Below are 288,358 nucleotides of genomic sequence, written 5' to 3' on the forward strand. Positions count from 1 at the left end.
AATCTGTGTGTGGAGCCGGAAGATGTAGGAGGGGTTCTAAATGAATTTTTTGCATCTGTTTTCACTATGGAGAGGGACGATGTAGACATAGAAATAGGGCGGGGGGACTGTGATATGTTCGAACACATTAACATCGAGAGGGAGGAGGTATTGGCGGTTTTAGCAGGCCTAAAAATGGATAAATCCCCAGGCCCGGACGAAATGTATCCCAGGCTGCTGTGTAAGGCAAAGGAAGAGATTGCAGGGGCTCTAACACACATATTCAGAACCTCTCTGGCCACAGGGGATGTGCCAGAGGACTGGAGAACCGCTAATGTAGTTCCATTATTCAAGAAGGGGAGTAGGGAAAAACCGGGGAACTACAGGCCAGTGAGCCTAACATCAGTGGTGGGAAAATTATTGGAAAAAATTCTGAGGGACAAAAATCAGTCTCCACTTGGAGAGGCAAGGATTAATCAGGGATAGTCAACATGGCTTTGTCAAGGGAAGATAATGTCTGACCAATTTGATTGAATTTTTTGAGGGGGTGACTAGGTGTGTGGATGAGGGTAACGCAGTGGATGTGGTATACATGGATTTCAGTAAGGCCTTCGATAAAGTCCCGCACAGGAGACTGGTCAAGAAGGTAAGAGCCCATGGAATCCAGGGTGCCTTGGCACGTTGGATACAAAACTGGCTTAGTGGCAGAAGGCAGAGGGTGATGGTCGAAGGTTGTTTTTGTGACTGGAAGCCTGTGGCCAGTGGGGTACCACAGGGATCGGTGCTGGGTCCCTTGCTGTTTGTGGTCTATATTAATGACTTGGATATGAATGTAAAAGGTATGATCAGTAAGTTCGCGGATGATACAAAAATTGGTAGGGTGGTAAATAGCGAGGAGGGTAGTCTCAGTCTGCAGGACGATATCGATGGGTTGGTCAGATGGGCGGAACAGTGGCAAATGGAATTTAACCCGGAAAAGTGCGAGGTGATGCACTTTGGGGGGACTAACAAGGCAAGGGAATACACAATGAATGGTAAGACCCTAGGAAAGACGGAGGGTCAGAGGGATCTGGGTGTGCAAGTACACAGATCCCTGAAGGCGGCGGAACAGGTGGATAAGGTGGTAAAAAAGGCATATGGGATACTTGCCTTCATTAGCCGAGGCATAGAATATAAGAGCAAGGAGGTTATGATGGAGCTGTATAAAACACTGGTTAGGCCACAGCTGGAATACTGTGTGCAGTTCTGGTCGCCACACTACAGGAAGGATGTGATAGCTTTGGAGAGGGTGCAGAGGAGATTCACCAGGATGCTACCAGGGCTGGAACGCTTCAGCTATGAAGAGAGACTGGGCAGATTGGGTTTGTTTTCCTTGGAGCAGAGGAGGCTGAGGGGGGACATGATTGAGGTGTACAAAATTATGAGGGGCATAGATAGGATGGATACTAAGGAGCTTTTTCCCTTAGTAGAAGGGTCAATAACTAGGGGGCACAGATTCAAGGTAAAGGGCGGGAGGTTTAGAGGGGATTTGAGAAAGAACTTTTTCACCCAGAGGGTGGTTGGAGTCTGGAACTCACTGCCCGGAAGGGTTGTGGAGGCTGGAACCCTCACAACATTCAAGACGCATTTGGATGAGCACTTGAAATGCCATAGCATACAAGGCTACGGACCAAATGCTGGAATATGGGATTAGATTAGACAGGGCGTGATGGCCGGCACGGACACGATGGGCCGAAGGGCCTCTATCCGTGCTGTATTACTCTATGACTCTATGAGTAGTGAATCAAGTCCTTCAGCCACAACAGAAAACATGAGATGATGCACTTTGTCTTTGACTGTCACTTTAAGTCTGCATACACCTAAGCTATCTATTTTCTGTCCATTATAGCTCTTCAGTAGTACTGACTTTTTCTGTATTTTGGGCTTTTCTTTCATGTTTTTAATGTCACTCATACTGATTAAGTTTGTTTTTGCCCCAGTGTCTAGTTTCAATGTAACTAATGATCCATTTACCTGCAGTGGGATCATCCATTTGTCCTCTTTTACTGCATTGACGTTATGTTCAGCATTGTCCATATCTGAGGGCTGCACATTTTCTGTATCATTTTTGACATTGTCACATGACACCATTCGTACAAAAAATGTCTCACTTAAATCAGTGTCCTCAATCATATTGACTTGTTGCCCTTTCTTTGTTGTTACTTTTGAAAAGCATTGTTTGGCAAAGTGATTCTTTCCATGACATTTTGTGCACATTTTTCCAAACGCTGGGCATTGTTTTAACTGGTGTTTGTAACCACAGCGTTTACAATTAAAAATTTCATCCTCCGATTGCTTTTCATTTCTGTTCTGCCCACGTTTCTTTCCTTTGTAGGACACAGCACCGACAGCAGCACTGACTACAATCGCATCATTATTGATTTCACTGAAAGTCTTCGCGTGCTGTCGAGCTAGCTTACTGGCTTGGCATATTTTCACAGCATTTTCCAATGTCAGTTCGGTTTCTCTCAACAGATGTTCCCTGACCTTTTTATCCTGAATACCAAACACAATCTCGCCACGAATCATGGATGCTTTCAGCTCAGAGAAATTACATGTCTGTGCTTTCAGTTTCAGATCAGTCAAAAAGCTATCAAAAGTCTCATTTTGCTGCTGTGTCCGAGAACAGAACACGTACCTCTCATAGGTTTCATTTGTTTTGGGAGAACAATGTGTATCAAACTTCTTTAGCACATCGTCTAATTTTTCTCTGTTCTTCTCTGTATTAAATACAAATGTATTAAATACCTCTATCGCCTGTGGGCCTGCAACCGTGAGCAGCAACACTATTTTCCTTGCGTCTGGCTTTGTACCAAACCCGATAGCAGCAATGTAGAGTTCAAATTGTTGTTTGAAAGTCGGCCAATTGTAGTCGACATTTCCCGTGAGATTCAAAAACTCTGGTGGCTTCAAATTCTCCATGTCGCGTTTCACAATTTTGAGCAGATCTTCACCACTCCTGGTACCATGTTATGTTCATTAATAACTAGACATTCTTATTATGAACAGCTAGCTTCTAGCTAGTCATTTATTCAGTACACATTCTCTAGGTACAGCATCTGTAGAGATTCAGCATGTGTACTCCTGTGTGCAGGCAGCCATCTTGACTACTGCCTTGTGGTTAGCCTAGTGCATCCTGGGTAGTGTAGTCTTAAACACATACAACTAAATATACAGCTCTATAGCTCTATAGCTCCACCTAGTGTACTATTTTAGAATGACATGTTATTGATCATTACACCTCCGATCTCCTTTTGTTCCCTAGAAGATCGGTGACAGCTGCGACTGTGGGCGCGCAAGCTGGGATGTTCTTATTGAGGACCCGATAGTCCATGGTGGCTCTCCACGACTGGTCGGGTTTCTTCACCGGCCAGAGTGGTGAGTTCACGTGGGTGGCTATTAGTCTCACCACCCCCTGTTTTACCAGGGATCCCAGTGCCATCTCCAAGTCGGCTTCTGCCTCCCATGGGAAACAATACTGCTTTTGTGGCCGTGACATGGGGTCCCCTTGCACCCAGACCTCTACCCCGGTCACCCTACCACAATCGTGTTTATGGATGGCGAATGCAGCGAGATTGTCCTGCACATTCGCCTGGTACTGGGCTGGGGCGCTACTAACCAACTGTTCCAGGTCGTAACTCCCTTTGGGTTTCATGGTGCAGACACTACCCGCTCCTCCCTTATCTCTGGGGATCACTATCACCGCCTCTGTCTTGTCCGAGACCACTGCCCCCCACAGGCAGTGATTCCTCAGGTCTACAATGACTCGGTTGGCTAACATGAAATCAGCCCCGAGGACTCCCCACCCTGGTTGCTCCCATTTCATTAGCATGCACTTTCACGTGGTGCAGAGGGACCCTAGCTCTATTCTCAGGGGTTTGGACATCGCCCCCACCTGCTTGTTCCCTGTGAATCCCATTAGGCTAAATGAGACCTTGTTAGACCAGGGTGAATTGGTCGGGTCTTCCAAATGGAGCAATGTGCTGGAAGCTCCGGTGTCCACCAAATATCTCCCCTGCACCGTCTCCACCCCCATCTTAACACAGGGCCTGTCCCACTCATCATAAGTGAGTGGACACAGGTACTCAGGCTGGGCGCGTTCTAGTCAGGAGAAAGGCGAACATGCGGGTGCGGTCGGCGTTATGCTGCTCACGGCAGTGTCTAGCCTTCCTTTGTCCTTCCCCAGCACCGTGCGAAGGGCGGTCACCAGAACATCAAATGGTTCATTGGTCGCCTCCTTCGCCTCGGTGACCTGGGGTTTTCACACAGGAGGACCCCCTTGGCCTGACCCCCCCTTTTGGGCCGGGCAATCCCACCTCCAGTGTCCCGTCTTCCCACACTTGAAACAAGTCTTAGACTCGTCGATGTTACCCCCTTCCTGACGCCATTCCTTCCTATCCCCCTTACTGGTCTTCATTTCATGTACCCTCCCCTTGTGTTTGACCTCCTCCCCGGAACCAGCCCTAAAAACTAAGCCCAATTTCCAGAGCACGCCTGCCTCCGTGTTCGCAAGGTCCTTGGAGTCAAACCATGCTCCTGCCTTGGCTTTAATCCGTGGCAGGCTGTTTGCTACCAGGGTCCTGAGCCAGTGATTTCTGGGGACCCCTATCAGTTGCGCGCGGTCTGGCGTACCTCCAGTTGCCTTTGCGTACACCGGCCATAGCCTGTCCGCAAATGCAGCCGGTGCCTCACCAGCCAACTGTAGAATCAGTTCCACTTGTGAGAACGGGCTACCCTGGGTATGCCCCATGGCTCTCAGGATCTCCTCTTTCAACCCCTCTGCGGTGCCTCGCCCTGTTTTTGTGGCTGCGGACAGGCTCTGATACAGTTTCCCATCAAGGCAGAGCAGCATCAGCCTGTGGATCTCGCCCTCGCTACACCCGTTGATTCCCCCTACCTGCTCGACCTCCATAAAGTGAACTGAAGGGTCCCTGTCCTGTTTTAGTTTGGGCAACTCTGCTACCATGGCTTGCAACTGCGGGGTGGTGAATGGGACCACGTAATCGCTCTGCAGTGGGCCCTGGTCACCGTTTGGTGTGGGTGGACCGTACTTTTGCTGCCGCAGAGGATACATTGGTCTCGGTGGTGCTTCCGGCGCCAGTGGGACCTTCCTGTCCTGAACCTTGTCCTCTGCTTCCTGACCCTCATCCCACTCCACCCGGGTTTCCCCTGGTGCCATTAAACAGACCATGCCTCTGGCCACAGACAAGGCTTGGGTCAATTTTTTAATCCTTTCTTCGCAGGGACCGTGATCAGAGTCTTCATAACCCCTACTTCTAGCTACCTTATGAGCTGTTTTAATGTCCCTTAGCTGACCCTCCAAACTGTCAGCTCTTGTTGTTAATCTTGCGTTCTTCTCCCGTAAGGCCTGCTCATTTAACCTGGCCTCTGTAACCTGGCACCGCAGGTATTCCCCGCTATTACGGGAGGTCTCTTCCCATGCGCATCTTTCCTGTCTTTCCTCGCGCACCTCCTCCAGTAATCTAGTCCCGACTATCCCCCTCGCTTCTGACTTGTCTTCAGACTCCTTCAGCTCGTTTTTGAGATTTTCAACCTGCTCCCGGAGCAGTTGAACTTGCTTTTGGTAGCACAGGAGCCAAATTGCCTTCTCTTTGGACGTCCTGTGCTCCTTGCTCTCTGTCCACTCTGCGGCCCTATCCTGGGGACTCTCAGAGCGCAACATTTCCAGCACCCATTGCTGGGATATGTTAACCTTTTTAAACACGTAGGAGGAAATTCTGTCCTCCATTCCGGATCTCTTGCCCTCCAAACTGTCCATTTCTAATCCACAACCTATCGTCCTGCCAGCGGTCACCAAATCTGTAACCGTTTTTTGCGGTGGCCAATTTCCTATGGCCCCTGCCGCAATCGCCAATTATTGTAAGTGGTTTCGCCCCGCCCATAGCGAGCACGCAAACCCCCTTACTACAAGTTCTGGATGATAGGGATTACTGAGGACAGATGTGAACATGGACAGCATTTTCGGGCTCACCCGTACAGTGTTTATTAAGGTTGACAAAAACCACTCCACTCGCATCAGTATGAGCAGTGTGAACACAACAGTACAGTTTAAAACAGTACAACCCTGACGTCCAACAAGCCCCTGCCGTAATGACTTACCATGGCCTAAAAACACCCTCCCGTGAACTAAACTATCACAGGACCCTTCCAATGCTAAACCCCCTCTGGTTTGGTAGGAACATACAGGCACCCCCTCACACAGCTAAGTGATCTTGTGGGTGTGTAGGCTTGGCAATGCTCACCTAGATTGCCCTTTTTGATCTTGCTTGCAGCTTCCTCCCATACATCTTGGCTACCTGGTTCCGTACCGGCCTTGCAGCATGCGAGTCCCAGCCTTAGTCGAAGTCCGTCTCGGTTGGAAGAGCAAGGCTCTGCACCTCTTGACGTTCCGTTGTGTGGAGGGCAGGAGAGAGAGAGAGAGAAAGCTATCCAAACTACTCTCTAATATACCCCTCCAATACACAGACCGCTGTTTGTGGTTTTAATGGACTCATGGCCTCAGGGAATGGTTTTCAAGCTTCCTTCGAGATTTGAATGGTTTTTGATCTAATTTTGATCTTCCAGCTGATTAACTTAACGAGTTCATCTTGACCAGAACAATGAGTCGTCAGCCTTGTTAATCAAGACTTGTGAGTGGGCCTCTCAGGCCATTGTTCCCAAGGACAGTTCGTTTCCATACAAATGAGTCATCTCCAGCTTGAGTGGTTTTTCACTGCTTCCCCCCCTCGCAAGCAGCCTGTCCAGTTTTTAATAAGGGTTCATAATCTAAAAATCCATGGAGTCTCCGCCGACTGCTACACTGTTGCAGGCAGACCTGCAGCCTCAAAGCAAGGCAAGGACGGCATTGTGAGTGGCTGTGAAGGTGAGCGTGGCCATGAATTTTTATGCGTCAGCTCCTTCCAGGCTGGAGCAGGCGACACTTGCAACATCTGACAGTTTGCCATTGCCTATGGGAGGTCACTGAGGCTCTGTATGTAAAGAGAGGTGAGTACATTCCATTCTCTCTTGCCAGAGAGAAGCAGGAGGAGCAAGCACATGGCTTCGCCATGGTGCACGGTGCCATTGACTGCACATGCTTTACTTTGTGGACGCCGCAGGTGAACTCAGAAATGTACCACTGTAAAGGAATGGCCATATTTCAGAAAGATACACCATCCTATGAATGGAATTTTTGTCTTTATTAAAACATGAAAACTTGGTTTAAAAATCTAAAAGCCTAAAAGACACAGGCTATAAGCTGAATACAGGCTTCTGAGATAAGATGAAGGGTTGTTGACACAAAGCTGTAAACATCATACAAGCTTTTGAAATGGGCATCGGTTGTTAATACTAAGACAATAGCCCTGTTGAAACAGCAGGTTGGAGGTTCCTCTATGTCTGAACATTGGAAGAAACACAATAGCAATGCCCAAGTTAAGTGTTATAAACCAACACTTCAGAAAGCATCACATAAATTAAAAAAAACATGTGCCTTTGAAAAAATGACACCAAGTAAAAGAAATACATGCCGTAAAATAGTTTTATGTTAAACTTAGAACAAGCAGACACGATGGGCTGGATTTTGCTACGGGGGCGGGTTGGGGTCATGTTCCCCACATTTCGTGTTTCCCACACGAATCCTGAACGATGTGGGAAATTGATGCAATTTTGATTTTATAGCCCAATTGATTCCCCACGTGTGGGAACCCCTAGCCAGTGAGCTTTTCAGGTGGGAAGCTCGCCTCCGATGACATCATCACTGCTGCTTCATTTAAGGGCTTCCACAAGCCTTGCTCACTTCAGCAGACTGCCAAGCTTCTGGCCCTGGCAGCTGCTGCTACCATCATCACTCATGGCGACACATCGGAGTAAGGCATCCCCCAGATTTGACGAGGCAGCCCTCCAGGCATTGGTGGAGGGAGCGACAGAGAGCAGGGAGGTGCTCTTCCCCTCCTCGGGGAGGAAGAAGCCACCCCAGCAAACCAAGGCTGTGTGGCTGAGGGTGGCAGAGCAGGTGAACGCCAGCTCAAATACCAGCAGAACATGGATCCAGTGTCGGAAACGCTTCCATGACCTTCTGCGCACTGGAAAAGTGAGTATGATGTTCCCATCACTCTTAATCTGATCCCCATTGCCTTTCCTCACCAGCTCTCAGCTTTACCAATCTCTTCCTCCACATCCCACTTGACACTGACATCCATGCACCCTTTCCCACTCCCTCTCTCTCTATGGTCACATTCACCTAACTAATGGACTATGCAGCCCTCACACTCCCTATCACTGTCATGCTATGAAAACAACTGACATCACATAGGGAGGGCCCTTGGTCTTGCCATCTCACTCCATCTTTCTCTCCTTCTAAGCATCTATGCCATCGATTCTCTACACTCACTCATTCATTCTCGCTCAAACACCACTTGTCTCCCCATTGCAGGAAAAGAGAGCTCACAACCGAAGAGAGCGAGCCAGGACAGGTGGAGGGGCAGCCTCCTTAGCCCAGCTGACCCCACGGGAGGAGGCGATCCTGGAGATCGTCGGCATCCAGGACGACACACAAGTGGGGGACGGAGAGACCGGTGCAGCAGAGCAAGCTGGTGACAGAAGAGTTTTCCAACTCTCTCAATTGCATTGCATGACTCGCTGATAATGACTTGGAAGCTCTAGCAGATGGACCTCTGATCATCTGCAATAAGCACTGTGCAGGTAACCCTGGCCTCTCATCTCTGACACTCCTTTACTCCCCCACAGGACCATCGCAAGCTCCCGTCTCCAGGACGCAGGAGGAGGTTCAGCCTCAGCATCCAGACTCCTCAGAGGAAGCTGCAACCTCTGAGGGCGCAGCGTCAGCAGAAGGCAACGCACCCAGCACCAGCGCAGACACTCACACCTCGGTGGGACCTTCGGGACATAGAGTAGTGTTGTCACCTGGTGTATCACAGCTCACAAGTGAGCCTCAGCAGATGGTGGAGACAGGGACAGCAGTGGAGAGTCCTAGTCGGAGGGCGCAGCACTCTCCCAGCTCGGCTCAGCTGCATGTCGACCCTCTGCCTCTGGGTCCATCCACAGTATCAGCGGTGATGGCACGCCAGGAAAATATGCAGGAGTCTCTGGCAGGTTTTGTCTCCAGGGTTGCTGCGAGTGTGGAGCGAATGGAGGAGTCCGTCGCTGGCACTGCTGCTCAGACATGTTGAGGTAGCTGACCCTGCGTCTGTAGACCCTGTTTGGGGGGTATCTCCTGCGCCGACGGCCTTCCATGCACTGGCCCCTTCTGGCCTGTGCATCCTCAGGTGGGGCAGCAGCAGCTTGGCGCAACTGTTGTTGCTGCTGCTGTTGGGCGGCCTCATGTAATATCCAGAAGGGCAGGACAAAAATGGCTCCCATGCTTCTGGTAGATGCCTCAGTTGAGGAAGCGCTCAGTGAAGGTGGCGAGAGGGGTTTCCCAGGAGGTCACACTGGAGATGGTTGTCAGGCTGCAAACTTCCAGAGCTGTGGGTATGCCTTCTGAAAGATCCCCCAGACCTGAGAGAGCAAAGTTATGCCACCTGCAATTAAAGCCTGTTCAAATCTGCCATTTAATGGTTGAGCTGCAGCTGCTATTCCGCAAGCCAGTTGTGCTCCTGCCAGGTTTCAGATGTGTGTTTCCCACCAGGCGTGTTTCACGTGGGAAAACGAGTAAACTTGCAAGTGGTTAGGAAAATGGGATTATAGAGCCAATTGAGGGCTTGTTAAGGGCCTTAAGGGCCTAACCTGCCTCCTGGAGGCGGGACGGAGTCGGGACCAGCAGACCCGAATTTAGGAAAATTGCGTGGAGGCGGGATGGAGGCGGGTTTGGGCCCGCACGCCAGTTTTGCGATTTTTATCCCCCACACGCCTCCAATCCCGCCTCCCCGGCCCTAGCAAAATCCAGCCCGATGTCTCTGATATAACCATTGAAGTAGCTAAGAAATGCATAGAACATCCTAGTTGAAGTGTTTTTTATTTACATATTGTAAAAGGTACAAACAGAAGACTTTGTAAATATTACATCAATAGATGCACCAAGCAATCACAATGGCCCAGAAATTCGTGTCGGGGGCTTCCCGCGGGTGCAAGCCCCCGACCTATTACCTAGCACGCCAGCAGTTGAGGCCTGGGCCTGTGTGGATTTCCTCTCTGTGGCCCGGTCCAGCTCCCGGCGCGCTGTGCTTGCGTGATCCAGCGCTGTAGTTAGTGCGATGCGTCCGCTGGGATCACGTGAGCCATGGGCAACCAATCGGAGGAGGGAAAAGCCCATTCATGAGATTGACAGAAAGAACTCCGGCCCCCAAAACAGTACTTAACCTTCAAATAATTTTTTTTTAAATCACACTTTTTAAATAAACTATAAATAACATTAAATAACTATTTTAAACAATAATTTAAATTTTTGAAAAAAATAATTTTATAAAAAAACAGGGCTAAAAATACACTTACCTTACTTTAAAGTATTTAAAAATACTAAACCTGTGGAAAAAATGTTCTAATTTTAATTAATTGACCACTTACCTTTTAAAATGAAGTCCTTACGCCTGGTTTTTAAATGTGTAAAATGTAGCGGCCTTCACGCACGGAAAAACCTGTAAAAAAAAAGGAAGTTCAACGCGCACGCGCAGACTCCCGCGCGCACGCGTTCGACCTCTGAACCCCTTCGTTCAGAGGATCGGAAATGCCGGTTTCCCGCGCATGCGTAGTGTATGCAAGAAACCGGCACTTCCATCGGGTCCACACGTGAGTACTCCGTGCGTACTCACGCGTTGGGACCCGAATTTCTGGGCCATTGTGTTTGTGTTGAAAATGGAACAGTTAGGAGACACGGCGTCTGCTTATAAACAGCTAAGGTGATTTAAAATTTGAATGGAAGTCCTTCGTAAGAATGGCACCAAATAGATACATCAGTCATAACCATTTTTTATGATAAAATTTGAACACCTAAAGGTAGAGACAGGATTCTGCAAGTTAACAGCTGAACTGACAGTAAGATTAGAAAGAAGTCAACAGAAAGAATGACTAGAGATAATTAGCTTACATCAGCAGAAAACTTCAAAGGATATACCACCACAAAAAGGGTATAAAATATAGAACTTTTAGATAGAAAGTCAGAAGTCGCTGGAAGGGGCAAGTGATTCTCAACTTCAGAGGCAGGCTCTGTATGTTTTTAACTCTTTGAGTCTCGGGGATCAAAAAGGTGCTTTTATTTGATTTTGGTGGATGTCCTGGATTAAAAATAAGTAGAAATGTAAAAATGTAAGGAAGTTAAGATTTGAGAATAAGGATCTCTCAGAATAAGAAATGTAAGCTATTTGTTTTTGAACTGTTAAAGTTGCGATTGAATCACCAGCTGTTAACTACATGTCGGTTCTTTAATAAATCTATATATTTTTAGAATTGTCTCACATAGTATTTCTGTATCAAGCTCGCGACCTCAATCTCTGTACACTCTTTGGTGAGGAGTTGCAGAGTTCTGAGGGGGGGGGGGTGGTTCTGGACTCTCATAATATCTGGAAGGTTACAGTCTAGTTAAACTTATTAAAAGTGCTATCTAGAGGATGGTAACATCTTCAAGTCATTCCTTTCCTTTAGAGAGAGATAGCCTGGACCTTTAGACCCAATTAAGCATCTTATAGAATTCGGCTATCTCTAACTTTAGTTGAAGGTGAACGCCTGGGGAATACGCCTGATGTGGGGTAGCCCGAAAAGAGCTAAGACTAGTAATTATCCCTTCAGTTGGTGCCCAATGTGTGTGTTAACGAGTTGATACAGAACTTATACTTATATTTATATCTATATTATATTGTAGATTGTTAAGTATAGAAGGAGTGTTTTACTGACAGTGGTACTAAGACCCAGATTTAAGTTTCTGGAGATGACAAGACTCTGATCAGGCCTTGTAGAACTTAAATCAGAGCTCCCTCAATATACCATTGATGGCTAGAAATTTCTTATGAAGTTCATATTAAACCCTAACCGAGGTTAGGTCTTGACGAAATGGCAAACCCTGTCGGAATTGGCCAAGTCTTTTTATTAGGAAATTCAAATGATTGCTTTATTAGGGGAAATAATCCTATCCCTGTTACTCCACAAACCCAAGTGATAATTTTTGAAATAGAAGGCTTTGATGCCGACGGAGCCGTTAGAACTCATGGCACGATTGATGTTGATCCCCAGAACCAGGGGATACAGAATATCCTGTGGGATAATCAAAGAAATACTCCAAATCCACTAAATTCCTTAATGATAAGGTGCACACCTGCACAATTGGGAGGCCTAATGAATGGTGCCCAACAAGGTGGTGGCAACCATGGCCGAATAGCAGGACCCAGAGCAGCCTATGCTCCTGGGGGCCATGGATTCCGGTTAAGGTGGCAAGCTCATGATGAAATAAATGACCAGAATCTTTGAGAAAACTATAGACAGCTTAGAATCCATTATAATCAATGCCGACAGGCACTAGCTCAATCTTATTTAAATACTGGAGGGGCAATGATTACTGGTCCAGTAAACCAACCCCAGCAACCACAAATTGTGCCCCTAGGTCAAGTAAACCTGAGCTTTATCTACACAATGTGTGGTAGACCGGGAAACACCAGCCAGGAAAAAACCTGCTGGATTCTAACTAACCTTGATAAATTGGAAACCTGTTGCCAAGATTGGAATGCCCAACACCTGAGGCAACTACTGCAAATGATACTAAGTTCAGACTTAATTCCCCCATTAAACCAGTGTAACAACTGGGTTCAAATATACGCTTATGTTCTCACGGCAATTCAGGGAGGGCATGTAATGGGTTCCATCAAGGAAATACTCACTAACACAGCCACAACTAAAGGGCTGGTAGCTGCCTACAGATTAGGCAAAGTACTTACACAGGATAACTGGGACATTGTCCACGGTTGCCTGGCCAATCAATACCAAAATACAGCCCTCAAACTTGCCTGTGAGGGTGCTCTAAACGATTATCGAGATAACCAACAAAGATGGGATAATGTTAATCGCATTATCCAATTAAATCATGACCTCTTAGGTCTACCCCAAACTAAACCTATAATGAGATTAGAAACTAGGGATAAAAAAACCAGAGAAGGTACCTTTGGTACTCAAAAGCAAGGACTGTATAGACCCAAGTCTCAAGTCCACCCCGCCCAGACACAAACTCGTGGCTCGGGACCCCCAAGAGGGTATTCCAAAAGGTTTACACCCCCAACTCACCCACAATACGAGAAAGATTTCTCCCCAGAAAGATGGGATAGACGAGGGGCTAGACCTCAAAAGGAAAGTGAAGGACAGTGGACTCCTTATGGGGACAGCTTTTACACTGGCCAGAACTATCAGAGAGCCATGGGAGGGTACCGAGAAAACCAAAATTGGGATCAAAAAGATTCCTGACAGAACCAATGTCCACCTCAACATGAGGATCATCAAGAAAGTAAACGGTCTGACAAACCCCCTCAGGGATCTGGAAGACATGAAACCCCCAAGAGGAAGGAACAAAAATCAGTTAAAATAATTAAAGACAATGCAGCAAATCAAACTCAGGATCCTGAGGATGAACAATCCCAGGATTGGAGACCTGGCACCCAGCCAGGGCCCCTTGAATTCCCCTATGCCTTGGCAACCTTGCCCACAAACACACAAGTGAAGGCCCTGTTTGATATGGGAGCTGATTACACTGTAATAGATCCTGCAATTATAAAAACTAAGTGGACAGGTTTGGGAAGCCCAATTTGTAAAAAATCATTAGGGGGATTCACACAAGACAAAACCAAAATAGTTAATATTTATAAAATACCTATTACTATATATGGAATCACGGTGACCCTAGATGTAGGACTGGTACCACAATTGGCCTGTTCCCTATGGGACAACCAGACATGAAACATTACCTTAAAATTTCAACCAGACCTGTAGAAACATCCACAGATCAGGATGACAAGGAAAAACATGTTCGAACACAGCTTGATCGAACTTGCCTAGAGGGGGGGAGGCAAAGACCTCCTTGAGAAACTCATTAATAGATACTACTCTTATCTACAATGCCATCTAAATCAATGTGGATAGATAGACATCAAACCCCACCCATTTGATGCTAGCTGGCACAAACCTAAAAAACAGTGGCCTGTTCAAGACCACAAAGGAAAAATAGATCTCCTAACAACGCTCAAAGAACTAACAGAACAAGGTGTCTTAATCAAAATGGCATCTAGAACTAATTCACCATTGTTTGGTGTTGCTAAACCAGATGGGAGGTGGAGATTAGTGGTCGATTATACAGCCTTAAATAAGGTAACAGCCCCACATACTGCACAACAGCAAAATTCCACAGCCCTTATCTCTGGAATCACGAGGGAAAAATATAAATCTTGTATTGATCTAGCAAATGGCTTCTGGTCACATCCAATTGAAAAAGCTGATTGGCCAAAAACAGCGATGACTGGACCCAATGGTCATCAGTATTGCTGGACCAGATTGCCCCAGGGATTTCAAAACAGCCCTGTTCTTTTTTCAGCCCACATCATTGACCTTTTAAAAGACCTACCTAACGTCAATTCTTATGTTGACGATATATATCTGTTACATGACAATCTCCAAGAGCACTTGAAAGCCATTGATAGTGTTTTATCCAGATTTACAACTGCTGGGTACTTAATCAACATAAAAAAGAGTCAACTAGTTAGGGAAGAGGTAGATTTTCTGGGCCTGTGCATACTGGAAATGGTAGAGGATTAACTCAATCCTATAAAGAAAAATTAGTCACCGTTCAATATCCTAAAACTCTGAAAAATCTGCAAGCCAGTTTAGGACTCCTGAATTTTGCTCGATCCTTTACGCCAACCTTTGCCGAGCTCTCAGCACCCCTGTATGCTAGTGTGGGCAAGGCAGCAAAAGGACCATTCATATTTTCATCAAACGATAACTCAAAATTGCAACAATTATGCCGAGAGGTTCAAAAAGCCATTGACCTGGAACAGAGAGACTTACAAGTTCCCCTCAATATTCATCTCAGGTCATCACCTAAAGAGCCAGTAGCAGTTTGCTATAATGAAAAGAGCATTGTGCCCATCTAGTTCCTTTCTTATAACTTTTCCAATTTCAAAAGGAGGTACATTAAAAAAGAAAAGGTCATGACTATGGTAGTCCAATGCCTCATCAAGGCACGAACCCTTCAAGGGAAATACCCCATTACCATCTATACTGATATTCCCGATTTAAGACCAGTATTGAGGATGGCTTCTGATGAAAAAAGAGCCACCCAGATCTGATATGATAAATGGGCATCATTCTTGAATGATCCTACACTCATTTTTAAATTCCTCTCCCCGGAAATGGACTTAGAGCATCTCCCTGTCATGGAGGATGATGATATGGAGGAGGGAATCAGACAAATACCTATAAGACCGTTACAGAATACCATCAGGTTATTTACTGTGATGGACCTTCAATGACAATTAAAAAAGGGACATCCCAACAATCCTCAGCTGGGATGGGGCTCGTAGTAGGGACTTTTTGAGATTCCTATTCTTTTTATCCAGAAGAATTACTGTCTATACCCCTTGGCCATAAGACAGCGCATTATGCTGAAGCCGCAGCACTACGGCATGCTTTAGAAAAGGCAGAGCCTATTAAACCCACACTAATCTGTATGGATAGTGACTACTGTTACAAGATCTAGTTTTCTGGGAACAAACAAATTTTACCAATCATAAGGGTAAACCCATAAAACATAAGTCATTGTGGGAAGATATTCTCCGTTCGCGAATGGAGAAAAAGAATTGTCAGGTGATTCATGTAAACGGGCATACCACTGGGACAGTACACTCAAAAGGAAACAGCCTTGCAGACGAACGTGCGAAACGTTCGGTCTGCATGACACACCCTCGAGAGGGGCCTGCCAATGTTAGTGTAATCACTAGGGCAGAACGTGTAGCTAATCAGGATGAGGAACTGATTCAGCTATTAGACCCAACAAAAGAGAATCCACCAGGATATCCACCAAAGTACTTTTACTCGGAAACCCCTACGGGTATTGTACTAGTTAAGTTGCCCAAGAGAAACCGAGAAGTACCCCCGAGACACAAACGAGAACAGCTTGTAAAAGAAGCTCACAAGGGCATAAGTCAAGCACATTGTAGTGCCAGAACAACATTCTGTAAATTGACCCCCTTATATTGGTGGCCAGGCATGCTTAAAGCCTTTAAAACATATGTGGCAAATTGTGAGCCATGCTGTTTAACCAATAAGTCATCACTAATTAAGCCACCACCATTGGCTCCTATGAAAGCTGATGAGCCAATGGGAAAATTCTTTATTGGTTTTATTGGACCACTTCCCCCGTCTTTGGGATATAGACATGTTCTCGTTTGTGTAGATGGTTGCACTTCCTTCTGCTGGCTGGTCCCCACAAAAACTGTTTCGGAAAACGCACTTGCCAAGGCTATTTCTGATATAATTACTGTAGCTGGTACACTCAAAATTTTACAATCCGATCAAGGCAGAGCCTTTGTATCTAAGGTCTTCAAAGACTACTGTGAACAAAGGGGGATTGGGTTAGAGCACAGCACGCCACATCATCCGCAATGGGGCTGGTGAAACGTAAAAACCAGGAAGTGAAAAGGCTATTGGTCAAACTGTTGAGAATCTGGGGGAATAAGTGGACCACCATCATTCCGGAAGTACAGCTATCACTCAATAATGTGCCCACATCTGCATCAGGGACAGTGTCCCCTAAAACTCCATATTATCTGATGTATGGGGTTGAGATGAATACACCGCTTACCCCTAGTTCTTTTATTGCCTCTACACACTCTGGCCTAGAAATTCAGTATAGCCACGTTTGGGGCGCTACAGCATGGCGTTCGCTAACTTTTGCGCCCGGCGCAACTTAGCGCCACCTTCGCCGATATTCAGTTGCATTGCCCCAAGAGGTTGCTGCTGCACTAAAGCAGGCGATGCACGACTATCATTAGGCGCTAAGCCGGCGATCCGGGGCGCAAACACCGAAGGCGGGCGCAGCGCAGGTGCGGCGAGTTGCTCATTGAGGGCAGACAGTCAGGCGCCGGTCAGCACTTAAAGGGGGAGGGTGGAATTGCTTGGCTGCCATGCCCTGCACACTGCAGCCCTAAGGCAAGGCCTGAACACTGCTTCTGGAACAGCTCCACGCCCAGGAGAATGGAGACGGCCAGGGAGAGAGCGCAGCGCTACGGCGAGGGTGACCTGAGGCTGCTGGTTGGCGCAGTGGACCGCAGGTGCCATATCCTCTTCCCTGAGGGTGGCAGGAGGCCGCTGCCCGCCGAATATCGGAAAGCATGGAGGGATGTGGCAAACAGGGACACGTCCAACAGCGTGGTTGGCAGGACACCAACCCAGTGCCGGAAAAAATTCAACGACCTCACTCGGGTTGTCAGGGTGAGTACCCTTTCCAGTATCCTCCTCATCCCTGCATGTGCACCTCACTTTATGGCCAAACGGGTCTGAAAGCCCTAATGGCCAGCCCTCATCCAGCAGTTATGGGACTGTCATGAAAAGCACTTGCGCATTCAGGACTTTAGACACTGTCAGGGCTATTCGACCATGGGAGGCAGTGCGGGCAAGATCAGGGCTTGACACTGTACTTAGAGGCTGTCCTTTCTCTTGCAGGCCAAGCTGGCGCATAACAGAAGACAGCAGCGACAGACCAGGGAGGCCGTCCTGACCTGAAACAGCTGAGCGACCTCGAGCAGCGAGTGGAGCGGATCATGGCAGGCCGGCTGAGTGGCCCCGTCGCCACTGGAGATGCTGATCCTGTTCTGGGCACCAGTGGTAAGGTCATCACCTTTTTGACCTCTCCCTTTCCACTTGCGCCTCACACCAGCATCCTTTGCCACTATCGAACCAATGCACTGCACAGCAGCACTCATGCCTCCCTCGCTGCCGCCCTGTCCTCACTCTAAAGCAACTCTTGTGCTTCCCTGCTTTCAGATGGTGACTCGCCAGGTGAGGAGGCGGCCCCTCAAGCTGGCACTGTGTCCGAGTCAGACATGGAGGAGGAGGAAGAGGAAGCCAGCCCATCAGGGACACCCTCAGCCGAGGCAGCCCATGGCCATGATGGTGACACGTCTTCCCTGGAGGGGAGCAGGGGGGAAGGGTCGGAGGATAGTGAAGGTCCGGGGACCAGCGGGCTGCAGCAACGCGGGAGGGGTGGGGAAGCTCGGCGGCTTTCTCCCCGGAGGGTGAGTGCGGCCTCCAGTCCTGCTACAGTGAGCGCCGAGGAGGTGCGGCTCCTAGCGGAAATGGGCGCCCAGGCTGAGCGCAGGCACACTGAGCTCATGGCTGCAGTGGCAAGGATGCCTGACTCCATAGAGTCACTGGCAAGGATTGTGCAGGAATTCGGGGCAGCACAGGCCAGGAGTCTGCAGGACGTCGCGGCAGCACAGGCCAGGAGTCTGCAACAATTCAGTGCAGCACAGGCCAGGAGTCTGCAACAATTCAGTGCAGCACAGGCCAGGAGTCTGCAGGATGTCGCGGCAGCACAGGCTAGGAGTCAGCAGGACTTCGTTGCTTCACAGGCGGCTTCTAGCCAAGTGCTCAGTCGTGCCGTGCATTCACTGGCTGCTGTCATGCAGACACAGACCAGGGCCACACGGGCACTAATTGCTGCCACACTCGCTGGATCAGCCAGGCATCGCCGGGGCACTCGCCGTGCCGCAGCAGCCCAGCAGTCTGTGCCTCAGCAGATTGCTGCGCATGCTGCAGTGCTGGCCCGTGCACGTGCCAATGTATCAGCCGACCAGGGAGTGCCTGTGATCTGTCAGGTTGGCAGCATTCCTGCAGCTAACACTGTCACTCCTCCATTGCAGCTGCCACCAGCTGTTGGACAGACTGCTGCCGCCCAAGCAGAGTTGGAGCAGTCAGCAGCCGGCCCCTCCAGGCCCAGAGCTGGTCCAGGCCGACCCCCAAGGGCATCTGCCGTCTCACCATCTGACCCTCAGCAGCCTTCCCCCAGCCTTGCTGCAGCCACTGGGGTCCCATTGAGGAGGAGCTACAGGGCGGGTAGGGGCCAGTCACGGAAGCGAAACGGATCACCCTCGCAGGGAAAAAAGTAGAAGGTGTGGCCAAATGTTTTGTTTTATATATAAAGGCCGAGACTGGTGTATTTGTTTCATATTTAAAGGCTGAGACTGGTGTATTTGTTTCATATTTAAAGGCCGAGACTGCTGTATTTGTCTCATATTTAAAGGCCGATGTTGAATCCGTGATTCTTAAAGTATGATGTTTTCCAATAACTACACGGAGGCTGTAACTTAACAATCAACAGGTGTTTACTGGAGGAGGGTAGTCTAAAGACTGACAGTACAGAGGCATGCTCAAGGCTTATATACAGGTGTGGTCACTGTTGTGTATGTACCTTTAAGGGAAGAACTGGTTTTAGACTGCAGTACCGGCAGTGACCACCCCTGTATAAAAGGCCCTAGCAGGCTTCTGTATTTCAGTCTGACGTTGCCCTCCTGTTCAATAAAGTACCTGTTAAACTGTTCTCCCGAAGTCCGTGTATTATTGAGGCGCGGACTTTACAGTGGCGACGAGTAAGTTCGAATTCACCTGCAGTGTGGCATCATCTCACGGGGATCTCGCCCTAAGAGGAGGTTTCTTGGAGGTCGTAGTCTGAGCAACGGGCGTCGACCGCGGGCAACCGCCCAAAGAATTCATCAGTGTTCGGAGGATTGTGGGAGAGACTGTGGATAGCTGTGCTTAGCTCCCCAGTTAAAGTGTTCCAGTAAATCGTGCTGGTGGCAGGTAGTGCGCTGACCCTTCCGGACTGCGGCGGGCTCAAACTCGATCGAGCGGCTCTACAAAACGAGCCGCGCAGCATCGCCGGGAAAAGAAAACAAGAGAGAGAGGGTGGAGCGCACAGGGCACGGCCGGTGCTCAAGAACCAGGCAGCGGAGTGAAAATAAACGGGGGGGAAGGAAAGCGAGATGCGCCGAAGCCGCGAGTCGCTGCCATTACCCCGTAGATCGCTAGGAGCAGCACGGCAGCAAGGGGAAGAAGGAAAAGCGCGGGAGGCGCCATTTTATCCCGTTGGGGAAGAAGGAAAAGCGCGGGAGGCGCCATTTTATTCCATTGGGGAAGAAGAAAAAGCGCGGGAGGCGCCATTTTAAATCACCCAAGATGCCGGAAAGTGGCAGTATCACTGCTTTCGACAACGAGGTAGAAGACTGGACCACATATGTGGAAAGAATTGAAGTGTACTGCAAGGCAAATGAGGTGGCCGATGGGAAGAGGGCGTCGGTATTATTGAATTTGATGGGCGCGAGTACGTACGGCCTATTGCGAAATTTAATTACCCCAGCTAAACCAATGGAGAAAAGTTTTGAGGAAATTGTTAATATATTACAGGAACACCTAAACCCTACGCCGCTGCTGATAGCAGAAAGATTCAAGTTCCATAAAAGAAATCAGCACAAAGATGAGAGTAATGCTGACTACCTTACGGAATTACGCAAGTTATCGAAGCACTGCCAGTTCGGAGCAGGACTGGCAGACACCTTACGGGATAAGTTTGTCTGCGGGCTCCAGAGTGAAGGAACCCAGAAACGACTACTTACAAAAAAGGACCTGACGCTAGAACAGGCTTTCAGCGTGGCAGTATCCTACGAAGCAGCAGCACGGGGAGCTGTGGAAATACAACAGAAACCACAAGAATACAGCGCTAACGAAATGGCGTATGGAGCAGAAAAGTGCTATCGCTGTGGCAGAACAACCCATGAGCAGAAGGACTGCTGGTTTAAGGACAAAGTATGGAGGCAATGCGGAAAAATGGGACATATAGCAAGAGTCTGCAGGTCGGGAAAGAAAACCAACATGACAAGAACTACTAAGGAACAGTACAGGAAAGTAAAGAAACTGACAGACAGTAGTTCGGAAGATCAGGAGAGTGATAAGGACTCCGGGAGCAGGGGACTAAGTTGTCTAAAGTTACACAACATGATCGCAAAGGAAGATCACCGAACCATTTGGGTCACCCTCATGATAGCAGGGTCCCCAGTAAAGATGGAATTGGACACAGGATCAGCCCTAACTGTCATGAATCGACAAGACTATGAGCGGCTATTCTCACACATACCCTTAAAGGACACGTCCTTTGTATTGAAGACATACACGGGGCAAAAGGTCTACCCCAGAGGAAAAATAAGGGTGCCAGTTAAATATAACGGCAAGGAAACACAGAAACTATATATGTATATACTACGAGATGTAGGACCACCATTATTGGGATGTGAATGGATCCGAAAGATACAATTGGATTGGCATTCCATTCTGGCGCTAACTGTGACTGGGAAAAAGGATGATGACGTCGCACCTGGACGTCTGTCACAAATTCTATCTGACTCGGAAGAGGTGTTCCAGCAAGGACTTGGGACTCTAAAAGGAGTAAAGGCAACCATAAAGGTTGAGGATAACGCAAACCCAACATTTTTCAAGGCCAGACCGGTGCCATACGTGATCCGCCCAGCCGTTGAAGCTGAACTTGAGAGTCTGGAGCGTTCGGGTGTGCTGTCCAAGGTGGACTGGAGCGAGTGGGCCACACCCATTATTCCTGTAATGAAGAAAGTATTGAGCAGCACGCCTGGGGAGCCAAAGAAGGTTCGCATCTGTGGGGACTTCAAGGTGACTGTGAATCCAGTCCTGCACACAGTACAGTATCCACTTCCGCGGATAGAAGATATTTTCGCCTCACTATCTGGAGGGAAACGTTTTACAAAGATTGATCTGGCCCAAGCGTATCTACAAATGGAGGTGGAAGAAGCATCTAGAAAATACCTCACGATAAACACTCACAAAGGCCTTTACCAGTACAATCGACTGGTATTCGGGGTAGCATCGGCCCCAGCTATTTGGCAGAGGGCAATGGAACAAGTCCTGCAAGGGATCCCGGGGACCCAGTGTTATTTGGACGACATCCTGGTTACGGGCGAAAATGACAGTGAACACCTTGCCAACCTGGAGCAGGTGCTCACGAGATTACAGGAATACGGGCTACGAGCCAACCGCCCCAAATGCAAGTTCTTCAGGAGACAAATCTCGTATTGTGGCCACATGATTGATGAGGAAGGGTTGCATAAGTTGCTGGACAAGATTGAGGCTGTAGTCAAGGCTCCAGCACCGGAAAATGTGTTGCAACTGAGGTCGTTCCTCGGGTTGGTGAACTACTACCATAAGTTCTTGCTGAATTTATCTACAATTCTGCACCCACTGAACGCCCTGTTGCAAACTGGAGTGACATGGAAATGGAGTGATGAGTGTAAGCGTGCCTTTCAGGAATGTAAATGCCTCATCACTTCAAAAGAAGTATTGGCCCACTACAACCCAACACTACTGATTCGGTTGGCATGTGATGCATCACCCTACGGCATTGGAGCGGTACTGTCACACAAATTCCGTGACGGTTCAGAGAGGCCAATAGCCTTTGCGTTGCGCTCTCTAACCTCAGCCGAGCGTAACTATGCCCAGATTGACAGGGAGGCCCTCAGCCTGGTGTGGGGGGTGAAGAAGTTCAATCACTATCTGCACGGGCAGAAATTCACTCTACTGACTGATCATCAGCCCCTGGTCTCCATTTTTAGCCCAAAGAAGGGCGTTCCAGTGATGACGGCGCAACGGCTGCAAAGATGGTCACTTTTTCTAGGGGCACATCAGTACGACATCGAGTACAAAGGTACAAAACAACATGGAAACGCTGATGGGCTGTCGCGCCTACCGTTGTCTACGGTAGAAGAAACTCCTGCAGTGGACCCTGTTGAGATATTCCATGCGACCATAGTTGAATGTTTGCCTGTTACAAACTCGAGTATAGAGAAGGAAACCCGAAATGACCCAACACTCTCTCGGGTCTACGATTTGACGGTGAAGGGATGACCAGCATATGGCGACTCACTGTTGCCAGCATTCTCGCCAAGGAGAGAGCAGCTGTCAGTGTGCCGGGGAACCTTGATGTGTGGATCCCGAGTGGTAATTCCACCCAAGTTGAGAGATAGAGTGCTCAATGAGCTTCATGAGGGTCATCTGGGAGGGGTAAAAATGAAGAGCCTAGCCAGGGCATTTGTGTGGTGGCTGGGAATCGATAAAGAAATCGAGGATATGACCAAGAGATGCACAGGATGCCAGAAGGTCCAAAACGCTCTACCACAGGCCCCGCTACATCCATGGGAGTGGCCCTCATCTCCATGGCAATGGGTACACATTGATTTTGCTGGTCCATTTATGGACTCAATGTTTCTAATCGCTGTGGACGCCCATTCGAAATGGCCAGAGGTCATTAAAATGGCCTCCACCGCCACGGAGAAAACTATTGCAGTCCTACGGACCATCTTCGCCAGGAATGGATTGCCAGAACAGATTTGCTCCGACAATGGGCCACAGTTTGTGTCTGAGGATTTACGGAGGTTTCTGAAGAATAATGGGGTGAAACATTACACATCTGCCCCATATCATCCAACCACAAATGGATTGGCTGAGAGGTTTGTTCAGACCTTTAAAAAGGCCATAAAGGCAATGTATAATGACGACATACCACTACAACACAAGGTGGATAGTTTCTTGTTTGCCTACCGGAATGCGACACATGCAGTAACCAACCAAGCTCCAGCCGTACTGTTCTTCAACTGAAGGCTAAGATGTTGCCTGGATTTGCTCAAAACAAACATAAGACGAGATGTTGAGGATAAGCAATTCCAGCACATAAATGAGAAGCCAACCCGGAGCTTCAAGGTAGGGCAACCAGTCTTGGCCCGCGACTACCGAACAGAAAAATGGCAGTCAGGAACGATATGCACACAGCAGGGACCACTAATGTACACAGTGGACGTTGGAGAGAGCATTGTGAGGCGCCATGCTGACCAGATTCTAAAGTCACAGGAACAAGCCAAACCTGTGCCACGAGAAGGTGCACCTGGTAATCAACCTGAAGCACAGATTGCGTCTACCTCAGAAGCAGTGGTATTGGAAGCTGATGAACCAACCAGTGACCATGAACCAGAATCAGCTTCGCCGCAAGAACAGGATACTCGAGAAAGGCGTTATCCAGTCAGGATCAGGAAGCCTCCTCAAAGACTGAACTTATAAATGATTATTTCAGTTGATGTATATAATATCCAGAAAGTTGTAATTAGTTATTATTTAGTTGTTAAATGAATGTTATGTACTGTTTATCTAAAAGGGGAGGAATTGTTGTGTATGTACCTTTAAGGGAAGAACTGGTTTTAGACTGCAGTACCGGCAGTGACCACCCCTGTATAAAAGGCCCTAGCATGCTTCTGTATTTCAGTCTGACGTTGCCCTCCTGTTCAGTAAAGTACCTGTTAAACTGTTCTCCCGAAGTCCGTGTACTATTGAGGCGCGGACTTTACAGTCACTGCCGGTACTACAGTATACAGGAGCTGTAAAAGTAGTTCTCTCTTAAAGGTACATACACTACAATTCCTCCCCTTTTAGATTAGCAGTACCCATAATGTTCAAATAACAATTAACACTTTAACATGCACATTAAACTGAAATAGTCCATTTATAGATTCAGTCTTTGGGGCGGCTTCCTGATCCTTTCTGGATAGCGCCTTTCCTGAGGTTCTTGTTCTTGGTGCGGAGGCGATTCTGGCCCCTTTTCGTCAGTTATTTCATCAGTTTCCACTGCTACTGTTTCTGAGGTAGATGCTACCGGTATGTCGGGTTCATCCCCAGGGACGCGAGACATGGGGTTGACTCGTTCCTGTGACGCTAAGATCTGGTCGACGTGGCGTCTCACAATGTTCTCCCCGACATCCACTGTGTACATTAATGGCCCCTGCCGTGTGCATATCGTTCCGGGTTGCCATTTCTCTGTTCGGTAGTCACGGGCCAAGACGGGTTGTCCTACATTGAAGCTCCTTGTCGGCTTCTCATTGATGTGCTGGAATTGTTTATCCTCAACATTCCTTCGTACATTTGGTCTGAGCAAATCCAGACGAGATCTCAACCTTTGGTTAAAGAACATCATGGCCGGGGTCTGGTTGGTAACTGCATGTGTCGCATTTCTGTAGGCTAACAGGAAATTGCCCACCTTATGCTGTAGTGGAATTTCATCATCGCACATGGCCTTTATCGCCTTTTTAAAGGTTTGTACGAACCTCTCAGCCAATCCATTTGTGGCTGGATGATACGGGGCGCATGTGTAATGCCTTACCCCATTCCTTCTCATAAATTTCCAAAACTCTTCGGACACAAACTGTGGTCCATTATCAGAGCAAGTCTGCTCTGGCAAGCCATTCCTGGCAAATATGGTCCGTAGGACTGCAATCGTTTTCTCTGCAGTGGTTGAGGACATTTTTATCACCTCAGGCCATTTCGAGTGAGCATCCTCTGCTATTAAGAACATTGAGTCCATGAATGGACCAGCAAAATCAATATGCACCCATTGCCATGGAGAGGAGGGCCACTCCCATGGGTGTAGAGGGGCATGTGGTGGTGCATTTTGGACCTTCTGGCATCCTGAGCAGCTCTTGCTTAGGTCCTCGATTTGTTGATCGATCCCCGGCCACCACACATAAGCCCTAGCAAGGCTTTTCATTTTCACCCCTCCCAGATGACCTTCGTGAAGCTCATTGAGCACTCTCTCCCTTAACTTGGGTGGAATTACCACTCGGGATCCACACATCACTGTCCCCTGGTATACTGACAGCTGTTCTCTTCTGGATGAGAATGCTGGCAACAGTGAGTCGCCATGTGTTGGCCATCCCCTCACCGTCAAATCATATACCCGAGACAGTGTCGGATCATTGCGGGTCTCCTTCTCTCTATCCGCGTTAGTTACTGGCAATCGTTCAATTATTGATGAATAAAATATCTCGATAGGGTCCACTGCTGGTGCTTCCTCCACAGTAGGCAGTGGCAGGCGTGATAGCCCATCAGCGTTTCCATGCTGTTTTGTACCTTTATATTCTATTTCATATTGGTTCGCCCCTAGAAAAAGGGACCATCTTTGTAAGCATTGTGCAATCATCACAGGAACGCCCTTCTTTGGATTGAAGATGGAGACAAGTGGTTGGTGGTCAGTCAGCAAGGTGAACTTCTGCCCATGCAGATAGTGGTTGAATTTTTTTACTCCCCATACTAGGCTGAGGGCCTCCCTGTCAATCTGGGCGTAGTTGCGCTCAGCTGAGGTTAGTGACCGAGACGCAAAGGCTACTGGCCTCTCCAACCCGTCTGGGAATTTGTGCGACAGCACCGCTCCAATACCATAGGGTGATGCATCACATGCCAACCGAATTGGTAGTGCTGGGTTGAAATGGGCCAACACCTCTTTTGATGTGATCAATTCTTTGCACTTCTGGAAAGCTCGTTTACATTCGTCATTCCACTTCCATGGTACCCCCGTTTGCAGTAGGGTGTTCAGTGGGTGTAATACTGTAGACAAATTTGGTAAGAACTTATGGTAGTGGTTTAGCAGCCCGAGGAACGACCTCAGTTGTGACACATTTTCCGGTGCTGGAGCCTTGACTACTGCCTCAATCTTTTCAGGGGACTTATGTAACCCCTCTTCATCAATAACGTGGCCACAATACGAGATCTGCTTCTGGAAAAACTCGCACTTGTGGCGATTAGCTCGTAGCCCATATTCCTTTAATCTAGTGAGCACCTTCTCCAGGTTGGCGAGGTGATCACTGTCATTTTCGCCCGTGACCAGGATGTCGTCCAAATAACACTGGGTCCCTGGAATCCCTTGCAGGACTTGATCCATTGCCCTTTGCCAAATAGCCGCAGCCGATGCTACCCCGAACACCAGCCGGTTGTATTGGTAGAGACCTTTATGAGTGTTGATCGTGAGGTATTTTTTCGAGGCTTCTTCTACCTCCATTTGCAAGTACGCCTGGGCCAGATTAATTTTGGTGAAGCGTTTACCTCCAGATAGCGAGGCGAAAATATCCTCAATCCGTGGAAGCGGATATTGTACCGTGTGAAGGACTGGGTTCACTGTCACCTTAAAATCCCCACAGATGCGGACCTTCTTTGGTTCCGCAGGCGTATTACTCAACGACCTCTTCATTACAGGAACGATGGGTGTAGCCCACTCGCTCCAGTCTACTTTGGACAGTACTCCTGAGCGTTCCAACCTTTCCAGCTCTGCTTCGACGGCTGGTCGGATCGCATAAGGCACCGGTCTGGCCTTAAAAAACTTTGGGCTTGCATTTTCCTTTTTTTAATCGTTGCTGTTATGCCTTTTAGTGTTCCGAGTCCCTCCTGGAACACTTCTTGTGCGTCAGTTAGCATTTTTGACAGTTGACCAGGTGTGTCGTCGTCATCCTTTTTGGCCTCAACCTTCAGTGCCTGTATGGAATGCCAATCTAATTGTATCTTCCGGATCCATTCACGTCCTAGTAGTGGTGGTCCTCCATCTGGCAATACATATAGGTCCATTTTAGGTATTTCCTGGCCTTTGTATATCACTTTCACCCTTATTTTTCCTTTGGGGTAGACTTTTTTGCCCCGTGTACGTCTTCAAGACAATCTCTGTAGCTTTCAAGGGTATATGTGAAAATAGCTGCTTGTAGTCCCTTTGGTTTATGACTGCTAGGGCTGATCCTGTGTCCAATTCCATTTTCACTTGGACTCCGTCTATCTTGAGTGTGACCCAGATAGTCTGGTGATCCTCCGTTTTGGTTACCTTATGTAGTTTCAGACAACCCAGCTCCTTGCTTCCGGAGTCTGTATCACTTTTCTGTTCGTCTGAACTACTCTCCGTCACCTTATGTACCTTTTTGTACTTCTCCTGTGGAGATTTCTTGCTGTTGGTTTTCTTCCCTGACCTGCAGACTCTTGCTATGTGTCCTGCTTTTCCACACTGTCTGCACACTTGGTCCTTGAACCAACAATCCTTCTGGTCGTGTGTTGTTCTGCCGCAGCGATAACACTTCCCTGCTCCATATGACATTTCATTGGTGCCATATTCTTGCGGTCTCCGTTGTATCTCTGCAGCGCCACGTGTGGCTGCTTCGTGTGATACTGCCATGCTGAAAGCCTTGTACAGCGTAAGATCCTTTTCTGATAGAAGCCTTTTCTGGGTTCCTTCACTTTGAAGCCCACACACAAACTTGTCCCTTAACGTATCTGCTAGTCCCACTCCAAACTGGCAGTGTTTCGATAGCTTGCGCAGTTCCGTTAAGTACTCAGCATTACTTTCGTCTTTATGCTGGTTCCTTTTGTGGAACTTAAATCTTTCTGCTATCAGCAGCAGTGTGGGGTTTAAGTGATCCTGTAGGATTTCTGCTATGCTTTCGAAATTCTTATCCACGGGCTTCTCTGGGGTTATTAGGTTTCGCAGTAAGCCATAAGTTTTTGCACCCATGGAATTTAACAAAACCAGTGCGCTCCTAGCATCTGACACTTCATTTGCCCTGCAGTGCACCTCAATGCATTCCACATATGTCGCCCAATCTTCGACTTCATTGTTGAACGCAGTGATACTGCCACTCTTGGGCATCCCTGGGTGTGTTTTAACTGTCTAAAATGGCGTCTCCCACGCTCTCCCTTCTTCTCCGCTGGCACAAAATGGCGTCTCCCGTGCTTTCCTTTCTTCCCGCGCTCGCCCTTCTTCACCGCTGCGGCTTCTAAAATGGCGTCTCCCGTGCTCTCCCTTTTTCTCCGTGGCTCAATGGCATCTCCCGCGCTCTCCCTTCTTCTCCCCATGGATGCAGTTCAGCCCTTGAGCCCTGGCTGTGCTCTGCGCGTTCTCCTGTGCGCCTTTCCCGTTGCCGTCGCTTGGTCCTGAACCCGGCTGCTGCTTTACCCTCTCTCTCTCTCTGTTTGTTTTTCCTCGATGCCGCTCGGTTTTCAACCCCCGGTTGCGCCCTGTGCGCTTCACCCTCTCTCTTACCCGCTATCCGGGAAGGGTCTGCGCAGTACCTGTTGCCAGCCCGTTTCGCTGGACCACCGTGACTGGAAAGCCAAGCCTGGTTCTCGACAGCCTCCCCTGCGATGCTCAAATCTCCGCTGGATGACTGGGGGGTTTCCCGTGGTCGACGCCCATGCTTCTACATAAGAACATAAGAACATAAGAAATAGGAGCAGGAGTAGGCCAATCGGCCCCTCGAGCCTGCTCCGCCATTTAACAAGATCATGGCTGATCTGATCCTAACCGCCAATCTACTATCACAGAACCATCTCCTGAATCTAACAGAATTAGACACATGAAATAGAAGCAGGATCAGGCTACACGGCCCCTGGGCCCGCTCCGCTACCCACAGGGCCATGTCCGATCCGAACCTAGACTCATGTCCAAATTCCTGCCTGCTCCCCGTAACCCTTAATACCCTTTACTTCTAGGAAACTGTCTATTTCTGTTTTAAATTTATGTAATGATGTAACTTCTACAGCTTTTTGGGGCAGCATATTCCATGGACCTACCACCCTCTGAGTGAAGTAGTTCCTCCTCATCTCAGTTTTGAAAGAGCAGCCCCTTATTCTAAGACTATGCCCCCTAGTTGTAGTTTCACCCATCATCGGGAACATCTTCCCTGCATCCACCCGATCCAACCCCTTCACAATCTTATATGTTTCAATGAGATCGCCTCTCATTCTTCTGAACTCCAATGAGTAGAGTCCCAATCTACTCAACCTCTCCTCATATGTCCATCCCCTCATCCCCGGGATTAACCGAGTGAACCTTCTTTGTACTGACTCGAGAGCAAGTATGTCTTTTCTTAAGTATGGACACCAAAACTGTATGCAGTATTCCAGGTGCGGTCTCACCAATACCTTGTACAACTGAAGCAATACCTCCCTATTTTTATATTCTATCCCCCTAGCAATGAAAGCCAACATTCCATTGGCCTTCTTAATCACTTGCTGCACCTGCATACTAACCTTTTGAGTTTCGTGCACCAGGACCCCCAGATCCCTTTGTACTTCAGTACTTTCCAGTTTCTTGCCATTAAGATAATAACTTGCTCTACGATTTTTCCTGCCAAAGTGCATAACCTCACACTTTCCAGTATTGTATTCCATCTGCCAAATCTCTGCCCACTTACTTAGCCTGTCTATGTCCCCTTGCAGGTTTTTTATGTCCTCCTCACTCACTACTTTCCCTCCCATCTTATTATCATCTGCAAACTTTGATATGTTACACTCGGTCCCCTCCTCCAAATCGTTAATATAGATTGTAAAGAGTTGGGGACCCAGCACTGACCCCTGCGGAACACCACTAGTTACTGATTGCCAGTCTGAGAATGAACCATTTATCCCAACTCTCTGCCTTCTGTTAGATAGCCAATCCTCTATCCATGCCTGAATATTACACCCAATCCCGTGATTTTTTATCTTAAGCAATAATCTTTTGTGTGGCACCTTGTCAAATGCCTTTTGGAAGTCTAAATACACTACGTCCACTGGTTCCCCTTTATCCACCCTATATGTTACTTCCTCAAAGATCTCCAGCAAATTTGTCAAACATGACTTCCCCTTCATAAAACCATGCTGACTTTATCCTATTAAATTATGATTATCCAAATGTCCTGTTACTGTCTCCTTAATAATGGACTCCAAAATTTTACCTACCACAGATGTTAGGCTAACCGGTCTATAGTTTCCAGCCTTCTGTCTGCTGCTCTTTTTAAATAAGGGTGTTACATTAGCAGTTTTCCAGTCTGCTGGGACCTTTGCTGAGTCCAGGGAGTTTTGGAAAATTATTACTAATGCATCCACAATCCCTACCACCACTTCCCTCAAGACCCTAGGATGTAAGCCATCAGGTCCAGGTGATTTATCCGCCTTGAGTCCCATTATTTTACCGAGTACCACTTCCTTAGTGATTTTGATCGTGTTTAGCTCCTCTCCCCCTATAGCCCCCTGTTTGTCCAGTGTTGGGATATTCTTAGTGTCCTCTACTGTAAAGACTGATACAAAATATTCATTCAGTGTTTTTGCCATCTCCATATTTCGCACCATTAATTTCCCGGTCTCATCCTCTAAGGGACCAACATTTACTTTAGCCACCCTTTTTCTTTTTATATAACTATAAAAACTCTTACTATCTGTTTTTATATTTTTTGCTAATTTACTTTCATAATCTATCTTCCCTTTCTTAATCAATCTTTTTGTTATTTTTTGCTGTCTTTTAAAGTTTTCCCAATCCTCTATCCATCCACTAGATTTGGCTACCTTATATGCCCTTGTTTTTAGTCGAATACTATCCTTAATTTCTTTACTTAGCCACGGATGGCTGCCTTTTCTTTTACACCCTTTTCTTCTCAGTGGAATATATATTTTTTGGAAGTTGTAAAATAACTCCTTAAATGTACACCACTGATCATGTATCGTTTTACCCTTTAATCTATTTTCCCAATCCACTCAACTCAATTCCGCTCTCATACCTTCATAGTCTCCTTTATTCAAGCTTAGCACGCTTGTTTGAGATCCAACCTTCTCACCCTCTAATTGAATATGGAATTCAACCATGTTATGGTCACTCATTCCAAGGGGATCCTTTACTAGGACATTTTCAATTAACCCTGTCTCGTTACTGTCCTGTCCTAGTGCGAGCAAGCCCTGAGTGTGAGTCATGAGAGAGTGCTGTGAGTTTGGGTAAGTGTGAGAGTTCTTTCATTGTTATTTCTCTTTAAATCATCCTTGATAAGATTACTTAAGCAGTTTAAGTAAAGGGGAAAAGTTAAATATTTGGGATTCTGTTGGTTTAAGAAGAGTAAAACAAGGTTACACTGCAGTCGGAGTAAATTGGCACAGCAGGCAGTGGAAACCAGTTGTCTAACCAATCAGCAGGAGTGACTCATTTGGCTGTAAACAAACAAACAGTATAAAAAGACCAGTCCTAGTGCGAGCAAGCACTGAGTGTGAGTCATCAGAGAGTGCTGTGAGTTTGGGTAAGTGTGAGAGTTCTTTAATTGTTATTTCTCTTTAAATCATTCTTGATAAGATTACTTAAGCAGTTTAAGTAAAGGGGAAAAGTTAAATATTTGGGATTCTGTTGGTTTAAGAAGAGTAAAACAAGGTTACACTGCAGTAGGAGTAAATTGGCACAGCAGGCAGTGGAAACCAGTTTTCTAACCAATCAGCAGGGGTGACTCATTTGGCTGTAAACAAACAAACAGTATAAAAAGACCAGTCCTAGTGCGAGCAAGCACTGAGTGCGAGTCATCAGAGAGTGCTGTGAGTTTGGTTAAGTTAGAGTTAGGGTAAGTGGGATGTTAGGTGCTCTTTTCAAACTTTAACTCTGTGGGTTGTAGTTAATAAGGCCTTTCTGGTGCAGAGTGACTGTTGGTAAACCATTTAACTGGTGTAATTAGAGGGATTGATTTAATTTAAATCCAATTAATTAAAGGGGATACTAGCATCTAAAATTGGGCAGAGGGTGTCCAGAACTAACAATAAAAAATTTAATTAATTACATAGAATGGAGCAGGTGATGTGTTACTGTTGCGAGATGTGGGAGCCGGTGAACCCCATTGAGGCTCACGGTGATTACGTCTGTGACAAGTGTCTGCTGCTATAGGAACTCCAGCTCCGTGTTGATGAGCTGGAGTCTGAGCTTCAGACACTGCGACACATCAGGGAGGGGGAGAAGTACCTGCACTCTGTGTATCAGGAGGTGGTCGCACCTCTGAAGTTAATTAATTCAGATGTAGCCCATGGTCAGGGACAGGACGGTGTGACTACGAGTGAGGCAGGTACGGGGACCCAGGAGGTAGAGCTGGAGGAGCCGCAGCCCTTGCTCTTGTCCAACAGGTTCGAGGTTCTTACTCCCTGTGGGGACAGGAGCAGGGACTGCAGGGAGGATGAGCAACCTGGCCACAGCACCGTGGAACGGGGGGCCATTCAAGAGGGGGGAGTAAATAGAAATGTTGTAGTGGTAGGGGATAGTATTATTAGGGGGATAGATAGAGTTCTCTGCAGCCGAGAGCGAGAGTCCCGAAGGCTGTGTTGCCTACCCGGTGCCAGGGTTAAGGACATCTCCTCTGGGCTGGAAAGAAACTTGCAGTGGGAGGGGGTGGATCCAGTTGTCATGGTCCATGTTGGTACAAACGATGTAGATAGGACTAGGAAGCCGGTTCTGTTAAAGGAGTATGAGCAGCTAGGGGTCAAATTAAAAAACAGAACCTCAAAGGTAATAATTGAGCCACGAGCGAATTTGGCTACGACACATAAAATTAGAGAGTTAAATGCGTGGCTCAAAGACTGGTGTGGGAGAAATGGGTTTTGCTTCCTGGGACACTGGCACCAGTACTGGGGCAGGAGGGAGCTGTTCCATTGGGACGGGCTTCATTTGGCCAGTGCTGGGACTAGAGTCCTGGCGGATCATATAACTAGGGCTGTAGAGAGGGCTTTAAACTAACTAGTGGGGGGGAGATTCCTAGAGAGAAAATAATAAAAATGACAACAGAGAAGGTCATAGACTTAGGTAGCAGTGGGGAAATTAAAAACCAGAGCGTGTCAGGAAGGGGCAGAAGGTATGGAGTAAAAGGTAAAGTAATAAAAAGGGCAAAAGCAGGAACTAAGTGTCACAAAACATATTTGAAAGTTCCCTGAAATAACAACAGTAAATGCTGGAAAAACTCAGCAGGTCAGGCAACATCCGTGGACAGAAATTTGAGTTGACGTTTCGGGTCGAACCCTTCTTCAAAACTGGAAAGAAAAGATAGATCGGAGGCAGGGCTGCGATCGGACAAAAGAATAAAAGAAACAAAAGAAGTAAGAAAGAGACAATAAAAGGTGTTAGAAGCTAGACGAGATGGTAATAGGCTGAGATTGGGTGTAAAGTGTACTGGCAGGGCACGTGATAGCTGCCAGGTGTGAGAGCGAAACAAAAGGAAAGGGGGGTGGGGAAAGGAGTGGAAAAATTACAAGAAAAAATGAAATAGGGGCCGAGGTTATGATCTGAAACTGTTGAACTCAATATTGAGTCCAGAAGGCTGCAGAGTGCCTAATCGGAAGATGAGGTGCTGTTCCTCGAGTTTACGTTGAGCTTCCGTGGAACAATACAAGAGGCCAAGGACAGTGAGGTCCGAGTGGGAATGGAGCGTTGAATTAAAATGACAGGCGACCGGAAGCTCGGGGTCACCCTTACGGACTGAACGGAGGTGTTCCACAAAGTGGTCACCCAATCTGCGTTTGATCTCCCCAATGTAGAGGAGACCGCATCGTGAGCAGCGAATACAGTATACTAGATTGCGAGAAGTACAAGTAAATCGCTGTTTCACCTGGAAGGGGTGTTTGGGGCCCTGGACAGTGGGAAGGGGGGAGGTATAGGGGCAGGTGTTACATCTCCTCCGCTTGCACGGGAAGGTGCCAGGCGAAGGGGAAGGGCTGTTTGGGGTGATAGAGGAGTGGACTAGGGTGTCTCGGAGGGAGCGGTCCCTGCGGAATGCTGAAAGGGGAGGGGAGGGGAAGATACGTTTGGTGGTGGGATCACTTTGGAGGTAGCGGAAATGCCGGAGGATGATCCGTTGAATGTGGAGGCTGGTGGGGTGAAAGGTGATCTGAACGCACGTAGCATTCGTAACAAAATAGACGGGTTAATGGCACAAATAACTACATATGGGTATGATCTTGTGGCCATTACAGAAACATGGTTGCAGGGTGACAATGCCTGGGAATTAAACATACCAGGTTATTTAATGATCAGGAAGGACAGGCAGGAAGGAAGGGGAGGTGGGGTGGCTATGTTAATAAAGGAAGGAATCACTGTAATACAGAGAAATGATATTGGGGTCAAAAGATCAGGATAATGAAACAGCTTGGGTGAAGGTAAGGAATAATAAGGGGAAAAAAACACTCGTGGGCGTAGTCTATAGGCCTCCGAACAGTTGCAACTCTGTTGGACGGAGTATCAATCAGGAAATAGTTGAGGCTTGTAATAAGGGAACATCTATAATTATGGGGGATTTTAACTATCATACTAATTGGACAAATCAAATTGGGCAGGGCTGCCTTGAGGATGAGTTCATTGAGTGTATTAGGGGTGGGTTTCTTGAGCAGTATGTAACTGAACCGACCAGGGGGCAAGCAACCTTAGATCTGGACTCGGCCTTCTTCCACTGTTCTCCAGGAGCGAATCCCTGGGAGGTGATGCAGAGTTGCAGGTAGGTTTGAATCTGCTCGTCGCCAATGTTAGATCCGTGTATCTTGTTGTTGTGTCCTTCAATAATCAGGCAAGAGACTGCAGGGAACGATCAACAGGTGTTTACTGAATGAGGGTTACTCTAGAACTAAGTGTACAGATCATTACTCAGGGTTTATATACAGGTGTGGTCACTGCCGGTACTACAGTATACAGGAGCTGCAAAAAGTAGTTCTCTCCCTTAAAGGTACATACATTACAGTCCCCAGTAGCGGATTGGAAGGAGCCGGTGGCATAGAAGTTGAGAGCCACCGTCACCTTCACTGCCACCTACAGAGACGTCCTGCTCCTCAGCTGTGGCTGCAGATCTCCGCGAAGCAGGTGGCAGATCTCAGTGACCACCGCCCTTCTGAATCACAGCCTCCGAACACACTGCTCCTCAGACATGTTCAGATATGAGAACTGCTGGCGGTATACCCTGGGTGGGTAAGGCCTCCTTTGCCGACGCCTGTTGGCCCTTCTCCGTCTGGCCATGACTGGCACTCTCTCACGGCGTCTCTGAGCCCTTTGAATGCAATGGAGAAGCCCAACGTTTCCACCCATTGCAGCCCCCATTATATGTTTCCAATCAATGCTATGAAACTGAAGCTAAAAACAAGTGCAAAGCTGTGGCCTGAAGCCACAAGTACCTGTGCGAGTGTTGAGCCAAACCAGAAAGCTCTCTACCTTTGTCTCTCTCCAAAGATCCGTCTCTCACAAAGAAGGAGTGGTGCAAAATGGCTGTCAATTATACTGCAGGAGGAGTCCCCTTTAATTAGCGCGCCCCACAGCGACTGGGAACCGTTCCCCTCTACCAGTCGCTAGGGACGCCAGGCACACAATAGGCCGGCGCCACCGAATTTCCGGTTCGGGGCGCACAAAGGGCGTTGCACCATGAAATGACGTCAGGATCTGCGCGCGCAGCTGAGCACGTGCAAAGGTTTTGCGCCGCCGCTAAATCTTAACTGAAGTTCGCGAGAGGCGCAGATCGTGCCACGCCCGGGCGCTAGCCGCTTAGCGCCCCACTTCTCCTCCTCCTAAGGCGCTAGCGGCTGGCGCAAACAACTGAATTTCTAGGCCTCTGAGTCTTGACCCGACAGTGACAGTTAGATTTTAAAAAAGTAACAGAGGAGATTCATCGAATTGATCAGAGGATAAGGGAAGCAAATAGGCAGAAAAAATTGACAAATAAAGCATGGCAACCCATAGTAGGAGAATGGGTACAGGAAAAGAAGTTCGAGCAAAAACCTGGTTTAAGACCGAAGTGGAAAAAACCTGTTCAAATACATTCTGTTATTAACGAAAGAACAGTTCAAATACATATTAACCAGCCGAATGGCAAGCACATTCTTAAAACTGTCTCCATAGACAATCTCAAAAGATGTCCTGCGGGATACTGAAAAGGAGGAACAATACAAGGTGCAGTCGTACACTGTCTTTCAAGACCCAGCTTGGAGCACGACACAGGAAATGGATGCGATCGAATTACTGACGACGGTCAGTCAGAAGGTGTCGCCGGCTCTTCCACACGTTGCTTGGCAACGCATCAGGAATTGGATTTGCGAAAAGCAACAACCAAAGCAAGGAAAGATCAATGAGTTACTTCAACGAAGGAGGAAGACACAGCAGATGAAGAAGGAATCAACTGAGTGCCTGGCAAGGCCTTTACGAAAACACGCATCTGTACACATGCCAGATCAAAGGAACAGCGTGTCAAGCTTCAACTAGTTTCAACTGACGTCTCCTTGACTCGTATGAATAACTCACCTCTAAGGAACGTACATCTGCTGATTGGACATTCTAAGTACATGTTGTTTCGCTAATTGCATGACTATGTACTTATCATCCTTTTAAATTGTGTTCAATTTAAAATAAGGCAAAACATTGTCCTAGGATGACTTAAAAGGAATTTTCATGTAGCACATGGTTGCGCATCTCATGAAATTAACATGCTATTGTAACCTTATGAGGAATATTGACCAAACTCTGTCTAGATGTTCCAGCTCATTTTTTGGTCAAGAGGGTGGTGTAAAGGAATAGCCATATTTCAGAAAGATACTCCATCCTATGAATGGAATTTTTGACTTTATTAAAACATGAAAACTTGGTTTAAAAATCTAAAAGCCTAAAAGACACAGGCTATAAGCTGAATACAGGCTTCTGAGATAAGATGAAGGGTTGTTGACACAAAGCTGTAAACATCATACAAGCTTTTGAAATGAGCATCGGTTGTTAATACTAAGACAATAGCCCTGTTGAAACAGCAGGCTGGAGGTTCCTCTATGTCTGAACATGGGAAGAAACACAATAGCAATGCCCAAGTTAAGTGTTATAAACCAACACTTCAGAAAGCATCACATAAATTTAAAAAACATGTGCCTTTGAAAAAATGACATCAAGTAAAAGTAATACATCAAGTAAAAGTAAAATAACATAGTTTTATGTTAAACTTAGAACAAGCAGACACGATGTCTGTGATATAACCATTGAAGTAGGTAAGAAATGTATAGAACACCCTAGTTGAAGTGTTTTTGATTTACATATTGTAAAAGGTACAAACAGAAGACTTTGTAAATATTACATCAATAGATGCACCAAGCAATCACATTGTGTTTGTGTTGAAAATGGAACAGTTAGGAGACATGACGTCTGCTTATAAACAGCTAAGGTGATTTAAAAATTGAATGGCAGTCCTTCGCAAGAATGGCATCAAATAGATACTTCAGTCATAACCATTTTTTATGATAAAATTTGAACACCTAAAGGTAGAGACAGGATTCTGCAAGTTAACAGCTGAACTGACAGTAAGATTAGAAAGAAGTCAACAGAAAGAATGACTAGAGATAATTAGCTTACATCAGCAGAAAACATCAAAGGATATACCACCGCAAAAAGGGTATAAAATATGGAACTTTCAGATAGAAAGTCAGAAGTCGCTGGAAGGGGCAAGCGATTCTCAACTTCAGAGGCAGGCTCTGTAAGTATTTAACTCTTTGAGTCTCGGGGATCAAAAAGGTGCTTTTATTTGATTTTGGTGGATATCCTGGATTAAAAATAAGTAGAAATGTAAAAATGTAAGGAAGTTAAGATTTGAGAATAAGGATCTCTGAGAATAAGAAATGTAAGCTATTTGTTTTTGAACTGTTAAAGTTGCGATTGAATCACCAGCTGTTAACTACATGTTGGTTCTTTAATAAATCTATATATTTTTAGAATTGTCTCATATAGTATTTCTGTATCAAACTCGCGAACTCAATCTCTGTACATTCTTTGGTGAGGAGTTGCAGAGTTCTGGGGGGGTTTTCCGGACCCTCATAACATCCGGAAGGTTACAATCTAGTTAAACTTATTAAAAGTGCTATATGGAGGATGGTAACATCTTCAAGTCGTTCTTTTCCTTTCCTGGACCTTTAGACCCATTTAAGCGTCTTATAGAATTCGGCTATCTCTAACTCTAGTTGAAGGTGAACATTTGGGGAATATGCCTGATGTGGGGTAGCCCAAAAAGTGCTAGGACTGGTAATTATCCCTTCACAACAACCGGAAGGGATCCCACTCCCTCAATGTCCAGCTGTTGTGCGACCATACTCAACACATCATGCAGGTCAATGCCCGTTATCCTGGCAGCAGTCATGATGCCTTCATTCTGTGACTGTTCACTGTACCATGTGCATTTGATCTACCATGACAAACCAGAGGGTGGGTACTGGGTGATGAGGGCTATCCACTGACCACCTAGCTCATGAATCCAGTGCACAACCTAAGCACACATGGGCAACATGCATATAACGAGAGCCATGCTGCCACACAGAATGTGATCAAGCAGACCATTGGGGCCCTTAAACAATGCTTCCGCTGCCTGGACCGCTTTAGATGAGCCCTGCAGAAATCACCAGAGCGCGTGCCAAGACTCGTGGTGGTCTTCTGCATTCTGCACAACCTCACCATCATGGGGGCACAGCCCTTGCCACCAGGTGTATGGCGAATTGCTGAGGATGAGGAGGAAGAGGAGGAGGAGGAGAAGGAAGAAGAGGAGGAGGAAGGGAAGAGGCAACCAAGGCAGCCCTTTCTGGCTGGGCTGCCCATGATTAACTGATTCGGCTGTGGTACCAATGAACAAAACTCCAATTCCCCATTAACCCACAGTCCCACACCTTACCTTCCCTCTGTTATGGGCCATCACAGCGTCTTCTTGGCCCACAATGCTACAATAAAAGTCAGTACAAAACAAAAATTCCAAACCAATTTTATACATCAATCCATCCAATATTACATAACAAAGTCAACTAATCACCCTTGTGCATTCCCTTAGTGCTTGTCTTCTGTGTGCCTTTGCCTGTTTTAGTGCTCCTACGCAGTGCTACCCCAGTGGCTGCAGCTTGGCTGGTGGAAAGCTGCTGAATTTCAGTGGGCAAGACTGCAGATGGCCTTGGAGGATAACCTGGAGCAGCTCTGGGCCCAGAAGGCCCAGCTTTAGACTGCTTCGGACTGCACCATGGGCGACAGCAGTCTGGGCTGGTTTGCTGACAGGCAACAGCAAGAGCACTGGCAGTAGTGGGAGGTCAAATGCTGTAATGCTGAGAGAGGACAGCAGGTCTGTGCTTCACGGAGCCACTGCCACTCCCCTGGGGTGGTGCCTTGGCAATCCTAGTAATCTGTTGGAGGACAGATTGCTGGACTGCTGTGACACCCTACAAGTCCCTTTCAACACTGGTAATCACAGCCATGATGGCAGCAGTCTGTGTTTGTGTAGCAACAAGCTGAACTTGCATGACTTCAGTCTGAGCTTCCACCATAGCATGTTGGGTGGCTTCTGCTTATGCTGCAATGGAAGCTGAGTCATCGACCATCAGACGCTGCATCATGGTTGGGTCCACAAGTGCGCTAATGGGTCTGCCCACCACTTCCACGCTGGAAAGGATGGGTTCCAAGCTCTGCATAAATCCTTGTGCAAGGTTGGTGCTGGACTCCTCCATGCTCCTTGACATTGCATTCAGGCTTTTTGGCAGGCCTGCCAATGCACCAAGCATTTCATTGTGCATACCCATAAGCCTTCTCCCATAGGCCACCCCATCTAGGTCCTCATCTGAGCCCTGTGTGGCAGAACACATATGCAACATCGTCCTCTGAGGAGCTGGCATCTACGCTATCCTTTCCCCCTGCCCTGGCTGCAGCCCACTCATGCCTGGTGACTCACCACATGCAGATCCTGCCTCTATGCTACCCTCTAAAGTAGGCACACTGCCAGCATCTGAGCTGGTGACTGCAAGTGTGAGATTGAGTGATGGTGTTTCTTCTTCATCACTGTCTTCTTCCCCTTCCACCACTGCCTTCACAGGTTGGAGTTCTTGAGTGCCTGAAAGGAGAAAGGCACAAGGGTAGGGTTGGGGTGAAGGGTGTGGGGGAGGGGAAAGCAAGTGGTGCATGCTTACACCATGTGCAGCTTGTAAATCAGAAGAGATTGTGGGATGAGTGGGAAGTGGGATGTGAGCTAGAGGATTAGGTATGAGCATACCGTCATCTTCACTGGTTTCAGCCCCGCCGCTGGCCACAGGCTCAGTCACAACCACTCCAATAATGCCAAACACCATCTCCTCCATCGGGGTTAGGATATGCAGGCACACCTGTCCCTCTCCAGTCTGCTGCTGCTGCCTGCGGTTGTGTACCACCTTCTCCTGCAAGAGAGAAGGAAGTGTGTCAGTGAGCATGGTGCAATGTATTTGGTTGATGTGGCTGTCATGGTTGAATAGCTGGCAGTGTGTGCAAGCTCTGAGATGTAGGTGTGAGGCTTGCAGCAATGGTAAATGTGTGAGGGTGAGGTGAAGCTATGAATGTGAGTTATGAGTTGTGAGATTGTTGGTAGGTGAGTGATGGGGTTGTGGTGCACGAGCAGTGTGTGAGGTTAGTGGTGGAGTTGGCGGGATATGGCATTTTAGATGCATTCACTGACCTTGACCACTCGTGATATAATTGAAGTTCTTTCGGCACAGCATCCAGGTCTTTAGGGCAACACTGCTGAGATTTACCTCCATGGCTATCTGCTCTGACTTCCTTCGCATGGTCTGTCTGGAGGGCCTCCTGACCTCTCTCCTCCTGTCCACCTCCTGCACTAAGGCCTCCAGTGCTGTGTCAGAGCACCTTGGAGCCCTGTTTCTGGCATGTTGCGCCATTCCTGTTTCTTTGCCACTTCTGGAATGACTTCCAGCACCTGCTCTCATCAAATTGCACCTCCTTTTTAAGAGGTGTAGACTGGCTTTAAGAAGTTTTTTTCTGATTCGCTTATGAGATGTGGTCGTCGCAAGGCCAGCATTTATTGCCCATCCTGAAGGTGGTGGTGAACTGCCTTCTTGAACCGCTGCAGTCTGTGTGGTGAAGGTACTCCCACAGTGCTGTTAGGTAGGGAGTTCCAGAATTTTGACCCAGCGGCGATGAAGAATCGGCGATGTACTTCTAAGTCAGGATGGTGTGTGACTTGGAGGGTAACTTGGAGAAGGTGGTGTTCCCATGCGCCTGCTGCCCTTGTCCTTCTAGGTGGAAGAGGTCGCGGTTTTGGGAGGTGATGCCGAAGAAGCCTTGGCGAGTTGCTGCAATACATCTTGTAGATGGTACACACTGCAGCCACAGTAGGCTGGTGGTGGAGGGAGTGAATGTTTAAGGTGGTGGATGGGGTGCCAATCAAATGGGCTGCTTTGTCCTGGATGGTGTCGAGCTCCTTGAGTGTTGTTGGAGCTGCACTCATCCAGGCAAGTGGAGAGTATTCCATCACACTCCTTACTTGTGCCTTGTAGATGGTGGAAAGGCTTTGGGGAGTCAGGAGGTGAGACACTCGCCGCAGAATACCTAGCCTCTGACCTGATTTGTTGCCACAGAATTTATGTGGCTGGTCCAGTTAAGTTTCTGGTCAATGGTGACCCCCAAGATGTTGATGGTAGGGGATTCGGCAATGGTAATGCCGTTGAATGTCAAGAGGAGGTGGTTAGACTCTCACTTGTTGGAGATAGTCATTGCCTGGCACTGGAGTGGCGCGAATGTTACCTGCTACTTATCAGCCCAAGCCTGAACGTCATCCAGGTCTTGTTGCATGCGGGCATGGACTGCTTCATTATCTGAAGAGTTGTGAATGGCGCTGAACACTGTGCAGTCATCAGCAAACATCCCCATTTCTGACCTTATGTTGGAGGGAAGGTCATTGATGAAACAGCTGAAGATGGTTGGGTCTAGGACACTGCCCTGAGGAACTCCTGCAGCGATGTCCTGGTGCTGTGATGATTGACCTTCAACCACCACAACCATCTTCCTTTGTGTTAGGTATGACTCCAGCCAGTGGAGAGTTTTCCCCCTGATTCCCATTGACTTCAGTTTTACTAGGGCTCCTTGATGCCACACTCGGTCAAATGCTGCCTTGATGTCAAGGGCAGTCACTCTCACCTCACCTCTGGAATTCAGCTCCTTTGTCCATGTTTGGACCAAGGCTGTAAGGAGGTCGGGAGCCTAGTGGTCTTGGCGGAACCCAAACTGGGCATCAATGAGCTGGCTGTTGGTGAGTACATTGCATTGCAGCAACTCGCCAAGGCGTCTTCAACAGCACCTCCCAAACCCAGAACCTCTACCACCTAGAAGGACAAGGGCATCAGACGCATGGGAACACCATCACCTCCAAGTTCCCCTCCATTTACACACCATCCTGACTTGGAAGTATATTGCCGTTCCTTCATCGTCACTGGGTCAAAATCCTTGAACTCTCTCCCTAACTACTGTGGGAGTACCTTCACCACAAGGACTGCAGCAGTTCAAGAAGGTGACTCACCAAATCTGTCCTTAGTCTGTCCCATTCAGCAGAGTTGTAGTACTTGAAGGAGCAGGCACTGTCACTGTAATTATTTTATTGGTGAAAATGGGGAGAGAGAAACTAGGTAAGTACAGGCCTGTCAGTTTAATGTCAGACGTGGGGCTGTTACTAGGGTCTATCATCAAGGATAGAGTGACTGAGTATTTGAGCAAATATGAGCTGATCAGAGAGAACCAGCATGGTTTTGTTATATGCAATCATGTCTGATTAATCTAGTTGAATTTGAAGAGGTCACTAATAAGGTAGATAAAGCAGTGTCTATGGATGTTATCTATATGTACTTCCAGAAGACATTTGATAAGGTTCTGTGCAAAAGATTATTGTCAAAAATGAGAGCGCGCAGAATTGGAGGTAATCTTTTGACTTGGGTTGGAAATTGGTTGGGTGAAAGACAAGAGGGTTTGGATAAAGGGTATGTACTCAGATTGATAGGATATGATAAGTGGTGTTCCCCAGGGATCTGTTCTGGGGCCTCAACTTTTCCCCATATTTATTAATGACTTAGATGAAGGAACACAGAGCTGTGTATCCAAGTTTGCAGATGATACTAAGTAAGGAGGTTAGTAAGCAGTGCAGATGGGAGCAGAAAGTTGCAAAGGGACATAGACAGATTAAGTGAGTGGGAAAAACTATGGCAGATGGAGTTTAATGTGAGGAAGTGTGAGTTCATCTATGTTGGATCTAAGAAAGATCAATTAAGTATTATCTAAATGGTGCGAAACTAGGAATTGTAGAGGAACAACAGAAATTTTCGATTCCAAGTACACAAATCATTTAAAGCTAGTAGACAGATTGAATTAGCAATCAAAAAGGCCAATGGAATGACGTCCTTCATCTCAAGTGGCGGGATTACAAAGGGGAGGAAGTGATGCTTCAGTTGTATAGAATCTTGGTCAGATCCTATCTGGAATACTGCATTCAGTTTTGGGTACTGCACCTCAGGAAGGATATATTGGCCTTGGATAGGGTGCCATGCAGAATCATTAGAATGATACTGGGCTTAGAGGGTTAAATTATGAGGACAGTTTGCATAAATGAGGTTTGTATTCCCTCAAGTATAGAAGACTGAAGGATGATCTGATCAAGATGTTTAAAATGTTTTAAAGGATACGATAGATACAGGAACTATTTCCTCTGATAGAGGAATCAAGAACAAGGGAACATGATCTTAATATTACAGCTAAGCCATTCAGGAGTGAAATCAGGAAGCACTTTTTCCACACAAAGGGTAGTAGAAATCTGGAATTCTGTGCCCCAAAAAGCTGTGGATGATGGGACAATTGGAGCTTCAAGACTGATATCAATAGATTTTTGTTAGGTAAGGATATCAAGGGATATGGATCAAAGGTGGGTTAATGGATTTGAGGTATAGATCAGCCATGATATAATTGAGTGGTGGAACAGGCTCGAGGGGCTGAATGGCCTACTCCTGTTCCTATGTTAGTATTAAATGTTGCTTGTGGAAGGAATATTTCATCAGTGCTCAGAATGCCCTATTTCTCTGATGGAGTCCTAAAAATTCTGCTGGAGAAAGTGAGGCATAGGAAAGGGTGATCGTGGGGATGGGGAACCTGAGTACTTCAAAGTGAGACGAAAAATGGGAAATAACAGGAGTGCAGAAACAGGATGAATGACATGACCAATATTGCTGGAGGGAATGTAGGAACACTTACCAGGTCAGTGAAGATGGGAGATCCAGTAATGATATGTACTAAGCACCTATGGTATTTGAATTACCTGCTTTCACTCAGTTTGAAGTACTTTCACTGCTTGCCATCACTGTCCATTATGCACAGAGTACACTTAGTACAAATAGCCTTGCCTTCCCATGGAAAGGTTCCATAACTTACATCATTGCATGCATTCAGGCCAAAGCAATCATCCCATCTAATATAGCTACATGATTGATATACATGTTACCGCATCAACTGGGCTGTATGTTGACACTTGGGTGTTACTGTATATCACCATGGCAATATCAACCTCAGAATTCTTCTACTCTGTGTCATTGGCAGGTTAGTGGCAGAGTGGGACTACTCTTCACTCATGTAAATTTACAGCTAAATGCTTGCAGCGAGTTAAAGGATGACAACTGTTTTTCAGCAGCAGAGATTGCAAGATGTCACAAGTGTTGCTGGTTGAAATCAGGGCCAGAAGGGATCAACTGTTAGGTAATAAGGACAAGAAGCCCCATTGAGGGTGGTTCAATCTGTATGGAGGGAGGTGACAAAAGCTGTCAGTGCAATCTTCACCATCCCAAGAATCGTCACACAGTGCAAGAAGAGGTTAGCCATGGTAAGTCAAGGCACATTGTCTTCTCCTCCTCCTATTCTAGTGATTACTGATTTGTTTTCTAAATGGGTGGAGGCTTTCCTAATGAAAAATAATACCACACCTAACACTGCTTCAATCCTGATAGATCAGGTTTTCATCAGGTGGGGTCGCCCTTCATCCATTCAGTCAAATCAAGGACATATTTCACCGGTCAGATAATAAAATCTTTTGGGGATCAAACAGAAATTCCATGGCCTTGATATTAACCGGCCTCCACAACAGGCAGGAGAGGGTTGGGGAGGGGGTTAGAAATTAAAGAAGGGGAAACGCGTCCCAACCTGCCGCATACGTGTCCGTTGTTGTTTTCGTGGTGGCAGATTTCGTGGCGTGCGAGTATCCCACTGTCGAGGGGTGGGGCACTTCATTGACATATTTAAATCAGGCTCCCATAGTTCATTTGAGAGCATGATTTAAATTTAACAGTTGTCGTGAGGGTTTCCCAGAGCTCGGGAAACCCGGCAGTAAAAGGGAGGCAGGAGCCTTTTACAGCACTCCTTGAGAGGAACATTAAAGGTTATGGTGAGCAAGCCTGAGATTAGGTGGGCCATGTGAAGAAAAACACTGGTGTAAATTTGGTGGCTTGTAATATTCATGATTCTATGTCATCTCTTTGAATGGGTTTAATCTCACTTTGGTGACTTTATAATATAATCATTTATGGATAGTATGAACAACAAAAGAGACAGAATAGATCCTCAGTATCCATTTCCAAATAAAGAAATTAACATTTTTCAATCAACTTGCAGGAGGAATGGAGTCGGAGACCGGAGATAAAGGCAGCGCGGAGCAACGGCCTGGGAGTCTGGGTGAGCGGACCTGCGGGAGGAATGGAGTCGAATACCAGGGATAAAGGCAGCGCAGAGCAGAGGCCTGGGAGTCTGAGTGAGCAGACTACCTGCGAGGGAGACAGTTGGCAAGCGACACAACGAAGGAATGACGTCAGAATTCAAAGGTGTCGCTGGCACTAGGGAGCTGAGAGGTGACTATCGGGTGAGTATAGGGCGAGTATTTGTGGTAAGTTTTTTTTGTTCTCTTTTGAGTATATTTCTGCTAAGTAGTTCATAGCCTATCTAATAGAGGGAAGTGCTGATTGGTGGGTAGCTGTTGAGTGTTTCTTGTTAAGTTTTAAGTTTATTTCTGCTAAATTACCTCCATAGTCTGGTAAATAGAGGCATGGCAGGGCAGCTCAGTCCCGTGATTTGCACATCCTGTGCCATGTGGGAAATCTGGTCGCTTTTTGTGCCCTGGATGACTGTGATGAAATATATGCCTTCATCAGCCCCTGTGTTTTACCTGCTTTGTATTGTGTGTGTACCGCCCCCTTTTCCTATTGTGTGTATTGGCTACGCCCCTGTCTTTTGCCATATAAAGGTCTCAAGAGCTGTATGAGTCATTCTATCAGACGAACCCGATGTGTAAAGACCTGCAATGTTCTTAGTGATTAAAAGCCTTTAGTTGAATCCTTTAAACTCCTTGGCCTAGAAATTCAGTTGCGTTTGCGCCCAATTAGGGGCGAAAGAGTGGGTTGCGCCGGAAGTTGCGTCGCGCCCGAAATTAGGTGGGCCCTAACATCGGCGTTAGCCGGTAGCGCTGCACCAGCACCGATGACGTCATCGGTGTGCGCAGTGCCCCGGTACCGCCCGAAACCACGCCGATCCCCATCTTCAGTAGCGGCCGCCTCTTCCGTGGCGGGCGCTAACAACATCAGGAGACCGGGTCCTTACTGCAGCCTTAGCGGCGCAAGTTAAGGTGGAGGTGCGGGGCGGCCGCTTTTTCGGCGGCCGCCTGCCCGCACCTCCTTCCCCGGCCTCCTCCACCCCCCCCCCGCGGCATTGCCGGCTGGTTTCCGTGGAGCCCGGCACTTCTCCGTTGTGCCGGGCTCTTTTGCCGGCACTTGCAATCGGGGCTCCGGCTGTTGCAGGCACCTCCCCCTTAAGAGAAGGGGGCGGCCTGCAGTACAGCAGCCTGCCGCACCGCATCGGGTGGCGCAGCGGGACCGGGAGCGCTGAAATTCACTTTCAGCGCCCCAAGCGGGGCGGACACACCCTGTACCAGTGCCCGGTTCCGCTTTGGGGCGCTGAAAGTGAATATGGGGCGGGCACAACTGGCTCCGCGGCGGGTGCAAAATTTTCGGCGCAAACGTGCTGGCGGGGCTATACCCAATTTCTAGGCCCTTGTCTTTGAGTTATCGATGGCACATCAATTTTAATCACTAAAACAACAAGATGGATCGACTCCTGAAACCAGAGCACTTGGATCTGGACCCCCATGCCTCAGATGCAGCCACACAGTTCGGACACTGGTTCCAATGCTTCGAATTTTTCATTGCAAACTCATCCACCGCCATAGCAGCCGCCACCGGAGACGTGAAACTGGGAATCCTGCGAAACTGGGTGAGCCATCGGGTCTCCCCTCTCACCCAAGACGCCACCAGCTACGGGGATGCCTGCACCATTCTGAAGGCCCACTACGTGCGGCCAATAAACGAGGTGTACGCCAGGCATCTTCTGACTACTCGCACGCAGCGGCATGGTGAGTCACTAGAAGACTTTATGCTAAGCCTAAAAGTACTGGGCAGAGACTGTAACTGTAAGGCCGTGTCTGCCATCGTGTACACGGAGGAGCTGATCCGAGACTCCTTTATTGCGGGCCTCAGCTCAAATTACATTCGGCAGAAACTGTTTGAAAAGGAGGGACTGGACTTAAAACAGGCTATGGGTATAGCGCGATTGCTGGATATGGCCCAGAGGAACTCTGAATCCTGTTCCTCAGGCCATGCGGCCCACTCCGCCTTGTGCGCGCTGTGGGGGCCGCCATCTTGGAAGCCATCTTCACCTCCCAGGTCTCAGGCCAGCCCAGCACCATCGGAGCCCCAGCCCCCACCCAGGAGCCCCACTACTGCCGCGATGCATTGGGGCCCGAAATGCTACTTCTGCGGCCAGGACAAACACTCCAGGCATCTGTGCCCAGCGAAGGGCACCACCTGTTTTAAATGCGGGAAGAAAGGACATTTCAGCAAAGTCTGCAGAGGGAACCCCGCCTCCAACTCCACCACCGCCGCGTGCGCGCCGTGGGAGCGGCCATCTTGGAAGCCATCTTGTCCACCCTCATGGAATCCACCATCTTGCCCCGACTACACGGACCTCCAGAACCCACTGGTGGCCTCGATCACAGTGGATCAATCCAGGCCGCATCCGTTGTCTAAATCGATGATGGACATAGAGGTAAATGGGAACAAGGTTAAATGCTTGATTGACTGCAGGAGCACCGAAAGCTTTATTCATCCTAGCCTGGTAAAACGACTTTCACTAATGATAGTCCCCACACAGGGCAAAATCGCCATGGCTGATAAGACTCATACCTCAAAAATTACAGGTTTCTGCGCAGTTATGTTGTCGGTAAAAGGCACTGATTACAGAGATTTTAAACTATTGATAATGCCAGATCTCTGTGTGAGCGTGATCTTGGGTCTGGACTTCCAGTGCCACCACCAAAGTATCACGCTTACCTACGGTGGGTCCCAGCCGCCCCTCACAGTGTGCGGTCTGGCTACCCTGAAGGTCAAGCCCCCCTCTCTGTTCGCCAACCTCGCATCCAACTGTCGACCCATAGCGACCAAGAGTAGGCGGTACAGCTGGGAGGATAGACGGTTCATTGCGTCGGAAGTAGAAAGACTCAAGCGGGAGGGTATCATCGAATGCAGTACCAGCCCGTGGCGCACCCAGGTAGTAGTAGTTAAGGGTAGCGAAAAGAAGCGGATGGTGATAGATTATAGCCAGACGGTTAATCTATACACCCAGCTAGACGCCTACCCTCTGCCCCGCATAGCGGATATGGTTAACCAAATCGCGCAATACCGGGTGTTTTCCACCATCGACCTAAAATCGGCATACCACCAGCTCCCCATTAGGCCGGAGGACCGTCCATACACCGCCTTCGAGGCGAACGGACGCCTCTATCACTTCCTCAGAGTCCCCTTTGGGGTGACGAACGGGGTCTTGGTCTTCCAGCGGGAGATGGACCGCATGGTCGATGAGAACCAGCTAACAGCCACCTACCCATACCTAGACAACGTCACCATCTGCGGCCACGACCAGCAAGACCACGACTCGAACCTCGCGAGATTTCTGAAAACCGCCCTCAGACTCAATCTCACCTACAACGAGGATAAGTGTGTCTTTAGCACCACGCGCCTCTGTATCCTGGGCTGCGTGGTGGAAAATGGGGAAATCGGTCCGGACCCCGACCGATTGCGCCCCCTACGGGAGCTACCCCTACCAAACACTCCCAAGGCCCTGAAAAGGTGCCTGGGGTTCTTCTCCTATTACGCCCAATGGGTCCCCAATTATTCCGACAAGGCCCGTCCCCTCCTGAAATCAACGTCCTTCCCGCTCACGGCCGAGGCCCACGCCACCTTCAACAGCATTAAACACGACATTGAGAAGGCCGCGCTGCGGGAAGTGGACGAAAACATCCCTTTCCAGGTCGAAAGCGATGCGTCCGACTTCGCCTTAGCAGCCACCCTCAACCAGGATGGGCGGCCCGTAGCCTTTTTCTCAAGAACCCTCCAAGGGCCTGAGATCAGGCACTCCTCGGTAGAGAAGGAGGCCCAGGCCATAGTGGAGGCAGTGCAGCACTGGAGGCACTACCTAGCCGGCAAACGCTTCACCCTGCTTACCGACCAGCAGTCGGTAGCCTTCATGTTTAACACCAAACAGAGGGGGAAGATCAAGAACGACAAAATTCTCAGGTGGCGGATCGAACTCTCCACATTTGAGTACGACATAATATATAGGCCGGGGGCCCTCAACGAATCCCCCGACGCCCTATCACGAGGGATGTGTGCCACCATCCAGGGGGACAGGCTACAGGGCCTCCACAATGGCTTCTGCCACCCGTAACCTGCCCTATTCTATCGAGGAGGTCCGGTCTATGACCAGGGACTGCCGCACCTGTGCGGAATGCAAGCCCCGTTTTTTTCAGGCGCGACCGAGCCCACCTGATCAAAGCTACACGGCCATTCGAGCGCCTGAGCTTAGATTTCAAGGGACCACTCCCCTCCACCGACCGCAATGTGTACTTTCTCAACATTGTGGACGAGTACTCCCACTTCCCATTCACCTACCCCTGCCCAGACATGACCAGTGCCACGGTCATCAAGTGCCTCGGCAACCTGTTTTGCACGTTCGGCATGCCCAACTACACCCACACTGACAGGGGGGCGTCGTTCATGAGCGACGAACTGCGCCAATGCCTGCTGTCGAAGGGGATAGCCACGAGTCGGACCACTAGTTATAACCCCCGGGGTAATGGGTAAGTGGAGAGGGAGAACGCGACAGTGTGGAAGGCGGTCACCTTAGCACTAAGGTCTAAAGGCCTCCCCACCTCCCGCTGGCAAGAGGTCCTCCCAGATGTACTCCACTCGATAAGGTCGCTACTGTGTACTGCTCCTAACGCCACTCCTCACGAAAAGATGTTTGTTTTTCCCCGCAAATCAACCTCAGGAGTGTCCCTACCCTCGTGGCTCTCCACCCCAGGGACAGTCCTATTACGAAAGCATGTGAGGGGCCACAAAACGGATCCACTCGTGGAGGCAGTACACCTACTCCACGCAAACCCACAGTACGAGTACGTCAAGCACGCCGACGGGCGTGAGGACACCGTGTCCATAAAGGACCTCGCCTCGGCAGGAAGCGACGATGACGACGACCCATCACCACCACCCCCAGAAGAACCCCCACCACCCCCAGGCTTACCACCCCCAGAAGTACCTGCAACACCCCCAACACATGGGTATGCCAAGGAGGGCACCACGGACTCCCGGTCGGAACCCGAGGTACTGTTGCGACGTTCAGGAAGGACTATCACACCCCCGGACAGACTAAATCTGTAGAAGGGGTGAATGTGTTGAAATATATGCCTTCATCACCCCCTGTGTTTTACCTGCTTTGTATTGTGTGTGTACCGCCCCCTTTTCCTAGTGATTAAAAGCCTTTAGTTGAATCCTTTAAACTCCTTGGCCTAGAAATTCAGTTGCGTTTGCGCCCACTTATTGGCTATAAAGTGGTTTGCGCCTGAAGTTTTTTATCGCCCGAAATTCAGATGGACCCTAACATCGGCGTTAGCCGGTAGCGCCGCGCCGGCACCGATGACGTCATCGGTGTGCGCAGCGCCCCGGTTGCAATGCTATTCCGGCCCGATGGCCAAATTCAGTTGCGGCCGCCTCGCCCGTGGCAGCTGCAAACAGCGTTTGTGAAACGGGGTCTTGCAGCTCCGAAAGGCCGGCGCATAAAGGTGGAGCGGCGGCCGGCCGCTTTCCCGGCGGCCGCCTGCCCGCACCTCCCTCCCCGGACTCCTGCACCACCCCCCCGCGGCATTGATGTCTGAGTCCCGCGAGCCCGGCACTTCTCCGTGGTGCCGGGCTCATTTGCTGGGGGAATCCACCGGCGATCTGATGGCTGCAGGCAGCTCCTCCTTAAGAGAAGGAGGAGGCCTGCAGTACCCCAGCCTGCCGCACCGCATCGGGTGCCGCAGCGGCAGCTGGACGCCTGAAAGTGACATTCATCGCCCCTAGCGAGGCGGCCAAACCCTGCAATAGTGCCCGCCGCCGTCTTGGCTCATCGCAACTGAATTTTAGGCGGGCGCTACGGGAATCCTGGCGAGCGCAAAATTTCGGGCGCAAAAGACCTGGCGGGGCCATACCGAATTTCTAGGCCCTTGTCTTTGAGTTATCGATGGCACATCAATGACCACGTGTGCAGGAAGTGTTGCCAACTGCAGCAACTCGAGCACCAGGTTTCGGAGCTTGAGCAGAAGCTGGAGTCACTACAGTGCATCCGCAAGGCTGAGAAATACTTGGAAAGCACATTTCTAGAAGTGGGCAACCCGCAGCCTCAGAATGTGTAGCTAGAGAGGGAATGGGTGACCATCAGACAGAGAAGGAGGACCAGGCAGGTAGGGCAGGAATCCCCAGAGTGCTTCTCGCTCGCTAACCGGTTCACAATTCTGGAAACTAGTGGGGGTGATGGCTCTTCTGGGGAGAGCAGCCAGAGCCAAGGCCACGGCACCACGGGTGGCTCAGCTGCACAGCGGGGGAGGAAGAAGAGTGGAAGAGCAATAGTGATAGGGGATTCATTAGTTAGGGGCACAGATAGGCGCCTCTGTGGACGCAGGTGTGACTCCAGGATGGTATGTTGCCTCCCTGGTGCCAGGGTCAAGGATGTCGCTGAGCAGCTGCAGGACACTCTGAGGAGGGAGGGTGAACAGCCAGAGGGCATTGTCCATATTGGTACCAACGACATGCGCAGAAAGAGGGATGAGGTCCTGCAAGCAGACTATAGGAAGCTAGGAAAGGGATTAAAAAGCAGGACCTCAAATGTAGTAACCTCCGGATTACTTCCGGTGCCACGTGTTAGTGAGTACAGGAATAGGAGGATAAAACAGATGAATGTGTGTCTGGAGAGATGGTGCAACAGTGAGGGCTTTAGATTCCTGAAGCATTGGGACCATTTCTGGGGAAGGTGGGACTTGTACAGGCCGGACAGGTTACACCGCAACAGAGCCGGGACCAATAGGTTTGCTAGGGCTGTTGGAGAGGGTTTAAACTAGCTTGGCAGAGGGATGGGCACCAGCATATAGGAGTAGAAAAGAGGAATAAGGTGCATAAAAGAGTGAGTGTGTTGGATAGTACTAGAGAAGGTAGTACTAGAGGCGGTAGTAGCACCATAATAGATAGGAGCAGACTAAGAAAGACTATGAAAAATTCAAAAATGGGTTTAGAATGCATGTACGTAAATGCACAAAGTGCGGTGAATAAGGTTGGTGAGCTACAAGCACAATTAGTCATGTGGCAATCTGATGTTGTGGCAATAACGGAAACGTGGCTTAAAAACAGTGAGGACTGGGCACTTAATATTCAAAGGTACAAGGTGTTCAGAAAAGATAGGGAAGGAAAAAAAGAAGGTGGGGTGGCAGTGCTGTTTAAGGAAGACATTGTAGTGTTGGAAAGGGAGGATGTTCTTGTGGGGCAAAGACAGAATCCATTTGGTTAGAGCTGAGGAGCAAAAAGGGTATGATCACACTATTGGGGGTATTCTACAGGCCCCCAAATAGTGAGAGGGAGGTAGAGGAGCAAATCTGCAGGGAAATCACAGAGATATGCAAGAGCTATAGAGTGGTGATATTGGGGGACGTTAATTACCCAAATATCGATTGAGATAATGCTAGGGTAAAGGGAAAGGAGGGGGAAGAATTTCTGAAATGTGTTCAAGAGAATTTCCTTGACCGGTATGTTCTTTGCCCAACTAGGAAGGGGGCATTGCTGGATCTGGTGCTGGGGAATGAGGTGGGCCAGGTCGACCAAGTGTCTGTGGGAGAACACCAAGGCCTAGAAATTCGGTGGGCTGCGCCACCAGTTAGCGCCTAAAGAGGGCACTCAGTGGCTTTAGCATCACTGGCCACGCCTCCCGTGATATTTAGCGGGGCGCTAATGGCGGCGTTATCCTGTAGCGCTGCACCGCCACCGATGACGACATCGGTGTGCGCAGCGCCCCGCTGCCGCCCCGAGCGCAATATTGGGTCGCGCCCCCCCCCCCGTAGTGCCGGTCGCAAATCGCGACCGGTTCATGGGGCCTACCTGTGGCGGTAGTGGCGCAAATTAAGGTGGAGGTGCGGGGCGGCCATTTTTTCCGGTGGCCGCCTGCCAGCACCTCCTCGCGCCGCCCCCCCCAGGCAGTGCCGGCTGTGTCCCGAGAGCCCGGCACTTCTCCTCGGTGCCGGGCTCTTTTGCCGACACTCACGATCGGTGATCGTGCTGGTGCAGGCCCCTCCCCCTTAAGAAGGGGAGGAAGGCCTGCAGTACTGCAGCGCGCCGTGCCGCAGCATGTGGCGCTGCGGCACGTAGCGCTGCGATATTCAGTTTGAGCGCCCCAAGCGGGACGCGGGGAGCCTCGAGCAGCGCCCCGAGCAGCGCCCCGAGTCCCTCTTGGGGCGCTCCAACTGAATATCGGGAGGGCGCAAGCGGCTCCGCCCGGAGCGCAAATTCCGGCGCCCAGGCGAGCTTGGCGCCCCAAACACGGCGCCACCGAATTTTTAGCCCCAAGTGTCTGGAGGACTGCTAATGTGGTACTCTTGTTTAAAAAGGGAGAAAAGGTTAGACCGAGTAATTACAGGCTTGGGCTTCATAATTATTGGAAAGAATTCTGAAGGACAGGATAAATCTTCATTTAGAAAGACACGGATTAATCAAGGATAGTTAGCATGGATTTGTTAAGGGAAGGTCCTGTCTGACAAACTTGATTGAATTTTTTGAGGAGGTAACAAGGAGGGCAGATGAGGGTAGTGCATTTGATGTAGTATATGTGGACTTTAGCAAGGCTTTTGATAAGGTTCCACATGGCAGATTGGTCACGAAGTTAAAAGCCCATGGGATCCAGGGCAAAGTGTCAAGTTGGATTCAAAACTGGCTCAGAGACAGGAAGCAGAGGGTAATGATTGGTGGGTGTTTTTGTGACTGGAAGGTTGTTTCCAGTGGAGTTCCGCAGGGCTCAGTACTAGGTCCCTTGCTTTTAGTGGTATATATCAATGATCTAGACTTGAATATAGGGGATATGATTAAGAAGTTTGCAGATGATACTAAAATCGGCTGTGTGGTTGATACTGAAGAAGGAAGGTGTAGACTGCAGGAAGATATCAATACATTGGTCAGGTGGGCAGAACCGTGGCAAATGGAATTCAATCCGGAGAAGTGTGAGGTAATGCATTTGGGGAGGGCTAACAAGGAAAGGGAATACACATTAAATGGTAGGACACTGAGTAGCGTGGAGGAATAAAGGGACCTTGGAGTGCAGGTCCACAGATCCCTGAAGGTAGCAGGCCAGGTAGATAAGGTGGTTAAGAAAGCATACGGAATGCTTGCCTTTATTAGCCGTGGCATAGAATACAAGAGCAGGGGGGTTATGCTTCAACTGTATAAAACACTAGTTAGGCCTCAGCTAGAGTACTGTGTGCAGTTCTAGTCACCACATTACAGGAAAGATGTGATTGCACTAGAGAGGGTACAGAGGAGGTTTACAAGGATGTTGCCGGGAGTAGAGAATCTTGGCTATGAGGAAAGACTGGATAGGCTCGGTTTGTTTTCCTTGGAACAGAGGAGGCTGAGGGGAGACCTTATTCAGGTGTATAAAATTATGAGGGGCCTAGATAAAGTGGATAGAAAGGACCTATTTCCCTTAGCAGAGGTGTCAAAAACCAGGGGGCATAGATATAAAGTAATTGGTGGAAGGTTTAGAGGGGATTTGAGGGGAAATTTCTTCACCCAGAGGGTTGTAGGGATCTGGAACTCACTGCCTGAAAGGGTGGTAGAGGCAGAAACCCTAACCACATTTAAAAAGTACTTGGATGTGCACTTGGGATGCTGTAACCTGCAGGGCTACGGACCAAGAGCTGGGAAGTGGGATTAGGCTGGATAGCTCTTTGTTGGCTGGCGTGGACATGATGGGCCAAAATGGCCTCCTTCCGTGCTGTAACTTTCTATGATTCTATGATTCTATGACTTGGGTACGAGTGATCATTGTATCATAAGATTTAGATTAGCAATGGAGAGGATCAAGGAATAATCTAGAGTGGAACTTCTAAACTGGAATAGGGCTAACTTCAATGGGATGTGAAAGGATCTAGCCAGGGTAAAATGGAACCAAAGACTGACAATTAAAACTGTAATGGAACAATGGGTGATCTTTAAGGAGGAGATGTTCCAAGTACAGGCTAGGTACTTTCCAACAAGAGGGAAGGGTAAGGGAACCAAAGCATGGGCTCCTTGGATGACGAGGGAGATAGAGAAGATGATGAAACAAAAAAAGAGGGTGTATGATGCATGTCAGGTGAATTCTTCAAGGGAGAACCAGACCAAATACAATAAGTTGAGAGGGGAATTGAAGATGAAAATAAGAATGGCAAAGAGCGAATATGAGAGTAGAATGGCGGTTAACATAAATCTTCTACCAGCATGTAAACAGTAAGCGGGTAGTAAGAGGCGGGGTGGGACCTATTAGGGACAAAGAAGGTGATATATGCTTAGAGGCACAGAGCTAGAATACTCAATGAGTACTTTGTATCGGTGTTTACTAAGGAGGTGGATGCTGACAAAATATCGATAGAAGTGGAAAAGGTAAAAGCAATGGAAGGGGTGAAAATTGATAGACAGGATGTACTAGAAAGGCTGGGTATGCTTAGCGTGGATAAGTCACCTGGTCCAGATGGCTTGCATCCCAGGTTGCTACGGGAATTGGAGGAGGAGATAGTGGAAGGGCTTGCCATAATTTTCAAAACTTCCCTAGATGCGGGGTAGGTGCCTGAGGATTGGAAAGTGGCAAATGTGACACCATTGTTCAAGAAAGGGTGTAAGGACAACCCTAGTAACTACAGGCTGGTCAGTTTAACATCAGTGATGAGTAAAGTTTTAGAAACAATAATCAAGGAAAAAAATTAACGGCCACTTGGAGAGGTTTAAGCTAATTAAGGAGAGCCAACACGGATTTGTAAAAGGCAGATTGTGTTTGACTAATCTAATTGAATTTTTTGATGAAGTAACGGGGAGGATTGATGAAGGGAATGCAATGGATGTTGTCTACATTGATTTTAGGAAGGCGTTTGATGAAGTACCACATAGAAGGCTGGTTAACAAAATTGAGGCTCATGGAATAGTTGGGTCAGTGGCAGCTTGGATAAGGAATTGGCTTAAGGATAGAAAACAGCGAGTTGTGGTAAATGGCTGTTTTTCAGACTTGAGGATGGTAGACAGTGGTGTTCCCCAAGAGTCAGTGCTGGAGCCACTGCTTTTTTTGATATATATATAAATGACCTGGCTATTGGTATACAGAGTAGAATTTCTAAATTTGCCAATGACACCAAACTTGGGGGTGTGGCAAACAGCGAGGATGATACCAATCGACTGCAACAGGACATAGAAAGGCTAGCAGAATGGGCAGACAAGTGGAAGATGGAATTTAATACAGAGAAGTGTGAGGTGATGCATTTTGGCAGAAGGAACAGGGAGAGGCAATATACACTTAATGGCGCAGTTTTAAAGAGTGTGCAGTGACAGAGGGACCTGGGAGTTAATGTGCATAGGTCCCCGAAGGTGGCAGGACATATTGAGAGAATGGTTAGCAAAGCATATGGGATCTTGGGCTTCATAAATAGAGGTATTGAGTACAAAAGTAGAGAAGTTATGCTGAACCTTTATAAAGCGCTGGTTAGGCCACAACTGGTGTATCGCATCCAGTTCTGGTCACCACACTTTAGGAAGGATGTGAAGGTCCTTCAGGGGGTGCAGAGGAGATTTACCAGATTGGTTCTGGGGATGGGGGATCTTAGCTACAAGGACAGGTTGGAGAAGCTGGATTTGTTTTCATTAGAGCAAAGGAGTTTGAGGGGTGATTTGATAGAGGTGTACAAGATTATGACGGGTTTGGATAGGCTAGACGGGGAAAGGCCGTTCCCACTAGTTGATGGTACAAGGACTAGGGGACACAGATTTAAGGTTTTGGGCAAGAGATACAGGGGGATGTGAGGAAAAAAATTTTTACGCAGTGAGTGGTGAGGACCTGGAACTCGCTGCCGACGGAAGTGGTGGAAGCAGAGACACTCAATGTTTTCAAGGGGAGACTGGATAGGCACTTGAGGGAAATAAACTTGCAGGGCTACGGGGATAGAGCGGGGGAATGGGACTGACAGGATTGCTCTACAGAGAGCCGGCACGGACTCTGTTATGAATCTTATGATCCATGAAGAAAGACTCACGAAATAACACTGGATGGCCAGCTGGTGGCGCCGTCCAAGGAGTATAAATACTCGGGCGTGGGCCTAGCTTCCCCAGGACATTTTGTAAACAGGAACTAGTGAAAGATAACTAGACCTCCATGTTTTGAAATAAGTTGATTACAGCCTTGCTTTATGCTCGAACCAAGTGCGTAGTGAGTTTTATTACGTCAGACTCGATGGGCTGAATGGCTTCCTTCTGTGCCGTTATGGCTCTATGACTCTATGGGGGAAAAATTCAGTTGGTTTGCGCCTCCCGTTAGCGCCTTAAGAGGGCGCTAATGGGGCCCAAAGCAACTAGCACCCGGGCGTGGCGATGTTTGCGCCGCTCATGAAATTAACTAGACATTTTGCGGCAGCGCTAAACACTACCGCCACGATCTTCTGCGCCGGCAGATCGTGACGTCAGTCGAGTCCGCAACGCCCCATTAGCGCCCCGGACTGGATATTGAGTGGCGCCCCCTGCCTTTCCGCCTGCCGCTAGCAACGACAGGTTGAGGGGAGCGTTTTGCAGTCGGGAAGGGACTGGGGGAGCACTATTTAAAGGTGACCGCTTCCTGCCTTTTTTTGTTGGTGATATTTTGGAACCACGCATTCTGAGAGAGAGAGAGAGAGACTTCTGGAGAGATTCAATGCTGTGTGAAGGAGTTTTGGGTACTGAGCAGCACTTTGCAGGTACATTTTGATTTGCCCTTCCTTGTATCTATTTAGAAGAGACTGTGGGGGCTGCACTCTGAGCTCTTTCCCTGGGTCTCTCCATTGTTCTTTCCAGCAGATTGGATGTACAGGTCTCTCCAGGCTTCGATTCAAGGCTGCAATGAGCAGGATGTGGATGGAGAGCAAGATCAACCCTCCCCTTTAAGAACTGGCAAGCGCCATTGTGTCTGTGTTCCATTGCTGACTGACATCACATGAGCTTCGCCAGCGCTCTGAGGTAGCGCCTCGCTCCTCGGCCTTTGCGCCTTAAGACAGGTGTGAAACGCCTGATTTAGCGCTCCACCTCCAGGGGCGATTAAAGCCAAGTTTGCCGTCGGAGGCGATAATTAGCACCAGGCGCTAAACTTTGGGCACGGCCAATAATGGCGCCCCAAGCGGGGCGATACTGAATTTTTCCCCCATGAACTTAATTAAATCACCATGCCATAATTTCGATGCTTGTTTAATAGTGATTAATAAGATACATGTGTTTGCTGCTAAAATGCTATGAATTTTACCTTAAAACAAAAAATTGTCATAAATTTGACAATCTGATTATATTCCCCAAGACAAATGCTAGTAAAGGAATAAGAATGGCAATTTTTAAAAAATATCCAAGTAAAAGATAAATGTTTTAAAATCTGATTACTGAAAATATCCGACAAAAAGAAACAAATTGCAAGATAACTAAATCTGTGCTGATTCTAACAACCAACACATTTATAGCTGCAAAATAGAGATAATAAAAGCATGGCTTCTTTGTGCACTTAAACACAGCAGCATTAAATGGTCAGATTGGCTTTAAAAATTTTCAGATTCTTCAGCATTTTTGACTGATGAGAGCTGGCTCCAGTTGTATGAAGCAAATATCCCTATGCAACGTTGCCATTTTATAAGACAGATGTGGTGTCTGGGACAGCAGTGACGTCCATCCCAGCAACAGTGAGCCTGAGGAGAAAATACAGGAAATATTAATGGGACAATATAATGGTTGAGTGATTAAGCTAAAGAAAGTTTATAAATATGGATGCTCTGATCAGGCATGTTACATTTACAATAAATGGACTCCAATTAAGCAGTGTGTATTTTTGGTAAAACAATTTTACACTTGTGAATGTAAAAGTATGAAAGTTGGTCGGCAGCACTACCAAATCATTGAAAACATTTTGAATTCATCTTAGACTCTTAGTATTAAATGTTCAATGATCAGTTAGACCAATGTAAATGATAATAGCTTCATAACAAGTTAGAATTGTAGAGGTCTATTTTATATTGCAATAATATTTTTCTGTTAAACTGTTTTATGATGTAGACATTGAATGCATCTTCAGATTCAAATGACTGAGATAAATGAGTAGTGTTTTAACAAGTGCACAGTCTGTGTCATCAATAGTGACTTACATCAGGAAATGGGCAACATCCCCATTCTTTGTTGTACATTTTGCAGCACGTACTTCCAGCTTTGCAAACATGTGTGTCATCACAACGAACCACTGAGCCATCACTGCTGAGACTGTTCTCCAGAGCTTCTGACACTATCAGTGCAGGTTTCTTGCTGAGCCATGGGATGCTGACCCTATCCGTTGCACACATAGACCTTTGAGTGTCACATTTGGTGCCCTGAGGGCAGCAGTGAACATCATCTTTACAACAAACGGCCTAATTGGGAATAGAGAATAAAAAAAGTTATTTTATTAGTAAGGCAGGTAATTTTCACTTTTACTAGATAACTTTTTGGAAAATCATTATGGAAAGGTAAGTCAATGAACTTTAGGATGTGGATAACAACCCCATGCTGCTCTAGATAACCTGCACCAATTGTTTCCGTCAGGAGAGTAGTGTCTAATCACCATAGTATACGTGAGAGGTCAGTGCTGAGAGTTACACTTAGAATCATAGAGTCATAGAAATTTACAGCACAGAAGGAGGCCATTTGGCCCATCGTGTCTGTGCCAGCCAAAAAAGAGCTATCCAGTCTAATCCCACTTTCCGGTTCTTGGTCCGTAGGCTTATAGGTTACCCAAATACTTTTTCTGTGTGAGGGTTTCTGCCTCTACCATCCTTTCAGGCAGAAAGTGCTGTCATCTTTACCACTACTAGTTTTACTTTGATGTGGGTTATTGGAATTAATTTTGGATTGTTCTAGCAAAGATGTGATGAACTGTAAACATCTATGATTCTATGGGAAACTCAAGCCTGATTTTTGACGTTGCCCAGTAGAGTTACAGATGGAACCATTTGGATAGCAGTGCAGACCAGTTGAGCAGTAAACAGCCTACAGAAGAAAAATCTAAAGGAAAATACCTCTCTCTGTAACTTGTAAGAATTTTATGTGAATTGAGCTTAGGCTGTCTCAATCTGATTTCTCATTGGTGTGGAACAACATAGAACCTCTCATAAATGGATGGCTGGTGAAGTGGGAAGATTCACATTGATGCAAGAGATTCATTGCTGAGATTGGAATTAAGGCATATTGGTGGAACATAGTGGAGGGAGTCTTAGTCCTCAAATGACTATTCTTGGCCTGAGCGAAATTGCTCAATGTTGACAGTCGGTGACAACAGTGGAAAAAGTGCTCATCACTTCCCACCACACACATCCTTCACCTTAATGAGCACTAAGAACAGCACCACATTGGCAAGAAAGCGCTTTGGGACGTCCGATGGTCGTGAAAGGTGCTATAAATGCAAGTCTTTCTTCTTTCACATGTCCCTCCAAAGCAAGGGATATTTATAAGTATTAAAGCTCCTGAACAAACAGCAGGAAATCATTGAATTGTACCAGATACAGTAAAGTAGTGCTTATAATACTGGACAAGCAACCCAGAGGTTGTGAGGTCAAATCCAAGTTATGAAATTGAATTTAATAAATCTGGTAATGTGTGGGCTGACATCAGAATAAATTACCACAATAATCTGTCATCATAAAAGCCTAACTGATTCACTAATGTACTTCAGGGAAGGGAACCTGCCACCCCTACCTGGTCTGGTCTACACATGACTCCAAGCCCACATTATGTGGTTGTCTCAATCATACTAAAGATCCGAGAGACCTATTGACAACAATCCAGGCACCTAATCATCAGCAGGGGGGCTGCAAAATTCTCTTTACTAACATATGGAAACTGACGGGCTAAGGGATCCCACAATCAGCGGATCAGATCAAAACTCTGCAGTCCTGCCACATCCAGGCGTGAATGGTGGTGGACCATTAAATAACTAACGGGAGGAGGATGCTCTATGAATATCCACATTGTCAATGAGGGCAGAGCCCAGCACGTTAGTGCAAAAGACAAGGTTGAAGCGTTTGCAACCATCTTCAGCCAGAAGTGCCGAGTGGATGATCAATATCGGCCTCCTCCTAAGGTCCCCAACATCACAGAAGCCAGTCTTCAGCCAATTCAATTTACTTCACGTGATATCAAAAAACGGCTGAGTGCACTGGATACAACAAAGGCTCTGGGCCCCGACAACATCCCAGCTGTTGTGCTGAAGACTTGTGCTCCAGAACTAGCCACACTTCCAGCCAAGCTGTTCCAGTACAGATACAACACTGGCATCTATCCGACAATGTGGAAAACTGCCCAGGTAAGTCCTGTCCACAAAAAGCAGGACAAATCCAATCCGGCCAATTACTGCCCCATCAGTCTACTCTCAATCAGCAGCAAAGTGAAGGAAGGTGTCATCGACAGTGCTATCAAGCGGTACCTAAACACCAATAACCTGCTCACTGATGCCCAGTTTGGGTTCCGCCAAGACCACTCGCTCCCGACCTCATTACAGCCTTGGTTCAAACATCGAAAAAGGAGCTGAATTGCAGAGATGAGGTGAGAGTGACTGTCCTTGACATCAAGGCAGCATTTGACCGAGTGTGGCATCAAGGAGCCCCAGTAAAACTAAAGTCAATGGGAATCGGGGGAATACTCTCCACTGGCTGGAGTCATACCTAGCACAAAGGAAGATGGTTGTGGTGGTTGGAGGTCAATCATCACAGCCCCAGGACATCGCAGCAGGAGTTCCTCAGGGCAGTGTCCTAGTTCCAACCATCTTCAGCTGCTTCATGAATGACCTTCCGTCCAACATAACGTCAGAAATGGGGATGTTCGCAGATAACTGCACAGTGTTCAGTGCCTTTCACAACTCCTCAGAAAATGAAGCAGTCCATGTCCACATGCAACAAGACCTGGACGATGTTCAGGCTTGGGCTGATAAGTGGCAGGTAACATTTCTGCCACACAAGTGCCAGGCAATGACTATCTCCAATAAGCGAGAATCTAACCACCGCCCCTTAACATTCAACGGCATTACCATTGCCGAGTCCCCCACCATCAACATCCTGGGGGTCACCATTGACCAGAATCTTAACTAGACCAGCCACATAAATACTGTGGCAACAAGAGCAGGTCAAAGGCTATGTATTCTGTGATGAGTGTCTCACCTCCTGACTCCCCAAAGCCTTTCCACCATCTACAAGGCACAAGTCAGGAGTGTGATGGAATACTCTCCACTTGCCTGGATGAGTGCAGCTCCAACAAAACTCAAGAAGCTCGACACCATCCAGGACAAAGCAGCCCGCTTGAATGGCACCCCATCCACCACCTTAAACATTCACTCCCTCCACCACCAGCGTACCGTGGCTGCAGTGTGTACCATCTACAAGATGCACTGCAGCAACTCGCCAAGGCTTCTTCGGCAGCACATCCCAAACCTGAGACCTCTACCACCTAGAAGGACAAGAGCAGCAGCCGCATGGGAACACCACCACCTCCAAGTTCCCCTCCAAGTCACACACCATCCTGACTTGGAAGTATATCGCTGTTCCTTCATCGCCGCTGGGTGGAATTCTTGGAACTCCCTCCCTAACAGCACTGTGGGAATACCTTCACCACACAGACTGCAGTGGTTCAAGAAGGTGGCTCACCAGCACCTTCTCAAGGGCAATTATGGATGGGCAATAATGCCAGCGACGCCCACATCCCATGAACGAATTTTTTAAAATGCCCAACTTGGGACAGCTGTTCTACAGACTAGTGAAGCAACAGCCTGACATAGTCGCACTCACAGAATCATATCTATTAGCCAACATCCCTGACTTCTCCACCAACAACCCTGGGTATGTCCTGTCCCACCAGTGGGATAAAGCCACCACAGCTGGGGCACTTTGGTTTACAGTCAGGTGGGAGTGGCCTGGGAGTCGACAATATTGATGTTGGATCCCATGAAGTCTTCAGGTCAAGAAAACCTGCTGATCACTCATTATGCCCCCTCCCCCTGCTGTCCTCCCCTACCCCCTCAGCTGATGAATTATACTCTTTCATGTTGACCACTACTTGGAGGAAGTGCTGAGGTTAGCAAGGGAAGAACATGTACCCTGGGTAGGGGTTTCAATATCCAATACCAGGAGTGGCTCAGTTACCGCCACTAAGCTGGCAGAGTCCTGAAATTCATATCATGCAGAATGGACCTGCATCAGGTGGTGAGGAACCAACAGGAAGAAGTAACTACTGGACCTCGTCCCCATCAACCTACTTGTCACAGACACGTCTGTTCATAATATCATTTGTCAGAATGATCACTGCACAATCACATGAACATCCCCATCCTCAACACTGGTCGATCTCAGCATGTGAGTGCAAGGGACAAGGCTGAATGTTTCAAGTATTTTTAGGCAAAGTGGTTAATCCTATACAGCCTCCTTCCAAGGCCTCCAACATCATAGATGCTAGTGTTCAGCTAATTCAGTTCACTCAAGATGATATTAAAAAGAGACTGAGTGCAGCAGACACAGAAAAGGCTACGAGCCCTGACAAAATCCTAGTTGTAATGCAGAAGATCTGCACAGCATCACTAGCCATCCCACTCCCCAGTCAACCACTTCTCAAGCAGCTAGAGAACTCTACTTAATAACCACACTATCAGCCTCCTTCCAATCATCAGAAAAATGATGGAAAAAGTCATCAACATGGAAACATAGAAGATAGGAGCAGGAGTAGGCCATTTGGCCCCTTGAGCCTGCTCCGCCATTTAATGAGATCATGGCTGATCATCCAAATTCAGTACCCTATCCCTGCTTTCTCCCCATATCCCTTGATCCCTTTAGCATTAAGAAATATATCTAACTCCTTCTTGAATATATTAAATGAATTGGCCTCAACTGCCTTTTGCGGTAGAGAATTCCACAGGTTCACCACTCTCTGGGTGAAGAAATTCCTCCTCATCTTTGTCCTAAATGGCTTACCCCTTATCCTTAGACTGTGACCCCTGGTTCTGGACTCCCTTGCCATTTGGAACATCCTTCCTGCATCTAGTCTGTCTAGTCCTGTTAGAATTTTATAAGTTTCAATGAGATCCCCTCTCATTCTTCTAAACTCCAGCGAATATAAGCACAATCGACCCAAACTCTCCTCGTACGTCATTCCTGCCATCCCAGGTATCAGTCTGCTGAATCTTCGCAGCACTCCCTCCATGGCAAGAACATCCTTCCTCAGATAAGGTGACCAAAACTGCACACAATACTCAAGGTGTGGTCTCACCAAGGCCCTGTACAACTGCAACAAGACATCCTTGCTCCTGTACTCAAATCCTCTTGCTATGAAGGTCAACATACCATTTGACTTCTTGACCGCCTGCTGCACCTGCATGCTTACCTTCAGCGACTGGTGCACAAGGACACCCAGCTCTCGTTGCACTTCCCCTTCTCCCAATCTATTGCCGTTCAGATAATAATCTGCCTTCCAGTTTTTGCCACCAAATTGAATAACCTCGCATTTATCCACATTATACTGCATCTGCCATGCATCTGCCCAATCACCCAAACTGTCCAAATCATACTGGAGTTTCTCGGCATCCTCCTCACAGCACACATGTCCACCCAGCTTTGTGTCGTCTGCAAACTTGGAGATATTACATCTAGTTCCCTCATCTAGATCATTAATATATATTGTGAATAGCTGGGGTCCTAGCACCGATCACTGCGGTACCCCACTAGTCACTGCCTGCCACTCGGAAAAAGACCCGTTTATTCCAACTCTTTGCTTCCTGTCTGCCAACCAGTTCTTTATCCAAGTCAGTACCTTACCCCGAATCCCATGTGCTTTAACTTTACACGCTAATCTCTTATGCGGGACCTTATCGAAAGCCTTCTGAAAGTCCAAATATACCACATCCAAGTGCTCTGCTACTACATCTTTTATAATGGACTCTAGCATTTTCCCCACTACCGATGTCAGGATTACCGGTCTATAATTCCCCATTTTCTCACTACCACCTTTTTTTAATAGTGGGGTTATATTAGCTACCCTCCAATCCATGGGAACTGTTCCAGAGTCTATAGAATTTTGGAAGATGACCAGCAATGCATCTACTATTTCTAGGGACACTTCCTTAAGTACCCTAGGATGTAGATTATCAGCTCCTGGGGATTTATTGGCCTTCAATCCCATCAATTTCCCTAACACCATTTCCCTACAAATACTGATTTCATTCAGTTCCTCCCTCTCATTAGACCGTATGTTCCCCAACATCTCTGGGAGGTTATTTGTGTTCTCCTTTGTGAAGACAGAACAAAAGTATGTATTTAATTGGTCTGCCATTTCTTTGTTCCCCATTATAAATACTCCTGATTCTGACTGCAAGGGACCTATGCTTGACTTCACCAATCTTTTTCTCTTCACATATCTATAGAAGCTTTTACAGTTAGTTTTTATGTTCCCTGCAAGCTTACTCTCATACTCTATTTCCCCCTCTTAATTAATTCCTTTGTCCTCCTTTGCTGAATCCTAAACTGCTCCCAATCCTCAGGTTTGCTGCTTTTTCTGGCCAATTTATATGTCCTCTCCTTGGATCTTATGCTATCCCTAATTTCCCTTGTTAGCCACGTTTGAGTCACCTTTTTTGTTTTATTTTTATGCCAAACAGGGATAAACAAATTCTATAGTTCATCCATGCAATCTTTAAATGTTTGCCATTGCCTATCCATCGTCAACCCTTTAAGTAACGTTCCCCAATCCATCCTACTAAACTCGCACCTCATACCATCGTAGTTTCCTTTATTTAAATTCAGGACCCTAGTCTCTGAGTCAAATACTTCACTCTCCATCTTAATGAAGAATTCTACCATATTATGATCGCTCCGCCCCAAGGGGCCTCGCACAATAAGATTGCTAATTAATCCTTTCTCATTACATAATACCCAGTCTAAGATGGCCTGATCTCTAGTTGGTTCCTTGACATATTGGTCCAGGATACCATCCCGTATACACTCCAGGAATTCCTCCTCCACAGTATTGTTACTAATTTGCTTAGCCCAATCTATATGTAGATTAATGTCACCCATGATAACTGCTGTGCCCTTATTGCACGCATCTCTAATTTCCCATTTAATGCCATCCCCAACCTCAGCATTACTGTTTGGGGGTCTGTATACAACTCCCACTAACTTTTTCTGCCCCTTGGTATTTCTCAGCTCTACCCATACAGATTCCACATCATCAGAGCTAATATCCTTCCTTACTATTGTGTTAATCTCCTCTTTAACTAGCAATGCTACCCACCTCCTTTTCCTTTTTGCCTGTCTTTCCTGAATATTGAATACCCCTTGATGTTGAATTCCCAGCCTTGGTCACCCTGGAGCCATCTCCGTAATCCCAATTATATCCTATCAATAGTGCTATCGAGTGACACCAATAACCTGCTCACTCAAGCTCAGTTCAGGTCCTGGCAGAACCACTCTGCCCCTTTAACCAGACATAGACATAGAGCTGAACAAGAGGTGAATGTAGCTGCCTTCAACCATGGAGCCCTCGCAAAACTGTGGTCAATGGGGGTTAAAGGAAAAACCCTCCAGTGATTGGATTTTTATATGACACAAAGGAAGATAGTTGTGGTTGTTAGAAGCCAATCATCATAACACCAGGATATTTTTGTAAGGGTTTATCAAGGCAGTGTCCTTTCCCAACCATCTTCAGCTGCCTCATCAATGACCTTCCCTCCGTCATAAGGTCAGTAAGCGGTGGGGGTGGGGCAGGAGGGGGGCTCACCATTGGCCAGAAGCATAAATGGACCAACCATTATCAACACCATCGCTAAAACACAAGGCAGAAAGAAAGAAAGACTTGCATTTATATACCGCCTTTCATGACCACCGGACATCTCAAAGCACTTTGCAGCCAATGAAGTACTTTTGAATGGAGTCACTGTTGTAATGTGGGAAAAACTGGGTTCTCTGCAACAAGTGGCTCACCTGACCCCTCAAAGCCTCTCCACCATTTACAAGGCTCAAGTCAGGGAATGCTCACCTGAATGTGTACAGCAGCACCAACATTCAAGAAGCTCAACACCATCCAGAGCAATCTAATTAATCACCACCACTGTCATTAGACTCAATATTTACCCTCTCCACTACCAGCACACTGTGGTTGTAGGATGAATGATCTACAGGATGCACTTCTGCAACTCACCAAGGTTACTTCAACATCACTTTCCTCCCTTACAACCTCTACCATCGAGAAGGATAAGAGCAGCAATATCGCGGGAACACGATCTAAGTCACATGCCATCATGATTTGGTCATATATTGTCATTCCTTCATCCTTGCTGAATCAATATCCTGGATCAAGGGATTCCAGCTGTCACCTGACCCTCAATTTCTGGCTCCACTTCGGGAAAACCCCACTACCTCCCAACCCCATTCACAAAGTTGACACAAATGCCTGGCCCAGCCTTGTGTTTCAGCCCTGGTAGCTGGCAGCACTTAAAAAATTATTTGGCCCTGCTTCCTGGTCCAGCCCAGCCTGGCCATGTTGCTGAAATCTTGCCTACTCCTCAGGCCCTCCTCCTGGATACAATTTTTTAATATTTCCGCTCTTACTCACAGAAGCAGCATAAAAAGGTTGGGGAGAATGTGGATGATGCTTCAATCAAGCGATATGAGGAGGGAGAAGAGGGTAGTTGACACTGCAGGGGATCGGGGTTAGTTGACAGGATGGCAAAAGTGCGGGTGAGATGATTGGTGTGTCCAGGTGGTGGAGATTAAAGAAAGTGGTTGAGAGAATGGCTGATGGTGAGGGGACTCAACAGGAGAGCAAGGTGAGTGGACAATACAAGGGATCAGGAGATTATAGAAGCAGTTCAATTTTCAAAATTCCATAACCTTATATTATACGTGCTAATTGCGCTTTGAATTATCCGCTTAGTGATAAAGATAACTGGTGAGACTTATGGAATCATAGGATCATGAGACGTGCCAGGCAAGCGTTGGCAGGCCAAGGGTGTCAGATAACAGGCAGCTGGGCCCATGGTAGGTGCATGGGAATTACTACATGGAGGAGGTGGCAAAGGGGGATTATGCGTGAAACAGGCAGGAGTAACTATAACTCTCTTTGGCGGTAGTAATACTGCTCTTGTGAAATTAGTTACATTAGCTGTGACCATCTTGATTCCTCGGTCACAGTGAGTAATACCTCCCCATGGGCCTGCCGGTAACAACACTAAGGTGTTGGCCCTCCCCATGGGCCCGCCGGTAACAACACTAAGGTGTTGGCCCTCCCCATGGGCCCGCCGGTAACAACACTAAGGTGTTGGCTAAATGACTGCTCAGAGAGATCAAAGATGGTTAAGGTGACCTGCAGAGATCAAGTTCCCTGCAGGCTGAATTTCTAGAAAAAAAGAACAGATAACCTCCTGAGGTTTATCTAATCCGGTTGGGACAAGGCCCAGGAACATAACGGGCTGGATTTTCCCTGTGGAGGCGGGAGAGCTGGTTGGCGGTTTCCGGTCCCGCTCCCGTCTGCAGCCGCTCTCTGAAAACGATTTTCCATGGATTGGCCTTGTTAAGCCCGCCCTGCGGGGTTCCTGGCCAATTAACAGGAAGCAGGACTGATGACATCATTTGATGATGCGTCATCAGCCGGTTTCCTTAAAGGGAGCACGTCCACATTGATTTTGACAGCTATGCTGTCAGTGTTCTACAATATTGAGGTGCTGCAAACACTGACAAGCACTGCACAAAGGTCCATGTCTGCACGCAGGATGACGCATGACTCCCTCCATATGCTTATGGAGGGAGTCACAGCATGCAGGGAGATTCTCATGGGCCTCCCCAGGAGATCAACACAGCCTGGTTGCACATTGCACAGGAGGGATGTCGTCAGGCATCCCTGACTGCAGAGGCGCCAACCTTTCAATAATCTCAGTAGATCACGAAATGTTACTGCAAAGCCACACTCAAACTCACCCTGCTGTGCCACTCATCACATCCCCATCACTCTGCCTTCCCTACCCTACTCCTGCACATCCTTACTCACACGAACTTACCTTCTCCATCTCACTAGCCACCCCTCACACTCACCCTCACCCTACTGCAAGCATACCAACTAACAACATACAAGGTAGGCAGTTGAGAGGTTTAACCAATGTCCATGTGAAGTTTCTGGTAATGTGTTGTCATACATTATTTTCAACACTTCACCTTATTGGACAGATCTGTGCGCACCTTGAGAAGTGTCTTAGTGAGTTCCAGTGAATGTTGAGACATAACTGCCCCCCCCCCCAAGCTATTGTGATGAGTGTAAAAGGAATGGCTTGGACATTATAGGGATGCTTTATGGTGCTGGTGTGGGATAGTGTCAACCTGGTGGATGATGTGGTAGCCAGGGTGTACAGCGTCAAGTGAAGTAAATCTGGCCATGGTGATGCCATCGCTGGCCTCCCGGGCAGCAATGTTGTCAGGTGCTGATGCCCTGTGTCTGTGCAGCATCAGGTGATGGTGGAGAAGGTTGGTGTTGTTGTTGGTGAAGTTGTTGGTCATGCTGTTGGTGATGCTGGTGTGCCTGGTGATGTTGGTGTTGGGGCTGTTTGTGGAAGGATTCAGAGGACCAAGGTGCGATTTTTTCCAAGGGCACCAATGTTGCTGGAATAGACGGCAGCTGCAGTTGAGATGACAGAAGCAATCTGTCAATGGTGAGAAAGGTTGTGCCAATGAGGTGGCACTGAATATACAGTTGGCTCTAAACACTTGCAAGCTAAATAAATCTCTATATGTCTTACAAATGCAGTAACCAACAGTTTCTGAGCTCTGAAACGGAACAGCTGCAACATGGTATCCTTTATACCACTTCTGCAGCTCTCAGGTTATCAGATAAATCAAAACAGACTCAACTCACGCCAGGATGAGCTGGCGTGTTCCCCGAGCAGCGGGTAACCCGTGGGGGAGCAGGTAAAATTACAAGGAAGGCTCAAAATAGCATTAAATTGGCTGTTAACAAGCCATTTAATTATATAAATTGTCTCCCCCGCCGCTTGGTGTCGGGTCAGTTCTGCGCAGACAGTTTGAAAAGTTTGAAAAGTTAGTGGCAGGCGCTAATGATTTTAAACTCCATGGGGAAAAATTCGGTATCGCCCTGTTTGGGGTGCAATTATCGGCCAGGCGCAAAGTTTAGCGCCTGGCGGTAATTATCGTCTCCGACTGCAAACTTGGCTTCTATCGCCTCTGGAGGTGATTGGAGCGCTAAATCAGGCGCTACACACCACTCTTAAGGCGCTAACGCCGAGGAGCGAGGCACTATCTCAGAGCGCTGGCGAAGCTCATGTGATGTCAGTCAGCAATGGAACACAGACACACTAGCGCTGGCCAGTTCTTAAAGGGGAGGCTTGATCTTGCTCTCCATCCACACCTTGCTCATTGCAGCCTTGAATCTCGGCCTGGAGAGACCTGTACATCAAATCTGCTGGAAAGAACAATGGAGTGGCCCAGGGAAATATGTCAGAGTGCAGCCCCCATAGTCTCTTCTAAATTGATGCAAGGAAGATCAAATCAAAATGAACCTGCAAAGTGCTGCTCAGTACCCAAAACTCCTTAACAGAGTGTTGAATATCTCCAGAAGTCTCTCTCTCTCACTTAGAATGCGTGGTGCAAAAATGTCGCCGAAAAAAAGGCAGGAAGCGGTCGCCTTTAAATAGCACTCCCGCAGTCCCTTCTCGACTGCAAAATGCTCCCCTCAACCTGTCGTTGCTAGCGGCAGGTGGTAAGGCAGGGGTCGCCACTCAATATCCGGTCCGGGGCGCTACCGGGCGTTGCACGCTCGACTGACGTCACAATCTGCGGGTGCAAGAGATTGTGGCGGTAGTATTTAGCGCCGCCGCAAAATATCTGGTCAATTTCGCAAGCGGCGCAAACATTGCCGCACTCGGGCGCTAGTTGCTTTGTGCCCCATTAGCGCCCTCTTAAGGCGCTAACAGGAGGTGCAAACCAACCGAAATATCCCCCCATATTTTTTCCACTATTTGGAAAAATTTGCTGTTTGTGCTCCAAGAGGGAATTGGAGCGCTAAATTAAGAGCTCCACTTCCTTCTTGCAACAGGCGGAGCGGAGACTTCAGCAGTGCTGCACAGTGGGGCCGCGTTCAAAGGCTCCTTCCCTCCCTTAAAGGGAAGGGCCATCGCTGCAGACTCTGCAATTTAAAAAGTACCTACCTGGACCACCAAGGCAGCCACGATCCCACACGATCAGCCCGGCACTTAAGCAGAGTGCTGGGCTGATCGATCGCAGGCAGGATCACACGAAAAAAAGTAGAACAAGAAAGGTAAGTTTTTTTTACTTACCTCGGCCACCTCGCCTTTAATCATCGCCCCCGAAGCGGTCGGCATCCCGATGCATGCCTCCTGCAGCTGTCGGTGTTTTCGACCGGTGCTGCTGCAGGGGGCAGAAGTCAATTTCGGGTCTGGGGCGATGCGCACGGCGATGATGCAACGCTGTAGCGCCACCTCAAAACTCCCACCGAATATGGCGGGAGTCAATGTCAGTTCTGCGCCCGGTCGCAAAGCCATTTGCGCCCCATCGGCAGCCCCCAGGAGCGCTAACAGGAGACGCAAAGGCACCCAATTTTGCCCCCTTAGTTTCTTTTTGGATGTTATAAGTTAGAAATAATTGTAAACTATATTATTAATTTAAATAAATAAATTGCAAACATCAAATGATGGCATGGGTATATGGGAAACACTGCCTAATACAACCTACACGTGGCCTCCCTGTGTGTGCTAGTTCACCGAGAATTTGCCAGCTAATGTCATCAAGAAGATGACCGAACACCCAAAAGTGGCATCCTGGTCTGAAAAGTGTGAAAGCATCGAACATGTTGACCAAAGGTCCCTTTGAGGACCAATCAACCAAGATAATTGGCCCAATAGTCCGCATTTATCACCACAATGATGAAGGCCTATCCAGAGCGCAGTGTGAGTTCTTGTCAAGGGAATTTAGAATGTATATGATCGATGTTCTTGCCCTCCAAGAAACCCATCTACCTGAACCCAACCCATACCGGATTCAGATCCATGGATTCCACATGATAGTGGTGCCGAAACCACGCAAAATACGGTATGTCCACAGACGTCCAGGCTGACCTAATTACCGAAGCTGAGATAGCTCACCATCAGTTCTCCATCATAATCAGAGAGGACAAGCTGACCGTCGTGAACATCTCCAAGCTGCTGACAGAGACATGGACAGCCATTGTCCTACCAACCGCTAACCATCTACATCGGCGATTTCAACAGCTACCACTACATGTGGGCTCCAAAAAACAGATCGAGCAGGTGAATAACTAGAAGACTGGGCGTTGGCCTCTGATATCCATCTTCTCTTCAATGCCAAACAGCCAAGCACCTTTTTCTTTGCCCGCAGGTGGAAGGAATACTCACCAGACCCCTGTTTCATGACCGGTGACAGCAAAGGACAGTAGCTCACATGCTCCTGGACGATTCTAAAGAACTTTTCCCGCTCACAACACCAAGCCAGCATCGTACATGTAGGAATCGAGGTGCCGATAGTCACCTCAGTCCTGAAGCCAAGATGGAACTTCTGTAAGGCTTCAAGGCCCACCTTCACAAGCATTGTCAAGGAAACAATCCAGAGAATACCACCGTCCCCAAACAACTACGACTGTTTTGCTCGACTGCTGAAAGTGGGGGTCACCAGCAGCATCCCACACAGCTACAGAAAAGAATACGTGCCATCCTGGTCCCAGGAGAGTGAGAGATTGCTGGCAGAGTTCAATGTCACTAAAGAACTGGATACAGCAACAACATTCATGAATTCCCTAGACAAGGGCAGATTGGCTTGATGGCGAGAAACCACCGAAAATCTGGATTTCTCATACTCCAGCAGGAAACCCTAGAGCCTGCTCTACCGGCATGGCACTACCTCACTGCCCCCACTTGAGGCACCAAAAGTTAGTGCAGGTGCCATTGCGGGCTGCCTCCTAACCAACTCAAAGGCAATGACTACCATCGAAAATAAGTGCAGGGTGCAAAAGCTGCTTAAACTTTCTCTGCAAAAAGCTGCTCCGCACACCTCCTTTTGGGTGGACTTCACCACTGAAGAAGTGGATACAGCGCTGACAGCCACCAAGTCTATGAAGGCCACCAGGATCAACCCAGAATTCCTCAAGAACCATGGCCCAAATGGACGGATTTGGCTTGCCAAACTCACCTTCAACATCTTTGACACTGGGATAATCCTAGAAATCTGGTGCCATTCCAAAGTCATTGCCATTCTAAAGCCAGGAAAATCAGCCAACGATCCCAAAAGCTACCGCTCCATCGCCCTTCTGTCTATGGTCTACAAAGTAGTTGCAAATGGCTCGTTCTTAACTGGATAAAACCGGCTTTAGAAACCGCCCTCCCAAACGAGCAGGTGGGCTTCAGAGAAGGAAGAGGCTGCTCTGACCAGGTCCTTGCACTCACTACCAACATTGAGGCAGCATTCCAGAAGCAGCTGAAGACTGGAGCTGCCTTCATAGACTTGTCATTGGCAAACGACACTGTCTGGCGTGAAGGTCTGCTACTGAAGCTTTCAATAATCATCCAATACCGCAAGACTGTCAGGCTTATTGACACCCTAATGAGCAATTGTGAGTTCCACGTCTATCTTGGTGACAAGACCAGCCTAACAAAGACGCCCAACAATAGTCTGCCACAGGAGTCGGTGCTTGCACCAGCCTTTTTCAACATCTACACGGTGGACATGCCCTACACCAAATCACGGAAGCTCGCCTATGCCGATGACATTGCACTGTTGACGCAGGCATCAACACTAGAGGAAGCAAGTAAGACACTCATAAGTGACCTGGACCTACTGGAATGCTACTTCTGAACCTGGTGCCTCCACCCCAATCCAGAGAAGACAGTTGTGTCAGCATTCCATCTGAAGAACAACACTGCCAGGAAAGAACTCAATGTTTCCTTCTGCAGAAGACAACATATACATGAACCCCACCCAAAATACCCAGGTGTCACCCTGCACAGGATTCTCCCCTATCGGCTTCATCTCACCAACACCAGCCAAAAAGTAAAAACCAGGGTGAACCTGGTCCGGGAACTTGCTGGAACATTATGGGGGAGCACAGCCAGAACTCTTCGCACCTCAACTGTGGCCCTAGTCTACTCTGCTGCAGAATACTGCTCTGCCTCATGGTCCTGCAGCCGCCACACAAAGATCGTGGACATGCAACTAAACGCCGCCATGAGGACAGTATCAGGGACACTCATGTCCACTTTAACTGAGTGGCTCCCGGTGCTGTCCCACATTGGCCCTGCCTGCCATTCACCGTAACACCACCGTGCTCCATGATTTGGAAAAAATCATGAGCAACATCGACCTTCGCATTCACGAAGACTTGAAAAAACCCACTATGAAAGCGCTTAAAATCGCGCCAGCCATTCTGGGAAACAGCAGCCAAAATTCATGCAGCTGGTATCGACCCACTATCCAGATGGACGGAATTGTGGGACGCATGCAACATAAAGAACCAACACCTCATCACTGACCCAACAGCAGAGCTCCCTGGCTTCGACCTCCCTCAAAGACAGTGGACAGCACCCAACCAAATCCGCACAGGGCATGGGCGATGCGGCCAGCTGCTCCACAAGTGGAAGATGAGGGATGGCCTGAAGTGTAACTCTGGCCATGGGTCCCAGACCATGGAACACATCACATCAACCTGTTCACTAAGATCTTTTGCGGGAAGCACCTCATTTCACCACCCGGTATCTCAGGAGGCCATCGAATGGGTAGCCAAACTAGACATCCCATAATAAGCTCTTCCCGTCATACAAAAGTAGTAGTAGTAGTAGTACTGCCTAATAATTGTACGATTTATAGACCTGGCTTTATCTCTGTATGTGAATGAATTCCAGCACTTAACGAAACTTAAAGGCCCCAATATACAGTTTTTGACACACCAAAGTCATAGCCCCCCCGCCCAATATTTTCCTAGAACCCAGTTACCCCTTCCCCACCCCCCGGCTGCGACAATTCGCCAGATTTGACCTCAAGGATGAGCCACGTAAATACTTGGAAAGAGCACTCATTCTGGAGTGTATTATATATAGGGGTGAAATAGGAAAGAAAGGATAATTGTGGGCTTAGTAGAGCATGAGGGAGGTGGGTAAGAGGAACTGGGCCAAATGGGGGCAGGAGATTTACGGAAGTGTGAGAAGAACTGCGAATTGAAGGTGCCATCAGGCTTAAATGGAAGCAGGTGGTAAAGTACGGTGAGGGCATAATGGTGAGTGGACGCAACAGGAGAGTAGCATATAGGTGTAAGACATTGATGTGGAAAGAACACTAAAGGTGAAGGAGTAGAGTATAGGAGGTGAAGTCAGAAGGTAAGTGCAATTGGAGGCTTTGGAAGGATGAGGGAGACGTGGAAGGGGAATTGGTGTAAGCAGGCAGAGTAAGGGGCATTGGGAGTGTGTAAGAGAGTAAAGGAAATAGAGGGATGAAGTACAAAGGGAATGGATGCAAATAGCAGGCAAGTGAAATTGAGGGCAAATGCAAAAGCAGGGGATTTGGGAATGAGGGGAAGAACACAGATTGGGAATCATAAAGAAATACATCAGGCCACAACAGGAGCAGATGAGGAAGTGTAGGGAGAGTATGAGGAATGATGGTGAGGGACAGATCATGCAAAGCAGAAGAAAAATGGGGATAGAGGGCAATCTGGAAAGATGAACAGGTAAGGACCAAGGCTATGCTTGTAAATGTTGTTGATTAAAAGGGATGTGTAGTTGCAGCAGCAGACTTTGAGAAATCTGGAGATTTGTGCATTGTATTAAGTCAATATTTACACTGTATTAATATATTGTAGCCATGCTTAGTGGGCTGCAATAAAAATCCATTTAGACTCTATGCAGCTGGAAGCTACTCATACCAATGGCCTGGATGAGACAGCCTGCTCCATATCAGAGTACACTCTGCCAGGCCGTGAGAAAATCAATTATTATGCACTTTCCTCTATCTGCATTCTGCTATTATGTTATATATCCAGGGGAAAAAAGCAAAACTTGCGTAATATAATAAAAGTGAGGATGTAATGTCAAGTTAGTTCCCTTCCACAGTGGGGTTTTGTACAACATAAGATAATGTGAATATAAAAGCATCATTTATGCCTCAGTGGTATAGATTGTAACCTACCCCAGGATGTGGGCAGCAGCTCCAACCTCCACTCTGTAATCTACAGCACGTATACCCATCTGGACAGTAATGTACATTATCGCAGTAAATTACTGAGCTGTCACTGCTGACACTGTTGCCCAGACCTTCTGTCGCCATTGTAAGTGTCTTGCTTTCCGGTGGAATTCTGAGATATTCCAGTGCCGCGGATGATGGAGAGAGATCACTTGTGTAGCCTTTAGGACAGCAGCGTGTTCCACCATAACAACAGACAGTCTAAATATAAATCCAGGGAAATATTATTATTAAAACTTCATAAATTCAATTCAGGCCGCGGGTTATACATCAGAACTAGCTTAAGGATGCAATCCAAGCCTAGAAATTACCCTGTGTGATATTGCCACATAAGCACTATTATAGCGGAGATATTAGTCGCCTTATTTGGATGATGTTACTTCTGGTGTCCCCCAAAGATCTATCCTTGGCTCCCTCCTATTTCTCATCTACATGTTGCCCCTTGGCGACATCATCCGAAAACACAGCATCAGTTTCCACATGTACGCGGACGACACCCAGCTGTACCTCACTACCACTTCTCTCGACCCCTCCATGGTCTCCAAATTGTCAGAATGCTTGTCCGACATACAGTTCTGGATAAGCAAAAATTTTCTCCAATTAGATATTGGGAAGACCAAAGCCATTCTTTTTGGCCCCCACCACAAACTCCGTTCCCTAGCCACTGACTCCATCCCTCTCCCTAACATCTGTCTGAGGCCGAAGCACACTGTTCACAACCTTGGTGTCATATTTGACCCTGAAATAAGCTTCCAACCACATATCTGCAGCATAACTAAGACCGCCTATTTCCACCTCCCTAACATCGCCCTTGCCTCAGCTCATCCGCTGCTGAAATCCTCATCCATGCCTTTGTTACCTCTAGACTTGACTATTCCAACACACTTCTGGCTGGTCTCCCACATTCCACCCTACGTAAACATGAGGTGCTCCAAAACTCGGCTGCCCATGTCCTAACTCACACCAAGTCCTGTTCACCCATCACCCCCGTGCACGCTGACCTACATTGGCTCCCGGTTAAGCAACGCCTCTATTTCGAAATTTTCGGCCTTGATTTCAAATCCCTCCATGGCCTCACCCCTTCCTATCTCTGTAATCTCCTCCAGCCCCACAACCACCCGAGATATCTGCACTCCACTAATTCTGCCCTCTTGAGCATCCCTGATTATAATTGTTCAACCATTGGTGGCCGTGCCTTCTGTTGCCTAGGCCCTAAGCTTTGGAATTGCTGCCTAAATCTCTCCGCCTTGCTACCTCTCTTTCCTCATTTATGACGCTCCTTAAAACCTACCTCTTTGACCAAGCTGTTGGTCACCTAACCTAATTTCTCCTTAAGTGGCTCAGTGTCATTTTTTTTCTCTTATAATACTCCTGTGAAGTGCCTTGGGATGTTTAACTAGGTTAAAGGCACTATATAAATACAAGTTGTTGTTGTTGTTATTGATGCCTCTGTTAAAACTCTCCCAGGCCTGTCCCCTTCATCAGAAAATAGTTCTCTGTGAAATATTGAAATATGGGAGGGAATTCAGGCAGAACAGTCTAAATAAAAATCCAGGGAACTATTATTATTAAAACATTGTAAAGTCAATTCAGGCCACTGGTTATACATCAGAGCCAGGAGCTAGAGCTTAAGATTGTGATCCAAGCCTTGAAATTACCCAGTGTGATATGCCACACAAGCACTATTGTAGTGGAGATGTTAGTTGCCATATTTTGAACTGGGTGATTGATGTGCCCAATAACTGTCTGAATCCATGAAGTTAAAGCTTGAAACTAAAGGCTTTTATTAAGTATGAACATGGCATCGAGTTAACACAGTTCATCACTGACCCAGCCCTTGGTAGAACCTTCCAGAAGAGGGGCGGGGCTAGGGAGGAGCATTAGTGATTACACCGGTGGAACATTCCAGACATTAGCAAGTACAACAACAACAACAACAACAATACAAATGCCAGAACACAGAGTTATTTCATCACATTCACCCCCTGCTATAGATTCAGTCTGTCAGGAGGTCTGATAATCCTCTGGGAATGACGTAACTCTTGCTGAGGCTCCTCCCGGAGTAATAACTCCGGTTCATTCGACTTCCCAGAATCATCAGTATTTTCCATACTGAGGGTTTGTGTCTCTGAAGGTCCAATACCACGATTGAAAACTCTACTCTCAGAGTCGAACTCTTTTCGAGCTCCAGCAGGTGCAAGATCTTTAACAGAGACCGTATCCTCTCGCCCATCCGGATATTGAATATACGCATGCTGGGGATTAGCATGGAGGAGTTGTACTTCCTCCACCAGTGGATCAGTCTTGTGGCCTCTCACATGTCTGCGCAACAACACAGGGCCCGTGGTCGTCAACCATGTGGGTAACATTACTCCATTAGTAGCTTTTCTTGGAAAACTAAACATCCTTTCATGAGGGGTGGCATTCGTCACTGTACACAAAAGAGACCTTATGGAATGCAGCACGTCTGGCAGGACATCCTGCCAGCGAGAGGTCGGCAGGCCTCGCGACTTCAGAGACAGTACGATAGCCTTCCACACTGTCGCATTTTCTTTCTCGACCTGCCCATTACCATGAGGGTTGTAGCTGGTAGTTCTACTCGTTGCAATCCCCTTCGATAGCAAAAACTGTCGCAATTCTTCGCTCATAAAGGAAGAACCCCTATCACTATGTATATAGTTAGGCATGCCAAACAAGGAAAACAGTTGGCAGAGGCATTTAATTACAACAGCACTAGTCACATCCAGACAGGGGATAACAAAAGGGAACTGAGAGTACTCGTCTATAATATTAAGAAAATAGACATTACGGTCGCTCGATGGAAGGGGACCTTTAAAATCGAGACTCAAACACTCAAATGGTCGAGTTGCTTTAATAAGATGAGCTGGCTCGGACGGCTTATAGAAGCGGGGTTTGCATTCAGCACAAACACGACAGGTTCTGGTCATTGTCCGGACCTCCTCAATAGAGTAGGGTAGATTGTGGGACTTAATGAAGTGGTTCATTCTGGTAACCCCAGGGTGGCAGAGTGCGTCGTGGAGACTTTGAAGCTTATCTATACCTAGACTAGCACATACTCCTTGTGACAATGCATCCGATGGCTCATTAAATACTCCAGGCCTGTACTGAATATCATAGTCATATGTTGACAGTTCTATTCGCCATCTTAAAATCTTATCATTTTTGATCTTGCCTCTCTGCTTAGTGTTGAACATAAAGGCCACGGATCGCTGGTCAGTAATGAGCGTAAAACGTTGGCCAGCGAGATAATGTCTCCAATACCTGACTGCTTCGATAATCGCCTGTGCCTCCTTTTCCACTGAAGAATGTCGAACTTCTGGTCCTTGCAATGTACGAGAGAAGAAAGCTACTGGTCTACCAGCTTGGTTAAGAGTTGCTGCCAACGCAAAATCTGATGCATCACTTTCCACTTGAAAAGGGATCTTCTCATCCACGGCACATACCACTGCCTTCTCAATGTCCCGTTTGATATTAAGGAAAGCCTCCTGAGCTTCCGCCGATAGCGGGAAAGACGTCAACTTAATAAGAGGTCGGACTTTATCTGAGTAGTTAGCCACCCACTGGGCATAGTACGAGAAGAATCCCAGACACATTCTTAAAGCTTTTACAGTGTGAGGTAAAGGTAATTCCTTAAGTGGGCGTAATCTTTCAGGATCTGGCCCGATTATCCCATTCTCCACAATGCAACCGAGAATACACAAAAGTGTAGTATTGAAGGTACACTTGTTTTCATTGTAGGTCAGGTTTAACCTCTTTGCAGTCTCTAGGAACTTTGCGAGATTTTGATCATGCTCCCGTTGGTCGCGCCCACAGATAGTAACATTGTCCAGGTACGGGAATGTTGTTTCCAACGCGTATTCATCCACCATTTGATCCATCTCCTGTTGGAAGACGGATACCCCATTTGTCACTCCAAAGGGCACCCTAAGGAATTGGTACAGGTGCCCATTAGCTTCGAAGGCCGTATAAGGTCGGTCTTCTATTTTAATGGGGAGTTGATGGTAGGCAGACTTTAAATCAATGGTGGAGAACACACGGTACTGAGCTATCTGGTTCACCATCTCAGAAATACGAGGCAAAGGATAGGCGTCTAATTGGGTATACAAGTTTATAGTCTGGTTATAATCGACCACAAGTCTTTTCTTCTCATTAGTTTTAACCACCACCACCTGGGCACGCATGGGCTATTACTGTGTTCGATGATTCCCTCCCGTTGAAGCCTTTCCACTTCCTCTTTTATAAATGTTTTATCTTCTGAACTATACCGTTGACTCTTAGCCGCTCTGGTCTACAATTAGGAGCAAGGTTCGCGAACAAAGAAGGCGGACTTACTTTTAAAGTAGAAAGGCCGCAGACTGTGAGTGGAGGCTGAGATCCACCATACTTAAGGGTAACGCTCTCATGCTGACACTGGAAGTCCAAGCCTAATATTAAGTTCACACACAACTGAGGTAATATGAGGAGTTTAAAGTCCTTATACTCTGTATCCTTAATGGTCAATGTGACTTTACAATATCCAGTTACCTCCGAAGTAAGGGACTTGGACGCCATCACAATTTCACTTCGCGTAGGATACACCTTCAATGAACAGGAGTTAACAAGGTTGGGGTGTATAAAACTTTCAGTACTGCCACAGTCTATGAAACACCCAGTAGGACGACCATTAATCTTGATGTCCATCATAGATTTCGACAAGGAACACGGTATGGTCTGGTCAACCGTAGCCGAGGCTAGAGTAAAACGATAGGCGGCAGCAGAGAAGACATCGGGTACAGGATTACCCTTACACACTTTACTAAAATGTCCCCGTTTCTTACATTTAAAACAGGTAGCCTCTCTGGCTGGGCATCTTTGCCTGGGGTGTTTAGATTGGCCACAAAAATAACACTTAGACCCATGGGGTACAGCCGCAACAATAGGATTAAGTGGAGGCTCCGTTGGTGTTATGGATGCCTCCATACTCGGAACACACGAGGCTGAGAGAGACGCATGGGCTGATGCATACACTTCTGAATTCCTCTGGGCTACATCTAACGATCGAGCAGTAGCAACGACCGTTTTTAAAACTAACGAGTCGTTCTTGAGGAGTCTCTGTCTAATATAATTAGATCGGAGGTCAGATATGAAAGAATCACGGATGGCTTCTTCCTGATACACTATGGCAGAGACAGTCTTGTAGTTGCAATCCTTAGCCAAAGCGTTAAGGTCCTGCAGGAAATCGTCCAGAGATTCCTCGGGTAATTGCCTGCGAGTGGACAAGAGATACCTGGCGTATACTTCATTAACTGACTTAAGGTACTGGGCCTTAAGGGCTGCGAGGGCCTCTTCATATGTAGTGATATCTTCAATTATAGAGTAAGTTTGATGACTTACCAAGTTGGTTAGAAGACCCAACTTGTTGACCGTCGAATCGACCGATGCGATGAAGTGTTCAAAACATCGAAGCCAATGCGTAAATTTCTTCGACGCGTCTGCCGAATGGGGATCGATATCCAGACGCACTGGTTTCAAAAATCGATCCATCTTCCAAAAGTTGTTACTTAATAAAATTGATGTGCCCAATAACGGTCTGAATCCATGAAGTTAAAGCTTGAAACTAAAGGCTTTTATTAAGTAAGAACATGGCATCGAGTTAACACAGTTCATCACTGACCCAGCCCTTGGTAGAACCTTCCAGAAGAGGGGCGGGGCTAGGGAGGAGCATTAGTGATTACACTGGTGGAACATTCCAGACATTAGCAAGTACAACAACAACAACAATACAAATGCCAGAACACAGAGTTATTTCATCACAGTGATCCCTCTGTTAAAACAGCAGACAAGTAATTTTCTTACACAGGCATTAAGTGTTGCTAAAGTAGTATTGCACTGCCAAATTGCTCCTCCGACACCAGTGCAACCCGACTCAGTTTCCTGGGTCAGGGGGCATTTCACGTGCACAATGGGCTCCCAACAGAACACTTGCCAGCAAGAAAGAGCTTCCCAGTGCAACAGAGGAAAAGCCCAGTGTTGGTGCACCAAGAGTGCGACTGCAGCACCCAAAGAGGCGGCAAGGGACCTTAAAAGGGCAGGTGCATCGTGAAGATAAAATTGCCAAAGCAATTTGAGGAATCAGCTAACTCTCTGTAATTTTAGTGCTGTGTACTAGAGTGAAAGGATCCAAAAGATAGCCCACCATAGACAAAAATGCTGATTTTTTGTCACAGTATCATTAACCAAAAGATGGGTAAAATCGATGTGGCAGGCTTTCAACTTGCCACTTGGGGCTAAAACTGACATTGCGGATCAGGCGCCCCGGGCAGAAAGTTGAAAATCTTTCCCAATGAGTAGGAGAAAAGAGATTGTATACAATACTTCAGAATGTTGTATCTTAACCAGCAACTATGCATTTACAATCTCACATAATCCTGATTTGAAATAAAGATATGCTGCAGCTTTAGTCAAAAAATCCATAAATTATAAGAAACTGAGGAAGATGAGGCAATGAAAATGGACAGGCAGTGTTTCTCCTGCAGGCCCCTATCATCAGCTCTTGTCATTTTCAGATGATTTCCAAATGCATTCAGAAGCATGGAAGACTTTGGGGATCATACAAAGTGTGCAATATCAGCCCAAAGCCCACTATCCTCTTTTTGAGCTGGAAGACGTGATATGCCATATATTTGTGTAAAAAAAGATTCTTTTCAAAATCAAATTTAGCGAAACATCACTGAAATGCAGTGGCAAGTAAAACTGATGCATCAAAGTGGAGCATTCCAGAACGGTAAGTTAACATCAGTCAGGTAAAAAGTTAAGTAACTAATTCAAAGCTTCATCTTTTATAAGCTACTGCCCTTAAGGCATAGCAGTTCGGGTTATCTGGCACCTTTCTACAAATGAAACAGAGATATCTAACTGAAACAAAATCTGATACTTGGATAGGCAGGCAAGGTGGACTGATAGTCTTTTCCTGACTGCCATAAGCTACTATGTTACCAACTGTAATGATCAATAACATGTCATTCTATAGTGGACACTAGGTGGAGCCGTAGAGCTGTGTAGAGCTGTATATAGCTGTATGTATAAGACTACACTACCCAGCTGTATGTATATTAAGACTACATTACCCATGAGGCACTAGGCTACCCACAAGGCAGCAGTCAAGATGGATGCCTCTACAGATACTGTACCTAGTCCACATGTGCTCAATAAAAGTTTCTAGCAAAAGCTAGCTGTGTTCATAATAGGAATGTCCATTTATTAATGAACATAAGATGGTACCAGGATGGTGAAGATCTGCTGAAAATTGTGAAAAGCGACATGGAGAATTTGAAGCCACCAGAGCGTTTGAAACTCACAGGAAATATCGACTACAATTGGCAGAATCTTAAACAACAATTCGAACTCTACATTGCAGCCATTGGATTTGGTACGAAGCCAGACACAAGGAAGATAGCGTTGCTGCTTACGGTTGCAGGCCCACAGGCGATAGAGGTATTTAATACATTTGTATTTAATCCAGAGGAGAACAGAGAAAAATTAGAAGATGTGCTAAAAAAATTTGATGCACATTGCTCTCCCAAAAAGAATGAGATGTATGAAAGATACATCTTCCGTTCTCGGACACAGCAACAAAATGAGACTTTTGATAGCTTTATAACTGATCTGAAACTGAAAGTACAGACATGTAATTTCTCTGAGCTGAAATCATCCATGATTCGTGACCAGATTGTGTTTGGTATTCATGATAAAAAAGTCAGGGAACGTCTGTTGAGAGAAACCAAACTAAATTTGGAAAATGTAGTGAAAATATGCCAAGCCAGCGAGCTAGCTCGAAAGCACGCGAAGACTTTCAGTGAAATCAATAATGATGCGATTGTAATGTAGTCTTAATATACATGCAGCTGGGTAGTGTAGTCTTATACATACAGCTATATACAGCTCTACACAGCTCTACGGCTCCACCTAGTGTCCATTATAGAATGACATGTTATTGATCATAACATAATAAGAATGTCTATTTATTAATGAAAATAAACCAACCTGAACTAATTGTCGCCCCTGCCTTCATCTACTTTATCTAGTGACAGCTTGTGTTAATCCACTGTATTGGACATTAGTGAAACATGTTAGGAGTAAGGTTACAAGTCTGCATTGCCAGTGGGGAGCCGTGCCCACAGCAGTACATGTCAGAAATTTGGGCACGCTCTATCCATGATGTTCTGACCATATTGATTGGAACATGGTGGGTAACGTGCCTAAATTATCAGCATGTGCTGCTGGCGGTCAAGGTTCCCAACAGGCAGTAAATGCTTGTGAAATTATCCTTGTTGTCTACACACAAGAGTCAAAGAAGGGACCAATGACCAGTAGACCTGTACCTCCACTGGAATTGTACTAAACCATATGGAAACAACAATGAATGAGTAGTGAATTAGCATAATAGTTACAAGATTCCCAGTTGCCAATTTGGGTTGTTCTTAATCTCACGTTCCAAAAAGGAGTGCTTCTTTTGATTGTCAGCTCTGAACAGTAACTCTTGACTATTCAGATGTTGCCTTTCCACTGGATACATGTGCAAAGCTCTCTTCAATTACAAACATTCTGCTTCTTTGCTTCGTAATCTCATCTAAGGTATGGAACCTTTCAAGAGGCCTCAACAGGATTCATTACAGCTCTCACTGGTGGGAGTTTCACCCAGGCCTATATGGGTGCTCAGGATGGAATTTCTGAAGTAGCCCAGGAACTCTCCCAGGCCTGTCCCGTTCATCACAAAAGATTTCTCTGTGAAATATTGAAATATGGGAGGGAATTCAGGCAGAACTGGATTCCGCCCATTTTGTGGCCCCTGATCTGGAGATCCACTGGAATTCTTCTTTTGCCCCAATGGGAGTTTTGGGGCCCCCAGTGTTTAACCCAGGTACATTAAAGCTCCTGTTTGATTTCAATATTATATATCAGTCCAAAAAAGGAGAATGTCGTTCCATTGATCAAGCTTCCCACACAAATTCTACCTGTGGAAATTTCCTGGACAGTGTTGTAAGCTACAACTCTGCCGGACCAGGCAGAAATTAAAATACTGAAGCAGCGTTGTTGGGGTGTGTATTAAGCTATGGGAAACCTCCAACATGATCTTTGGCAATCTCTATAAAATTTCTCTCATGCCCTTTCTATTCTCCCAGCAAGGAATTTGCATGAAATCTTAACTAGCCTCCATCTACATCCTATGGTTACCTACAGAGAATGATATTGAATTTTTATAAATATATGAGTGTGATAACAAGGTAGTTCCCTTGTACTGTGGAGTTATTATACACCATATAATAATTGGAATTGTAAATGCATCCTTTATGTCTCAGTGGTATAGATTGTAACTTACCCCAGGATGTGGGCAGCAGCTCCAACCTCCACTGTTTAATCTACAGCACGTATACCCATCTGGACAATGATATACATTATCACACTGAATTATTGAGCTGTCACTGCTGACACTGTTGCTCAGACCTTCTGTCTCCATTGTAAGTGTCTTGCTTTCCAGTGGAATTCTGAGATATTCCAGTGCCGCGGATGATGGAGAGAGATCACTTGTGTAGTCTTTAGGACAGCAGCGTGTTCCACCATAACAACAGACAGTCTAAATATAAATCCAGGGAAATATTATTATTAAAACATTGTAAAGTCAATTCAGGCCGCTGGTTATACATCAGAGCCAGGAGCTAGAGCTTAAGAATGCGATCCAAGCCTAGAAATTACCCTGTGTGATATTGCCACACAAGCACTATTGTACTGGAGATGTTAGTTGTCTTATTTTGAACTGGGTGATCCCTCTGTTAAAACAGCAGACAAGTAATTTTCTCACTCAGGCATTAAGTGTTGCTAATGTAGTATTGCACCGCCGAATTGCTCCCCCGACACCACTACAACCCGACTCAGTTTCCTGGGTCAGGGGCATTTCACGTGCACGATGCGCTCCCAACAGAACACTTGCCAGTAAGAGGGAGCCTCCCAGTGCAACAGAGGAAAAGCCCAGTGTTGGTGCAGCAAGAGTGCGACTGCAGCACCCAAAGAGGCGGCAAGGGACCTTAAAAGGGCAGATGCATCATGAAGATAAAATCGCCAAAGCAATTTGAGGAATGAGCTAACTCTCTGTATATTAATGCTGTGTACTAGAGCGAAAGGATCCAATAAATAGCCCACCATAGACAAAAATGGTGTTAATTTGTCACAGTATCATTAACCAATAGATGGATAAAATCGATGTGGCAGGCGTTCAACTTGCCCCTTGGGGGTAAAACTGACATTGCGGAACGAGCGCCCCGGGCAGAAAGTTGAAAATCTTTCCCAATGAGTCAGAGGAAAGAGATTGTATACAATATTTCAGAATGTCATACCTTAACCAGCAACTATGCATTTACAATTGCACATAATCCTGATTTGAAATAAAGATATGCTGTAGCTTTAGTCAAAAAATCCAAAAATTATGAGAAACTGAGGAAGATGAGGCAATGAAAATGGACAGGCAGTGTTTCTCCTGTAGGCCCCTATCATCAGCTCTTGTCATTTTCAGATGATTTCCAAATGCATTCAGAAGCATGGAAGACTTTGGGGATCATACAAAGTGTGCAATATCAGCCCAAAGCCCACTATCCTCTTTTTGAGCTGGAAGACGTGATATGCCATATATTTGTGTAAAAAAAGATTCTTTTCAAAATCAAATTTAGCGAAACATCACTGAAATGCAGTGGCAAGTAAAACTGATGCATCAAAGTGGAGCATTCCAGAACGGTAAGTTAACATCAGTCAGGTAAAAAGTTAAGTAACTAATTCAAAGCTTCATCTTTTATAAGCTACTGCCCTTAAGGCATAGCAGTTCGGGTTATCTGGCACCTTTCTACAAATGAAACAGAGATATCTAACTGAAACAAAATCTGATACTTGGATAGGCAGGCAAGGTGGACTGATAGTCTTTTCCTGACTGCCATAAGCTACTATGTTACCAACTGTAATGATCAATAACATGTCATTCTATAGTGGACACTAGGTGGAGCCGTAGAGCTGTGTAGAGCTGTATATAGCTGTATGTATAAGACTACACTACCCAGCTGTATGTATATTAAGACTACATTACCCATGAGGCACTAGGCTACCCACAAGGCAGCAGTCAAGATGGATGCCTCTACAGATACTGTACCTAGTCCACATGTGCTCAATAAAAGTTTCTAGCAAAAGCTAGCTGTGTTCATAATAGGAATGTCCATTTATTAATGAACATAAGATGGTACCAGGATGGTGAAGATCTGCTGAAAATTGTGAAAAGCGACATGGAGAATTTGAAGCCACCAGAGCGTTTGAAACTCACAGGAAATATCGACTACAATTGGCAGAATCTTAAACAACAATTCGAACTCTACATTGCAGCCATTGGATTTGGTACGAAGCCAGACACAAGGAAGATAGCGTTGCTGCTTACGGTTGCAGGCCCACAGGCGATAGAGGTATTTAATACATTTGTATTTAATCCAGAGGAGAACAGAGAAAAATTAGAAGATGTGCTAAAAAAATTTGATGCACATTGCTCTCCCAAAAAGAATGAGATGTATGAAAGATACATCTTCCGTTCTCGGACACAGCAACAAAATGAGACTTTTGATAGCTTTATAACTGATCTGAAACTGAAAGTACAGACATGTAATTTCTCTGAGCTGAAATCATCCATGATTCGTGACCAGATTGTGTTTGGTATTCATGATAAAAAAGTCAGGGAACGTCTGTTGAGAGAAACCAAACTAAATTTGGAAAATGCAGTGAAAATATGCCAAGCCAGCGAGCTAGCTCGAAAGCACGCGAAGACTTTCAGTGAAATCAATAATGATGCGATTGTAATGTAGTCTTAATATACATGCAGCTGGGTAGTGTAGTCTTATACATACAGCTATATACAGCTCTACACAGCTCTACGGCTCCACCTAGTGTCCATTATAGAATGACATGTTATTGATCATAACATAATAAGAATGTCTATTTATTAATGAAAATAAACCAACCTGAACTAATTGTCGCCCCTGCCTTCATCTACTTTATCTAGTGACAGCTTGTGTTAATCCACTGTATTGGACATTAGTGAAACATGTTAGGAGTAAGGTTACAAGTCTGCATTGCCAGTGGGGAGCCGTGCCCACAGCAGTACATGTCAGAAATTTGGGCACGCTCTATCCATGATGTTCTGACCATATTGATTGGAACATGGTGGGTAACGTGCCTAAATTATCAGCATGTGCTGCTGGCGGTCAAGGTTCCCAACAGGCAGTAAATGCTTGTGAAATTATCCTTGTTGTCTACACACAAGAGTCAAAGAAGGGACCAATGACCAGTAGACCTGTACCTCCACTGGAATTGTACTAAACCATATGGAAACAACAATGAATGAGTAGTGAATTAGCATAATAGTTACAAGATTCCCAGTTGCCAATTTGGGTTGTTCTTAATCTCACGTTCCAAAAAGGAGTGCTTCTTTTGATTGTCAGCTCTGAACAGTAACTCTTGACTATTCAGATGTTGCCTTTCCACTGGATACATGTGCAAAGCTCTCTTCAATTACAAACATTCTGCTTCTTTGCTTCGTAATCTCATCTAAGGTATGGAACCTTTCAAGAGGCCTCAACAGGATTCATTACAGCTCTCACTGGTGGGAGTTTCACCCAGGCCTATATGGGTGCTCAGGATGGAATTTCTGAAGTAGCCCAGGAACTCTCCCAGGCCTGTCCCGTTCATCACAAAAGATTTCTCTGTGAAATATTGAAATATGGGAGGGAATTCAGGCAGAACTGGATTCCGCCCATTTTGTGGCCCCTGATCTGGAGATCCACTGGAATTCTTCTTTTGCCCCAATGGGAGTTTTGGGGCCCCCAGTGTTTAACCCAGGTACATTAAAGCTCCTGTTTGATTTCAATATTATATATCAGTCCAAAAAAGGAGAATGTCGTTCCATTGATCAAGCTTCCCACACAAATTCTACCTGTGGAAATTTCCTGGACAGTGTTGTAAGCTACAACTCTGCCGGACCAGGCAGAAATTAAAATACTGAAGCAGCGTTGTTGGGGTGTGTATTAAGCTATGGGAAACCTCCAACATGATCTTTGGCAATCTCTATAAAATTTCTCTCATGCCCTTTCTATTCTCCCAGCAAGGAATTTGCATGAAATCTTAACTAGCCTCCATCTACATCCTATGGTTACCTACAGAGAATGATATTGAATTTTTATAAATATATGAGTGTGATAACAAGGTAGTTCCCTTGTACTGTGGAGTTATTATACACCATATAATAATTGGAATTGTAAATGCATCCTTTATGTCTCAGTGGTATAGATTGTAACTTACCCCAGGATGTGGGCAGCAGCTCCAACCTCCACTGTTTAATCTACAGCACGTATACCCATCTGGACAATGATATACATTATCACACTGAATTATTGAGCTGTCACTGCTGACACTGTTGCTCAGACCTTCTGTCTCCATTGTAAGTGTCTTGCTTTCCAGTGGAATTCTGAGATATTCCAGTGCCGCGGATGATGGAGAGAGATCACTTGTGTAGTCTTTAGGACAGCAGCGTGTTCCACCATAACAACAGACAGTCTAAATATAAATCCAGGGAAATATTATTATTAAAACATTGTAAAGTCAATTCAGGCCGCTGGTTATACATCAGAGCCAGGAGCTAGAGCTTAAGAATGCGATCCAAGCCTAGAAATTACCCTGTGTGATATTGCCACACAAGCACTATTGTACTGGAGATGTTAGTTGTCTTATTTTGAACTGGGTGATCCCTCTGTTAAAACAGCAGACAAGTAATTTTCTCACTCAGGCATTAAGTGTTGCTAATGTAGTATTGCACCGCCGAATTGCTCCCCCGACACCACTACAACCCGACTCAGTTTCCTGGGTCAGGGGCATTTCACGTGCACGATGCGCTCCCAACAGAACACTTGCCAGTAAGAGGGAGCCTCCCAGTGCAACAGAGGAAAAGCCCAGTGTTGGTGCAGCAAGAGTGCGACTGCAGCACCCAAAGAGGCGGCAAGGGACCTTAAAAGGGCAGATGCATCATGAAGATAAAATCGCCAAAGCAATTTGAGGAATGAGCTAACTCTCTGTATATTAATGCTGTGTACTAGAGCGAAAGGATCCAATAAATAGCCCACCATAGACAAAAATGGTGTTAATTTGTCACAGTATCATTAACCAATAGATGGATAAAATCGATGTGGCAGGCGTTCAACTTGCCCCTTGGGGGTAAAACTGACATTGCGGAACGAGCGCCCCGGGCAGAAAGTTGAAAATCTTTCCCAATGAGTCAGAGGAAAGAGATTGTATACAATATTTCAGAATGTCATACCTTAACCAGCAACTATGCATTTACAATTGCACATAATCCTGATTTGAAATAAAGATATGCTGTAGCTTTAGTCAAAAAATCCAAAAATTATGAGAAACTGAGGAAGATGAGGCAATGAAAATGGACAGGCAGTGTTTCTCCTGTAGGCCCCTATCATCAGCTCTTGTCATTTTCAGATGATTTCCAAATGCATTCAGAAGCATGGAAGACTTTGGGGATCATACAAAGTGTGCAATATCAGCCCAAAGCCCACTATCCTCTTTTTGAGCTGGAAGACGTGATATGCCATATATTTGTGTAAAAAAAGATTCTTTTCAAAATCAAATTTAGCGAAACATCACTGAAATGCAGTGGCAAGTAAAACTGATGCATCAAAGTGGAGCATTCCAGAACGGTAAGTTAACATCAGTCAGGTAAAAAGTTAAGTAACTAATTCAAAGCTTCATCTTTTATAAGCTACTGCCCTTAAGGCATAGCAGTTCGGGTTATCTGGCACCTTTCTACAAATGAAACAGAGATATCTAACTGAAACAAAATCTGATACTTGGATAGGCAGGCAAGGTGGACTGATAGTCTTTTCCTGACTGCCATAAGCTACTATGTTACCAACTGTAATGATCAATAACATGTCATTCTATAGTGGACACTAGGTGGAGCCGTAGAGCTGTGTAGAGCTGTATATAGCTGTATGTATAAGACTACACTACCCAGCTGTATGTATATTAAGACTACATTACCCATGAGGCACTAGGCTACCCACAAGGCAGCAGTCAAGATGGATGCCTCTACAGATACTGTACCTAGTCCACATGTGCTCAATAAAAGTTTCTAGCAAAAGCTAGCTGTGTTCATAATAGGAATGTCCATTTATTAATGAACATAAGATGGTACCAGGATGGTGAAGATCTGCTGAAAATTGTGAAAAGCGACATGGAGAATTTGAAGCCACCAGAGCGTTTGAAACTCACAGGAAATATCGACTACAATTGGCAGAATCTTAAACAACAATTCGAACTCTACATTGCAGCCATTGGATTTGGTACGAAGCCAGACACAAGGAAGATAGCGTTGCTGCTTACGGTTGCAGGCCCACAGGCGATAGAGGTATTTAATACATTTGTATTTAATCCAGAGGAGAACAGAGAAAAATTAGAAGATGTGCTAAAAAAATTTGATGCACATTGCTCTCCCAAAAAGAATGAGATGTATGAAAGATACATCTTCCGTTCTCGGACACAGCAACAAAATGAGACTTTTGATAGCTTTATAACTGATCTGAAACTGAAAGTACAGACATGTAATTTCTCTGAGCTGAAATCATCCATGATTCGTGACCAGATTGTGTTTGGTATTCATGATAAAAAAGTCAGGGAACGTCTGTTGAGAGAAACCAAACTAAATTTGGAAAATGTAGTGAAAATATGCCAAGCCAGCGAGCTAGCTCGAAAGCACGCGAAGACTTTCAGTGAAATCAATAATGATGCGATTGTAATGTAGTCTTAATATACATGCAGCTGGGTAGTGTAGTCTTATACATACAGCTATATACAGCTCTACACAGCTCTACGGCTCCACCTAGTGTCCATTATAGAATGACATGTTATTGATCATAACATAATAAGAATGTCTATTTATTAATGAAAATAAACCAACCTGAACTAATTGTCGCCCCTGCCTTCATCTACTTTATCTAGTGACAGCTTGTGTTAATCCACTGTATTGGACATTAGTGAAACATGTTAGGAGTAAGGTTACAAGTCTGCATTGCCAGTGGGGAGCCGTGCCCACAGCAGTACATGTCAGAAATTTGGGCACGCTCTATCCATGATGTTCTGACCATATTGATTGGAACATGGTGGGTAACGTGCCTAAATTATCAGCATGTGCTGCTGGCAGTCAAGGTTCCCAACAGGCAGTAAATGCTTGTGAAATTATCCTTGTTGTCTACACACAAGAGTCAAAGAAGGGACCAATGACCAGTAGACCTGTACCTCCACTGGAATTGTACTAAACCATATGGAAACAACAATGAATGAGTAGTGAATTAGCATAATAGTTACAAGATTCCCAGTTGCCAATTTGGGTTGTTCTTAATCTCACGTTCCAAAAAGGAGTGCTTCTTTTGATTGTCAGCTCTGAACAGTAACTCTTGACTATTCAGATGTTGCCTTTCCACTGGATACATGTGCAAAGCTCTCTTCAATTACAAACATTCTGCTTCTTTGCTTCGTAATCTCATCTAAGGTATGGAACCTTTCAAGAGGCCTCAACAGGATTCATTACAGCTCTCACTGGTGGGAGTTTCACCCAGGCCTATATGGGTGCTCAGGATGGAATTTCTGAAGTAGCCCAGGAACTCTCCCAGGCCTGTCCCGTTCATCACAAAAGATTTCTCTGTGAAATATTGAAATATGGGAGGGAATTCAGGCAGAACTGGATTCCGCCCATTTTGTGGCCCCTGATCTGGAGATCCACTGGAATTCTTCTTTTGCCCCAATGGGAGTTTTGGGGCCCCCAGTGTTTAACCCAGGTACATTAAAGCTCCTGTTTGATTTCAATATTATATATCAGTCCAAAAAAGGAGAATGTCGTTCCATTGATCAAGCTTCCCACACAAATTCTACCTGTGGAAATTTCCTGGACAGTGTTGTAAGCTACAACTCTGCCGGACCAGGCAGAAATTAAAATACTGAAGCAGTGTTGTTGGGGTGTGTATTAAGCTATGGGAAACCTCCAACATGATCTTTGGCAATCTCTATAAAATTTCTCTCATGCCCTTTCTATTCTCTCAGCAAGGAATTTACTTTGCGTGGCTAAAGTAAATGTTGGCCCCTTAGAGGATGAGACCGGGAAATTAATGGTGGGAAATATGGAGATGGCAAAAACACTGAATGAATATTTTGTATCAGTCTTTACAGTAGAAGACACTAAGAATATCCCAACACTGGACAAACAGGGGGCTATAGGGGGGGAGGAGCTAAACATGATCAAAATCACTAAGGAAGTGGTACTCGGTAAAATAATGGGACTCAAGGCGGATAAATCACCTGGACCTGATGGCTTACATCCTAGGGTCTTGAGGGAAGTGGCTGTAGGGATTGTGGATGCATTGGTAATAATTTTCCAAAACTCCCTGGAATCAGCAAAGGTCCCGGCAGACTAGAAAACTGCTAATGTAACGCCCTTATTTAAAAAGGGCAGTAGACAGAAGGCTGGAAACTATAGACCAGTTAGCCTAACATCTGTGGTAGGTAAAATATTGGAGTCCATTATTAAGGAGACAGTAACAGGACATTTGGATAATCATAATTTAATAGGACAAAATCAGCATGGTTTTATGAAGGGGAAGTCATGTTTAACAAATTTGCTGGAGTTCTTTGAGGAAGTAACATATAGGGTGGATAAAGGGGAACCAGTGGACGTAGTGTATTTAGACTTCCAAAAGGCATTTGACAAGGTGCCACACAAAAGATTATTGCTTAAGATAAAAAATCACGGGATTGGGGGTAATATTCTGGCATGGATAGAGGATTGGCTATCTAACAGAAAGCAGAGAGTTGGGATAAATGGTTCATTCTTGGACTGGCAATCAGTAACTAGTGGTGTTCCACAGGGGTCAGTGCTGGGTCCCCAACTCTTTACAATCTATATTAACGATTTGGAGGAGGGGACCGAGTGTAACATATCAAAGTTTGCAGATGATACTAAGATGGGAGGGAAAGTAGTGAGTGAGGAGGACATAAAAAACCTTCAAGGGGACATAGACAGGCTAAGTAAGTGGGCAGAGATTTGGCAGATGGAATACAATACTGGAAAGTGTGAGGTTATGCACTTTGGCAGGAAAAATCGTAGAGCAAGTTATTATCTTAATGGCAAGAAACTGGAAAGTACTGAAGTACAAAGGGATCTGGGGGTCCTGGTGCACGAAACTCAAAAGGTTAGTATGCAGGTGCAGCAAGTGATTAAGAAGGCCAATGGAATGTTGGCTTTCATTGCTAGGGGGATAGAATATAAAAATAGGGAGGTATTGCTTCAGTTGTACAAGGTATTGGTGAGACCGCACCTGGAATACTGCATACAGTTTTGGTGTCCATACTTAAGAAAAGACATACTTGCTCTCGAGTCAGTACAAAGAAAGTTCACTCGGTTAATCCCGGGGATGAGGGGATGGACATATGAGGAGAGGTTGAGTAGATTGGGACTCTACTCATTGGAGTTCAGAAGAATGAGAGGCGATCTTATTGAAACATATAAGATTGTGAAGGGGTTGGATCGGGTGGATGCGGGGAGGATGTTCCCGATGATGGGTGAAACTAGAACTAGGGGGCATAGTCTTAGAATAAGGGGCTGCTCTTTCAAAACTGAGATGAGGAGGAACTACTTCACTCAGAGGGTGGTAAGTCCATGGAATATGCTGCCCCAAAAAGCTGTAGAAGCTACATCATTACATAAATTTAAAACAGAAATAGACAGTTTCCTAGAAGTAAAGGGAATAAAGGGTTATGGGGAACGGGCAGGAATTTGGACATGAGTCTAGGTTCGGATCGGTCATGGCCCTGTGGGTAGCGGAGCGGGCCCAGGGGCCATGTAGCCTGATCCTGCTCCTATTTCGTGTGTCTAATTCTGTTAGATTCAGGAGATGGTTCAGTGATAGTAGATTGGCGGTTAGGATCAGATCAGCCATGATCTTATTGAATGGCGGAGCAGGCTCGAGAGGCCGATTGGCCTACTCCTGCTCCTATTTCTTATGTTCTTATGTTCTTATGAAATCTTAACTAGCCTCCATCTACATCCTATGGTTACCTACAGAGAATGATATTGAACTTTTTATAAATATATGAGTGTGATAACAAGGTAGTTCCCTTGTACTGTGGAGTTATTATACACCATATAATAATTGGAATTTTAAATGCATACTTTATGTCTCAGTGGTATAGATTGTAACTTACCCCAGGATGTGGGCAGCAGCTCCAACCTCCACTGTTTAATCTACAGCACGTATACCCATCTGGACAATGATATACATTATCACAGTGAATTATTGAGCTGTCACTGCTGACACTGTTGCTCAGACCTTCTGTCTCCATTGTAAGTGTCTTGCTTTCCAGTGGAATTCTGAGATATTCTAGTGCCGCGGATGATGGAGAGAGATCACTTGTGTAGTCTTTAGGACAGCAGCGTGTTCCACCATAACAACAGACAGTCTAAATATAAATCCAGGGAAATATTATTATTAAAACATTGTAAAGTCAATTCAGGCCGCTGGTTATACATCAGAGCCAGGAGCTAGAGCTTAAGAATGCGATCCAAGCCTAGAAATTACCCTGTGTGATATTGCCACACAAGCACTATTGTACTGGAGATGTTAGTTGCCTTATTTTGAACTGGGTGATCCCTCTGTTAAAACAGCAGCCAAGTAACTTTCTCACACAGGCATTAAGTGTTGCTAATGTAGTATTGCACCGCCGAATTGCTCCCCCGACACCACTACAACCCGACTCAGTTTCCTGGTTCGGGGCATTTCACGTGCACGATGGGCTCCCAACAGAACACTTGCCTATAAGAGGGAGCCTCCCAGTGCAACAGAGGAAAAGTCCAGTGTTGGTGCAGCAAGAGTGCGACTGCAGCACCCAAAGAAGCGACAAGGGACCTTAAAAGGGCAGATGCATCATGAAGATAAAATCGCCAAAGCAATTTGAGGAATAAGATAACTCTACTGATAATTAATGCTGTGTACTAAAGCGAAAGGATCCAATTAATAGCCCACCATAGACAAAAATGGTGTTATTTTGTCACAGTATCATTAACCAATAGATGGATAAAATCGATGTGGCAGGTTTTCAACTTGCCCCTTGGGGGTAAAACTGACATTGCGGATCGAGCGCCCCGGCAGAAAGTTGAAAATCTTTCCCAATGAGTCAGAGGAAAGAGATTGTATACAATATTTCAGAATGTCGTACATTAACCAGCAAGTATGCATTTACAATTTCACATAATCCTGCTTTGAAATAAAGATATGCTGCAGCTTTAGTCAAAAAATCCATATATTATGAGAAACTGAGGAAGATGAGGCAATGAAAATGGACAGGCAGTGTTTCTCCTGTAGGCCCCTATCATCAGCTCTTGTCATTTTCAGATGATTTCCAAATGCATTCAGAAGCATGGAAGACTTTGGGGATCATACAAAGTGTGCAATATCAGCCCAAAGCCCACTATTGTAGGAATCGACAGATCCCTAACTGAAGTACTGAGGTCGAGTCAGTCCGATAATAAAACGAAGTTTAATGTAAACTAGAGAACAAACAATGGTATGCAGGAGAAACAATCAACAGGTCTTTTCTTAATGCTGGCTTCACGAGCTCTGAGCTGGGAACCTCCCAGTCTGACGTCATGACGTCATCACGTTTCCTGCCGTTCGGGACGTCACGTGACCAACATGATGACGTCATCGCGCTGGTTCTGGGGCCCACCCAGAACTGGCTATTTACATACAGTAAACAACTTAGGTGCTGTAGCACTCTTGATAAAGGCAGTTATACAGTTATACAGGAGTCCCTTGGTGGCTTTGCCACACTATCCTCTTTTTGAGCTGGAAGACGTGATATGCCACATATTTGTGTAAAAAAAGATTCTTTTCAAAATCAAATTCAGTGAAACATCACTGAAATGCAAAGGCAAGTAACACTGATGCATCAAAGTGGAGCATTCCAGAAAGGTAAGTTAACATCAGTCAGGAAAAAGGTTAAGTATCTCATTCAAAGCTTCATCTTTTAAAAGCTACTGCCCCTTAAGGCATAGCAGTTTAGGTTATCTGGCACCTTTCTATAAATGAAACAGAGATATCTAACAGGAACAAAATCTGATACTTGGATAGGCAGGCAAGGTGGACTAATGGTCTTTTCCTGACTGCCATAAGCTACTATGTTGCCAACCTGAACTACTTGTCTCCCCTGCCTTCATCTACTTTATCTGGTGTCAGCTTGTGTTAATCCATTGTATTGGACAGTAGTGAAACATGTTAGGAGTAAGGTTCCAAGTCTGCATTGCCAGTGGGGAGCTGTGCCCACAGCAGCACATGTCAGAAATTTGGGCACGCTCTACCCATGATGTTCTGACCATAATGATTCGAACATGGTGGGTAATGTGCCTAAATTGTCAGCATATACTGCTGGCAGTCAAGGTTCCCCACAGGCAGTAAATGCTTGTGAAATTACCGTTCTAGTCTATACACAATAGTCAAAGAAGGGACCAATGACCTGTAGACCTGTACCTTCACTGGAATTGTACTAAACCATATGGGAACAACAATGAATGAGTAGTGAATTAGCATAATAGCTACAAGATTCCCAGTTGCCAATTTGGGTTGTTCTTAATCTCACGTTCCAAAAAGGAGTGCTTCTTTTGATTGTCAGCTCTGAACAGTAACTCTTGACTATTCAGATGTTGCCTTTCCACTGGATACATGTACAAAGCTCTCTTCAATTACAAACATTCTGCTTCTTTGCTTCGTAATCTCATCTAAGGTATGGAACCTTTCAAGAGGCCTCAACAGGATTCATTACAGCTCTCACTGGTGGGAGTTTCACCCAGGCCTATATGGGTGCTCAGGATGGAATTTCTGAAGTAGCCCAGGAACTCTCCCAGGCCTGTCCCGTTCATCACAAAAGATTTCTCTGTGAAATATTGAAATATGGGAGGGAATTCAGGCAGAACTGGATTCCGCCCATTTTGTGGCCCCTGATCTGGAGATCCACTGGAATGCTTCTTTTGCCCCAATGGGAGTTTTGGGGCCCCCAGTGTTTAACCCAGGTACATTAAAGCTCCTGTTTGATTTCAATATTATATATCAGTCCAAAAAAGGAGAATGTCGTTCCATTGATCAAGCTTCCCACAGAAATTCTACCTGTGGAAATTTCCTGGACAGTGTTGTAAGCTACAACTCTGCCGGACCAGGCAGAAATTAAAATACTGAAGCAGCGTTGTTGGGGTGTGTATTAAGCTATGGGAAACCTCCAACATGATCTTTGGCAATCTCTATAAAATTTCTCTCATGCCCTTTCTATTCTCTCAGCAAGGAATTTATTTTGCATGGCTAAAGTAAATGTTGGCCCCTTAGAGGATGAGACCGGGAAATTAATGGTGGGAAATATGGAGATGGCAAAAACACTGAATGAATATTTTGTATCAGTCTTTACAGTAGAAGACACTAAGAATATCCCAACACTGGACAAACAGGGGGCTATAGGGGGGGAGGAGCTAAACATGATCAAAATCACTAAGGAAGTCGTACTCGGTAAAATAATGGGACTCAAGGCGGATAAATCACCTGGACCTGATGGCTTACATTCTAGGATCTTGAGGGAAGTGGCGGTAGGGATTGTGGATGCATTGGTAATAATTTTCCAAAACTCCCTGGAATCAGCAAAGGTCCCGGCAGACTAGAAAACTGCTAATGTAACACCCTTATTTAAAAAGGGCAGTAGACAGAAGGCTGGAAACTATAGACCAGTTAGCCTAACATCTGTGGTAGGTAAAATATTGGAGTCCATTATTAAGGAGACAGTAACAGGACATTTGGATAATCATAATTTAATAGGACAAAATCAGCATGGTTTTATGAAGGGGAAGTCATGTTTAACAAATTTGCTGGAGTTCTTTGAGGAAGTAACATATAGGGTGGATAAAGGGGAACCAGTGGACGTAGTGTATTTAGACTTCCAAAAGGCATTTGACAAGGTGCCACACAAAAGATTATTGCTTAAGATAAAAAATCACAGGATTGGGGGTAATATTCTGGCATGGATAGAGGATTGGCTATCTAACAGAAGGCAGAGAGTTGGGATAAATGGTTCATTCTTGGACTGGCAATCAGTAACTAGTGGTGTTCCGCAGGGGTCAGTGCTGGGTCCCCAACTCTTTACAATCTATATTAATGATTTGGAGGAGGGGACCGAGTGTAACATATCAAAGTTTGCAGATGATACTAAGATGGGGGGAAAGTAGTGAGTGAGGAGGGCATAAAAAACCTTCAAGGGGACATAGACAGGCTAAGTAAGTGGGCAGAGATTTGGCAGATGGAATACAATACTGGAAAGTGTGAGGTTATGCACTTTGGCAGGAAAAATCGTAGAGCAAGTTATTATCTTAATGGCAAGAAACTGAAAGTACTGAAGTACAAGTAATTTTCTCACTCAGGCATTAAGTGTTGCTAATGTAGTATTGCACCGCCGAATTGCTCCCCCGACACTACTGCAACCCAACTCAGTTTCCTGTGCACGATGGGCTCCCAACAGAACACTTGCCAGTAAGAGGGAGCCTCCCCGTGCAACAGAGAAAAAGCCCAGTGTTTTTACACCAAGAGTGCAACTGCAGCACCCAAAGAGGCGGCAAGGGACCGTAAAAGGGGCAGATGCATCGTGAAGATTAAATCGCCAAAGCAATTTGAGGAATCAGCTAACTCTCTGTATAATAATGCTGTCTACTACATTGAAAGGATCCAATATATAGTCCACCATAGTTAAAAATTGTGTTATTTTGTCACAGTATCATTAACCATAAGATGGATAAAATCGATGTGGCTGGTTTTGAACTTGCTCCTTGGGGCTAAAACTGACATTGCGGATCGGGCGCCCCGGCAGAAAGTTCAAAATCTTTCCCAATGAGTCAGAGAAAAGAGATTGTATGCAATACTTCAGAATGTTGTATCTTAACCAGCAACTATGCATTTACAATCTCACATAATCCTGCTTTGAAATAAAGATATGCTGCAGCTTTAGTCAAAAAATCCATAAATTATCAGAAGCTGAGGAAGATGAGGCAATGAAAATGGACAGGCAGTGTTTCTCCTGTAGATCCCTATCATCAGCTCTTGTCATTTTCAGATGATTTCCAAATGCATTCAGAAGCATGGAAGTCTTTGGGGATCATACAAAGTGTGCAATATCAGCCCAAAGCCCACGATCCTCTTTTTGAGCTGGAAGACGTGATATGCCATATATTTGTGTAAAAAAAGATTCTTTTCAAAATCAAATTCAGTGAAACATCACTGAAATGCAATGGCAAGTAAAACTGATGTATCAAAGTGGAGCATTCCAGAACGGTAAGTTAACATCAGTCAGGTAAAAAGTTAAGTAACTAATTCAAAGCTTCATCTTTTAAAAGCTACTGCCCCTTAAGGCATAACAGTTTGGGTTATCTGACACCTTTCTATAAATGAAACAGAGATATCTAACAGGAACAAAATCTGATACTTGGATAGGGCAGGCAAGGTGGACTGATGGTCTTTTCCTGACTGCCATAAGCTACTATGTTACCAACCTGAACTACTTGTCTCCCCTGCCTTCATTTACTTTATCTGGTGTCAGCTTGTGTTAATCCATTGTATTGGACAGTAGTGAAACATGTTAGGAGTAAGGTTACAAGTCTGCATTGCCAGTGGGGAGCCGTGCCCGCAGCAGCGCATGTCAGAAATTTGGGCACGCTCTACCCATGATGTTCTGACCATAATGATTGGAACATGGTAGGTAACGTGCCTAAATTATCAGCATGTACTGCTGGCAGTCAAGGTTCCCCACAGGCAGTAAATGCTTGTGAAATTACCCTTCTAGTCTATACACAATAGTCAAAGAAGGGACCAATGACCTGTAGACCTGTACCTACACTGGAATTGTACTAAACCATATGGAAACAACAATGAATGAGTAGTGGATTAGCATAATAGTTACAAGATTCCCAGTTGCCAATTTGGGTTGTTCTTATTCTCACGTTCCAAAAAGGAGTGCTTCTTTTGATTGTCAGCTCTGAACAGTAACTCTTAACTATTCAGATGTTGCCTTTCCACTGGATACATGTACAAAGCTCTCTTCAATTACAAACATTCTGCTTCTTTGCTTCGTAATCTCATCTAAGGTATGGAACCTTTCAAGAGCCCTCAACAGGATTCATTACAGCTCTCACTGGTGGGAGTTTCACCGAGGCCTATATGGGTGATCAGGATGGAATTTCTGAAGTAGCCCAGGAACCCTCCCAGGCCTATCCCCTTCATCAGAAAATAGTTCGCTGTGAAATATTGAAATATGGGAGGGAATTCAGGCAGAACTGGATTCTGCCCATTTTGTGACCCCTGATCTGGAGATCCACTGGAATTCTTCTTTTGCCCCAATGGGAGTTTCGGGGCCCCAGTGTTTAATCCAGGTATATTAAAGCTACTGCTTGATTTCAATATTATATATCAGTCCAAAAAAGGAGAATGTCGTTCCATTGATTGAGCTTCCCACACAAATTCTACCTGTGGAAATTTCCTGGACATTGTTGTAAGCTGCAACTCTGCCAGACCAGGCAGAAATTAAAATACTGAAGCAGCTTTGTTGGGGTATGTATTAAGCTATGGGAAACCTCCAACATGATCTTTGGCAATCTCTAGAAAATTTCTCTCATGTCCTTTCTAGTCTCTCAGCAAGGAATTTGCGTGAAATCTTAACTCGCCTCCATCTACATCCCATGGTTACCTACAGAGAATGATATTGAACTTTTTATAAATATATGAGTGTGATAACAAGGTAGTTCCCTTGTACTGTGGAGTTATTATACAACATATAATAATTGGAATTTTAAATGCATTCTTTATGTCTCAGTGGTATAGATTGTAACTTACCCCAGGATGTGGGCAGCAGCTCCATCCTCCACTGTTTAATCTACAGCACATATACCCATCTTGACAATGATATGCATTATCACAGTGAATTATTGAGCTGTCACTGCTGACACTGTTGTTCAGACCTTCTGTCTCCATTGTAAGTGTCTTGCTTTCCAGTGGAATTCTGAGATATTCCAGTGCCGCGGATGATGGAGAGAGATCACTTGTGTAGTCTTTAGGACAGCAGCGTGTTCCACCATAACAACAGACAGTCTAAATAAAAATCCAGGGAAATATTATTATTAAAACATTGTAAAGTCAATTCAGGCCGCTGGTTATACATCAGAGCCAGGAGCTAGAGCTTAAGAATGCGATCCAAGCCTAGAAATTACCCTGCGTGATATTGCCACACAAGCACTATTGTACTGGAGATGTTAGTTGCCTTATTTTGAACTGGCTGATCCCTCTGTTAAAACAGCAGACAAGTAATTTTCTCACTCAGGCATTAAGTGTTGCTAGTGTAGTATTGCACCGCCGAATTGCTCCCCCGACACCACTGCAACACCACTCAGTTTCCTGGGTTAGGGGGCATTTCACGTGCACGTTGGGCTCCCAACAGAACACTTGCCAGTAAGAGGGAGCCTCCCAGTGCAACAGAGGAAAAGCCCAGTGTTGGTGCAGCAAGAGTGCGACTGCAGCACCCAAAGAGGCGGCAAGGGACCTTAAAAGGGCAGATGCATTGTGAAGATAAAATCGCCAAATCAAATTGAGGAATCAGCTAACTCTCTGTATATTAATGCTGTGTGCTACATTGAAAGGATCCAATGAATAGTCCACTGTGGCGGAACCACCAGAGGATTACGGACAATTGTACATAATTCCTTTTACAGCAATGTAGTACAGCTGGGGGCTGCACCTTTAATGTATCTGTTAACTGTACTAGGGCTTCTTTCCTGTACTCCGCGTGATGACGTCATGCCGTCCGTCATGTGATCTCTCAACGGTGGGAAGAACGTGATGACGTCATGACTTCAGAGCACGGAACCTTCTAGCAGTCGAGCTTGGAACCTTCTAGCAGTTGAGCTCGGAACCTGCTAGCAGTTGAGCTCGGAACCTTCTAGCAGTTTCCAGAGAGGCTTTCAAGCAGACCAGACCTATTTGTATTGTATCCTACAGTTTCCTGTACAGCTTCGTTTGTTCATTAAATTTTATTGTTTTTGTTTTTCTAAGTCGATCTCAATTCTTCGGCTAGGAACCCCAGTTCCTACATTGGTGACCCCGATTTCTTCGAACAATTTTCGTTGAAGTTACATCATGGACACGAATGCCATCACCCTCAAACTGCCGCAATTTTGGGAGCAACAACCGGCCGCGTAGTTTTTCCAGGCGGAAGCCAATTTGCAATCCGGGGAGTAGCAGCGGATTCGACCCATTATTATTACGTGGTCTCCGCCCTCGACAGTGCCACAGCCTCGCGGGTCGCCAGCCTCCTCGAGAGTCCACCAAACGATGGCAAGTACGAAGCTTTAGAAGCACGTTTACTGCAGATTTTCGGTCTGTCCAAGTCGGAGCGCGCTCGCAGATTTATCTCCATGCCCGGCCTCGGGGACTCAAAACCCTCAGATCTCATGAGCCAAATGCTCACGCTTTTGGGCTTGGAATTGCAATGTTTTCTGTTCCGCGAGCTGTTTCTCTGTCAACTACCAGAGCCAGTACAGACGGCCTTGGCCAATTCGCGATCACGGATTGTGCTGAACTCGCCGCGGAAGTGGATAAAATATTCACCATCTCACAACAATCTTGTGCAGCCACGAGGTGCCCATCCCCCACAAGAGTGAATCCGACTCCTCCTCCTGCAGGCTGGTGTGCATACCACGCTCGTTTCGGCGCGAAGGCCAGAAATTGCCGTCCGCCCTGCAGTTTCTCACCAAAAAAAAGCCTACCTGAAACCAGCGGTTTCTGAGAAGATCAATAAGGCCTAAGGGACGCGCCGGAGTTGCGATGACCATCGGGTCCGCAGGGAAACTCCTATACATTACAGACTCCCTGTCAGGGCGACGTTTTCTCTGTGATACTGGCTCCCAGTTCAGTATCCTACCAGCAGCGAAGCTAGATCTTCAATCCGGCGGTCAAGGTCCCTCCCTCGAGGCAGCCAATGGTGCGGCCATTCGCACGTTCGGAAAGCGTAGGCTCCAGTTGAGTTTTGGCGGCCAACGTTTTATTTGGGAGTTCATCACGGCGAAAGTCTCACAGGCCATCCTGGGGGCAGATTTCTTCTGCGCAAACGGGTTTCTTGTCGGCGTCCAACACTGCCGGCTAATCAGTGCCTCCACTTTTCACTCGGTCCCCTACCACCGAAGCACCGCGATGTCTTGGTCAGTTGCCTGTGCAGTCCCATCTGCAAATGAGTTCTCTCATCTTCTCAGTGAGTTCCCTGAGCTCACCAGGCCCACATTTTCTTCTTCAGTCACGAGGCACGAAGTGGCACTGCACATTACCACGACAGGATCCTTCGTTTATGCGAGAGCTCGAAGGCTGGAACCCGGCAAACTCGCGGCCGCCAAGGCGGAGTTCCATATAATGGAACGCCTGGGTATTATTCGACGTTCGAATAGTCCTTGGTCCTTGTCATTACACATTGTTCCTAAGCCGGGCGGTGGATGGCGACCATGCAGCGACTACAGACGCCTGAATGAGGCTACCACACCGGATCGGTACCCAATTCCTCACATTCAGGATTTTTCGGCCAATCTGGCAGGGAATTCCATCTTTTCCAAAGTAGACCTCGTCAGAGGCTATCATTGTTAGATCCGTGATTCTGAGAGTATGATGTTTTTCAATAACCACACGGATGCTGTAACTTAACAATCAACAGGTGTTTACTGGAGTAGGGTAGTCTCGAGACTGGGGTACAGAGGCATGCTCAAGGCTTATATACAGGTGTGGTCACTGCCAGTACTACAGTATACAGGAGCTGTAAAAGTAGTTCTCTCTTAAAGGTGCATACATTACAATTCCTCCCCTTTTAGATTAGTAGTACCCATAATATTCAAATAACAATTAACACTTTAACATGTACATTAAACAACAATAGTCCATTTATAGATTCAGTCTTGGGGCGGCTTCCTGATCCTTTCGGGATAGCGTCTTTCCTGAGGTTCTTGTTCTTGGTGCGGAGGCGATTCTGGCCCCTTTTCATCGGTTAGTTCATTGGGTTCCACTGCTCCTGGTTCGGAGGTAGATGCTACCTGTATGTCGGGTTCATCCCCAGGTATGCAAGACATGGGGTTGACTCGTTCCTGTGACGCTAAGATCTGATCAACGTGGCGTCTCACAATGTTCTCCCCGACATCCACTGTGTACATTAATGGCCCCTGCCGTGTGCATATCGTTCCAGGTTGCCATTTCTCTGTTCGGTAGTCACGGGCCAAGACTGGTTGTCCTACATTGAAGCTCCTTGTCGGCTTCTCATTGATGTGCTGGAATTGTTTATCCTCAACATTTCTTCGCACATTTGGTCTAATCAAGTCCAGATGAGATCGCAACCTTCGGTTAAAAAACATCATGGCCGGGGTCTGGTTGGTAACTGCATGTGTCGCGTTTCTGTAGGCTAATAAGAAATTGTCCACCTTATGCTGTAGTGGAATTTCATCGTCGAACATGGCCTTTATCGCCTTCTTAAAGGTTTGTACGAACCTCTCAGCCAATCCATTTGTGGCTGGATGATACGGGGCGGATGTATAATGCCTTACCCCATTCCTTTTCATAAATTTTGGAAACTCTTCGGACACAAACTGTGTTCCATTATCAGAGCAAATTTGCTCTGGCAAGCCGTTTCTGGCAAATATGGTCCATAGGACTGCAATCATTTTCTCTGTAGTGGTTGAGGACATTTTTATCACCTCAGGCCACTTCGAATGAGCATCCACTGCTATTAAGAACATTGAGCCCATGAATGGACCAGCAAAATCAATATGCACCCGTTGCCATGGAGAGGAGGGCCACTCCCATGGGTGTAGAGGGGGCATGTGGTGGTGCATTTTGGACCTTCTGGCATCCTGAGCAGCTCTTGGTTAGGTCTTCGATTTGTTGATCGATTCCCGGCCACCACACATAAGACCTAGCAAGGCTTTTCATTTTCACTCCCCCCAGATGACCTTCATGTAGCTCATTTAACACTCTCTCCCTTAACTTGGGTGGAATCACCACTCTGGATCCACACATCACTGTCCCCTGGTATACTGACAGCTGTTCTCTTCTGGATGAGAATGCTGGCAACAGTGAGTCGCCATGTGTTGGCCATCCCCTCACTGTCAAATCATATACCCGAGACAGCATCGGATCATTGCGGGTCTCCTTCTCAATATCCGCGTTCGTTACTGGCAATCGTTCAATTATTGACGAATAAAATATCTCGATAGGGTCCACTGCTGGTACTTCCTCCACAGTAGGCCGTGGCAGGCGCGATAGCCCATCAGCGTTTCCATGCTGTTTCGTGCCTTTATATTCTATTTCATATTGATTCACCCCTAGAAACAGTGACCATCTTTGTAACCATTGTGCCATCATCACTGGAACGCCCTTCTTAGGACTAAAGATGGAGACAAGTGGTTGGTGGTCAGTCAGCAAGGTGAACTTCTGCCCATGCAGATAGTGGTTGAATTTTTTTACTCCCCATACTAGGCTATGGGCCTCCCTGTCAATCTGGGCATAGTTGTGCTCGGCTGAGGTTAGTGACCGAGACGCAAAGGCTACTGGCCTCTCCAACCCGTCTGGGAATTTGTGCGACAGCACCGCTCCAATACCATAGGGTGATGCATCACATGCCAAACGAATTGGTAGTGCTGGGTTGAAATGGGCCAACACCTCTTTTGATGTGATCAATTCTTTACACTTCTGGAAAGCTCGTCTACATTCGTCATTCCACTTCCATGGTACCCCTGTTTGCAGTAGGGTGTTCAGTGGGTGTAATACCATGGACAAATTTGGTAAGAACTTATGGTAGTAGTTTACCAGCCTGAGGAACAACCTCAGTTGTGACACATTTTCTGTCGCTGGAGCCTTGACTACTGCCTCAATCTTTTCAGGGGACTTATGTAACCCCTCTTCATCAATGACGTGGCCACAATACGAGATCTGCTTCTGGAAAAACTTGCACTTGTGGCGATTAGCTCGTAGCCCATATTCCTTTAATCTGGTGAGCACCTTCTCCAAGTTGGCGAGGTGATCACTGTCATTTTCGCCCGTGACCAGGATGTCGTCCAAATAACACTGGGTCCCTGGAATCCCTTGCAGGACTTGATCCATCGCCCTTTGCCAAATAGCCGGAGCCGATGCTACCCTGAACACCAGCCGGTTGTATTGATAAAGACCATTATGAGTGTTAATCGTAAGGTATTGTTTCGAGGCTTCTTCTACTTCCATTTGCAAGTACGCCTGGGCTAGATCAATTTTGGTGAAGCGTTTACCTCCAGATAGCGAGGCGAAAATATCCTCAATTCGTGGAAGCGGATATTGTACCGTGTGAAGGACTGGGTTCACTGTCACCTTAAAATCCCCACAGATGTAGACCTTCTTTGGTTCCCTAGGCGTATTACTCAACGACCTCTTCATTACAGGAACGATGGGTGTAGCCCACTCGCTCCAGTCTACTTTGGACAGTACTCCTGAATGTTCCAACCCTTCCAGCTCTGCTTCGACAGCTGGTCTGATCGCATAAGGCACTGGTCTGGCCTTAAGAAACTTTGGGCTTGCATTTTCCTCTATTTTAATCGTTGCTGTTATGCCTTTTAGTGTTCCGAGTCCCTCCTGGAACACTTCTTTTGCATCAGTTAGCATTTTTGACAGTCGTCCAGGTGTGATGTCATCATTCTTTTTGGCCTCAACCTTCAGTGCCTGTATGGAATGCCAATCTTATTGTATCTTCCGGATCCATTCACGCCCTAGCAGTGGTGGTCCTCCATCTGGCAATACATATATATCAATTTTAGGTATTTCCTGGCCTTTATATATCACTTTCACCCTTATTTTTCCTTTGGGGTAGACTTTTTGCCCCGTGCACGTCTTCAAGACAATCTCTGTAGCTGTCAAGGGTATATGTGAAAATAGCCGCTTGTAGTCCCTTTGGTTTATGACTGTTAGGGCTGATCCTGTGTCCAATTCCATTTTCACTTGGACTCTGTCTATCTTGAGTGTAACCCAGATAGTCTGGTGATCCTCCATTTTGGTTACCTTATATAGTTTCAGACAACCCAGCTCCTTGCTTCCGGAGTCTGTGCCACTTTTCTGTTCGTTTGAACTACTGTCCATCACCTGGTGTACGTTTTTGTACTTCTCCTGTGGAGATTTCTTACTGTTGGTTTTCTTCCCTGACCTGCAGACTCTTGCTATGTGTCCTGCTTTTCCACACTGTCTGCACACTTGGTCCTTGAACCAACAATCCTTCTGGTCATGTGTTGTTCTGCCGCAGCGATAGCACTTCCCTGTTCCATAGGACATTTCATTGGTGCCATATTCTTGCGGTCTCCGTTGTATCTCTGCAGCGCCCCTTGCGGCTGTTTCGTGTGATACTGCCATACTGAAAGCCTTGTCCAGCGTAAGATCCTTTTCTGATAGAAGCCGTTTCTGGGTTCCTTCACTTTGCAGCCCACACACAAAGTTGTCCCTTAACGTATCTGCTAGTCCCGCTCCAAACTGGCAGTGTTTCAATAGCTTGCGCAGTTCCATTAGGTACTCAGCATTGCTTTCATCTTTGTGTTGGTTCCTTTTATGGAACTTAAATCATTCTGCCATCAGCAGCGGTGTGGGGTTTAAGTGGTCCTGTAGGATTTCTACTATGCTTTCGAAATTCTTGTTCACCGGCTTCTCTGGGGTTATTAGGTTTCGCAGTAACCCATAAGTTTTTGCACCCATGGAATTTAACAAAACCAGTGCTTTCCTAGCATCTGGCACTTCATTCGCCCTGCAGTACACCTCAATACGTTCTACATATTTCGCCCAATCTTCGACTTCATTGTCGAACGTAGAGATACTGCCACTCTTCGGCATCCCTGGGTGTGATTTAACTGTCAAAAATGGCATCTCCCGCGCTTCCCCTTCTTCTCCGCTGACACAAAATGGCGTCTCCCGCGCTTTCCTTCCTTCCCGCGCTCGCCCTTCTTCTCCGCTGCGGCTTCTAAAAATGGTGTCTCCCGCGCTCTTCCTTCTTCTCCGTGGCTCAATGGCGTCTCCCGCGCTCTCCCTTCTTCTCCCCGTGGACACTGTTCAGCCCTTGAGCCCTGGCTGTGCTCTGCGCGTTTTTTTTTGTGCGCCTTTCCCGTTTCCGCCGCTCGGTCCTGAACCCGGCTGTTGCTTTACCCTCTCTCTCTCCGTTTTGTTTTTCCTCAATGCCGCTCGGTTTTCAACCCCCGGCTGCACCCTGTGCGCTTCACCCTCTGTCTTACCCCATCGACGCTGCTCGGCTTTCTCTCCGCCGTCGGTCGGCTCCAGCCGCCGCTGTCCGGGAAGGGTCTGCGCTGTACCTGTCGTCAGTCTATTGCTGATTGTCGTGGCTGGGGAACCAAGCCCGTCTCTCCACAGCCTCCCCTGCGATGTTCACTCTCTGCCGGACGACTGGGCGGTTGCTCGTGGTCGACGCCCGTGTTTCTAGCCTCGACTTTCTTCCACCGCCCTCCCGGAGCGAATCCTCAAAGGGAAATGCAGAGTTGCAGGTAGATTCAAATCGACACTCGTCGCCACTGTTAGATCCGTGATTCTGAGAGTATGATGTTTTTCAATAACCACACGGATGCTGTAACTTAACAATCAACAGGTATTTACTGGAGTAGGGTAGTCTCGAGACTGGGGTACAGAGGCATGCTCAAGGCTTATATACAGGTGTGGTCACTGCTGGTACTACAGTATACAGGAGCTGTAAAAGTAGTTCTCTCTTAAAGGTACATACACTACAATCATCAAGTGCCCGTGCATCCTCAGGACATCCCCAAAACTGCCGTCATCACACCTTTCGGTCTCTTTGAGTTCCTTCGTATGCCGTTTGGGCTGAAGAATGCAGCACAAGCCTTCCAACGTCTCATGGATTCCGTTTTGCGCGACCTGCCGTTCATCTTCGTCTACCTAGACGACATCCTTATTGCCAGTAACAGCACAAAAGAACACATTAACCCTTTTTTCTTGTCTCAGCCAACATGGCCTTATTATCAACCCGGCAAAGTGCCAGTTTGGGTTGCACAGCATTGATTTCCTGGGACACAGAATCACCTCAGAAGGCGCCGTCCCGCTGGCCATGAAGGTAGAAGCAGTCACCTCGTTCCCTCTTCCTCAGACCGTCAGGGCCCTCCAGGAATTTCTGGGAATGGTCAATTTTTATCATCGGTTCGTCCCCAAGGCGGCATTGTTGATGTAACCTTTGTACGAGGCCCTCAGAGGTAAATCGGGCAAAGACCCAATCGATTGGACACCCCAGATGGACCAGGCTTTCCTCGACACTAAGAACGCTTTGGCTGCTGCGACCATGTTGGCACATCCCCTTCCGGGTGCAACCATTGCCCTTACCACCGACACATCTGATTATGCCATCGGGGCAGTACAGGAGCAGTGGGTCGATGGCACATGGCAACCACTGGCTTTCTTCAGCTGCCAATTGTGGAAGAACGAACGCAAGTATAGTACTTTTGATAGGGAGTTGTTGGCATTGTTTCTGGCCATCCGCCATTTTCACTTCCTACTGGAAGGACGCCTATTTACGGCTTTTGTAGATCACAAGCCACTTACTTTTGCGATGGCCAAGACAGCAGAACCATGGTCGGCACGGCAACAACATCATCTTACGTACATATCTGAATTTACAACCGACATACAACATGTCTCGGGCAAAGACAACCTGGTGGCGGATTGTCTCTTCCGCGCCCAGCTCCACGCAGTACACCTGGGAGTCGACTATGTTGGTTTGGCAAAAGAACAGAAGGCAGACCCTGAAGTGCAGGACCGCACCTTCCAGCTTACAAGTGGCTGATGTCAGTTTCCAGGCCGCAGGGACCACACTCCTGTGTGACATCTCGATGGGCGTCCCACGTCCAATCATTCCAGTCGAATGGCGCAGGAGAATTTTCGACACTATCCACAGGTTGTCACACCCTGGCATGAGAGCGTCACAATGACTCATGGCAAAGAAATTCGTCTGGAAGGGCATGCATCTCGACGTCCGTGACTGGACCAATACCTGCGTGAGTTGCCAGAAGTCCAAGATACAATGCCATGTTAAGGCCCGAGTCGCCACTTTTCCGGTTCCGGAGCATCGATTCGACCATGTGCACGTGGACCTGGTTGGTCCTCTCCCTTCCTCTCGCGGGTACACTCACCTCCTCACCGTGGTAGACCACACCACCAGGTGGCCAGAGGCAATTCCTTTGGTTGCCACCACAGCGGCAGACGTCTCCAGAGCCTTCATCTCGTCGTGGGTAGCTCGGTTCGGGGTACCGGCTGACATCTCCTCCGACCGGGGGCCTCAATTTACCTCTGAGCTTTGGAACGCCGTAGCTCAAGGTTTGGGCACCAAGCTTCATTGTACCACTGCCTACCATCCACAGGCGAACGGTCTGTGTGAAAGATTCCACAGGTCCCTTAAAGCCGCACTGCGTGCTAGTCTCCGTGGGCCTAGTTGGATGGACAGGCTCCCCTGGGTGCTGCTAGGTCTTCGCTTGGCGCCTAAGGACGACCTGCATTCTTCTTCAGCAGAGCTGGTTTACGGCCAACCACTCAGAGTGCCTGGCGATTTTCTTCCTCCTCACACGGAACCCTGGTCCCCAGCTCAGCAGCTCGTCAGCCACCAGGAAGCGGCTAGGAATTTCATCCCAGTGCCTACGTCGCATCATGACCTGCAGCGCTCCCATGTCCCGGTAGATCTTAAGAGCGCAGAATACGTGTTCATTTGGCAGGATGCTCACAAAAACCCGCTCAAACCGCCTTACACAGGTCTGTTCTGCGTCATCTCGTCAGGTGACAAGTCCTTCACAGTCGACGTCGGCGGTAAGCCTGACCACATCTCCATCGACCGGTTGAAACCGGCGCATCTGGATCTGAGCGAACCAGTCGTCACTGCTCAGCCGCTTCGTCGTGGTCATCCACCATCGACTGCCGGTCCAGTACAGCCACAGTCATCCGCCGAGTCGCCAGTGCCCGCCTCACCGGGTCGACCACAGCTGGCCTCTTCTTCTCCTCCACCTGCAGCGTCGTCCCAACCCAGCCAACGGCCAGTTCGTCTTCTAGCGCTCCGTTCCAGCTGCCGGGGTATCGCAGTCAGTCGGACAGACTCGTCAGACCCCCTTCTCGCCTTACCTTCTCTGTTAAAAGCAATTCTGGGGGGGCGCATGCGGCGGAACCACCAGAGGATTATGGACAATTGTATATAATTCCTTTTACAGCAATGTAGTACAGCTGGGGGCTGCACCTTTAATGTATCTGTTAACTGTACTAGGGCTTCTTTCCTGTACTCCGCGTGATGACGTCATGCCGTCCGTCACGTGATCTCTCAACGGTGGGAAGAACGTGATGACATCATGACGTCAGAGCTTGGAACCTTCTAGCAGTAGAGCTTGGAACCTTCTAGCAGTTGAGCTCAGAAACTGCTAGCAGTTGAGCTCGGAACCTGCTAGCAGTTGAGCTCGGAACCTTCTAGCAGTTTCCAGAGAGGCTTTCAAGCAGACCAGACCTATTTGCATTGTATCCTACAGTTTCTTGTACAGCTTCGTTTGTTCATTAAATTTTATTGTTTTTGATTTTCTGAGTCGATCTCAATTCTTCGGCTAGGAACCCCAGTTCCTACACCACCATAGTTAAAAATTGTGTTATTTTGTCACAGTATCATTAACCAAAAGATGGATAAAATCGATGTGGCAGGTTTCCAACTTGTCACTTGGGGCTAAAACTGACACTGCAGATCGGGCGCCCCGGCAGAAAGTTCAAAATCTTTCCCAATGAGTCAGAGAAAAAAGATTGTATACAATACTTCAGAATGTTGTATCTTAACCAGCAACTATGCATTTACAATCTCACATAATCCTGCTTTGAAATAAAGATATGCTGCAGCTTTAGTCAAAAAATCCATAAATTATCAGAAGCTGAGGAAGATGAGGCAATGAAAATGGACAGGCAGTGTTTCTCCTGTAGGTCCCTATCATCAGCTCTTGTCATTTTCAGATGATTTCCAAATGCATTCAGAAGCATGGAAGTCTTTGGGGATCATACAAAGTGTGCAATATCAGCCCAAAGCCCACTATCCTCCTTTCGAGCTGGAAAAAGTGATATGCCACATATTTGTGTAAAAAAAGATTCTTTTCAAAATCAAATTCAGTGAAACATCACTGAAATGCAAAGGCAAGTAAAACTGATGCACCAAAGCGGAGCATTCCAGAAAGGTAAGTTAACATCAGTCAGGAAAAAAGTTAAGTATCTAATTCAAAGCTTCATCTTTTAAAAGCTACTGCCCCTTAAGGCATAGCAGTTTGGCTTATCTGGCACCTTTCTATAAATGAAACAGAGATATCTAACAGGAACAAAATCTGATTCTTGGATAGGCAGGCAAGGTGGACTAATGGTCTTTTCCTGACTGCCATAAGCTACTATGTTACCAACCTGAACTACTTGTCTCCCCTGCCTTCATTTACTTTATCTGGTGTCAGCTTGTGTTAATCCATTGTATTGGACAGTAGTGAAACATGTTAGGAGTAAGGTTACAAGTCTGCATTGTCAGTGGAGAGCCGTGCCCACAGCAGCAACTCTATCCATGATGTTCTGACCATAATGATTGGAACATGGTGGGTAACGTGCCTAAATTATCAGCATGTACTTCTGGTAGTCAAGGTTCCCAACAGGCAGTAAATGCTTGTGAAATTACCCTTGTAGTCTACACACAAGAGTCAAAGAAGGGACCAATGACCCGCAGACCTTTATCTCCACTGGAATTGTACTAAACCATATGGAAACAACAATGAATGAGTAGTGAATTAGCATAATAGTTACAAGATTCCCAGTTGCCAATTTAGGTTGTTCTTAATCTCACGTTCCAAAAAGGAGTGCTTATTTTGATTGTCAGCTCTGAACAGTAACTCTTGACTATTCAGATGTTGCCTTTCCACTGGATACATGTACAAAGCTCTCTTCAATTACAAACATTCTGCTTCTTTGCTTCGTAATCTCATCTAAGATATGGAACCTTTCAAGAGCCCTCAACAGGATTCATTACAGCTCTCACTGGTGGGAGTTTCACCCAGGCCTATATGGGTGCTCAGGATGGAATTTCTGAAGTAACCCAGGAACCCTCCTAGGCCTATCCCCTTCATCAGAAAATAGTTCTCTGTGATATATTGAAATGTGGGAGGGAATTCAGGCAGAACTGGATTCTGCCCATTTTGTGGCCCCTGATCTGGAGATCCACTGGAATTCTTCTTTTGCCCCAATGGGAGTTTCGGGGCCCCAGTGTTTAATCCAGGTACATTAAAGCTCCTGCTTGATTTCAATATTATATATCAGTCCAAAAATGGAGAATGTCATTCCATTGATTGAGCTTCCCACACAAATTCTACCTGTGGAAATTTCCTGGACATTGTTGTAAGCTGCAACTCTGCCAGACCAGGCAGAAATTAAAATACTGAAGCAACGTTGCTGGGGTGTGTATTAAGCTATGGGAAACCTCCAACATGATCTTTGGCAATCTCTAAAATTTCTCTCATGTCCTTTCTAATTTCTCAGCAAGGAATTTGCTTGAAATCTTAACTAGCCTCCATCTACATCCTATGGTTACCTACAGAGAATGATATTGAACTTTTTATAAATACATGAGTGTAGGAATCAACGGATTCCTTTCTAAATCACTGAGGTTGAGGCAGTTCAGTAAATTAACCGAATTTAATTAAACTGGTGAACAAAACAAAAACATGCAGGAGCAACAGCAAACAGGTCTGCACAGTAACTAGTTCCACGAGGTCTGAACTCAGAACCTCCCACCTCTGACGTCATGACGTCATCACGTTTCCCGCCACTCGGGGCACCACATGACCAACGTGATGACGTCATCGCGTTGTTTCAGGGTTTTTACAGAAAGCTTGTTTACACTCAGCAAACAGACATAGGTGCTGTAACATTGCTTTAAAGACAGTTATTCATTTGTACAGGAGTTCATTGGTGGTTTTACCACATGAGTGTGATAACAAGATAGTTCCCCTGTACTGTGGAGCTATTATTCTTCATATAATAATTGGAATTTTAAATGCATTCTTTATGTCTCAGTGGTATAGATTGTAACTTACCCCAGGATGTGGGCAGCAGCTCCAACCTCCACTGTTTAATCTACAGCACGTATACCCATCTGGACAATGATATACATTATCACACTGAATTATTGAGCTGTCACTGCTGACACTGTTGCTCAGACCTTCTGTCTCCATTGTAAGTGTCTTGCTTTCCAGTGGAATTCTGAGATATTCCAGTGCCGCGGATGATGGAGAGAGATCACTTGTGTAGCCTTTAGGACAGCAGCGTGTTCCACCATAACAACAGGCAGTCTAAATATAAATCCAGGGAAATACTATTATTAAAACGTTGTAAAGTCAATTCAGGCCGCTGGCTATACATCAGAGCCAGGAGCTAGAGCTTAAGAATGTGATCCATGCCTAGAAATTACCCTGTGTGATATTGCCACACAAGCACTATTGTACTGGAGATGTTAGTTGCCTTATTTTGAACTGGCTGATCCCTCTGTTAAAACAGCAGACAAGTAATTTTCTCACTCAGGCATTAAGTGTTGCTAGTGTAGTATTGCACTGCCGAATTGCCCCTCTGACACCACTGCAACCCAACTCAGTTTCCTGGGTCAGGGGGCATTTCACGTGCACGATGGGCCCCCAACAGAGCACTTGCCAGCAAGAGGGAGCCTCCCAGTGCAACAGAGGAAAAGTCCAGCATTGGTGCAGCAAGAGTGCGACTGCAGAACTCAAAGAGGCAGCAAGTGTGCAATATCAGCCCAAAGCCCACTATCCTCTTTTTGAGCTGGAAGAAGTGATATGCCACATATTTCCATAAAAAAAGTTTATTTTCAAAATCAGATTGAGTGAAACATCATCTGAAATGTGAAGGCAAGTAAAACTGATGCATCAAAGTGGAGCATTCCAGAATGGTAAATTTGCATCAGTCAGAACAAAATTAAGTATCTAATTCAAAGCTTCATCTTTTAATAGCTGCTGCCCCTGAAGGCATAACAGTTTGCATTATCTGGCACCTTTCTATAAATGAAACAAAGATATCTAACAGGAACAAAATCTGATACTTGAATAGGCAGGCAAGGTGGACTGATGGTCTTCTCCTGACTGAAACTTCTGAAGTAGCCCAGGAACTCTCCCAGGCCTGTCCCCTTCATCACAAAAGATTTCTCTGTGAAATATTGAAATATGGGAGGGAATTCAGGCAGAACTGGATTCTGCCCATTTTGTGGCCCCTGATCTGGAGATCCACTGGAATTCTTCTTTTGCCCCAATGGGAGTTTCGGGGCCCTAGTGTTTAATCCAGGTATATTAAAGCTCCTGTTTGATTTCAATATTATATATCAGCCCAAGAAAGAAGGATGTAGTACCATTGATCGAGCTTCCCACACAAATTCTACCTGTGAAAATTTCCTGGACAGTGTTGTAAGCTGCAACTCTGCCAGACCAGGCAGAAATTAAAATACTGAAGCAGTGTTGTTGGGTGTGTATTAAGCTATGGGAAACCGCCAACATGATCTTTGGCAATCTCTAGAAAATTTCTCTCATGTCCTTTCTAGTCTCTCAGCAAGGAATTTGCGTGAAATCTTAACTCGCCTCCATCTACATCCCATGGTTACCTACAGAGAATGATATTGAACTTGTTTTAATGTTAGAAATTTATGAGTGTGATAACAAGATAGTTCTCCTGTACTGTGGTGGTTTTATACAACATATAATAATTGAAAATTAAAATGCTTTTAAAATATATCTCAGTGGTACAGTTTGGCAGGTGTTTTGCTTTCCATTAAGGTGCTGAAATCATTCTGTGTGCAGGGGAAAGCAGAAATGTCAGAGGTGAAGCCAATTGAACAGCAAATGTGAAACACAAGACGCTAACTGAATGTGAAAACGCAATAAAATAACACATTGCTTTGGCATATGTCAACTTAGGGATTGAATTGCACAATGAGTGCTACTTGGGCCAAATATATAAATGTTGCTGTTCTGTGATTAAATATTGCATTATATTATTGATATTGCTTGAAGGTTGGGGACTATTCACAATTGCCAATATCGTCAGAAAGTGTAGAATTAAAAAGGGAAAAACCTGAAAAATCTGGAAATGTGCTGTTAAAACAGAAAATGCTGTTTGTTTTTATTGTTTTACATATTGAGGAGTGTAGAATAATATTTATTAAATTGTTGATCCATTTACTTTATGTAAATAAAACAACTTATTGGTTCAAAGCCTGTGTCTTGAATTGGGAAGAGTGTTTATCCAGTCTGTTGTACTGAGAAATGGAAGAATTCACACAATAGCTCAAGGTGCATTTCAGTAGCTGGTCCATGGGGCAAGGGTACTATGTTACAATCCTTTGGTCATGCTATTGGTTACTCAGATATTGGGCAGAAGTAGTAGGAGACATTAGGACCATTTATGCGACGGACTAATGACAATGAATCCAAAAAAAAATCAATCATTAAAATTCCAAAGCATGAAAGGTTGTGAGTAGCAAATTCCTATCACTAACAGGCAGAATTTAGCAACTGATCAGTTTAATAGCCTTGGGAATGGATTATTCACAAGGAAGATGAAAGTACTGGATGATGTATAGAGAGCATCTCAGTCAAACTGTGAAAACTTGTTAGAAATACAAAAGCTAATTTTAAAAAGTTGGAAAAAAGTAAACAAAATAAAACATGAATCAGAGAAACAGGAAAATTAGTGAGCCCAATGTAAAAAACAAGCTTTAGAAAGTCTTTTATCTTTCTACATCTTTTCACAGCCTGACTAAGATAAGCCTTGTACAAAATTCTGCACGCTTCACTTCTTTCCAACAAAAGAATCATTCAAGGGCAATTACACCCATTGGCTGCCTCTTTTGACCAGTGTTTAGCATAATAGACCTGCTTTGTATGGTAAGATAGTGTTCATTGTATTAATATTTGAATATATTGTAAAGCCTCTCCTGAATTTAAAAACAGAAAATTAATGATAAGAATACAATAGTGACTTTCTATAGATTTCCATTTTGGCGGAATGTCTTGCTTTAAAAAACACACCTTATACAGCTTCCAGTAAGGTAAGACTATTCTTCTCTGCAGGATGTAGAAATTAACTTGTTAATAAGGTAAATCTAACAGGAAGTGATACTGATCCTATACAGGTTCTTCTCTACATGGAGTACTGTGTGCAGTTCTGGTCATCATATTACAGGAAGGATATCATGGCATTGGAATAAGTGGATCAAGAGCCTTCCTGTCTGATACATCAGACATCTGAGCTACCAGGACAGACTACCATTGCTACATTTGTTTATGCAAGAGAAGATTAAGAGTGGATCTTATTGTGGTATTCAATATCCTTAAGATAATTGATAAGTGAAACACTTAGAAACTGTTTACCATGGTCCCAAGAATGACAACAATGGGGAACTGGATGAAACTCAGAAGGTAAATAGATAGATCAGTTATAATAATTTCACACAGAAGAGGATGAATGTTTGGAATGGACTTTCCATGGAGGCAATCTGTGCTAATAATGGTCTAGAAATTCGGTTGTTAGCGCCGGCGATTAGCGCCTAATGAGTCCGAAATGTGGGGCGTTACCCAATGTTCGGGCGGGCGCAATGAAGATAGCGACACCTCCCATATTGACTATATATTTAACGCCTGCGCTAACTGTTAGCACGCACCCGCGTGCGCAGGCAGATCATGACGTCATTTCAGTGTGCAACGCCTTTTAGGCGCCCCTGACCGGATATTCGGTGGCGCCCGGAACCTTTCCGCCTAGCGCTATTAGTGACAGTTCGCTGGAACGTTACCAGGCCCTTCTTGGAGTCGGGGGGCGCTATTTAAAGGGGACAGCTCTAGTATAAAAGCTGCAGCCACTTGGCCTGTTCATTGTGATCGTTGCTGGAGAGAGTTGGTGAGCTACTGTTGAGCAGATTTTTTTGGATTTAGCCTTAGAATACTTGGGATCTTCAGACCTGTCCGGAGCAGTTGGAGCGCTACACCTAACAGCATTTTGCCCGACTGGCATCGGAATGGGAGCTGCTTTGGAGGGCCACGTCCTCATGGCCGGACACTTTGAAGGGGCACAGAGATGGCGGGAGAGAGGGCCGGGATTGGCCAGAAGGAGGAGGGGCAATGGAGGTCGGCCAATCCGAGGGTATGCTGCGAGGGTATTCAGGCAGCAGGTGTCATACCTTGTCATGTCGGAGGAGCAGTGTGTTCGAAGGCTCCGATTTGGTAAGGAGGTTGTAACTGAGCTGTGCCACCTGCTTGCTGAGGATCTGCAGCCGCGACTACGGTGCAGGACCTCTCTGTCGGTGGCCATCAAAGTGACTGTTGCCCTCAATTTCAATGCAAGCGGATCCTTTCAGTCAGCCTCTGGGGACATTGCGAATATCTCTCAGTTTGCAGTGCATTGTTGCATCCAGCAAGTGACAGCTGTATTGATTTGTATGTGGGTTCAATGACGAAACATTCATGAAAGAGATGCCTTTTAATCTAAAGTCTGTTCAACTCTTTTTAACAGCATTACAGGAGACACCATGCTAGTGATCCATCTAAAAGCGAAACTGAAACTAAACTGCTTGTCTCTGTCACCTGCCCTCTGCTGGTCAGGCACAAGCAATCAATCAGGCAAATATGCTGGTAAGGCATAAATAATCAAACAGGCAAATACCATCACTATTTGCTGATATCATTACATCTCCCTTTCTTAAAACAAAAGTATTTTACTTTTAACTAACAACATGTTTTCTTTGTATTAATCTGCATTTTAACTGTGGTAACACTTAATGAACTTACATGATCATTATCATGATCAAGGTTTTTTAACCTTGCTTTGTGTGTTCACATGAAATATGTAAATACACTAGAACTTGAAGAAAGAATAAGATAACATTACTTCCTTCTATAACAATAGTCCTTAAATTTGCTCAATGAGTCTCTCAGGAGGCTTCACGTGTCTTGAGGATTTTCTGATTGATTGTCCTTGAATCTGAGTTGTTGCCTCAGATGATGATTTCTCAGCTGTGTGATCAGGTTGTTCAACAGCATCAGTCTTTTGACCTGCTGTGTGATCAGGTTGTTCAACAGTATCAGTCTTTTGACCTGCTGTGGCTGGTCCCATGAGAAGATCTCGACGATTTCTTCTCAGAACAGCACCCTCATCTGTCTGAATGGTGTATGATCTTGGATGAACTTCACTCAGGACAGTTCCCTTCTGAGTCCATGTGTTTGTTTTGTCTTTGAACCTTACTTGGTCACCAGTGTGGAGTTCAGGTAGGTTTTGTGTTCCTCTGTCATAGTAATACTTTTGCTTTTCTTTCTGTTGCTCTTTGAACTTCCTCACTTTCTCCCCCTCTTTTGTTTTCAGGAGGTTCTCCGGGATGGGTAGGTTTGACCTTAGCCGACGTCCCATAAGGAGTTGGGCTGGTGATATACCACACTCGAGCGGCGTTGTGCGGTATACAAGCATGCTCTGGTAGAAGTCAGTTCCACTGTCTTTTGCCTTGTACATCAGTCTTTTCACTGTCTGGACCAATTTTTCCACTAGTCCATTGGACTGTGGAAAGTGAGGACTTGACGTTGTGTGGACAAAGTCCCACTCTTTGGCAAAGTGTCGGAAACTTGCATTGTAAAACTGGGGTCCGTTGTCTGTGAAGACCTCGCTTGCCACGCCATGTCTGGAGAATATGGCTTTCATACATCTTATCACAGCATCTGCAGTGGTGGTGTACAGTCTACAAACCTCTGGATACAGGGAGTAATAGTCTGTGACTACAAGATAGTCTTTCCCTTGACATACGAATAGGTCAGCGCCTACCTTCTGGTAAGGTCTGTCTGGTGCTGGGTGTGGCTTTAGTGGTTCTACCGGATTGCTTGCTCGATATTTCAGGCATATTGTGCAGTTTGACACCTCATTTGTCACATCTTGGTTGATTCGTGGCCAGTACATCACCTCACGTGCTCTTTTCTTACACTTTTCGATTCCCAGATGTCCTCCATGGATCCTTTTTAGCATCTCTTTTCTCAGACTCTTTGGGATAACTATTTTACTTCCTTTGTAGATGATGTCTTCGACCACTGATAGTTCCGCCCTGCAGTTCCAGTACTCTGCCATGTCAGGTCAGCAGTCTTGCTTCATGTTGGGCCATCCATCCAAGATGCTTTTCCTCAGTCGTCTCATTGTTTCATCTTTGTTTGTCTCAGTCTTTATGAGCTCCATTTTTGCATCTGCTATGGGCAGTGCACTTGTGATCATGTCCACGTAGGCGTTCACTTTTTCATCCATTTTGGTGTTTGCGGGCTCACTTGGGTCTACAGCTCTGGACAACGTGTCTGCTGTATACATCAGCTTACCCGGTGTGTACGCAACATTCAGTGTATAGCGTTGCAGCCTAATCATCATTCTTTGTATTCTAAGCGGACAGCTATTTAGTGGCTTTTGGAACAATGCAATCAAGGGCTTATGGTCAGTCTCTACACTGATTGCTTGTCCTGCCACAAACTGGTGAAATCTTTCACAGGCGTATGTGATGCTGAGCAGCTCCTTTTCTATTTGAGCATATCGCGTCTCCGCATCTGTCATTGAGCGCGATACATATGCAATAGGTTGCCAGTAGTCATATTTTTGCAGAAGAACGGCACCGAGCCCACTCTGTGATGCATCTGATGATATCTTGATGGGTCTCGCTGGGTCATAAAACCTCAGAACTGGTTCCTCTGTGAGCAGTTTCTTTAGATCGCTCCATGACTTCTCATGCTCATGATTCCATTCCCATTCTATGTTCTTTTCAGTTAGTCTTCTCAGTGGCGCCATCTTTTCTGAGAGGTTGGATATGAATTAACCCATGTAGTTGATCATTCCATTAAACCTCTGCACGTCCTTTTTGCATTGTGGCTTTGGCATATTCTCAATGGCGGACACCTTTCTGGGATCTGGTCTGATGCCCTCACTGCTAAGGATATCTCCCACGAATGTCAGTTCTGTCACCCCGAGCTGGCATTTCTCTATTCAGCTTCAGGTTTGTTTTCCTTGTTGCTTCCAGCACTTTTTCAGTCTCTCGTCATGCTCAGTTCTCGTGGTTCCCCATACTATGATGTCATCCATTGATGTATCAACTCCCTCCAGGTGCTCATAGATCAGATGGATAGTTTTGTGATACACTTCAGGAGCTGAGGCAATGCCAAATAGTAACCTTAGGAATCTGTATCTGCCAAATGGACTGTTGAACATGCACAGTCTTGAACTTGCCTCGTCCAATTTCATCTGCCAAAATCCTGATGATGCATCTAACTTGCTGAAATACTTTGCATTTGCAAACTGTGACATGATTTCCTCACGTGTAGGAAGCTTGAAGTGCTCTCTCTTTATTGCTCTGTTTAGATCTCTTGGATCCAGGCAAATTCTGAGCTTTCCATTCTTTTTGTCCACAACGACGAGGGAACTCACCCACTCAGTTGGCTCATCTATCTTCTGAATCACGTTCAGGCTTTCCATCCTGTCCAACTCTGCCTTCAGTTGCTTTTGAAGAGCAAACGGAACTTTTCTGCATGGATGTATGACCGTTGGCATACTTTTATCTACTCTGATCGTGTGTTCTCCTGGAATGCAGCCTAGACCCTTAAATAGGTCGTTGTACTCTTTCATGAGTTCATCATAGACTGTCTCTCCTTCACTTTCCACAACGAGGACTTTCTTTACCAGGTTCAGTCTCTCACAGGCTTTTAAACCTAGTATGGCTTGCACATCCTTTGGCACCACGATTAATGCTAGCGTGTGCTCTCTGTCCTTGTGTGTCACTTTGACAATGCATCTTCCTTTCACTGGTATATCAGTACCTGAGTAGCCTGTCACTTTCACTTTGATTCCATGTATCTTTGGTCTGGGTCTAATTTTCTTAAAATCAGTCTCTGATATCACATTAACTTGTGCTCCAGTATCCAATTTAAATGGAATGTGTATGTCATTCACTTTTAGTGTCAACATCCAGTCTCTTTTTTCTTCTTTGTTTTCAGACACAACATCTACATTGAACTCCTCTATCTCGCTTTCATCTACTGTATGGACCTTGCTTTGTTGCGCTTGGTTCTTACAGCAACGGGCATAATGGTTGTTTTTGTTGCAACTATTGCATGTTTTACCATATGCTGGACACTTTCTTGGTGGATGCTGTGTACCGCATCGACTACATGACTTTCGATTGTCCCTTTCATTTTCGTTCACTGGCCACGCCTCTTTTTTCACATTGGCGCTCTTTTTGTTAAACGGTTTGTATCCGTTCTTTCTCACTGCATCCACGTTGCAGCTATTATCACTGAACAGCTCCTTTGCCTGCGACTTCACAGTCTCTGTAGCCCTACACAGTGCTATGGCTTTTCCCAGGTCTAGATCTTGCTCTCTTAGCAGTCGTTCCCTTAGACTATTATCTGGAATACCACACACCAGTCTGTCTTTTATCAGCGAGCCTGTCAGTCCCCCAAATTCACACGATTTGCTTCTGTTTCTCAGTTCAGTCACATACTGATCAATAGTCTCTCCCGTTTTCTGTACACATGTGAAAAATCTGTGCCTCTCAAACGTCACGTTACGTTTAGGTATGCAGTAGGCCTCAAACTGTTCCATTATTTTATCTAGCTTCATTTTGTCTCCATCAGCAGCGAATGTGAAGTTATTATACACCTCCAGCGCTTCATCACCCACGACATGTAAGAACACTGACGATTTCTGTTTATCACTTTTCTCGTCAGCTCCGATTGCCGCTAAATACAACTCTAAACGTTGTTTGAATCTCCTCCAATTTTCAGCCACATTACCTGTCAACTGAAGCTTCGCCGGTGGGTGTAAACCTTCCATTTTTTCACTTCGTTAGCTATTCTCCAATGGTAACTAACGATGTTCTCTTTTGGCTTGCTGATATGTGGAGAGCTGATTTAACTTCAGACTTTTCCTCTTCATCTCTTTCAATCACTTCTGACACCATGTATCGATTTGTATGTGGGTTCAATGACGAAACATTCATGAAAGAGATGCCTTTTAATCTAAAGTCTGTTCAACTCTTTTTAACAGCATTACAGGAGACACCATGCTAGTGATCCATCTAAAAGCGAAACTGAAACTAAACTGCTTGTCTCTGTCACCTGCCCTCTGCTGGTCAGGCACAAGCAATCAATCAGGCAAATATGCTGGTAAGGCATAAATAATCAAACAGGCAAATACCATCACTATTTGCTGATATCATTACAACAGCTGCCCTTTATAGAAGAAGGCGTCAATTCATCACCTTCCCTCTGACCCTGGAGAAGCAGGCGGAGCGCGCGCAGGGCTTCGCTGCTATTGCGGACTTCCCCATGGTGCAGGGGGTGATTGATTGCACACACATGGCTTTGCGGGCGCCATTACTCAATCCTGAGGACTTCCGCAACCGCAAGGGGTTCCACTCCCTCAATGTGCAGCTGGTCTGTGACCACCGCCAAATGATCATGGCAGTCAACGCCCAATTCCCAGGGAGCAGCCACGATGCGTTCATCCTGCGGCAGACCTCAGTTTGTGACCTTTTTGAGGGGCCGGCTCACCCATGAGGCTCGCTTCTTGGGGACAAGGGCTATCCTCTCTGCCCATGGCTCATGACACCACTCCGTTTGGCCGCCACCCCAGCAGAAGAGCTGTACAACAGCAGCCATCAGGCGACCAGGAACATTGTGGAGCACACTATTGGTGTGCTCAAACAGCGTTTCCGCTGTCTAGACCATTCGGGGGGAGCCCTGCAGTACTTGCCCAAGCAAGTGGGTCACATCGTCGTCGTCTGCTGCATGGTCCACAACTTGGCCATTCGACGCACCCAGCCAATGCCAGCTGTCCCTCAAGGTCCAGCAGAGCAGGCGGACGAGGAGGAGGAGGAGGACGAGCAGGCGGACGAGAAGGAGGAGGAGGAGCATGCGGACGAGGAGGAGGAGGAGGAGGAAGATGGGAGGGCTCCTGAAAGTGGAAGGGCCATCCGTCAGAGGCTCATCAGGACTCGGTTCGAGGCCCCTCTGACGGAATGATGGGTGTCATTCGTCCTGCGCACTTCGGATCTTTCAAAGCCTTTGAAGGCCAGCATGACTGTAAATAGTAACGTGTACCATTGCAAATTAAAACTTTTCTTTATTGTCAAAAAAGTCCTTCCTTCCAGCATAACAACATCATGTCAACAGAAACCATAACTAACAAAATACCAGTTAACTCTTCGGCAAAGCCGCAAAACTAAACAAACCATTTCCAACAATCACAACAGGTGAGGGAGTCCTTGAATTTGGCCAAAGAAATGTCTCAGCACCTCCCTCTACTGCTGGCCCCTTGATGGAGAAGGACTTCTCTTTCGTGGTCGGCCCCTTCCCTCCCTGCTGCTCCTACGTAATTGAACCCCAGTGGCGGGGTCAAGGCTGGGGGACGCCTGCTGACTGTGTGGAAGCGCAGAAGCCCCTGAGAGACGGCCTGGATGACCTCTGGTCTTGGAGGGTGCAGAGGCTGGCTGCTTGATCTGGCCATGGCTGGAAGCAGTGTGCCCTGCAGGTGGTGGCAGCTGCACTGCAGACATACCAGCGGTGGCATGAGCAATGGTCACCTGCTGAGAGAGGACACCTGCACCATGGTTGGACGACACACTGGCTCTCTGAGGGGACCGGTTCGGCTCATCCGCCACAATCAACTGCTCCACTGATTCCTGGCCTCGTATGGTACTGGAAGGGCCCGGGGTGATCCTAGCTGATGCAGATAGGGTGGCTGCAGTGAGAGTTCGCGTTGCCTCAATCTGGGTGTGGACGAGGCCAGCAAGTGACTGCGTGGCAGCAGTGAGGACCTGTGTGGCAGGTGCCAGTGCTTCGGAGAAGCCCTGGACAGTTCTTTCCATTGCTTCGGACAAGGCCGGAGCAGTCCGTTCCACTGCCTCGGACAAGCCCTGGACAGACCTTTCCAGGGATTGTCCGAAGCTCTGAACAGTCCTTTCCATAGCAGCCTCGAAGCCCTGGACAGTCCTCTCCATTGCTGCCCTGAAGCCCTGGACAGTCCTCTCCATTGCTGCTCCAAAGCCCAGCACACTCTTTGCCAGTGTTTCTATCGACTGAGGCATCCTCCCCACTGCAGCCATCAGCTCAGTGTGCCTGAGCCGGGCCTGGGTGCTCATTTCAGCCAGGCTACGCACCTCCTCTGCACTCTGTGCAGCAGTCATCGCTCCCTGCCTTGCCCTCCGGGGAGCCGGTGGCCGAACTTGCCTACCCCCCTCGCGTTGCTGCAGGCCACTTGTTCCGGCAACTGGCTCATCATCAGAGCCACCCCCCTCCCCTCCAGGGAACTACTATCCCCAGTCTGCAGATGTGTAGGCTCCCCTGAGGCTGGAACGGATGCTCCGGCTTCCTCCTGATCCTCGCCTCCGGAGGCACTGGCACTGGCAGCTTCAGGGCGCAGATCCCGAGCTGGTGATGCAGCATCTGAAAGCAGGGAGGTCGAAGAGTGGCTTTAGCAAAAGGACAGGTTGGCGGCAAGGCATGCCAGATTGCGGCAAGGCTCTGACATGGCTGCACACTGAGAAAGCATGCTGGCGGGGGGGCCAAGTGGAAGGAGACAGCTGAAAAAGGTGAGAGCCTTACCCTCATTGTCGACAATGGGGTCGGCAGCTGCAGTGGTAACAGGACCACTCAGACGTCCTCCAAGAATCTGGTGCACTCTCTCCTCGAGATCCGTGAGAGTGACCACTTGTGGAGGTCCTCCACCGGCTCGAAGCTGGTCCTTGCGAATCGTCGCCAGCTTGGACTGCAGGGGAAAGAAGGGGAAGTTCTGATACATGATGCCCTGAGTGATCATCTCATGCCCCCCATGGTGCAAGAGCCCTTACATGATGCCTTGAGTGATCATCTCATGCCCCCCATGTTGCAAGAGCCCTTACATGATGCCTTGAGTGATCATCTCATGCCCCCCATGGTGCAAGAGCCCTTACATGATGCCCTGAGTGATCATCTCATGCCCCCCATGGTGCAAGAGCCCTTACATGATGCCCTGAGTGATCATCTCATGCCTCCCATGGTGCAAGAGCCCTTACATGATGCCTTGAGTCAAATGTGCATGTCTGTGCCCAGAAAGGGCCATGGGTGCTTGCTGACAGATGGCCATTGGGGCATCATGGCTACAGGGTGTGCGAAGTCAGGTGCAGATGGAGGGAATCAGAAGTTTGCATAAACAACACTCACCCTAATGACCCGAGTGAGGTCGTTGAAGTACTTCCTGGACTGAACAGGGCTCCTGGTCGCCATGCTGCTGGAGTTGACCCTCTGACAAACATCCCTCCAAGCTCGGCGGTACTCCTTTTGATTCGGCCTCCTGCCATTGTCAGGATAGAGAACATCTCGACGGCGCTCCACTGCGGACACCAACTGCTCCAGAGCCTCAGTGGTGAAGCGCTCTGCTCTCTGTCTCACCTTCTCCATCTTGACCAAGTTTTTTGCGCCAGAGAAGGGCGAGCGCCGATTCTGAGGCCTACAGGGCGATGAGTGTGGAAGCTGAGGCTGACTGACCCACCCCTTTAAGAGCCGGCCGGCGCCTGGAAGTCTCGTGGTTATCGGTAATTGAGATCACCTGCGCTGCGCCCGTCCGCACCGATATTGGGTAGCGCTGGAAGTTTTGTGCCTTAGGAGGCCCGTGCAACATCTGAATTCGCGCCTCAATCCCCTTTGGGGGCGATGCAACCCAATATTGCGCCAGGCGGCGATAAGTTTCGTCTGGCTATAAACTTTGCACAGCGCCATTTCTAATGCCTCAAGCGGGGCTATACCCAATTTCTAGGCCAATGTCAGTAATTCTATGAAGGAATTGGAAAGGCACTTGTCATGAAATTCAGTTGAGGGATGTCAGCAGTGAACTGTGTATCCTGTGGGGCTGGCCAGATGGACCATAATGTGTTTTCTGATAATACATGTTCTGGTTATGTTTCTACGTTCTTATATTCCTAATAATTCAAGGTTGAAGCAGTCACAAGGTGGCTACCATTATCTTTACTGAAGGAATATTGCCTAATCATGTAACAATGAAGAAGAAGGTGTGACAAAAATGAAGCAGTTAGATGTAGCATAGTATTGTTTTTTAAAATTCTCTCACAGTACACAAAGGATTAAAAACCTGCTTCACTCACAGAAAAAGCGTGCCCTTGTTTATTTGGAATTTGTTCAAATACACGTTTGATTGGCAGCGCTTTTTGAATCTAAAAGTCAGTTATTTAAATTTGATTGGTTTTGGTTATTTTCTGGAAAGTATTTCTTAGCCTGACTTAGCCAATGGTGTGTGGGGGCGGGGCGGGGGATGAATGGCGGTTCCTCTGCGGAGCACCCCCATTGACACAGAACAGCATAGCTTTTGACTCCCCATCAGCAATGCCCTGGGAGCCTGCTAGTATTTTTAAAATCTTGCATATAGTGTGCACTTACTGTCAATATTGAGCTTGCTTCCTGTGTCATGATTTTTGAGTTACACTTTTTTATGGCGACAGTTATGGGGTGACATTCTGTGGGGGGCTTTTCCCGCTCATCCACAGCAACTTCGGTGGAACAGCCACAGAAACCCTGGAAAAATTACTTTTACGCCATTCTTCCGGGGTTTCCACGACTCTTCCACTGAAGTTATGGTGGATGAAGGAGAGAACCCCCATGGATAATCACCCGCTATAATGGCAAATTCTTACGTCAAATTTTATCATGGAAAAATTCTGTTTGCCTGTTGCTGTAATTGCAGGCTTTCACCACTGGGTAATGACATTACATCTTATGTTTCTTTCGTCCAACTCCTTTCTGCTGGCTATAGAAGTTTCTGGCCCCACTCGTCATTTTTTCGTTCCCATCATGCCTGGAATTCCCCTGCCTCCCTTCCTGGCTCTGCCTCTAGTCCCTCCACTCTGGGCCACTTTATGGCTGCTCCTGCTGCTTTTAGGCTCTCTTCCACCTTCTTCCTCGCTTCCTGGCCCTACTCCTATTTCTCTTGTGCTCCGCATCCCCTTCTGGCCCACCGTTTCTTCCACTTCTTGGCTGCTGTTTCTTCTCACCTGCTCTTGGGGACTTCAGGCCTGCTAATTTCTGCTGCACTCTTTTTTCAAGCCCCACTTCAGCTTCCTCTCCACTCCCCTGCCCCATTCCCATTGCTCCTGTTTTGCTCTTCCTTCCTTCAAGGTTTGTCCCAAGGCAGGTAAGGCAACAGCAGGAAAAAAATGGAAAGCTATGAACTGAAAAATGGAGGAAATAGTGGGACAGCACCCTGTTTAGATGTATTTTAACAATTCATATGTGTAACTATGCAAATTGATCAGTGAGCCTTACAGGTGGAATTTTCTGCATACTCACATGGTAATTTACTACTGACAGTAGATTGAATCATAAAAATTAACTTCTTAAAACCTGGAAAAAGACTCTTTAAGGGCTAGATTTTCGGGGAGCCGTCAGGCAGGGTTTCAGGTGTGTGGGGGGGGGGGGAATCCTGACTTTGGGGGTCCCGACACCATCCCACCCAAAACCCTGCCCCACGTAAGTTTCAGGGGCGGCGGGTACCTGCCCCGCACTGGGACCCGCCGAAACCAGGCGGGAAGGGATTAGTGCCAATTAACTGCCTATTAACAGGTAGTTAACAGGCAGTTTTTAGCCTAATCCCCATTTTGAGGGGTTTTGTGTGGGTTTCCTGATGGCTCCAAACCACGCCAGGTTAGAACAGCGGGCCGTCGGGTTGAAGGACTTGGAGGGGTCGCGATGTCGGTGCTCAGGTGGGTGATGGGTGCATGAGTGTAAAGGTAAGTGTGTTTGGTGTGTCTAAAGTGTGTAAAGATCTTTTACTTACCTTTACTTACCTTAACAGCCTTTCTTCCTGTAGCCATCGGGAGCGCAGCACTCAGCCGGAACTGAAAGCTGAACGGCTGCAATCTGTCAAAAGTGACAGCCTTCAGCTTTTAGTGCTGCTGAGATTTCTAAATGAGTCTGTGCAGAAGGACTCATCTTAGAAATCAGACGGTCAGTGTTTCACAGCTTCAAACAGCTGTGAGACACTGATATTTCATCTGTCAGAACTCTTGGCAGATGAAATTGCAGTCTGTGATGTCACCTGTTGCCGGGTGGCCCTTAATTGGCCTGCTGAGCCCACTGGGTGGGCTCAACAAGGTCAATCAAGGGAAAATCGCACGGATTGGCCGGACGTCGAAGTAGGCGGGTCAAAAACCCGAAAGGGGAAGTCCCGCTTTCTTCCCGACAGGTTCGACAAAATCAACCCCTTTATTTCTACTAATGAAGGTGGCTTATTGTACTACTTCCCTTTCTACCTCACCACCTTTGCCAGTTAAAAATATAACAGCTTCATGTGGATTCCATCTAAGAGACTGGGTAAAGCCTGTGAGTAAAAACTGGGCTGTGTAAACACATTGGCCAGGAATTTCCTTGGTGCTGCTCCCACTCCGCAGCTGTAACTTCACCGGAAGTTCGGCAGAAACCCTGGTTGTGCCTGCAGAAGGGGTTTCCACTACACTCCCGATGAAGCTTATGATGGCAGAGCAGGAGCAGCTCCAAAGGAATTACTGACCATTGAGCTGCCATGTCTTGGGCCAGAGTGTGTCCGTGCAGCCATGTTTCTGCAAGTGTTCAATTCAGTGTTTAAATATTGAACTATCTGGTCATTCAGAGCTTTTGTAAGTGTAATATTTATTTCTCCTGTCTCACTCTCTTCAAACTGGACTCTGTGAATTCCATGAGCTACAGTGACTTGGGTCACCGGGGGCTAGGTTGTCCTTTATGCGGCAGAGTAGCGATGGGCAAAACCTCTGCATGACTCACCGACGCCCCCCCCACTCCGCACCAACCGGGGACCAGGAATAATTTCCCACTAAAGGTGGACTCCTGGTGGAAAGTCTGTCACTAAGAGTGAGCCCAACATCGGCCCCAAGGAAAATGCCAGCAGTGTCGCAGCAGGACTGCCACAGGAATGGTGTTGAAGACTGAAGGAGCTGTGGCCTTGGCATTGGGGGCCAGATTGGGGGCAAATGAGGGCACTACAAGGCCCGCTCTCTCCATAGGAGGACCCCAGGGCTGTTAACACCGCTTCTTGGGGTCTACAGCACCTACCCCATGGCAGCCCTGGGAAGCAACAGTAACACAGGCAGACAGGAGGGAAATCCACTGTGGACCCATGCCACAACCTTTGCCAACAGTTGCATGAAGTGAGCAGGGAAGGACCGGCCAGCAGCTGTCTCTCAGTGGGTTGGAGGGAGTCAATTACAGGGCTAGCAGTGAGGCAGTGATAGGCCTCTGTCCAAAGTTTCTATCTGCTGCGGGCGGGATTGTGAAGGAGAGACTAGCCCAGTGTATTAAAAATATACAGATACACATATGTGGTGCCACCGCACTCCCTCTCTATCTGTTCTCCTCAGACCTGTACTATATTGTTTGATCAAGTTGCCTCAAAATCCCCAATTCTGCTCTTGGTGCCTGCTCAGGATAACCTCCCTCATTTGATTGAGTATCAATGTCTTCCTACAGGAAATGCTCAAGCTGCTTCATACTGAGAAAATGCGAGGACAAATTCCACCAAAAATGTGGACTGTAGGAAGATGAGAAGAACAGACAGGTTGTAAAAGCAGCTCTGCTTGGGGCTGTATATTGTGCTGAGTGTGTGCCCTGAGATCTGGAGAGATGGACCACCATAAAATTCCTAGTATTTTTCCCACTTCAGTTTTCTCCTTTGCTCCCCTGAAGATGCTGCCTCCTTTGGTGTACATTTCCCTAGATACGGGACACTCTCTGAAGCTTCACCAAGTGGCCATTATTCATGCTGTAACTGGGGCAGTGAACATCAGCAGGCTATTTGACTGTGGCAGGGGAAGGAGCTGAACCTGATGTGACCTCACCTGGTATCCACATGCAGGCATTTTCTGGCAATGGTCCCTAGACAGAGATAAGGGGCTGGATTTTCATGGGGATGGCAGGTTGGGGGCCGGGGAGCTCCGATGCGGGTGGGAAACCCGGGAGAACGGGTCTTTAATGGCAGGGCCTGATTTGCATCGGAATCCTCAGTTTCTCACCCGCAGCCAGCCAAGTGGAGAGGCTGTCTGGCTGTGGGCAGGTAGGCCTAAGGCTCTAGGCCGCACAGAGGAGGGAGGGAGGGATCGGGCGGGGGCCAGTGCCGGCCTGCAGAGGATTGGGGGTGGGGGGAGGAAGATGTGGGCCGGCCACTGGAGGATCGTGACCAGCCTCAAGCTCATCAGTGGGGGGCGGGGGGCAGTCTGGGAAGGCGATCAGAGGCCTCGTGGGGAGGTCTCCGATCGTGGAGGGTGGGTTAGAGAGGGACCCTGGATCCAGGAGGTAAGTGTAAAGGCACCACCTGGATGCAGCAGTCCCCACCTTGCTGTAACTGCCGGGTTTTACGAGGTGTGCAAGACCTGCCCAGCTACAGTTAAAACAAAATGTAGGTTAAAGAAGAGGCTTTCAGCCTCATTGTAATATTTAAATTGATGTCCTGCCCACCGTCGCGCCCCCCCCACCACCCCCCCGCTCATCCCCATCACCCCACCTCCGTTAAAACTGGAAGTGGACTGGTTGGAAGTGGGTTCAGATCGGGATTCGAATTTTAACAATTCAACTACCCCCACGCTCCAAACCCACCCGTTTTTTTAGGTTAAAATTCCCCCTAAGGAGTCAGAACTCTGAATGATTTTCCTTTCCTAAACCCAAGGACACTGAGGCCAATTATAGTATTCCAACAGTGATTAGCTAACTCAACAGACACTGAATCTGAATCAAGAACCTTCCTGATCTGTGTAAGCTCAGTATTATACTAGGTATCATTTATCTGCCTCTTTCTATGTATATCTGTCAATCTATATAAAAATCCTGAAAGTGTCTTTTGCACTTAAAAAAAAGGAGCAAAAAGGCAATGTGGGCAATTTTGCACGTAAAACCGGCCTTGTGAGTCAGGGGCCTGTCATAGAAACCATCTGATTTTCCTTTCCATTAATTTCCAGTACGAGTTCCCAGCGCAGTCTGCTCTATATTAGGCAGACCAAAGGCAGAATAGGTGACCACTTTGTCGAACACTTCTGTGTTCAAGTGTGACTCAAGGCATCATTTAACTGCCTCTCCCATTCCCAGTCTGAGCTCTTTGCCTTGGCCTCTTAAAACGGTTCCAACAAAGCTCGATGTAAGCTTCAGGAGCAGTATCTTATCTTTCTCCTAGGCAGTCTGCAGCTCTCTGGTTTGAACATTGTCTTCAGTAATTTCAGGCTTTACCCACTTCTCATGTCTTTGTTAAAGAATTGTTTCCCTGCTTGATGGGGGAAGTTTTTGACGTTGAGAAAAAGACTCTTGAGAAACTGATTGTTAGTAGCTTCTGTTTACCACATATTACAAAAGCAGTCAGTCAGGAACCAAACGAAAGTGAATACCACAAACTTGAGACTGACTGGTCACATGGTTCAATCAAAGGTGATTGGAACTGAGATAATTAGAACTTTGCACATCAACATTTCACTATGCTCCACAAATTTGATTTGTGGAGTGTTATTAGCAACTGTCAGATTTTGAGAAGTCACATTCCTGACATTACTCATTGATTCTTTGTGACATTGATGAGGTGCTATTGGTGTGATGCTTGGTAAAGTCACACACATGATCTGTGTAAGCAGGAGTGAGCCATGGCCAGCTCATGCGTGATTAAAATACCCTTTTCTATTTAATATTTGTTCCATACCTTTTCCACAGGGCAACAGGCATAATTACCAGCTTGAAGTTTACAGCATGTTGATTGATCTGGGCAAGGGTTTCCATCTGGACACATCACTGCAGCATCACTGCAGCACATCAAGTTTGCCAGCAGCAGAATTGGTATCAGCGGCCACATCTGAACAAAATAAAGACCATAAGGTAGTGAGGCATCTTCAATGAATGCGTCTTATTGTTCGTGGAATTTGGATATTTCCATCACAAAGCAAATATGAATTAATCATAAAACTGGCACATTTCAGATTATGTTGGGATGTAGCTCATTTTAGCAATGTTCCCTAGAGAACAGCTTCAAGTAAGAAAGGTGTAGAGATGCCGGTGTTGGACTGGGGTGGACAAATGTAAGAAGTCCACTTCACCTGACGAAGGAGCAGCGCTCTGAAAGCTTGTGATTTCAAATAAAACTGTTGGACTATAACCTGGTGTTGTGTGACTTCTTACATCAAGTAAGAAAGAAAGACTTGATTTTATATAATGCCTTATCATGCCACTCTACCTTAAAGAACTTCAAACAATTAATTACTTTTTGGAGTGCAGTTACTGCTTTGTCAACACACACAGCCTAAATGAGCCTGTCTCTCTTTCAGAGGTCAACCCACCTACCTCTTCTATTTCTTAAGCCTTTCTCTCTCTAGAAATGTATTTCATTGTCTTTTCAACGCATTTACAAGGCTCAAAAGTCACAGTTAATGGACTGAAAATCTCAGAGAGCATACACCCAAATTCCCAATATTCTCCGAGTGGCAATGCTCAGCACCAGGTGCTCAGCTTCATATCATTACCTGTAATGCCTGCTTCAATGGCCTCCTTTGGTAACTCATTCCACAATTCTATTATTCTTTGGAAGAAAAAGTCTTGCCTGACTTCCCTTCTTACTTCTAATTTCCCAATTTTACTATGTATTCTTCTAGTATTTGAAACCTTCACCATAATGAATATTTTACCCTGATCAGTTCTGTCCATTTGCTTCCCTAATCCAGAAAACTTCAATTAAACCACTCTGAAGTCTCAACACCCCGATATGATTATTTCAGCGCTATTGAGTAGTTAACTCAATAAGGTTTTTGGTTAAGGTTTTTAACAGTTATTAAGCACACTGTTTAGCCCACTATTTCACTATTTCCTTTAGATGTGCTAAAAGGAACACTTTTAACTACCGCCGCCAGCAAGGCATCCTATGAAGTAACAGAATCAGTAATACTGATTATCGGATGTGAACTGCAAGAATGAACCATTTAAACAGCTGAAATAGTTCAGGGAATCCAGGACAGCTGTTTACTGATCAACCTTCCTCTCAAAGGAATGTTTCAGACAGAGAAAGGCAAGATTCACTGACCAGGTGCTGGAAGCCCTGCTAGAAGGAGTGAGGGAGCAGAGGGAATACGTTTATGGGACTGATGACCAATCCCGCTAGGAGTAGCTGGTGCAGCAGGCATAAGAGAAGGTAGCAGAAAGGATCAAGAAAGGATCCATATTGGAACAAAAAGCTATCAGACCTGTAGAAATCAGCAGATTTTAACACACCACAGAGAATGTAAAAAGCAAGGTTCAAAAGGAAGTACAGGGTGTGTCACAGTGCATGGGTGAGGAGGAGCCAAGAACTTGCTGAATAGAAATCCAGTGTGGTTCCTGCTTCTGTATCAGTGCCGAAATCCCACAGAGCTTTCTTACAAATGCAGATTGCTGTCTCAACACTAAAGTCTTTTGACCATGCAAGAACTGGGGAGTGCAGAGCTGTCTGCCTTGGAGCATGTGGTCACTCCTGTGACAACTGCAGTGAAGGCTTCGGTATTGTATGTCATACGCATAGTGCGAGCATCTCTCTTGAATGCTCACACTGCTGTTCTAAAGGCCTTGGGATCAATATGCTGGGAGATTAGATACAGATAACCTTAACACAGGGAGTCACAGACTTCATAGCTGCTCAAAGTTCTGCTCTCAAACAGATCAGTGGATGTGTTAAGGAACTGCCCAAAAGCAGTGCCGTACCTGGAGTAGTGACAGGTCAGGCAGCTAGCTCTCAAGCTGGAACCACATCCAAGCCATCAAACATCCCTGCACAAGTGCTAGTAAATAACCCAGGAAGTAGCAGAACCAGGCAGCCACTGCAGTACCAGGTATGCTGACTCAGATGCAAGGCGCTTGCAATGCACACCACAAGGAGGTCTTGGCCACCAGAATCCCAGCAGGCTTACAGTGAAGTCTATTAGGCAGTCAACTATTTTAACTCACACACAATGCAGTGCATCATCAGTTAATTTTTTTTTCCTCTCTGGTTTCATCACTGCATCAACTATTACCATAAAGCTGCTTCCTTTATTGATATTTGGCAACAGCACTCTAATGGTTGAGAGCCTTAATATTACTCATGGGTATGTCACTGGGCATAGCATTCTTTTGGCTAGTTCTGGAGAAGGAAGAGAGGGGGTCAGGAGTAGTTTGTAGGGCAGGTGTGTTTACGTCTTAGGTGCTTAAGGCATAGCTACCCTTACCCTGCCTGTCATGTAGATTAGCTAAGGTGATCTCCCTCAACATGTTTGAGGAGATCAGCATGCAGAGATTATGGGATTACATTTCCACAATGTTTCTCACGATCGCCCACTGAAGTTATGGCAGATGATTGGGTGAACCCCTGCAGAAATTCAACCCCAATAATTCACAAAGGAAGCTGTGTCATCTCCTGGAACCAAGCCATCAAGTCATTTTGAGGATACTGACAGTGGCTGTTAAGATGACTGCTGCCTTGAATTTCTTTTTAAACCATTAGTTCTTTTGAAACAACAGCAGGAGATATCAGTCCAATCTCACAGCCAGCAACTCACAGCTACATTGGGCAGGTAACATATGCATTGTTTGCCTAGGACTGGGGTATCATCAATTTTCCACGGTTAAATTTTCAAGTATACCAGCCAGCAAAATTAAAGAGATGTGCATTTTTATTATCTGGCAGATTTCCACAAAGTGCAAGTGATAGTATGTATGTCGAGCCCCTATGCCTGACACCATCCCCATCATGAATAGAAGGTGTTTGAAGAGAAAAAGATTGGTGAAGTCAAGCGTAGGTCCCTTGCAGTCAGAATCAGGGGAATTTATAATGGGAAACAAAGAAATGGCAGACCAACTAAATTCATACTTTGGTTCTGTCTTCACAAAGGAGGACACAAATAACCTCCCAGAGATGCCGGGGAACATAAGGTCTGATGAAAGGGTGGAACTGAAAGAAATCAGTATTTGTAGGGAAATGGTGTTAGGAAAATTGATGGGACTGAAGGCCGGAAAATCCCCAGGGCCTGATAATCTACATCCCAGGGTACTTAAGGAAGTGGCCCTAGAAATAGTAGATGCATTGCTGGTCATCTTCCAGAACTCGATAGACTCTGGAACGGTACCCATGGATTGGAGGGTAGCTAATGTTACCCCACTATTCAAAAAAGGTGGTAGAGAAAAAGCGAGGAATTATAGACCGGTAAGCCTGACATCGGTAGTGGGGAAAATGCTAGAGTCTATTATAAAAGATGTAATAGCAGAGCACTTGGAAAGCAGTGACAGGATTGGACAAAGTCAACATGGATTTACAAAAGGTAAATCATGCTTGACTAATCTACTGGAATTTTTTGAGGATGTAACTGGTAAAATAGATAAGGGAGAAACAGTGGATGTGGTGTATTTGGACTTTCAGAAGGCTTTCGATAAGGTCCCACATAAGAGATTAGCGTGCAAAATTAAGGCACATGGGATTGGGGGCAAGGTATTGACTTGGATAGAGAACTGGTTGGCGGACAGAAAGCAAAGAGTTGGAATAAACAGGTCATTTTCCGAGTGGCAGGCAGTGACTAGTGGGGTACCGCAAGGATCGGTCCTAGGACCCCACTGCTCACAATATATATTAATGATCTGGACGAGGGAATTGGATGTAATATCTCCAAATTTGCAGACGACACAAAGCTGGGTGTGAGGGTAAGCTGTGAGGAGGATGTCGTGAAACTCCAGTATGATCTGGACAGGTTGGGTGATTGGGCAGAAACATGGCAAATGCACTATAATGTGGATAAATGTGAGGTTATCCACTTTGGTGGCAAAAACAGGAAGGCAGACTATTATTTGAACGGCAATAGATTGGGAGAAGGGGAAGTGCAAAGAATTGGGTGTTCTTGTGCACCAGTCGCTGAAGGTAAGCATGCAGGTGCAGCAGGCGGTTAAGAAGGCAAATGGTATGTTGGCCTTCGTAGCAAGAGGGTTCGAGTACAGGAACAAGGATGTCTTGCTACAGTTGTACAGGGCCTTGGTGAGACCGCACCTTGAGTATTGTGTGCAGTTTTGGTCGCCTTACCTGAGGAAGGACGTTCTTGCCATGGAAGGAGTGCAACGAAGATTCACCAGGCTGATACCTGGGATGGCAGGAATGACGTATGAGGAGAGATTGTGTCGATTGGGCTTATACTCACTGGAGTTTAGAAGATTGAGAGGGGATCTCATCGAAACCTATAAAATTCTGTCAGGCCTGGACAGACTAGATGCAGGAAGGATGTTTCTGATGGCCAGGGAGTCCAGAACCAGGGGTCATAGTCTAAGGATAAGGGGTAAGCCATTTAGGACTGAAATGAGGAGGAATTTCTTCACCCAGAGAGTGGTGAACCTGTGGAATTCTCTGCCACAGAGGGCGGTGGAGGCCAGTTCCTTAAATATATTCAAGAAAGAGTTGGATATATTTCTTAAGGCTGAAGGGATCAAGGGATATGGGGAGAAGGCAGGGACAGGGTACTGAATTTGAATGATCAGCCATGATCTCATTGAATGGCGGAACAGGCTCGAAGGGCCGAATGGCCTACTCCTGCTCCTATCTTCTATGTTTCTATGCTTCCACTCCATGAACATACAGCTAGCCTGTGAGCATAGGTACAGAAATATACAGAATAATGGTAGCCCATGTACGCTGGTAGCAGTCTTGATTCCTTTATTTTCTAGCATACAATTTTGCAACTATTATTTCAAGGACCAGGAAGATTGGATGGATGGCTATTAGGCAACCAAGGCTAACCACTGGAACCATGCCTCATGACCCCTTTCAGACATCCATGGATAAAACCTGACGAGAGATACAATGAGGTACACAGAATTGTTGTGTCTGTGTATAATAAGACACAGACTGCAGGAGACCGGTACAACAGGTGTTTACTCAACGTGGCTCACACGGGAACTGATCTGTACAGATTACTACTCAGTGCTATATACAGGTGTGGTCACTGCCGGTACTGCAGTATACATGAGCTGTAAAAGATAGTTCCCCCCTTAAAAGGAATATACATTACAATTCCTCCCCTTTTAGATTAACAGTACCATAACACTCATTTAACAATTAAATATCAAACGAATTACAATTAACACTTTTAACATGCAACATTAGCTGAAAATAGTCTATTTATATATTCAGTCTTTGGGGAGGCTTCCTGATCCTTTCTGGATAGCGCCTTTCCCGAGTGTCTTGCTCTTGGTGCGGAGGCGATTCTGGCCCCCTGTCGTCGGTTGGTTCATCAGCTTCCGATGCTACTGTTTCTGGAGTAGATGCGACCTGTACGTTGGGTTCATCACCAGGTACGTATGGGCGAGGCATGGGGTTGACTTGTTCCTGTGACTCTAGGATCTGGTCAGCATGGCGTCTCACGATGCTCTCCCCAATGTCCACTGTGTACATTAGTGAGCCCTGCCGTGTGCATATTGTTCCTGGCTGCCATTTTTCTGTTCGGTAGTCGCGGGCCAAAACTGGTTGCCCTACATTGAAGCTCCTTGTTGGCTTCTCATGGATGTGCTGGAATTGCTTACTCTCAACATCTCTTCGTACGTTTGGTCTGAGCAAATCCAGGCGAGATCTTAACCTTCGGTTAAAGAACATCATGGCTGGGGCCTGGTTGGTGACTGCATGTGTCGCATTCCGGTAGGCAAACAGGAAATTGTCCACCTTGTGCTGCAGCGGAATGTTGTCATTGTACATAGCCTTTATTGCCTTCTTAAAGGTTTGTACGAACCTCTCAGCCAATCCATTTGTGGCTGGATGATACGAGGCGGATGTGTAATGCCTTACCCCACTCTTTTTCAAGAACCTCCGGAACTCTTCGGACACAAACTGTGGTCCGTTGTCGGAGCAAATCTGTTTTGGCAAGCCATTCCTGGCAAAAATGGTCCGTAGGACTGCAATAGTTTTCTCCGTGGTGGTGGAGGACATTTTGATGACCTCAGGCCATTTCGAGTGCGCATCCACGGCTATTAAAAACATTGAGTCCATGAATGGACCAGCAAAATCAATATGCACCCGTTGCCATGGAGATGAGGGCCACTCCCATGGGTGTAGAGGGGCCTGTGGTGGTGCATTTTGGACTTTCTGGCATCCTGAGTAGCTCTTGGTCAGGTCCTCGATTTGTTTATCGATTCCCGGCCACCACACATAAGCCCTGGCTAGGCTTTTCATTTTTACCCCTCCCAGATGACCCTCATGAAGCTCATTGAGCACTCTATCCCTTAACTTGGGTGGAATTACCACTCGGGATCCACACATCAAGGTCCCCCGGCACACTGACAGCTGTTCTCTCCTTGTCGAGAATGCTGGCAACAGTGAGTCACCATGTGCTGGCCATCCCTTCACCGTCAAATCATATACCCGAGACAGTTTCGGGTCATTTCAGGTTTCCTTTTCGATACAAGCGTTAGTTACCGGTAGGTATTCAACTATAGTCGAATGGAATATTTCGACAGGATCCACTGCTGGTGCTTCCTCCGCAGTAGGCAGTGGCAGGCGTGATAGCCCATCAGCATTTCCATGCTGTTTCGTGCCCTTATATTCAATCTCATAGTGGTGCGCCCCTAGAAAAAGTGACCATCTTTGTAGTCGTTGCGCAGTCATCACCGGAACGCCCTTCTTTGGATTAAAAATGGAGACAAGAGGCTGGTGATCAGTCAGCAAGGTGAATTTCTGCCCGTGCAGATAGTGATTGAACTTTTTCACTCCCCACACTAGGCTGAGGGCCTCCCTATCAATCTGGGCATAGTTACACTCGGCTGAGGTTAGTGATCGTGACGCAAAGGCTATTGGCCTCTCTGAGCCATCCGAGAATTTGTACGACAGCACCGCTCCAATGCCGTAGGGTGACGCATCACATGCCAACCGAATTGGTAATGCCGGGTTGTAATGGGCCAATACCTCTTTCGATGTGATTAGTGTTTTGCTCTTCTGGAAAGCTCGTCTACATTCATCACTCCACTTCCATGGCACCCCAGTTTGCAGTAAGATGTTCAGTGGGTGTTGTATTGTCGAAAATTTGGCAAGACCTTATGGTAGCAGTTTACCAGCCCGAGGAACGACCTCAGTTGTGACACATTTTCCGGTGCTGGAGCCTTGACTACTGCCTCAATCTTCTCTGGGGACTTATGTAACCCCTCTTTATCGATAACGTGGCCACAATACGAGATCTGTTTTCTAAAAAACTCGCATTTGGGGCGGTTAGCTCAGAGCCCATATTTCTGCAATCTAGTGAGCACCTGCTCCAGGTTGGCAAGGTGATTACTGTCATTTTCGCCCGTGACCAGGATGTCGTCCAAATAACACTGGGTCCCTGGGATCCCTTGCAGGACTTGTTCCATTGCCCTCTGCCAAATAGCCGGAGCTGATGCTACCCCGAATACCAGCCGGTTGTATTGGTAGAGACCTTTATGGGTGTTGATTGTGAGGTATTTCTTTGATGCTTCTTCTACCTCCATTTGCAGATACGCCTGGGCCAGGTCAATCTTAGTGAAGCATTTCCCTCCAGATAGCGAGGCGAAAATATCTTCAATCCGCGGAAGTGGATATTGTACGGTGTGAAGGACCGGGTTCACTGTTACCTTAAAGTCCCCACAGATGCGAACCTTCCTTGGTTCCCCAGGCGTGCTGCTCAACGACTTTTTCATCACAGGGACAATGGGTGTAGCCCACTCGCTCCAGTCTACCTTGGACAGTACACCTGAACGTTCCAGACTCTCCAGCTCTGCTTCGATGGCTGGGCCGATTGCATAAGGTACCTGGCCTTAAAAAATTTTGGGCTTGCGTTTTCAATTTTAATCATCGCTGTCATGCCTTTTAGTGTTCCGAGTCCTTGCTGGAACACTTCTTTCACGTCAGTTAGGATCTTTGACAGTCGCCCAGGTGTGACGTCGTCATCCTTTTTGTCAGCCACAGTCAGTGCCTGTATGGAATGCCAATCCAGTTGTATTTTCCGGATCCATTCACGTCCCAGTAATGGTGGTCCTCCATCTTGCAATACATACAGGTCTAGTTTTGGTGTTTCCTTACCGTTATATATAACGGTCACCCTTATTTTTCCTTTGGGGTAGACTTTTTGCCCCGTGTACGTCTTCAAAATAATTTTTGTGTCTCTCAAGGGTATGTGTGAGAATAGCCGCTCGTAGTCCTGTCGGTTTATGACTGTTAGGGCTGATCCTGTGTCCAATTCCATCTTTACCTGGACTCCTGCTATCTTGAGAGTGACCCAAATGGTTCGGTGATCCTCCATTGTGATCACATTATGTAATTTCAGACAACTCAGTTCCCTGCTTTCGGAGTCGTTATCACTCTTTTGTTCATCTGAACTATTCTCCATCATCTTATGTACCTTCTTGTACTTTTCTTTGGTAGGTTTCTTATTGCTGGTTTTCTTTCCCGACCTGCAGACTCGTGCTATGTGTCCTACTTTTCCACACTGTCTGCACACTTTGTCTTTGAACCAGCAATCATTCTGGTCGTGTGTTGTTCTGCCGCAGCGATAGCACTTCTCTGTTCTATATGACATTTCGTTTGTGCCATATTCTTGCGGTCTCTGTTGCATCTCTGCAGCGCCCTGTGCTGCTGCTTCATATGAGACCACAATGCTGAAAGCCTTTTCCAGCTTAAGGTCCTTTTCAGATAAAAGCCGTTTCTGGGTTCCTTCACTTTGAAGCCCACACACAAACTTGTCCCTTCAGGTATCTGCCAGTCCCGCTCCAAACTGGCAGTGTTTCGATAGTTTGCGCAATTCTGTTAAATAATCAGCATTGCTTTCATCCTTATGCTGGTTCCGTTTGTGAAACTTGAATCTTTCTGCTATCAGCAGCGGTGTGGGGTTTAAATGTTCCTGTAGTATCGTTACTATGTCTTCAAAACTCTTTTCCATTGGCTTCGTTGGGGTTACTAGATTTCGTAATAAACCATACGTCTTTGCACCCATTAAATTTAACAATACCGATACTTTCTTGTCATCTGACACCTCATTTGCCTTGCAGTATACCTCTATTCATTCGACATATGTAGTCCAATCTTCAACTTCAGTGTCAAATGCGGTGATACTGCCACTCTTCGGCATTTTGGGTGTGGTTTAAAATGGCATCTCCCAATGGCTTAAAATGGCGTCTCCCGTGCTTTCCTTCCTCCCCCGCTGCTGCCAACACCGCTCCCGGTGGTTCTCGTGGCAATGGCGGCGCCCTGTAGGTTTCGTGCGCTTCTCCTGCGCTGCTGCCAACGTTGCTCTCGGCGGTTCTCATGGCAATGGCGGCGCCTCACGGGTTTCTGCGCATCTCTCTCTCCCTCTCTTCGACGCTGCTCGGCCCCTGAACAGCGGCTGCGCCCTGTGCGCTCTGCCCTCTCTCTCTCTCCCCCGTCGACACTGCTCGGCCCTTTGCTGTGCCGCTCGGTCGGGCTCTAGCCCGCCGCTGTCCGGGAAGCGTCTGCGCACTACCTGTTGCCAGCCCGTTTCGCTGGACCACCTTGACTGGAAAGCCAAGCCTGGCTCTCGACAGCCTCCCCCGCAATTCTCGAGTCTCTGCTGGATGACTAGGCGGTTGCCCGTGGTCGATGCCCGAGTCTCTGGCCTTGACCTCCAATCCACTGATCTCCAGGAACGAATCCCCAGGAGGTGATGCAGAGTTGCAGGTAGGTTCGAACTTGCCTTGTCGCCAATGTTGTGTCTGTGTATAATAAGACACAGACTGCAGGAGAACGGTACAACAGGTGTTTACTCAACGTGGCTCACACGGGAACTGATCTGTACAGATCACTACTCAGTGCTATATACAGGTGTGGCCACTGCCGGTACTTCAATATACATGAGCTGTAAAAGATAGTTCCCCCCTTAAAGGTATATACATTACAAGAATTAACAAGGTCGTGGTAGAACCATTGGGGTGTTAAAGCAAAGATTTAAATGCTTCGACCAGTGAGATTATTCTCTGCTGGACAGCTTCTATTCTAGTACCTAGTCTGCTTCTGCAGGCTCAGTTTTCGGCTCTTTCACTGGGAGTTTTTCACTCCGCACTGAGCTAGCTCTGAACTGTTCCAACTGGTATCCATCCTATTCTGGATTCTTGCTGATCTCTGCTTCCCTAATTTTCTGCTTTCTGCTTGCTTCCCATGACTACTGACTCAATTCACCTTTCAGAATTCCTCCATCACCCTTCGCTGGATTGGGTGGGACTGGCGCCTCAAGCTCCTACTGCTGCACCCGGTCTTGTCTGCTTCTTACTTCCCTACAGCAGTTCCTTGAACCAGCTCCCTCAATCGCACTGATTCCGTGGATTTATATTTCACTGTCCCCTGACTCCCTGGACTTCAGTGCTCTTGGCCCTTAGGTTCCATTCCCAATGCTCCTCGCTTCTTTGCTAGTATACAGGATCCATTGGCGTACACTGCTAACACTACACACTACACTGATGCCACTACACACCTCCTTGATCAACTTCTGCTGGCTCATGGTCAACTCTTCACTTCTTCCTTGGCTCCCCCCATCCAAACTACAGAATTTGTTCATCCCTGTTTGGCATAAAAATAAAACAAAAAAGGTGACTCAACCGTGGCTAACAAGGGAAATTAGGGATAGCATAAGATCCAAGGAGAGGACATATAAATTGGTCAGAAAAAGCAGTAAACCTGAGGATTGGGAGCAGTTTAGGATTTAGCAAAGGGGGACAAAGGGATTAATTAAGAGGGGGAAAATTGAGTATCTGAGTAAGCTTTCAGGGAACATAAAAACTGACTGTAAAAGCTTTTATAGATATGTGAAGAGAAAAACATTGGTGAAGTCAAGCTTAGGTTCCTTGCAGTCAGAATCAGGGGAATTTATAATGGGGAACAAAGAAATGGCAGACCAATTAAATACATACTTTGGTTCTGTCTTCACAAAGGAGGACATAAGTAACCTCCCAGAGATGTCAGGGAACATAGGGTCCAATGAGAGGGAGGAACTGAAAGAAATCAGTATTTGTAGGGAAATGATGTTAGGGAAATTGATGGGATTGAAGGCCGATAAATCCCCAGGGCCTGATATTCTACACCCTAGGGTACTTAGGGAAGTGGCCCTAGAAATAATAGATGCATTGCTGATCATCTTCCAACATTCGATGGAATCTGGAACAGTACCAATGGATTGGAGGGTAGCTAATGTTACCCCACTATTCAAAAAAGGTGGTAGAGAGAAAACAGGGAATTACAGACCGGTAAGCCTGACATCGGTAGTGGGGAAAATGCTAGAGCCCATTATAAAAGATGTAATAGCAGAGCACTTGGAAAACAGTGACAGGATCGGACAAAGTCAACATGGATTTACAAAAGGTAAATCGTGCTTGACTAATCTACTGGAATTTTTTGAGGATGTAACTGGTAAAATAGATAAGGGAGAAACAGTGGATGTGGTATATTTGGACTTTCAGAAGGCTTTCGATAAGGTCCCGCATAAGAGATTAGCGTGTAAAGATAAGGCACATGGGATTGGGGGCAAGGTATTGACTTTGATAGAGAACTGGTTGGCAGACAGAAAGCAAAGAGTTGGAATAAACGGGTCTTTTTCCGAGTGGCAGGCAGTGATTAGTGGGGTACCACAGGGATCGGTCCTTGGACCCCAGCTATTCACAATATATATTAATGATCTAGACAAGGGAACTAGATGTAATATCTCCAAATTTGCAGACGACACAAAGCTGGGTGGGCGTGTGTGCTGTGAGGAGGATGCCGAGAAACTCCAGGATGATTTGGACAGGTTGGGTGATTGGGCAGAAGCATGGCAGATGCAATATAACGTGGATAAATGTGAGGTTATCCACTTTGGTGGGAAAAACAGGAAGGCAGATTATTATCTGAATGGCAATAGATTGGGAGAAGGGGAAGCGCAACGAGACCTGGGTGTCCTTGTGCACCAGTCGCTGAAGGTAAGCATGCAGGTGTAGCAGGCAGTTAAGAAGGTAAATGGTATGTTGGCCTTCGTAGTAAGAGGGTTTGAGTACAGGAATAAGGATGTCTTGCTGCAGTTGTACAGGGCCTTGGTGAGACCACATCTTGAGCATTGTGTGCAGTTTTGGTCGCCTTATCTGAGGAAGGATGTTCTTGCCATGGAGGGAGTGCAGCGAAGATTCACCAGACTGATACCTGGGATGGCAGGAATGACGTATGAGGAGAGATTGGGTCGATTAGGCTTATACTCGCTGGAGTTTAGAAGAATGAGAGGGGATCTCATTGAAACTTATAAAATTCTAACAGGACTGGACAGACTGGATGCAGGAAGTATGTTCCCGATGGCCGGGGAGTCCAGAACCAGGGGTCACAGTCTAAGGATAAGGGGTAAGCCATTTACGACAGAGGTGAGAGGGAATTTCTTCACCCAGAGAGTGGTGAACCTGTGGAATTCTCTACCACAGAAGGCGGTGGAGGCCAATTCATTAAATATATTCAAGAAGGAGTTAGATATATTTCTTAAGGCTGAAGGGATTAAGGGATATGGGGAGAAGGCAGGGACAGGATACTGAATTTGGATGATCAGCCATGATCTCATTGAATGGCGGAGCAGGCTTGAGGGGCCGAACGGCCTACTCCTGCTCCTATCTTCTATGTTTCTATGTTTTTCACTGGATAACCTGCAGCAGTGGCCCCACTGATATTCTGCCCCACAAACAGCTCTTGGATTCACTCCATTTTCGCAATGCTCTCTGAGCCTGGACATTGATTCATCGATGCTACAAGCTGACTCAACTTTATTTATAATTAAACTTCTTCCCACCACAGGGACTTCAAAAATTAACTTTGCACTCTTTCTTGTCATCCTCCCTGCCCTCTATTTATGACCAGAACATGTCTCTCCTAATCTTCCCCATGTCGGTGTAACCTGAATTCCATCTGTGTCCATTCATGTGCGCATTTTTGCTCCACTTCAAACACAAGTCCATTACTTCTACCCCCCTTTTTCTCTCTTGGCTCTTCTAGGTCCCTTCTCTTGTGTTTATTCCTCTTCCTGTCACTCATCATGCCACCTTTAAGTTCTCCCCTCTTGGATACTTTGCCCCTGATATTCCTTACCCCAACTCATTACTACTCCTTTGCCTTCCTACTCTTGCTGCTATGCCAGGCTTGAATCCCCATTGGATAAGCCCACAGCTACCCTCTCTGCCCCTCATGGCATTCTTCGAAGGGCTCATTGAGGCATCCATTGCTGCCCCCTTAAAAGCAGCAACCCTTGCCATCCACAACCTTATTGTGGGTGATAGCATTGATATTATGGCTTTGATTGAAACTTGGCTCACAGGTAGCAACACCTAGGGCTAGATTTTCAGTTGCTTGCGCCAGCAGTTAGCGCCTTAAGAGAAGTGATTTCCGGGCGCTATGCGTGTAGCGCCCGGGCGCAGCGCAGTTTGCGCCCCGCCCCAAATTAAGTTGCCCGTTAGCGCCGGCGCAAAGTTTAGCGCCCGCCCGGATGCGCGCGCAGAAAATGACGTCACATCCTCGTGCAACGCCCTTTGGCCGCCCCGATTGCAAACTTCAGTCGGACCGCCCCATTGTGCGGCGGGCGGCCGGAGCGTTTGGAAAAAGGAACGCAACACAACCAGCGCGGGCCCCGGGGGGCGCTAATTAAAGGGAACGTCCTCTCCAGTATAAAGGCCATCCATTATTTCAGAAAACAGTCTTGTGCAACGCATTTCTGGAGACACAACAAGGAGGATAGCTAACTGGTTTCAAGCAGCAAGAGCCAGGTATTTTTGGACTCAGGCAACAGCGCTGCAAGTGGCCATTTGGAAATTAGAGTGTTTGCCAGGATTTGATGGGGGTTGCATGGGGTGCCAACGCGGAGCTGCAGCTCCATGTCCGTAGGGCTCGCAGACGTATTGTGAGAGGGGCAGCCCTGGCTAGAGGCAGAGGGGGCTACAGGCGTCGGCCACGTAGGCCTTACCCAGTCAGGCTATACCGCCAGCAGCGCTCCTACCTAAACATGAGTGCCGCGCGATGTGTTAAAAGGCTCCGATTCCGGAAGGGGGTGATTGCAGAGATCTGCCACCTGCTTCGCCGAGATCTGCGGCCAAAGCTCAGGTGCAGGACGTCTCTGTCGGTGGAAGTGAAGGTGACAGTGGCATTGAACTTCTATGCCACCGGCTCCTTCCAATACGCTGCTGGGGACATAGCAAACATCTCCCAGTACGGCGCGCATCGCTGCATCCGCCAGGTGACCGAAGCACTGTTCAGAAGGAGAAGCCAATTCATCTCCTTCCCCATGGCCCTGGAGAGCCAGCATCAGCGCGCATTGGGATTTTCCAGACTCGGGGAATTCCCCTTGGTGCAGGGCGCCATTGACTGTACGCATGTGGCTTTGCGGGCCCCTCTGGAGCATGGCGAGCAGTATCGCAACAGGAAGGGCTACCATTCTCTGAATGTGCAGCTGGTCTGTGACCACAAGCAGCGCATCATGGCAGTCAATGCCAGCTTCCCAGGCAGCAGCCACGATGCCTTTATCCTGCGGCAGAGTACTGTGCATGACATGTTCCAGGCACAGCCTCCCCCAAGAGGATGGCTACTCGGGGACAAAGGCTATCCTTTGTGCACCTGGCTCATGACCCCGCTCCGCGCGCCCAGGACCGCTGCTGAAGAGGCCTACAACGAGAGCCATCAAACCACCCGCAACATCATCGAGCTAACTATTGGGGTCCTCAAGCAGCGGTTCCGCTGCCTTGATCGCTCCGGAGGAGCTCTCCAGTATTCGCCGGACCGGGTCTCCCAATTTGTGGTGGTTTGCTGCATGCTACACAACCTGGCTATCCGCAGGACTCAGGCACTGCCACCTGACGTTGGACCAGCACCTCAGGAGGAGGAGCAGGAGGAGCATGAGGAGGAGGAGGAGGAGGAGGAGGAGGAGCAGGAGTACGTTCCCAGGAGGGAGCGACCAGGGCCAAGGGCCGCACGACGCCACCTTATTACACGGTACTTCTAAGCCCCCTGTCAGGGAATGGCCAGGGGCCATGAGGGAAGATGAATGCAGCCGCTCCGCAAGCCCTCAGCCGGCGAAGCCAACAAACACTAAGAAGAACAACCATGGAGACTGCATGAATAAAGATAATTTTTTATTAAACAAAAATGAAAAGCCCTTCCCACATGAATCCCCAAAAACAATAAACGGGCCCCACAAAAAGCCCAACAAACGACTCACTCCCACAAACTGGGGAGGAGCCACTCCACCTTTATTGAAACCGGGCCTCAACGTCGGCCTAACGCAAAAAAAAAGCCCTCCAAAAGCACAACCATGGGCAAAATAAAGATGGCCACCGCCATATTAAAGGAAAGCTGGCCACACCCTCTACTGAGTGGCCCGCGAGGGCGAGACCTTGGCCAGCATTTTGCCTCCCCTGCCCTGCCTGCTGCTCCTTCGCAAGCTCTGCCCAGTGGCTGCTGCGAGGCTGGGGGAAGGCGCCTGAGGCTCAGATGCCCTTCCGCCAGATGCCACTGGGGGGCGGCCTACACGGCGTTTGGGCCTCGAGGGGCCGTCTCCTGAGTGGCGCGCCTGAGCCTGGCCACCATCAGCTGCAGCCGCTTGCCCTTGACGCCCCAGAGGGGGAATGGCGGCGACGGATGGTGCAATGTGGGCCAGCTGGCGTCTGGGATGCGCTGGCTGGTGCTGTGGCGCGGTGGCACTCGGCCGGGCCCGCACTGCAGGATCCGCAGCAATCAGCCGACGGCCGGCTTGCTGGGATGGTCCAGCGCGGCGCCTGCCCTGGCGATGCCTGCCTGAGACAGCGCGTGTGGCAGCAGTGAGTGGCCCTCTGGTCCTGGTGTGCGCGCGCATCACATCCGCCAGGGTCTTGACGGCATCAGTTAGCATGCGGCCAGTCGCGGCAGTTGCTGCCCCGAACTCGCGCACACTGGTCGCCAGCGACTCGATGGCCTCAGGCATGCGCCCCACCACGCTCATGAGCTCCGTGTGGCGCCGGTCCGAGTCGTCGGCCATCTGATCGAGCTTCCGCACCTCCTCCGAAGTGAAGGTGTCCGGACTGGAGTCGCGACTCTCCCGCTGGGGAGGAGGGGGCCGAACTAGGGGACCCTTGCCGCGTTGGTGACGGCGAGTTTGCCGAGCAGCAGCACTCCCCTCTGATCCTTCCCCCCTTTGGGGGGAAGGCCGCGGGCCACGCGCACGGCTGCTGGGTGGCTGGACGCCACTGGTCCCAGAAGCTGCATTGCCCTGCGACAGTTCCTCCAGGCACTCGTCCAGTGAGGAGGTGTCGAGCATTTCCTCCTCTCCTGCGGGACGTGACTGTTCCCCCGAAGGTCCGGCTTGCTCCTCCTCCTCCTCCTGGTTGGAGGTGCTGTCACTGGCAGCCTCAGGGTCCTGGTCGTCACCAGCTGAAAGCAGGAATGCACAAGAGTAGCTTCAGAGTGAGGAGACGGCGTCAGCGAGGGAGTTAGGACTGGTGGGATTCAGCGCATTGGTGGGACAGTGGCAAAGGAGGTAGCTCGGATGGGCCAGTGCGACGCGAGAGGGCCAAAAGGCGAGGTCCTTACCATTGCCGGGCAGTGGAGGGTCGGATACACCGCACGCTGTGGGGACAATCACACGTGCTCCCATGAGCACACACACGCGCTCCTCCAGCCGAGTGAGCTCCTGCAGCTTGGCGCGGCCACCCCTGGCACGGGCCTGGCGATTAAACGCTACTTTAGCCTGCAAGAGAAAGGACGGGCTGTAAGGGCGCAGTGAAGCCCTGATGTAGTGTGCACTGCCTCCCATGGTGGAATAGCTTGGACAGAGTGAAGCCCTGATGTAGTGTGCACTGCCTCCCATGGTGGAATAGCTTGGACAGAGTGAAGCCCTGATGTAGTGTGCACTGCCTCCCATGGTGGAATAGCTTGGACAGAGTGAAGCCCTGATGTAGTGTGCACTGCCTCCCATGGTGGAATAGCTTGGCCAAAGTGTAGAGTGCCGAATGGCCATTTGATGCTCATGACTGTCCCAATGCTGCTGGCTGAGGGCTGGCCAAAAGGACTTTCAGGTCCCTTTGCCCATCATGTCAGGTGTACATGCAAGAATGAGGAGGAGACTGGAAAGGCTACTCACCCTCACAATCCTGGTCAGATCGTTGTACTTCTTACGGCATTGTGTGTGGGTCCTGGGGGCCTCGCCGGTGAATGTCACCCTCTGGGCGATCTGCTTCCAGGCTTTGGTGTAGTCGTGGTGGGTTGGATTCCTCCTACTGTCTGGAAACAAGATCTTGCGCCTCACCTCCAGAGCTGTGAGCATGATGTCCAGATCACCCTCTGAGAAGCGCAGGGCACGCTGACGGGCCTTCTCTGGCGTTGCCATGACTCCCTGGGGCTGAGCAGTAGTGTTGAGGCCTCTTTGCAAGGCTGCAGTGTGCAGGGCGTGGCAGCAGACTAATTCGTCCCTTCCCCCTTTAAGAGCTGGTCGGCACCACGGGGTCTGCTGTCAGTGCAAAAATGACCGCACCCGTGCTGCGCCCCGCCTGGGCGCTATCCCTCTGGACCGCCGGCTTAGCGCCTAAAGAGAGTAGTGGAACGCCTCTTTTAGCGCTCCACCAACCTCTTAGGGCGAAGCCACTGAATTCCCGGCAACGGGGCGCTACTTTGGGGCGGGCGCTAACTTCGGGCGGGCGCTAAAGCTAGCGCCCCAAAACTGCCTAAACTGAAAATCTAGCCCCTTGCCTCTTACTGAAGTCTCCCCGTCTGGCTATACTTTCTACCACCAACTACAGCTGTCGGTGTAGCCCTTATGACCAGATCACACCAAGGTCTCTCCCCCTATTCCTCTGGTACCTTCTCCTCCTTTGAGCACCTCACCTTGTTCCACCTCCCTCGCATCTCCTTTAAAATCCTTGCTCTCTAGTACCACCCCAAGCCCCACCCCCAGTTTCTCTCCCAAATATCCTCCCTCCTTTCTTCCTTGAGCCTCTGCACATCTTTGGTGATTTAAATCTCCATCTTAACTTAATTTGCCCTCTCTCCTCTGATTTCACTGCCCTTCTGTCCTGTCTTAACTTTTCCCTCTATATAAGCTCACCTACCTATATTCACGACCACCTCTTCGACCTTGCCATCTCACGTGGCCTCTCTATTCCCATTGTCTCAAACACAGATAAGGCTGTCCCTGATCACTTCCTTGTATCCCTTAGTGCTCACATCCCTCCTTCCAACCCCACTTCCACCTTGATTCGCAGATTGAAAAACTCTCTCCCAAGTCACTTACAACGGCACTTTCAAACACCCAACTAATCATGAACAAGTCTCATTAAAGTCCCAGCTCTCATTCAAAAATATTTTAAAGATCATATAGCATCACAATGCAGCTAATGTGCTATTTTTGCTCTTTTTTTCTTTAAGCACTCATTTGAAATGGGATCTGAGGGAGTGGCAAAAGCTTACATTAAATTTTTTTCAATGTGTACAATAGATTTTTACTGCAATGTTGCTGTTATTTTTTCCATATTTTGGGGATTTCAATTTTTAATATTTATTTCACAATAATTTTGTGAGGCCAATTTTGTTTGTTTAGGCATTACGGTAAGTTTGTTTCTTAAAGTGTGTCACACCCAATATTTTGTGGTTTTGATGCAAGCTGGATGCCAGAGATTAGCACACTCCGGGCCGTGGAGTCAGTATAACCGTCTGGGACTCCTCCAGTTTGAGAATTGACCAGCTTGTGGGGCAAAGAGCTGCACTCAAAGTATATAATGCACTGGGGTCACATTATGGAGCAGTCCACATAATGGCAAAAGACTTGACAACCTTTAAGGTTGCTGGAAAAAAATAATGGGTTTACCACTTAAATATAAGGTGCATGTGGGGTGGGGGGAGGTGGAGGGGGAGAACAAATTTTCAACCTGTAGATGGCTGTAACTTTATTACATATTTGACAGACTTTCCAAAGGCTGCATGTGGAGGGCAGAGAGAGGTCAGAATGTGGCAGGAAGGACAAAATGTGGCAGGTCATAAACAACCCAATGTCAAGGCATTAAACAGAATCTATAGGTAAATGATGGAGCAGCACAGACCCCGATCCCCTGTTTGATGGGTGGAGATGTGGACCAGTTTGCTGCATGAGGTGAGTGCTCCCTATTTGCCCCTCCATCAGAAATAGTTTAAATTAGCTGACCTCGCATTATCGTATGAGGTCAGCTTTTTGCCCCACAAACACCCAAGGTGCAGCAGTCCTGGCAACACTGTGCTACGACTGCATCTTCAGCCCCAATGTGTTTGTGTGGCATTCCTCTGTCCGCTATATGAGTGGAGGTGTTAACCCATTTAATGTAAATGGATTAATACCTCCATTGAAATGAGAAAGAGATAACTTGCATTTATATAGCGCCTTTCTTGACCTCATGACGTCCGAAATTGGTTTACAGTCAATGAAGTAATTTTGAACTGTAGTCACTATTGTAATGTAGGAAATGCAGCAGCCAATTTGTTCACAGCAAAGCCCCACAAGCAGCAATGAAATAACGATCAGATAATCTGTTTTTCTAATGGTGTTGGTTGAGGGATAAATGCTGGCCAGAACACCAGGAGAATGCTGCTGCTCTTCTTCAAAATATGCTATGGGATTTTTAAGTCCACCTGAGAGGGCAGACGGGACCTCAGTTTAACATCTCATCCGAAAGGCGGTGGCCATGATTTAAAATGCCCCCACCTGGCAGAAACTGTGCAGAGGGGCAGTTAAAATAACAGGAATGGTAGCGTAGTGGTAATGTCACTGGGCTAGTAATCCAGAGGCCTGGACTAATGATCCAGAGACGTGAGTTCAAATCCCACCACGGCAGCTGGTTAATTAAATAAATCTGGGATAAAAAGCCAGTATCAGTAATGGTAACCATGAAACTATCGGATTGTCGTAAAAACCCATCTGGTTCACTAATGTCCTTTAGGGAAGGAAATCTGCTGTCCTTTCCTGGTCCGGCCTATATGTGACTCCAGACCCACAGCAATGTGGTTGACTCTTAACTGCCCTCTGAAATGGCCTAGCAAGCCTCTCGGTTGTAACAAACCGTTACGAAACAAAATAATAAGAATGAAACCGGACGGACCACCCGGCATTGACTTCAGCACCAACTACGGATACAGCAACGGCACACTCAGCCCAGTCAACCCTGCAAAGTCCTCCTCACCAACATCTGGGGACTTGTGCCAAAATTGGGAGAGCTGTCCCACAGACTAGTCAAGCAACAGCCTGATATAGTCATACTCACAGAATCATACTTTTCAACCAATATCCCAAACTCCTCCATCACCATCCCTGGGTATGTCCGGTCCCACCGGCAGGACAGAACCACCGGGGTGGTGACACAGTAGTATGCAGTTGGGAAGGAGTGGCCCTGGGAGTCCTCAACATTGACTCCGGACCCCATGAAGTCTCATGGCTTCAGGTCAAGCATGGGCAAGGAAACCTCCTGCTGATTACCACCTACCCCCTCCCTCAGCTGATGAATCAGTACTCCACCATGTTGAACACCACTTGGAAGAAGCAATGAGAGTAGCAAGGGCACAGAATTTACTCTGGGTGGGGGTCTTCAATGTCCATCACCAAGAGTGGCTCGGTAGCACCACTACTGACCGAGCTGGCCGAGTCCTGAAGGGCATAGCTGCCAGTCTGGGCCTGCGACAGGTGGTGAGAGAACTAACACGAGGGAAAAACCTACTTGACCTCGTCCTCACCAATCTACCTGTCGCAGATGCATCTGTCCATGACAGTATTGGTAGCAGTGACCACCGCACAGCCATTGTGGAGACGAAGTCCCGTCTTCACACTGAGGTCACCCTCCATCGTGTTGTGTGGCATTACCACCGTGTTAAATGGGATAGATTCAGAACAGATCTAGCAGCTTAAAACTGGGCATCCATGAGGTGCTGTGGGCCATCAGCAGCTGCAGAATTGTATCCCACCACAATCTGTAGCCTCATGGCCCGGCATATCCCTCATTCTACCATTACTATCAAGCCAGGGGACCAACCCTGGTTCAATAAGGAGTGTAGAAGAGCATAAAAACATAGAAACATAGGAGCAGGAGTAGGCCATTCGGCCCTTCAAGCCTGCTCCGTCATTCAATGCGATCATGGCTGATCATCCAAATCCAGTACCCTGTCCCTGCTTTCTCCCCATATCCCTTGATCCCCTTAGCCTTAAGAAATATATCTAACTCCTTCTTGAATATATTTAATGAATTGGCCTCAACTGTCTTCTGTGGTAGAGAATTCCACAGTTTCACCACTCTCTGGGTGAAGAAATTCCTCCTCATCTCAGTCCTAAATGGCTTACCCCTTATCCTTAGACTGTGACCCCTGGTTCTGGACTCCCCCGCCATCGGGAACAGCCTTCCTGCAACTAGTCTGTCTAGTCCTGTTAGAATTTTATAAGTTTCAATGAGATCCCCTCTCATTCTTCTAAACTCTAGCGAATATAAGCCTAATCGACCCAATCTCTCTTCATATGTCATTCCTGCCATCCCAGGTATCAGTCTGGTGAATCTTCGCTGCACTGCCTCCATGGCAAGAACATCATGCCAGGAGCAGCACCAGGCATTCCTAAAAATGCGGTCCCAACCTGGGGAGCCTGCAACACAGGATTACATGCATGCTAAAAAGCGGAAGCAGAATGCTATAGACAGGGCTAAGTGATTCCACAATCAATGGATCAGATCAAAGCTCTGCAGTCCTGCCACATCCAGTCGTGAATGGTAGTGGACCATTAAACAACTAACGGCGGGAGGAGGCTCCATGAGTATCCCCATCCTCAATGATGGTGGAGCCCAGCACGTGAGTGTAAAAGACAAGGCTGAAGCGTTTGCAACCATCTTCAGCCAGAAGTGCCGAGTGGATGATCCATATTGGCCTCCTCCTGAGGTCCCCACCATCACAGAAGCCAGTTTTCAGCCAATTCGATTCATTCCACGTGATATCAAGAAACGGCTCAGTGCACTGGATACAGGACTCCCTCAGTACCGCACTGAAATATCAGCCTAGATTATATGCTCAGGGTTCTGGAGTGGGGCTTGAACCCAGAACCTGCAGACCCAGGGGTGAGAGTGCTACCTTATAAACAAAGGACAGAGAAATGCCATGAACGTGTTAAGCGTTCATCTGCTAATATCGGCAATGGTCGTTTCTAGGCTAAATCTGACATTTTTTAAACTTCCATTTAAGGTGAATGTTTAGTTGTTCTGAAACAAAACCAACAAACACTATTTTCATTTCAAACTTCCAGCTTTCAAAGTTCTTTTCACCCATTTTAGTATCATTGTCAGAAACCATTAACATTTTTTATCTGATTAAATATTTTAGCTGATGTAGACCTAACAGTATAAAATTGATGCTATTTTCAAAATAACTTAATATAAAACACACTTCAGCATTAATACTACTTACACTTTATTTCATGTGAGCTGACCTTGAGCACAAGATCCATGTAAATATGCAATATTTTTTTAGTGAAGCCGAAATTCAAAGACTACTTACCGTGTTCGCCGATCTCAGCTGCGATTCCAGACTAACTGTGAATTGCCCTTATAAAGTGTTCCCTCAGTTGGCGGTGGCACAACAGGGGTGATTGATTTATGAAGTGAGATTGTTAGCCAATAGGATTTGCAGTTAACACAAATCAAAGAGGAAGCATAATAAATTAATGACACTGCTTTTGTGACAGTTTTGAGGAAGCTGCGGCAAGAAGCCGATTGATAAAGTGGTGTTTGTAACCAATGTTTTCTGTTGCAGAGCCAGGAAATGAAGTTGCGTGGTTAGCAGTTTAATGGTAATAGGGTCAACAGAGCAGGAGGTGGGTCTTGTGGACAAGATAAGCTTGGAGAGGGCGTGAGGGGTGATCGGAGAGAAGCTAGAGTGAGCTGCCGTGTCCCATATCAACTTGCACTTTTGAGTAGGTGAGCAGGACATTCGCAGGAAGGAAGTGGGTTCTGTTTTAAATATGCAGGTACAGCCCGATGATGTCATCAGGACCTGATCAGCAACTTCAAGCTGAGGCCTGAGTGGGAGGGCAGTGTCGGCTCCCCCATCAGGCAAAAACTGCTGGGAGCCAGATCCTAGGTCAGAAGAGGCCCAGAAGATAAGTTTTACATTTATTTTTCAGGTTTCCCTGTGGGCCAGGAGGGTCTCTGGCCTGACAAGAAAGCCTTGGGCATCACACCCTCCCCCCACCCGTCACGGCGACCCCACCCCCATTCCTAGGATGGCCAATTCTGGTTGGGTACATTCCTGGAGGTGTCACCACATGACCTCCTGCCTCCAACTGCCCCGTCCCCACACGCCAGCCATTGGTGACCCAACATGCCCAAACTTGCGATGCTCCGGCTTCCCACGGCAATTGGAAAGTGAATAGAGTCGTCATCACCCGAATAGGTGATTCGTGATGGTCAGTCAAACAGTCTTTTTCCCATGTCCAATATTTTTACAACTATCAAACAAAAGTTTCAAAGAAAATACAATTTTAATTGTCCTATGATTTTTCTCCTGGGTTGCTTGCAGCAGTTTCCTGGTGATTAATCTTTTACTCCTGGAGACTCCAGGGCAATCCTTGAGGGTTGTAACCCTACCCCTCCATCTGATTGCAGCAAGGCCTCCCACTAACCGCTGGGGACCATTCCCACAGGTCCCTAGCTGCGGCCTCCCGCTGCTTGTTTGCTCTCTTGCCTTATCTGGCAGGAGACTACAGCAGGTTATTCAAATGAGGCCCTGCCATAACGATCAGCTGAGCATCTACGTCCTTGGCCTTGCCAGGTTTTCCCCATACTCCTCGCCTCTCTATTAATATCAGGGCTGGTACCTCTGGCAGTGCAGCACTCCCTCAGTACTGCACTGAAATATCAGCCTAGATTATGCGCTCAAGTCTGTGGAGTGGGGTTTGAACCTACAACCTACTGACTCAGAGGTGAGAGTGCCACCACTGAGCCAAGGCTGAGACTTAACAAACAAAGGGCAGAGTTATGCTATATGAATGTGATAAGCGGTCATCTGCTAATATCGGCAATGGAAATTTCTATGCGAAGACCTTGGGGGAAAAATTGGGTCACACTTCCTTTGGGGCGCTAACTTTGCTGGGTTAACGCCCCGGAAATATTTGCACCCCCGCGGCCGATATTCACTGGCAGTGCCCCAAGAGGGAGGCGGGGCGCTACGGGAAGCGCCCTGCCTCCTTCTTGGGGCTCTGTGAGTGAATATCATGGCGCTACATGCCGCAGCACATGGCGCTGCGGCACATCGCGCTGTGGTACTGCAGACCTTCCTCCCCTTACTAAAGGGGAGGGGCCTTGTGCAGCGCAACCCGGGGCCCAGCTGGGCCACTAGGGATCGGAGTGCCAGCAAAAGAGCCCAGCACTCAAGAGAAGTGCCATGCTCATGGAGCGCAGCCAGCACCCCACGGGGGGTGCTGAACAGAAGGCCGGGGACAGCAATGGGGGCAGGTGCTGGCAGGCGGCCATCAACAAAATTGGCCGCCCATCAACTCCCCTTTAATTTGCGCCGCCCCGGCCGCAGGTGGGCACCCTTGACCTTGTCGGACATAGGGCTGGATTTTCATTGAGGAGGTGTGTAGGAGGCGGGACTACAACTTTTGGGGTTGTAGTTCCGCCTCCATCGAGTTGTGGCCAACCCACACAATTTTCACTTGATTTCACGAGAGAATGAGGCTGAGCGGCGGCGAGTTGATAAACAGCTCCGAGACCAGGTAAGGCCTCAGAGCAGCAGAGGCAGGCAGGCGGACCTGTGAGAGAATGAGGCTGAGCGGCGGCAACTTTAAAAACAGCTCCGAGACCAGGTAAGGCCTCAGAGCAGCGGAGGCAGGCGGGCGGACCTGCGAGAGAACGAGGCTGAGCGACGGCAACTTTAAAAACAGCTCCGAGACCAGGTAAGGCCTCAGAGCAGCGGAGGCAGGCGGGCGGACCTGCGAGAGAACAAGGCTGAGCGGAGGCAACTTTAAAAACAGCTCCGAGACCAGGTAAGGCCTCAGAGCAGCGGAGGCAGGCGGGCGGACCTGCGAGAGAACGAGGCTGAGCGGAGGCAACTTTAAAAACAGCTCTGAGACCAAGGTAAGGCCTCAGAGCAGTGGAGGCAGGCGGGCGGACCTGCGAGAGAACAAGGCTGAGCGGAGGCAACTTTAAAAACAGCTCTGAGACCAGGTAAGGCGTACCAATCTCCAATCTCCGAAGTCAGAGGGAAGGAGAGAGGTAAAAAGTAATCCAAGTGTGACGTCACCAGAAAGCGGGTAAGTGATTGGTTGGTAATTATTTACTCTTTCTCCTTCTTTACAAAACTTAAATTCTGTGATTTATAGTTTCTAGGGTCTCTGTGGTGTAGCGGGGACTGCTGGCAGGCAAGTGCCCTTGAGTATATCATTAAATTGGTGGTATTGATTTAATTTAAATTAATTAAAGGGTAAGTCATGCCAGGCCAGCCCAGCCCCGTGTTATGCTCCTCTTGCTCTATGTGGGAATTCAGGGACACTGCCGGTGCCCCTGATGATCATGTGTGCCAGAAATGCATCCAGCTGCAGCTACTAGCAGACCGCATTGCGGCGCTGGAGCTGCGGATGGATGGGCTTTGGAGCATTCACGATGCTGAGAGGGTCGTGGATAACACGTTTAGTGAGTTGGTCACACCGCAGGTAAAGGCTGCACAGGCAGAAGGGAAATGGGTGACCATCAGGCAGAGCAGTAGAGGCAGGCAGGTAGTGCAGGGGACCCCTGTGGCCACCCCCCTCTCAAACAGGTATACCAATTTGGATACTGTTGAGGGGGATGACTTACCAGAGGAAGGCAGCAGCAGCCAACTTCCTGGCACCAGGGGTGCTTCTGCTGCTCAGGAAGGGAGGAAAAAGAGTGGGAGAGCAATAGTGGTAGGGGATTCCATCATAAGGGGAACAGATAGGTGTTTCTGTGGCCGTAGACGTGACTCCAGGATGGTTAGTTGCCTCCCTGGTGCCAGGGTCAAGGGTGTTACTGAACGGCTGCAGGGCATTCTGAAGGGGGAGGGTGAACAGTTAGAGGTCGTGGTTCACATTGGGACCAATGACATGGGTAGGAAGAGGGATGAGGTCCTGCAGCAAGAATTTAGGGAGCTAGGTAGCAGATTAAAGAGCAGGACCTCAAAGGTTGTAATCTCTGGATTACTCCCGGTGCCACGTGCTAGTGAGTATAGGAATAGGAGGATAGAGCAGATGAATGCGTGGCTAAAGAGTTGGTGCAGGAGGGAGGGCTTTAGTTTCCTGGATCACTGGGCCTGCTTCTGGGGAAGGTGGGACTTGTACAAGTTGGACGGGTTGCACCTGAACCAGAACGGGACAAATATCCTTGCAGGGAGGTTTGCAAGCACTGCTCGGGGGGGTTTAAACTAAAATGGCAGGGGGTTGGGAACCTGAGCAGGGAGACAGAGGAAAGGGAAACAGGGATAAAAGCAAAAGATAGGAAGGAGAAAAACAAAAGTGGCAGTCAGAGAAATCAACGGTTTAAATCAAACGCGGCCACAGTAAATAATAATTCTAATAGGTCTAAGAGCGTTAAAAAACCAAGCCTGAAGGCTTTGTGTCTTAATGCGAGGAGCATTTGTAATAAGGTGGATGAATTGGCTGCGCAAATAGAGGTAAATGAATATGATTTGGTTGGGATTACGGAAACGTGGCTCAAGGATGGTCAAGACTGGGAACTCAACATCCAGGGGTAGTCGATATTCAGGAAAGATAGGCAAAAAGGAAAGGGAGGTGGGGTAGCATTACTGGTTAAAGAAGGGATTAATACAATTGTAATGAAGGATATTAGCTCTGATGATGTGGAATCTGTATGGGTAGAATTGAGAAATACTAAGGGGAAAAAAACATTAGTGGGAGTGGTATATAGACCTCCCAACAGTAAGGCGGAGGTTGGGAATGGCATTAAAAGGGAAATTAAAGAAGTGTGCAATAAGGGCACAGCAGTCATCATGGGTGACTTTAATCTACATATAGATTGGGCCAACCAAATTAGTAACAATACTGTGGAGGAGGATTTCCTGGAATGTTTACGGGATGGTTTCCTGGACCAATATGTCGAGGAACCAACCAGAGATCAGGCCATCTTAGACTGGGTATTATGTAACGAGAAAGGATTAATTAGCAATCTTGTTGTACGAGGCCCCTTGGGTCGGAGCGATCATAATATGATCGAATTCTTCATTAAGATGGAGAATGAAGTAGTTGACTCAGAGACTAGGGTCCTCAATTTAAATAAAGGAAACTATGATGGTCTGAGGAGCGAGTTGGGTAGGATTGATTGGGGAATGGCACTCAAAGGGTTGACGGTGGATAGGCAATGGCAAACATTCAAAGACTGAATGGATGAGCTACAGAATTTGTTCATCCCAGTTTGGCATAAAAATAAAACAAAAAAGGTGGCTCAACCGTGGCTAACAAGGGAAATTAGGGATAGCATAAGATCCAAGGAGATGACATATAAATTGGCCAGAAAAAGCAGTAAACCTGAGGGTTGGGAGCAGTTTAGGATTCAACAAAGGAGGACAAAGGGATTAATTAAGAAAGGGAAAATAGAATATGAGAGTAAGCTAGCAGGAAACATAAAAACTGACTGTAAAAGCTTTTATAGATATGTGAAGAGAAAAAGATTGGTGAAGTCAAGCGTAGGCCCCTTGCAGTCAGAATCAGGGGAATTTATAATGGGAAACAAAGAAATGGCAGACCAACTAAATTCATACTTTGGTTCTGTCTTCACAAAGGAGGACACAAATAACCTCCCAGAGATGCCGGGGAACATAGGGTCTGATGAAAGGGTGGAACTGAAAGAAATCAGTATTTGTAGGGAAATGGTGTTAGGAAAATTGATGGGACTGAAGGCCGGAAAATCCCCAGGGCCTGATAATCTACATCCCAGGGTACTTAAGGAAGTGGCCCTAGAAATAGTAGATGCATTGCTGGTCATCTTCCAGAACTTGATAGACTCTGGAACAGTACCCATGGATTGGAGGGTAGCTAATGTTACCCCACTATTCAAAAAAGGTGGTAGAGAAAAAGCAGGGAATTATAGACCGGTAAGCCTGACATCGGTAGTGGGGAAAATGCTAGAGTCTATTATAAAAGATGTAATAGCAGAGCACTTGGAAAGCAGTGACAGGATCGGACAAAGTCAACATGGATTTACAAAAGGTAAATCATGCTTGACTAATCTACTGGAATTTTTTGAAAATGTAACTGGTAAAATAGATAAGGGAGAACCAGTGGATGTGGTGTATTTGGACTTTCAGAAGGCTTTTGATAAGGTGCCACATAAGAGATTAGCGTGCAAAATTAAGGCACATGGGATTGGGGGCAAGGTATTGACTTGGATAGAGAACTGGTTGGCAGACAGAAAGCAAAGAGTTGGAATAAACGGGTCATTTTCCGAGTGGCAGGCAGTGACTAGTGGGGTACCGCAAGGATCGGTCCTAGGACCCCAGCTGTTCACTATATATATTAATGATCTGGACGAGGGAATTGGATGTAATATCTCCAAATTTGCAGACGACACACAGCTGGGTGGGAGGGTAAGCTGTGAGGAGGATGTCGTGAAACTCCAGTACGATTTGGACAGGTTGGGTGATTGGGCAGAAAAATGGCAAATGCACTATAATGTGGATAAATGTGAGATTATCCACTTTGGTGACAAAAACAGGAAGGCAGATTATTATTTGAATGGCAATAGATTGGGAGAAGGGGAAGTGCAAAGAGACCTGGGTGTTCTTGTGCACCAGTCGCTGAAGGTAAGCATGCAGGTGCAGCAGGCGGTTAAGAAGGCAAATGGTATGTTGGCCTTCGTAGCAAGAGGGTTCGAGTACAGGAACAAGGATGTCTTGCTACAGTTGTACAGGGCCTTGGTGAGACCACACCTTGAGTATTGTGTGCAGTTTTGGTCACCTTACCTGAGGAAGGACGTTCTTGCCATGGAGGGAGTGCAGCGAAGATTCACCAGACTGATACCTGGGATGGCAGGAATGACGTATGAGGAGAGATTGTGTCGATTGGGCTTATACTCACTGGAGTTTAGAAGATTGAGAGGGGATCTCATCGAAACCTATAAAATTCTGTCAGGTCTGGACAGACTAGATGCAGGAAGGATGTTTCTGATGGCCGAGGAGTCCAGAACCAGGGGTCATAGTCTATGGATAAGGGGTAAGCCATTTAGGACTGAAATGAGGAGGAATTTCTTCACCCAGAGAGTGGTGAACCTGTAGAATTCTCTGCCACAGAGGGCGGTGGAGGCCAGTTCATTAAATATATTCAAGAAAGAGTTGGATATATTTCTTAAGGCTAAAGGGATCAAGGGATATGGGGAGAAGGCAGGGACAGGGTACTGAATTTGGATGATCAGCCATGATCTCATTGAATGGCGGAGCAGGCTCGAAGGGCCGAATGGCCTACTCCTGCTCCTATCTTCTATGTTTCTATGTGTGACCTTGTTGAGCCCGCCCAGTGTGCTCAGCAGGCCAATTAATGGCCACCCGGCAACAGGTGACATCACAGATTGACATTTCATCTGACAAAACCTTTTGACAGATGAAATATCGACGTTTGACAGCTGTTTGAAGCTGTCAATGACTGACAAACTTTACTCCAAATTAATTCCTTCCTCTCAGGCTGATTTAGAGATCTCTCCAGAACAGAAAGCTGAATGCTGTAACTTTTGACAGCTCGCGGCCATTCTGCTTTCTGTGCCGGTGAGATGAGGGACTCCCGAGACCTGAAGGAAGGAAGGCTGTAAAGGTAAGTAAAACTTCTTTAAACACTTTACACACACCAAACACACTTACCTGTGCACTCATGCACCCATCACTCACCTGAACACCGAACATCTCGAACCCTCCAAGCCCTTCAGCCCAATGGTCTGCCTCGCTAACGTGCCGTGGGTTGGAGCCGTCGGGAATCCCACACGTCAGCAATAAAAATAGGGATTAGGCTAAAAACTACCTGTTAACAGGCAGTTAATTGGCACTAATCCCCTTCCCGCTTTGGGGAGGTGGGTCCCAGCACAGGTCGGGTATCCGCCTCCTTTGAAACAGGCATGGAGGCGGGTTGGGGGCGGAATGGGTTCGTGTCCCCTGATTTTGAGATTTTAACCCCCCACACGCTTCCAATCCTGCCTCCACGGCCCAATGAAAATCCTGCCCATAGTGTCCGGTGGTAAGTCAGTGGGTGCTACCGAAGATCGCAGATGGGGCGCAAGCAGGGCGCTGCGCATGGTGATGATGTCATTGCCAGAGGCACAGCGCCGCGGGGCGCTGACGGTTAACGCCGCCGCTAATCTCCTGCTGAATTTCACGGGAGGCGTTGGCTGCGCCACGCTAAGGCGCTAGTTGCTTTGAGCCCCGTTAGCATCCTCTTAGGGCACTAACGGGAGGCGCAAATCAACTGAATTTTCCCCCCCAAATTTTTAAAACATCCATTTAAGTTGAACATTTAGTTGTTCTGAAACAAAACCCACAAGCACTATTTTCATTTCAAACTTCCAGCTTTCAAAGTTCTTCTTTTCACTCATTTTAGTATAATTGCCAGAAACCATAACATATTTTAGTTGATGTGGGGGTTTATACTCACACATAAACCTAACAGTACAAAATTTATGCTATTTTCTAAATAAATTAATATAAAACACACTTCAGCATTAATACTACTTACATTTTGAGCTAAAAATTTGTTTGCCCCTGAAAACAGATGCGTGCTGCCTGCTAATTAGAACGATTGCAGTATGCAGTGCAGTTCTGTGCTGAATGTGCTACTGACTGGCTGCACGCTTAGCAGGGGATCCAAGTTTGTGTGAGGCTAGCACCAATTAAAGCTAGCCTGCACCTCTTAAACGGGAGCTGCATTCTGGCTGCAACAGGTGATTCAACTGGCTGGGGAGCAGGAAGAAGTACAATGGCACAACAGGGATAAGAGCGTGCTCCAGCACTGGAGGCCTTGGTGCAGGAGGTGGAAAGGAGGAGAGAGGTCCTGTTTCCATAGGGGGTCAGGAGGCCCTCCAGGCAAATACGGAAAAGGCAACGGGAGCAGATAACCACCGTGATCAATGCCATCAGTGATGCCCCAAGGACCTGGATGCAGTGCCTTAAGAAGTTCAATAACCTCACACAAGTGGTCAAGGTCAGTCAATTCACCTTCAAATGCCATATATCCTTATAACTGAACCACTGTTCAATTTACCACACCCACTTCACTCACCTACCAACAATCTCGACTCATACTTTACTTTCATAGCTTCACCTCACCCTCACGCACTTACCACTGCTGCAAGCCTCACACTCATATCTCACAGCTTGCACACACTGACAGCTATTCAACCATGACAGGCACATCACCCAAACAGATTGCACCACACTGACTGGCACACTTCCCCTCTCTTGCAGGACAAGGTGGCTCAAAACCGCAGGCAGCAGAGGCTACACGCAGGGAGACAGCTGCCTGATTGACCTTACCCTAATGGAGGAGACGGTCTAGAGACCATTGGAGTGAGCGTTGCTGAGCTTATGGCAAGCGGTGCAGCCGAATCATTGCAAGATGATGGTATCCTCATACTTAATCCTCCATTTCATGTCCCACTTCCCCCTCATCCCACAATCTCTTCTGATTTACAAGCTGCAGATGGTGTAAGCATGCAGCTCTTGCTTTCCCCGCTCTTCCCTCACCACAACCTTACCCTTGTGCCTTTCTCCCTTCAGATAGCCAAGAACTCCAAACTGGCCAGGCAGTGGTGGAGGAGCAGGAACTGCAAGAGGAAGAGGGTAGTGGTGCTGAAGACACACCATCACTCGGTTTCACACTCACAGCCACCAGCTCAGATACTGACACTGTGTGTACTTTAGAGGGAAGCATAGAGGTGGGATCTGCATGTGGTGAATCACTGGGCATGAATGGGCTGCAGCCAGGGCAGGGGAAAAGGATAGCACAAGTGCCAGCTCACCAGAGGGCGAGGTCACACATGAGTTCTGCTGCACAGAACTCAGATGAGGACTTCGATGGGGCAGCCTACAGAAGACCACTGCTGGGTATGCACAATGAAATGCTTGGTGCATTGGCAGGCCTGCCAGAAAGCCTGAGTGCAATGTCAAGGAGCATGGAGGAGTCCAGCACCAACCTTGCACAGGGCTTTGTGTAGAGCTTGGAACCCATCCTTTCTAGCATGTAAGTGGTGGGCAAATCCATTAGCACACTTGTGGACACAACCATGATGCAGCGTCTAATGGCTGATGTCTCAGCTTCCATTGTAGCACAAGCAGAAACCACCAACTGTCTGAGTGCTACAATGGAAGCTCAGACTTCTGTCATGCAAGCTCAGCTTATTGCCACACAAACACAGGCTGCTGCCATCATGGCTGTAGTTACCAGTGTTGAAAGGAGCTTTCAGGGTGTCAGAGCAGTCCAGCAATCTGTCCTCCAACAGATTACTAGGATTGCTGAGGTGCTGCCCCGGGGGAGTGGCAGTGGCTCCATGGAGCATGAACCTGCTGACCTCTCTCAGGATAACAGCATTCGTACTCCCACCCCTCCCAGTGCCCTTGCTTTTGCCTGTCAGCCAGCCAGCCCAGACTGCTGCTGCCCATGGTGCAGCCCGAAGCCGGGCCTTCTAGGCCCAGAGCTGCTCGAGGTCATCCTCCAAGGCCATCTGCAGTCTCCTCCACTGAAAGTCAGCAGTCTTCCACCAGCCATGCTGCAGCCACTGGGGTCGCACTGCGTAGGAGCACTAGGACAGGCAAAGGCACACAGAAGATAGACACTAAGGGAATGCACAGGGGTGATTAGTTGACTTTGGAATGTAATATTGGATGGTTTGATTTATAAATTGGGTTTGGAATTTTTTTTGTGGTGGCTTTTATTGCAGCATTGTGGCCAAGAGGATGCTGTGATGGTCAGCAACAGCGTGAGGTAAGGTGTGGGACTGTTGGTGAATGGGGAGTTGAAGTTGCGTTCACTGGCACCGCAGTCGAATGAGTCGATCACGGATAGCTCAGGCAGAAAGAGGCAGTGGTGTTTGCCTCCTCCCTTCCTCTTCCTCTTCCTCTTCCTCCTTCTCCTCCTCCTGAGCTGGTCGCCGTATGCCTGGTGGCAAGGGCTGTGCCCTCATGATGGCGAGTTTGTGGAACATGCAGTAGAACACGACAAATCTTGAGACACGTTCTGGCGAGTGCTGCAGGGCTCCTCCAGAGCGATCCAGGCAGCGGAAGCATTGTTTAAGGATGCCAATGGTCTGCTCTATCAAATTCTGTGTGGCAGCATGGCTTTCATTAAATGCATGCTGCCCATGTGTGCTTGGACTGCACACCGGAGTCATGAGCCAGGTGGTCAGTGGGTAGCCCTTGCTGCCAAGGAGCCATCCTCTGGTTTGTCATGGTGGCTCAAATGCAGATGGTACAGTGGACTGCTACAGATTGAAGGCATTATGACTGCTGCCAGGCAATGTTCCCTGTAATTGTATTTTGGGCTGCACAGACCCTTTAACGGGAATCGGGGCCCGTTCAAAATTCCACGCATGAGCGGTTTTCTCAAATTAGAAAATCAGGTGGTCCGGATGGAATGCATCCTAGGTGTTATGTCCGTGTATCTTAATGTTGTGTCCTTCAATAATCAGACAACAGACTGCAGGGAACGATTCAACAGGTGTTTACTGAATGAGGGTTACTCTAGAACTAACTGTACAGATCACTACTCAGGGTTTATATACAGGTGTGGTCACTGCCGGTACTATACACTATACAGGAGCTGTAAAAAGTAGTTCTCTCCCTTAAGGTATATATACATTGCATACATTACAATTCCTCCCCTTTTAGATTAACAGTACCATAATACTCATTTAACAATTAACATTTTTAATATACAATGTTATATGAAAATAGTCCATTCATATATTCAGTCTCTGGGGAGGCTTCCTGATTCTTTCTGGATAACGCCTTTCCCGAGTGTCTCGCTCTTGGTGCGGAGGCGATTCTAGCACCCTGTCGTCAGTTGATTCATCAGCTTCCAATGCTATTGTTTCTGAGGTAGATGCGACCTGTACGTCGGGTTCCTCACCAGGTACATATAGCCGAGACACGGGGTTGACTCGTTCCTGTGACTCTAGGATCTGGTCAGCATGGCGTCTCACAATGTTCTCCCCAACATCCACTGTGTACATTAGTGGCCCCTGCCGAGTGCATATCGTTCCTGGTTGCCATTTCACTGTTCGGTAGTCGCGGGCCAAGACTGGTTGCCCTACATTGAAGCTCCTTGTTGGCTTCTCATTGATGTGCTGGAATTGCTTACTCTCAACATCTCTTCGTACATTTGGTCTGAGCAAATCCAGACGAGGTCTCAACCTTCGGTTAAAGAACATCATGGCCGGGGCCTGGTTGGTGACTGCATGTGTCGCATTTCTGTAGGCTAACAGGAAATTGTCCACCTTATGCTGCAGTGGAATGTCGTCATCGCACATGGCCTTTACTGCTTTTTTAAAGGTTTGTACGAACCTCTCAGCCAATCCATTTGTGGCTGGATGATACGGGGCGGATGTGTAATGCCTTACCCCATTCCTTTTCATAAATCTTCGAAACTCTTCGGACACAAACTGTGGTCCGTTATCAGAGCAAATCTGCTCTGGCAAGCCGTTCCTGGCAAAAATGGTCCGTAGGACTGCAATAGTTTTCTCCGTGGTGGTGGAGAACATTTTGATCACCTCAGGTCATTTCGAGTGCGCATCCACGGCTATTAAAAACATTGAGTCCATGAATGGACCAGCAAAATCAATATGCACCCGTTGCCATGGAGATGAGGGCCACTCCCATGGGTGTAGAGGGGCATGTGGTGGTGCATTTTGGACCTTCTGGCATCCTGAGCAGCTCTTTGTCAGGTCCTCGATTTGCTGATCGATCCCTGGCCACCACACATAAGCCCTAGCAAGGCTTTTCATTTTCACCCCTCCCAGATGACCTTCGTGAAGCTCATTGAGCACTCTCTCCCTTAACTTGGGTGGAATTACCACTCGGGATCCACACATCAAGGTCCCCTGGCATACTGACAGCTGTTCTCTTCTGGATGAGAATGCTGGCAACAGTGAGCCGCCATGTGCTGGCCATCCCTTCACCGTCAAATCATATACCCGAGACAGTGTTGGGTCATTTCGGGTCTCCTTCTCTATACCAGCGTTAGTTACTGGCAAGCATTCAATTATAGTCGAATGAAATATTTAGACAGGATCCACTGCTGGTGCTTCCTCCGCAGTAGGCAGTGGCAGGCGTGATAGCCCATCAGCGTTTCCATGCTGTTTCGCGCCCTTATACTCGATTTCATATTGGTGCGCCCCTAGATAAAGTGACCATCTTTGTAGCCGTTGCACAGTCATCACCGGAACTCCCTTCTTTGGATTAAAGATGGAGACAAGTGGTTGGTTGGCAGTCAGCAAGGTGAACTTCTGCCCGTGCAGATAGCGATTGAACTTTTTCACTCCCCACACTAGGCTGAGGGCCTCCCTGTCAATCTGGGCGTAGTTATGCTTGGCTGAGGTTAGTGATCGTGACGCAAAGGCTATTGGCCTCTCTGAGCCGTCCGAGAATTTGTGCGACAGCACTGCTCCAATGCCATAGGGTGACGCATCACATGCCAACCGAATTGGTAATGCCGGGTTGTAATGGGCCAATACCTCTTTCGATGTGATTAGTGTTTTGCTCTTCTGGAAAGCGCGTCTACATTCGTCACGCCACTTCCATGGTACCCCCGTTTGCAGTAGGGTGTTCAGTGGGTGTAGTACGGTAGACAAATTCGGCAAGAACTTATGGTAGTAGTTCACCAGCCCGAGGAACGACCTCAGTTGTGACACATTTTCCGGTGCTGGAGCCTTGACTACTGCCTCAATCTTTTCAGGGGACTTATGTAACCCCTCTTTATCAATAATGTGGCCACAATACGAGATCTGCTTCTGGAAAAACTCGCATTTGTGGCGATTAGCTCAGAGCCCATATTCCTTCAATCTAGTGAGCACCTGCTCCAGGTTGGCGAGGTGACCACTGTCATTTTCGCCCGTGACCAGGATGTCGTCCAAATAACACTGGGTCCCTGGAATCCCTTGCAGGACTTGTTCCATTGCCCTTTGCCAAATAGCCGGAGCTGATGCTACCCCGAACACCAGCCAGTTGTATTGGTAGAGACCTTTATGAGTGTTGATCATGAGGTACTCTTTTGAGGCTTCTTCTACCTCCATTTGCAGGTACGCCTGGGCCAGATCAATCTTAGTGAAGCGCTTCCCTCCAGATAGCGAGGCGAAAATATCTTCAATCCGCGGAAGCGGATATTGTACAGTGTGAAGGACTGGGTTCACTGTCACCTTAAAGTCCCCACAGATGCGAACCTTCTTTGGTTCCCCAGGCGTACTACTCAATGACCTCTTCATTACAGGAACAATGGGTGTAGCCCACTCGCTCCAGTCCACTTTGGACAGTACTCCTGAACGTTCCAAACATTCCAGCTCTGCTTCGGCTGGGCGGATCGCATAAGGTATCGGCCTGGCCTTAAAAAACATTGGGCTTGCATTTTCCTCTATTTTGATCGTCACTGTTATGCCTTTTAGTGTTCCGAGTCCCTGCTGGAACACTTCGTGTGCGTCAGTTAGCATTTTTGACAGTCGTCCAGGTGTGACGTCGTCATCCTTTTTGGCATCTACAGTCAGTGCTTGTATGGAATGCCAATCTAGCTGTATCTTCCGGATCCATTCACGTCCTAGTAGTAGTGGTCCTCCATCTGGCAATACATATAGGTCAATTTTTGGTGTTTCCTTGCCGTTATATATAACGTTCACCCTTAATTTTCCTTTGGGGTAGACTTTTTGCCCCGTGTACGTCTTCAAGACAATCTTTGTATCTCTCAAGGGTATATGTGAGAATAGCCGTTTGTAGTCCCTTCGGTTTATGACTGTTAGGGCTGATCCTGTGTCCAATTCCATTTTCACTTGGACTCCTGCTATCTTGAGCGTGACCCAGATAGTTTGGTGATCCTCCGTTTTGATCACATTATGTAGTTTCAGACAACCCAGCTCCTTGCTTCCGGAGTCTGTATCACTCTTCTGTTCGTCTGAACTACTCTCCGTCACCTTATGTACCTTCTTGTACTTCTCCTGTGGAGATTTCTTGCTGCTGGTTTTCTTTCCCGACCTGCAGACTCATGCTATGTGTCCTACTTTTCCACACTGTCTGCACACTTTGTCCTTGAACCAGCAATCATTATGGTCGTGTGTTATTCTGCCGCAGCGATGGCACTTCACTGTTCCGTATGACATTTCATTTGTGCCATATTCTTGCGGTCTCCATTGTATCTCTGCAGCGCCCCGTGCTGCTGCTTCGTGTGACACTGCAATGCTGAAAGCCTTGTCCAGCGTAAGATCCTTTTCTGATAGAAGCCATTTCTGGGTTCCTTCACTTTGAAGCCCACACACAAACTTGTCCCTTAAAGTATCTGCTAGTCCTGTTCCAAACTGGCAGTGTTTCGATAGCTTGCGCAGTTCTGTTAAATACTCAGCATTACTTTCATCTTTATGCTGGTTCCTTTTGTGAAACTTAAATCTTTCTGCTATCAGCAGTGGTGTTGGGTTTAAGTGGTCCTGTAGGATTGACACTATGTTTTCAAAATCCTTTTCTACTGGCTTCTCTGGGGTTACTAGGTTTCGTAGTAAGCCATACGTTTTTGCACCCATTGAATTCAACAATACCAGCGCTTTCTTGTCATCTGGCACTTCATTCGCCTTGCAGTATACTTCTATGCGTTCGACATATGTCGTCCAATCTTCGACTTCATTGTCGAACGCTGTGATACTGCCACTCTTCGGCATTTTTGGGTGTGGTTAGACTGGCTTAAAATGGCGTCTCCCGCGCTTTCCTTTCTTCCCCGCTGCGGCTTAAAATGGCATCTCCCGCGCTGCTGCCAACGCCGCTCTCGGCGGTCCTCGTGGCAAATGGCGACGCCCTGTGGGTTTCGTGCGCTGCTCCTGCACTGTTGCCAACGCCGCTCTCTGCGGCCCTCGTGGCAATGGCAGCGCCTCGCGTTTTCCTGCGCGCCCTCGTTGACGCTGCTTGGCCCTTGACCACCGGCTGCGCTCTGCTCTCTCTCATCTCTCTCCCCCGTTGACGCCGCTCGGTCCTGAACACCGGCTGCGCCCTGTGCGCTCTGCCCTCTCTCTCTCCCCCGTCGACGCTGCTCGGCCTTTTTCTGTGCCGCTCGGTCGGGCTCTAGCCGCCGCTGTCTGGGAAGGGTTTGCGCAGTACCTGTTGCCAGCCCGTTTCGCTGGACCACCGTGACTGGAAAGCCAAGCCTGGCTCTCGACAGCCTCCCCTGCGATGCTCAAATCTCCGCTGGATGACTGGGCGGTTGCCCGTGGTCGACACCCGTGCTTCTGGACTCGACCTTCTTCCACTGTTCTCCAGGAGCGAATCCCTGGGAGGTGATGCAGAGTTGCAGGTAGGTTTGATTCTGCATCGTCGCCAATGTTATGTCCATGTATCTTAATGTTGTGTCCTTCAATAATCAGACAACAGACTGCAGGGAACGATTCAACAGGTGTTTACTGAATGAGGGTTACTCTAGAACTAACTGTACAGATCACTACTCAGGGTTTATATACAGGTGTGGTCACTGCCGGTACCACAGTATACAGGAGCTGTAAAAAGTAGTTCTCTCCCTTAAGGTATATATACATTACGTACATTACACTAGGTTACTGAGGGAAGAATGGGTGGAAGCGAGACCATAATCTTCTAATCCTCCTTAGATGTGGGGGTAGTGCCTGAGGACTGGAGGGTTGCAAATGTTACACACCTGTTCACAAAAGGGGACAGGCATAAACATATGGTTCACAGAATGGTTACAGCACAGAAGGAGGCCATTCTGCTTGTTGAGCCCGTGCCAGCTCTCTGCAAGAGCACTTCAGCTCATCCCACTCCCCTGCCCTTTCCCCGCAGCCCTGCAAGTTTTTCCCCTCAGGTGCTTATCCAATTCCCTTTTGAAAGCCACGACTGAGTCTGCCTCCACCACCCTTTCAGGCAGTGCATTCCAGATCCTAACCACTCGCTGCGTAAATTTTTTTTCCTCCTGTTGCTTTTGATTCTTTTGTCAATCTCCTTGAATCTGTGTCCTCTGGTTTTCAACCCTCCCGCCAATGGGAACAGTTTCTCACTATCTACTCTGTCTAGACCCCTCATGATTTTGTATACCTCTATCAAATCTCCTCTCAGCCTTCTCTGCTCTAAGGAGAACAACCCCAGCTTCTCCAGTCTATCCAACTATCCCTCATCCCTGGAATCATTCTCATAAATCTTTTCTGCACCCTCTCTAAGGCCTTCACATCCTTCCTAAAGTGCAGTGCCCAGAATTGGACACAATACTCCAGCAACCATAGGCCAGTCAGTCTAACGTTACCGGTAGGAAAACTTTTAGAGACAATGGCCTAGAAATTGAGTGGGCTTTGCGCCCATTTTGCGGCGCTAGAGGTCATTGCGCTGGACTTACAGCCGGTTCAGAAATTCCCTGGGGCCCTACCATCGGCGGTAGACCGGTTGCGCTGCGCCGGCACCGATGACGTCATCGGTGTGCGCAGCGTCCCGGTTGCCGTGGTGATGGGCCCCAGTGCCGAAATTGAGTTGCGGCCGCCTCGCCCGTGGCAGCCGCAACTAAGACTCTGGCAACCGAGTCTTACAGGAGTTTGCGCCGGCGCATTAAGGTCGCGCGGCGGCCGGCCGCTTTCCCGCCGGCCGCCTTTCCGCACCTCCCTCCCCGGACTCCTCCACCCCCCCCCCGCGGAACAGATGCTTCTGGGCTGCGAGCCCGGCACTTCCCCGAGGTGCCGGGCTCATTTTTGTGAAAATTTTACCGGCCAGCGGGCGGGTGCAGGCAGCTCCTCCTTAACTGAAGGAGGAGGCCTGCACTTCCCGAGCCTGCCGCACCGCATCGGGCGCCGCAGCGCCGGAATAGCGCCGCAATGCGGCAGGTAGCGCCCATTTTCAGGCGCAAACACCCTCAGTAGCGCCGGCAGCCGTTTGGGCGCGGCGCTACTGAATTTTTGGCGCGCGCAGGGGGACTTAGCGCCGGCGCTAACTTTCCGGCGCTAAAGCCCTGGCGCGGCGCCAACTGAATTTCTAGGCCAATAATTTGGGAAAAAATTAATTGGCACTTGGAAAATTATGGGCTAACAAATGAAAGTCAGCATGGATTTGTTAAAGGTAAATCGTGTTTGATTAACTTGATTGAGTTTTTTGATGAAGTAATGGAGAGAGCTGATGAGGGTAGTGTGGCTGATATTGTGTATATGGACTTTCAAAGGGTGTTTGACAAAGTACCACATAATAGACTTGTTAGCAAAGTTAAAGCCCATGGGATTAAAGGGACTCTGGCACCATGGATATGAAATTGGCTAAGGGACAGAGAGCAGAGAGTAGTGGTGAACGGTTGTTTTTCAAACTAGAGGGAAGTATACAGTGCTGTTCACCAGGGGTTGGTTATAGCACCACTGCTCTTTCTGATATATATCAATGATCTGGACTTGGGTATACATGGCATAATTTCAAAGTTTACAGATGACCGAAACTTGGAAATGTAATAAACAATGAAGTGGATAGCAACAGACTTTAGGAGGACTTGACAGACTGGTGAAATGGGCGGACACATGGGAAATGACATTTAATGCAGAGAAGTGTAAAGTGATATATTTTGGTAGGAAGAATGAGGAGAAGCAATATAAGCTAGATGGTACAATTTTAAGTTTGGGATGAAGCAAGTTCATCCACAAAAGGTATCAATGTCACAAAATTATGCATTTTGAAGTAATTTATTATCTCCTGATCACATTAACCTATTTACATGTTACCTAGTTTGTCATTGTTTAGCTTAATCATTAGTTGTGTGAATATGGTCACATTGTCAATGATAGTGTTTGTACTACCAGTTGCTGCTTGCACCCACAATAGAACATCCACCCACCTATACATACACGCCTGCCGTTAACGCTTTGTGCTGATGGTCATGGCTTTGGTGATCCAGTCAGTGTGTTGTCATTTACTGACAATGATTAGCATGACTCTCTTTCCTGCCACCCCCCCTCTCTTTCCTGCTGTCCCCTGTTCCTCCCCAAGTCTAATTGCGAATGGATTAGACCAGAGGTTCCCAAACTTTACTTATTGCATACCTCCTCCCAGATCTACCAGCTGCCCGCATACCCCTACCAGCATACAGGTTTAATATTTTAACCCTTTAATGCCCAAGCATTGCCAAAATGTACAAATTATAATACACATATGCAACTTAAACAATGGTTTAATAGTACTACTCGCCATTAATGTGACAGATGAGGTTGTTAATTTGAGCATAGGCGCATAATGTTGGAGTGATAAGTGATAGTTTGAGTCGTAAGTTGTTTTCTACAGAAAGGCGCTGACGATACTTTGATTTCATTCCAGTGAGTGATGAAAATCCACTTTCACACAGGTAAGTTGTAGCAAACGTCATCGAAATTTTGACAGCCTGTCTGACAATTCGGGGAAATCTGCTCGCAACTGCTTTTGTTGGAATTCAATCTTGAGTCTGCCGTCAGTTGAGATGTCCAGGAATTTCTCTTGTTCTTTTATTGATAAGTCTTGCGGCATGCGTGTTGCAGAAAAATGAACTTAAAATTGTACCATTTAGTTTATATTGCTTCTCCTCATTCTTCCTACCAAAATATATCACTTCACACTTCTCTGCGTTAAATTTAATTTCCCGTGTATTTCCCATTGAAGAAAAGTACTCACGTAATTGCCTCGCCAGTTCAGTGAGATGTTGCTTGATGTCACCCTTAACACTGTCCTGCAATGGTAGCTCATTTGTTGTCAGGAATTCATGCAGGTTGGGAAAATTTCAGTGTTGTTTTCCTCCAAAAAGCGAGCCCAGAATTCCAGCTTTTTATGATTGACTTAATTCTGTCCTGGACATTGAAGATGGGTGCACTCAGCCCTTGAAGTCCCAGCTTTAGCTCATTCAGGCGATAGAATACATCTGATAAGTAGCCCAGCCATGAGAGTCAGGCTATATCATGCAGAAAGTGAGGGAGTGGAAATGGGTGATCTGTAAAGAATAACTTAACCTCGGAGTGAAGTTCAAAGAAACATGCCAAGACCGTGCCACGTGACAGCCATCGAACCTCCATGTAGAGCAATAGATTGACGTGTTAGCTTCCTATAGAAAATATACTGAAATTCAAGGGTCGAGCTTTTATAAAGTTTATCATCTTCACAGCATTGTCCAGCACCTCCTTCAGGTTGGCAGGCATGCTTTTGGCAGCAAGAGCTTCTCTATGTATACTGCAATGCACCCACATCACATTGGGAGTGACTGCTCTGATACGTGTCACTACTCCACTATGCCTACCAGTCATTGACTTTGCTTATTGGTGCAGATGCCAATACATTGTGACCAGACGACATCATGTTGATTTATGAAGCTGTCAAGCAACCTGACAATCTCCTCAGCTGTTGTTCTGGTAGGCAGCAACTGGCAAAACAAAATGTTCTCCTGTACTGCACCTTCCACCACTGTACTGTACCCCACATACACCAGAAGGTGAGCTAAGCCTGTCACATCTGTGGATTCGTCCAGCTGCAGAGCAAAGTAATGGCTACTAATGACACTGTAAGGGTTGGGGCTTCTTTTAACTGGTTTGTGGTAATTTACCTGGCTAGCAGCCTTTGCCTCAGAGCTCTGACCAATTCCAACCTTTTACCTGGTTTACGGTAATTCACCTGGTCAGTAGCCTTTTGCTGCTGCACTCTAAACCAATTTACAAACAGCGGTTTCGAATCGCTACCCCTCCTTCAGTTCTGAGTGGAGGAACTTATAATTAATGATATTAAAACGGACAAGTGGTTTGGATGAGAGAAACAAGTTTTATTACCTAAATAAACTACAATCCAAAGAATAAACTATACCACACGAACACAGTAATTACAGTAAAACTATATAACAGGGGGTTGCAGACGGCGAAAACGAGGGATACAATGGCTACAATGTTATTTAAACAATCTTAGCAATTCCCTTAAATCACCACCCCTTAACTCCTGCTAGGTTGCCTTGTTGAGGAGTCAGAACACCCTGCTCACCTGTGGTCCAGCGAAGTAAAGAGCCGTGATAGCTTCTCAGTAGCTATCTTTATACCTGGTGAGGTCCTGCCGTTCTGCCCTGCAAGGGCTGTGTGCAAAATTCCCCGCCCAAAGGGTCCAATACACAAGAGAAAGCTGTGATTGGCTAACTCAGAGTGGTTAAACTGGGTTAATGTGTCCTCCAGAGCTCCCTGGGCTGAAACAAAAGGGAAATACAACTGCTCTATTGTCCAGCATGCTAGGTGATTTAGACCCATTCAATTCTTAAACGGATCCCATTCAAGATACAAAAGTCTCTTCTGCAGTTTAGATGTATCCACTCGATATATAAACAAATGCTAATAGCATTCGATTGCTTTGTAAACAAAGCATTGTCCTGTGGTAACGTTATGTAAACAGGCATCGATTGTCCTGCTGCAGGGGAGGTGGGGGCTCCCCTTTGATTGGCAGCTCCATTGAACCTTACTTCCAGACACAGAAAGCTGCATTCCAAGCCCCTTTGTCTTCGGCCATGTGGTATGACAGCCATTTTTATCCCTGGAAATTTAAAAGCACAACGCCCAGGGATTCTTTAATCAAAAAAATTAATCTTCAGAACTGTAAATTATTGCGAATTCTTACAGTCCGCCCTTGGATACTTCCAGCTTGCTTGTAGTATCCTCTTGAAGAAATGAGCAATAATTTCTGACCCCTCACAAACAACCATCCCCTGTATTTACCTAATAGCTATCTGCCACTGATCCCCGTCCTGTCTATTCCCCTTAAATTCAAGAAGATAACCATGGTACGGTAGGCATCTTACAGATACTTCAGTTCTCAATAAGGGGTCTCATACCCCTACACGCTTGTAAAATTATACAGTGTAAACCAAATTTACAATCACTTTTTTACATCATAAGTTATTACAAAATGTTGCAATCTTAGTTACACAATATACTCAAAAATGAGCCCAAGCACGGAGAGGGTCCTAACGCCTCTGCTCAACTTGGAGTTGTCACAAACTGGTCCCAAGCACGGAGAGGATCCTATGCCTCTGCTCAACTTGGGGCTGCAACACAAAATACAAAAAATCATTAAACAACATGCTTAAATGAACCCCAATCATCACGTGCCGATGATGGGTCACGAAATTCGAGTGGGCATTGCTCCTCCCACTCGGGCAGTAAAAGTACCTTCCACCCCCCTTTGATCGTCTTAAACTTTAAAACAGGCAGAATGGATTTACAGACCAGTCTGCTCCGCCAGCCCCGAGCCGTTCCCTTGTCCTTTTGTGGAGGCGGGGTACCACTCCTGTTTAAAATATACCTTAGCACAGACCGGGGAGCATGGGATCTCAACTCCCAGTCTTTCCCCCTCCCGTCTACCCTCGACTGGCTGTAGAAAATGATGGGTGCCTGTGTGGCGGCTCTCCCTGGCCCCACACTGATCCGGCCACCCACTCATCCTTCCCAACCACACTTACCCTCACTTTGCCCGTGGGCCCCCGGGTGAGTTCCTCGCTTCCCCGAATGCACCCATGCAACTCTTGGGTCTCCCCCTCCTCTATACGATTTTTCCCGGGCCATCACCACCCACCCCCGAGGAACGCGTCCCTATCACAAGGCGCCCGCGCTGCCCCATCGTGACTCCTCAACAGCGAGGTCTCCCACAAGTGAACTTTGGTCAGGATAGTGCTGGGTTGGAGGCCGTGCCCCACCCAGCTGGGGCCATCTCCTCCCCTTAGGAGGAGTAGGCAAGTTCCTCCGGACCCTGTCCGGTTTTTCCCGAAGATCGCTGCGGGGTCTCCTGGATTCGTCCGGTGGCGAGGTGATCCCCAACATTCTGTCCCTGGGCTTCATTCGATGCCCAGCTCGGGCTGGACGAACATGGCTGCTTCATTTTCCAATCTCCTGCAAAACTTAAAAGGACATGCAGCCAGGTCTCACTGACCTGCTGCCTTAGGTGGAGACATGGTCGGGTCCCTTGACCTCAGACCAAAATACAAACATTTGGCACACATGTAAACTCAAACTCTTTAAACTTAAACTTAAGACTAGTTATGTCAACAAACTTAAAATACACCTTAAAAGCACGCTATATTAACACCAAAGCTATAATACAAATTCCGCCCGTCTCCGGACGGCCAGGCTAATCTCTGGCACTGTCACAGATTGCTGCTGGCTGCAGCGAAGCTGGACTGCCCCCTGTCTCTGGTCCCTCGCAGCTTATGGCTGTTGAGTGGGGACCCCTGCCCTTTGGCTTCTCCCCAGTTTGGGAGGTTGCTCTTTGTGGCAGGTACCATGGTGACCACCTTTTCTTGGGCTGGCGGGCCCGCTGAGACCTTCTGAGGGGCGTCTCAGTGGGGGAAGCTTTGGCTGGCAGACCCTGAGCTTGGGTCACAGCCCCAGCTGGCTGGGAACCTTCTCCCCCATGTCCAAATAGCCCGCACTGTATAATGTACATGGCAGCCTGCCGGTGCAAATCTCTCTCTGGGTTTGTCTGCTCTTCCCTGCCCACTCCTGTGCTGGGGGCAGGTATACTCTCACCACCCGCAGCTGGTGGCTGGAAATTTTCCTCCCCATGTTTAAAGCCTGGTGTCAGCTCCCTCCCTTTGTCTCCTGCAAGAGGGATTGCTATCCCTGCCCCCCCAGGGTCCCACATCATGGGGGGGACCACTCTAGAAGTGGACTGGGAAGCTGGTCCCTTTAAACAGGCCACTGCACCTGCGTGAATCTGCTATTCGGAAGACTGGGGGATTCCTGTCTCCAGACCAATGACTGCGCAGGCAGTTTCAGTGAATGAATGGGCAGCAGCCTGCTGATTTCTAATCCCAGGCTGCTGTTTCTTTGTTTCTGAGCCACATAATCCTTTTAAATTTGAACTATGGGCAAAACTAGGGTCCCACTGGGGTAGGGAAGTGTTCCAATTGGTGGGCTGGACAACTTTTCCCTGGAAACAAGTCACAGTGCCTGTTTTTGTAGGCTGTGAACTTGAACTTGCATGGACAGCAAACTCATGTTCCCTCACCCAGGTGGCTTTAACTGGGGAATTTTGGACCTGCCTTTTTTCTGGGGCCAAAACTATCCCCTGTGTGCCTCCCTTGTCCCGGATTTCTGCTACTGGACCTGCTCTACAGAGGTCCCAGAACTCTCCTTCCCTGTTCCCTGGCTTAAACAGCTTACTCTGAACATGAATGGCTCCTCCCCCACACAAGCCACAGTGCTTGCCTGTGAACTCGAACTTGCTGTGGGCTGAGGGTTCCTATTCTCAGGCTCACTCCTCACGGGTGGACCGTACCTCCGTTGTTGGAGGGGGTACACTGGTCCTGGTCCCCGCCTGCCTAGCGGGACCTGCTGGTGTTCTCCTACCACCCCATTGTCCACCCCTCCTCGCTGCCAGAGCTCCTCAGAACCCGGAGCTGTGGGCTGCTGTCTTGGGATCTCTAATTCCCTAGCCAGCCTTTCCCTGGGTGTTGCCTCTGGGGCGGTTTGATTTGGGCTGCCAGTAAAATCCAGCTGACCTGCCTTCGGGCTGATCAGATAAATCATCCCCTTTGATGCATTTAAAGCCATGTTAAGGCTTTCTATCTCTGCCCTACAGGGTCATGATCTGCTTCCTCACACCTTAGGGTGCAGGCCAGCTTATAAGCTGCCTTTACTTCCCTAAACTTCTCCTCCTGCTCTGTCTCTTCTGAGGTGAGGCGGGCATTCTCTTCCCGCAGTCTCATCTCGCTCCTCTTTACTTCTATAATTTGGTACTTTAGGAATTCTATCTTGTTCCTTGCATGGCTTTTTCCCTCGCCAGCTTCTTGGGTGAGGTGTGCGATTTCCTCCTGTAGCCTCATCTCACAGTCCCTTGCCTCTGTGACTTCCTGCACAAGGCGCTCTATAAATGCCTGGCATTTCGTGACCTCTAGTGTGAGGCGTGCATTCTCCCGCACCCTCATTCCACTAGCTCTGGCCTCATACACCTCTCTGAGGCGTTCTACCTCTGCCTGGCATTTTCCAAGCTGGGACTCCTGATTTTTGGCCTCTTTAACCTCCTCCTGCACGCTCATCTCACCCTTCCTAAACCAGCCACCTATACCCTGATAGGTCAGCCTACACACTGCCGCTAAAATTCACAGGGCTACCCACATACTGAAAACGAGAGAAACAAGAGCTGGTACTTTCTCCAGATCCAGACCACTTATTAAATCAAAAACTGCCTCCACTCCTACCTGGCTCACCATTTGTAAGGGTTGGGGCTTCTTTTAACTGGTTTATGGTAATTTACCTGGCTAGCAGCATTTGCCTCAGAGCTCTGACCAATTCCAACCTTTTACCTGGTTTACGGTAATTCACCTGGTCAGCAGCCTTTTGCTGCTGCACTCTAAACCAATTTACAAACAGCGGTTTCGAATCGCTACCCCTCCTTCAGTTCTGAGTGGAGGAACTTATAATTAATGATATTAAAACGGACAAGTGGTTTGGATGAGAGAAACAAGTTTTATTACCTAAATAAACTACAATCCAAAGAATAAACTATACCACACGAACACAGTAATTATAGTAAAACTATATAACAGGGGGTTGCAGACGGTGAAAATGAGGGATGCAATGGCTACAATGTTATTTAAACAATCTTAGCAATTCCCTTAAATCACCACCCCTTAACTCCTGCTAGGTTGCCTTGTTGAGGAGTCAGAACACCCTGCTCACCTGTGGTCCAGCGAAGTAAGAGAGCGAGATAGATTCTCAGCAGCTATCTTTATACCTGGTGAGGTCCTGCCGTTCTGCCCTGCCAGGGCTGTGTGCAAAATTCCCCGCCCAAAGGGTCCAATACACAAGAGAAAGCTGTGATTGGCTAACTCAGAGTGGTTGGACTGGGTTAATGTGTCTTCCAGAGCTCCCTGGGCTGAAACAAAAGGGAAATACAACTGCTCTATTGTCCAGCATGCTAGGTGATTTAGACCCATTCAATTCTTAAACGGATCCCATTCAAGATACAAAAGTCTCTTCTGCAGTTTAGATGTATCCACTCGATATACAAACAAATGCTAATAGCATTCAATTGCTTTGTAAACAAAGCATTGTCCTGTGGTAACATTATGTAAACAGGCATCGATTGTCCTGCTGCAGGGGGGGGTGGGGACACCCCTTTTATTGGCAGCTCCATTGAACTTTACTTCCAGACACAGAAAGCTGCATTCCAAGCCCCTTTGTCTTCGGCCATGTGGTGCGAGAGCCATTTTTATCCCTGGAAATTTAAAAGCACAACGCCCAGGGATTCTTTAATCAAAAAAATTAATCTTCAGAACTGTAAATTATTGCGAATTCTTACAGACACGGTTCAGACATCATTGGCCACATCCTTTGATTTAGATCCTGTTTTCTGCCTGGTGTCAACATTTCACTTCACAGGCTGAGATCTCCATGTTGAGTCAGTAGTGGTTGTTTCACTAGTGATTTCAGCAAGTGCACAGGTATTGGCGAGGCAAATGTCATTACTTCACTTCTCATCACTGATACTTTGTGTGCCATCTGTCCATTTTTCACTGTTACACCCCAGCAGATTTAGTTATAGTGCAACGTATACAACCGAAGAAAGCCCCAACTTAGTTCTGAGCTCAGTTAGATTGGAGAGTTGCTGGGCAACTGAAACAATGCTATAGTGCACGGTGATTGGAGATGAGGGGCTTGATTTTAATAGCCCTGAGGAGGTGGGTTTGGAGGCGGGTCTGTAGCGAAAATCGGAAAAAAAGGCTTCAGACACCCAACCCGGCTCCATCCCGCCCCCACCCGATTTTCGTGAGTGTCTATTCAGCCGCTCCCTAACTGACCCGTCTGGAACCGGTGGGGCAGGTAGTTAAGGCAGTTAACAGCCTGTTAACTGCCTTGCTAATCCTATTTTCATAGTGCTTTCCCATTTTCGTGCTTCGGCTCCTGTTTCCCGACTTGTCAGAAACAGGCCAGGTTCAAGGAGACGAGTTGCTGGAGGACATGATTTGTATGCATTGGTGGAGCGCTTTAAAAGCGCCCCTGAAACATGGCTGACATTCAAATACAACAACTTTGCTGTTGCAGGTATGGGATAACATTTTGCACATCTACTGACCTTGTGACTGTGCAAGCTGAATGGAAATATTACAAGCCACTTCGACTGTGCGCTTGCAAGCTTGTTGTCTCAAATTAAATCTATAGCAAGGGGATGGGAAAAATGTATGCCCTCTCATCCTGGTCCTCATAATCGGAAGAGTAGCATCCATGTGGCTCAGCGCAGATCTTCCTGGGAAGAGGAGTAGGAGGAGGACGAGTGGCGCCTCGCATGCCCTGATGTGACCAATGCAGCATCCCTCCAGTTCACTGCTGCCCGTCAACCAGGGTATGCACACAGCCATGCCACATTAGCATAAGTTTACTTTTCAACCATAGGTGGCTACCATATGGCTCTGTAATTGCAGGTGACACTTGTACAATGTCATACACCATCTCTGCTATACCCTGTTATTTCCTCTCACTTTTACCATAAGCAATACAAAAGCAAGTTGCCCTGAGCCAGCAAGAGTCAGTAAAAAAGAAACATCACCCAAGTGAGTCCCCTTGTGACTGTAGGTGCTTAATCTTTCTCTTACCCGTGCTTCTACATGGTGCTTCCCCTGTGGTTTCAGCAGGTGTAGAGCCACCTTGCTGACTAGGATGCTGTGCCTGCTTAGAAGCCTTTGGCGGGTGTCCACTGGGTTTGGGAGCCTGGGAGGGCTCTTCAACAGTTTGCTCTTCCTGCGGCTGTGCAGGGGCCGAAACGGCCATCTCAGTTGTCTCAGCAAAGTGGGTCTCTGACCGAGGGCTCCGCAGTGGCATGGTCGTGCAAGCGCTTTGAGAGGAGCCCACACTTCGTTCTGTCCTGCCAACAACATCCCTCTCATGGGTCCGCCGCACCTCAATGCTGGCAAGTGGCTGGAGAGCACCTTGCTGCACTTCAGGGGGTCCATGAGGACCTGTATCTGCACAGGCAGTCCTCCTCAAAAGGACGTCCATGAAGCTCTGGTCTCTCTGCTCAATAGCTGCCCATCGCTCTTCCAGAGATGACATTCTATTTTGAACAGTCACCTTGTTTTCCTGAGTCTGGCAAGTTATTTCCTCCATGACCATAGCCATCCTTTCCACTGAGGTTGCCATCCTATCCATGGTGGTGCATTCATGTGCCAGTGCCTCCACCACGGCAGTGCTGATGTTAGAGATGGACTCCTCCATTCTCTCCACACTCGCACTAACCCTGCAGGCAAACCCTTCCAGAGACACCTGCAATTGTTCCTGTATTTCATGAACCGCTCTTTTTCTGGATGGCCCCAGAGGCACAGCGTCTGCATGCAGCTCAGCAGAGCTAGGAGAATCCTGCGACCTCCACCGAATACTCTCCACTGTTGTTGCTGTCTCCACCATCTGCTGCTGCTCACTTGTGCGCTGTGATAGACCAGGTGACAACACTACTCTAACTCGCGATGGCCCCACCGAGGTGTGCGTTGCTGCGTTGGTGCTGGGTGTGCTGAGTCCTGGTGACACTGGCCCCTCAGAGGCTTCAGGTTCCTCTGAGGAGTTGTCCGGCTCTTCGTCCTGGATCGTGGGGAGGGGGGCGCTCGATGGTCCTGTAGGAGAGTAAAGGCATGATTTAGACATCTGATATTGATGTAGCAGACACATCCTTTTGAGCAGATGATACAAAGCGATTCTCTATGAACATCATGTTGCATTGCTTTCTGAGAGGGATGAAACTCTATTATGTCACCAGCTTCCTTTAGTGTGCCCATCTCTCCATCGCCCAGTTCCAGGTCCTCGCCACCTCCAACAATCTCGTATGCTGCCTCCTCAGCACTGGTCAAAGTTGCTAGTGTAGGTGTTCCTCCTCCAGTTATTGCTCTCTCCCTCTTATTGTGGGCTATCTTTTCCTGCGAGGAGGGACACAAGCAGTGTTTCCGCCACAGTGATGGAGTGAGTGTCAATAATCCCTACCATAGAAGCTTTGAGTGAGACGAAGATGGGGCAAGGTGCCAAGAGGAAGATAGCTCCCTGTGCGTTGTTAGTTGCTGTCACTGCATGACAGTGAGAGCTAGTCTAAGGAATGCATTGGCAGGATGCTGAAGTGATTCAGCACAGAGACAGAGATGGATAGGTAAGGGTGCAAGGGAAGTAAGAGTAAGGTGGGATGTGAAGGAGGAGGCTTACAACGCAGAGTGCTGGTAATGAGAAGAGAAGGGAAGCAAGGTGAAGACAAGTGAGATGGGATACTCACTTTTGATGTTAGCACAAGATCATTAAACCTTTTTCAGCACTGGATCCATGAGCATGCATAAATGGACCCTGCGCTCACCTCCTGAGCAATGCGCAGCTAGGCTGCCTTGGTCTGTTGAGGAGGCTTCCTTCGGCCATCAGGAGGGAAGAGAATTTCCCTGCGCCCTCTGACAGCATCCACAAGAACTTGGAGGGATTCATCATTAAGACGAGGAGCTGCCTTGCCTCTGGAAGAAGTCATTACATATAAATCAATATCAATGAGTCCAGGAATCCACAAGTGAAAGGCTGAGGCTGAATGGCAACTTTAAAACCAGCTGCTATGACGCCATCATCAGAGGTGGCCAGCCGATCCGATCGCACTCATTGGACCGGCCAGCGCGCCTTCATGAAATTAACAAGCGTCATGAAATCAAAATCAGACCTTAGCAGCTGATCCCGCTGGAAGGGCTCCGGAACCCACCCACCACACAACCCGACTACAACCCGCCTCGGCAATTAAAATCGAGCCCATGGGCTTTGTACGTCACTGTCGCTGTGTATCTGTGTTCTCATTGGTAATTCTTGATGTAAATTAACTACTTTATATAACAAATTCCCACAGAGGTTTAAAGCTCCGTCTAAGTAGTCTATTATAAAAATGCAATAAATAAATAAATAAATAAAATAATTAATAAATAAAATTCACCATTGGACAATTTCTCCCGCGTACTCCCCAGAGATGTCTTGCGTACCCCCAGGCGTACGCGTACCACAGTTTGGGAACCCTTGGATTACACGAAGCTCCTCCCTCTGAAAAGCAGTGATCCCAGCTGTTATATACCGTAGGTGGGAACTCTTACGAGACCAGAAATACCTATCTATAGTATACAGTGGCCAAGATCACTGCTATTAGCAGCGTTGAGAAGAGAGGGATCCTGAGTGGCCCATTATCAGCAGGAGTCAGGTAGAGAGGGTAGGGATGCTAATGGGGGAAAAGGAATGGTGATGAAGTGGAGCAATTGTAGGTAATGAAAGGGATAATGGGGGAGAAATTCCCCTAGAGAGCCGTTTGGGGCGCTAAGTGAAAAATGTTTGGAAAGTTAGCGCCAGGCTTCTTTTTGCTCCAAGAGGGAAGTGGAGCGATAAATCAAGCAGTCCACTTGGCTCTTGGAGTGCAAGAGGCGGGGAATGTCCCGATTCGGGGTGATGTGCTCAGCAGCGCCACGTGTGGCCACGCATGGCGCTACCACGTTGCAGGGGCTCTTCCCTGCATGAAAGGGATGGGCCCCATGCTGCGAGCTCTGCAGGTTTCATTGTAGATTTCTGGGCCACCGGGGAGCGGGAGTGCCGTGTGATCAGCAGAGTGCTGGGCTGAGCGATCGCGGCACGGATGCTGTGACTGGTGGCCGAAAATACATTGTTAAAAAATCAGCTTTTTTTCTTGTCCGGCTGCCCGCCACACCTTTAAGTTGCATATCGCGAGTGACTGGCCTCACTGTTCGTGACCCCTGCAGCAGTCGGCAACATCGCCCGGCGCATCTGCGGGGCGCGAGTGCGGATTTTTCTCCTGAGGCGCGATCAGCGCGCTGCGCCCGGAGATGACGTCATGATCCCCAGGCGCAGAAGGTCTGGGCGATACCCGGTAGCGCTGCTGCTAACCTCCCACAGAATTTCGCGTGGGGCGTGGTTATCGCCTCGGGTGGGGGGGGTCAAAAAGCCATTTGCGCCCCTTTAACACCTCCCACCGGAGGCGCAAATGAGGGGGACTTTTCCCCCAATGGATGTCAATGATGGGGGAATGGATAGCGATCAAAGGGGAATGGACAGCAGTGAAGTGGGAGAATGGATCAATGAGAGACAGACATGATGGCAATGGTGAGAGGGAAGGGTGGAGGTTGGGAGCAATGCTTTGGGGGTGACATAAGAAGAAGAATACCAGCATGAATTGAGAGGAGTGGGGAGAGAGAGTGCAGCATTTACAGGGAGAGTACCAGCATTAATTGAGGGGGGAGGGGAAGAGCCAGCTTGAACTGAGCAGGTTGGAGACAGTGGAGAGCCAGCTTGTACTGAGAGGGTTGGAGAGAGTGGAGAGCCAGCTTGTACTGAGAAGGTTGGAGAGAGTGGAGAGCCAGCTTGTACTGAGAAGGTTGGAGAGAGTGGAGAGCCAGCTTGTACTGAGAGGGTTGGAGAGAGTGGAGAGCCAGCTTGTACTGAGAGGGTTGGAGAGAGTGGAGAGCCAGCTTGTACTGAGAGGGTTGGAGAGAGTGGAGAGCCAGCTTGTACTGAGAGGGTTGGAGAGAGTGGCGAGCCAGCTTGTACTGAGAAGGTTGGAGAGAGTGGAGAGCCAGCTTGTACTGAGAGGGTTGGAGAGAGTGGAGAGCCAGTTTGTACTGAGAGGGTTGGAGAGAGTGGAGAGCCAGCTTGAAATGAGAGGGTTGGAGAGAGCGGAGAGCCAGCTTGAACTGAGAAGGTTGGAGAGAGTGGAGAGCCAGCTTGTACTGAGAAGGTTGGAGAGAGTGGAGAGCCAGCTTGTACTGAGAAGGTTGGAGAGAGTGGAGAGCCAGCTTGAACTGAGAGGGTTGGAGAGAGTGGAGAGCCAGCTTGCACTGAGAAGGTTGGAGAGAGTGGAGAGCCAGCTTGAACTGAGAAGGTTGGAGAGAGTGGAGAGCCAGCTTGAACTGAGAAGGTTGGAGAGAGTGGAGAGCCAGCTTGTACTGAGAAGGTTGGAGAGAGTGGAGAGCCAGCTTGTGCTGAACAGGTTGGAGAGAGTGGAGAGCCAGCTTGTACTGAGAGGATTGGAGAGAGTGGAGAGCCAGCTTGAACTGAGAGCATTGGAGAGAGTGGAGAGCCAGCTTGTACTGAGAGGATTGGAGAGAGTGGAGAGCCAGCTTGAACTGAGAGCATTGGAGAGAGTGGAGAGCCAGCTTGAACAGAGAAGGTTGGAGAGAGTGGAGAGCCAGCTTGAACTGAGAGCATTGGAGAGAGTGGAGAGCCAGCTTGTACTGAGAAGGTTGGAGAGAGTGGAGAGCCAGCTTGAACTGAGAGCACTGGAGAGAGTGGAGAGCCAGCTTGTACTGAGTAGGTTGGAGAGAGTGGAGAGCCAGCTTGAACTGAGAAGGTTGGAGAGAGTGGAGAGCCAGCTTGAACTGAGTAGGTTGGAGAGAGCGGAGAGCCAGCTTGAGCTGAGAAGGTTGGAGAGAGTGGAGAGCCAGCTTGAACTGAGAGGGTTGGAGAGAGCGGAGAGCCAGCTTGTACTGAGTAGGTTGGAGAGAGCGGAGAGCCAGCTTGAACTGAGAAGGTTGGAGAGAGTGGAGAGCCAGCTTGTACTAAGAAGGTTGGAGAGAGTGGAGAGCCAGCTTGTACTGAGAAGGTTGGAGAGAGTGGAGAGCCAGCTTGTACTGAGTAGGTTGGAGAGAGTGGAGAGCCAGCTTGAACTGAGTAGGTTGGAGAGAGCAGAGAGCCAGCTTGAACTGAGAAGGTTGGAGAGAGTGGAGAGCCAGCTTGAACTGAGTAGGTTGGAGAGAGCGGAGAGCCAGCTTGTACTGAGTAGGTTGGAGCGATTGGAGAGCCAGCTTGAACTGAGAAGGTTGGAGAGAGCGGAGAGCCAGCTTGTACTGAGAGCATTGGAGAGAGTGGAGAGCCAGCTTGTACTGAGAAGGTTGGAGAGAGTGGAGAGCCAGCTTGTACTGAGAAGGTTGGAGAGAGTGGAGAGCCAGCTTGTACTGAGTAGGTTGGAGAGAGTGGAGAGCCAGCTTGTACTGAGAGCATTGGAGAGAGTGGAGAGCCAGCCTGAAATGAGAGCATTGGAGAGAGTGGAGAGCCAGCTTGAAATGAGCAGGTTGGAGAGAGTGGAGAGCCAGCTTGTACTGAGAGGGTTGGAGAGAGTGGAGAGCCAGCTTGTACTGAGAGGGTTGGAGAGAGTGGAGAGCCAGCCTGAACTGAGAAGGTTGGAGAGAGTGGAGAGCCAGCTTGTACTGAGAAGGTTGGAGAGAGTGGAGAGCCAGCTTGTACAGAGAAGGTTGGAGAGAGTGGAGAGTCAGCCTGAACTGAGAAGGTTGGAGAGAGTGGAGAGCCAGCTGGTACTGAGTAGGTTGGAGAGAGTGGAGAGCCAGCTTGAACTGAGAGCATTGGAGAGAGTGGAGAGCCAGCTTGAACTGAGAAGGTTGGAGAGAGTGGAGAGCCAGATTGAACTGAGAAGGTTGGAGAGAGCGGAGAGCCAGCTTGAACTGAGAGCATTGGAGAGAGTGGAGAGCCAGCTTGAACTGAGAAGGTTGGAGAGAGCGGAGAGCCAGCTTGAACTGAGAGCATTGGAGAGAGTGGAGAGCCAGCTTGAACTGAGAGCATTGGAGAGAGTGGAGAGCCAGCTTGAACTGAGAAGGTTGGAGAGAGTGGAGAACCAGCTTGAACTGAGAAGGTTGGAGAGAGTGGAGAGCCAGCTTGAACTGAGAAGGTTGGAGAGAGCGGAGAGCCAGCTTGAACTGAGAGCATTGGAGAGAGTGGAGAGCCAGCTTTAACTGAGAAGGTTGGAGAGAGTGGAGAGCCAGCTTGAACTGAGAAGGTTGGAGAAAGTGGAGAGCCAGCTTGAACTGAGAGGATTGGAGAGAGTGGAGAGCCAGCTTGAAATGAGAGGATTGGAGAGAGTGGAGAGCCAGCTTGAACTGAGAAGTTTGGAGAGAGTGGAGAGCCAGCTTGAACTGAGAGTGTTGGAGAGAGTGGAGAGCCAGCTTGAATGGAGAAGGTTGGAGAGAGTGGAGAGCCAGCTTGAACTGAGAAGGTTGGAGAGAGTGGAGAGCCAGCTTGTACTGAGAGCATTGGAGAGAGTGGAGAGCCAGCTTGTACTGAGAGGGTTGGAGAGAGTGGAGAGCCAGCTTGTACTGAGTAGGTTGGAGAGAGTGGAGAGCCAGCTTGAACTGAGAAGGTTGGAGAGAGTGGAGAGCCAGCTTGTACTGAGAGCATTGGAGAGAGTGGAGAGCCAGCTTGTACTGAGAGGGTTGGAGAGAGTGGAGAGCCAGCTTGTACTGAGTAGGTTGGAGAGAGTGGAGAGCCAGCTTGAACTGAGAAGGTTGGAGAGAGTGGAGAGCCAGCTTGTACTGAGAAGGTTGGAGAGAGTGGAGAGCCAGCTTGAACTGAGAAGGTTGGAGAGAGTGGAGAGCCAGCTTGTACTGAGTAGGTTGGAGAGAGTGGAGAGCCAGCTTGTACTGAGAGGATTGGAGAGAGTGGAGAGCCAGCCTGAACTGAGAAGGTTGGAGAGAGTGGAGAGCCAGCTTGTACTGAGTAGGTTGGAGAGAGTGGAGAGCCAGCTTGTACTGAGAGGATTGGAGAGAGTGGAGAGCCAGCTTGAACTGAGAGGGCTGGAGAGAGTGGAGAGCCAGCTTGAACTGAGAAGGTTGGAGAGAGTGGAGAGCCAGCCTGAACTGAGAAGGTTGGAGAGAGTGGAGAGCCAGCTTGAACTGAGAAGGTTGGAGAGAGTGGAGAGCCAGCCTGAACTGAGAAGGTTGGAGAGAGTGAAGAGCCAGCTTGAACTGAGAAGGTTGGAGAGAGTGGAGAGCCAGCTTGAACTGAGAAGGTTGGAGAGAGTGGAGAGCCAACTTGTACTGAGTAGGTTGGAGAGAGTGGAGAGCCAGCTTGTACTGAGTAGGTTGGAGAGAGTGGAGAGCCAGCTTGAACTGAGAGGGCAGGAGAGAGTGGAGAGCCAGCTTGTACTGAGAGGGTTGGAGAGAGTGGAGAGCCAGCTTGTACTGAGAAGGTTGGAGAGAGTGGAGAGCCAGCTTGTACTGAGTAGGTTGGAGAGAGTGGAGAGCCAGCTTGTACTGAGAGGGCTGGAGAGATTGGCGAGCCAGCTTGTACTGAGTAGGTTGGAGAGAGTGGAGAGCCAGCTTGTACTGAGAAGGTTGGAGAGAGTGGAGAGCCAGCTTGAAATGAGAGGATTGGAGAGAGTGGAGAGCCAGCTTGAACTGAGAAGGTTGGAGAGAGTGGAGAGCCAGCTTGAACTGAGAAGGTTGGAGAGAGTGGAGAGCCAGCTTGTACTGAGTAGGTTGGAGAGAGTGGAGAGCCAGCTTCTACTGAGTAGGTTGGAGAGAGTGGAGAGCCAGCTTGTACTGAGAAGGTTGGAGAGAGAGGAGAGCCAGCTTGAAACGAGAGGATTGGAGAGAGTGGAGAGCCAGCTTGAACTGAGAAGGTTGGAGAGAGTGGAGAGCCAGCTTGAACTGAGAAGGTTGGAGAGAGTGGAGAGCCAGCTTGAACTGAGAAGGTTGGAGAGAGTGGAGAGCCAGCTTGTACTGAGAAGGTTGGAGAGAGTGGAGAGCTAGCTTGAAATGAGAGGATTGGAGAGAGTGGAGAGCCAGCTTGAACTGAGAAGGTTGGAGAGAGTGGAGAGCCAGCTTGAACTGAGAAGGTTGGAGAGAGTGGAGAGCCAGCTTGAACTGAGAAGGTTGGAGAGAGTGGAGAGCCAGCTTGAACTGCGAAGGTTGGAGAGAGTGGAGAGCCAGCTTGAACTGAGAAGGTTGGAGAGAGTGGAGAGCCAGCTTGAACTGAGAAGGTTGGAGAGAGTGGAGAGCCAGCTTGTACTGAGAAGGTTGGAGAGAGTGGAGAGCCAGCTTGAACTGAGAAGGTTGGAGAGAGTGGAGAGCCAGCTTGAACTGAGAAGGTTGGAGAGAGTGGAGAGCCAGCTTGTACTGAGAAGGTTGGAGAGAGTGGAGAGCCAGCTTGAACTGAGAAGGTTGGAGAGAGTGGAGAGCCAGCTTGAACTGAGAAGGTTGGAGAGAGTGGAGAGCCAGCTTGACCTGAGAAGGTTGGAGAGAGTGGAGAGCCAGCTTGAACTGAGAAGGTTGGAGAGAGTGGAGAGTCGGCTTGAACGGAGAAGGTTGGAGAGAGTGGAGAGCCAGCTTGAACTGAGTAGGTTGGAGAGAGCGGAGAGCCAGCTTGAACTGAGAGGATTGGAGAGATTGGAGAGCCAGCTTGAAATGAGAGGATTGGAGAGAGTGGAGAGCCAGCTTGAACTGAGAAGGTTGGAGAGAGTGGAGAGCCAGCTTGTACTGAGTAGGTTGGAGAGAGTGGAGAGCCAGCTTGAACTGAGAAGGTTGGAGAGAGTGGAGAGCCAGCTTGAACTGAGAAGGTTGGAGAGAGTGGAGAGCCAGCTTGAACTGAGAAGGTTGGAGAGAGTGGAGAGCCAGCTTGAACTGAGAAGGTTGGAGAGAGTGGAGAGCCAGCTTGAACTGAGAAGGTTGGAGAGAGTGGAGAGCCAGCTTGTACTGAGTAGGTTGGAGAGAGTGGAGAGCCAGCTTGAACTGAGAAGGTTGGAGAGAGTGGAGAGCCAGCTTGAACTGAGAAGGTTGGAGAGAGTGGATAGCCAGCTTGAACTGAGTAGGTTGGAGAGAGTGGAGAGCCAGCTTGAACTGAGAAGGTTGGAGAGAGTGGAGAGCCAGCTTGTACTGAGTAGGTTGGAGAGAGTGGATAGCCAGCTTGAACTGAACAGGTTGGAGAGAGTGGAGAGCCAGCTTGAACTGAGAAGGTTGGAGAGAGTGGAGAGCCAGCTTGAACTGAACAGGTTGGAGAGAGTGGAGAACCAGCTTGAACTGAGAAGGTTGGAGAGAGTGGAGAGCCAGCTTGAACTGAGAAGGTTGGAGAGAGTGGATAGCCAGCTTGAATTGAGAAGGTTGGAGAGAGTGGAGAGCCAGCTTGAACTGAGAGGGTTGGAGAGTGTGGAGAGCCAGCTTGTACTGAGTAGGTTGGAGAGAGTGGAGAGCCAGCTTGAACTGAGAAGGTTGGAGAGAGTGGAGAGCCAGCTTGAATTGAGAAGGTTGGAGAGAGTGGAGAGCCAACTTGTACTGAGAAGGTTGGAGAGAGTGGAGAGCCAGCTTGAACTGAGAAGGTTGGAGAGAGTGGAGAGCCAGCTTGTACTGAGAAGGTTGGAGAGAGTGGAGAGCCAGCTTGAACTGAGAAGGTTGGAGAGAGTGGAGAGCCAGCTTGTACTGAGTAGGTTGGAGAGAGTGGAGAGCCAGCTTGTACTGAGAGGATTGGAGAGAGTGGAGAGCCAGCCTGAACTGAGAAGGTTGGAGAGAGTGGAGAGGCAGCTTGTACTGAGTAGGTTGGAGAGAGTGGAGAGCCAGCTTGTACTGAGAGGATTGGAGAGAGTGGAGAGCCAGCTTGAACTGAGAGGGCTGGAGAGAGTGGAGAGCCAGCTTGAACTGAGAAGGTTGGAGAGAGTGGAGAGCCAGCCTGAACTGAGAAGGTTGGAGAGAGTGGAGAGCCAGCTTGAACTGAGAAGGTTGGAGAGAGTGGAGAGCCAGCCTGAACTGAGAAGGTTGGAGAGAGTGGATAGCCAGCTTGAACTGAGAAGGTTGGAGAGAGTGGAGAGCCAGCTTGAACTGAGAAGGTTGGAGAGAGTGGAGAGCCAACTTGTACTGAGTAGGTTGGAGAGAGTGGAGAGCCAGCTTGTACTGAGTAGGTTGGAGAGAGTGGAGAGCCAGCTTGAACTGAGAGGGCTGGAGAGAGTGGAGAGCCAGCTTGTACTGAGAGGGTTGGAGAGAGTGGAGAGCCAGCTTGTACTGAGAAGGTTGGAGAGAGTGGAGAGCCAGCTTGTACTGAGTAGGTTGGAGAGAGTGGAGAGCCAGCTTGTACTGAGAGGGCTGGAGAGATTGGAGAGCCAGCTTGTACTGAGTAGGTTGGAGAGTGTGGAGAGCCAGCTTGTACTGAGAAGGTTGGAGAGAGTGGAGAGCCAGCTTGAAATGAGAGGATTGGAGAGAGTGGAGAGCCAGCTTGAACTGAGAAGGTTGGAGAGAGTGGAGAGCCAGCTTGAACTGAGAAGGTTGGAGAGAGTGGAGAGCCAGCTTGTACTGAGTAGGTTGGAGAGAGTGGAGAGCCAGCTTCTACTGAGTAGGTTGGAGAGAGTGGAGAGCCAGCTTGTACTGAGAAGGTTGGAGAGAGAGGAGAGCCAGCTTGAAATGAGAGGATTGGAGAGAGCGGAGAGCCAGCTTGAACTGAGAAGGTTGGAGAGAGTGGAGAGCCAGCTTGAACTGAGAAGGTTGGAGAGAGTGGAGAGCCAGCTTGAACTGAGAAGGTTGGAGAGAGTGGAGAGCCAGCTTGTACTGAGAAGGTTGGAGAGAGTGGAGAGCAACTTGAAATGAGAGGATTGGAGAGAGTGGAGAGCCAGCTTGAACTGAGAAGGTTGGAGAGAGTGGAGAGCCAGCTTGAACTGAGAAGGTTGGAGAGAGTGGAGAGCCAGCTTGAACTGAGAAGGTTGGAGAGAGTGGAGAGCCAGCTTGAACTGCGAAGGTAGGAGAGAGTGGAGAGCCAGCTTGAACTGAGAAGGTTGGAGAGAGTGGAGAGCCAGCTTGAACTGAGAAGGTTGGAGAGAGTGGAGAGCCAGCTTGTACTGAGAAGGTTGGAGAGAGTGGAGAGCCAGCTTGAACTGAGAAGGTTGGAGAGAGTGGAGAGCCAGCTTGAACTGAGAAGGTTGGAGAGAGTGGAGAGCCAGCTTGTACTGAGAAGGTTGGAGAGAGTGGAGAGCCAGCTTGAACTGAGAAGGTTGGAGAGAGTGGAGAGCCAGCTTGAACTGAGAAGGTTGGAGAGAGTGGAGAGCCAGCTTGACCTGAGAAGGTTGGAGAGAGTGGAGAGCCAGTTTGAACTGAGAAGGTTGGAGAGAGTGGAGAGCCAGCTTGAACGGAGAAGGTTGGAGAGAGTGGAGAGCCAGCTTGAACTGAGTAGGTTGGAGAGAGCGGAGAGCTAGCTTGAACTGAGAGGATTGGAGAGAGTGGAGAGCCAGCTTGAAATGAGAGGATTGGAGAGAGTGGAGAGCCAGCTTGAACTGAGAAGGTTGGAGAGAGTGGAGAGCCAGCTTGTACTGAGTAGGTTGGAGAGAGTGGAGAGCCAGCTTGAACTGAGAAGGTTGGAGAGAGTGGAGAGCCAGCTTGAACTGAGAAGGTTGGAGAGAGTGGAGAGCCAGCTTGAACTGAGAAGGTTGGAGAGAGTGGAGAGCCAGCTTGAACTGAGAAGGTTGGAGAGAGTGGAGAGCCAGCTTGAACTGAGAAGGTTGGAGAGAGTGGAGAGCCAGCTTGTACTGAGTAGGTTGGAGAGAGTGGAGAGCCAGCTTGAACTGAGAAGGTTGGAGAGAGTGGAGAGCCAGCTTGAACTGAGAAGGTTGGAGAGAGTGGATAGCCAGCTTGAACTGAGTAGGTTGGAGAGAGTGGAGAGCCAGCTTGAACTGAGAAGGTTGGAGAGAGTGGAGAGCCAGCTTGTACTGAGTAGGTTGGAGAGAGTGGATAGCCAGCTTGAACTGAACAGGTTGGAGAGAGTGGAGAGCCAGCTTGAACTGAGAAGGTTGGAGAGAGTGGAGAGCCAGCTTGAACTGAACAGGTTGGAGAGAGTGGAGAACCAGCTTGAACTGAGAAGGTTGGAGAGAGTGGAGAGCCAGCTTGAACTGAGAAGGATGGAGAGAGTGGATAGCCAGCTTGAATTGAGAAGGTTGGAGAGAGTGGAGAGCCAGCTTGAACTGAGAGGGTTGGAGAGTGTGGAGAGCCAGCTTGTACTGAGTAGGTTGGAGAGAGTGGAGAGCCAGCTTGAACTGAGAAGGTTGGAGAGAGTGGAGAGCCAGCTTGAATTGAGAAGGTTGGAGAGAGTGGAGAGCCAACTTGTACTGAGAAGGTTGGAGAGAGTGGAGAGCCAGCTTGAACTGAGAAGGTTGGAGAGAGTGGAGAGCCAGCTTGTACTGAGAAGGTTGGAGAGAGTGGAGAGCCAGCTTGAACTGAGAAGGTTGGAGAGAGTGGAGAGCCAGCTTGAACTGAGAGCATTGGAGAGAGTGGAGAGCCAGCTTGTACTGAGTAGGTTGGAGAGAGTGGAGAGCCAGCTTGAACTGAGAAGGTTGGAGAGAGTGGAGAGCCAGCTTGAACTGAGAAGGTTGGAGAGAGTGGATAGCCAGCTTGAATTGAGAAGGTTGGAGAGAGTGGAGAGCCAGCTTGAACTGAGAAGGTTGGAGAGAGTGGAGAGCCAGCTTGTACTGAGAGGGTTGGAGAGAGTGGAGAGCCAGCTTGTACTGAGAAGGTTGGAGAGAGTGGAGAGCCAGCTTGTACTGAGAAGGTTGGAGAGAGTGGAGAGCTAGCTTGAAATGAGAGGATTGGAGAGAGTGGAGAGCCAGCTTGAACTGAGAAGGTTGGAGAGAGTGGAGAGCCAGCTTGAACTGAGAAGGTTGGAGAGAGTGGAGAGCCAGCTTGAACTGAGAAGGTTGGAGAGAGTGGAGAGCCAGCTTGAACTGCGAAGGTAGGAGAGAGTGGAGAGCCAGCTTGAACTGAGAAGGTTGGAGAGAGTGGAGAGCCAGCTTGAACTGAGAAGGTTGGAGAGAGTGGAGAGCCAGCTTGTACTGAGAAGGTTGGAGAGAGTGGAGAGCCAGCTTGAACTGAGAAGGTTGGAGAGAGTGGAGAGCCAGCTTGTACTGAGAAGGTTGGAGAGAGTGGAGAGCCAGCTTGAACTGAGAAGGTTGGAGAGAGTGGAGAGCCAGCTTGTACTGAGAAGGTTGGAGAGAGTGGAGAGCCAGCTTGAACTGAGAAGGTTGGAGAGAGTGGAGAGCCAGCTTGAACTGAGAAGGTTGGAGAGAGTGGAGAGCCAGCTTGACCTGAGAAGGTTGGAGAGAGTGGAGAGCCAGTTTGAACTGAGAAGGTTGGAGAGAGTGGAGAGCCAGCTTGAACGGAGAAGGTTGGAGAGAGTGGAGAGCCAGCTTGAACTGAGTAGGTTGGAGAGAGCGGAGAGCCAGCTTGAACTGAGAGGATTGGAGAGAGTGGAGAGCCAGCTTGAAATGAGAGGATTGGAGAGAGTGGAGAGCCAGCTTGAACTGAGAAGGTTGGAGAGAGTGGAGAGCCAGCTTGTACTGAGTAGGTTGGAGAGAGTGGAGAGCCAGCTTGAACTGAGAAGGTTGGAGAGAGTGGAGAGCCAGCTTGAACTGAGAAGGTTGGAGAGAGTGGAGAGCCAGCTTGAACTGAGAAGGTTGGAGAGAGTGGAGAGCCAGCTTGAACTGAGAAGGTTGGAGAGAGTGGAGAGCCAGCTTGAACTGAGAAGGTTGGAGAGAGTGGAGAGCCAGCTTGTACTGAGTAGGTTGGAGAGAGTGGAGAGCCAGCTTGAACTGAGAAGGTTGGAGAGAGTGGAGAGCCAGCTTGAACTGAGAAGGTTGGAGAGAGTGGATAGCCAGCTTGAACTGAGTAGGTTGGAGAGAGTGGAGAGCCAGCTTGAACTGAGAAGGTTGGAGAGAGTGGAGAGCCAGCTTGTACTGAGTAGGTTGGAGAGAGTGGATAGCCAGCTTGAACTGAACAGGTTGGAGAGAGTGGAGAGCCAGCTTGAACTGAGAAGGTTGGAGAGAGTGGAGAGCCAGCTTGAACTGAACAGGTTGGAGAGAGTGGAGAACCAGCTTGAACTGAGAAGGTTGGAGAGAGTGGAGAGCCAGCTTGAACTGAGAAGGTTGGAGAGAGTGGATAGCCAGCTTGAATTGAGAAGGTTGGAGAGAGTGGAGAGCCAGCTTGAACTGAGAGGGTTGGAGAGTGTGGAGAGCCAGCTTGTACTGAGTAGGTTGGAGAGAGTGGAGAGCCAGCTTGAACTGAGAAGGTTGGAGAGAGTGGAGAGCCAGCTTGAATTGAGAAGGTTGGAGAGAGTGGAGAGCCAACTTGTACTGAGAAGGTTGGAGAGAGTGGAGAGCCAGCTTGAACTGAGAAGGTTGGAGAGAGTGGAGAGCCAGCTTGTACTGAGAAGGTTGGAGAGAGTGGAGAGCCAGCTTGAACTGAGAAGGTTGGAGAGAGTGGAGAGCCAGCTTGAACTGAGAGCATTGGAGAGAGTGGAGAGCCAGCTTGTACTGAGTAGGTTGGAGAGAGTGGAGAGCCAGCTTGAACTGAGAAGGTTGGAGAGAGTGGAGAGCCAGCTTGAACTGAGAAGGTTGGAGAGAGTGGATAGCCAGCTTGAATTGAGAAGGTTGGAGAGAGTGGAGAGCCAGCTTGAACTGAGAAGGTTGGAGAGAGTGGAGAGCCAGCTTGTACTGAGAGGGTTGGAGAGAGTGGAGAGCCAGCTTGTACTGAGAAGGTTGGAGAGAGTGGAGAGCCAGCTTGTACTGAGAAGGTTGGAGAGAGTGGAGAGCCAGCTTGAACTGAGAAGGTTGGAGAGAGTGGAGAGCCAGCTTGAACTGAGAAGGTTGGAGAGAGTGGAGAGCCAGCTTGTACTGAGAAGTTTGGAGAGAGTGGAGAGCCAGCTTGTACTGAGAAGGTTGGAGAGAGTGGAGAGCCAGCTTGTACTGAGAAGGTTGGAGAGAGTGGAGAGCCAGCTTGTACTGAGAAGGTTGGAGAGAGTGGAGAGCCAGCTTATACTGAGAGGATTGGAGAGAGTGGAGAGCCAGCTTATACTGAGAGGATTGGAGAGAGTGGAGAGCCAGCTTGTACTGAGAGGGTTGGAGAGAGTGGAGAGCCAGCTTCTACTGAGAGGATTGGAGAGAGTGGAGAGCCAGCTTGTACTGAGAGGATTGGAGAGAGTGGAGAGCCAGCTTGAACTGAGAGGGTTGGAGAGAGTGGAGAGCCAGCTTGAACTGAGCAGGTTGGAGAGAGTGGAGAGCCAGCTTGTACTGAGAACGTTTGGAGAGAGTGGAGAGCCAGCTTGTACTGAACAGGTTGGAGAGAGTGGAGAGCCAGCTTGTACTGAACAGGTTGGAGAGAGTGGAGAGCCAGCTTGTACTGAGAGGATTGGAGAGAGTGGAGAGCCAGCTTGTACTGAGAGGATTGGAGAGAGTGGAGAGCCAGCTTGAAGTGAGAGGATTGGAGAGAGTGGAGAGCCAGCTTGTACTGAGAGGATTGGAGAGAGTGGAGAGCCAGCTTGAACTGAGAGGATTGGAGAGAGCGGAGAGCCAGCTTGTACTGAGAGGATTGGAGAGAGTGGAGAGCCAGCTTGAAGTGAGAGGATTGGAGAGAGTGGAGAGCCAGCTTGAACTGAGCAGGTTGGAGAGAGTGGAGAGCCAGCTTGTACTGACAGGATTGGAGAGAGTGTAGTGCCAGCTTGAACTGAGCAGGTTGGAGAGAGTGGAGAGCCAGCTTGAATGGGCGAGGATGAGATTGGGGGAGTGTGCTGGCTTGAACAGATGGTGGGATTGCCAATATGCACTTAGAGGATTGGAGGAGAAGCAAGTGCCCTGTGAAAGTGTTAGGCATTGAATGGGGTACAGTATTACTGTAAATAGAGAGACTCTGTGAACTGGGGAGGAGGGATTAGATGTGGAACTGTGACTGTTGAGGTAACTTTTGGGGAAGCGATGGTCTGTTTGGTCAGCTGAAAATCCAAATTTCACTTAGTTTTTCATTTTTTAGATTAAGAATCTATTAATTGTGAAATAGAAAAGCGCTTAAAATTAACTGGAATGTTTCATTTTAGTCAACTGATAGAATGTACGTGACAATGTTTAAGAGGAACTTCCCTCCAATTATTCCCCGCCCACCCCCCGCCTCCCCAACCCCATGATGCCATGACTGATCAACTACTCAAAGATTGGCGACTGGTGAAACCTGGAACAAATAGTACATTGGTTACTGTGCTTTCAATTTTCTTGTCCATCTCTTTCATCATTTTCTTTCCTAATAGTTTCTCCCGTTTGCCATTGGTAACACAAAGATTGATTTTCTGACAGGCCGCTCTCTACCAGCAGTGCTTCTGCTTGATCCAAACTGAAACTGGGCACTGTCCATTTTTCCACATGATCTGTATGTCCATTTACTTCACTTCCGTTCATTTTGAGGAGAAGTCCAATTAATCATGCATCCAGCATGCTATCGAGGTCCTTCTTTATCTGTTCGTGCAGAAGGCCCACCCTGCGGTGCTTCAACCCATGAAAACCAAACTTCAAAAAGAAAACAATTTTTAATGTTTACTTAATGTTTAATGTCTTAAAGTATTTTTTTCTCCCGCTAACATTCATTGTATTCTTTTCTAATTTCTAAATAATGGACCCGGAAATCCTTGGAGATGCAATCCCAGTGACCTTTGCCACTGACTGTACCAAAGTATGCAAGGTCAGTGGGAGGTCACCCTATTAAACTGCATCATTAGGGGCCCTATGATGTCTCAAAATGTGGTCTTGCTGCCCAGTTGGCTCTCCTGTCCCCCCAAAACATTCTAATTCAGCCACTCTGGGTGTACCGGACACCAAAGATGCCCTGACCTGTGAGGTTGAGTTTGTGGGGATTCCCAACTTAGGGAATCCCTGCCCCCTCCACGTCACTGGCATTTTAAGAAATGAACGGAGGCTCCACTCCTTACGAGGCCAAGTGGGAACTCTGAGGTAAGGCCAGAATGCAGTGTATCTAGGTCCCAGCCTGTTTCCTGGCCCTTCTGCCACACTCCTGCTGGGGTTACAACAGGTGTGCACCAAAGGGCTGAGGAATTTTGGATTACAATATTTATTGCATGAATGTAATAATTTATTTTAATGCTCTGAAGTTTTTGAAATATTTTTCTTTTGAGCTAGTATTTCTGTATTTTTCCACATCAGACCATGGAGCGAATGTTTATGAAGTGACAGAACCAGCAGGATCATTGTTGTCAACATCACAGATTAATTTAATTGGACAGAAAATCAGGCATTGCAGGCCTGCAAATTCCCGACCAACGCGTCCTGGGAGTGCTGCTCTGGGCCTGGAGAACCCAACCACAGAATCGGCTCTATATTTCTGCTTTTAACTGAAGCCTTCAGTTTGGTGAAGCACACTTTCCTGAAGTCTTGCTAAATACTGCTGTAGTATTGATTGCCTCTGGCTGTTCCCACGGTGCTACATGGATTGAATGAGGTGGATCAATTCGCGAGGGAGCAACGACACTTCAGGCATGCGATTGCTCTGCATCAGCTGGAATAATTAAAAACTAACAAAACTAAGTTAAAGTTCCTTAATGGCTTTGATTAAGTCTTCCTGTGGAAATACCATGAAGGCTACGGGATAGGGAAAAGCTGCACTTGCTGATGAGTGAATTTTAAGATTTCTTATGATTTGTTTCATAGTGTCATAGAGTCATAACGGCACAGAAGGAGGCCATTCAGCCCATCGAGTCCGTGCCAGCTCTCTGTAGAGCAATCCAGTCAATCCCATTCCCCCGCTCTATCCCCGTAACCCTGCAAGTTTATTTCCCTCAAGTGCCTATGAAGTCTCCCCTTGAAAACATTGAGTGTGTCCGCTTCCACCACTTCTGTCGGCAGCGAGTTCCAGGTCCTCACCACTCGCTGCGTAAAAAAGTTTTTCCTCACATCCAACCTGTATCTCTTGCCCAAAACCTTAAATCTGTGTCCGCTAGTCCTTGTACCGTCAACTCGTGGGCACAGCCTTTCCCCGCCTAGCCTATCCAAACCCATCATAATCTTGTACACCTCTATCAAATCAGCCCTCAACCTCCTTTGCTCTAATAAAAACAAATCCAGCTTCTCCAACCCGTCCCCATAGCTAAGGTCCCCCACTCCCAGAACCACTCCGGTAAATCTCCTCTGCACCCTCCCAAGGGCCCCCACATCCCTCCCAAAGTGTGGTGACCAGAACCGGATGCAATACTCCAGTTGTGGCCTAACCAGCACTCCACAAAGGTTCAGCACAACTTCTCTACCTTTGCACTCAACACCTCCACCCATGAAGCCTAAGATCCCACATGCTCTGCCAACCACTCTCTCAATATGTCCCGCCACCTTCAGCGACCTACGCACATTAACTCCCAGGAACTCCCTGGAGCACTGTGTACAGTTCTGGGCACCGCACCCCAGAAAGGATATACCGGCCCCGGAAGGAGTGCAGCACAGACCCACCAGAATGCCACCCGGGCCCCAAGGGTTAGATCATGAGGGAGAGATTACATAAACTAGGCCTGTGTTCCCTGGAATCCAGAAGGTTAAGGAGTGATTGAGGATTTTAGGATTTTGAAAGGAATTGGTAGAGTAGGTAGAGAGAAACTTTTTCCGCCGGTGGGGCAGTCAAGGACAAGGGGACATCACCTTAAAATCAGAGCCAGGCCATTCAGGAGAGAAGCCGGGAAACACCTCCCCACACAAAGTGTGGTAGAAGCGTGGAACCCTCTCCCACAGAAAGCAGTCAATGCCAGCCCAATCAATCATTTTAAATCCGAGAGTGATAGATTTGTTTCATGTTTTTCTCTGGTGTACTACTTGCCCATTAAAAATGAAGGACTGTATTGCTTTTGAGATACATTTAACTCAGTGCTTCATAAGAAATTTCAGAATTTAGGAAGTTTTAGGACTTTATACTGGTGAGATGGCCCAATTTTTCCTCATGATGTACCACATATGGAAACTTTCATTACTTTAAAATAAACAGGTTAACATGTTTGTCACTAATATTGTACAGCACAATTTTAACTCTAAAAGCTCAAGGCAAGGAGTATTAGTTCAATGGTCAAGTATATCCACATGATCATGACTGTCGAGCAAAAGGAAAATCATATGAAACGTGTGAAACAATTCATCATTTTTCATGCTAGAGATCTGAGATAAAACCACAGAAGCAGGGAAGTGAACAAAAGTGTAACTCTTGCGAAATAGGAAATATGTTGCAGCATACAGCTGATACAATAGTTGAGAAACAAATGTGTGTGGTCATCTAGCCAACTGGCACGTACAGAAACCCATCACCCTGTTTAAGAGTGTCCAAACCAATCTACTGAGAAATCCACCTAGGTAGAGTTTCTGTTAGCCCAATATGGAGTGCAAACCCTTCCCCTGTAGGGGCACAGCCCCCTTCCCAAATCCAGGTATCCTAGAAGCATGCGGCAAAGCCAAGGAATAGCGACTTCCAAGTGGTTGTAGATCAAATGCTGTAGTTTAGTCAGATAATTCAGCCTACCACCAACAAGCACTAATAAATGTCATGCTATTTGTCCAATCATGATTACCCTACCCAATAGGATACTGGTTGCAGGTTTATCCGAAGCTGAGTGGGAAGAATTCCAACTCCCAGTGAAAGCTCTATGCCTCAACATTCCATCAATAAACCAGGTCAGCTGGTCACTCATCAACACTGCAGACCCATCCTGCTCAGGTATCCAATTATTGAGTCCGTCACAGCTCCAATCTTTCATCACCAGGCATGTCAGCTTGGAGCAACCTTCACACAAAGAGACCCTGCTCACCACCCTCACCAAGGAGGATGATCACTAGTTTGTCATTATACAACTGACAAACTTTGGATTAAGACCTTGTTAGGTGGACAGAAAGTGTCAGGCCTCCTTGCGAGCAGCATTGGTGAGCAGCATAACTCACCGTGAAATGTGTTAATACATTGCCTCCAGCGATCTGATCACAACTTGGACACACACCATATCTCATTAAATGAGAGCTCCATCATTTGGAGGTACAGACTGAAGGAAAATCTGTCTTAAACAGCCCTAACAAGAAAAACTTAATGATGGCTGAACCACATTAAACTGCAAGCTGAGAAACAGGAACATTAACAGACATACAAAAGCAAAATACTGCAGATGCTAGAAATCTGAAATAAAAACAGAAAATGCTGGAAATAGTCAGCAGGTCAGGCAGCAACTGTAGAGAGAGAAACAGAGTTAACGTTTCAGGTCAATGACCCTTCGTCAGAACTGGAAAAAGGCTGGAGATGGAACAGGTTTTTAAGCAAGTGCAGGGGCAGGGAAAGGGGGGAGGGGAGGAAAGAACAAAAGGGAAGGTCTGTGATAGGATGGAAGGCAGGAGAGATTAAGAGACAAAAGATGATGGTGTGAAGCAAAAACAGATAGTAATGGGACAAGTTAAGAAACAAAAGATGGCTCTAGATGAAGTGTAAATGGCACTGGCAGAATGAAAGACAGCTGCCATGTGAGAGAGAGAAATAAGAATGGGAAAAAAAAATAGGGGCAGAGGTTATGGTCTGAAATTGTTGAACTCGATATTGAGTCCAGAAGGCTGTAAAGTGCCTAATCGAAAGATGAGGTGCTGTTCCACAAGCTTACGTTGAGCTTCATTGGAACAGTGTAAGAGGCCAAGGACAGAGTGGTCAGAGTGTGAGTGGAGCGGAGAATTAAAGTGACAGGCGGCCGGAAGCTCGGAGTCCCCCTTACAGACATTAACAGACATTATGGGCTCAATTTTAATTGCTGAGATGGGTTGGAGTCGGGTTGCGTGGTGGGCGGGTTCCGGAGCTGCTTCTGGCGGGATCAGCTGCTGATGTCCGATTTTGATTCAATGAGCCTGTTAATTTCAATGAGCGCGCTGGCCGGTCCAATGAGTGGATCGGGTCGGCTGGCCGCCTCTGATGACGCCATAATAGCAGCTGCTTTTAAAGATGCCATTCAGCCTCAGCCTTTCTCTTGTGGATTCATGGACTTGACTTATGCGCAATGATTTCTTCCAGAGGCAAGGCAGCTCGTCGTTTTAATGGTGAATCCCTCCAAGTTCTTGTGGATGGTTTCAGAGGGCGCAGCGAGATTCTCTTCCCTCCTGATGGCTGGAGGAAGCCTCCTCAGCAGACCAAGGCAGCCTGGCTGCGCATTGCTTAGGAGGTGAGCACAAGGTCCATTTATGCACGCTCATGGATCCAGTGCCGAAAAAGGCTTAATGATCTTGTGCTAACATCAAAAGTGAGTATCCCATCTCACTTGTCTTCAATCTGCTTCCCTTCTCTTCTCATCACCAGCACTCTGCGTTGTAAGCCTCCTCCTTCACATCCCACCTTAGTCTTACTTCCCTTGCACCCTTACCTATCCATCTCTGTCTCTGCACTGAATCACTTCAGCATCCTGCCTATGCACTCCTTAGACTCGCTCTCACTGTCATGCAGTGACAACAACTAACAATGCACAGGGAGCTACCTTCCTCTTGGCACCTTACCCCATCTTCGTCTCACTCAAAGCTTCTATGGTAGGGATTATTGACACTCACTCCATCACTGTGGCCGAAACACCGCTTGTGTCCCTCATTGCAGGAAAAGATAGCCCACACTAAGAGGGAGCGAGCAATGACTGGAGGAGGAACACCTACCCGAGCAACATTGACTAGTACTGAGGAGGCTGCAAGCAAGATTGTTGAAGGTGACGAGGACCTGGAAGTGGGCGATGGAGAGACGGGCACACTAGAGGAAGCTGGTGACATAATAGAGTTTCATCCCTCTCAGAAAACAATGATGTTCATAGAGAATCGCATTGTATCATCTGCTCAAAAAGATGTGTCTTCTACATCAATATCAGATGTCTAACTCATGCCTTTACTCCCCCACAGGACCATCGAGCACCCCCCTCCCCACGATCCAGGACGAAGAGCCAGACAACTCCTCAGAGGAACCTGAAGCCTCTGAGGGAGCAGCGTCACCAGGACTCAGCACACCCAGCACCAACGCAGCAACGCACATCTCGGTGGGGCCCTCGCAAGTTAGAGTAGTGTTGTCACCTGGCCTATCACAGTGCACAAGTGAGCATCAGCAGATGGTGGAGACAGCAACAGCAGTGGAGAGTCCTCGGTGGAGGTCGCAGGATTCTCCTAGCTCTGCTGAGCTGCATGCAGATGCTGTGCCTCTGGGGCCATCCAGAAAAAGAGCAGTTCGGGAAATACAGGAACACGTGCAGGAGTCTCTGGAAGGGTTTGCCTGCAGGGTTAGGGTGAGTGTGGAGAGAATGGAGGAGTCCATCTGTAACATCAGCACTGCCGTGGTGGAGGCAATGGTGCATGTATGCACCACCATGGATAGGATGGCAACCACCGTGGAAAGGCTAGCTACCTCAGTGGAAAGGATGGCTACGGTCATGGATGAAATATGTTGCCAGACTCAGGAAAACATGGTGACTGTTCAGAATAGAATGACATCTCTGGAAGAGCAATGGGCAGCTATTGAGCAGAGAGACCAGAGCTTCATGGACATCCTTTTGAGGAGGACTGCCAGTGCAGATACGGGTCCTCATGGTCCCCCTAAATTGCAGCAAGGTACTCTCCAGCCACTTGCCAGCACTGAGGTGTGGCTAACCCATGAGAGGAATGTTGTTGGCAGGACAGGAAGTGTGGCTCTTCTCAAAGTGCTCGATAGACCATGCCACTGCGGAACCCTCGGTCAGAGACCCACTTTGCAGAGACAACTGAGATGGCCGTTTCAGCCCCTGCACAGCCGCAGGAAGAGCAGACTGTTGAAGAGCCCTCCCAGGCTCCCAAACCCAGAGAACACCCACCAAAGGCATCTATGCAGGCACAGCATCCTAGTCAGCAAGGTGTCTCTACATCTGCTGAAGGCACAGGGGAAGCACCACGTAGAAACACGCGTAAGAGAAAGATTAAGCACCTATAGTCACAAGGGGAGTCACTTGGGTGATTTTTCTTTTTTTTCTGACTCTTGCTGGTTTATTATCCTTTTGTCATGTGTTAAAGATAAATTATGTCAAACAGTTGATTGTGTTGCCTATGTGTTATGGGAATTGGCAAAAGCGCATTGAGGGTTCAGGGCGACTTGCTTTTGTAATGCTGATGGCAAAAGTGATAGGAAATAACAGGGTATAGCAAAGATGAAGTATGTTATTGGACAAGTGTCGCCTGCAATTACAGAACTATATGATAGCCACTTTTGGTTGAAGAGTAAGCTTATGCTAATGTGGCATGGCAGTGTGCATACCCTGGTTGACGGGCAACAGTGAACTGGAGGGATGCTGCATTGGTCACAACAGGGAATGCAAAGCTCCCCTCGCCCTCCTCCTACTTCTCTTCCCAGGAAGATCTGCACTGAACCACGTGGTTGCTACTCCTCTGATTATGAGGACCAGGATGAGAGGGCATAAATGTTTCCCATCCCCTTGCTATAGATTTCATTTGAGGCAACAATCTTGCAAGCGCACAGTCGAAGTGGCCTGAAATTATTCCATTCATGCCACACCGCAGATGGGTGTCAGCTTGAACAGTCAGAAGTTCTGTAGATGTGCAAAATATTATCCCATACCTACAACAGCAAAGTTGTTGCATTTGAATGTCAGCCATGTTTCAGGGCGCTTTTAAAGCACTCCACCAATGCATACAAATCATGTCCTCCAGCAACTTGTCTCCTTGAACCTGGCCTGTTTCTGACAAGTTGGGAAACAGGAGCCAGAAGCACGAAAATGGGATACAACTATGAAAATAGGATTAGCAAGGCAGTTAACAGGCTGTTAACTGCCTTAACTACCTGTCCCACCGGTTGGAGATGGGTCAGTTTGGGAGTGGCTAAAAAGATACTCACGATAATCGGGTGGGGGCAGGATGGAGGTGGGTTGGGTGTCTAAAGCCATTTTTTCCGATTTTGGCAGTGGACCCACCTCCAAACCTGCCTCATCAGGACTATTAAAATCGAGCCTTGTGCCTCTGTCAGACAAAGGCAGTTGGTAACCAAAGACAACGCTTGGGTTGCTATGGGATCAGCAGAATGGACTGGTACAGTCTTGAGATAAGACACCATTAGACAGCAACAAGTGACATGGATGATGAAGTAGCCCCACTAAACTTTGAACCAACCATGAACAACAAAGGGTATAGGCATGCCTGAAGGAACCAATCAGTGAGATGTGCATATGAGAATCATGAAGGAAATGTGGACACAAGGAATATAAGAACTAAACAATATCTAGCTTTTACACTGCAGTCGGCTAGGACAGATGGGTCCTAGTCTAACGGAAAGAAGATGTCTAAAGATTCAACAGACTTCAAGTGATTGCTGGTTTGGCCAACGGGGCATTGAAGAATCCAGGACAGGTCTAGTTGTGTTTCTTATTTAATCCATGTATTAGTGATTAAATAAAGGCAATCTCTATGAGAGATAGTGTATCCGTGTGCTTCTGTTAAGGCGGATTCAAGTCCACGAACCCTACTTTAACACCCAATGTGGGAGGTGTGAAAGTCATAAATAATTCCTACAAGACCTTTAGCAGGAGCTGCTTGTCTCTTTGCACCCCAATCATGGATAGGCATCAAGCCTTGGATATAGTGAGTTCTCCTACTAAGCCTCCAATAATACCTTCCAGAAGCTGTTGTCACAAGTCTCAGACTTCTCTCATCAAATATATGATGAATGTCTGCCTTCAGCATAGTGGAAGGACCTGCACAAGGTAGTTTGTGATATGCCTGCCATCTTGAGGTTGCAGATGTTGAAATCCAATGTCAACACCAAGCTTACTCATCATCAACTGCATAATTCAGATCCTCATGTGATGGTCCGTGACAAACAGGCGTTCCCACCACGAGGCTTACTCCCTCTCCTGGGTACTCAGTGATAGAGTCCTGTAGGCTGGATCCTTCTCCCCCTGCAACCACTTGTAGTTCATGCCCCACTTGAGCACATGAGGGTAGATTCACCAAATCTTTGCACGTGGCAAGGTGCCTCAAAATACGGCTGTGCATTGGTAAACTGTGAGTAATCCGCCTGTGGTTTTTCGATGCATGCTGCGGGATGCAGAGTACCTCGCTACATGTGAGGAATCAAAAAATCCACTGTGATTATCTATGCCAGGGGTTCTCAACCTTTTTGCTTCCAAGACCCCCATCCCGTGTTATAAAAATTCTATGGCCTCCCTGTAACACAACAGGAGTATTTTTTCTGTATAAACATTAGTTATTAATAGCTCTATTACACCTTAAATAAAGAATTTATTAAGTCATAAATTTACATAAGCAAAATACTGCGTGAAGTGGCAACCCAGAGGGCGAGTAGTTGGCTTGAGGAGCTAATAGCATTGCTCAATGTGCTGACGTGGTGAGAACCTGTGAGTATTCCATCACGTGTAAGTCAGTACCTTTTAATGTATGCTGTAATAATGTCAGTAGCCATGTTAGTAACAAGCCATTGTAATCGCAAGGCATGATGGGAAGCTAGGCCATATGTAAGCTAAGATGTTAAAAAACTGTAGGTGTCAGCAGTTTGGACAAAACTATGCTTTTGATTTTGAAACCAAGTATAATGAGCAAAAGATAAGGGGGAACTGAAGGCCAGATACTGTGGTTAAAAGAATCACAGGAAAGCAGACGTAAGGGCCTTGAGACTGGGACAGTTGCGATAACAAGTAACATCTGCCAAAGCCTACTAACTGGTTATTAAAAGTTGAGCAATTATCGGTAGTAGCTTGATTATGTATAAATAAACTGCCACGACCATTGTAAATTTGAGAGACTTCGGTGTGCTGAAGGCTTGTAATAAAGTTACTCTCACATCACAGCCTACCCGTGACTCCGAGTGGTTTCTTTCCACAACACTGCGGATGCTGGAAATCTGAAATAAAAACAGAAAATGCTGGAAATACTCAGCAGGTCAGGTAGCATCTGTGAAGAGAGAAACATAGAAACATAGAAGATAGGAGCAGGAGTAGGCCATTTGGCCCCTCGAGCCTGTTCCGCCATTTAATGAGATCATGGCTGATCATCCAAATTCAGTACCCTGTCCCTGCTTTCTCCCCATATCCCTTGATCCCTTTAGCCTTAAGAAATATATCTAATTCCTTCTTGAATATATTTAATGAGTTGGCCTCAACTGCCTTCTGTGGTACAGAATTCCACAGGTTCACCACTCTCTGGGTGAATAAATTCCTCCTCATCTCAGTCCTAAATGGCTTACCCCTTATCCTTAGACTATGACCCCTGGTTCTGGACTCCCTCGCCATCAGGAACATCCTTCCTGCATCTAGTCTGTCTAGTCCTGTTAGAATTTTATAAGTTTCAATGAGATCCCCTCTCATTCTTCTAAACTCCAGTGAATATCAGCCTAATCGACCTAATCTGTCTTCAAACATCATTCCTGCCATCCCAGGTATCAGTCTGGTGAATCTTCGCTGCACTCCCTCCATGGTAAGAACATCCTTCCTCAGATAAGGCGATAAAAACTGCACACAACACTCAAGGTGTGGTCTCACCGAGGCCCTGTACAACTGCAGCAAGACATTCTTGCTCCTGTACTCGAATCCTCTCGCTATGACGGCCAACATACCATTTGTCTTCTTAACCGCCTGCTGCACTTGCATGCTTACCTTCAGCAACTGGTGCACAAGGACACCCAGATCTCGTTGCACTTCCCCTTTTCCCAATCTATTGCCGTTCAGATAATAATCTGTCTTCCTGTTTTTGCCACCAAAGTGGATAACCTCGCATTTATCCACATTATACTGCATCTGCCCAATCACCCAACCTGTCCAAATCACACTGGAGTTTCTCTGCATCCTCCTCACAGCACAGATGCCCACCCAGCTTTGTGTCGTCTGCAAACTTGGAAATATTACATCTAGTTCCCTCGTCTAGATCATTAATGTATACTGTGAATAGCTGGGGTCCTAGCACCGATTCCTACGGTACCCCACTAGTCACTGCCTGCCACTCAGAAAAAGACCCGTTTATTCCAACTCTTTGCTTCCTGTCTGCCAACCAGTTCTCTATCCAAGTCAGTACCTTACCCCAATCCCTTTAACTTTGCACGCTAATCTCTTATGCGGGACCTTATCGAAAGCCTTCTGAAAGTCCAAATACACCACATCCACTGGTTCTCCCTTATTTATCCTACCAGTTACATCCTCAAAAAATTCCAGTAGATTATTCAAGCATGATTTACCTTTTGTAAATCCATGTTGACTTTGTCCGATCCTGTCACTGTTTTCCAAGTGCTCTGCTATTACATCTTTTATAATAGACTCTAGCATTTCCCCCACTATTGATGTCAGGCTTACCGGTCTATAATTCCCCGTTTTCTCTCTACCACCTTTTTTGAATAGTGGGGTTACATTAGCTACCCTCCAATCCATGGGAACTATTCCAGAATCTATAGAATTTTGGAAGATGACCAGCAATGCATCTACTATTTCTAGTGCCACTTCCTTAAGAACCCTAGGATGTAGATTAACAGCTCCTGGGGATTTATCGGCCTTCAATCCCGTCAATTTCCCTAACACCATTTCCCTACAAATACTGATTTCATTCAATTCTTCCCTCTCATTAGACCCTATGTTCCCCGACATCTCTGGGGTGTTATTTGTGTCCTCATTTGTGAAGACAGAACCAAAGTATGCATTTAATTGGTCTGCCATTTCTTTGTTCCCCATTATAAATTTCCCTGATTCTGACTGCAAGGGACCTAAGCTTGACTTCACCAATCTTTTTCTCTTCACATATCTATAGAAGCTTTTACAGTCAGTTTTTATGTTCCCTGCAAGCTTACCCTCATATTCTATTTTCCCCTTCTTAATTAATCCCTTTGTCCTCCTTTGCTGAATCCTAAACTGCTCCCAATCCTCAGGTTTGCTGCTTTTTCTGGCCAATTTATATGTCCTCTCCTTGGATCTTATGCTATCCCTAATTTCCCTTGTTAGCCACGGTTGAGTCACCTTTTTTGTTTTATTTTTATGTCAAACAGGAATGAACAAATTCTGTAGTTCATCCATGCAATCTTTAAATGTTTGCCATTGCCTATCCACCTTCAACCCTCTAAGTAATGCTCCCCAATCCATCGTAGCCAACTTGCTCCTCATACTATCGTAGTTTCCTTTATTTTAATTCAGGACCCTAGTCTCTGAGTCAACTACTTCACTCTCCATCTTAATGAAGAATTCTATCATATTATGATTGCTCCGACCCAAGGGGCCTCGCACAATATTGCTAATTAATCCTTTCTCATTATATAATACCCAGTCTAAGATGGCCTGATCTCTAGTTGGTTCCTCGACATATTGGTCCAGGAAACCATCCCGTATACACTCTAGGAATTCCTCCTCCACAGTATTGTTACTAATTTGGTTAGACCAATCTATATGTAGATTAAAGTCACCCATGATAACTGCCGTGTCCTTATTGCACAGATCTTTAATTTCCCATTTAATGCCATCCCCAAACTCAGCATTACTGTTTGGGGGTCTGTATACAATTCCCACTAATGTTTTCTGACCCTTTGTATTTCTCAGCTCTACCCATTTCACATCATCAGAGCTAATATCCTTCCTTACTATTGTGTTAATCTCCTCTTTAACCAGCAATGCTACCCCACCTCCTTTGCCTTTTTGCCTGTCCTTCCTGAATATTGAATACCCCTGGATGTTGAATTCCCAGCCTTGGTCACCCTGGAGTCATGTCTCCGTAATTCCAATTATATCATATCCGTTTACATCTATTTGCACAGCTAATTCATCCACCTTATTACGAATGCTTCTCGCATTAAGACACAAAGCCTTCAGGCTTGTTTTTTTAACACTCTTAGTCCTTTTAGAATTATTATTTACTGTAGCCCTGTTTGATTTACACCCTTGATTTCTCTGCCTTCCGCTTTTGCTTTTCTCCTTCCTGTCTTTTGTTTCTATCGTTGCTTCCCTTTCCTCTGTCTCCCTGCACAGGTTCCCAACCCCCTGCCATTTTAGTTTAAACCCTCCCCAACAGCACTAGCAAACACTTCCCCTAGGACATCGGTCCTGGTCCTGCCCAGGTGCAAACCGTCCAGTTTGTACTGGTCCCACCTTCCCCAGAACCGGTTCCAATGACCCAGGAATTTGAATCCCTCCCCCTTGCACCATTCCTCTAGCCACGTATTCATCTGAAATATCCTTCTATTTCTACTCTGACTAGCACATGGCACTGATAGCAATCCTGAGATTACTACCTTTGAGGTCCTATTTTTTAATTTACCTCCTAACTATATTCAGCTTTTAGGACCTCATCCCATTTTTTTTACCTATATCATTGGTACCTATATGCACCACAACAACTGGCTCTTCACCCTCCCCCTCCAGAATGCCCTGCAGCCACCCCGAGACATCCTTGATCCTTGCACCAAGGAGGCAACATACCATCCTGGAGTCTCATTTGCAGCTGCAGAAACACCTATCTATTCCCTTTACAATAGAATTCCCTATCACTATAGCTCTCCCGCTCTTTTTCCTCCCATCCTGAGCAGCAGGACCACCCATGGTGCCAGGAAGTTGGCTGCTGCTGCCTTCCCCCGATAAGCCATCTCCCTCAACAATATCTAAAGCGGTATATCTGTTTGAGAGGGGCATGGCCAAAGGGGACCCCTGCACTACCTGCCTGTGCCTACTACTCTGCCTTGCGGTCACCCATTCCCTTCCTGTCTGTGCAGCTTTTACCTGCGGTGTGACCAACCCATTGAACGTGCTCTCCACGATATCCTCAGCATCACAAATGCTCCAGTATGTATCCATTCGCAGCTCCAGCGCCGCAATGTGGTCTGCCAGTAGCTGCAGCTGGGGACACTTCCCGCACACATGGTCGTCAGGGACACAGGAAGTGTCCCTGATTTCCCACATGGCGCAGGAGAAGCATACCACGGGGCCAAGCTGTGCTGCCATGACTTACCCTTTAATTAATTTAAATTAAATTAAATCAAATCAATACCACTAATTACACTACAATTAAATGATATACTCAAGGGCCCTTGGGTACTAGCACTCCCCGCTACATAACAAAAACCTTAGAAACTTTAACCACAAAAATTAAGACCTTCTAAACTTTATAAACTATCAATCTTAACTGTCAAACTATAGAGTAGTATAAATACTCACCTGGCCGTACTCACCCAATCAGCTGCTTCCTCTTGCCTGCGTCGCTGTTTGAATCGTGACGTGGCTCCGGAACGCCGCCGCTGGTCTGTGAGATCGGTAAGCCTCGGCTTCTCCCGCACTGGGCTTCTGATGAAAAGTCATCGACCTGAAACGTTAATTCTGTTTCTCTCTCCACAGATGCTGCCTGACCTGCTGAGTGTTTCCAGCATTTTCGGTTTTTATCCCAAATTTCCATTATGTGCCCATTTGCTGCCCAAGGTCTGCTCCACCCCTTCAACCGTTTGCTTAGCAGCAAATGAACCAGGAGGAACAAGCGCAGTGCTCACTACAGGCTTGTTTTCTGCACACTTGGACTAAAATTCCAGGTTAATGCCCTCTATTTTGGACAAATGTAAGAAGTCACACAACACCAGGTTATAGTCCAACAGCTTTATTTGAAATCACAAGCTTTCGGAGCGCTGCTCCTTCGTCGGGTGAAGTGGAGAAATGCATAAAGACACAGCTTATATAGTCAGAGAATCATGTCAGATGTTTACAGGTAATGTTTCCAACTGCCATTTATCACACCTCGGCAGAGAGATAATCACAGCAATCAAAGGTGTGAATGGTGTCCAAACAGGTCAGTCAGGAGAACATTACATATGCTATTTTGGAAACAGAACTTCCCTCTTATTTCGATACAAAACCCCAACACGGTGGTGAAAGCCAGTAACTTGAATTAACAGCACCAGTAATAGCAGAGGGGGATGACACATGAGAGAAATGGAGAAAAAAACGGGGCCCTGAACAACTTTAACCCACCCGCCCTCATCACCATAAATCCTTTAGTGACAAAGGCAGCTCTCCTCTTTCCTCCTCATCCAACTCTTTCACAAATAGCTGGCGGTACCTCAAAGGACACGAGAGCCCCGACTAAGCCTATCCGTCTGTCAGCGAAGCACATGGTGATGAATATGAATATAAACCTCTGAGTCTGAGGTAAATTTCTCTATTTTCTTGCCTGTTTGTTTCACCTCCATTTTGTGTGCATCATCCCTGTGTCTTACTGAACTATTTTCACAACTTTTTGTTCTTTTGCCTTTTAATTGCCTCATTCAAACAAACAATGGTTTTGGTGGTCGATGTAGCACCTGCTCCTCTGCAACAGGCTGACTTGACTTCTGCCCTGCTGTTCCTTCCCCTGCCGTTTGGTTGTGTTTAGTTCTATGAAGTGGTTTCTCCACCTTCGAGTTCTGATGAAGATTCAACAGCCGAAGCATTCACCTGACTTTTTTTCTTTTCATGAGGGGTCGATGTATTTCGTGCATCATTTGTTTTTATTTCCTTGACTTTTACCCATTGAATTCCCCCTCCCCTGTGCACTTGGTTCAGTCCAAGAAGCTGCTTTTATACTGGTTTCTTGCCATTTTAGTTGCTGTTTGCTCCTGACTTGTGGGTCTTGTGCAGCTGGCAGCAACTGCAAGGTAAACGTGCTGGATGTGCCAAGGCTGGTATCTAGGATACCATTTTTAGAAAAAAATTCAACTGTATCTCCCCCATAGCTGGCCTTAGCGTCTTGATGGCTGGCCTTAAGTGTACCTGGCAAGCTAACTTGAGGGTTGGCACCAGCTACAGGAGCCAGCAAGAAAGCAACATAAAAACAGCTATAGAAGGAACTTGTTTATTTCCTGATACTGAAATAGAAGGATTCAAGTCAAAACATCAGACAATCTGGTTGCATGACAAAACCGACGGCCCTGTCGTGTATTACCAGCAACTTCTGTTTTATTAATTTCCACCATTTACAGTTTTCTTTCCCCTAGTCAGCATGCACAGTCTTTGTATCACTGAGAATGTTCTGCTCATCTCAATACCCAGGGGAGACTACTGATGTTTATGCCATAACAATCAGTAGTCTCCCCATATATTGAGGGAACAAACCAAACCAATCTTCTTGCAGACCCCTAGGGGAGCCCAGTTGAGAACCCCTGACCTATACTATCCCTATAGTGCAGTGCTGAGGGAGTGTTGCATTGTCAGAGGTGTTGTCCTTTGAATGAGATGATTAAACTGTCTCATTTACCTGTTCAAATGGACATTGAAAATAATTCAGATCCTCATATGATGGTCCGTGACAAAGAGGCGTTCTCCCAGTTCTGACGAAAGGTCATCGACCTGAAACATTAAATCTGGCTGGGATTTTGCTCACCTCGGCGGGTCCGTGGCAGGCGATGTCGGTGGCAGGTCCCGACCCCACTGCTGTCTCCATCCCACTCGGTAAAATGAATTTCCCTTGATGGGGCTTGTTAAGTCTGCCCAGCGCATTTCCCGGACAATTAGAGGAAGCGGGTCTGGTGACGTCATTTGATGACGTGTCATCAGTCAGTTTCCTTAAAGGGACCATGGCCAACTTTATTTTGACATTTGTGTTGTCAGTGTTTTACAGCATTGAGGTGCTGCAAACACTGAGAATGACTGCACAAAAGCACAGGGCTGCACCCAGGCTCTCCCATGACTTCCTCCATATGCTTATGGAGGGAGTCATAGCACACAGGGAGGTCCTCTTTCCTTTCGATGGGTGGAAGAGACCTCCCCAGGAGATCGACACAGCCTGGGTGCACATTGCAGAGGAGGGCACAAGCAGGGATGTGGTCAGGAGGACCTGGGTGCAGTGGCGCAAATGTTTCAATGATCTCAGTAGATCACGAAATGTTAGTACAAAGCCACACTCAACCTCATCCTGCTGTGCCTCTCATCACATCCCCATCACTCTGCCTTCCCAACCCTACTCCTGCACATCCTTACTCATACCTTGCACCTCCACCCATCCCTCTCTCGCTATGTTATCACTTCCCCATCTCACTCGCCACCCCTCACACTCACCCTCATCCTAGTGCAATCATACCAACTAATAACACACAAGGGTAGGTACTTAGGTGTTTTATGCAATGTTCATGTGAAGTTTTTGTAAATGTGGTGTCAAACATTGAAACCTTTATTTTCAAGACTTTGCGTTCTTGGACAGATTTGTGTGCACCTTTGGAAATGGCTTAGTGAGTTGCAGTGAATGGTGAGACATGACAGTACCCCCCGCAATGGTAATGAATGTGAAAGGAATGGCTTGGGCATTGTAGGGATGCTTTATGGTGTTTGTGTGGGGTGGTGCCAACCTGGCGCATCATGTGGCAGCCAGGGTGCACAGTGTCAAATTAAGTAAATCTGGCCATGATGAGGACATCCCTGGTCTCCCAGGCAGCAATGTGGTGGGGTGCTGATGCTCTCTGTTCTGTGCAGCATCAGGTGATTGTGGAGAAGGTTGGTGTTGTTGTTGGTACTGCCGGTGTACCTGGTGCTGGTGTTAGGGGCTGATCGTGGTGGGATTCTGAGAACCAAGATGAGCGAATAAAAAGGGCACCCATTCTGATGGAAAAGATGGCAGGTGAAGTAGAGATGACAGAAGTGATCTGTCCATGGTGAGAGAGGTAATGAGGTCAGGCTGGATGGAGACTTGTGGAAATATAGTGAGGAAGAGCTTGTGGCTGAGGGAAGATACCTCTGTAAGGTGGGAACTTTTACTTTACATTTGAAGCTGTCATCTCATCAGCTGATTCAATGGCCACTGAACTCCCACCTCAGCTTGACAGATGTGGCCCATGACTAGCGTGGACCCTGTGAGCAGGCTGTCAAATGCAAAAGGTAAGCTGAAAATCATTCTTAAGTGTCTCTAAACAAGCCACTAATTACATGAATTGGGTCCCCCACCGCTGCCTGTCGAGCCTGCTAAGTGCTGACAGACCCAACATTGGGAAAGGCGCGTGGCAGCGAGTTGACAGCGGGTTCTCGACTTGCAGTAAAAAAAAAACACCTTCCCACCCGACCCACCACTGATCATGCTCGCTGACCCCTCGCAAAATTCTGGCCGTTGTTTCTCTCTCCATAGGTGCTGCCTGACCTGCTGAGTATTTCCAGCATTTTCTGTTTTTATTTATTATTGAATAATAACATAGTTATGTTAATCATAATTCTGTGCATCCTTTGCTTTTATAAGGTTTGATCCTGAGTCCAGCTATTCAAAATTAAATTTCAATGATTAGCTGTGGCACATTCTACAACTTCCTTTTTATCAGAAAAAGCTAATTGAGCTTCCTCAATACATTGTTCTGATTTGTTGCAACATGGTTAGAATGGATGTCAGCAATAACTTAATAATCTGCCAGTCCTCAGGAAGCATAGACAGACTGTTGAAATGGGCGGACACATGGCAGATGAAATTTAACGCAGAGCAGTGTGAAGTGATACATTTTGGTAAGAAGAATGAGGATTGGCAATATAAACTCAGAGGTACAATTTTAAAGGGGGTGAGAGGTTGAGAAGGCTGATGAAAGAGCATGTGGGATCCCTGGATTTACTAGTAGAGTCGTAGACCGCGATTTTTCCTATCGATGCGACATCAGACGTACAGACGTGATTTTGCATCAATTGGCCTTGTTAAGCCCGCCCTGCTACAACCTGTTAACAAGCAGTTAAGTGCCTATAATCTTCTTCCCGCTGCTAGGTGTCGGGTCCATGCACAAATCGAGGACCTGACACCTGGGAAGATTGTTTGGAGGCGGCTTGACAGCGGGTTTCCGACCCGCTGTCAATCTTTGTGATTTTGCTGGATGTCCCGCCTCCAAAGCTGCCCCCTGAGCGCCGGCAAAATTCCGGCCGTAGAGTACAAAAGCAAGGAAATTATGCTAAACAGATATTTCCACATGTGGGGGAGTTCAAAAATAGGGGCCATCAATATAAGATAGTCACTAATAAATCCAATAAGGAATTCAGGAGAAACTTCTTTATGGTAGTACAGTGGTTGTGTTGCTGGACTAGTGAGCCATGAGCTTAAATCCCACCATGGCAGTTGGGGAGTTTAAATTCAGTCAATTAATTAAATAAATTTGGAATAAAAAGCTAGTATCAGTAATGGTGAGCATGAAACTACCGGATTGTCATAAAAATCCATCTGGTTCCCCTTTAGGGAAGGAAATCCTTACGCAGTCTGGCCTACGTCTGACTCAAGACCCATAGCAATGTGGTTGACTTTTAACTTCCCTCTGAAATGACATAGCAAGCCATTCAGTTGTATCAAAACTGCTATGAAAAACAATAATAAGAATAAGAATGGACGGACCACCTGGCATCGATCTAGGCACCGGATTCGGATACGATAAAGGTACACCCAGCCCAGTTGACCCTGCAAAGTCCTCCTCACTAACACCTGGGGACTTGTGCTAAAATTGGGAGAGCTGTCACACAGACTAGTCAAGCAACAGCCTGACATAGTCATACTCACAGAATCATACCTTTCAGCCAATGCCCCAGACTCTTCCATCACCATCCCTGGGTATGTCCTGTCCTACAAGAGATGGCAGCACTGTGGTATACAGTCAGGAGGGAGTGGCCCTGGGAGTCCTCAACATTGACTCCGCACCCCATGAAGTCTCATGGCATCAAGTCAAATATGGGCAAGGAAACCTCCTGCTGATTACCACCTACCGACCTCCCTCAGCTGATAAACCAGTATTCCTCCACATTGAACATCACTTGGAAGAAGGACTGAGGGTAGCAAGGGCACAGAATGTATTCTGGGTGGGGAACTTCAATGTCCATCACCAAGAGTGGCTCGGTAGAACCACTACTGATTGAGCTGGCTGAGTCCTGGAGGACATAGCTGCCAGACTGGGTCTGTGGCAGGTGGTGAGAGAACTAACATGAGGGGAAAACTTCAGTTGTGCCTAAAAATGAGGTGCCAACCTGGTGAAGCTACAACACAGGACAACATACATGCTAAACAGTGGAAGCAGCATGCTATAGACAGAGCTAAGCAATCCCACGACCAATCGATCAGGTCAAAGCTCTGCAGTCCTGCCGCATCCAATCGTGAATGGTGGTGGACAATTAAACAACTAACCGGAGGCGGAGGTTCCATGAATATCCCCATCCTCAATGATGGCGGAGCCCAGCACGTGAGTACAAAAGACAAGGCTGAAGCGTTTGCAACCATCTTCAGCCAGAAGTGCCGAGCGGATGATTCATCTCAGCCTCCTCCTGAGGTCCCCACCACCACAGAAGCCAGTCTTCAGCCAATTCGATTCACTCCTCGTGAGCACACTGGATACAACAAAGGCTTTGGGCCCCGACAACATCCTGGCTGTAGTGCTGAAGACTTGTGCTCCAGAACTGGCCGTGCCTCTAGCCAAGGTGTTCCAGTACAGCTACAACACTGGCATCTATCCGACAAAGTAGAAAATTGCCCAGGTATGCCCTGTCCACAAAAATCAGGACAAATCCAATCCGGCCAATTACCGCCCCATCAGTCTACTTTCAATCATCAGCAAAGTGATGGAAGGTGTCGTCAACAGTGCTATCAAGTGGCACTTACTCACCAATAGCCTGCTCATCGATGCCCAGGTCAGGTTCCACCAGGACCACTTGACTCCCGACCTCATTACAGCCTTGGTCCAAACATGGACAGAAGAGCTGAATTCTAGAGGTGAGGTGAGACTGAGTGCCATTGACATCAAGGTAGCATTTGACTGAGTGTGACATCAAGGAGCCCTAGTAAAACTGAAGTCAATGGGAAACAGGGGAAGACTCTCCACTGGCTGGAGTCATACCTAGTGACATAAGAAAACTACTAGGCACTTGGTCTAAATCAACTGTTTTCAACTTGGATATCTAGTTCTGTCCTTCACTAGTTCCTGTTAAAGAATGTCCTGAGCAAGCTGGACCCATGCCCAATTATTTATACTCTCCCTGGACAGCGCCACCAGCAGGCCACCCAGTATCATTTCATAAGTCATTTCCACATGAATGACAAGATTCATGTCACCTAGCACAAAGGAAGATGGTTGTGGTTGTTGGAGGCCAACCATCTCAGCCCCAGGACATCACTGCCAGAGTTCCTCAGGGCAGTGTCCTAGGCCCAACCATATTCAACTGCTTCATCAATGATCTTCCCTCCATCAATAATGCCAGGAGTGGGGATGTTCGCTGATGATTGCACAGTGATCAGTTCCATTCGCAACTCCTCAGATAATGAGGCAGTCCGTGCCTGCATGCAGCAAGACCTGGAGAACATTCAGGCTTGGGCTGATAAGTGGCAAGTAACACACAAGTGCCAGACAATGACTATCTTCAACAAGAGAAAGTCTAACCGCCTCCCCTTGACGTTCAATGGCATTCCCATTGTCAAATTCCCTCACCTTCAACGTCCTGAGGGTCACCACTAACCAGGAACTTAACTGGACCAGCCACATAAATGCTGTGGCTACAAGAGCAGGTCAGAGGCTAGGTATTCTGCGGCGAGTGTCTCACCTCCTGACTCCCCAAAGCTTTCCCACCATCTACAAGGCATAAATAAGGAGTGTGATGGAATACTCTCCACTTGCCTGGATGAGTGCAGCTCCAACAACACTAAAGATGTTCAACACCCTTCAGGACAATGCAGCCTTCTTGATCGGCACCCCATCCACCACCTTAAATATTCACTCCCTCCACCACTGCAGTGTGTACCATCTACAAGATATACTGCAGCAACTCGCCAAGGTTTCTTAGGCAGCACCTCCCAGACCCTCAACCTTTAACACCTAGGACAAGGGCAGCAGGGGCATGGGAACACCACCACCTCCAAGTTCCCCTCCAAGTCACACACTATCCTGACTTGGAAATATATCACCCTTCCTTCATCGACTGCAGTGGTTCAAGAAGACGGCTCACCACCACCTTCTCAAGAACAATTAGGGATGGGCAATAAATGCTGGCCTCGCCAGCGACACCCACATCCCCTGAATTAATAAAAAAGACAGAGTGATTAGAATATGGAACTTGCTACCATATGGAGTGGTTGAGGCGGATAGCGTAGATGCATTTAAGGGGAAACATAGAAACATAGAAACATAGAAGATAGGAGCAGGATTAGGCCATTTGGCCCCTCGAGCCTGTTCCGCCATTTAATGACATCATGGCTGATCATCCAAATTCAGTACCCTGTCCCTACTTTCTCCCCATATCCCTTGATCCCTTTAGCCTTAAGAAATATATCTAACTCCTTCTTGAATATATTTAATAAGTTGGCCTCAACTGCCTTCTGTGGTAGAGAATTCCAAAGGTTCACCACTCTCTGGGTGAAGAAATTCCTCCTCATCTCTGTCCTAAATGGCTTACCCCTTATCCTTAGTCTGTGACCCCTAGTTCTGGACTCCCCCGCCATTGGGAACATCCTTCCTGCATCTAGTCTGTCTAGGCCTGTTAGAATTTTATAAGTTTCAATGAGATCTCCTCTCATTCTTCTCAACTCCCGCGAGTATAAGCACAATTGACCCAATCTCTCCTCATATGTCATTCCTGCCATCCCAGGTATCAGTCTGGTGAATCTTTGCTGCACTCCCTCCATGGCAAGAACATCCTTCCTCAGATAAGGCGATCAAAACTGCACACAATACTCAAGGTGTGGTCTCACCAAGGCCCTGTACAACTGCAGCAAGACATTCTTGCTCCTGCACTCGAATCCTCTCGCTATGAAGGCTAACATACCATTTGCCTTCTTAATCGCCTGCTGCACCTGCATGCTTACCTTCAGCGACTGGTGCACAAGGACACCCAGGTCTCATTGCAATTCCCCTTTTCCCAATCAATTGCCGTTCAGATAATAATCTGTCTTCCTGTTTTTGCCACCAAAGTGGATAACCTCGCATTTATCCACATTATACTGCATCTGCCATGCATCTTCCCAATCACCCAACCTGTCCAAATCATACTGGAGTTTCTCTGCATCCTCCTCACAGCACACACGCCCACCCAGCTTTGTGTCGTCTGCAAACTTGGATATATTACATTGTAGGAATTGACGAATTCCTAACTAATAACTGAGGTCGACTCAGGAGATCAATCAAACAGGTCTTTAATGTAAGACTAAACGAGTTCAAACAGTTTGTTGAGATCGATACAGGAGAACCACAAAAACAGGTCTTAACAAGATGGAGATTCCACGAGGACTGCTTGGGCAGTCACGTGGTTTGCGACGTGACGTCATCGCGTTTACCCGTGTTTTCCCGTGCTCTTAAAGGGGCCACGCCCCGTACATACAAACTCTATATACAAAACAAAGTGATGTCTAACACAATGGTACAGGCTTAGGCTGGTGTTAGAACATCGTTAAAGGGAATTATATACAGTTGCCCAGAGTTATTCAGTGGCTCCGCCACATGCGCCCCCCAGAATTCGCTTTAATGGACAAAGTCAAACGGTGAGGGGGTCTGATGAGCCTGTCGGAATGACTCCTGTACTCCTGAGGTGGAGGCTGCTGGGCGGCTGGCGGTCTGGTGGGCGGTTGCACTTGGTCTGCCGTAACGGCGATGGGTGGCCGACCTCGTCTCGGCGGTTGTGCTGTCTCAACGGGGCGGTCGAGGTCCAGATGTGCTGGCTTTAAGCGATCGACTGAAATGTGGTCTGGTTTACCACCGAAATCTACCGTGAAGGTTTTGTCCCCTGCCTCCAACACGCGGAAGGGACCAGTATTTGGGGCCTTGAGTGGATCCCTATGTGCATCATGGCGAATAAAGACATATTCCGCCTTGTGAAGCTCCGTGGGAATGTGCGAACTCCGCAGCCCGTGGTGCGAAGTGGGCACTGGCGCGAAACATCTGGCCGCCTCCTGGTGACTAGTAAGCTGGTCAGACGCGGACCAAGGCTTTGTCGATGCTGGTAGGAAATCCCCTGGGACTCGCAGCGGTTGACCGTACACCAGCTCCGCTGATGAAGAGTGAAGGTCTTCTTTGGGGGCCGTGCAAAGGCCCAACAGGACCCACGGTAGCTTGTCTGCCCATCCAGCGTCCTGGAGGCTGGCCCTCAGGGCGGCTTTCAGTGACCGGTGGAAACGTTCACAGAGACCATTCGCCTGTGGATGGTAGACTGTGGTGTGGTGTAATTTGACACCGAGTCCTTGGGCCACTGCATTCCAGAGTTCGGAGGAAAACTGCGGTCCCCTGTCTGAAGAAATATCTGCGAGCACGCCGAAGCGGGCGACCCAGGTGGAAATGAACGCCCTGGCCATGTCCACCGACGTAGTGGATGATAGGGGAACCGCCTCCGGCCATCTGGTGGTGCGGTCAACCATGGTCAGGATGTGTGAAAAACCATGGGAGGGTGGAAGTGGACCCACCGGTCCACATTGACATGGTCAAAACGTCGCTCCGGAACTGTGAAGGTGGCCAACGGAGCTTTGATGTGGCGCTGTACTTTGGCCTTTTGGCAGACCACGCAGGTGTTGGTCCAGTCGCGGACATCCTTGTGTATGCCGTGCCATACGAATTTCGCTGACATCAGCTTCTGAGAGGCCTTCATTCCTGGGTGTGACAACCCACGTATGGCGTCGAACACTTTGCGGCGCCAGACGACTGGTACGACAGGGCGAGGGTCCCGTACGGAGACGTCACACAACAGCGTGGTACCTGCCGAATGGAACTTGACGTCGGCCAACTGTAGGCCAGTGACGGTTGTTCTGTAGGCTTGGACTGCTGGGTCTGAGGCTTGATCCGCTGCCATGAGGGCGTAATCGATGCCTAAATGAACTGTATTGACGGTCGCGCGGGAGAGGCAGTCAGCCACCAGGTCGTCCTTACCGGCCACATGCTGTATATCCGTGGTGAATTCGGATATGTAGGTCAGTTGACGTTGCTGTCGGGATGACCACGGTTCAGCGGTCTTGGCCATGGCGAAGGTGAGCGGCTTATGGTCCACGAAGGCGGTGAATAGACGTCCTTCCAGGAGGAAGCGAAAATGGCGGATGGCCAGAAAAAGGGCGAGCAACTCCCGGTCGAACGTGCTATATGCTCTCTCATTCCGCCGCAGTTGATGGCTGAAGAATGCCAACGGCTGCCACGTCCTGTTCACCCACTGCTCTTGCACGGCGCCGATTGTGTAATCTGACGCATCGGTGGTGAGGGCGATGGTGGCTCCTGGCAGTGGGTGTGCCAGCATAGTCGCGTTGGCCAAGGCGCTTTTGGTGTCGGCGAACGCCCGGGCCATGTCATCCGTCCAGTCTACCGTATTCTTGCCAGTCTTGCCCTTGAGGGCCTCGTACAGGGGCTGCATGAGTAGTGCTGCCTTAGGCACGAAACGGTGGTAAAAGTTTACCATGCCTAGGAATTCCTGCAGGGCCTTAATGTTTTGCGGGCATGGAAAGGATGACACCGCCTCTACCTTCGCTTGTAATGGAACCGTTCCCTCTGAAGTGGTGCGATGCCCCAGGAAATCAATTTGGTGCAGGCCAAACTGACACTTGGCCAGGTTGATAATCAGGCCGTGTTGGCTGAGACGTCGAAAAAGGGTGCATAGGTGACAGATATATTCTTCTTTAGTGGGACTGGCAATGAGAATATCGTCCAGGTAGATGAAGTGGAACTTCAGGTCCCGCAGCACGGAGTCCATCAGGCGTTGGAAAGCCTGGGCGGCGTTCTTTAGCCCAAACGGCATTCGTAAAAACTCGAAAAGGCCAAATGGGGTGATGACTGCGGTCTTCTGGACGTCTTGGGAATGAACTGGGACCTGGTGGTAGCCCCGGACGAGGTCGACTTTTGAGAAGACAGTGTTCCCTGCCAAATGGGCGGAGAAATCCTGGATGTGGGGGATCGGGTACTGATCAGGAGTGGTGGCGTCGTTTAGGCGTCGATAGTCGCCGCATGGCCGCTATCCGTCGCCAGGCTTCGGGACGATGTGGAGGGGTGAAGACCAGGGACTATTCGACTGGCGAATAATCCCTAACCGCTCCATGGTCGCGAACTCCGCTTTTGCGACCGCCAGCTTGCCAGGTTCCAGGCGCCGGGCCCGCGCGTAGACCGGGGGGGGCGTTGGTGGTGATGTGGTGTTCCACACCATGTTTCGTGGCCGTGGAGGAGAACGTGGGTCTTGTCAGGTCGGGGAATTCGCCGAGCAGGAGAGCGAACTCATCCGGAGGCGGAAAAGCACAGGCGATGGTGCGCGACGTAGTTTTACTGCGGTAACAAGGGATAGAATGAAAAGTTGCCGCGTTGATCAGCTGTCGGTTCCTCACGTTGACCAGGAGGCTGTTGGCGCACAGTAAATCCGCGCCGAGAATGGGTTGCGAAACCTTAGCCATACCAAACTCCCAGTGAAAACGTTGGCCCCCGAAACACACCTGCACTCGCCGTCTGCCGAAGGTCTGAGTTGCTCCGCCATTGGCCGTTTCAAGGGCAAGGCCGTGAATCACGGTCTGCACATCGAGGGCGGATGCGGGTAAAATGCTGCACTGCGCTCCGGTGTCGCACAGAAAACGATGACTGGAGAGAGTATCGGTGATAAACAGCAACTTGCCTGTGTAGCCGATTGCCATCGTGGCCATGGGGCACCTGTTAGACCCGTTCCTCGGTGGCCGTAGTTGTTTTTTTCTTTGGGAAAAGCTGCAGGGAGGGCGGCAACGTCTCGCTTTCACGCCGAACTGCACGTGGTAGAAACACAGCCCAGCAGGCTGACGAGCTGGGGCGGCATCTGTGGGGGATGGGCGCCTCATGGCGGTGCAGTACTGCTGAGTAACCGCGAAAATTTTGTCCGCCTCTGCCGCAAGTGCTGCGCAGTCCTCAACTTCAGACCTGGCCAGGGCAGCTTGCACCTGCTCCGGCAGCTGGCTGAGGAATATTTCACGGAATAGAAAGCATTCCGGTTCTGAGCCAAGGAGTGTGAGCATTTGGCTCATTAACTCCAAAGGCTTGGAGTCCCCGAGCCCGGGCATAGCGAGCAATCGACGGGCGCGCTCTGATTTAGTGAGCCCGAAAACTTGCAGCAACCGCGCCTTGAGGGTTTCATACTTGCACTCCGTTGGAGGGTTCTCGAGGAGGCTGACGATCCGCGAGGCGGTAGAGCTGTCGAGTGCGGAAACCACATAGAGATATTTGGTCAGATCCACAACGATGTCCCTCAGGGCGAACTGGGCCTCGACCTGAATAAACCACGAGGTCGCTTGCTGCTCCCAGAATTGCGGTAGCTTCAGCAAAACGGCGTTGGCCTCCATGTTGTGTCCTTTTTGCGAAAAACGTTCACAAAAAACGGGGTCACCAATGTAGGAATTGACGAATTCCTAACTAATAACTGAGGTCGACTCAGGAGATCAATCAAACAGGTCTTTAATGTAAGACTAAACGAGTTCAAACAGTTTGTTGAGATCGATGCAGGAGAACCACGAAAACAGGTCTTAACAAGATGGAGATTCCACAAGGACTGCTTGGGCAGTCACGTGGTTTGCGACGTGACGTCATCACGTTTACCCGCATTTTCCCGTGCCCTTAAAGGGGCCACGCCCCGTACATACAAACTCTATATACAAAACAAAGTAATGTCTAACACAATGGTATAGGCTTAGGCTGGTGTTAGAACATTGTTAAAGGGAATTATATACAGTTGCCCAGAGTTATTCAGTGGCTCCGCCACAACATCTAGTTCCCTCATCTAGATCATTAAGCTAGATAAACACATGAGGGATAAAGGATTAGAAGGTCAAGCTGGTAGGGTTAGATGAAGAAGGGTGGGAGGAGGCTTGTGTGGACCATAAACACCGGCATGGACCTGTTGGGCTGAACGGCCTGTTTCTCTGCTGTAAATTCTATGTAAACCTTTATAAAACAATGGTTAGGCCTTAGCTGGAGTATTGTGTCCAATTCTGGGCACCACACTTTAGGAAGGATGTCAAAGCCTTAGAGAGGGTACAGGAGAGATTTGCAAGAATGGTACCATGGATGAGGGACTTCAGTTATGTGGAGGGGCTGGAGAAGCTGGGGTTGTTCTCCTTAAAGCAGCGAAGGTTAGGAGGAGATTTGATAGAAGTTGCTCAAAATCATGAACAGTTTTGTAGAGTAAATAGGGAGAAACTATTTCTACTGGCAGAAGGGTCGGTAACCAAAGGACACAGATTTAAGGTGATTGGCAAAAGAACCAGAGGTGACATGAGGAAATATTCTTTTATGCAGCGAGTTGTTGTGATCTGTAATGCACTACCTAAAAGGGTATTGGAAGCAGATTCAGTAGTAACTTTCAAAAGGGAATTGGATAAATTCTTGAAGGTTTTTTTTAAATGGGGAAAGAGCAAAGGAGTGGAACTAATTGGAAAAGCAAAATACTGCGGATGCTGGAAATCTGAAATAAAAACAGAAAATGCTGGAAATACTCAGTAGGTCAGGCAGCATCTGTGGAGAGAGAAACAAAGTTAACGTTTCAGGTCGATGACCCTTCGTCAGAACTGGAAAAAGCTGGAGATGGAACAAGTCTTTAAGCAAGAGCAGGGGCAGGGAAAGGGGGGAGGGGAGGAAAGAACAAAAGGGAAGGTCTGTGATAGGATGGAAGGCAGGAGAGATTAAGAGACAAAAGGAATGATGGTGCAAGGCAAAAGGAGATGGTACTGGGACAAGTTAAGAAACAAAAGATGGCTCTAGATGAAGTGTAAATGACACTGGCAGAATGAAAGACAGCTGCCATGTGAGAGAGAGAAAAAAAATAGAAAAAACATAGGGGCAGAGGTTATGGTCTGAAATTGTTGAACTCTATGTTGAGCTCGGGGTCACCCTTACGGACAGAACCGAGGTGTTCTGCAAAGCGGTCACCCAATCAGCATTTGGTCTCCCCAGTGTAGAGGAGACCGCATCGTGAGCAGCAAATACAGTATACTAAATTGCAAGAAGTACAAGTAAATCGCTGTTTCACCTGGAAAGATTGGGTGACCGCTTTGCGGAACACCTCCGTTCAGTCCGTAAGGGGGACCCCGAGCTTCCAGTCGCCTGTCACTTTAATTCTCCGCTCCACTTCCACTCAGACCTCACCATCCTCAGCCTCTTATACTGTTCCAATGAAGCTCAATGTAAGCTCGAGGAACAGCATCTCATCTTTAGATTAGGCACTTTACAGCCTTCTGGACTCAACATAGAGTTCAACAATTTCAGACCATAACCTCTGCCCCTATGTTTTTTCCATTTTTTTTTCTCTCTCTCACATGGCAGCTGTCTTTCATTCTGCCAGTGCCATTTACACTTCATCTAGGGACTAATTGGATATCTCTACCAAAGAGCCGGCACAGGCACGATGGACCAAATGGCCACTGTATCATGATACTTCTATAAATGGCTGACCAAAGAGGATTGGCACCATTTAGGCTATATGTTTTTCAGTTCTGTTTTCTCAGTATGTGCTTGTGATCGAAATCCAGCAATATGCTGATGAGCTTGAGCAAGAAATATTCTCGTGATATCTGCATTTCCTTCATTTACTCTGTTTATGTGACCTACTGCTTAGAGCAGAGGAAAGGCAAATCTTAGAGTATATGTGGGAGGATTAAAAGTAACTATAGCAAAGGGGCAAAATAGCCTCAAATAGTAGGCTCAGGGGGACTGTATTGAGAATTGTACCTCAGAGCAGATGGGAAAGAGGTTAAGGAAAAAGATAGTGAAGGAAAGAATAAGAAAAAATAGTAAGGAAATTGTAATGAAGAGTATAAATGAGTCAGGGCTGCAGTGTTTATATGTTAACATGCAAAGTATTAGAAATAAAAGCAAGGGACTAATAAATGGAGGGATATGATGGGCTGGATTTTGGCAGCCGAGACGAGTTGGGGACGGGACTGCTGCCTTCCGGGTTCTAGTCCCACCCCCAGCTACGTCTGATAAACTCACGCTATTTTCCCTTGATTGCCCTTTACCGGCCAATTAAGAGATAGCCGGTGACAGATGATGTCAGCGTATGACGCTTCTTCTGTTGAAAAATTTTTGACAGATGAATTTTCAGCGTTTGACAGCTTTGAGAAGCTGTCAAACACTGACAATCTCTGTTCTAAGGTGAGGCCTTTCACAAAGGCTCACCAAGACCTCTAACCTCAGCAGAAAGTAGATGGCTGCAGCATCTGAGAATGCAGCAGCCATTCTGTCATCTCTGCCATTGAGATGAGGCACCTCCGGATCCTCAAAGGTTGAAGCCTGCAGAAAGAAGCAAAGGTAAGGAAACTTTTTCCAACACTTTACACTCACCTCCCATAATTACCTGTCCACACTTGCACCCATCACTCACCTCTACAGCTGACATCTCGACCCCTCTCACCCCTGCAGACCCATTGCTCACCTTGCTGACCCTGGCGAGGTTCGCAGCCATCGGGAAGCCCGCAATTGCTGGCGTAAAATGGGGAAAAGCCTCAAAACTTCCTGTTAACAACCTGTTGACAGGCAGTAATTGGCTCTAATCCCCTTCCTGCCTCAAGCAGATGGGTCCCTGCATGACTCGGGGACCCGCCTCCTGGGAAGATGGCACGGAGGCGGGTTGGGAGCGTGGTTGGTACTCGCTCCCAGTTTCTGCCATTTTCCTGGCAGTTCCGCCTCCTCAGGGCTGGCAAAATTCCCCCCGATGTTGTAGTCTTGACAGAAACTTGGGCCCGGTATTTACTGGGCCGGGATTTCCAAGCTGGGCGGGGAGCGGCAGGGTGGGGGGGGGGGGAAGGAGTTCTGGTGAACGCTATGGAGTTTTAACTCGATAGCGGCGTGTTTTTTTTACAGATTCCTGATTGACAGGCTTGACTCCCTGTCTGGAGGGGAATGCTCCAGAAGAGGCCACAGCCCAGGAGCAGGTCAGTTTCCTGCTACTCGGGGTAGAGATCGCTAGGGCGGGGGGAGGTGGGTACAGCGTGGTTTTGAGGGTTGGGGGGGTGATCGCGGGGTGTGGTCCGGTCATGGGGAGGGAAGCAGGTTAGCTTGGGGCCGGGGTGGGAAGCACTCGTATTCCTCCTGGCCCACAAGCAGTGCTGGAAAAGCACTTACCTCTTCCACGCAGCTGTCCTCACCTCCCTTTAGCTGGCGGGTTTCTCGAGGCCTGGGAAAGCCAGCTGGCCAGGATTAAACCTGGAAGACAGGTTAAATTTGAGGCACACGACCTCATTTAAATATTTAAATTGAGTCATCCACCTTCTGGGAGCGGGTTGGTCGCCTCCCCCCATCCCGCCTCTGTTAAAACCAAAAGTGGCCGGGTTCAAGGTGGGTTGGGTTCGGGATTGAGATTTTAAAAATGTTAACATCCCACCCGACCTAAACCCACCCATTTTTGGGGGTTAAAATTACCCCCTGGCTTCAGCCGGGATGCAGTTTTAAATCAATAGCTTGTGTGCTCCTTGCTATAAAATGTTCAAAAAAGTTAGAGAAGGAAAAAATGGAACTTGGTATTTAAGAATACAATTGCAGCTTCAGAAAGTAATGTTTTTACTGATGGATGTGCTCAGATGGAGTCTGTCTGGGTTGAGAGAATGGTGAGTCTGAGTACTTATGCCATGTAAGGGATAACATCCGGGCCACTGATTTACAGTGACGGAACAAGTCAAATTCTATTTTTATTAAATAGTATTCTATGATCTTTACCGGTGTTGTAGGGATTGAATTCCACTACTTTTCCCATTATTCCGTGAAAAATATAAATGAGTGGCATGTATATTGTAGGGGGTGGTGTGGGGTGGCGCGTACGCCCAGTCAGTTATGCCCCTGGCTGTTTATGAGCGGTTCGAATCGCTCCCACGCCCCTGGGTTCTAGACACTGGACTTAGGTACAGGCGGCGATACAGAAAAGGCTCGAGTAGACAGGTGGTTTGGATGTGAGAAAACCAAGATTTTATTGAACAGAAAATAACACAATCTTATGAGAAGTTACTAGTATAAAAATTACAGGCAAATACAAATAACTATACTTATACAGGGAATGGGGAACACACGGCATATCGAGGAAAAACAGCTATCTTAACAATCCCTTTATCCTTATCCCACCCCTTATACCTAACTAGATTAAGCTATGAGGGGCCAGAATTCATGCTCACCAATCCAAAGATGAAAGCCAACTGTTAACGAGTGCGAGTTTTGAAGTCTGGTTTCTGGTCCTTCTAGGTACCCCGTCGCCACGTGGTCTTCAGGGGCGCGGTGCTGGGTCTGCTATTGTGACACACCTTCTCCCCTCCGCTGCCGTCGTCGTATCGCCGTGATGGGTTCTCCTCTTCTTCTCCCTCGGACGGTCGGCGGCGGTAACGTTATATTTATCGGACAGTTATCAATCGTTACCGTTTAGATTTTACTAGCCATGCATCAAATGCCTGTATATTCGTCGTGGTGTAGACACCTGCGTTATCGCATTGTTCAACAAGGTGTTTGTCTTCACCGTCCTCAAGGACTTTCTTCCCCAAGCGTCAGCTTATAACTAGGTGCTTGGTTTACTTATCGATACGTTTTTCACTGCCCTGCTCTGCCCTTATTGAGTTATTATCATCTTCTTCGTCTCCACTCGTCTCGTCTCGTCGGACTACTATACGAGCCCTGGGCTACCTGGATGGCTGTGGACTTGGGCCTCGCTCCCCTTCCTAGCAGTTGGTATGGTGTTACTGGCTACTGAAAATCTGCTCCGGGGAGAGAACCCGCCACGAGGCCAGGGCACGAGTATGAGCGGCAGCCCACGAGGCCGGAGCCACGAGAGCAGAGAGCAGAGTCAACGGCAAGAGCAAGAGAGAGAGATTGCTACCCGGGGCCTTCAGTTATACTCCTCACGATAACCCTTATCTGCGCGCCAAATCAGGTTAGTTCATTGTCCCAATCTTGGTGGGCTAGTTTAAATAATTTTAGCAATCTAAACTAACTGTTTTTAGATGGCCGGTAATCGTACCTACTGGCCCGATTTCTGAGATGTTTTGTTATTAATACATCTTAATTGGCCTGACCAGCCTTGATGGCTTCCCTAAGTTGTTTCCGATTATTTATGCAAACAACTTGATGGCCTCAAGTGTAGGCCTAACTGGTTTTGATCTGTCTCTGATTTGACTTAATGCATATTCAAAGTCCTGTCTGCTTTTCAAAATACAAAAGTCTCTCTTCACAGAAACTGCAGCTTAGGTTTCGATTTCCCAAAAGCTGCTTGTGCCACAGAGTCCAAGCTTTTAAAATCTTGCAGGCTTTTGGCCACGAGGTGCGGACACCATCTTTGGGTACCCTTTTTTTTAAATGTCCATGCAGGGTCCCTTTTTATTAATAATAACCTTTGGGAAAATGTAGAAATTTTGCAAATCTTACAATATATATATATATTGCATTCCATGACCTATGTATTTAGGCGGTGAATTTCTGCGGGGTTTCTCCTGATCGTCCACTGTAAATTCAGCAGAAGAGCCACAGAAACCTTGGAACATCGTGGTAAAACAGCCTTTTTGCTATATTTCTACGGTTTCTGCACACTTGCACCAAAATTATGGCGGACAACTGGGAGAATCACTGCGGAAATTCATGCTCTTCATTTTTTTCTATTACCATTTTTAAAACTGATAATGACTAGCAAAATGGTATACAAGATGCGTGAACTGAAGATTATTATCTGTTATTTAGCAATACTGGGGTATTGGGGTTCAGCCTTACGTGGGGTGTAGGGGGTGGCATGTGCCCAGTCAGCTCTGCCCCTGACTGTCTCTGAGCAGTTCGAATCGCTCCCACACCCCTGGGTTCTAGACACCGGACTTAGGCACAGGCAGCGATACAGAAAATCGAGTAGACAAGTGGTTTGGTGCAAGAAAGCTGCAATTTTTATTAAAGGCACAATAAAACACAATACTGAGAATTACTGGAATAATTACAGGCATATAAAATTACAATTATTTGGGAATGGGGAACACACGGCACATCGAGGGAAACAAACACATTAAAAATCCCCTTATCCTTATCCCACCCCCAATACCTAACTAGATTAAGCTACGAGGGGCCAGGAATTCATGCTCACCAATGGGGTTCCTTTTACGGTTCGAAACCTGTCGATTAAGCCGGTTAAGGTTTTGGGGTTCGCTCTTGTTGTCTTTTGGGGCCTGCCGGCGTCACATAGAAACATAGAAACATAGAAGATAGGAGCAGGAGTAGGCCATTCGGCCCTTCGAGCCTGCTCCGCCATTCAACGAGATCATGGCTGATCATCCAAACCCTAGCACCTGGTCCCTACACCGACAGCCATCCCACCCAAGCCCTATCCCCGTAACCCCGTAACCCCACATATTTAATCCCCCCTAACACTAAGGGTCAATTTTTATCATGGCCAATCAACCTAACCTGCACATCTTTGGACTGTGGGAGGAAACCGGAGCACCCGGAGGAAACCCACGCAAACACGGGGAGAATGTGCAAACTCCACACAGACAGTCACCCGAGGCCGAATTTGAACCCGGGTCCCTGGCGCTGTGAGGCAACAGTGCTAACCACTATGCTACCGTGCTGTCACGTGGTCACAGGGCGCGGCGATGGAGTTGTCTGTGCGAAGTACCCTCCTTTTCCTTCGTTAGAGTAAAGTCTTTTGTTGGGTACTTCACCTTGCAGGAATGGTTATTCTTCTGTTGGTGGTTTGGCCGCCGACGGTTTTGTTGTGGTTGGGGCTCGGTTGGCGGTTTATTTGTCGACTGATTTTTCTACCCAAGCTTCAAACGCCAGCTTATAACTAGACCGGGGTGTGTGCCCGCTTGTCCCCAATGCTTCTTCTTCGCTGCCCTTCTCTGCCTATCGGTTTTACCGTTCATCTCATCTCATCTAGTCTGCCCGTTTGCGCCCTGTGTGTCCTGTGCTTGTTCGATTTGGTTCCGTTCTCCTCCCCGCGTTAGGCCCCTGGTATTGTAATGGGCATCCTCGGTGTCGGGAGATGCAAGAGCAAGAGGCAAGCGAGCGAGCAAGAGAGCGAGAGGCAAGAGAGCGAGAGCTACCGGTGGGTCTACAATTATACTTGGTTCTTCACCCCTTATCTGTACGCCAAATCAGGTCAGTTCTTTGTCTAACTTTTGGCGGGCTCATCTAAAATGATTACAGTCATTTACTTTAATGACTTCTGGGGCGGTTGTCTCCTTGTTTAATGGCTTCGATACCCTGGCTGTTTGTTATTTATGAAATTTAATCGTCTTTCCTGGCTTGGCAGCTACCTGTGAGCTGTTACCGATTATTTATGCGAGAAGTTAATGGCTTCAAGATTAGGGCCATCCTGACTTGATCTGTTCCAAGGTGAAGAATGCATATTCTGTGTTTACCTAGCTGTCTGGCTTTAGAAAAGGACAAAGTCTTTCACAGATCCATGCATGTTAGGTTTCGTTTCAGGATTTGAATGGGCCTGCCTTCTGCAGGGCCTTGCTTTTAAAATCCTGCAAGCCTTGGTCACAAGGTCTCAGAAGCCATTTTGGGTACCCTTTTTAATAACTTGTCCATACAGGGTCACTTTATCCATAACTTTTGGGGAATGTGGGAATTTTGAGAACCCTACAGGGGACAGTCGTAGAATTTGGTAGCGTTGGGGTTAGTCCAGGGATTTGATAGCATTGGGGAATGGCCCTGGGGTTGGCAGAACTGCAGTGAGGATGCTGAAGTTTGGTAGTATGGGGGTGAGTTCTTTAGTCTGGCATCACTGTTGAAGGCAAACCTTAAGTTTGGCAGAACTGAGATTGGTATGCCTCTTTTAATTAAAACTACAAGAAGACACTGGGTTACACCAGTGTCATTAAACAAAAAAATGAACAAAAGTGCCCCCTTTATTAGAGGGGTGCAAGTAATAGAAAACTAAATCATAAAAAAACAAAGGAAACTTATCAAATTAAGTAATAATATTATCACCCTTGTCGATCAAGTACTCCAGTCCCTGCGATACCCACCGGTCGCGGAAGGCCTCAAGCATACCCGTGGACACCGCATGCTCCTTCTTCAGGGCCACTTGGGCGCGGATAAAGCCGTGGAAGAGAAGCAGGCAACCAGAGCGACCACCACCACGGGCTGTGTCCAACCTGGACCTGTTAATGGCCACCTTGGCCAGGCCCAGGAGCAGACCAACGAGGAGATCTTCCGACTTGCCCACCCCCCTCCGCACCGAGTGGCCAAAGATCAGGAACGTGGAACTGAAATGGAGCCAGAGATTGAGGATCAGCCCCTTCAAATAATGGAACAAGGGCCGTAACCGCTCATAATTCGTGTAAATGTGAAACACAGACTCACCTGGGCCGCAAAAGTTACAGGTGGCTTGTGAGTCCGTGAAATGACTTAAAAACCTATTGGACAGTACTGCTCCATGCAACACTCTCCACTCCAGATCCCCAATGGTGTAGGGGAAGACTCCCATATAGAGAGCCCTCCATTGGGGCCCCTGCCTCCACTGGATGGCAAGGTGGTCCGGACGAAAGAAGAGAGTGAGCAGGAGCATCTTTTACAGGCAATCTCTCCACGCAGAGTGAAATGGCACGAAGGGATGCCGGCTCAAGCTGTGAGGCACAGGCTCCCGAGGGAAGTTTCGGGGCCTCGAGCTGATGAGAAATTCCATCCGAATGGGGGTCAGTTCAGATGGAATCACTCCATATGCTTGAGCCTCCTCGACATACCTAGTGGAGTCAGGGCTGAGTGCAACTTTTAGCGCCTGGATGGCCACGGGCCGGAGGTAGCGCCAGTACATCAGGGCTTCCAATGCCTCTGGCGACATCTAGCCTGCTCTTCCGCCATCCAGCACGTTCCTGACTCTGGTTACCTTGGCAGCCAGGGCCCACTTCTCCACCAGCCATGTGGCTCCGAAGCCGACCGCATGGAGGTGCGGCTCCCGTAGGATGGCCGCTGCTCCTGATGCGGGAGAGCTCCGGCTGGAGGCAACCATATTCCAGACATGGTTAGATCCCGGTAAAAGACAGGCAGCTCCTGCAAGGACGCAAGGATGCTGAACAACTTAACAAACAGGAGCTGCATGTCGAAATTCAGGCCATGCAACTGGTGAATGAAATACGTTGCCAGCGCACGCACCATCTAGGAGGATCCTCAGTGTACAGGTATTTCTGCAGGGTCTGAAAGTGAAAAGTTGCAACCTGGGTGCGAAAGTACACCAGTGCCTGACCGCTCTCCCTAAGCGGGAGCCTCAGAATTGCACCAGTGACCCAATGCTTCTCTTTGATCAAAGTGACCAACCAGCATCATAGCATAGTGGCCACCAGTGCTCGACCCCTGTAGGACAGCACTCGGAGCAGTCCTGTCCAGTGCCCTGGGCAAGCGGTGATTTTAGCCCCCAGCTCTTGCCAGTTCACTGATCAGGCTTCTCGGCTGGGTTAAGGTAGACTCCCAAGTATGGGAGGTGGTTGGTGCTCCAGGCAATGGACCAAAGCTCCTCCGGCAGGGAGTCCACCTATCATTGAGCTACCAGGAGTCCAGAACATTTGTCCCAGTTGATCCTTGTGGAGGACGTGACTGAGTAGACTTGCTGGCACTCACGCATCCTCCGCAAGTCAATGGGATCTGTGACCATGAGGAGCATGTCATTGGTGTAAGCCGAAATGACAACCTCTATGTTGGGCCCAAACAGAGCCAGTTCCAACAACCTCTTCTGCAAGAGGTGCAGGAAAGGCTCCTTTCTGTATGCGGCAGTGAACAGAAGTCAGATCTGGGCGACGAAATGCATCCTGAACCTGAACAAGTATTCATGATCCACCCTGTCAAATGCTTTCTCCTGATCCAGGGAAAGGAAGGCGCCCAAAAGACCAGCCCTCTGGGAATGGTGGATCAGGTCCCGGACCAGATGGATATTAATGCGGATGGTCTGACCCGGGACCCTGTAGGACTGGTCAGGGTGGATCATGTGGGCCAACACGGTACCAAGGTGAGGAGATCTTGGTAAAGATCTTGTAGTCCGTTCTAAGCAGTGGGATCAGGCACCAGTTTTTAAATGCCAGAGATCCGCCTTCTTTGGCAGCAGGGCGACGACTGCCCTGCCTCAACAAAGGGGCACCTCCTCAGTCTCCAGACTTTCCCTCAGGACCTGTGCATATTCGCTCCGCAGGAAGTCCCAGAACAACCTGTGGAACTCTCAAGAGTTGTCGGAGGGCACTAGTCAGCACCGCCAGGCTTAATAGAGTATCACACAACTCGGCACCCTGCGGGCTGACTTGCAGCAGGTCCTCCCACAAAACTCTGCGAGCATCCTCGCTGGATGGATTGGATCCGGAGAAAACAGAGCCCCGTAATAGGCATGAGCCCTGGTACTGATCACCTATGGATCTGAGACAAGGGATCTGTCATCAGCCAGCAGCACAAGGAGCTGCTTACGGATGCCCCAGCGAATAGAAGAAGGGGGAGCTGTGGTCCAAGTCTTGATGGGACTTCATGTACATGCCTCGGTACCCAATGAGTTACATTTCCTTCACCGCGCACTTCTTCCCTTTGTACAACCGCCGCAGGGATCGGATCCTCGACGGCTTGACCGAGATGGGACTCCAGGTCAAGCACCTCCTTCTCCAACTGCCTGACCTCAGACTCCCGCCTCTTAGTCGACCCCTTTGTGTATTCTTGGCAGAAGAGATGGACGTGAGCCTTGCCCATGTCCCAGTAAAGCCTCAAAGAGGAGAAGCCCCACATCTTGCTTCTCCAGTCGGCCCAGAAGTGACGGAACGAGTCCTGGGGCCACACGTATTCCATCAGCTGGTTGTTAAAGTGCCAGTACGTGGACCCCACCCGTGCACGGAGCACAGCACCATTTTCCTGACCTATGCGGCTGGTTATTAGGCATTCCCGGGGGGGGGGGGGGGAGGGGGGGGCAAATGTAAGAAAAATTGCCCCCTGTTTTTCAAAGATGCTTCTTTTTGTGCTGGTGGGTCCTGTGTGATGTCTAACACCTAGCTACTGCTTCTTCTAAGTGCCAGAAAGGAGGCTGGACCAGGCAACCACCATGGCATTGGACATGGCAAATGCAGAAGCTGAGCACTCACAATGCACACCACAAGGAGGTTTCGGGCCATGAGATCCCATCAGGCTGTTCGTGAAATCCTTATTTATCTCCCAGTAGATGTGTCAGAAATGAGTAAGAGTTTCACGGACTGCATGCTCGGATCTTATGTCTCCAGCCCTCTTTACCAAAAGGTTTCGAAAATGGGTGGGTCACAGCCGATAACAATAAAAGCATAAAACAGATGAACTGAAAGTAACTTGGACTTCCACATTTAATTCATTCAGCTGTAAGATATTAAAATTGGTCATTTGGCATGTAAATATATCTATGTTTGCTCATTTATATTCTTTTCTTGGTTTTCTTTAATCACTCCTATCCTATGCTTCACACATTGTGAGCCGATGGCGAGCGTGGGTCATAGAGTCATAGTCATAGAGTAATACAGCACGGATAGAGGCCCTTCGGCTCATCGTGTCCGCGCCGGCCATCAAGCCCTGTCTAATCTAATCCCATATTCCAGCATTTGGCCCATAGCCTTGTATGCTATGGCATTTCAAGTGCACATCCAAATGCTTCTTAAATGTTGTGAGGGTTTCTGCCTCCACAACCCTTTCAGGCAGTGAGTTCCAGACTCCAACCACCCTCTGGGTGAAAAAGTTCTTTCTCAAATCCTCTCTAATCCTCCCGCCCTTTACCTTGAATCTATGCCCCCTAGTTATTGACCCCTCTACTAAGGGAAAAAGCTCCTCAGCATCCATCCTATCTATGCCCCTCATAATTTTGTACACCTCAATCATGTCCCCCCTCAGCCTCCTCTGCTCCAAGGAAAACAAACCCAATCTGCCCAGTCTCTCTTCATAGCTGAAGCGCTCCAGCCCTGGTAACATCCTGGTGAACCTCCTCTGCACCCTCTCTAACGCGATCACATCCTTCCTGTAGTGTGGCGACCAGAACTGCACACAGTATTCCAGCTGTGGCCTAACCAGTGTTTTATACAGCTCCATCATAACCTCCTTGCTCTTATATTCAATGCCTCGGCTAATGAAGGCAAGTATCCCATATGCCTTTTTTACCACCTTATCCACCTGTTCCGCCGCCTTCAGGGATCTGTGTACTTGCACACCCAGATCCCTCTGACCCTCCGTCTTGCCTAGGGTCTTTCCATTCATTGTGTATTCCTTTGCCTTGTTAGTCCCCCCAAAGTGCATCACCTCGCACTTTTCCGGGTTAAATTCCATTTGCCACTGTTCCGCCCATCTGACCAACCCATCTATATCGTCCTGCAGACTGAGGCTACCCTCCTCGCTATTTACCACCCTACCAATTTTTGTATCATCCGCGAACTTACTGATCATACCCTTTACATTCATATCCAAGTCATTAATGTAGACCACAAACAGCAAGGGACCCAGCACCGATCCTTGTGGTACCCCACTGGCCACAGGCTTCCAGTCACAAAAACAACCTTCGACCATCACCCTCTGCCTTCTGCCACTAAGCCAGTTTTGTATCCAATGTGCCAAGGCACCCTGGATTCCATGGGCTCTTACCTTCTTGACCAGTCTCCTGTGCGGGACTTTATCGAAGGCCTCACTGAAATCCATGTATACCACATCCACTGCGTTACCCTCATCCACACACCTAGTCACCCCCTCAAAAAATTCAATCAAATTAGTCAGACATGATCTTCCCTTGACAAAGCCATGTTGACTATCCCTGATTAATCCTTGCCTCTCCAAGTGGAGACAAATTTTGTCCCTCAGGAGTTTTTCCAATAATTTTGTTGAATATTGTCTTACTAGGAGTACAATTATTTTATGATTTTTGTTAAAATTTATGTCATTATGAGTAGACAGAAAATCATAGGGAAGGTGCCTGCAATTTCCCAATATGTGCACGTAGCTGTCATGGCTCCACACCAAGAGCACGCTTTCAGAAAATGTACCCTCAGTGTAAGGAAATAGAACTGCTTGGGGGAATTTTCATAGAATCATAGAATGATACAGCAAAGAAGGAGGACATTCAGTGTCAGCTGAAGCTCAGTTGGTAGCACCCTTGCTCTCTGATTCAGGAGCTTGTGGGTTCACGTCCCTCTCCAGAGACTTGAGCACAAAAATCTAGGCTGACACTCAAGTGCAGTACTGAGGGAGAGCTGCACTGCTGGTGGTGCTGTCTTTCGGATGAGATATTAAACCGAGGCCCCGTCTGCTCTCTCAGGTGGATGTAAAAGATCCCATGGCACTATTTCAAAGAAGATAGGAGAGTTATACCTAGTGTCCTGGCCAATATTTATCCCTCAATCAGCATCACTTTAAAAAAATGATATGGTCATTATCACATTGCTGTATGTGGGAGCTTGCAGTGCGCATATTGGCTGCTGCATTTCTGACATTACAACAGTGACTACACTTCCCCAAAAAAAGTACTTAATTGGCTGTAAAGTGCTTTGGGACATCCGGTAGTCGTAGAAGGTGCTATATAAATGCAAGTCTTTCATGCCTGTGCTGACTTTTTGAAAGAGCTATCTAAATAGTCCCACTCCCTTGCTATTTCTCCACAGTCCTTCAAGTATTTTGTAGAATCATAGAAATTTATGGCACAGAAGGAGGCCATTCAGCCCATTGTGTCTGTACTGGCTGAAAAAGAGCTAGTCAGCCTAATCCCACTTTCCAGCTCTTGGTCCATAGCCCTGTAGGTTGCATATCCAAGTACTTTTTAAATGTGATTAGGGTTTCTGCTTCTATAATCCTTTCAGGTAGTGAGTTCCAGACCCCCACCACCGTCTGGGTGAAAAAATTTCTCCTCAACACCCTTCTAATCCTTCTACCAATTATAGCAGGCTCGAAGGGCTGTATGGCCTACTCCTGCTCTTAATTCTTAAGCCCCCTAGTTATTGACCTCTCTGCTGTGTCTTTATGCATCTCTCCACTTCACCTGATGAAGGAGCAGCGCTCCGAAAGCTTGTGACTTCAAATAAAGCTGTTGGACTATAACCTGGTGTTGTGTGACTTCTTACACTTGTCCACCCCAGTCCAACTCCGGCATCTCCACACAATGGCCACTTTATACACACAGGCCTCTCGAGCTGCTTGCTTGTCCTATTCTTCTTGGCCAATGCTTTCTGTGGCCATTTTAAAACCTTTTGTGATTGCCCAAACTCCAGGGAATGATTTTATTAATAAAGTACTGTCTCAAGGTGTGTGAATATTTTCCACAGAATTCCTCAACTCCTGTGTTGTCCACGTTCTTTTCAGATCCCTCTGCAATTTGCACAGTTCAAAACTCAAAGGGTACCATGTTAATCTTAAAGTCCTGATGTTGAGACAATTCAGGTTACAAAATTCTTCGTCCGCAATGTGGACCAATATTTTTCAATCTTCAGGGAAATAGGGGAAATTTTGCAACCCCTACACAATATCCTCCTAAATCTCCTCTGTACCCTCTCTAGTGCAATCACATCCTTCCTGTAATGTGGTGACCAGAACTGTATGCAATACTCTAACTGTAGCCTAAGTAGTATTTTATACAGTTCAAGCATAACCTACCTGCTGTTATATTCTATGCCTCAGCTAATAAAGGAAAATATCCCGTATGTCTTCTTAACCACCTTATCTACCAGTCCTGCTACCTTCAGGGATCTGTGGACATGCACTCCAAGGTCCCTGTGTTCCTCTACACTTCTCAGTATCCTACCATTTATTGTGTATTCCCATGCCTTGTTAGCCCTCCCCAAATGCATTACCTCACCCTTCCCTGGATTGAATTCCATTTGCCACTTTTCTGTCCACCTGACCTGTCTAAATCATTGGGTTATACCACAAAAATTAAGGGACCTAGTACTGAGCCCTGCGGAACCCCACTGGAAACAGCCTTCCAGTCACAAAAACACCCATCGACCATTACATTTTGTTTCCTGCCACTGAGCCAATTTTGGACCCAACTTGCCACTTTCCCTTGGCTCCCATGGTCTTTTACTTTTCTGACCAGTCTGCCAGTCTGTGGGACCTTGTCAAAAGCCTTGCTAAAATCCATGTAGACTACAACAAACATGCTACCCTCATCGACCCTCCTCGTTACCTCCTCAAAAAATTCAATCAAGTTAGTCAGACATGACATTCCCATAACAAATCCATGCTGACTGTCCGTGATCAATCCGTGCCTTTCTAAATGACGATTTATACTTTCCCTCAGAATTTTTTCCAATAATTTGCCCACCACCGAGGCTAGGCTGACTGGCTTGTAATTACTCGGTCTATCCCTTTCTCCCTTTTTAAACAATGGTACAACGTTAGCTGTCCTTCAGCAGCACCGACTCACTCTATATCAAAGCTGTCCTGGTCCGCAGTTCCATTTCATTCTTCGCCTCATCCGGTGCTCCAGCAAAAAATAATTTTCCTTCCTTTCAGGTGTCAAGGATTGCAAGCTTCAACAGCTCTTAGACACCAACGGCCCTCTGGAACCATATAGTCATAGGCCTAGAAGTCGGTGGAGCCCCAAACGGGGCGCCAAGCTCGCCTGGGCGCCGGAATTACAACTGCAAACGGAGCCGTTGCGCCCGCCGAAAATTCAGTTTGAGCACCCCAAGAGGGACGCGGGGCACTGTGCGAGGCACCCCGTGTCCCTCTTGGGGCGCTGAAACTGAATATCGCAGTGCAACGCGCCGCAGCGCCACACGCTGCGGCATGGTGCGCTGCGGTACTGCAGGCCTTCCTCCCCTTCTTAAGGGGGAGGGGCCTGCACCAGCGCGATGACCGATCGTGAGTTCCGGCAAAAGAGCCCGGCACCAAGGAGAAGTGCCGGGCTCTCGGGACAGAGCCGGCACTGCCTGGGGGGGGGATCAGGAGGCCGGGGACGGAGGTGCTGGCAGGCGGCCATCGAAAAAATGGCCGCCCCGCACCTCCACCTTAATTTGCGCCACTACCGCCACAGGTAGGCCCCGTGAACCGGGCGCGATTTGCGATCGGCGTTACAGAGGCGGGCGTGACCAAATATCACGATCGGGGCAGTAGCAGGGCGCTGCGCACACCGATGATGTCATCGGTGGCAGCGCAGCGCTACAGGCTAACGCCGCCATTAGCTCCCCGCTAAATATCGCGGGAGGCGCGGCCAGTGGCGCTAAAGCCACTGAGTGCCCTCTTTAGGCGTTAACTGGTGGCGCAGCCCACCGAATTTCTAGGCCATAGAGTCATAGGGGGAGAAATTCGGTATCGCCCCGTTTGAGGCGCTAGTTCTGGCGGTGCGCAAAGATTAGCGCAAGGCGCAAGTTCTCGCCACCTCGAGCGATATTGGGTTGCAATGCCCCTGGAGGTGATTGCGGTGCTAAATCAGGCGCTGCACGGTGTCCTTAAGGCGCTAACCCGGCGGCGCGATGCAATTTCTCCGCAGACGATCGCAGCGCAGGTGCCGTCAATTATCGAATTCACCCAGACACGTTGGCGCCAGCCAGCTCTTAAAGGGCCGGTTTGATTCTCTTCTGCAGCCACACTCTGCGCCTTGTGGGCCGCAAAATCGGCGGTAACCTACCTGTGGCGGCCAAAGCTTCACCCACATGGAGAAGGCCAGGGAGAGAACGCAGCGCTTCACCAAGGGGGCATTGGATGCTCTGGTTGACGCGGTGGAGCGCCGGCGAGCTGTGCTGTACCCGGAGAATGGCAGGAGGCCTCATCAAACCGAATACCGCAGAGCTTGGAGGGAGGTTTCCCAAAGAGTCACCTCCAGCAGCATGGTTCCGAGGACTCCTGTGCAATGCAGGAAGAAGTTCAACGACCTCACTCGGGTCGTTAGGGTGAGTGCCTTTTCCAGAATCATCTTCATCCCTCCATCTGCACCTCACTTTATGGCCAGAGGGTCTGCAAAGCCCCAATGGCCAGCTGTCATCCAGAACCCATGGCCCTTTCTGGAAACACACACGCACATTCAGCTCAGTGCATAATGTAAGGGCTATTTGACCATGGGAGGTATGTGATGCCAGATCAGGGCAGCATAATGTAAGGGCTAATCGACCATGGGAGGCATGTGATGCCAGATCATGGCAGCATAATGTAAGGGCTATTCGACCATGGGAGGCATGTGATGCCAGAACAGGGCAGCATGTTTCATCACACACCGTCCTTTCTCTTGCAGGCCAAGCTGGCGAGTAACCGCAGACAGCAGCTTCGGACCAGAGGAGGCCGGCCTCACCTGCAGACCCTTTCAGACCTGGAGGAGCGAGTCCACCAGATCGTCGCAAGCCAGATGACTGGCCCCGTCGCCTCTGGAGATGCCGATCCCATTGTGGACAGTGATGGTAAGGCCATGACCTTTTTGACCTCTCTCCTTCCAGTTGTTCCCCACACCAGCATGCTTTTTCACTTTCAACCCAATTCAGAGTGTAATACCCACTGGAAATGTTATGTACGCTAAGTATGGTTATCAATCTTTAACTTAGACACTGTATTATCATTGTTATAAATCCCTGGGTTAAAGTTGCCATGTGAAGGTACGGCAAGAACTTTTAAGGACACAATGTGACTAAGAGCAGACTTTCCATAATTCTGCACCAGTATCAACTGTTGCAGACAGTGAGGCTGCGCTGTCTCCAGGCAGAAACCCCAGGAGGAAGGGGTGGAGTCGGGTTTTTCGAGCGGGAAAAGCTGCAGAGAGCGACTGGAAGAGGAGAGGGCAGGAGCTCTGAAAAGAGGGCTCAGGAGGCAAATGGCTGCCGCATCCCGTCCCGGGCTTCCAAACTCGGCCGCCGCCCTTCGTATTAGTAGCACTGCATCCTGAACTGGCTGGCTGCAAGTCACCAGTATCGGGGGATCGTCGTCTGAACCCAGATCTGCAAGGCAGAGGTCTGGGGAGAGCTGCTTGCCTCGTGCTGATGGGGAGCTACTTGGAAAAGCTGCAGAGAGAGAGAGAGAGAGTCACCAACTCCAGCGGCTGCTGTGTGCTCTGCATCCAGAACTCAAAGTGGGATTCAGTGATCGTGAAGAGAATTCAACGAAGGGGTTCGGAGTTGTAAGTCTTGCAGACATTATACATACCATGAGCTCCAACTTAAGCACGCCAACGAAAGAGTGCACTCAAATTTGGACACAGGGACAGTCCTTTGAATCCATGTAAATGGAGAATGTATGTTTATTATGTCTAGAGTCATTCTAATGTATGCAAATGTCTAATTTAGTTCATTGACCTGTAATCTTCTTATACTGTCTGATGTTAAAACTATAACGTAAGATAGTTAGAATTAAGCCATTGTAGTAGTGAGCTCCTTACTGGACTATAGAATACTGTCTACAACATAGACCACATCTCACATATATCTAAAGAACCATCCCTTGCTGCCACCCTGTCCTTTCGCTAAAGCCACTCTTGAACCTTCCTGCTTTCAGATGCTGCATCACCAGCTCGGGAGGTGGGCCCTCAAGCTGCCACTGCGACTGACTCCGGAGGCGACGAGGAGGAAGCCGGAACATCCGCTCAACCCTCAGGTGAGCCAGCCCATCTCCAGACTGGGGAGACTCCTTCACTGGAGGGGAGCGGGGGGGAATGCTCTGAGGAGGACCCAGCTCCAGGAACCAGCGGCCTGCAGCAACGTGAGGGGGGTAGGGAAGCTCGGGGGCCGTCTCTCCGGAGGGCGAGTCGGGCCGCGAGTCCTGCTGCACAGAACGCAGAGGAGGTGCGTGCCCTCGCTGAAATGAGCGCCCAGGCTGGGCTCAGGCACACTGAGCTCATGGCTGCAGTGGGAAGGATGCCCGAATCCATTGAGACACTGGCAAGGAGTGTCCAAGACTTCAGCGCAGCACAGGCAGCAAGTGTGCAGGACTTCAGCGCAGCACTTGCAAGGAGTGTGCAGGACTTCAGCGAAGCACTGGCAAGGGTTGTCCAGGGCTTCACCGAAGCAATGGCACCTGCCACGCAAGTGCTGAGTGCTGCCACGCAGTCACTCGCTGGTCTCATGCAGACGCAGGTTGAGGCCACGCGAGCACTGACTGCTGCCACCCTCGCTGGATCGGGCAGGATTCCCCAGGGCCCTTGCAGCACCACAGCAGGCCAGCAATCTGTGCACCAGCTGATTGCTGCGCATGCTGCGGTGCTGGCCCGTCAGAGTGCCAGTGTGTCGGCCGACCAGGGAGCTGCTGTCCGCTCTCAGGATGACAGCATTGCTGATGCCACCACTGGCACTTCTCCACTGCAGCTGCCACCACCTGCAGGACAGTCTGCTTCCGCCCATGCAGAGTTGGAGCAGTCAGGAGTTGGGCCCTCCATGCCCAGAGCTCGGCCAGGCCGTCCCTCAGGGGCATCTGCGGTTTTGGACAGTCAGCAGGCCTCCACCAGCCTTGTTGCAGCCACTGGGGTCCCATTACGGAGGAGCTGCAGGGCGGGAAGGGGCCAATGTCGAAAGGGAAGCAGATCACCATCGAGGGGGAAAAAGTAGAAGGTGCTGCTGAATCGTGTTATTTGTTTCATTCAAGGCAGAGGATGCTGGTCTGAATGTTAGTTATGTTTTGGACTGTCTCCCGGGTGTGAGAGCCACTTATGTGGCAGTCTGTATGTTTTGCTTTCTGTTGCCATTGCTTTGTCAGGCGGGAAGGAAGCACATTTTGTACAATAAACAACTTTCTTTATTCACAATGGCCATGTCTGTTCTCTGGACAAATTTTGCCCTTGACTGGCTTAGGGGTAGCAGAATGGTTCCATTCATTTTCTTGGAATGGCAGCAAGCATTCCCTGAGAGGGGCCTAAAAGCGACTTGCTATAAGCCTCTGACGGACGGCCCTTGCAGTTTGTTCCTCCCTCTCGTCTTGGTGCTGCTGCTCCTCCTCCTCCTCCTCCTCCTCTGCTGGTGCTTCAATGTCTGGTGGCATTGGCTGGGTCCTGAGGATTGCCAGGTTATGCAGCATGCAACACACAACCACGAAGTGGGAGACTCACTCAGGTGAGTGCTGAAGGGCTCCTCCGGAATGGTCCAGACAGCGGAACCATTGCTTCAGCATGCCGATTGTGTGCGCCACGATGTTCCTGGTCACTTGATGGCTCTCATTGTATCCTTCTTCAGCAGGGGTGCTGGGCAAACAGACCGGGGTCATTAGCCAGGGGCACAGAGGATAGCCCTTGTCCCCGAGAAGCCAGCCTCCTGGGTGAGCCGGGGCCTCGAAAAGGTCTGCCACAGAAGTCTGGCGCAGGATGAAGGCGTTGTGGCTGCTGCCTGGAAACTGGGCATTCACAGCGAGTATCAGCTGTCGGTGGTCACAGACCAGCTGCACATTCAAAGAATGGAACCACTTTCGGTTGCGGAAATCCTCCACATTCTCTAGAGGCACCCGCAAAGCCACATGTGTGCAGTCAATGGTGCCCTGCACCATGGGGAAGCCCGCTATCATTGCAAAGCCCTCTGCGCGCTCTCGTTGCTTGTCCGGGGTCATTGGGAAGGAGATGTACTGCCATCTCCTTCTAAAGAGGGCATTAGTCACTTGACGGATGCAGCAATGCACTGCGAACTGTGAGATGTTGGCAATGTCTCCAGTAGCGGGCTGAAAGGAGCCGCTTGCATAGAAGTTTAGAGCCACAGTGATCTTCACAGCCACCGACAGAGATGTCCTGCACCTTAGTTGAGGCTGCAGATCTGGCTGAAGCAGGTGGCAGAGCTCAGTGACCACCTCCTTACTGAAGCGCAGCCTTCGGAAACACTGCTCCTCCGACATGTTGATATATGAAAACTGCTGACGGAAAACCCTGGCAGTGTAAGGTCTCATGGGGCGACGTCTGTAGGCCCTCCTCCGTCTGGCCATGCCTGCCACTCTACCCCTGCATCTCTGTGCCCTGTCCAAATGATTGAGAAGCACGACGTTCGCATCCAATGCAGCCCGCATAGTAAGAGCGCACTGAAAGTTATTCCGGCTGAGAAGCTCACCAACTGCAAAGTGATGTTCAGAAGGCTAAAGTTCCTCTGCCAGCGCTGGCTCACTGCAGAAATGGCTCTCCGTTTGTCTCTGAGCAACTCTCTCTCTCTCTCCAAGAAGTTGTGGTCCAAAAATGGCTACCAAGAATAATCCAGAACAGTCCCCTTTAAATAGCGCCACCCGAGCCCGACAGCGACTGGGAAATGTTCCAGGTAACCTGTCCTTGTTAGCGCCAGGCTGAACGCAGGGGGGCGCCACTGAATTTCCGATCCGGGGCACACCAAAGGCGTTGCACACTGAAATGACGTCTTGATCTGCGTGCGCCGGTGAGCGGGCACTAAGGTTTAGCGCCGGCGCAAAATGTCCACGCAATATGGGAAGAGGCGCAGGGTTCGCTGCGCCCGGGCGTGAGTTGGTTAGTGCCACACTTCTCGGCCTCTTTAGGAGCTAAGGGGTGGGGCAGCCAACCAAATTTTTGCCCCATAGAGTCATAACAGCACAGAAGGAGGCCATTCAGCCCATCAAGTCTGTGCCAGCTCTCTGTAGAGCAATCCAGTCAGTCCCATTCCCCCGCTCTATCCCCGTAGCCCTGCAAGTTCATTTCCCTCAGGTGCCTATTCAGTCTCCCCTGAAAACATTGTCTCCGCTTCCACCACTTCCGTCGGCAGCGAATTCCAGATCCTCACCACTCGCTGCGTAAAAAAGCTTTTCCTCACATCCCCCCTGTATCTCTTGCCCAAAACCTTAAATTGGTGTCCCCTAGTCCTTGTACCATGAACTAGTGGGAACAGCCTTTCCCCGTCTCACCTATCCAAACCCGTCATAATCTTGTACACCTCTATCAAATCACCCCTCAACCTCCTTTGCTCTAATGAAAACAAATCCAGCTTCTCCAACCTGTCCTTGTAGCTAAGATCCCCCATCCCTGGAACCATTCTGGTAAACCCTCTTAAGTGCCTTCACATCCTTCCTAAAATGTGGTGACCAAAACTGGATGCAATACTCCAGTTGTGGCCTAACCAGCGCTTTATAAAGGTTCAGCATAACTTCCCTACTTTTGTACACAATACCTCTATTTATGAAGCCCAAGATCCCATATGCTTTGCTAACCACTCTCTAAATATGTCCCGCCACCTTCAGGGACCTATGCACATTAACTCCCAGGTCCCTCTGTCCCTGCACACTCTTTAAAACTGTTCCATTAAGTGTATATTGTCTCTCCCTGTTCCTTCTGCCAAAATGCATCACCTCACAATTCCCTGTATTAAATTCCATCTGCCACTTGTCTACCCATTCTGCTAGCCTTTCTATGACCTGTTGCAGTTGATTGGTATCATCCTCACTGTTTGCCATACCCCCAAGTTTGGTGTCATTGGCAAATTTAGAAATTCTACTCTGTATTACAATATCCAGGTCATTTATATATATATATAAAAAAGCAGGGGCCCCAGCACTGACCCTTGGAGAACACCACTGTCTACCATCCTCCAGTCTGAAAAACAGCCATTTACCACAACTCGCTGTTTTCTATCCTTAAGCCAATTCCTTATCAAAGCTGCCACCTATTCCATGAGCCTCAATTTTGTTAACCAGCCTTCTATGTGGTACTTTGTCAAACGCCTTCCTAAAATCCATGTAGACAATATCCATTGCATTCCCTTCATCAATCCTCCCTGTTACTTCATCAAAAAATTCAATTAGATTAGCCAAACACGATCTGCATTTTACAAATTCGTGTTGGCTCTCCTTAATTAGCTTAAAACTCTCCAAGTGCATATTAATTTTTTCCTTGATTATTGTTTCTAAAACTTTACCCATCACTGATGTTAAACTGATTGGTCTCTAGTTACTAGGATCGTTCTTACACCCTTTCTTGAACAATGGTGTCACATTTGTCACTTTCCAATCCTCAGGCACCTCCCCCGCATCTAGGGAAGATTGGAAAATTATGGCAAGCCGTTCTGCCATCTCCTCCCCCAATTCCCTTAGCAACTTGGGATGCAAGCCATCTGGACCAGGCGACTTATCCACTCTGAGCATACCCAGTCTTTCTAGTACACCCTGTCTATCAATTTTCACCCCTTCCATTGCTTCTACCTTTTCCACTTCTATTGATATTTTGTCAGCATCCACCTCCTTAGTAAACACCGATACAAAGTACTCATTGAGTATTCTAGCCTTGCCCTGTGCCTCGAAGCATGTATCACCTTCTTTGTCACATAATAGGCCCCACCCTGCCTCTTACTACCCGCTTACTGTTTACATGCTGGTAGAAGATTTTTGGGTTCCCTTTTATGTTAACCGCCATTCTACTCTCATATTCTCTCTTTGCCATCTTATTTTCATCTTCACTTCCCCTTTCAACTTGTTGTATTCGGTCTGGTTCTCCCTTGAAGAATTCACCTGACATTCATTATACACAATGTAAGATTCGCAAAATTCAACAGATTCCCAAAAACCAAGAAGATTATCCTAAAGAAGGGTATAAGAATATCGATCCTAAAGGGAGATTTTAAAAATCAAGGACCCCAGGATTTTGGTTTTATTTTAAAAGCATGTTCGAGCCTGTGGAAGAAAAGGGGGGGGGGGAGGGCTGCAACAAAGGAATTGGGATTGGCCTCTGTAAATGGACAGTTTTGGGTATTGGCATTAAGCCAAGCTATCTGGGGACTATCTGGGCTGTCTCAGTCATTTTACATAATGACAATAGGCCTACAGAAGGGCAGTTCCCACCAAAATTACAGAACCATCCAAAGCTTACATAATGCAGAACACGCCACCAACTTACAAAAGAACCTTGGGCCCCACAGGAAAAGACAAATCTTACTGCAATTAAGCAAGAGGTTAAACAATTGCTTAAACCAATTAAGAATCGATGAGACTACCCCGAAACCACTTCATGCAATCTTAAATCGATGGGACCATCCCTAAATATATTAAACAATTTTTAACCCATCAATGTTAACGAGCCCACCAAAACTAACAAAGAGCCAGAATTGATTTGGCGCGCAGATTAGCAGGCCTCAAACAGTATAATTGAGGGCCTGTTTTTACAACAAGAGTTCAGTACGAAGAAGCTACAAGTTCAACAAAGGTGCAGTGCGGTTTCAGAGGAGAGTTCAAGGAGTGGAGACGAGTTGAAGAAAAGAGTTTGCTTCATAAATCAAGTCACCAAGTTCAAATCCAAGAAGAAGCTCCCCCTCGAAGAAATAATGCACCGTCGGAGACCATCGGCAGACCAGGTCCCCACGAAACAAACAACCAAATATTACCAGCAACCGGGTAATATTGGGCTACCGTGACCAACAAAACCCAACTCAGAAAAAAACCGAAGATCCGCAAGTTTTTCCACTCTACAATCTATCCTGAATTACACCTGGTTAAGATTTTACTGAAAAGACTCTAAACCCTACTTCTAAACAAAAGAAATTGGGTACTCACCTGTTAGATCCAATACGCACCCTGCCACATCAGCGGACTCGCGAAGACTGACCAGCCATGCAGGTGAAGTCCTCTACCGCGTCCGGGGTACGGCAAGCCCCAAGCGACACATCTAGAGAACCCCAAAATCACGAACCTCTACAACTGTCAAAATAAGTTGTTTTGGTGAGCATTATCCCTAGTCCTCTGGAGTCCAACTTAGCTAATGAAATGGGATTGGGAGGGGTGAAGTATTCTGTCTATTGTTATTTTCCCTCATATATTCCGAAGTGTTCTCCCAATTTAGAGTGTTAAGATTATTGTATTATGTATTTTCCTTTCACCAAAATTCAGTTGTCTGCTGCACTTTTCATCACAACCCCCAAATAAGTCCCAGGTCTAGAACCAAGGGAGTGGGAGCGATTCGAACCACTCACAAGTCAGAGGCAGAGCTGACCCACACACCACCCCTTACAGAAATGGCGACTGCGGCAGGACCTTCGCAAAAGGGATGTGAAGCAGTAGACACTGTTTTTGAAGAAAGAAATAAGATGGAAGAGGGGATTTCCTCTTATGTATTTGAGAAGGTGAACATCACCAAGAAATGGGTGACCAGTCTGTTGCACACTGAGCGCCCCATGGACACTGCAGCCAAAGGGACTGAGAGCAAAGACCACAGAAAGTCTGTGGAGAAAGCCATCTGGTTGGTCTGCTCCCTGCGACAGATCCAGCTTTTAGATCGACGGATTAAGGCACTAACAGCAGAGCTGCAGGAATCAGCACAGCTGTCTCAAGCGAGGGCTCTAGCAGGGGAAGGACTATTGCAGGAATTAAAGGCCCAAAGTCAGGAGAAATTACAGATAGTGGAGAAACACAGGAACAGACATGAATATTTTCGGTGGCAAGTCACCGAGGCAAAGAGTAACAAGTTGGTGTTATGAGAAGAGAACGCCTGCCTTACCAGGCAACTAAAAGAACAGGAAGAGTGGTTAAGAGACATGCAGGCAGCTTATAAAGTAGCAAGCACTAAGGGTTTTGAAGCGGGAGATCATGGCCCCTGCCAAAAGCAGATCGACAGTTTAAACCTTGCTCTGTCCAGGGCAAAGGGCATGGTATGCCTAGTGAGCCCGGGTGCGGCCCGGGTGGGCCTGGAAGTAGAAGGGGAAACTGTTCAGACATCACCTGTGGAGCCGGGGAACGACTCAGTTGGGCAGCAGGAAGGACAGGCAATCTGTAAGGAAGGCAGGGAAGAGAGCACACCACCACCACCTGTGGCGTCGGGTTTTAACTCGGTTTGGCAGCAGGGAGAAGGGGGCAAGCCAATGCAGGAAAGGTCGGAGCCGGGGCCGATGTGCCCGGCTCGGCAGCAAAGGTTTGGCCCGCCCGGCAGTGGTGGGGGTCAGGGACCCCTTGAAAGCCAATTCGTGATTCCTCATGGTACCCAACAGCTTAGGGCTATGGTAAGCCACCTGAACAAACTCACCCAGAAGGGAGACCCCTCAGTCCACTTTATGGAAGTGGAACAAGCAGCAGGCATCAACGAGTGTGACGTCTCTGAGATGACCAAAATACTCCTGTTCTCCCTGGATGGCAAGTTGTACCAGTCCCTCTCTGCGAGAGCAAGAAAGGACAAGGGGGGTACGCTGCCATCTGGGAGGAAGTTCTGGAGGCCATGGGGATGAATGATGGTAGTCCTTTCTCCTGGGTGGAGAAGACTACACAGTTAGCAGGGGAGACCTCACAGGCTTTCGCAGACAGGCTGTGGCCTGTGTACAAGAGTGCCTGTAATGGGGATCTCGACCGGACTCACATGAACCAGGACGAGCTGGCCCAGTGGCTCTGAAGTCTGGTGGCAAACAGCTTGTCATGGATCAGAGCCAATGCTGAACTCTGGTTTGACCCGAAAGGGCCCCCGGGTCACCGAGGAGACAGTGGTCAGACAACTGACCCTGGCTTAATGCAATGGTAGAGGGGTGGAAGAACACTCACAAAAAGGAAAGGTTCACGAAATAAAACCTACTAGCAAGAAAGAATGGCACCAGGAAGGGGGTAACCCTTCCGATACGAAGCGTAACTGCTTCGGGTGTGGGAAGAGTGGGCATTGGAGAAGGAACTGTAGAAATCCTTGGAAGGATAATGTAGGGAAAAACTCCCCAGCTCCTGCCCCAAGAACAGAAACACCGACCTCTCTCCCCACGCTTGATTCGATAGTGGCTGCGCTCCAGGTTTTGTGAGCTGGCCCAGGGAAGGTAGCCACAGCCATGGGTGCTTTAACTCCATCTGCCCCACCCAACACAGACCTATCTACCTGTGTCCCCTTGAGTATGATGCGTGGAAGAGACCGCTTGTTAAGATGGAGGTGGAAAAGGTGAAAGGGACCTATCTGTTGGACACAGGAGCGTCAAGCACCATCATCTATTCAGATAACCCCGCTACCTCACCTCTGTCTAACGGGGTCCCGTACAGCTTAGTGGGGTTTACAGGTAATGAGCAGGCTGGCTCGTTCTCCATCCTGCTGTCCATTCATTTAGGAGCACTCCACACCAAGTGGACCTGTGTTTTAATGAAATGGGAGCAGGAAGGGAAAGGGATCCTGGGGGCTGATTTTATCATAGGCCACAGGATTCTAGTGGATCTTAGGAACCACTGTCTGTGAGGAGCATGCACCGGCAAAGAAAGCGAAGTGGCAGTTATCCCAGAGAAACAGGGCAAGGGTGTAGTGTATGTACCTTTAAGAGCCCCTGTGTACTGTAATACCGGTAGTGACCACTCGGGTATATAAGCCTGTATAGCGTCTTGTATCTTTTAGTTCACCTCCAGACTTTGTTCAGTAAACACCTGTTAACCCAACTCCTGCATTCCGTGTCTCCATTAACACACGGATACAACAGTGGCGACGAATTGGAAACGGACTTACCTGCAATTCGGCAGCACCTCAAGGAGATCGATTCCTCAGACGAAGTTCGAAGAAAAAAAAACCAAAAAAAACTGGTTTCACCAGCTAGCCGGGCTGGTGGCAGGTACTGCACTAATCCTTCCTGGGCGGCGGGCTGGGGCTCGATCGGGTGGCTCTGCAGCGGGGCCGAGCAGCGAGTCGGAAGGCGGAGGCAAACAGAGACGGAGGGTGGAGCACTCGGGAGACGGCCGGCGCTGCAAAGCAGGTCGGCATTCGGACCAAGCAGAGGGAGGGAAAAGTCCCAGAGAGTCCGGCGGGAACGAGTCTCCAACTATTAAAAATATCTGTGTAAATAAAAACCGCGGAGAACAGCGTTGTCAGCAGCGGCAGCGGCGGGAAAGCGCGGGAGGCGCCATTTATACTCGGCAGGGAAGAAAGGAAAGCGTGGGAGGCACCATTTTTGATTTTCAGGATGCCTAAGTCTGGCAATATTACTGCTTTCGATAGTGATATAGAGGATTGCACCACATATGTGGAAAGAGTGGAGGTATATTGCACACTGAATGAAGTAGAGGATGATAAAAAGGCATCGGTACTTCTAAATCTGATGGGCGCAAGGACATACGGGCTGTTACAAAACCTAATCACTCCAGCCAAACCGATGGACAAGAATTTTAAGGAGATTGTTGATACCTTACAGGAGCACTTAAACCCAACACCGCTGCTGATAGCGGAACGATTCAAATTCTTCAGGAGGAATCAGCACAAGAATGAAAGTAACGCTGATTACCTCACTGAATTAAGAAAGCTGTCAAAGCACTGCCAATTTGGGGTAGGACTGGCAGATTCTCTACGAGACAAATTCGTCTGAGGTCTCCTAAGTGAAGGAACACAGAAAAGGCTACTTTCTGAGAAAGATTTGACACTGGACAAGGCTTTCAGTGTGGCTGTATCATACGAAGCAGCAGCAATAGAAGCTGCAGAGATACAGCAAAAGCCACAGGACTTCGGCACCCATGAAATGACACGGGGTTTTGAGAGATGTTATCGTTGCGGCAGATCCACCCATGACCAGAGGGACTGCTGGTTCAAGGACAAAGCATGCAGGCAATGCGGAAAGATGGGACACATTGCACGTATATGCCGATCTGGAAAAAAAAATCCACAGACAGAAAAAAAATCAATAAGGAAAAGTACAGAAAGGTACAAATGATGACGGACAGTAGCTCCGAAGACCAGAAGAGCGATAGCGACTCTGGAAACAAGAGACTAAGCTGTCTCAAATTACATAATGTAATTGCCAAAGAAGATTACCAGACCATTTGGGTTACCCTCACGATAGCGGGGTCCCCAGTTAAAATGGAGCTAGATACAGGATCAGCTCTGACCGTCATAAGTCGACGGGATTACGAGCGGCTATTTCCGCATATACCTTTGAAAGACACATCCATTATCTTGAAGACATATACGGGGCAGAAAGTATACCCCAGAGGGAAAATAAAGGTGCCTGTTGTATACAACGGCAAGGAAATACAGAAGTTGTATTTATACGTTCTGCAAGATGGTGGTCCACTGTTGTTGGGACGTGAATGGATCAGGAAGATACATTTAGACTGGCACTCCATTCAGGCACTGACGGTGACCAGTAAGAAAAAAAATGATGATGACGTCATACCTGAACGATTAAAAGACATCTTGGCTAACGCCAAAGAAGTCTTTCAACAGGAACTAGGAACCTTGAAAGGCATCACTGCCTCAATAAAAGTGGAAAATGTGGCAATTCCCAAGTTTTTTAAGGCAAGGCTGGTGCCATACGCAATTCGTCCAGCAGTCGAGGCAGAGCTGGAGAATTTGGAAAAAGCAGGCATGTTATCCAAGGTAGATTGGAGCGAGTGGGCAACACCCATCATCCCGGTCATGAAGAAAACGTTGAATAATGATAAATCTGAAGAACAGAGAAAAATTCGCATCTGTGGGGACTTCAAGGTGACTGTAAACCCGGTCCTTCACACGATACAGTATCCTCTTCCAAGGATAGAAGATATTTTCGCCTCACTATCCGGAGAGAAACGTTTCACCAAAATTGACTTGGCACAGGCATATCTACAGATGGAGGTTGAGGAGGCCTCTAAAAAGTATCTCACGATAAACACACACAAAGGCCTGTACCAGTATAGTCGACTGGTTTTCGGAGTAGCATCAGCTCCAGCTATCTGGCAAAGAGCTATGGAGCAAGTCCTGCAAGGGATTCCGGGGACTCAATGCTACCTAGACGACATCCTTGTAACAGGAGAAAAGGACAACGAGCACCTTGCCAATTTGGAGCAGGTGCTCACGAGGCTGAGAGAACGGGGCCTACGAGCAAATCGCCCCAAGTGCGAATTTTTCCAGAAACAAATATCATATTGTGGCCATATAATTATCGAAGAAGGGTTGCATAAGTCACCTGAAAAAATTGAAGCGGTCATAAAAGCCCCAGCACCTGAAAATGTCTCACAATTAAGGTCGTTCCTGGGATTGATAAATTACTATCATAAATTTTTACCGAACTTGTCAACTGTTCTGCACCCTCTTAACGCACTGCTACAAATGGGAGTAATTTGGAAATGGAGCGAAGACTGTAAACGTGCCTTCCATAAATGCAAAGGCTTGATCACGTCCAAGGAAGTGTTGGCTCATTACAACCCATCACTGCCAATCAGACTGGCGTGCGATGCATCCCCTTACGGCGTAGGAGCGGTATTATTGCATAGATTCCCTGATGGCTCGGAGCGGCCGATAGCTTTTGCGTCACGCTGATTGAACTCAGCTGAGCGTAACTATGCGCAGATCGACAGGGAAGCACTCAGCCTGGTGTGGGGAGTGAAGAAATTCAACCATTACCTACACGGACAAAAATTTACCTTGCTGACTGACCATCAACCCCTCGTCTCCATATTCAACCCTAAAAAGGGCGTTCCCATTATGACAGCGCAAAGGCTACAGAGGTGGTCCCTTTTCCTAGGTGCACACCAATATGACATAGAATACAAAGGATCAAAACAGCATGGGAATGCTGACGGGTTATCGCACCTACCGTTGCCAACGGTAGAAGAGGCACCTACAGTGGACCCAGTGGAGATGTTCCACTCAACCATAGTAGAATGTCTACCAGTAACAAATTCTACCATTGAAAAGGAAACGAGAAATGACCCGACTCTCTCACGAGTCTACGATTTAACGGTGAAGGGATGGCCAGCACATGGCGAACCACTGTTGCCAGCATTCTCGCAAAGAAGAGAACAGCTGTCAGTGTGCCGAGGAACCTTGATGTGTGGATCCAGAGTGGTGATTCCACCCAAACTCCAGGATAAAGTGCTAAAGGAGCTTCACGAGGGGCATCTGGGTGGAATGAAAATGAAGAACCTAGCCAGAGCGTTTGTGTGGTGGCCAGGTATCGATGCAGACATCGAAGAAATGACCAAGAGCTGTCTAGGATGCCAGAAGGTCCAAAACGCCCCACCACAAGCCCCTCTACATCCATGGGAGTGGCCCTCATCTCCATGGCAAAGGGTACATATCGACTTTGCTGGTCCAGTTATGGACTCAATGTTCTTAATCGCGGTTGATGCACACTCCAAGTGGCTGGAGGTAATAAAGATGTCCTCCACCACCATGGAAAAAACCATCACAGTATTAAGGACCATATTTGCCAGGAATGGGCTGCCTGAACAGATCTGTTCTGATAATGGACCGCAATTTGTGTCCGAAGAATTCAGGAAGTTCTTAAAAAACAATGGGGTTAAGCACTACACGTCCGCCCCATACCATCCCGCCACCAATGGATTAGCTGAAAGGTTTGTCCAGACCTTCAAGAAGGCCATAAAGGCCATGGGTAATGAAGACATAAATCTACAACATAAGGTAGATAACTTCTTGTTTGCATACAGGAATGCAACACATGTGGTTACAAACCAAACTCCCGCCATGATGTTTTTCAATAGAAGACTAAGATGCCGGCTGGATTTGATCAAGCCAAACATCAGAAGGGACGTAGAGAACCGGCAATTTCAAGGCATGAATGAAAGGCCAACTAGAACCTTCCAGATAGGTCAACAAGTTTTGGCCTGGGACTACCGTACCGAGAAATGGCAGCCTGGAACTATTTGCACACGACTAGGACCGCTGATGTATACCGTGGACATTGGTGAAAGCATAATAAGGCACCATGCTGACCAGATCATAGAGTCATCCGAAAAGGGACAACCTACACCACAACTCTATACGCCTAATGATGAAGCAGAGATACCCATAGTATGTACCTCCGATCTGGTGATACTGGAACCAGATGAACCCGACACTGGCATTCAAGCCGAATCGACCTTGCCAAAAGAACCTACTACACCACCGAAAACTACTACACCACCGAGGCGTTATCCGGACCGAGTCAGGAAGCCTCCAGAGAGACAGACTTATAATTGATTAACTGCAGCAAATGTGTAGATTATTGTTCTTGTAAACATGTTAATTAATGATTACTTAAAATGTTATGTACTAATTATCTAAAAGGGGAGGAATTGTAGTGTATGTACCTTTAAGAGCCCCTGTGTACTGTAATACCGGTAGTGACCACTCGGGTATATAAGCCTGTATAGCGTCTTGTATCTTTTAGTTCACCTCCAGACTTTGTTCAGTAAGCACCTGTTAAACCAACTCCTGCATTCCGTGTCTCCATTAACACACGGATACAACAAAGGGGACCTTGTGCACTTTAAAACCAAAGGAGGGTACGACCTCAAACTAATGGTCAGTAACACTCCACTGGAGTACCAGGCATTTGTGTGAGCACACCTCGGCGCATTTACCATTCATAAACATGATTGTGGAAGGGTAAACAGAGTCGAAGTTAGTATAAATGAGGACCCCATGACCCGACCCCAAAAGCAGTACAATTTCCCCAAGGAGGCGGAGGCAGACATGGAAACAGCCATGACCTCTCTGGTCAAACAGGGGGTATTGAGACTGACAGCCACCCACATAAACTCTCCACTGTGGCTAGTTAGAAAACCTGGAGAGCCACAGTGGACTATCGGGTACTCAATCGAAACATCCCCGCCTGTCCACCCATGGTCGCAGCTGTCGCCAACCTCATTGGAAGTATCCCAGCCTCCGCAACCACCTTCACGGTGCTGGATATTTCCAACGGGTTTTGGTCCATCCCTCTACAGAGAGAGGACCAGTACAAGTTCGCCTTCACTTTTAAAGGCCAACAATACACCTGGAACTGCCTACCTCAAGGTTCCCACAATAGCCCCAGCATTTTTCACTAATGTATGGCAGATTGTTTAAAGGGCTTCAGCCGGCCTCGGCAGTTAGTTCAGTATGTGGATGACCTGCTCCTATTCACCGATGAAGGCGAGGAACACGGTCCACTACTGGCTAAACTGCTGGAGTTGCTCAGGCAAGAAGGCTTTAAAGTAAACCCTAAGAAAGTACAGATCGGCCAACAGGAAGTAAAATTCCTAGGGCTGGCTGTGCGCGCAGGGGAAAGGGCCATCGATAAAGCCAGAAGGGAAGCAGTGCAGGAGTTACCAGCCCCCAATACAGTGACAGGAGTGAGATCTTTTCTAGGGCTAACCGGGTACTGCAGAGATTTTATTGAGGATTACGCAGCCACAGCAGCCCCTCTGCTCTGACTCCTACACAAGGGAGTGGAGTGGGTTTGGGATGAGGGTTGCGAGGTAGAATTTGTAAAACTCAAAAAAGATCTGCAGGCCGCGCCAGCTCTAGGGGCTATTGATGGGGGAAAGGAGTTTTTCCTGGAGGTAGCAGCCAGCGGGGACAGTCTGAGTGCAGTGCTGCTCCAGGAGCGGCACGGTCAGCTGAGACCGGTGGTTTACTCCTCCAGGATACTCACAGATGTGGAGAAGGGCTACTCCAACTGTGAGAGGCACCTCCTCGCCACTCACTGGGCTGTGAAAAGATCATTAATCTTCACAGGCACCTCGCCCATCACCCTCCTCACCCATCACATGCCCATCCAAATGCTCCTAGATGGGAGAATTAAAGATGGGACAGTGAGCAGTGCCCGCATTGCTCGCTGGACCCTGCTTCTCTCCCAGATGGACCTAAGGATGAAAGGTCTCTGCGAGCCGAAGCTATCCAGGGACGGCCCACCGGTGTTCCATTGAAGGAGTGTGGGAAGTCAACATAGGTTTTCGGGCCGGGATACACCCCACAGGCCACAAAATCTATGTAGACGGTTCGAGCACAGTATCTGCTGGGGAACGACTCTCGGTGTGGAGTTTATGACCCAGGGGCGGACATTGCCCTGGCAATTAAACTCCCCAGCACAATGAGCGCCCAGCAGGCTGAACTGTCCGTGGTAGTGTACGTGGTTACACACCCCGAGAAATTCCCTACCCCGTACACGATTTGCTCAGACAGCATGTTCACATGCAATTCATGTACGGAATACCTGTCCATCTGGTCCCGTCGCGGATACACCTCCGCTGACGGGAGACCCCGGCAATCAAGCCTCTGCTGGAGAAAATCATGACAGCCGTAGGGGAGGAAAGGAAGGTCTATATCCATAAAGTTAAAGCCCATTCAAAGACAGAACCCATGCAGGAGGGCAACCAAAAGACAGATGATTTGGTCAAGCAGGGAGCCAGGGAAGGAGAGTTTTGGGACCCCTACCGAACAGGTTCGGTAGCCGCAATCCGGGACAAGGGAGGCACACAGGGGATAGCTTTGGTCCCGGACCTAAAGCAGGCCCAGGTACGGGATCCCGTCCTCAGAGCCATCCTGAACACGCTCACAAAAGGGGAGAAAGTAGAGGGCCCGTACGGTACAGCTGCCATCACCGTCAAGGAAGGCATGCTGTTCAGGGGGGGAGCAATGGGTAGTGCCGCAGCAGCACCAAAGGGAATTCCTCCAACTGGCCCATGAGGGTCCAGGAGCGGGGCATCCCGGGCCTGAGACCACTTGGCAAAGGGTGGAACAGGCAGGATGGTGGCAGGACTGAGGGAACAGGTTCGCAAGTTTTGTCCCGGCTGTCTGGTGTGTGCTGCCAATAACCCTGACCCCCAGAAAAGGAAGGTATCTTTGGGACACGTCAGGAGGGTAGAGGGACCATGGCAGTCGATCCAGATCAATTACATCGGGCCGCTACCCACCGCCCAGCGAGGCTACAAATATTGCCTAGTCCTGGTGGATGTGTTTTCAAAGTGGATGGAAGCTTTCCCCTGCCGAACAGCTACCGCATCGAGTACAGCTAAGATCCTGGTCAGGGAAGTGTTCTCACGATGGGGACTGCCACAGTAAGTGGACTCCGATCAAGGGAGTCAATTTACCGGACAGATCATGCAAGAGACCCTCATGGTACTCGGCATCGAGGGGAAGTGGCACATCGCCTACAACCCGCAGTAATCGGCTCCTGTGGAGCGTTTAAACCGCACTATCAAAGAAAGGCTGCGCAAGGATACGGGAGACTCACCCAAGAAGTGGGTAGAAGTCTTACCGTTGGTCCTAATGAGGATCTGAGCCAGCCAGTCAAAAAGCATGAGGTATTCCCCACATGAGCTCATTACTGGTAGGGTTATGCGGACCCCCACCCATGTGCTAGCCCCGGTGCTCACAGAAGGTCAGCTCAGGGAGGTGAACCGGGACAGCTTCGTCAGGGATCTGTTTGAACACCTCAAGCAGATTCACTGGCAGGCTGCTAGCAACATGGGAAAACAGCACTGGAGTAACCGACTGCCGCTAGAATCCAACAGGCACCATGAGTGGGAGATAGGGGATCAGGTCATGGTGAGGAACTTTGCCCGGTTAGGGAGTTTTGAACCATTGTACATGGGGCTGTACAGCATTGTGGACAAGGCAAGCCCCATGGTCTATGCCATAAAGATGCCCCGCCGCACAAAGTGGTTCCACATTAACCAGTGTAAACTGTTTAAACCCGAAAAAGGGGAATGGCCAGCAAGGGTGAGCCGCCCAAAAGATAGAGATCATCAGCCTGTGGCTGTGGCAGACTCACAAACCGCTTGTGTTACTGGAGGGGCCCTCCCACCAATTATTTGGGACACGCCCCCAGTAGCCGGAGCCTTAAGGAGGTCTCCTCGCATGCCACAGCCTAAACTACTGTGGTCACCTGTGGATGAGTTCAAACGGTCCAGCCCCGGGAGGACCACAACCCAAAAGAGAATGCCCAAGGTAAGGGATCAGCCTAAAAATAGGGATCCCCAGCCTGCCGCCTCCAACGGTAAGGGAATCTCAGGAGAGGTAGCATTGGGCAGAGAGAGAGACAAGGGTCCCCAGCCTGCGGCATCAGGCTGCACGGAACCCACAGGACAGGGCAGGGAGCCAGCAGCCACACCGAAGGGGGTAGTGTGCTGCAGCACAGGAGGGCACATTTACCCGATTATCTGGGATTCAGGGAAACTCCCAGTTGTTTTAAGGAGGACTCTCTGGGTCCGGTGGCACAGGCCACCTTACGCCCAGGCATACAAGCTGCCCAGAGGCCACAGAAGACAGAGGCCAAACAGGAATTAGCCTGGCCGTCCGGAGACTGGCGGCGGATGTACATAGCTTTCTGGTAATTTTTTTAAGTGTGATTTTACAGTTTGGTAGTTTTAGGACTTATTGTTTAATTTTAGTTTATGAAAGGTTTAAGTTTTCGAGACTCGATAACTGTGTCAAGCCAGAGAACCTTCTCGGGACATGGCTATTTTGTTTGTGTGTCCCTACAGAAAGGAAATCGGAATGAGGAAGGCTCTGCTCCTGCTCGCCCTGGTAGGGGTGAGCATCGGTGACCGAGGAGGCGTGGCGAGCTCCCACATCTATGGGTGCTCAGGAGAGAGAGCACCGATCGTTACCGCTGGGGGAGGTGAATGGGGTGTGGAGGAGCTCGCTATTTACTTCCACGAGGGAAGGTGGCCAGGGTGGCTGGGGTCTAACTCGACCCAGTACTCCAGCCAGACTGGGTTCACTTACGGGGAGGCCTCCACTCCGTGCCCCAGGGTACAGGTCGTTGCTACAAGGGTCAGTGTCACCGAGGGGAAACGTGTGTGTTTGACATGCAAGGGACAGAACCCCCTGGATAGGTGGTGGTGGCTCAGAAAGCTGAGCAGGGACATAGGGGATCGTACATTCGACTGGGAACGATTGGGGAACGACACCCACTGTACGATCACAGGGACCCGAGGGGGAGTGAGTGTGTGTTGGGATAAGTGGTAGAAGTCGGAACAGAGAGTTTACATTTGTATGTGGGGGTCAGAGAAAGTCTGCCCCACAGGCGTATCCATCATCTTCCACAGACAGTGGCAAGATGCCGGGGAAGGGATGGGGTGGGATTCTAGCCTGCATGCGTGCGCGATCCCACACTCCTCGATCCCAGTCAATGCCACCGAACTCGTAGCACGCCCACGAAAGCCCCTGCCCATGACCGCGACATCACGGACTATAGTACAGAGGTGTCCTACCACCACCAAGGGACCAGGGAATGGGTTAGTATTAGTGCCAACCGACAAGTTGCTGTACCAGAGGGTACACTATGCAGTGGCCTCAGTGATCCTGAACCAGACCGAGATACACTTACCTGAATGGTGTCCTAAGGAGACAGAACAGCTATACCAGACCCTGCTGAAGGAAATGTTTAGAAAATTTTATGAATTCGACTTTGCCAACGTAGAAAAAGCGAAACTGTACGGTATACACCCTGAGCATACTGTGGGCGCGGGGAGACAAAGAAGGGGAACCCGGAATGACATTTTCACAACCTATAATACAGGATCCTCAGCAATAAATAGCCTGGATGATATAGAGTTACAAACACAGATAAATGGTTTAAAGATCCAATTAAGAAAAATCCTAACAGAGGAGAACACAGTGGTAGGCTCAGAGCTACACGAGGACTAAGCCATGACGGTTCATTTAAAAGAGATAATTGCTGAGCTGGAGAGACATGCTAAAACAGTAAATGCACTCATATGGGAGGTTAGGAATGCTTCGGATCAGGCTGCACAGAATGAGGTGTGCGTGCTATACGGGGCATGGTTGCTGGGCGAGGGCCGCAGCAACCTGGAGGATTTAAAACAAGGTTTAGTCCCCTCCTGGATTAGCAACAAGCACCTCGCAGCCCTCCACCCATTTAGTAATTTGCTGAGCCCGTGTCAGCTCCGCCTAGCCTCTGAAGTCTACCCTGTCCCAGTGGATTGTGGACGTTCCAATCATACTATCATGGGGATAGTAGTGAGGATGCTGGTCATGGGTGGGACAGCCCGATCCGCACCGGTATACAGGGTGGAGAACATTGGAGTCATTCAAGGGGGTGCACACGTCCGTTTCCCAGAGGTCCCACCTTATGTCATAAAGTGGGAGCAAACTATAACAGGTACAGACCTGTCCAGGTGCCAGAGCCGGGGTACACACATAATACTGTGTCCCCAGCACTTCAACGCCTATTCGAGACCACAGTGCGGGTTTAAAGCTGCTGGCGCACAACCTGTGAACTGTACCATGGAGGTAATGGCACAAGGCCATGTTCCCCCACAGGTAGCATTCATAGGAGGTGGGACATATTGTTTCACCACAAGTGCGCCCCACTACCAGCATGGACGGCACATCTAGTGTCCGGTGAGTGACAGCAGTTTCTGCTTTAAACCCGAGGCAGAAGTTCAAGTGGCCCAGGAACGGATTGTACCCATCCCTGAACCCTCAACTGTTCACCTCACTGTCAGGGAAAACATCACCAACCTGCAAAATGATGTCACACATTTCGGCTATGAAATTCCCCCTCTACCTGAACATCTTACTGCCCTACTAAAAGCAGTGGTCATATCACAGAAGCATTTCTACACATTAGAACAGAAGACAGTCGAGATAGGGGCCAAGATCTTGGATATTGTAGTTCCACCCTGGTGGGATATTTTTGAAAATATAGAGGTCCCTTCTTGGATCAGACTGGCTTCACACATTTTAGTAGTCTGCCAGCTCGGTATAGTTTTCTACTTACTGTGCACAAAGTGCAAGGGGAGAGACAGGATGCTCCGATCTCAACATGAGAGAGCATGGGACAAACATAAAAATAAAGTCTATGACCAAGTATAAAACAAACCTTAACCGTTGTTAAAAATAAAGTTTTGTGACTATGTGTGATAATTTTTTTTTTCTATGTGTGTACTATGTTTCTCCAAGTGGTGCAGGGGTGTTGGACCCCCTCCGTGCTTGGATGTGAATGTAACCGGATTTTCGTAGCTTGTATATATTTTGAACACTACACCAAAAAGGGGAATGTATGTGTTTTTGGGTTTCAGATAGATAAAAAAGGGGACGGTTGGCACGTTTCAGCACTACACCCAGGCCCAGCTCCTTGGGAGTCAGAGTCGCCTCCTCCCGCTTCAGAGCACTGCAGGGAGAGAGAGGGAGCTGCCGGTCCAGAGATTACATCCAGGTGCACCGAGGTGTGTGGCGAAGAAGTGAGCGCAAGAGCATGCTCCAAGATATGCCTCGTTAATGTGTACCCTGTAGGACGTCGCCAGGAATCTGAAAAGATGAAAGCACACTTCCTAGAATTTGTCAAGAAAATGCTTGTCAACGATCATGCAGAGATAGCTCCTCCACTCCAGGAAGGCCAAGAGTGTTGGTACCTCCCTTCCTTCGGAGTCTATCACCCCAAAAAGCCAGAACAGATCCGCGTGGTGTTTGACTCCAGTGCACCATATCAGGGAGTCTCTCTCAATGACGTACTCCTCACGGGGCCCGATCTTAACAACAGCCTCTTGGGAGTACTCATGAGATTCAGGAAAGAGCCCGTCGCCATCACTGCCGATATCCAGCACATGTTTCATTGCTTCGTGGTGAGAGAAGACCACAGAGACTTCCTCCGCTTCCTGTGGTATCGGGACAATGACCCCAATAGAGACATTGTGGACTACAGAATGCGTGTCCATGTCTTTGGGAATAGCCCATCCCCTGCTGTCGCCATATACGGACTAAGGAGGGCTGCCAAGGAAGAAGACGACGAATTTGGCAGTGATGTGAGAGGGTTCATTGAACGAGAGTTCTATGTCGACGACACACTGAAGTCATTCCCGACCGAAGCAGAGGCCATCAGTACCCTCGGACGAGCCCAGGAACTACTTGCACTATCCAACCTCAGGCTGCATAAGATAGCCTCTAACAGACCAGCAGTGATGGAGGCATTCCCCCCTGAAGATCGTGCTAAGGACGTCAAAGACCTAGACCTCTTCACTGATGACCTCTCCTTACAGCGTAGCCTAGGGGTGTCGTGGAACATAGCAACAGACACGTGCATGTTCCAAGTCTTAGATGTCAAGAAACCCTTCACACGTAGAGGAGTGCTCTCTACAGTCAACAGCCTACACGACCCTCTCGGCTTCTTAGCCCCTGTCACCATACAAGGCAGGTTGCTCCTCAGGGAACTCTCCACACATGCTGAAGAGTGGGATTCACCTCTCCCTGAAGAGATGGAAGCAGAGTGGGACAGATGGAGAGACTCACTCCAAGACTTACAGGAGATCCGAATACCTCGCTGCTATTCATCTTTCTTTCCCTTAAATGCCCAATTCAAAGAGCTTTGTGTCTTTGCAGACGCATCCACTAAGGCCATTGCAAGTGTGGCTTATCTGAAGGTCACCACTCAAGAAGGACAAAGCAAAATCGGCTTCGTCTTTGATAGAGGCAAGTTGGCGCCCCAGCCAGACCTCACCATACCCAGATTGGGACTGTACGTAGCAGAACGCAACTTACCCCCTCACAGCAGTCTACAGAGGCTGCATCCTATCATCAAAACCGACGGACTGTCTCTGAGGTGGTTCTTCTTTTGTTGCCAGAGGACTCCAGTGACAAGTAGAGTTCAGACTATGTGGAGTCATTAATGACCCCAGACGGGGAGTGTTCTGGACATTATGTGACATTCTGGACATATTTACATGCAGTAGCACCCTTTGGTGGTGGTTATTGTGTTAGCAGTGTGTTTGTATGAAACAGAGGTCATTTGTCCTTTGTTCCTTTATTCCTGTGAGAGGTCATTTGACCTTCGTTCCTTTCTTCCTGTGGAACCCAGGAAGTAGAATTCCAGGAAGAACCTGGCAGTAATGGAGGATTCCATAAGGGTTTCACAATCCAATGTAATCTGATTTCATATGTTAGGCCAAGCGCAATATCTGTGAGTATCTTTGTTTGTTAGCATAATAGCAACGTTGTCAGAATAGTATTTTGATAACACTATGTTTATAAAAGGTTAATATTTGATAGTTACAGAAGTGAGTCCAAATGTTAGTTAGTTATAAAATTAGTCTATTCTACTGTTGTAAATATGTTTATATCTTATGTAATCTATATATATAAAGCGGCTCTTCTGTCTGTCTGTCCCGATGTCTGTCTGTCTGTCTGTCCGCCTGGTCTCTATACGTTTGGAAGTTACAGAGCGTACCGACGCGCGCGTCGCCTCAAAAGAAAGCTTGCGATTCCGGACCGGTCATAGGCGTATTTACGTTTCGGCCGGACAAAAATCCCGCCCGCGGTATCCCAAAAACGTTCAGCGTTCCGCTCATTAGCATCTCATTAGCGACCGTGTGATGTCGAGGTCTTCCTACAGTTGAGTGTCGAGTGACTCGACGATTGACCAATCCTACGCTTCGGTGACCTGACCGGTCGACCAATCGGTGCGTGTGTGGGCGGGCCTTATCCTTCTGAACCGAGGTGAGTGGCCGCCATCTTGATTTTCCACGATTTTTTCCCCCACACTTTCTGTGTGTTAGGGAACTAAGGTAAATATTTCAATTATGTGTTAGGCAATTAATTAACAATCTTTTGAGTTTTATATTGTGTTTAGCAACCCCCCCCCTCCTCCTCACCCTCGCGCAGGGGGGACTCGGGGCCTGAAGCTGAAAAAATTTCTCTCTCTCTCTCTTTCGTCCCTCTCTCTCTCTCTCCTTCTCCTCTTCCCTCTCTTTCCTTCTCCTCTTCCCTCGCTCCTCTTCCCTCTCTCTCCTTCTCCTCTTCCCTCTCTGTCTCTCTCTACTTCCCCCTCTCAGGTGTCGCGGACGGAGCGCGGGCGCGCCGCCCGAAGTTTCCCGCTCGCTAACGGCCTTGCCGGCTCCCGCGGGCCGCCCGCACTCGCCGCGCATGCGCCGCCCGCACTCACTGCGCATGCGCCGCCCGCCCGCCCGCAGCGGCCGTCCATCACCCGCGCAATACGCGGGGGACCTCAGCAACGGCACCGGACCTCAGGCGCTAGGCAGGGGGAGGGGCCGGGGAGAGGGACAGAGGGGAGTGGGGAGTGGGGAGGGGGAGGGGAGTGGGGAGGGGGAGGGGAGGGGGAGGGAGGGGAGTGGGGGAGGGGAGGGGAGGGAGAGAGGGGAGGGAGGGAGAGAGGGGAGGGGAGGAGAGAGGGGAGGGAGGGAGAGGACATGACAGGGAGAGGGGGGACACACAGGGGCAGGGAGACCAAATGCCCCAAAATTGCCCTCGCGCCCCAAAATTGCCCTCGCAACGCGGGGCTCGCTAGGCAGGGGGAGGGGCCGGAGAGAGGGACAGAGGGGAGCGGGGGAGTGGGGGAGGGGTGGGGGGGTGGGGGAGGGAGAGAGGGGAGGGGAGGGAGGGAGAGAGGGGAGGGGAGGGAGGGAGGGATAGGACAGGGAGAGGACATGACAGGGAGAGGGGGGACACACAGGGGCAGGGAGACCAAACGCCCCAAAATTGCCCTCGCGCCCCAAAATTGCCCTCGCAACGCGGGGCTCCCCAGCTAGTATCGAATGTATAGTACTCAGTTTATGTACAAAACATACTTTATCTTTGTTTACAGTTTCACAAAAATTGTTCAAGTAAAGGCTTCAAACAGCAAAAAGTGTTTAACTTGCTGGATAACTAGATAGGAGCACGTCTAGCGCGGCCAGTACAGTATCACAGTAGGGAAAGTAAGATTCACAAAATTCAACAGATTCCCAAAAACCAAGAAGATTATCCTAAAGAAGGGATTTTTGGACTGTTAATAAACCATGTCAGAATGGTATAAGAATATCGATCCTAAAGGGAGATTTTAAAAATCAAGGACCCCAGGATTTTGGTTTTATTTTAAAAGCATGTTCGAGCCTGTGGAAGAAAAGGGGGGGGGGAGGGCTGCAACAAAGGAATTGGGATTGGCCTCTGTAAATGGACAGTTTTGGGTATTGGCATTAAGCCAAGCTGTCTGGGGACTATCTGGGCTGTCTCAGTCATTTTACATAATGACAATAGGCCTACAGAAGAGCAGTTCCCACCCAAAATTACAGAACCATCCAAAGCTTACATAATGCAGAACACGCCACCAACTTACAAAAGAACCTTGGGCCCTACAGGAAAAGACAAATGTTACTGCAATTAAGCAAGAGGTTAAACAATCGCTTAAGCCAATTAAGAATCGATGAGACTACCCCAAAACCACTTCACGCAATCTTAAAATCAATTAAGATCGATGGGACCATCCCTAAACATATTAAACAATTTTTACCCTGTCAATGTTAACGAGCCCGCCAAAACTAACAGAGAGACAGAATTGATTTGGCGCGCAGATTAGCAGGCCTCAAACAGTATAATTGAGGGCCCGTTTTTACAACAAGAGTTCAGTACAAAGAAGCTACAAGTTCAACAAAGGTGCAGTGCAGTTTCAGAGGAGAGTTCAAGGAGTGGAAACGAGTTCGCTTCATAAATCAAGTCACCAAGTTCAAATCCAAGAAGAAGCTCCCCCTCGAAGAAATAATGCACCGTCGGAGACCATCGGCAGACCAGGGCCCCACGAAACAAACAACCAAATATTACCAGCAACCGGGTAATATTGGGCCACCGTGACCAACAAAACCCAACTCAGAAAAAAACCGAAGATCCGCATGTTTTTCCACTCTACAATCTATCCTGAATTACACTTGGTTAAGATTTTACTGAAAAGACTCTAAACCCTACTTCTAAACAAAAGAAATTGGGTACTCACCTGATAGATCCAATACGCACCCTGCCGCATCAGCGGACTCGCGAAGACTGACCAGCCATGCAGGTGAAGTCCTCTATCGCGTCCGGGGTACGGCAGGCCCCAACCAACACATCTAGAGAACCCCAAAATTGCGAACCTCTACAACTGTCAAAAGAAGTCATTTTGGTGAGCATTATCCCTAGTCCTCTGGAGCCCAACTTAGCTAGTGAAGTGGGATTGGGAGGGGTGAAGTATTCTGTCTATTGTTATTTTCCCTCATATATTCCGAAGTGTTCCTCCAATTTAGAGTGTTAAGATTATTGTATTGTGTATTTTCTTTCTCAATAAAGATCTATTCCTTTCACCAAAATTCAGTTGTATAGTAATCTGGGATGTTATGATTAAGGTTATCCACCAGGTGGTGCTGTAGCCAATGCTGCTGCTAAGGTCAGAGGTTTGCTTCCTGTTAAGGTCAGAGGTTGCTTCCTGTTAAGGTCAGCAAAGGTCGAATGCCAGGATGCAGGCCTGATGTATGTGTTTCCCAGTTGTTAATAAAGTACTCGTGTTAATTCTACGATATCGCCTCTTTGAGTCCTTGTTCCACTTAATGGATTTATCACATTTGGCGACGAGGCAACTAAAGGACCCTGCATAAAGAAGAAATGTCTGCCGGGACGTTTAAACAACAAAATCACGAGCTAAAGTTAGCTACAAGCTGGAAGAGAGCATGGCTGCCACAGTAGGAACGGTTTCCGCTTTTGATATTCAAGCACAAACCTGGGAAGAATACTGTGAAGTGTTGGGTTATTTTTTCGAAGCAAATGAAATAAGTGATGCCGGAAAAAGGAAAGCCATTCTGCTTAGTTCAGTGGGAAGCCAAACCTACAGTTTGATGAAGAATCTGCTCAGTCCTGAAAAGCCTGGAGACAAATCATTTGTTGAATTAGTGGCCTTGCTAAAAGAACATTTCAACTCTAAGCCTAGTGAGATTGTACAGCGGTTCAAGTTTAATTCAAGGAACAGAAAAGAGGAAGAGAGTGTAATGGACTATGTAGCGGTGTTGCGTAAATTAGCACAAGATTGCAATTATGGGAACAACCTGAAGGAAATGCTGAGAGATAGGCTAGTTTGCGGAATAATGGACGACCAAATGAGCGCAGATTATTATCCAAGACTGGGCTTACTTATGAAAAAGCATTGGAACTTGCTCAAGCCATAGAGACAGCGAACCGAGATGTAAAAGAAATATAGGGTTCAGACAGGGCTAATGTACGCAAGTTGCAGGTCAGGTTGTTGTGCACAAGTTGAACATGCGTCAGAAACCACAATATGAGCATGTGAAGGCATGTTATAGATGCAAGGGCGATCACCTGGCGAGGGAATGCCGGTTTCTGGAGGAAAAGTGCTACGTGTGGGAAACAAGGACACATAAAATGAGCTTGCAGGGCGAAATCACCTGTGGAGGAATCCAAACCAAAAGGGGGAGGACAGCAAAACCAAGGGAGAGAAGTGAAAAAACATGGAGCACACCACATCAGCGGGGAAGCTGAGGAAGAAGAGGACATGTTCATAATGTATAGCATGTTAGAGAACATTGCAAAAGTGGCTCCTATCACATTGCAACTGACAGTAAATGACTCTAAGGTGAACTTTGAAGTGGATACAGGGTGCGGCGTGACCATAATGAACAAGGCAGAGTACTCAAAATTGTGGAACTGTGCAAAAGTTCTAGAGTTAAAGCCTTGCTCCCTGCATCTTAAAACATATACAGGTGAATAACTAGCGACATTAGGTACAGCTAAGGTAACTGTGCAACACAGGGACACAGTGGAACAGCTACCTGTAGTTATAGTGTCGGGTACCGGACCAAACCTGTTAGGTCGGGGCTGGATAAAAGAACTTAAATTAGACTGGGGAGCAGTCCATCAAATAGATGCGGGCAAACAGTTGACTTTGCAAGAAGTGTTGAGTGAACATGAGAATGTGTTCAAGGAGGAACTTGGCATATTTAATGGCCCCCCAGCTAAGATTTATATAGACAAGGAGGCACCGCGAAGGTTTTTTAAACAACGACCTGTGCCTTATGCCACGAAGCCAAAGGTAGAGGCTGAGCTTGACCGCCTATTGAGAGAGAACATACTGGAGCCAGTGAAATGTTCAGAATGGGCAGCTCCCATAGTACCTGTTTTAAAACCGGACAATTCAGTAAGACTCTGTGGAGACTATAAATTGACTGTCAATCGGGTGTCCAAACTAGAGCAGTATCCGATTCCCAAAACAGAGGATCTCTTTGCAAACCTGGCTGGAGGAAAGAAATTCACAAAGTTGGATATGAGTCATGCCTACTTGCAGATTACACTGGATGACGAATCAAAGAAGTATGTCACCATAAATACACACAAGGGCTTGTTTACATATAACCGCTTACTGTTTGGTGTCTCATCTAGTCCAGCTATCTTCCAGAGGACAATCGAAGGTATACTGCAAGGGATTCCACATGTTTCCATCTATCTGGATGAAATTCTGGTGATGGGAAGAACCGACCAGGAGCATCTGAGCACTCTGAGAGAGGTACTACAGAGATTGGAGAGGGCAGGGTTCCGGCTCAAGAGGAGTAAGTGCACTTTCCTGGGGAATGAGGCAGTGTTCCTGGGACACAGAGTGGACGCCACCGGGCTCCATCCACTCAAGGAGAAGGTACAAGCACTGCAGGACGCCCCTGCTCCTACAAATGTGGCTGAGTTAAAAGCTTACCTGGGACTGCTGAACTATTATAACAGGTTTTTATCAAACTTGTCAACTGTGTTAGCACCTCTTCACAAACTACTGTGCAAGGAGACACAGTGGTAGTGGGGAGAGGAGCAGGGGGTTTAATTTGAACAGTCCAAGAAACTGATGCTGTCGTCGGATGTGCTGGTTCACTACAATGCAGAGAAAGACATCATCCTCTCTTGTGATGCTTCACCTTACGGGGTGGGGGCAGTTCTTTCACACTGCATGGAAGATGGAACTGAAAGACCAATAGGGTTTATGTCCCGAACTCTAACACCAGTGGAAAAAAACTATTCCCAGTTAGACAAAGAGGGGTTAGCAGTAATGTTTGGGTTACAGAGGTTCCACAAGTACATATATGGCAGGAAGTTCACCATATGCACCGATCATAAACCTCTTCTCTCTCTTTTCAATGAAATGAAAGCAGTTCCACAGATGTTGTCACCCCGGATCCAGAGGTGGGCAGTGATGTTAAGGGCATATGAGTATGTCATCATCTACAAGGCGGGCAAGTACCATGGGAATGCCTTGAGCCGTCTTCCACTGCCAGGCACACCTATCCGTGCAGCTCCAGAGGACAGAGTTTTGATGTTGGAGGACACTGACACGGCACTTGTGGCTGCAGAGCAAGTAAGAACATGGACAGGTAAAGATCCAGTACTGTCTAGAGTTCGAGAATATGTGGTGAGTGGATGGCCACAGCATCCGGAAGGGGCTGACTTCACACCCTACAGTGTCAGGAAAACAGAGCTGAGAGTGCAGGATGGTTGCGTGTTGTGGGGAGCACGAGTGATTATTCCACAGCCAGCACGACAGTCTATCCTAGAGCAACTACATCAGTGTCATCCTGGGGTCTCGCGTATGAAAGCCTTGGCTAGGAATTACTTGTGGTGGCCAAAGCTAGATGAGGAGATAGAAAATCTAGTCAAGACATGCAGCACTTGTCAGGAACACCGGAAGGCACCAGCAGCGGCTCCTCTCCACCCCTGGGAGTGGCCGGATAAACCATGGAGAAGATTGCACTTAGATTATGTGGGTCCATTCATGGGGAAGAAGTTCCTCATAATCATTGATGCACATTCCAAATGGATGAATGTTTATCCTGTAAATTCGGCTTCCGCCACTACTACTATAGACTGCCTGTGTCGGAGCTTCAGTAATCAAGGGCTACCGGAGGTCGTGGTGAGTGACAATGCCACTTGTTTTGTGAGTACAGAGACAAAAGAGTTCTTGAGGAAAAAATGGCATAATGCAGGTGACCTCGGCTCCACATCATCCGTTCTCGAATGGACTTGCGGAGAGAGCCGTACAAACATTTAAGGAGATGATGAAAAAAGTGCAGAAGGGAGTTTAGCAGCCAAAGTGTCACGGGTTCTGTTCAGCTACAGAATAACACCTCAATCCACCACAGGACTCTCTCCTGCTGAGATGTTATTAGGTCGTAGACTACGCTCCACTCTTGACCTTGTCCACCCAGATCTAAAAAGGAAAATGGAAAACAGACAAAACAAACAAAAAGAGAACCATGACAAAAGAACAAAGAGCCGAAGTTTTGGAGAAGGAGATGCGGTCCTTACCAGGAATTTCAGTTATGGACCAAAGTGGATTCCTGGCTTCATCGACTCAATGACAGGTCCAGTATCATACAAGGTCATGTTGGGAGATGGTAGGGTAGTACGCAGACATGTAGATCAGATACTTCCCAGACAAGGGGAAATTGAAATGAAGGTTCCAGATGCAATGACTGAAGATAGGGTTGCCCTCAGTTATCCAAGTGCATCTGTGGTGCCACCACCAGGGATAGAGACAATTCCACAGGAACCTATTCATCAAGAGGAAACCATCGTTGCAGAGTCAGATACTCTGAGCACTGCTCAGGAGCAGCTGGTGGCTTCACCACAAACAAGCAGGGACTTTACTGTTAGACATTCACAAAGGGCTCACAAGCCACCAGAGAGATTGATACTGAACTGTTAGATTCATCAAGTATGGAACATGATGAATGGAGACTCCTTATGTGACCCTCAGGAATGGTTGTTTGTTAAGAAATTCATACTGAAATCTTAAGGGAGGAGGGATATAGTAATCTGGGATGTTATGATTAAGGTTATCCACCAGGTGGTGCTGTAGCCAATGCTGCTGCTAAGGTCAGAGGTTTGCTTCCTGTTAAGGTCAGAGGTTGCTTCCTGTTAAGGTCAGCAAAGGTCGAATGCCAGGATGCAGGCCTGATGTATGTGTTTCCCAGTTGTTAATAAAGTACTCGTGTTAATTCTACGATATCGCCTCTTTGAGTCCTTGTTCCACTTAATAGATTTATCACAAGTTGTCTGCTGCACTTTTCATCACAACCCCCAAATAAGTCCCACGTCTAGAACCAAGGGAGTGGGAGCGATTGGAACTGCTCACAAGTCAGAGGCAGAGCTGACTCACACACCACCCCTTACAACCCTCTTTTTTTTGTTCCATCATCTTCTCTATCTCCCTCGTCATCCAAGGAGCCCTTGCTTTGGTTCCCTTACCCTTCCCTCTTGTTGGAATGTACCTAGCCTGTACTTTGAACTTCTCCTCTTTGTTCTGTTACAGTTATTGGATTGTCCTTACACCATTTCTTGAACAATGGTGACACATTTGTTCCATTACAGTTTTTCCTGTCAGTCTTTGGTTCCATTTTACCCTGGCTAGATCCTTTCACGTCCCATTGAAGTTAGCCCTATTCCAGTTTAGAAGTTCCACTCTAGATTGTTCCTTGCTGCTCTCCATTGCTAATCTAAATCTTATGATACGATGATCACTCGTACCCAAGTGTTCTCCCACAGACACTTGGTCGACCTGGCCCACCTCATTCCCCAGCACCAGATCCAGCAATGCCTCCTTCCTAGCTGGGCCAAGAACATACTGGTCAAGGAATTTCTCCTGAACACATTTAAGAAATTCCTCCCCCTCCTTTCCCTTTACCCTAGCATTATCCCAATTGATATTTGGGTAATTAACGCCCCCCAATATCACCACTCTATAGCTCTTGCATATCTCTGCGATTTCCCTGCAGATTTGCTCCTCTACCTCCCTCTCACTATTTGGAGGCCTGTAGAATACCCCGAATAGTGTGATCATACCTTTTCTGCTCCTCAACTCTAACCAAATGGATTCTGTCCTTGGCCCCTCAAGAACATCCTCCCTTTCCAACACTACAATGTCTTCCTTAATCAGCACTGCCACCCCACCTTCCGTTTTTCCTTCCCTATCTTTTCTGAACACCTTGTACCCTTGAATATTAAGTGCCCAATCCTCACCGTTTTTAAGCCATGTTTCTGTTATTGCCACAACATCATATTGCCACATGGCTAATTGTGCTTGTAGCTCACCAACCTTATTCACCACACTTTGTGCATTTACGTACATGCATTCTAAACCCAGGATATCCCATATGGCAGAGAATGTGCAAATCACGAGACAGAGCTGCCCTGCCATGCCTCTATTTACCAGACTATGGAGGTACTTTAGCAGAAATCAACTTAATAAGAAACACTCAACTGCTACCCACCAATCAGCACCTCCCTCTATTAGATACCTTAGCAGAAATATACTGAAATCAGAAGAAAAAAAAAACTTACCACAAATATTCACCCTATACTCACCTCTCAGCTCCCTTGTGCCAGGGACACCTTTGAATTCTGACGTCACTCCTTCGTTGTGTCGCTTGTTGACTGTCTCCCTCACGGTAGTGCACTTGCTCAAACTCCCAGGTCTCTGCTCCGCGCTGCCTTTAGCCCCAGTCTCCGACTTCTTTCCTCCCACAGGTTCGCTCGCTCAAACCTTCTTCCCCTTTCCTCTGACCTCATCCCTTCTTCCAATCTCATCCCTGGCTGTGTTTTCACTATCCCCTCTGGTCTTCCCCCCTATGACCCCGAAGGATCAGTCCTCAGCAAAGGCCTCAGCTTCATACCCTTACGCCCCCACCTCAATGAATTTTGAGCTCGGAACGACGCTCAGCTCTTCTTCCATTGCCTTCACCTCCACGCCCACTTCTTTGGCCAAGAGTCTTCCTCTGTCTTCAGAATTCTTGTCCACCTGGACCCCTCCCTCTGGCTTTTTACACTCTCTAGATCTTTTCATTAGGAACTGCCGGCGTGACATCAGCCATCTTAATTTCTCTGCTCCCCTCTCTCACTCTGAACTTGCAGCCCTCCGTTCTCTCAGATCCAACCCTAACATTGTCATTAAACCTGCCGACAAGGGTGGCGCTGTTGTTGTTTGGTGAACCGACCTCTACCTTGTGGAGGCTGAATGCTAATTCTCTGACACCTCCTCCTACCTCCCCCTGGACCCTGACCCCACTACCGAACATCAAGCCATTGTTTCCAATACTGTCACTGACCTCATCTCCTTTGGAGATCTTCCCTCCACGGCCTCCAGCTTCATAGTCCCCCAACCCTGCACAGCCCGCTTCTACCTCCTTCCCAAGATCCACAAACAGGACTGCCCTGATAGGCCCATCGTTTCAGCCTGTTCTTGTCCCACGGAACTGATTTCTTCCTATCTCAACTATATTTTTTCTCCCCTTGTCCAGTCTCTTCCCACTTACATCCACGACTCTTCCGACGCCCTCCACCACTTTAACAGTTTCCAGTTTCCTGGCCCCAACCGTCTCCTTTTCATGATGGACGTCCGATCTCTCTGCACCTCCATCCCCCACCAGGATGGCCTGAGGGCGCTTCACTTCTTCCTTGAACAGAGGCCCAACCAGACCCCATCCACCACCACCCTCCTCCACCTGGCTGAACTTGTTCTCACATTGAACAACTTCTCCTTTGACTCCACTCACTTCCTCCAAATAATGGGAACCCGCATGGGTCCTAGCTATGCCTGCCTTTTTGTGGGATATGTGGAACATTCTTTGTTCCAGTCCTACTCAGGTGCCCTCCCTCACCTCTTTTTCTGGTACATTGATGACTGTATCGGTGCCGTTTCCTGCTCTCACCCTGAACTAGAAAATGTCATCAACTTTGCTTCCAATTTTCACCCTTCCCTCACCTTCGCATGGTTCATCTCCGACTCTTCCCTTCCCTTCCTCGATTTCTCTTTCTCCATTTCTGGGGATAGGCTATCGACCAACATCCATTATAAGCCCACTGACTCCCACAGCTACCTTGACTACATTTCCTCCCACCCCGCTTCCTGTAAGGACTCTATTCCATTCTCCCAGTTGCTCCGTCTCTGTCACATCAATTCTGACGATGCAACTTTCCATACCAGTGCTTCCGATATGATTTTCTTTTTCCTCAACTGAGGATTCACCTCCACCATGGTCGACAGGGCCCTCAACCATATCTGTTCTATTTCCTGCACTTCTGCTCTACCCCTTCCCCTCTCTCCCAGAACCACAATAGGGTTCCCCTTGTCCTCCCCTTCTACCTCACCAGCCTCCACATTTAACAGATCACCGTCTGCCATTTCTGCCAGCTCCAGCGTGTTTCCACTACCAAATACATTTTCCCCTCCCCTTTCAGCATTCTGAAGGGACTGCTCCCTCCATGACACCTCAAGCACCCCCTTCCCATGGCATCTGCCCTTTTACCTCCTCCCCTCCCACTGTCCAGAGCCCCAAACACTCCTTACAGGTGAAATTTACTTGTACTTCTTTCAATTTAGTATATTGTATTCGCTGCTCACGATGTGGTCTCCTCTACACTGAGGAGAGCAAACGCAGATTGGGTGACTGCTTTGCGGAACACCTCCGTTCAGTCCACAAGCGTGACCCTGAGCTTCCGGTCACCTGTCACTTTAATCTTCCGCTGCACTCCCACTCTGACCTCTCTGTCCTTGGCCTCTTACACTGTTCCAACGAAGCAAAACGTAAGCTCGAGGAACAGCACCTCATCTTTCGATTAGGCACTTTACAGCCTTCTGGACTCAACATTGAGTTTAACAATTTCAGATCATAACTTCTGCCCCCATTTTTTCAGACAGCAGCTGCTGATGATTCTGCTATTCCCATTTATACCTCCTCTAGACCCATCTTTTGTTTCTTTACTTGTCCCAGTACCATCTCCCTTTGCCTTGCACCATCATCCCTTTTGCCATTTAATCTCTCCTGCCTTCCACCCTATCACCAGATCTTCCCTTTTGTTCTTTCTTCCCCTCCCCCCTTTCCTTGCCTCTACTTGCTTAAAACCTGTTATATCTCTAACTTTTTCCAGTTCTGACAAAAGGTCATCGACCTGAAACGTTAACTTTGTTTTTTCTCTCCACAGATGCTGCCTGACCTGCTGAGTGTTTCCAGCATTTTCTGTTTTTATTTCAGATTTCCAGCATCCGCAGTATTTTGCTTTTGTATTTTCTTTCATCCCTGGTACCATTCTAGTAATTCTCTTCTGCACCCTCTCTAATGCCTTGACATCCTTCCTAAAGTGTGATGCCCAGAAACGACCACAATACTCCAGCCGTAGCCTAACCAGTGTTCTATAAAAGTTTAGCATATCTTCCTTGCTTTTGTACTCCAAACCTCTATTACTACACAGTGGCATAGTGGTTAGCACTGTTGCCTCACAGCGCCAGGGACCCGGGTTCAAATCTAGCCTCGGGCAACTGTCTGTGTGGAGTTTGCATATTCTCCCTGTGTCTGTGTGGGTTTGCTCCGGTTTCCTCCCACAGTCCAAAGATGTGCAGGTTAGGTTGATTTGGCTATGATAAATTGACCCTTAGTGTTAGGGGATTAAATACGTGGGGTTACGGGGATAGGGTGGGATATGTGTCGGTGCAGGCTCGATGGGCCGAAATGGCCTCTATCTGCACTGTAGATTCTGTGAATAAAGCCAAGGATACTGCATGCCTTTTTACTGCTACAAAATTATAATGTCCACATTCTAAAATATTTTGATTGGTGGTGAGCACAGTGCATCTGAAATTAGAGGGGCTCATATTCAACTGTCAATAATATTACCAATTACCCCAAGCACACAATGGTTTTTGAGTGATAAAGGTGCTTTTAGTAACATAGCACCTCGCTGCATTTTCAAATATAAGTTAACAGAGCTGTTAACATTTACAAATGGTGATTCAGAAACATTATTAAGCTAATAACTTGAAAATGAGCCCCAATACCTTCAGTCAGATAGGCTACAATATTTTAAACCCTTTATGCCACCAGCGTCATAGTGATGTATTTACATGCTTTCCGTTCCACAGTGACAATAAAGTTGTAGTAGAAATTGGAATTGGGGTTTAATCTGACCCAGAGAGAAGCAGTGTGAGGTCCCACAGGAGGATGCAATTATTTGGTACAACACTCTTTGGTGTGCAACTCCACTGTAATGTCAAACCTAGTTTAAAAAGTCTTGAACCCCCTCGGCACTTTTCAAACCTAATTAGAGTTGATTTAAATATTTAAAGTGTTCAGATACTCTTGACCATGCTTTCTAAATATTTAGGCGGAAAATTTTACGGGGCTCTCCTGACCTCCCATCGTAACTTTGGCAGGACTGGCAAGTTACATTTCCTTCACCGCACCCTTCTTCTTTTTGTACACCTGCCGCAAAACCGGATCTTCGACGACTTGACCGAGATGGGACTCCAGGTCAAGCACCTCCTTCTCCAACTGCCTGACCTCAGACTCCCGCCTCTTAGTCGACCCCTTTGTGTATTCTTGGCAGAAGAGATGGACGTGAGCCTTGCCCATGTCCCAGTAAAGCCTCAAAGAGGAGAAGCCTCACATCTTGCTTCTCCAGTCGGCCCAGAAGTGACGGAACGAGTCCTGGGGCCACACGTATTCCATCAGCTGGTTGTTAAAGTGCCAGTACGTGGGCCCCACCCATGCACGGAGCACAGCACCATTTTCCTGACCTATGCGGCTAGTTATTAGGCATTCCCGGGGGGGCAAAGGTAAGAAAAATTGCCCCTTTTGTGCTGGTGGATCCTGTGTGATGTCTAACACCTGGCTACTGCTTCTTCTAAGTGCCAGAAAGGAGGCTGGACCAGGCAGCTACCTAGGGTAGATAGAGAGAAACTATTTCCGCTGGTTGGGGACTCAAGGATTAGGGGGCATATCATAGAATCATAGAATTGTTACTGTATGGAAGAAGGCCATTCAGTCCATCGAGCCCGTGCCAGCTTTCTGCAAGAGCCACTTCAACTAGTCCCACACCCTCGCCCTTTCTCAATAGCCCTGCAAATTTCTTTCCTTCAGATACTTATCCAACTCCCTTTTGAAAGCTGTGATTGAATCTGCCTCCACCACCCTTTCAGGCAGTACATTCCAGATCTTAACCACTTGCTGTGTAAAAAAGTTTTTCTTATGTCGCCTTTGGTTCTTTTGCCAATCACTTTAAATCTGTGTCCTCTGGTTCTCGACCCTTTTGCCAATGGGAACAGTTTCTCTCTATCTACTCTTTCCAGACCCCTCATGATTTTGAACACCTCTTTCAAATCTCCTTTCAAACTTCTCTGCTCCAAGGAGAACAACCCCAGCGTCTCCAGTCTATCAACATAACTGAAGTCCCTCATTCCTGAAATCATTCATGTAAATCTTTTCTACACCCTCTCTAAGGCTTTCACATCCTTTCTAAAGTGTGGTGCCCAGAATTGGACACAGTACTCCAGTTGGGGCCGAGTCAGTGTTTTATACAGGTTCATCATAATTTCCACACTTTTGTATTCTATACCTCTATTCATGAAGCCCAGGACCCCGTAAGCCTTTTTAACTGCTTTCTCAACCTGCCCTGCCACCTTCAACGATTTGTGCACACATACCCCCAGGTCTCTCTGTCCGTGCACCCCCTTCAGGATTGTACCATTTAGTTTCATTCTTTCTACCAAAATGTAGTACTTCACACTTCCCTGCGTTAAATTTCATCTGCCACGTGTCCGCCCATTTCACCAGCCTGTCTATGTCTTCTTGAATTCTATCACTATCCTCACTCACTGTTCACTATACTTCCAAGTTTTGTGTCATTTGTAAATTTTGAAATTGTGCCCTGTACACCCAAGTCCAAGTCATTAATATATATCAAGAAAAACAGTGGTCCTAGTATTGACCCCTGGGGAACACCACTGTGTACCTTCCTCCAGTCTGATAAACAACCGTTCACCACTACTCTCTGTTTCCTGTCACTTAGCCAATTTCGTATCCATACTGCCACTGTCCCTTTTATTCCATGGGCTTCAACTTTGCTAGCAAGCCTATTATGTGGAACTTTATCAAATGCCTATGGTAGTCCATGTACACCACATCAACCCTTTCTGTTACCTCATCAAAAAACTCAATCAGATTAGTTAAACACGATTTGCCTTTAACAAATTCGTGCTGGCTTTCCTTAATTAATCCACACTTGTCCAAGTAACTGTTAATTTTGTCCCTGATTACTGTTTCTAAAAGCTTCCACACTACCGAAATCAAACTGACTGGCCTGTAGTTGCTAGGTTTATCTTTACACTCAGTCTACAAATGAGAGCCAGACCTTTCAGGAGTGAAGTTAGGAAACACTTCTACACACAAATGGTGGTAGTGGTTGGAACTCTCTTCTGCAAACTGCAATTAATGCTAGATTTGACATTTGAGATTGATAGATTTTTGTTAACCAAAGGTATTAAGGGATATGGGCCAAAGGCGAGTATATGGAGTTAGGTCGCGGATCAGCCATGATCTCATTAAATGGCAGAACAGGCTCGAGGTGCTCAATGGCCTACTCCTGTTCCTATGTTCCTAATGTAGGTTAAGAGGACCTCCCATGGAAAGATGGAGCCTCTGCATGATGTCTGAATCAGAGGATGCGCCCCAGGAATGTTGCATCCTTCCTGTTGGGCCTCATGCCGAGCGGGCCATCACTGCTCAGCCTGACACACACACACCCACACACACACGGGTCATTGGGTAGTGACTGGGAGCAGGAAACTTGATTCATTTTGATGTTGATTTACTTTTCCTCTTTAACCCTGGGACACTGAGGCCAATTGTAGCACCCCACAACCACTCTAGCTAAGATCAAACAACTTGGTACAGATTGAGCCTGGGACCTTTCTGTCTGTAGGGCTCAGTACTTCACCATGGGGTACAGTTAACCTGCTGAGCCATGAAGAGAGCTGGGAATGTGGGGAATGTATAGTCTGATTGCAGCAGTGGCAACGACAAGTTAAATAAGGAGGTGATTCTAAAGTAACCTGCAGTTGAGAGTGGGTGTTTAGGAGAATGGGGTTAATGCATTTTAAGAAACTGTCTAGACTGCAGTATGTGGGAGTTTGTGGACAGTGAGACTGTCTGGAGCAAACACGTTTGCAGGAGATATCTCCATCTCAAATCCCTCCGGCTCAGAGTCATTGAGCTGGAGTGAACATAAGAACATAAGAAGTAGGAGCAGGAGTAGGCCATATGGCCCCTCGGGCCTCCTCCGCCATTCAATAGGATCATAGCTGATCCGAATCTAGACTCACGTCCACTTCCCTGCCCTCTCCCCGTAACCCCTAATTCCCTTATCTGCTAGGAAACTGTCTATATCCATTTTAAATTGATTTAATGTTGCAGCTTCCACAGCTCTCTGGGGTAGCAAATTCCATAGATTTACTACCCTCTGAGTGAAGAAGTTTCTCCTCATCTCAGTTTTGAAAGCGCAGCCCCTTATTCTTAGATTATGCCCCCTAGTTCTAGTCTCACCCATCAGTGGAAACATCCTCCCCGCATCCACCCGATCAAGCCCCCTCACAATCTTATATGTTTCGATGAGATCGCCTCTCATTCTTCTGAACTCCAATGAGTAGAGTCCCAACCTACTAAACCTTTCCTCATACGTCAACCCCCTCATCTCCGGAATCAACCGAGTGAACCTTCTCTGAACCGCCTCGAGAGCAAGTATATCTTTTCTTAAATATGGAAACCAAAACTGCACGCAGTATTCCAGGTGTGGCCTCACCAATACCCTGTATAACTGCAGCAAGACTTCCCTGTTTTTATACTCCATCCCCCTTGCAATAAAAGCCAAGATTCCATTGGCCTTCCTGATCACCTGCTGCACCTGCATACTAACTTTTTGTGTTTCATGCACCAGGACCCCCAGATCCCTTTGTACTGTAGCACTTTGCAGTTTCTCTCCATTTAGATAATAACTTGCTCTTTGATTTTTTCTGCCAAAGTGCATAACCTCACACTTTCCAACATTATATTGCATCTGCCAAATCTCTGCCCACTCACTTAGCCTGTCTATGTCCTTTTGCAGGTTTTTTATGTCCTCCTCGCTCATTGCTTTCCCTCCCATCTTTGTATCGTTGGCAAACTTGGATATGTTGCACTCGGTCCCTTCCTCCAAATCGTTAATATAGATTGTAAAGAGTTGGGGTCCCAGCACTGACCCCTGCGGAACACCACTAGTTACTGATTGCCAGCCCGAGAATGAACCATTTATCCCAACTCTTTGTTTTCTGTTAGATAGCCAATCTTCCACCCATGCCAGTATATTACCCCCAATCCCGTGATTTCTTATCTTGATCAGTAATCTTTTGTGTGGAACCTTGTCAAATGCCTTTTGGAAGTCCAAATACACTACATCCACTGGTTCCCCTTTATCCACCCTGTATGTTACATCCTCAAAGAATTCAAGCAAATTTGTCAAACATGACTTCCCCTTCATAAAACCATGCTGACTCTGTCCTATTAAATTATGTTTATCCAAATGCTCTGTTACTGTTTCCTTAATAATGGACTCCAACATTTTGCCAACCACAGATGTTAGGCTAACTGGTCTATAGTTTCCAGCTTTTTGTCTACTTCCCTTCTTAAATAAGGGTGTTACATTAGCAGTTTTCCAATCTGCCGGGACCTTTCCTGAGTCCAGGGAGTTCTGGAAAATAATCACCAATGCATCCACAATCCCTACCGCCACTTCTCTCAAGACCCTAGGATGTAGGCCATCAGGTCCGAGGGATTTATCCGCCTTAAGTCCCATTATTTTACTGAGTACCATCTCCTTAGTGATTTTAATCGTTTTTAGCTCCTCCCCCCCCATTGCCCCTGTTTGTCCAGTGTTGGGATATTTTTAGTGTCCTCTACTGTAAAGACTGATACAAAATATTTGTTCAGCGTCTTTGCCATCTCCATGTTCCCCACCACTAGTTTCCCGGTCCCATCCTCTAAGGGACCAACGTTCACTTTAGCCACCCTTTTTCTTTTTATATAGTGCGAGTTGGAGACACTCCGACACATAAGGGAGGAGGAGGAATTTCTGGACAGTTTTATCCATAATACAGTCACACCCCAGAGGAAAGCACAGATTCAGGAAAGGGAGGGTGTGACTGTTAGGGAGATGGGTAGTGGGGATTTAGGAGAAGTTGAGAAGGAGGTCCCGCAGGCACGATGTACTCATTACCTGTGAAGACAAGGAGAAAGACTCCAGGGAGGACAGCCACAATGCAGACCAAGGCACTGTGTCTCAGAAGGTTGTCCAAGGGTCGGGGGGGGGTGGAAGAGCAGAATAGAAATGTGGTAGTGATAGGGGACTCTATAGTTAGGGAGATAGATAGCATCCTCTGCAGCCAAGAACGAGAATCCCAAAGGATGTGTTGCCTACCCGGTGCCAGGGTAAGGGATATCTCACAGCGGCTGGAGAGAAACTTGGAAAGGGAGGGGGTAAATCCAGTTGTCATGGTCCATCTCTGGATTATTGCCCGAGCCACGTGCAAATTGGCATAGAAGCAGACAGATCAGGATAATTAACACATGGCTAAAGGGCTGGTGTGGGAAAGAGGGGTTCCTTTTCATGGGACACTGGTTCTGGGACAGGAAGGAGCTGTACCAATGGGACAGGCTCCACCTGAACCGGGATGGGACCAGTGTCCTAGCGGAAAGGATAAATAGGGAGATGGCAAAGGCTTTAAACTAATACTACAAGAAACGTAAACAGCCTAAATATAAAGAAAACAGGAAAAGAGAGCATTGGAAAGAATAAAGTAAGAGAGGACATTGATGGCAAAGGAATAAATAGAGTTATAGAACAGGAATCTAAAAAGATGGTTAAACATAAAGTGAGAGGAAATCCTTTAAAAATGAGTTAAACTGTCTGTACAGCAATGCACACAGTGTCCGTAATAAAACAGGAGCTGGAGGCAACCATGCATTGCGAGGAATCAGACATAGTAGGGATTACTGAGAAATGACTACAGAAAAATCAGGACTGGGAATTAAACATTGCAGGGTATAACATATTT

At 47.8% G+C, this 288,358-nt stretch overlaps 1 protein-coding gene across 1 annotated transcript; it reads right to left on the bottom strand.

Moving 5' to 3' along the window:
• Nucleotides 1–59,291: 59,291 nt before the first annotated feature.
• On the bottom strand, nt 59,292–158,262 carry LOC147117487 (progranulin-like). Its single transcript, XM_085988505.1, has 10 exons — nt 158,168–158,262; nt 135,380–135,529; nt 116,698–116,952; nt 103,412–103,666; nt 96,708–96,962; nt 90,747–91,001; nt 86,746–87,000; nt 77,313–77,567; nt 60,246–60,503; nt 59,292–59,792 (listed from the first exon to the last, which is right to left on the bottom strand). Exons 2-10 carry the CDS (start codon nt 135,527–135,529, stop codon nt 59,646–59,648), a joined length of 2,085 nt encoding a protein of 694 aa, XP_085844631.1. The 5' UTR covers nt 158,168–158,262; the 3' UTR covers nt 59,292–59,645.
• Between the last annotated feature and the right edge of the window lie 130,096 nt (nt 158,263–288,358).

The sequence above is a fragment of the Somniosus microcephalus genome, chromosome 5, assembly GCF_052327205.1.
Source record: "Somniosus microcephalus isolate GS21.2 chromosome 5, FLI_Smic_1.0, whole genome shotgun sequence".
NCBI classification, from domain to species: domain Eukaryota; kingdom Metazoa; phylum Chordata; class Chondrichthyes; order Squaliformes; family Somniosidae; genus Somniosus; species Somniosus microcephalus.

Coding starts and splice junctions, on each gene's coding strand:
- LOC147117487 (XM_085988505.1), bottom strand. CDS start 135,529: ATGTGGCCGCTGATACCAATTCTGCTGCTGGCAAACTTGATGTGCTGC. Junction 96,963..103,411: donor GCTGCTGCCCACATCCTGGG/GTAAGTTACAAT, acceptor ATTTATATTTAG/ACTGTCTGTTGTTATGGTGG. Junction 87,001..90,746: donor GCTGCTGCCCACATCCTGGG/GTAAGTTACAAT, acceptor ATTTATATTTAG/ACTGTCTGTTGTTATGGTGG.